General features: G+C 46.6%; 1 protein-coding gene and 1 long non-coding RNA gene across 5 annotated transcripts; one reads left to right on the plus strand and one right to left on the minus strand.

Moving 5' to 3' along the window:
- The first annotated feature begins 57,743 nt into the window (after positions 1-57,743).
- Positions 57,744-242,913, plus strand: ATP10A (ATPase phospholipid transporting 10A (putative)). 4 transcript variants are annotated; one of them, XM_050796112.1, is made up of 22 exons: positions 57,954-58,405; positions 142,080-142,284; positions 186,893-186,978; positions 194,727-194,833; positions 195,583-195,714; positions 197,655-197,785; positions 199,746-199,998; positions 205,047-205,264; positions 206,496-206,690; positions 209,142-209,706; positions 215,105-215,208; positions 215,303-215,429; positions 220,836-221,020; positions 226,468-226,795; positions 229,946-230,022; positions 233,873-233,998; positions 238,176-238,376; positions 240,562-240,642; positions 240,722-240,826; positions 241,319-241,506; positions 241,653-241,961; positions 242,064-242,913. In XM_050796112.1, the coding sequence occupies exons 1-22, from the start codon at positions 57,954-57,956 to the stop codon at positions 242,269-242,271; spliced, it is 4,383 nt and encodes a 1,460-aa protein (XP_050652069.1). In that variant the 3' UTR covers positions 242,272-242,913. The 4 variants fall into 4 exon arrangements, with proteins under 4 accessions (XP_050652068.1, XP_050652069.1, XP_050652071.1 ...); XM_050796111.1 differs by having other exon boundaries at positions 57,744-58,405; positions 241,653-242,913; XM_050796115.1 differs by lacking the exon at positions 57,954-58,405 and adding an exon at positions 140,062-140,379 and having other exon boundaries at positions 241,653-242,913.
- A 23,348-nt stretch (positions 242,914-266,261) lies between these two features.
- On the minus strand, positions 266,262-277,874 carry LOC126958091 (uncharacterized). Its single transcript, XR_007727073.1, has 4 exons — positions 277,562-277,874; positions 269,928-270,071; positions 268,192-268,282; positions 266,262-266,714 (listed from the first exon to the last, which is right to left on the minus strand). It is a non-coding gene; the product is annotated as an uncharacterized LOC126958091 (long non-coding RNA).
- Between the last annotated feature and the right edge of the window lie 5,740 nt (positions 277,875-283,614).

The following is a 283,614-nucleotide window of genomic DNA, read 5'->3' on the forward strand; positions in this document are numbered from 1 at the left end:
ATTATAAAGACACATGCACATGTATGTTCACTGCAGTACTATTCACAATAATGAAGACATGGAATCAACCTAAATACCCAAGAATGATAGACTGGGTAAAGAAAATGTGGTACCTATACCCCATGGAATACTGTGCAGCCATTAAAAAAAGAACGAGATCATGTCCTTGGCAGGGACACGGATGGAGCTGGAGGCCATTATCCTTAGCAAACTAACACAGGAATAGAAAACCAAATACTGCATTTTCTCACTTATAAGTGGGATCTAAATGATGAGAACAGATGGACACATAGTGGGAAACAACACACACTGGGGCCTTTTGGAGGGTGGTGGTTGGGAGGAGGGGGAAGGTGAAGAAAAACAACTAATAGGTACTAGGCTTAATATTCGGGTGATTGTTGGGGAACAGGCCCCCAAATCTGGCCATAAACTGGCCCCAAAACTGGCCATAAACAAAATCTCTGCAGCACTGTGACATGCTTGTTGACGGCCATGACGCCCACGCTGAAGGTTGTGGATTTACCAGAATGAGGGCAAGGAACACCTGGCCCACCCAGGGCAGAAAACCGCTTAAAGGCATTCCTAAGTCACAAACAATAGCATGAGTGATCTGTGCCTTAAGGACATGCTCCTGCTTCAGACAACTAGCCAGAGCCCATCCCTTTGTTTCCTGTAAGGAATACTTTTAATAAATCTATAATCTATAGAGACAATGCTTATCATTGTCTTGCTGTAAGTAAATATGTGAGTAAATCTCTGTTCAAGGCTCTCAGCAATGAAGGCTGCGAGACCCCTGATTTTCCACTGTACACGCTGTATTTCTGTGTGTGTGTCTTTAATTCCTCTAGCGCCACTGAGTTAAGGTCTCCATGATCGAGCTGGTCTCTGGTCTCGGCAGGTAATGAAATAATCTGTACAACAAACCCCCATGACATGTTTACTTATGTAACAAACCTGCACTTGCATCCCTGAACTTAAAATAAAAGTTAAAAAAGAAAAGGAAATAAAAGGCATCCAAATTGGAAAGGAAGAAATCAAACTGTCCTCGTTCACAGGCGACATGATCCTGTATTTAGAAAAACCTAAAAAACTCCACCAAAAAACAACCGGAAGTGATAAATGAATTCAGTAAAGTGGCAGTATACAAAATCAACACACAAAAATCAGTAACAGATTTATACACAAAGAGTGAAGAAAGTGAAAAAGAAATCAGGAAAGCAATTCCATTTACAGTAGCTACAAAAAATACCTAGAAATAAATTTAACCAAAGGAGTGAAAAATCTCTACAACAAAACCTGTAAAACACTGATGAAAGAAATTAAAGAGGATATAAACACACATGTGAAAAGATATCCCATGCTCACAGATTGGAAGAACTACTATTGTTAAAATATTCATACTACCCAAAGTGATCTACAGATTCAATGCAATGTGTATGAAAATACAAATAGCATTTTATTTTATTTTTTTCTGACACAGGGTCTCATTCTGTCACCCAGGCCGGAATGCAGTGGCATGATCACAGCTCACTGTAGCCTCAACCTCCCAGACCCAAGTAATCTTCCCACTCAGCCTCCCAAGGAGCTAGGACTGCAGGAAGGTATCACCACATCCAGCTATTTTTTAAAATTTTTTGTAGAAACAGGGTTTTCACTATGTTGTCCAGGCTGGTCTCCAACTCCTGGCCTCAAGCAATCCTCCTGCCCGAGCCTCTCAAACTTCAGTGATTACACGTGTGAGCCACTGTCCCCAGCCAGCATTCTTTAAGAAATAGAAAAAACAATCCTACAATTTGTATAGACCCACAAAACACCTTGAATAACCAAAGCAATCCTGACCAGAAACAACAAATCTGGAATCACTATCTGACTTCAAAATATACTACAAAGCTATAGTAACCAAAATAGCATGGTACTGGCATGAAAACAGACACATAGACAATGGCACTGCAGAGAGAATCCAGAAATAAATTCACATATTTACAACCAACTCATTTTCAACAAAGGAACCAAGAGCATGCATTGGGAAAAGGACAGTGTCTTCAGTAAACAGTGCTGGGAAAACTGGATAGCCACATGCAGAGTAATGGAACTAGAATCTTATCTCTTATTACATACAAAAATCAAATCAAAATGGATTAAAAACGTAAATCTAAGATATGAAATTATAAATTTATTGAAACAAAGCATGGAAAAGAGATTCAGAATATATGTCTAGGCAAAGATTTTTTGGTAAGACCTCACAAGAACAAGCAACACAAGTAAAAATAGGACAGGTGAGGTGGCTCATGCCTGTAATCCCAGAACTTTGGGAGAACAAGGTGGGCAAATTGCTTTAACCTAGGAGTTTGAGACCAGCCTGGATGACATGGTGAAACCCCTTCTCAACAAAAATATATATATATAAATTAGCTGGGTGTGGGGCATGTGTTTATAGTCCCAACTACTCAGGAGACTGAGGTGAGAGGATTAGTTGAGCCCAGGAGGTTGAAGCTGCAGTGAGCTGTGATCACACCACTGCACTCCAGCTTGGGGAACAGAGTGAAAGACCCTGTCTCAAAAAAAAAAAAAGTAAAAATACACAAATGGGATCATATCAAGCTAAAATTTCTGCACAGCAAAGAAAACAACCAACAGAGAGAAAAGATAACCTACAGAATGGGAGAAAATATGTGTAACCATCTGCCAAAGGATTAATAACCAGAATATTAAGGAATTCAACTCAATACTGAAATTAAAATAATCTGATTTAAAAATGGGCAAATGATCTGAATACATATTTCACAAAAGAAGACAAATAATCAATAGGTATATGGAAAAAATGTTCAACATCACTAATCATCAGGGAAATATAATTCAAAACCGAAATGAGACACCATCCCACCCTACTTTAAATGGCTATTATCAACAAGAAAAAAACAATAGCAAATGTTAGCAAAGGTGCAGAGGAAGCGAAATGCTAGCACGCTGTTGGTGAGAATGTAAATTAGTACAAACACTAGGAAAACCATGTGACAGTTCCTCAAAATGCAAATCCAGCAATCTCACTGCTGCGTATACCTCTACAAGAAAGGAAATCAGTATATGAAAGAGATGTCTGCACTCTTGTGTTTATTGCAGCAGTGTTCACAATAGTCACGTTATGAATTTGACCTACGTCCATCAATGCATGAATGAGTAAAGAAAATGTGGCTTATACACAAACGGAATTCTACTCACCTTTAAAAACAAGGAAATTCTGTCATTTGCAGTAACATAGATGGAACTGGAGGACATTATGTTAAGTGGCATAAGCAAGGAACAGAAAGACAAACATCACATGCTTTCAGTCACATATAGGAGCTAAAAACATTGAGCTCATGAAGGTAGAGAGTAGAATGATGATTACCAGAGGGTGAGAAGAAGGGGAAGGAAGCAATTTTAAAAAGTCTGGTTAATGTGTACAAAATTCAATTACAACCAGGTGCAGTGGATATTGCCTGTAATCCCAGCACTCTGGGAGGCTGAGGTGGGAGAATTTCTGAGCCCAGGAGTTTGAGACCAGCATGGGCAATATAGCAAGACCTCATCTCTGCAAAAAATAAAACTAAAAAACTAGCCAGGTACGGTGTTACATGCCTGTAGTCCTAGCTACTTGGAAGGCTGAGGCAGGAGGCAGGAAGGAGGATTGTTTGAGCCTAGGAGTTTAAGGCTGCAGTGAGCAATGATCATAATACAGCACTCACAGACTGGGCAACAGAGTGAGACCCTGTCTCTAAAAAAAGAAAAATTAGAGGAGGGAGGTAGAAATTTTAAAAAGTAAAAATAGAAATTCAATTACATAGAAGGAAAAAGTTCTAGTGATCAATAGAACAGAAGGCTGACTATAGTTCACAATTTTTTTTTTTTTTTTGAGATGGAGTCTCACTCTGTTGCCAGGCTGGAGTGCAGTGGCGTGATCTCGGCTCACTGCAACCTCTGCCTCCCGGGTTCAAGCGATTCTCCTGCCTCAGCCTCCTGAGTATCTGGGATTACAGGCACATGCCACCACGCCCAGCTAATTTTTTATTTTTTAGTAGAGATGGGGTTTCACCATGTTGGCCAGGATAGTCTTGATCTTTTGACTACGTGATCCACCTGTCTCAACCTCCCAAAGTGTTGGTATTACAGACGTGAGCCACTGAGCCTGGCCCACAATAATTTATTTGTACGTTTTGAAACAGCTAGAAGAGAAGATCTGGAATGTTCCCAACACAAAGAAAGAATAAATGTTTGAGGTGATGGATATCCTATTACCCTGATTTGGTCATTATACATTGTATACGTGTATCAAAATATCACATATAACCCATAATTACATATAATTATTATGTATAAATGAAAAACAAAGAATTTGGAAGATATTTCAAGACAAATGAAAACAAAAACACAACATATTAAAACTTATGGGATAAACCAAAAGCAATATGAAGAGGGAAGTTTATGACAATAAATGTCTATAAAGCAATAAAAAAGAACAAATATCTCAAATAAACAACCCAACTTTACGTTCAAAGAACTAGAAATAGAGGAACAAACGAGGCCCAAAGTTAGCAAAAGAAAGCAAACAATAAAGATGAAAGCAGAAATAAATAAAATAGAGAATAGAAAAATATCAGATAAAAATGTAAAAGACTATGAGTTGGTTTTTTTAAAAGATAAACAAAATCAACAACTCCTTGACTAGACTAAGAAAAAAATAGAGAAGACTGAATAATATCAGAAAGAGGAGACATTAAAACTGATACCACAGAAATAAAAAGGAATCGTAAGATACTACTATGAACAGTTATATGCCAACCAATTTGATAACCAGAAGAAAAGGATAAATTCCTAGGAACATACAACCTAAGAAGACTGAAATCAACAAGAAATAGAAAGCCTGAAATAGAAATCAACAAGAAATAGAAAGACCGATAGCAAACAAGGAGATTGAATCAGTAATAATAATAATTTGGAAAACCTTCCAACAGAGAAAAGCCCAGGACCAGACGGCTTCACAAATAAATTTTACCAGTCAAAGAAGAACTAACCCCAATTCTTATTAAACTATTTTTTAAAAAATGAAAGAAGAGGGAACACGCTCAAATGCATTTTATGAGGCAAACATCATCCTGATTCCAGTGCAGACAAAGACAACACAAGAAAACAAAACTCCAGGTCAATATCATGTGAACACTGATGCAAAAATCTTCAATAAAATGTCACCAAACTGAATTTAACTACATACTAAAAGGATCATACACCATAATGAAGTGAGATTTATCCCTGGGAGAAAGGATGGCCCAACATATGCAAATCAATCAATGTGATATTGATTATTGACAAAATAAATGGTAAAAATCACGACTGTCTCAGAAATGCAGAAAAAATATTTGAAAAAAATTCAATATTTTTCATGATATAAACCCTCAACAAATTAGGTATGGAAGGAACTTACCTCAACACAACAAAAGTTAGTTATGAAAAGTCTATAGCTAACATTATACTCAGTGGTGAAATACTGAAAGTTTTTCCAGTAAAATCTGGACCAGGCAAGGATGCCCCCTCTTGCCACTCCTCTTAAACACAGTACTGAGAATTCCTAGCCAGAGCATTTAGGCAAATAAATACATAAAAGGCATCCAAATTGGAATGGCAGAAGTAAAATCATCTCTGTTTGCAGATGGCATGACCTTGTATGTGGAAAACCCTAATGATTACACACACACACACACAGAAAAACCATTACAACTAATAAACAAATTCAGTATACGTGCAGAATATAAATCAACATATAAAAATTAAGGCTAGGCACTGTGGCTCATATCTGTAATCCCAGCATTTTGGGAGGCTGAGGTGGGCAGATAGCTTGAGTGCAGGAGTTTAAGATGAGCCTGGACAGCATGGCAAAACCCCATCTCTACAAAAATTACAAAAATTAGCTGGGTGTGGTGGCATCCACCTGTAGTCCCAACTACTTGGGAGGCTGAGGCAGGAGAACTGCTTGAGCCCAAGAGGTCGAGGCGGCAGTGAGCCATGACTATACTATTGTACTTTAGCCTTGGTGACAGAGTAAGACTCTGCCTCAAAAAAATAAAATACAATAGAGATGTAGAAAAAAGATTAGTTGCATTTCTATACACTAACAACAAACTATTCAAAAGGAAAATTGTATTAGTTCATTCTCACACTGCTAATAAAGACATACCCAAGACTTGATAACTTATAAAGGAAAGAGGTTTAACTGACTCACAGCTCTACATGGCTGAGGAGGCCTCAAGAAAATTACAATTATGGTGGAAAGCACCTCTTTACAGGGCAGCAGGAGAGAGAATGAATGCGGAACAAAGGAGAAAGCCCCCTGTAAAACCATCAAATCTTGTGAGAACTCACTCACTCTCACGACAACAGCACGGGGGGAATCTGCCCCCATGATTGAATTACCTCCCACCAGGTCCCTCCCAAAACGTGTGGGGATTATGGAATTACAATTCAAGATGAGATTTGGGTGGAGACACAAAGCCAAACCATGTTGGAAATGAAAGAAACAATCCTAGTTACAATAGCATTAAAAATTAGGAATAAATTTAATCAAAGAGCTGAAAAACATGTACACTAAAAACTATAAAACACTGATTAAAGAAATTAAAGCAGATGCAAACAAATGGAAATACATCTCATGTTCATAGATCGAATGATTAATACTGTTAAAATGTCCATATTACCCAAAACTATCTCTATATTTAATACAATCTTTGTTTTTCTTGTTTTTTGGGGGGGGTTTTTTTGAGATAGAGTTTCACTCTGTCACCCAGGCTGGAATGCAGTGGTATGATATCAGCTCACTGCAATCTCTGCCTCCTGGGTTCAAACAATTCTTGTGCCTCAGCCTCCCAAGAAGCTGGGATTACAAGCATGTGCCACAAAGCTTGGCTATTTAGTTTTTGTTTTTGTTGTTGCTGTTGTATTTTTAGCAGAGACGGAGCTTCATCATGTTGGCCAGGCTGATGTCGAACCCCTGGGTTCAAGTGATTCCCCCACCTCAGCCTCTCAAAGTGCTGAATTACAGGCCTAAGCCACTGCAATCAACCTGAAATCTTTGTTAGAATCCCAGTGTATGTTGTACAGAAATAGGAAGGGTAATTCTAAAATCATATGGAATCACAGGTAAAGCAATTTAGAGCAAGAAAAACAAAACTGGAAGTATCACATTACTTAATTTCAAAATATATTACAAAGCTGCAGTAATGAAAACAATATGGTACTAGCTTATAAAAAGAGATACAGACTAATGGAATAGAATAGAGAGTGCCAAAATAAACCCAGGCATATACAGTCAACTGATCTTCCACAAGGATGTAAGAATACACAATGGGGAAGTGGTAGGCTTTTCAACAAACAGTTTTGGAAAGACTGGTTACTCACATGAGAAAGAATGGAACTGTATTATTATCTCATAATATACACAAAAATCATCTCAAAATAAACATTTAAATATAAGATCTGAAACAGTAAAACTAGTGGAATAAAACATAGAGTTTTAAAAAGCTTCTTGACAATGGCCTTGGCAATGATGTCATGGATATGGCCACCAAAGCATAGGCAACAAAAGCAAAAATGGACAAGTGAGATTACATCAAACTAAAAAACTTCTGCATAGCAAAGGAAACAACAAAATGGAAAGACAACCTACATAATGAGAGGAAGTATTGCAAACCATGTATCTGATAAAGGGTTAGTGTCCAAAATACATAAGGTACTCCTACAACTTATTAGCTGTTTGATGCAGAACTGTACTGCATTCTAACAGCAAGCAATGTTCATTCACGGATATATGAATTAATTGGGAAAGAATTCTCATCTGTTTCATTAAGTGATGCATTCCCAAAATAATTTTAGTAATTATTTAATAACAATTGTAATGCATTTGTTGTTTTGATCAGTTTACATATGTGACAGAGAAGTATGATAGAATAATCAATAAAAAACATCAAGAAAAAATCAGTATTACAATAAAATTGTGTGGGAAAGTAGAAAAAATAAACAGAAGAAAAAACACAATTTACAGTTGCCAAAAGTTTTGTCCGTGTACTTTTTTTAAGGATGATAGTGTATTTCATATTACTGGAGCACTTAGATTATATTGTGTACATTTAGAGTATATACATTTACTATGTATATAGAACACATATTAACATATATAGTTTAGGCCGGGCGCGGTGGCTCAAGCCTGTAATCCCAGCACTTTGGGAGGCCGAGACGGGCGGATCACTAGGTCAGGAGATCGAGACCATCCTGGCGAACACGGTGAAACCCCGTCTCTACCAAAAAATACAAAAAACTAGCCGGGCGAGGCGGCGGGCGCCTGTAGTCCCAGCTACTCGGGAGGCTGAGGCAGCAGAATGGTGTAAACCCGGGGGGTGGAGTTTGCAGTGAGCTGAGATCCGGCCACTGCACTCCAGCCCGGGTGACAGAGCCAGACTCCGTCTCAAAAAAAAAAAAAACCAAAAAAAATATATAGTTTATATGTACATAAACACACATACACACAGAGAGACAGTAATACTGTTTCCAGTTTTTACTTTTAACAAAATTGAATCAAGTAGTCAGATTGAAAATGATTTGTTTACTGTAGCCTTGTAGTATAGTTTGAAGTCAGGTAGCGTGATGCCTCCAGCTTTGTTCTTTTGACTTAGGATTGTCTTGGAGATGCGGGCTCTTTTTTCGTTCCATATGAACTTTAAAGCAGTTTTTTCCAATTCTGTGAAGAAGCTCATTGGTAGCTTGATGGGGATGGCATTGAATCTATAAATAACCTTGGGCAGTATGGCCATTTTCACAATATTGATTCTTCCTATCCATGAGCATGGTATGTTCTTCCATTTGTTTGTGTCCTCTTTTATTTCACTGAGCAGTGGTTTGTAGTTCTCCTTGAAGAGGTCCTTTACATCCCTTGTAAGTTGGATTCCAAGGTATTTTATTCTCTTTGAAGCAATTGTGAATGGAAGTTCATTCATGATTTGGCTCTCTGTTTGTCTGTTACTGGTGTATAAGAATGCTTGTGATTTTTGCACATTAATTTTGTATCCTGAGACTTTGCTGAAGCTGCTTATCAGCTTAAGGAGATTTTGGGCTGAGACAATGGGGTTTTCTAACTATACAATCATGTCATCTGCAAAGAGGGACAATTTGACTTCTTCTTTTCCTAACTGAATACCCTTGATTTCTTTCTCTTGCCTGATTGCCCTAGCCAGAACTTCCAACACTATGTTGAATAGGAGTGGTGAGAGAGGGCATCCCTGTCTTGTGCCAGTTTTCAAAGAGAATTTTTCCAGTTTTTGCCCATTCAGTATGATATTGGCTGTGGCAGCATGGTACTGGTACCAAAACAGAGATATAGACCAATGGAACAGAACAGAGTCCTCAGAAATAATACCACACATCTACAGCCATCTGATCTTTGACAAACCTGAGAGAAACAAGAAATGGGGAAAGGATTCCCTATTTAATAAATGGTGCTGGGAAAATTGGCTAGCCATAAGTAGAAAGCTGAAACTGGATCCTTTCCTCACTCCTCATACGAAAATTAATTCAAGATGGATTAGAGACTTAAATGTTAGACCTAATACCATAAAAACCCTAGAGGAAAACCTAGGTAGTACCATTCAGGACATAGGCATGGGCAAAGACTTCATGTCTAAAACACCAAAAGCAACAGCAGCAAAAACCAAAATTGACAAATGGGATCTCATTAAACTAAAGAGCTTCTGCACAGCAAAAGAAACTACCATCAGAGTGAACAGGCAACCTACAGAATGGGAGAAAATTTTTGCAATCTACTCATCTGACAAAGGGCTAATATCCAGAACCTACAAAGAACTCAAACAAATTTACAAGAAAAAAACAAACAACCCCATCAAAAAGTGGGCAAAGGATATGAACAGACATTTCTCAAAAGAAGACATTCATACAGCCAACAGACACATGAAAAAATGCTCATCATCACTGGCCATCAGAGAAATGCAAATCAAAACCACAATGAGATACCATCTCACACCAGTTAGAATGGCGATCATTAAAAAGTCAGGAAACAACAGGTGCTGGAGAGGATGTGGAGAAATAGGAACACTTTTACACTGTTGGTGGGATTGTAAACTAGTTCAACCATTATGGAAAACAGTATGGCGATTCCTCAAGGATCTAGAACTAGATGTACCATATGACCCAGCCATCCCATTACTGGGTATATACCCAAAGGATTATAAATCATGCTGCTATAAAGACACATGCACACGGATGTTTATTGCGGCACTATTCACAATAGCAAAGACTTGGAATCAACCCAAATGTCCATCAGTGACAGACTGGATTAAGAAAATGTGGCACATATACACCATGGAATACTATGCAGCCATAAAAAAGGATGAGTTTGTGTCCTTTGTAGGGACATGGATGCAGCTGGAAACCATCATTCTCAGCAAACTATCACAAGAACAGAAAACCAAACACCGCATGTTCTCACTCATAGGTGGGAACTGAACAATGAGATCACTTGGACTAGGGAAGGGGAACATCACATACCGGGGCCTATCATGGGGAGGTGGGAGGGGGGAGGGATTGCATTGGGAGTTATACCTGATGTAAATGACGAGTTAATGGGTGCTGACGAGTTGATGGGTGCAGCACAGCAACATGACACAAGTATACATATGTAACAAACCTGCACAATATGCACATGTACCCTAGAACTTAAAGTATAATAATAATAAAAAAAAAAGAAAATGATTTGTAATGGATTATTATGTAATTTGGGGCATATAACTCCAAAGACATCTAAAGTATTGAATATCGTCATAACATACATGTTATATATATACACACACACCATACAGTATGTTATGCAAATATATATACCTATATACATATATCACATATACTGTGTGTGTGTGTATATATATAAAACATATACTACATGTATATATATTATGTCTATATAAATATATATATAGTTAAGGGTCAATGTTTCTGATATACCAAAAATTACATTCTTTTCAGATATTTAAACTTGGGGTGAAACACGTCAACAGCCATCTTTGGAATGTGTAAAAAGGTATAGTTTTTCAGTGTATTCCAGTAACTATGATGTTTGAGTGGGTATGTTTTTCTGACATACAGAGGTGTACAACTTCTCTATGGTTGAATCCCATGTTTGTTTGTGCCATTACTTTCGCTGCCTTGGTGCTTAGCTAGTCCTTCCTCGTTCAGTTCTATCTTCTAGGGGTTTTAGTAGCTCCTTGGGAGTGTCTTTTAACAGAACAATCTCTGACGTCTCTCACTGATTCCATTTCCTAGTAACATCAGCACTTACCTTTCTGAGACATTTCTCAATGTCTTCCCACCACGGCCTGCAAGCCTTTGTGCTCTCCTTAAGAGAGTGTCCTGTGACTGCATACCATCTAGCATATTTTTAAGTTGATATTTAACATTTTTATCGTACATTGAAATAGTTTCAGCATATGGCATATGTTGACATTACAAAAATTACATGCTCTTTTAAATGTGTCCGGTGGAATCTAAACAGCCTGAAAATTCTATACCCACCATCCCCCAAATTTAAAAATGTGTGAATATGGCTGGGTGTGGTGGCGCACGCGGGTTATCCCAGCACTCTGAGAGGCCAAGGTAGGAGGATTGATTGAGCCCAGGGGCTCCAGAACAGCCTTGCAACACAACAAGACCTTGTCTCTACAAATTTTTTTTTTTTAATTAGCTGAGCATGGCAGAATGTGCCTATAGTCTTAGCTACTCAGGAGGCTGTGGTAGGAGGATTACTTGAGCCCAGGAGGCCAAGGAAGCAGTGAGCTGAGATCACATCACTGGACTCCAGACTGGGTGACAGAGTGAGACCTTGTCTCAAAAAAAAAACAACAAAAAAAAGTTTGTGAACAATCTCCTCCTTAAGTACCCATTTTTCTCCTGCAACTCCTGTTTTCATTCCTCTTCCTCCACAAAATTTTATTATAACAATTTCTTACACTTAAAACTCTGCTGTACGTCACACTATCAGGTTTCTTGCTACAAAAGCTATGGATAAAAACTTAAAATTTTAATTTTCTTCAACATGTCTCTAAATGTTAAATAAGTTTTTCCAGTTATTGTAAATGATTTATTCCAGTTATCGTGGTTAACACTCAATTCATAAAGGTAAAATGACTACATTATAACTTGATAATTATTAATAGTGAAAATATACACTTATCAGAAACACATAACGAGATAAATGATACCAAGACTGTTTTTAAATTACTTTATGTATCCGTGGATGAATATTACTTACTGGTAGCATGAGATACGATTCGGTATCAGTTGGATTCCTATTTCTTATATAGGTCAGCATGGAGAAAAACTTTACATGAATAAACACATCTGAATGGAAAGTGTTTTATTGTAAAGATTCCTTCAGAGTTATATGCTGAAAATTACATGATGATTGATCATAAAAAAATATTTTTGAGACAGTCTTGCTCTGTCACCCAGGCTAGAGTGTAGTGGTACAATCATAGCTCACTGCAGCCTCAAACTTCTAAACTCAAGGGATCCTCCCACCTCAGCCTCCTGAGTAGCTGGGATCACAGATGTGTGCCCCCACGCCCAGTTAATTTTTATTTTTAGTAAACATGGGGTCTCACTATGTTGCTCAGGCTGGTCTTGAAATCCTGAGCTCAACCAGTCCTCCCACCTCAACACCCCAAAGTGCTGGGATTACAGGCATGAGCCACTGCACCCGGCCTAAAAATTTTTAATGATCTAATCCATCAGTTTATAGATTGACTAGATCCTCCTTCAGTTCATGGAAAGCAAAGAACTAGAACAATCTGACTTGCCAGAAGATTAGTAACACAACCATTAGTCACTCACTTTCTCACACTTTCCCAACACTGCAAATATCCTCTGGTGGGCGGGCTGCGCCTATGGCCAGGGAGGCCTTCCTCCTCTGGGCTGATGCAACATTGCCCTGCATGGAAAGATCTGCTTGGGGAGGGAGCTGGGTGCTGAGGAGGAAAGCGGGGAAGAACTGCGTCTCCATCATGGCCTGACCAGGAAGATGGTGTTAGGTTCTAGAATACAGCTTGCTTAACACTGCCTGTGCCCTTGCAAACTTTGTGTCTTGCTGGGGTTTGTAGATCCCAGTCTGCAAATGGCAGCATTGTGTAAATCCCAACTCCTTCAGGCAAGGGCAAAAGCACATCACCTCAAACTGTGTTTTGTGTTCTTTCTTTTTTGGCAGGGGGCCTAATGTTTTATAATTTACTTATTCATACATTTAGCAAACTGTTACAAAGGTTCCTACACCCACCTGACCCACCCTTCAGCTGAGAGCCCCACTCATGCTTGGTACCCAGGAAACTGCAGGCCTGGCCTGGAAGCGCAGCAGCTGAGTGGCACATTGCAGGGGATGAAGAGCCAGGAGGATAAACCAGCCTGGGGGGACCCTGAGGGCAAGAAACATGAGATGTCCTCCAGGGGAGAGAAGCAAGAAGCCAGTGCAGGGAGGATCAGCCTGGAACCCAGACTGACAGCTCTTCCTTTCCAAACACAGCCCCCAAGAGACGGAGAACCCAGGTCACCCCATTTCCAGACAAGCAAATGCCACTGCTTTTGTTCTTTCACAAACCTGGTTCCCTTGACAACTAAGCTAACTCCCCAGCTACTCGGGAGGCTGAGGTGGGAGGATCACTTGAGGCCAGAAGTTCAAGACCAGCCTGGGCAACATACTGAGACCCCCATCTCTATAAAAAAAGAATATAATTAGGTTACAGATCATATTTTAGTAAACTTGTTTTCAGCACAATGTCTAATTTTAAAAACAACAATGTACTCTTAGTAGTCAGACTTGGACTATTGCTGTTGCTTAAAAAAATACACACACCTGGCTGGGCGCAGTGACTCACGCCTGTAATCCCAGTACTTTGGGAGACCGACGCAGGTGGATCACAAGGTCAGGTGATCAAGACCATCCTGGCTAACACGGTGAAATCCCGTCTCTACTAAAAATACAAAAAATTAGCCAGATGTGGTGGCGGGCGCCTGTAGTCCCAGCTACTCAGGAGACTGAGGCAGAAGAATGGTGTTAACCCAGGAGGCGGAGCTTGCGGTGAGCTAAGATCGCGCCACTGCACTCCAGCCTGGGCGACAGAGTGAGACTGTCTCAAAAACAAAAAAAAACCAAAAATACGCATACCTTTTTCTCCAAAAGAGATGATTCTGAAAGTTTTCTGGCAGGAAGCATCTCTAATGTAACTGGAGTTACACTTTCTACCCACGATGGCATGCCAGCCTCCTGGTCCGCCAGGGAGAGCTGTGGCCTGCAGCCCAGGGGTCATGAGGTGAGCTGACCCAGGAGGACCACGTGGAAGGCTTCACGAGATTGCCTCAGGTGGAACGGCACAGCATGGAAGGCAAATCAGAGGAGGAGTGACCTCTTCTGTGGTTATAAGGAAGACAGGTGAGGCCGAGAGCTTGAAGAAGGGCTTGCAGCTGTCCTGACATTAAAAGGCTTGCTCATTATGGGGATCACGAAGCTGTTTCTTAGGTTGTTTGGACTCTTTGTGGAGCACAGATGTGACACCCTCACATCCTGAGGCTGGCATCTCGGGTTTTTTGGCGGTGAGTCCCCGAAGCCCCCTCGAGTGAGCCAATGACAGGAGTCCATGGGATACTTGGCCAGGACCCACATCCCTGGAACCTGGGCTGTGTGGGGCCCTAGACTAAGATGTTTCCTCGACCAACCTCCAGCCAGGCTCCTCTGAGCCCTCTTCTCAACAAGGCCTCCACCCTGGCCTATCAAGACGTCAGTTAACACTAACACGGCATCCAGCAGCTCATGGCCACAGCCCTAGAACGACACCAGCCCCACTTATTTATAGTCCCTACCTCAGGAAACTCAAGGCTGCCAAAAAATTCCCTGTTCCAGCCAATACCTGCAGCTACGGCCCGTCTCCAGGCCTCTGTGGGACATCTGGAGCTAACTTCGAGTGCCAGTTAGCAGCCCAGTGGGGCCAGCCCCTCCTTCCTGGGCTTTGCAATTTCTCACTTCCTGATTCCAGCAAGCCTTCCCTCACCCTCCCTCCTCCCTTGGAAACATCCACTCACTTCTGAACACATCCAAGCTGACTTCAGTCCACACTGCAACCTCTTCCCCATTTCAACAGTTACTGCTGTGGAAATCTCTCCTGACCCTCTCACTACTGCCTGGCTTTGTCTGTCTTTGACACTCTGGGTTCAGGTAGGACAGGGTGTGCCCGGCCACAGCTCCCTCCAGTGGCTCGGGCTGGCCGGCTTCCTGCCGTGTGTGAGGTTTCGGAGTGGCGGGTTTGTTCCGCTTTGTGTCATAGTTTTCAGTCCCTCCCAATATCCCGACCTGTGGTCACCACAGTCAGCCCAGGCCAGCAACTGACCCTGGTTGGAGGTGAACACCATGGAGCCCCCCTCACGTGTATAAAACCCTGCCCATGCCCCAGCAATGGCCACAGGCTTCTCACCTCCATTCAGCCCCCCTATTTGGATCCCTACCTTTAGCCAGCTAGCCAAGCCCTCGTCGTAACCCAGTATTTGTATTCATTCTCCAAAGAAATTTTGTCAAATGGGTCATGCGTTTCTTTTTATCCGCCTCTTAGTGGTTCGGCTTATGATCAGAATCTAGTGCTATTTTGTGGCCACCGGCCCCTCATTGGCCCCTTCCTCAAACCCATGCTGGATCTGGAGTGAAATGCCCTCAGGTTGACCCCTGCTCGGAGCCCAGGCCAGGTGAGACCGGCAGGTGGGTGCACTGGGAGATCACACCCTGGTTGCTGGAGGGAACCTTTGAGCTACAGCAACATGCATCAGTGTGCACCGAGCCCTTCCTGTGCACCAGCACTGCAACTAGAGCTTTCTAAGAATTGTCTCACTCCATTCCCCAAGAATTGTGTGGCTGGGGGGGATATGCTCACCCACCTTTTGCAGATGGCAGAGAGTCTTGCAGAGCTGCCAGCATTCCTGAGGCTCACACAGCCAGCCGTGCTGGGGCGGATGCTCCGGCCTCTTGTCTGGCTCCAGAGCTGGGTAGCGCCTTGAAGTACATTCCCAACAATTTCCTCATCGGGAGGTTTCCTAGCAAACCAACCTCCCTGCATATGTGGACACCGTGATGCATCAGCCCTGTCTGGTTCCTCCCAAGCTGAAGGCACCCACTCATGAACTGCCCTTGATATGTCGGGGCATCTCATGTTGCACTGGGTTCCTATTTCCATGTAACCACATTTCGCCACCTAAACAGTGCCTGTTTGTTATCTCATGGTTCTGGCGGATCAGGACTCCAGACAGCTTTGAGCGGAGTCCTCTGCTCAGAGTCTCTCAGGCTGAAATCCAGGCATCAGCACAGGCTGCAGGCTCATCTGAGGCTGGGGATCCTCTTCCAGCTCACTGGTGCTTGGCAGGATCCAGCTGGGCTGTAACATTGAGGTCTGTATATTCTCACTGGCTGTCAGCCAGGGGTCACTCCGAGCTCCCAGAGGCCACTCTCAGGTTTGGAGAGTGTCAATCAAAATATGACAGGGCAGCGGCTCACACCTGTATTCCCAATATTCGCAGAGGCAGGAGGATCGCTTGAGCCAGGAATTCTGGACCTGCTTGGGTGGCATAGTGAGACTCTGTCTCTACAAAAGGACAAAAAGAAAAAAGCAAAACATGGCACCTGACTTCCTCAAGGCCAGCAGGAGAATGTCTATTGCCGCCTCTCGTCTCCTTTAAGGGATCACCCAATTAGGTCAAGCCCACTCAGGATAATCTCCTTTTTATTGACTCAAAGTGAACTGATCAGGGACCTTCAGTTCCCTGATCCACATTTGCAAAGTCCCTTTTTGCCTGTTCACACGGAAACCGTGTTGTCTTCACAGGACTATCCCACACTCAAGGAGAGATGCTATTCAGAGCATGTACACGAGGGTGGGGACGTTGGGAACCATGTTACAAGTCAGCCTACCGCACTCCCCATTTTCAAATTCTCCCAGCCCCTCTTCCCGGGGCCACACCTAATGCTGGAATTCCTCACTCCCTCCCTGGAACTTAGAAGAGTGAACTTCACTCCCACTTAAAAACAAGGACAGCTAAACGATGGACCTGGTGTTGTAAAACTCAGGAGACTGTACTGCCTTCGTGCACCAACCGGTGACAGAGGAGTAAGTGAATCTGCGAGTCGGAGGGGTACACTCCACTTAGACTCATGGAGGACGGGCACCCTCTCCCCACCCAGGCCCAGCTGCACACCGTTCTCACACTGTCGCTGTCAGACTGACCTCTGCCCATTCAAAGCATGGCACAGAAGCTTGGGCACTGCTTGCTTCCTTGCGAGGGCTGAAGTTTGTCCAGACAGATGAGGCTTTGCTCAACACCTCGGCTCCAACCACGTCACATGGTTCCTCCTCCGCAGTCAGCATTGCAGACTGGCTGAATCCCAAACGCCCCACGACTCGGGCAAAGGCAAGGCAGACCTTCTGAGACAGAAGGGACACGGTGAGTTATCCCAGGGCGGCTCGTGTAATAGGTATGATCCATCCACGAGAGTGACTGTCCACTCCCAGAGAACAGAGGGAAACGGTAAACAACCATGGACTCCCAGCTTACTCCACTCAACGAGAACTGCGCCTCGCCTGCTCCAGAGTTCCCGTGTGGAGCCTCCCCAGCATTCAACGAGAACCCGCGAGAACTGCGCCGCGCCTGCCTGACAGTTCCCGTGTGGAGCCTCCCCAGCATTCAACGAGAACCCTCGAGAACTGCGCCGCGCCTGCCTGAGAGTTCCCGTGTGGAGCCTCCCCAGCATTCAACGAGAACCCGCGAGAACTGCGCCGCGCCTGCCTGACAGTTCCCGTGTGGAGCCTCCCCAGCATTCAACGAGAACCCTCGAGAACTGCGCGGCGCCTGCCTGAGAGTTCCCGTGTGGAGCCTCCCCAGCAATCAAGGAGAACCCGCGAGAACTGCGCGGCGCCTGCTCGAGAGTTCCCGTGTGGAGCCTCCCCAGCAATCAAGGAGAACCCGCGAGAACTGCGCGGCGCCTGCCTGAGAGTTCCCGTGTGGAGCCTCCCCAGCAATCAAGGAGAACCCGCGAGAACTGCGCGGCGCCTGCTCCAGAGTTCCCGTGTGGAGCCTCCCCAGCATTCAACGAGAACCCGCGAGAACTGCGCCGCGCCTGCCTGACAGTTCCCGTGTGGAGCCTCCCCCAGCATTCAAGGAGAACCCGCGAGAACTGCGCCGCGCCTGCCTGACAGTTCCCGTGTGGAGCCTCCCCAGCATTCAAGGAGAACCCGCGAGAACTGCGCCGCGCCTGCCTGACAGTTCCCGTGTGGAGCCTCCCCAGCATTCAACGAGAACCCGCGAGAACTGCGCCGCGGCCTGCCTGACAGTTCCCGTGTGGAGCCTCCCCAGCATTCAACGAGAACCCGCGAGAACTGCGCCGCGCCTGCCTGACAGTTCCCGTGTGGAGCCTCCCCAGCATTCAACGAGAACCCGCGAGAACTGCGCCGCGCCTGCCTGACAGTTCCCGTGTGGAGCCTCCCCCAGCATTCAAGGAGAACCCGCGAGAACTGCGCCGCGCCTGCCTGACAGTTCCCGTGTGGAGCCTCCCCAGCATTCAAGGAGAACCCGCGAGAACTGCGCCGCGTCTGCCTGAGAGTTACCGTGTGGAGCCTCCCCAGCATTCAAGGAGAACCCGCGAGAACTGCGCCGCGCCTGCCTGACAGTTCCCGTGTGGAGCCTCCCCAGCATTCAACGAGAACCCGCGAGAACTGCGCCGCGCCTGCCTGAGAGTTCCCGTGTGGAGCCTCCCCAGCATTCGACCAGAACCCGCGAGAACTGCGCCTCGCCTGCCTGAGAGTTCCCGTGTGGAGCCTCCCCAGCATTCAACGAGAACCCGCGAGAACTGCGCCGCGCCTGCCTGGGAGTTCCCGTGTGGAGCCTCCCCAGCATTCAAGGAGAACCTGCGAGAACTGCGCCTCGCCTACTCGAGAGTTCCTGTGTGGAGTCTCCCCAGCAGCCATCAGCACGGCAGCCATCAGCAGAGCATGCAGCTTTAACTTGTGCCTATTAACTGATGTCTGCACGTGGTGAAGGAAGAAATTCACATGGTTCAGAAGGGCCCTCAGTGAAATCACAGGCCTTCTCACTCCACTGAGGTAACCACTGGCCATAGCTTCTGGCTCCGGTTCTTCTGTGAGTTTCCATTTATGTCTTTTTCATGTAAGTCCTGAGAGATTTCCCTGGCTTAACTTCCAGATTTGCAACTTGGTGTTCAGCCATTCCCGATTGATTATCCTGCTCTAACCTCTGGCTCATGTTTCATTTATCATGTTTCAGAATTCCAAGAACACATTCTATTTCTCTAAGACTCCTTTTACATAGCAGTCCCTTGTCATTTTAAAGCTGTATCTTCCTATAGTGTGTGTGTGTGGTGTGTGCATGTGTGTGTGTATACGCAGTCACTTGTCACTTAACAACAGGGATACACTCTGAGAAATGCTCATTAGGTGATTCTGTCATCCTGCAAACTTCATGGAGTGTGCTGACACAAACCTAGATGGCGAAGCCTCCAACACATCTAGGCTGTATGGGACAGCCTACTGCTCCTAGGACCCAAACCCATACAGCATGTTACTGTGCTGAATACTGCAGGCAGTTATAACACAACGGTAAGTATTTGTCTATCCACATATATCTAAACGTAGAAAAGATGCGGCAAAAATGTAGTCTAAAAGATGAAAAATGGGACAGCTGGATAAGACCATTACCGTGAATAGGGTTTGCAGTACTGGGAGTTGCTCTGGATGAGTCAGTGAGTGGTGAGTGAATGTGAAGGCCAGGACATTACTGTAGAATACCGTAGACTTTAGAAACACCATACACTTAGGCTGCACTAGATTTATAAAAAATAGTTTTTTCTTCAATAAGAAACTAACCTTAGCTTACTGTAACATTTCTACTTTACAAACTTTTAAATTTTTTATAACTTTTTGACTCTTGTAGTAACATCTTAAAACACAAACACAAAGTCTTTTGTTTCTTTATATTCTAATACTCTAAGCTTGTTTTTCTATTTAAAAACTTTATAAAAAACCTTTTTTAAACTCTCTTGTTAAAAGTTAAGACACAGCTAGGTATGGTGGCTCACACCTATAATCCCAGCACTTTGGGAGGCCGAGGCAGAAGGATTGTTTGAGCCCAGAAGTATGAGACCAGCTTGGGCAACATGGTGAAACTCCATCTCTCTAAAAAATACGAAAGTTAGCCAGGTGTGGCAGTGTGCACCTGTGGCCCCAGCTATTCAGAAGGCTGAGGTGGGAGGATTGCTTGAGCCCAGGAGGTGGAGGTTGCAGTGAGCTGAGCTCACACCACTGCACTCCAGCCTGGGCAACAGGGCAAGACCCTGTCTCAAAAAAAAAAAAAAAAAAAAAAAAAAAATGAAGACACAAACACACACATTAGCCGAGGCCTACACAGGCTCAGGATCATCAATATCACCACCTTTCACCTCCATAACTTGTCTACTGAAAGGTTTTTGGGGGCCATGACATGCTTGAAGCATGGCTGAGATCGCCCACTGCACTTAAGCCTGGGCAACAGAGTGAGACCCTGTGTCAGAACATTAAATATATATATAAAGAACAAGCCCTTCTTCTGGAATACCTCCTAAGGGAATGCCTGAGGCTATTTTACAGTTAACTATTTTTTTTTTATAAGTTGAAGGAGTACATTCTAAAATAAAAAGTATAGTAAATACGTAAGGTAGTGACATCATCTTTATCAAGTACTTAGTCTTTATTATCAAGTATTTGGTACTGTATGTGATTGTATTGCTATACTTTTATGAGACTGGCGGTGCAGTAGGTTTACTTTCACCAGCATCACCACAAACACATGAGTAATTGCATTGCACTAAGACATTAGGATGACTACAATGTCACTAGGAAATAGAAAGTTTTTAGTGCCATTATAATCTTATAGGACAATGTGTCCATCACTGAACAAAATGTTATTATATGGCACATGACTCTGTGTGTGTGTGTGTGTGTATGAGTGTATATATATATGTGTGTATGTATGTGTATATATGAGTGTGTATATATATGAGTGTGTATATATGAGTGTGTGTAAATATATATGAGAGTATATATATATAGGCCATGTATATATAAAAATATAAACAATTGTATTACACACATGCACTCGATTAATATCTGTGTCCAATTAAGTTTCCTCTGTTCTCTGGATTCCCTCTTGATCTTCCTCCCTTCTTGGTAGTTTTCCTCACACTTCAGGTTTTCTTTTGAGGACTGCAGAGTTTGGTACACAGGTGGTGAGGAGGGCGGAACCCTCTGGTGGTCAGGTCAGGCAAGGTGTGCTGGTGGAGAGTGGGCCGTGGGAGCCTTGTCCCCAGCACGGTCAGCTGTGCCCCATCAGGACCAAGGGCAAAGGGTGGAAAGCAAGGACCCAGCGCCTTCAGTGAGCCCACGCAGTGATTCACCAGATCCCCCCACCACTGCTGCTCTTTGCCCTGAAAGACCCCGGCTTATTTCTCATGTCTCCCAGGGAAAAACCCTGCTGACCTTCTCACCTTCAGACTACAGTTTACCTCCTGCTTAAACACTCAACCCCACTCTCAAAGTCCTCTCAAGATTTCCTCAAAATTTGTGGCCCACTGATGCCCCTTTTCTGTGTTCCTGCATCTGTGTGTTTTCTTTCTTTTGAAAGTCTCTTTTCTGTCATTTCATTGAGTCTCCTGGAGGAGACGACAGAGCTGCAAGGGCCCTGCCGACTGTGGCCATCATCGTCTCTGCACCCACTGCCTCTACCCACCTTGTCTCTTGAGAGCTGGGGCTTGGGTGTTGGCTGAGGGCTTAGACACCCTCTTGCATTCAGTAGATGGAAATTCCATGCCTTCCCTGGGGAAGCAGAGACCATGGCCTGCACGTGGTTCTCAGTACTCAGAGGGCCTATAGTGGACACAGAGCCCAGGCCCCGCTTTCAGAGATGCTGATCCAAGAGGGTTAAGATGGACCTGAGACTTCAGCCAGGGTGCATGGAGATGCAATGGCAGGACTCTGACCACTGTCGCACAAGGCTGTTGAGGAGCAAAGAGGCCTAGGTCTGACCTCTGTCCATTACTTCCTCGCTGTGTGCCCTTGGGGGAATCTAGCTCAGCTCTCCAAGCTGTAGAAAGGAAAGGAGAGTGGTCCCTACCTTCTGGATTTGATTGGATGATTACATGGTAAAATGCAGCACAAGAAAGAACATAGCACATGGCATGCGCTAAGTGGATGCTAGCTGTTAGAATGACCATCTACACAGTTGCGTGCACCCCAAGGTTCTCCATGCTTGTGTGGCTGGTGTTGGCAGGTTTCCCCGGGTGTTGAGGTTGGATACCACTTCTGGGGTGTCCTCAGGAGCCAGTGGAGCATGGAGGACAGTCTCTTCCTTCATGAAGGCCTCTGGTTCAATGCCAGTGAACCCTGCCTGATGGCTTTTCCTGGTCTTTCGGACTACTCCGTGGATGGCGGCCTGTCTGCAGTCAGTGCTCTTTTATTTTTACATTTTTGTAGAGGCAAGGTCTTACTATGTTGTCCCAGGCTGTTCTCAAATGTTTTTCCTCAGGGAACCCTCCTGTCTCAGCCTCCCAAAGCACTGGTATGACAGGTGCGAGCCGCTGCACCCAACCAAGTCGTCAATTTCGGCAGCAGGCAGAATACTCTAACTCTCTCAGATAATTTTCCTGTTTCTCATCTACTATTCTTGGGAAGACTCAATACCAAATATATTAGAACTTTGCCCAAATTCGAAGAAAAGGCAGTGAGGCTACTGAGTCCTTCATTGTACTGTCTGATTGGATCAGGTGAATGCTGTGGTTGGGGCCACATTCACATCCCTGCGTGCATTCTCTTTTCTGGGTGCCTTTGCAGGAGAATGTTCTCCAGAGGGTACTTTGTGTCAACCCAGCACCAAATAAACAATTGTTCTCTTTCTTTTTCTTTTCTTTCTTTTTTTTTTCTTTTCCACTGCAATGGAGGCTTCCACTGAGGGAGAGAGACTGGACTCAGTCACCAAATATTTTTTATAAATATCTGTCCTTGGTAACTAGTGCCTTCATTATCTGTGAGGAAAAAGAAGTAAAAAGTCACATTGTTAGGAACACTGATCTACAACTAGAGATGTAAGGACATCTTCAACACGAGGAAGAGTTGGATAATAACTCCAGAGATTCCCAAACAGCCCATGATTGCTGGATTCAGAACTGGGCCTATAGAGAGAACAGAGATCAAGACCAGAGCTCTAGCTGCTGCCAAAATGAGCAACAGGAGTTTTCCCCACTTTGAAAAGATGAGAAGATACCAGCTGGTGATAAATCAGGTGATTGCGATAAAATGGAAAGTTTTCCTTTCTGATCTAACAGGAGTGTCAATGGTTGGAAAAGAAAGCTGCTATGGAATATCAGTGTAGGTGGGTCAAAGTTCATCTTGATAAATATCAAAGGAAAAAATGACTTTGATTTAAATCATTGGTACATAACCCTTCAAAGGAGAAAGGTGGTTGCTTCAGAGGACCCCCTTTATTCTTTTATCCTGCTGTGGAACTGAAAGATGGAAACATCATTGTGACAAAATAGATGTCAATTTAAATAATGTCTACTCTGGAAAACATGATCTTATCGAAGAAAAAGGAGGGAGGGAGGAAGGGAGGAAAAGGAAACAGCACAGTGATTCTGAGAATCAAGGAGATTATTTCCTTCTGGCACAAATGCAAAAGCATGAGATTATTAAAAATTAGATTACTATGGAAGAATTTGTTTCCAATTCATCTTTGCTGTTATCTCAGTTCATATTTTAATTACATTCCAGGGAAAATTGAGTGATTTATTTCTCTTTTAAAAATTTTATGATGCACCCTCCCTGGTCCCCTGTGAGTCTGACCTGGACACAGCAGGGCCTTCCTTACATTGCAAGTCTACAAGGAACACAGAAGGAACTTTCCTTGGACCACAGAGCCCAGTGGTGCTAGCATGGCTCGCCGCCTGTGTTACACCCGATGGCCACCTGGGGTTGGCTCTAGTATTGCAGACCATGGGCACCCTGGTCACCAAACACTCCTACCCCAGCAGCCTTGAGATCAGGAACGTGGTTGCCACCTGGCAGTGAGGCTGGGAGAGGCTGCCCTGTTAGAAGAGTTGAAGTCACTTTAGTTCAGATACGGAAAGTTTTTCAAAAGTCTTTTCCAAAAGAAACTACTTCTCAGTATTTCTATCATTCTTACATATGTGCTTTTGGATACTGATTTAGAATGAAGCTTCCTTGCTGTTATTTTGTTCTCAGCTCTACCACGTGTTGGACTCAGTAGCACTCCCACCTGTTACATAGTTCACTTGAGCTATTGGTATGATGTTTATTACATACAATAATAATAATATTCCTCTGACCCCAACAATGTTTAAAAAGAATTATACACCACAGCCAAGTGGGATTTATCCCAGGTATGCAAGGCCACGTCAACATTTAAAAGTCAATTAATGTAATCCATCACATCAACAGGCCAAGAAGAAAAATCTTATGGTTGTATTATAGATGCAGACAAAGTATTTGACAAAGTCCAACACTCATTCATGATTTTAAAAAAACCCTCAGCATACTAGGAATAGAGAGGAACTTCCTCAACCTGGTAAACAATATCTACAAAAAGCCTGCAGGTAACATATTAATGGCGAGAAACGAGAAGCTTTCCCACTAAGTTCAGGAAAAGCAAGGATGTCCCCACTCACCTCTGCTTTTCTGTATCATCCTGGAAGTCCCAGCTAATGCAATTAGACAACAAAATAAAATAAAGGTATGCACATTGGGAAAAAACTTCTGAGACTAGTGAGTGATCATAGCAAGGTTGCAGGATACAGGGTAAATGTACAAGTGGACTTTGAAATAATAACACTCCTTTGTGATCATTTCGATTTGAATTCCCAGTATTTAAGTTAACATGCAACTTTTTTTAATTTTCTAGTTGTAAAGTTTCATCTTTCTGTTTTCTTCAGCTGTTCTCTGCCCCTGCCCTGTCTTCCATTCCAAGCCCACGGCCCGGGAGCACAGTGAGTGAGCAGGTCCCTCTTCCTTGCCTGTCCCATCCTCATGGAGAGCACACATCAGTCAGCAGGAGCTCCATGCAGTGCTTAGCTAGTCATAGCTGCCCTGGGAAACAATTACAGGTAAAACAATAATTTGCTTATAGTTTTTAGTGAAATGTATACTTCTGTGATTAATAAATAGAAAATGTGAAGGTCAAATGCAGTAAACTCTTGTGGTTTGGAACACCATATTTTCTCTTGGGAGAGAAGGAAATTAAGAACATTTTTTTTCCTCTAATTACACAACAGTAAAAAATTGATTCCCTTTGTGGTAGTGAGGATTGGTGGGGAGGGCAGTGGGGAAGGCAGGCTTTGAGAATTTTAAAGCATAAAAGATGACATTCCTTTAAAGGATTGCCACTTTTTATCACGTGATAACTTAAAACATAGAATTTGGAATTCATACAATAACAAAACTATGTTAGGTGCGCCTAGATCAGCTCACAGGTTCTGGTAGTGTTACACTCCGGTTCTCTAGAAGTGCTGCATGAAGAATCCAAGCTAGATATAAATTTACTCATTTAACTTTATTTTAAAGAACATCAGGGTGAGGTTTTCTACTTTGAACACGATCCAGGTTAACTTGGAGTATGAGGCTCTAAGGATCCCAACTAGTTGATGACATTTTTAACATATTTTCAACTGAAATGATGAAGAATCACTTATTACATCTGAAATCAACTAATCGTAACTCTTTGTATGTACATTAACCGTTACCAATGTTTATCTCCCTCCTGCCCCAAGATTTCAAAGGTTCATTATTTCCATAGCTGTAAAAATCCCAAATGTCTTATGTTCTCCCGTCTTCTGAGTCCAGCCCTCATTTTCAGTCTCGTTTCCTGTGGTATCCACGGCACCCCTTTTCTACCCCAACATTATTTGTTCCAGCACCAAAACTCATCACTGTCCCACAAACCCACCATACGCCTCCTTGCCTTCTGCTCTTCACACATGGCATTCCCTGTCTGGCTTTTTCTCCTCCACACAGCCTCTTGCAGCTACTAGAATCTGATAACTCTTCAACACCAATCGCAAATGCCACCTCCTTGTGAAAAGCTTTGAATTCCAAGTGAACATCTTCTTCTGTTCCCCCTTGACATGGGATTCCAATCTAGCATTGATCACACTCATTCATTTAATGTAATTCAGCGTTTTACTGGACCTTGGCGATTAATCCAGCTCCAGCACCGATGTTTAGGCACTTTCTATGAAACGGTTCCTGCCCTCTAGGAACTTAGGGTTTCTTCCTTGTGTTGTAGTACTTTGTGCTCATTCTTCATTAGATTGTAAGGCTACCTAGGGTAGTACTTTTCAACTTAGCTTTGTGCCTAGGTTATTGACCAATGGTAAAGGAAGACAGGTATAAATGCAAATTAACTCACACCCAGGAGGCTGCTCTCTGTACCTGTGGGATTCCAGACACTCTGCCTTCAGAAAGCAACCCAGTAATTATAGAAGACCTGAATGTACAAGTTGATCATAATGTTCATATGGAAATATAAACAAGTAAAAGTCACCAGAAAAACTCTGGAAGAAATAACAAAGGACTAGCCCTGTCAGATATTAAAATATAGAGTTCTTTCTTTTTTTTTAGATGATGCTCATTCATTTATTTTTCATCTTATCCTCATTACATTGGGATAATGTAATGAGAGGAGGAGTCATGCACCAGTGTATAGATTGTGCTATTGCCTTACTTTCAGGAAGAATTAAGATCCAGGTTCTAATTGTCTCCAAGTTCAGGATCTGGAGGGGAGTCAGAAGAAGTTGGCTGTTGCTGCTGGGGGCTGGGGGCAGCTGGGAAAACAGCAGGAGGAAACAGGCACGGGGCTGACCCTTAGGTTCATGTTTCAGGACTCCCATCTGGGTATCTGAGGATCCTCCATGGAGATCGTGCATGGGGGCTGACAGCAGCCCCTTAAAGCAATGGGGATGACAGACCCGGAACTGGTATCGGGAATTGCAGGAACAACCATATCTGCACTGAGAGGACCTGAAAAGACCTTGTCCTTCCATCTGTATCCCAGAATCCTGGCAGGGCCTCTCCATGAGGACAGGGCCAGGGCTGGCTCCTTGGCCCACTGCTGGCCTCATGAGTGGCCCAGTGTGAGTCCTGCTCTTTCCAGCACCTATAGACATTGTTACCAGCTCCTGTTGGTGCCTCTCTGCTGGAGGCGCTGGGCCATTGTCTTGGACCATTCACGATCCTCTTCCTCAACTGTTTGCATTCAAGAAATCTCCATTCTTTTAAGAAACGCTGGATCTCCTGGTCACTCTTGGTTTTAATTGACTGCATCTGTTGGTTTTTCTGGTTCCTTGGTTTCTTTTTCCTTCTTTACTTCCTGGGGTTTTCTCGTAATTTCAGCCTGAAGGCTCACTGTCTCCATTTTTATTCCTGAGTTTTTTGTGCAGCCCCAGGGTCTAAAAGCGCAGGCAGAGAGTTGGCACAGCCTGTGCTCTGCTGGAATTCAAGTGAGTCAGGAGTGCCCGAATGGAAAAATGTGTTTGCTCCTCTCTACTCCTGACCAGCTCTCTCTGAAGCTTCCTTAATTAAATTTGCTAATTTATTTTATTAGCAAATAAAAGGATGGCAGACCAGTGAAACAGAATGTAAAGAGCTGAAATACAGCCAGGTACCCATGGAGATAGAGCAAATGATACAGACCCAAAGTCAGCAAATAAAAGATGGACTCCTCAAATAAATATTTTGGGGACAGATAGCTATTTAGAAGTAAAATTAAATCCATACCTTACTCTCCACACTAGAACAGTATATTACAAATGTAACAAAAATCTAAATGTAAACCAAGTGCAGTGGCTCATGCCTGTAATCCCAGCACTTTGGGAGGCCAAGAAGGGAGGATCCCATGAGGCCAGGAGTTCGAGGCCAGCCTGGGCAATAAAGTGAGACCCTATCCCAATTTAATATATCTTTAAAAATCTAAATGTAGAATATTAAGACTATCTAAAATCTAGAAGAAAATATAAGTAAACTTCTTTATCATCTGGAGTAAGAAAATCTCCCTAAATATAGCTCAAAATTCGAACTTCCTAATTATGACTCAAAATTCAAAATGTATGAGCTTCAAGTCAGTGACAAGTAAGAAAAAAATTAAAAATAAAGTAGAAATTCAAATTTTAGAAGCAATGAAAGACCAATAATAGAAAGATGGGCAAGACATCTAAATAAAGAGTGAGTTCCCAGGGGGAAAGCTGTAAATAGCCCTTAACCATATGAAAATATGATCAATGTCAAACAAAATAGAAGAAATACAAATTGAAACTAAACTGAGATATCATTTCTCACTTACCAGGTTGACAAATGCAAACACTGATGACAAATGATGCTGAGAGGCCCTGAGAAGCAGGCATCCTCAGATATTGAGGGTGGCACTGCACAACGGTGAGCAAAACTGCATATGCGCTTACTCATGACCCTGCAAACACACTTCCTGGAATCTAACTTAAAGCTACATTTGCAAAAATGTGCAAACATGTAGGCAAAAGGGTATCTACTCACTGCAGCCAAAGGCCAGCCAGGGACAGCCCACATGTCAAAACAGCAGGAAACTGATGGAATACATTATGTGTGCAATGCAATTGTAAAAAGGAAAGAGGAATCTGGGCAGGGGTTATGTTGAAGTTGTTATATTATTCTCTTGAGTTTTGTATTTCTTTTGGAAAAAAAGTATCATACAATGTTAAATTCTGCACCCAGCCCCCACCCCCAGGGAGACGGGTCCTGAGAGAAAGTCGGGGCATCTTTTATGAACACAGAGATCTGAGGGTGGCCTGTGCCTCTTCAGGAGCTCACAGCAGCCTTCTAGTTGAGGAGTGTTAATAGAGTTTCTAAAGTTTGAAAGTCACTGCTGTATAAGACTTATGCCTGGCTACTTTACAGAGAAATATTTTGTTGCCATCGCAATTCTTTTCCACTCTTCAAATTTATGAGCCTGGCTGCTCTTCAGACATCCCCTGGCTGCATCCACTTCAGCTGGCATTGTCCCTGGCTGCCGGCATGCAACTGCAGTGAAATGTGTTGCTACAGCTTGAGTTACCTCTTGCCTTTTCAGTACTGAATAGCCCCAAAGTCTCTCTCTCTCTCTCTCTCTCTCTCTCTGAGCCCTTAGGAAGCACTGCTCATGGGAGCTAGGGCATTACTAGGACTGCTAGATGTCTTTCGCAGCCAAAACACACAGCCCCCACAAAATCCCCACCCACTCGCCCCCTGGCACTGAAAAGCAGCAGCCATGCAAATGAATACATGAAATGGGTAAAAGCTTTGTGTCCAGACAAAAACTTGCACAGGGATGTTTATAGCAGCTTTATTCATAACTGCCAAAACTGGGAAGCAACCACCATGTCTTTCAGCAAGCGGGTGGCAAAATAAACTGTGGTACATTCAGAGAATGCAATATTATTCAGTAGTAAAATGAAATGAGCTATCAAGCCATGGAAACACATGGAGGAAAGTGACACACATGTCACAGAGTCAAAGAAGTCAATCCGAAGAGGCTACCCGCTGTATGGTTCCAACTGAACGACATTCTGGAAAAGGCAAAACAATGGAGACAGGAAAACGATCAGTGGTTCCTGGGGGCTAGAGGAGAGAGAGGGATGGGTAGGAGGAGCACGGGATTTTTAGGGCAGTGAAACTACTCTGTACAATACTGCAACAGTGGATACAGGGCATTATACATTGGTCCAAACCCACACAATATACAACACCAAGAGTGAAGCATAATGTAAACTGTGGTCTCTGTGTAACGATGTATCAATGTGACTTCATCAATCATAAAGAAAGGTGCCACTCTGCTGGGAATGTGGACGGCCGGGGAGGCTATGCTTGTGTGAGGACCCTCTGCTCTTCTTGCTATCTTGCTGTGAACCTAAAACTGCTGTAAAAAGATAAAATATTTTTTTTTAAATGAGATTTTGTTGATAAATAGAATGTGTTAGAGAAATGGTTACGTGCCCATTAAGTGGGAGGTATGTTATGCAGAAATGCCAGCCGCGTAATTTGACCATCTCATGATTTCTTATTCCTACAAAGACAGACGTGGCTCATAGCTTGGTCCACCCAATGCAGAAACAATATGAATAAGCATTTCCATTCTAGCCTAAACACCTTCCCCCTAATGCTTCCAAATCCTTTATTTCCTTTCCCAACTCAAAAGCAGTAAATTGAAGGTAGTAGTTTTAGGATCCTATCTGAATTTTCCACATAACTAACTTTTCTTTTTTCTTAAATCTTGGCAACTTATGAATCTGCACATGTTCCTCTGCCTTGGAGACCTTAAAAAGATTCTAGTGGTCAGGCGCGGTGGCTCACGCCTGTAATCCCAGCACTTTGGGAGGCTGAGGCGGGTGGATCACGAGGTCAGGAAATCAAGACCATCCCGGCTAACACGATGAAACCCTGTCTCTATTAAAAATACAATAAATTAGCCGTGGTGGCGGGTGTCTGTAGTCCCAGCTACTTGGGAGCCTGAGGCAGGAGAATGGCGGGAACCCAGGAGGCGGAGCTTGCAGTGAGCCGAGATTGCACTACTGCCCTGCAGCCTGGGCAACAGAACGAGACTCCGTCTTAAAACAAAACAAAACAAAAAGATTCTCGTGACATAATAAATTCTGCCTTATTTCCACCCAAGATCAAAAGCTCTTCACACTTAGTTCCACAGGACTGTGGGGGCAGCAGGTGACCTTAGTGGTTGATGTGAATCTCTCAGAGGCTGGATGCCTCGGAAGAGATCAAGCCTTAGGTCTTCCTTCCTGTGCATGCCACTCTGCAGCTAAGTCTCAGAAGGGCATCTGTACTCACATTTGCAAAAGGTAAGCCGAGCATGATGGCTTGCACCTATAGACCCAGCTACTCCGGAGGCTGAGGCTGGGGGTCACTTGAGACCAGGAGTTTGAGACCAGCCTAAGCCACATAATGAGACTCTGTCTCTAAAAAACAAACAAAAACCAAATTGTTTTAAATTATCAAGCCATGGTGGCATGTCCATGTAGTCCCAGCTACTCAGAAGACTGAGGCAGGAGTTTGTTTGCTTGAGCCCAGGAGTTCAAGACTGGTGAGCTAGGATCGGGCCTCTGCACTCCAGCCTGGGTATCAGAGAGAGCCCCTATCTCTAAAAACAAACAAACAAACAACAACAACAACAAAACTTGCAAAAAGTCATGATGGGCATGGAGAGAAGGCACTGGCAAGGAGATGGCTCCCTACAAGTTTCTTACGTCTTCCCTTACACGCTAAATCCTGCCCTCTTTTCCTCCTACCTGGATAATGAGTTTCTTCCTTTGTCCTCTCTGATGTACATCCCACCCTCATTATCTTCCCTTTAGTCTACTTTCCATGTTGTCATTATGAAAACTCTGGGAAGGAAGGAAGCTTCAAAGTCAAAATCCCCTACTGTTCAAAATTATTTAGGAACCATGAAGTACCAGTTTTCCCCATCAGATGAGCAAAAGAGACAAATAGATATTATCTTATTGGTTTGGATGTAGGGACATAGCTCACTCCATGCGGTGGCAGATACAAACTCCATGCAGTGCACAGCATTTTGGAAGGACTTCATCTATTCAAATTCAAAAGCGTGTTTCCTTTGATAGAGACATCAGTTCTAGGAATCTAGCCTGTATCAATTCAGTCAGTGCACAGAGGTATACGTGTAATCTGTGTTGGGGTCATATTGTTTGCAATAGAAAACCACTTGTATGATCTAGATGCTTATCAGTATGTCACCGGTCAAGAAGGTTTTGAAAACACTTTGCTAGAGAATGCAACAGAGCTACCATAAAAGGTAAGATCCATACAGCCTGCAAAGAAAGATTCTCCGTATTGTACTTCTGCTGTTATATGATAAGCAAAGACCAGGGTCACATGCTGCTTTTGTAGTTCAGCCGTATGGACTCCCAAGGTGTAAACACCACCCTCCATGGAATCATGGCACCAGACTCCTCAGCAACCTCAAGGACAGGTTTCAGAGTAGCAACTGGACTGTGTCTCACATCCTTGCCTCAGCCCAGTAACGTTCTTCCTGCAGAATCTTACCCTGGCTCACACCTCTCTTTCATTCCAAAATACAAAGAAGAGCCATGATTCCATCTCAGATCAAATCTAGAAAATAACAGTTATACATCGAGGCCTAAAAAAAGAAAGAAAGGACAAATATTTTAAAAACAAAAAATATAGTGGACAGGCTAGGTGCAGTGGCTCATGTCTGTAATCCCAGAACTTTAGGGAGACCAAGGCAGGAGAATTGCTTGAGACCAGGAGTTTGAGACCAGCCTGGACAAGAGAACAAGACCCTGTTTCTAGAAAAAAACAAAATAGCTGAGCATGGTGGTGAGTGTTTGTGGTCTCAGCCATTCAGGAGGCTGAGGTAGGAAGACCTCTTGAGTCCAGGAAATTGAGGCGGTAGTGAGCCAAGATCACACTACTTACTGCACTCCAACCTGGGCAACAGAGCAAGATCTTGTTTAAAAGATGAAGGAAGGAAAGGTGGGAGGGAGGGAGGGGAAGGAGGGACGGAAGGAAGGAAGGAAGGAGGGAGGGAAGGAAGGAAGGAGGGAGGGAGAGAGGGAGGGAGGAAGGGATAAAGAAAAGGAAAGCTCACTAAGGAACCAATAATGAGGAAAGTGTGAGCACAGCTAACATTCAAGAACAACAGCCATTTGGAAAAATGGCTGCAAGTAACAAGCAAATAAAAAAGCAACAAAGTACAATTTTTACATAAGTCAAGAAACATAATGATAAAAACCCTGGGCTCCAGAGGCTCTGTGGAATCTGCTGTACTGTGCATACAAGTGAAGTCCCCACACCCTTTCCCCTCCCAGGCAGACACTTCCCCAAGCCAGGCATAAGCACCCAGATCTGCTGGCACAGAATGGGGAGGTTGGGCAAGACTGTGTGGGAACGGCACAGAGATGAGGGCCTGGGAGAAAGCATGGGTGACTTGACTAGAGGCCTTGAACTTCCCCTCTCACTGGCCTTTTTCTTCAAAACAAGCCAGCTGACCATCCCTCCACCCCTCCATGTTCCCTGCTGCTCCTGATTGACGGAGAAGAACAAACACATTCATTTCCTAACAAACACCCAAGTGGTGAGACAGCATGTTGATCTGAACCGACATGTTTATCATTCCATCTTTCCCCATGGCCTTATTTCATTTCGGCAGCTACTCGAGGTCTTGTCTTACCAGCTCTCGAATGTTGGCTGGGAGAGGAGGGGAGACCTAGTGTTGGAGTTCTCAGCCTTTGCATCCCAAAATAGACTTTTGAAACTTCATGTGGAGAAAGAGAGGCCTCAGGGAAGCTCATGAGGAAAAGGCGTTCCTCTCACCCACTTCATCCCAGACTTGGCAAAGATGCCAGAGTCCAGGGAAGGAGGAAAGGAGAAAACCAACACAGAGCATTCTGCACGGCAGGGGGCCTAGTGTCCTGCCCTGCACCCACAGGCCTGACTGAGCGAGGAGGAGCAGAGGGAACTCCCTTTTCCTTTCCCTCTCAGCTTGGCCCAGTCCCTTCCTGGCTTCTGCCCACCACAGTCTTGGTTCCCTTTGATTCAGTGTTTTGTTATAGCTGTATTGGTTTCACTATCTTTCATCAGTCCTATAACCTCTCTTCCCAACTCCTCTGCCTCCCTTTTTCTCAAAATCATACACCTTTTTTACACTGACAGTTCCTGACGTACAATGGTTTGACTTAGACTTTTCAAACTTACTGTGGTGTGAAAGCAATACACACTCAATAGCAACAGTACTTTGAGGCCAGGCATAGTGGTTCATGTCTGTAATCCCACAAGTCTGGGAGGCCGAGCGGGGTGGATCCCTTGAGGCCAGGAGTTCGAGACCAGCCTGGGCAACATGGTGAAACCTCATTTCTACCAAAAATATAAAAATTAGCCAAGCATGGTGGCGGCGGGCACCTGTGGTCTCAGTTGCTCGGGAGACTAAGATAGGAAGATAGCTTGAGTCTCGGAGGTCAAGGCTGCCACAGAGCAAGACCTTGTCTTACAAAAAAAAAAAAAAGAAAGAAATGGTAGCTGGAGAACACACACAACTGTTCTGTTTTTCACTTTCAACCATATTCAATAAATTATCTGAGATATTCAACACTTGATTATAAGATAAGCTTTGTGTGAGATGACTTTGCCCAACTGAAGGCGAATGTAGACACTCTGAACATGGGTGAGGTGGGTTAGGCTGAGCTAGGATATTCAGCAAGTCAGATGCATCACATGCACTTTCTACTTAAGATATTTTCCATTGACCCCCGGTTCATTGTGACGTAATCGCATCGTAAGCCGAGGAGCATCTGTATTATTACTATTATTATTATCGTTATTATTATCATTATTATATGTGCACACCAAATGTTTCTCAGTTTCTCATTTTCTTTTCCCAATTGTCTCATGTATTCATTTTTCAAATATTTATGGATAATCTATGCGCCAGGCATTGTTGCAGGCACTGGTGCTACAGGGGTGGACAAAGTAAACACGATTTCTCTCCTTTCCCTCTCATGGACCTCATATTCAAATAGGCTGGGGTGATGTAAAAATGGTATCAACACATAGACCATAACACCAGATGGTGATGAAGGTTCTGAAGATAAGTCAGTCTGGAAGAAGGAAGCTGCCAAACACAACTGGAGAAGTGTCAAAAAAGTACATGCCAGTAATCTCAGCACTTTGGGAGGCTGAGGCAGGAGAATTGCTTGAGACCAGGAGTTGGAGGCTTGAGTGAGCCATGGTCATGCCACTGCACTCCGGCTGGGGTGAGAGAGACCCTGTCTCTAAAAAGTAATAACAAAATAAAATAAAAACAGACTGACTTGAATGTCCATGCATTAGGAAAGGTCTTTGAGAAAGCTGACAGCCTAATGCAGTGACAGTGGCAGTTAGGCATCAACTGCTCAGACTCACAGATCTACAGATTATTATAAGGTGGAATCCAATATGCTGTGTACAGCAACCGCATTAAAGTAAGGATATCCATCACAGCCAAAGGGCGTCTCCCAATAAGGGGCCAAGAGAGGGCAGGGCAGGCTCCTCATGCTCCCTCTGAAAGCACTCGGCCAGATGCACACTCTCTCAGATCAGGACCTAGGAGCTACAGAGGCATGCACTAGGCAGGCTGTTAAAGCCAAACCAAGAAGCAGAGCCAAATTGGGAAGGGGAGGTGCAAGGACCACAGAGACTGAGTGCAGGCAGCAGAGGCAGGCATGGGGGGTGGTTGTGAGCTTTGTATATGTATTTTGGTTCATCTTAGTGTGTCCACTTAATGGAGCTAGAATAAGTCAGCAATTTCCCTGTGATAGTCCATAATTAAAATAAATAATACCATGTTAACCAAAGAAAAGACAGTTGAATAAGAGGTTCTTGGCTTCATTAAGCCAATTAGGTCAGTTTCCTTCTGGGAAAGGCACAATGATTCCTACCGTGCCAGAGAATTCAAGTGAACCCTGACAGCTCTCAGGATTAGGAAGTATTTGATCAAGCATGGAAGACAGGTTTCAGGGGTGGCTAAAGAGTGTCTGAGCCTGACCGTGCAGATGCCACGTGTAACTACACTGTGGGAGGATAGCATATATGGACAGTAAGTCGCCCAAAGGGCTTCTGATTTTTGACTTATTATAAAAGCATACTGCGCATTCCAGAAAATGCACACATCATAATGTACAGTTAAAGGATTACCACAAAGTAAATACCGTCATGCCAAGAAGTAGAGCACTGCCAACACTACGGAAAATCCCTTATGCTTTCCCCAGCCACTGACACCTTTCCTTCTTAAAGGTAACCACAAAAGTAAAAAGAAATGCAGAAACCCAGGTAACGCATGCTATTCAGCTAACAGAATATTACAAAACCCCACAAAGTTTCCTTAGGGCCCTTTCCAATCATCTGCCACCCCTCAATACCAGAGGCAACCATTATAGGCTGTTTTCCAAGCTACATTAGTTTTGCCTATCCATGAACTTCAACTAAATAGAATCAAACATTAGGGAGTCTTTTATTTCTGGCTTCTTTCACTCAGCTTAATGCATTGTGATTCATCTATGTTCTTGAATGTATCCTTAATATTATTGAATAATAGTCTCTCATATGGAAATAACACATTTTGTTTATCTGTTCACTTGTCAATAGACATTGCAGTGGTTTCTAGTTTTTGGCTATTTTGAATAAAGCTGCAATAAACAACCCTTTTAGGTACATACATTTTCATTTATCTAGAGTACATGACTAGGACTAGAATTGCTGATCACAGATAAATATATTTCATTAAAACAGAAACTACCACACAGAGTTCCAGAGTGGTTGTGCTGATGCCGGACAGGTGAGCCCCCAAATTGGGGCTTAGCCTGGCAGGGTTCTTGGCTTCACCCAGGAAATAATTCAAGGGTGACCCGGCAGTGTTAAACAGCAACTTTGATGGCAGCACAGTGCACAGCAGCAGCAGCAGGGGTACTGCTCCTTGTGAAGCAGGGCTAACCACAGGCAGTGTGCCCAGAGTAACAGCTCAGGGGAGTTCTGCAGTCATTCTATACCCACTTTTAATCACAGTCAAATCAAGGGGTGGATTATGCAGAAATTTCTAGAAAGGATGGTAACTTCTGGGTTGTCAGGTCATTGTCATGGAAAGTGGTGGTAAAGTCTGGGTGTTGCCATGGCAATGGTAAACTGACATGGCACTGGTGGGCATGTCTTATGGAGAGGTGGTTTTGCCTGTTGCCTGTTTCGGCTGGTCTTGAGTCTGAGCCCCGCCTCTGGAGTCAAGTCCCGCCTCCCACCTCAGTACCAGCTTTACATTTCCACCTGCAATGCATGAGACTTCCAGCTGCTTCACATTCTTTGCCAATATTTGATGGTATCATTCCTTTTCACTTGAGCCATTCTAATGTGTGTGTAGTTGTACCACCTGGGCCTGGAGTTTCCTTTAGGGGAAGGACTTTGATTTTGTTTTTATTTCTATTTTTATTCATTTTAAATTTGAAATGGATATTTGGACTGTTGCCCAGGCTGGAGTGCAGTGACACAATCATGGTTCACTGCAACCTCAACCTCCCAGGCTCAAGCAGTCCTCCTGCCTCAGCCTCCCAGGAAGCTGGGACTAAAAGTGTTCACCACCATGCCCGGCTAATTTTTTTTTTTTTTTTTTAAGAGAGATGAGATCTCACTATGTTTCCCAGGCTAATCTTGAAATCCTGGGCTGAAGTGATCCTACAGCCTTGACCTCCCAAAGTGCTGGAATTACAGGCATGAGCTACTGCATCTGGCCTAGGACTTAGATTTTGAATTTAATATCTTTAACTGATATAGAGCTATTCAAATTTTCTCTTCATCTTGCACTGGTTTTGGTGAACTCTGTTTTTCAAAGAAATATCCCGTAACATCTAATTTGTTGAATGTATTAGAAGTCTCCACTATGTTAACTTGTTATTGTTTTAATAACTATACTTTGTAGTGTTGTAGTGAGAGTGTAATTTCATTCAACCTCCACTTGTTTGCTATCAGTGTCATATATTTTAAATTTGCATAAGTTAGAAACCTCACAATAGATTGGTATAATTTTTGCTTGAACAATTGTTTGCTTTTCAAAGACATTAAGAAATTAAATATAATACAGTATCTTTTTTATTTTATATTTACAATATCCAGTTTTCTCCACTTCTTTTCACCTGAAAGAACTTTTAGCTTCTCCTCTAATTCAGGTCAGCTGGTGGTGAATTCTCTCAGCTTTGTTTATCTTAAACTGTCCTATTTCACATTGATTTTTGACAGATACTTCTTCCTGGATATAGAATTATGGGTTGATGGGTTTTGATGAGAAGCAGCTGAGTTTATATGTCATTCCTCTCTATGTAACATGTCTGGTTTTCTCTGGCTACTTTAAAGATTTTCTCCTCTTTTGATTTTTTGCAGTTTGACTCTACTGGGCCTAGTTGTATTTTTGTTTTATTTATCCTGCCTGGAGTTTTCTGAGCTTCTTGGAGGCTTATGGAAGCTTATATTTTAACCAAATTTGGGAAATATTTGGCCATTATTTTCTCAAAACATGTTTCCGACTCATTCTCTTTCTGTTCTCCTTCTAAGACTCCATCTCGCCATATATTAGACTATTGAATATTGTCCTACAGATCAATGAATCTCTGCATACTTTTTCTCCCTAATATTAAGATTGGATAATTTGCATTTATCTATATGAATGTAAGCAGAGTATGCTTTGATCATCTTCAATCTACTGTTAGGTCCATCCAGTGAAATCTTCATTTCATACATTTTACTGTTCTAGAATATCCATTTAGTTCTTTTTACAGTTTCTACTTTTTCCACTGATGTCCCCTTTATTAAAATGTATTATGACCACCTGATGTAAATGACGAGTAGTTGGGTGCTGACGAGTTGATGGGTGCAGCACAGCAACATGGCACAAGTATACATATGTAATAAACCTGCACGTTATGCACATGTACCCTAGAACTTAAAGTATAATAAAAAAAAAATTTATTATGACCATTATGTATGCTAGGTTGCTGAGAGTCTTTTTCTTTTTGGTCTTCTTTTAGATCTGTGTGTTTTATTCTGGCAGTCAGTTAATGTACCGGTGGTTCAGCTTGATCCGGATGAGGCTTGCTTCTGGACTTTGATATTGATATTGTGGGTCTAAAGTAGCCCTTACTCTTTCTTTCTTTCTTTCTTTTTTTTTTTTTTTTTTTTTGAGGCGGAGTCTCACTCTGTTGCCCAGGTTGGATTGCAGTGGCGTGATCTTGACTCACTGCAACCTCTGCCTCCCAGGTTTAAGTGATTCTCCTGCCTCAGCCTTCCAATTAGCTGGGATTATAGGCACGTGCCACTATGCCTGGCTAATTTTATATTTTCAGTAGAGACAGGGTTTCATCATGTTGGCCAGGCTGGTCTCGAACTCCTGACCTCAGGTGATCCCCCTGCCTTGGCCTCCCAAAGTGCTGGGATTACAGGCATGAACCATCGCCCCTGGCTGAGTAGCCTTTACTCTTTGACTGATGTAGTCCTGTCGCTCAGGCATGGCCTTGCTGTGGTCTCACTTGAATACTCAGAGTGTTCAGCATTCTGTTTCTGGCAAGGCAGAACTCCTGTGTCTCCCAGCTCTCCACGCACTATACAGTCTCTGGAATTTCCGTTCAATCTAGCAACTGCTCACTGCCAGGTCTTGCAATTGACCTACACATAAGCATAGCTTAGCATCTAGCCACTTAAGTGGACACTGTGTGGACTTTTAAACTCCTTCTCTGCGCAGTTCCCCATTCTTTCTGATACCCTGTCCTGCAAATTGCCACCCTGAGCTCCAAGCAAGGCCTCTATTATGCAGTGAGACCATCGATCATGCTCTGGGTGGATTCCACTTCCTCTCACCTCCAGCTGCAGTTTGGAAAATGCCCTCAGGTGGCAAACAGAGGCAATTTTGGTGCCCACCCTATACTTTCCTCTTTCAGGGATCACAGTTCAATCTTGCTGTTGCCCGGTGCTCAGAAACAATTGCCTTGGCTGGTCACCATGGCTCATGCCTGTAATCCCAACACTTTGGGAGGCTGAGACAGGAGGACTGCTTGAGGCCAGGAAAGCAGCCTGGACAGCATAGTGAGAACTCGTCTCTATAAAGTAAATAAATAAATTAGGTGGGTATGCAGCACATACCTGTAGTCCCAGCTACTCTGGAAGCTGAGGTGGGAGGATCACTTGAGCCCCGGAAGTCAAGGCTGCAGTGAGCTGTGATCGTAACCACTGAACTCCAGCCGGAGCTGCAGAGTGAAACCCTGTCTCAAAGAAACAAAATGTCTCATCTATTTTGCCCATATTTATAGTTGTCGATGGTGGAAAGGTTAGTCTGGTATCAGTGACTCCATCATATAGCAAGAAATGAAAGTAAATTGCCAAGAGTTTCATTGTCTTTTTAAATTTGTACTTTAATGATTTACAAACATCATCATATACTGGTTATATTTTACAACATGTTATCCAACTTTTAGAACAAACAAAAAAACACTTCAACAAATATAAAGTAAGGAAACAGATTTTTAAGTAGCTTGGTTTTCAAAAAATTCATTTTGAGGAAAGCAGAGTCATGGAAAGGTCTTCTGCTGGCGGTGCTGCTACACTACCTTCCGCCACGCCAGCAGAGCCCCTGGATGCTGGGATCTAAGTGCATTTGGCAGACACAGCTGAGAAATAGATGTGTAATGTTAATAAAAGAAACAGTTTAAAAATGCATGATTTACTCCAGTCTGTACCTATGTTTTTTATATTTTTGTCTTCTGTAGCCCTCTCATTTCCTTGGAGCTTATTAATTATTGCACTTGCCAGAGTCATCATTCTAATAATAAAAAAGCTAAATCTAAACTTTCACTTTTTTTTTAACTGAAACTCTCAATTCTGCCTGTAATCTCAGCTACTTGGGAAGCTGAGGCAGGAGAATTGCTTGAACCCAGGAGGCAGAGGTTGCAGCGAGCCGAGATCACGCCATTGCACTCCAGCCTGGGTGACTGAGCAAGACTCTGTCTCAAAAAACAAACAAACAAACAAAAAACAAAAAAAGCCCTCTCAATTCTACTGGAAAATATAGCCTAAGGTTCTTTTTTTTTTTTTACTTTAAGTTCTGGGATACATGTGCAGAATGTGCAGGTTTCTTACATAGATGAACATGTGCCATAGTGGTTTGCTGCACCTATCAACCCATCATCTAGGTTTTAAGCCCTGCATGCATTAGGTATTCATCCTAATACCCTCCCTCCCCTTGACCTCCACCCCACAACAGGCCCTGGTGTATGATGTTCCCTCCCTGTGTCCATATATTCTCATTGTTCAACTCCCATTCATGAGTGAGAACATGTGGTGTTTGGTTTTCTGTTCCTGTGTTAGTTTGCTGAGAATGATGGTTTCCAGCTTTATCCATGTTCCTGCAAAGGACATGAACTCATTCGTTTTTATGACTGCATAGTATTCCATGGTGTATATGTGCCACATTTTCTTTATCCAGTCTATCATTAATGGGCATTTGGGTTGGTTCCATGTCTTTGCTATTGTAAATAGTGCTGCAGTAAACATATGTGTGCATGCATCTTTATAGTAGAATGATTTATAATCCTTTGTAACCCAAGTTTTATTTCAAAAAAAAAAGTTAAAAGTTTCAACCAAGCCAGAAGATCATAACTACGGACAAAAGAAAGAGAGCATGAAATATTCAGTTTTCTACATGAGTAGCTAAAGTATATAATATATGTGCATTACTTTTACTCAAAGTTACTTTTTTCTTATGGAGACAGACTCTTGCTCTGTTTCCCAGGCTGGAGTACAGTGAAATAATCATAGCTCACTGCAGCCTGCAACTCCTGGGCTCAGGCAATTCTCCTGCCTCAGCCTAAGAAGCTGGACTACAAATGTGTGCCACCATGCCTAGCTAGTCTCTTTGTTTTTAAAATTTTTTTGTAGATACAGGTTCTCCCTCTGTTGCCCAGGCTGGTTCTGAATTCCTGGCCTCAAGTGATCCTCCTGCCTCAGCCTCCCAGAGTGTTGGGATTATAGGCATGAGCCACGGCACCCACGCTCAAAGTTGCATCAAAGTTGCCTTTGCAGTATGGAAGCCATTTCTCTTTATTCTAACTGCCTCTAATGAAGCAAACATGTTTCATGTCTAGATTATCTGCAGCCAGATGGGGAAAGCATTTAGGATCTAGAACTTGTCAGATAATAGGTGTAAAATTATGTTTGGGTAGCTGAAGAGCAAAGGAAGTTGGTAGAATCATGTAACGCCTCACCACATCTAGGATACAGAACTAACACACTGACATAACTCAAACAAGAGCCTCTTTTACCTGGCCCACTGCCTCCGTCCGTGCTTATTCCTTACCACACCTAAATTCCAGACACTGAAACTCTTGCGAAAATACTTGGTGATCTTATGCTTTACTTCCACCGCTCTCTCTGCTGCGCCTCCTTCTTGTTTCTGAGTGGCAAGCTCCTACTCTCCTTTTACAACCCAGTCAAGGATGGCCTCTCGACTACCTCTCTCTGGGTATATTATTATTATTTTTTATTATTTATTATTTTTGATATGGAGTCTTGCTCTGTCGCCCAGGCTGGAGTGCAGTAGGAGATCTTGGCTCACTGCAAGCTCCGCCTCCCGGGTTCACACCATTCTCCTGTCTCAGCCTGCCTCGTAGATGGGACAACAGGCACCCACCTGCATGCCCAGCTAATATTTTGTATTTTTAATAGAGACGAGGTTTCACCATGTTAGCCAGGATGGTCTTGATCTCCTGACCTCGTGATCTACCCGCCTCGGCCTCCCAAAGTGCTGGGATTATAGGCATGAGCCACCGCGCCCAGCCCTCTCTGGGTAGTATTAACAGTTCTCTGACTTCCAGAGCCCTTGGGAATCAAAAAGGAAGGGCTGAGGTGGTATATTACAGCAGAGATGGAAATGCAGTGGGAGGGAGAGTGAGACCACCCAAGACCACCCCACAGCAGGGAGAGTGGAGGAGGTGGCCTGGGTGGGGCCTCTGGCCTGTGGGCTGTTGAGGAGACCACAGCTGGCACTGAAAGCCTGCCTAGCCTCACCCTGTGTAGCTCCTGGGGGCGACACCTGAAAGCCGTGGAGGCAGGCAGTGCCTGCAGACAGGCCGGAATTGGCTGGAGCCTCGAATGCTGCTCCGCGTTCTGCCCTTTTTCCTTGGCTTGCTGCCCGCAGTTGTCATCCTGAACTTTCCGACAGGGAATTCCTTTCCTGTGTTTAGATATGATGCTGAGCCTTCTCAGAACTGCCCTGGTAGACATCCCTTCCCGGGCAACGGCCCAGAACGCATCTGTGTCTTTCTAAAACAAGGATGGGCTTCTTGACTCCTAGAGGGGCAACAGAGGGTGTGAAGGGAAAATTTCAGACTTAACACTTGAATGTGGCTGGGGAGGGTGATGTTTTGTTGTAATACATGTGTCTCCTCCGCTCAACATGGCTCCAGAGGGCAGAGACATAGCCCTGTTTAGCACGGCTGAGGCAGCATATCCACCACTGTTTGTTGCTTGTCTGGAACTTCTCAGAACGTAAAGCGAACAAACACACTGCTTCCTTGCTTCCTTCCCTGAGAGTGTCTTTCCTAACAAGCGGTCACAAGTGGTCTGCAGACCACACCTGAAGTAGCACTGACTGTGTGCATCCTTGCACTCCTGGGGGTTATTACACAGCATGGCACATAGTGGGCGCTTCATGGCATTCTCTTTGTGAAATAGTTATTTTCATGAACGAGTTGAAGTTTAGAACAATCATGAGAGGACTCAGGCCTTCTCGGGAGAGTGGATCTTCTCTCTTCTCATCAGTAATCACTTTCCTTTCTTAATTCCTTCTTCAGTAAAATATAATAGCACATTGCTGTCTCTTGCTATCACCCTCTTTCTCTGTCTCCATCTATCTTATACATCTAATAATATATTATTTGTCCAAATATGATTTGATTATTCAATAAGATAAAATTGAATGTCCCTTTTTTCTTCCTTGTCTTGCTATCCACTATCCTCCTGCAGCTGGTCATAGCAACACTGACTCAACAAATGACTTAATCAGTCTTGCTTCTTAGGGATTACTATGGATTCAGCTATGTCCTTCTCAAATTTATATGTTGAAGCCCTAAACCCAAGTATCTCAGAATGTGACTTTATTTGGAAATAGGGCTGTTGCAGATGTAATTCATTAAGTTACGATGAGGTCATGCTGGAGCAGGTGGGCCCTAATCCAGTGTGACTGGTGTCCTTACAAAAAGGGGGAATGTGGACACATACATGCGCGCGCACACACACACACACACAGAGAGAGAGAGAGAGAGAGAGAGAGAGAATGCCATGTGACCATGGGGGAAGATACTGCAGTGATGTCTCTGCAAGACAAGAAATGCCAAAAATGAGCAGCAAACCACAGAAGACAGGGGAGAGACCAAGAATAGAGTCTCCCTCCTAGTACTCAGAACCAGCCAACTCTACTGGAGCCTGGATTTCAGACTTTCGGCCTCCAGGCCTGTGAGACACCTCGTTTCTGTTCATGCCATCTAGTTGGTGGTGCTTTGTACAGCAGCCCTGGTGAACGATACAGGAGTGTATTCTACACACTTGGTTCATATCCCACAAATGGGGCCTAACATGTGACCACACCTATCCTTTTCCAGCTTCCTTTCTTCACTCAGGAATGTGTGGACATCTTTCTTTGCCAGCACATTCCATTCTACCTCATTTTTCTGTACCCCATAAACATGTACAATTATGTGCCAATTATTTTTAAAACATTTAATGGACACATAGTATGGACTTATCTTTTCTCTGTTAAAATGTTGTGGCCAGGTGAGGTGGCAAAAACGCCCATAATCCCAACACTGTGGGAGACTGAGGAGAGAGGCTTGTTTGAGCCCAGGAGTTCAAGACCAGCTTGGGCAGCATAGTGAGATCCTGTCTGTACTAAAAAAACTAAAAGAGATCCCTATGATGGACTCCTGTATTGAATCTGAGTGGTGTTCACAGGAAAAATTACATAGAACTAAATATACATACACGCATAGTAAATGTTGAAATCTAAGTTATTTTACTAATTTTAATGATTAATTACTATTTAATTATATGTTTATATTTTAAATAAATTTTGATATAAAATATATTATTTGACTATAATTATTTAAATATATCAACATTTAGTATATTATAAATATTTGAAAAATCAGGATTATTTTAATTTATTAATTTTATTAATGTTAATTTTTCTCATTGTAATATATTTATATATTCATATGCTTTATAACTAGCATATATCTAACATATAATGTTTGTATTCCAAATGATATATCTTAAAGGTGGGCCGCACACACACACACACACACACACACAATTTAAATTCCACTATCAAAATATAATCATGAGAGAGAGATCTACTCTGTCAATTAAAGATATTACTTCTGATGGCTTTCACGCAGGAATTAGCCAGGCATGATGGTATGCCCCTGTAATTCCAGCTACTCAGAACTCTGAGTTGGGAGGATCAGTTGAACCCAGGAGGTTGAGGCTGCCGTGAGCTGAGATTACACCACTGCACCCTGGCCTGGGCAACAGAGTGGGATCCTGCCTCAAAAAAAAAAAAAAAAAAAAAAAAGAGAAGAAATAAAAGCAAAAAGAATTTTCAAATGTTATTTACCTTTAATATGATAATATGTTAGGCTTTCATGCCACAGAAATAGGACGTTTTTATGTCGTTCATTTGCTGTTTGTGGCTTCTGGGTCTTGTCCTTGTTTAGAAAAATCTTCCCCCTCTAACACAAATATAACACATACTTCTCTGGTATTTCCCCTCGTTAAAATGTTTTAATAATAAACACCCTAGGTTTAATTTTAGTTTATGATGTGAAATAAGGATTTGACTTTTCCACCCAAATTGTCCATATTTTCAATGCCATATGCTATACAGTACTTTCTTCACTCCATTGATTTCAAACTCCACGTTTCATCACAGACTAAATTTCCATACACACAGAAATGTTGCTGAGTTCTTATTTTTGTCCCTGGTGTGCATTCCTGCGTGAAAGCCACCAGAAATAGTATCTTTAATTGACAGAGTAGATCTCTCTCTCTCATGATTATATTTTGATAGTGGAACTTACATTGCTTCTGTGTGTGTGTGGGTGTATGTGTGTGTGTGTGCGGCCCACCTTTAAGATACATCATTTGGAATACAAACATTATTATATGTTAGATATATGTATATATAAATATACATATATATGTGTATATATACATATGTCTATATCAATAACATATTTATATACATATAATATCATATAATATATATGTTAGATATATGCTAGTTATAAAGCAAATGACTATGCAAATATATTACAATGAGAAAATTAACATTAACAAAATTAAAATGATTTTTCAAATAATATTTACAATATAATGTTAATATATTTAAATAATTATAGTTAAATAATATATTTTATATCAAAATGTGTTAATCATTAAAATTAATAAAATAATCAACTTAGGTTTCACCATGTACTGTGTGTGTATGTATATTTAGTTCTACGCAATTTTTCCTGTGAACCCCACTCAGATTCAATACAGGAGTCCATATAGGGATCTTTTCCACCACCCTTTATAGCCACAGCCATCTCCCTCTCTCCCCACTTTGTGATTTACCCTCCATCTCTGTTGTTTTGCTGTTTCAAGAATGCTACATTAGGCCAGGCACTGTGGCTCATGCCTGTAATCCCAGCACTTTGAGAGGCCAAGGCAGGCAGATCACTTGAGCCCAGGAGTTTGAGAAAAGCCTGGGCAACATGGCAAGATCCTGTTTCTACAAAAAATACAAAAATTAGCGGGGCGTGGTGGTTTGTATCTGTAGTCCCAGTTACTCGGGAGCCTGAGGCGGGAGGATCAGTTGAGCCCAGGAAGTCGAGGCTGCAGTGAGCTGAGTCACTCCACTGCACTCCCCTCCATGCAACAGAGCGAAACCCTGTCTCAAAAAAACAGCAAATAAAAAGAATGCTACATTAATGGAATTGTATGATATGCAGACTTTAGAGATTGGCTTTCTTCACTCAGCACAAGTCTCTCAAGATCCATCTAAGTTGTGTGCTTCAATAGACCATGTCTTTTTATTGTTGAGTAGTTAATTCCACAGTGTGGATGCACCATAATTTTTTATCCTTTCACCTGTTGGAGGCATTTAACTCGTTTCCAGTTCTGACTATTATGAATAGAGCTGCTATAAACATTTACGTACAAGTTTTGTGTGAATGTGTTTTAATTTCTCTAGGATGTATGCCTACAAGTACAATTGCTGAGTTGTACGGTAAGCACATGTTTAGTTTTACAAGAAACTACTTTATCACATACATAAGTATGCTTAACAATATTGTGCTTCGTATTGCTAGTAGTATTAGTGCTCTGCAAAAATAGTATTGTACTGCACGTGGTCATCTGGGACCTACATCCAACATAATGTTTCCAAGATTTCTCCATGTTGTCATGTATAACACAACATAGTGAGACACCATCTGTACTAAGCCCAGGAAGTCAAGACTGCAGTGAGCTGAGATCATGACACTGCACAACAGCCTGGGCATCAGTGTGAGTCCCTGTCTCAAAGAACATGTTTGTGTGTATATATAAATATATCAAGCAAATGACATATCTTTGTTTTCTTTCCTCTCTTATTCCCTTATCATGTTTGTGTGTATATATAAATATATCAAGCAAATGACATATCTTTGTTTTCTTTCCTCTCTTATTCCCTTATCATGTAACTATAAGATATATTGAGCCAGGTGCCTTGACTCACATCTGTAATCCTAACATGTTGGGAGATGGAGGCAGGTGAATGGCTTGAGGTTAGGAGTTTGAAACCAGCCTGGGCAACCTAGAGAGACCCCTATCTCTATTAAGAAGAAAAAATATTTTGACTTTATATCAATATTTAAGTATTGCTAATTTTACATAATACTATTTAAATTATGGGATATTGACTGGGCCCAATGGCTCATGCCTGTAATCCCAGCACTTTAGGAGCCTGAGACAGGAAGATCTCTTGAGCCCAGGAGTTCAAGACCAGCATGGGCAACATAGTGAGACCCTGTTTCTGTAAACGTACATACGTACATACATACATACATACATACATACATACATACATGGTTATCAGGAGAAGAGTAAACATTACTCAAGGACTCTACCTCCTCTTCTGGAGAAGGGATGGTTTAAGGAAATGCATATGGATGCTAAACTGACAAGGGGTAGATTTGTGAAGATTAATTTTAAATGTTAATTTGACTAGATTAAGGGATATCCGGATAGCTGGAAAGGCATTATTTCTATTTTATTTTTATATATTATGTTATGTTTTATGATTTTTGAGATAAGGTCTCACTCTGTCACTCGGGCTCCAGTGCAGTGGTGCAGTCATGACTCACTATGACCTCAAACTCCTGAGCTCAAGTGATCCTCCTGCCTCAGCCTCCTGAGTAGCCTGGACCACAGGTGCATGGCACCACACCTGGATAATTTTTTTACTTTTTGTGAAGATGAGTCTCGCTAAAATGTCCAGGCTGGTCTCAAACTCATGGGCTCAAGCCATCCTCCTGCCTTGACCTCCCAAAGTGCTGGGATTACAGGCATGAACCATGATGCTCATGCAATTTCTGGGTCTGTTTAGTGAGGGTGTTTCCAGAAGAGACTAGCATTTGAATCAACAGACTGAGCAAGAAAGATCTGCCCTCATCTGATGTGGGCAGGCACCATCCAATCAGCCGAGGGCCTGGATAGAACAAGAAGGCAGAGGAAAGGCGAATCACCTTCTCTTCTGAAGTGGGCCATCCATCTTCTCCTGCCTTGGACATCAGCACTCCAGGTTCTCTAGCCTTCACACACCAAGACTTACAGCAGTGGCACACTGGGTTCTCAGGCCTTTGACCTTGGGCTGAGGGCTACACCTTCAGCTTCCCTGGCTCTCAGACCTCAGTACTTGGACTGAGCCACACCGCCGGCTTCCTTCATTCTCCAGAGGACATATCATGGGACTTCTCAGTCTCCATAATCCTTGTAGCCAATTCCCACAGTCAGTCCCCTCTCATCCATCCATCCATCTGTCCATCCATCTATCCATCTATCATCTCTATCCATCATCATCTACCTATCTATTCTATCTATCTATCTATCTATCTATCCATCCATCCATCTTCTATCTACCTATCATTTATTTATCTGTTATCTACCTAATCTATCATCTATTGTCTCTATCATCCATCCATCATCTATCATATCTATCCATCCATTTAAATATCTATCTATCTATCTATCTATCTATCTATCTATCTATCTATCTATCTAATCTATCCATCCATCTACCTATCGTCTCTATCTATCCATCAATCAATCATCTACCTATCATTTATCTATTTATCTATCTGTTATCTATTTAATCTATCATCTCTATCATCCATCCATCTATCATCTATCGTATCTATCCATCCATTTAAATATCTATCTATCTATCTATCTATCTATCTATCTATCTATCTATCTATCTATCCATCTATCTAATCTATCCATCCATCTACCTATCATTTCTATCTATCCATCCATCTATCATCTGTCTATCCTTCTATCTATCCATCTATCTATCTATCTATCTATCTATCTATCTATCTATCTATCTGTCATCTATCTATTATTTCTATCTTTCTATCAATATCTATCTTCTTTCTGTTTATCTGGAGAATCCTGACTAATACAGCTATTTTATAGTTAATTTCTTGAGTTGAAAAAATAAATCCAGCTGGAATATTAGTTTGGAAAATGTATAAAATGAACTGGTTACTTTCAGAGTTCCATTTAGGGACATGGCATATTTTATAGATAGTATTGGGATCTTTATCACATTCAGTAAAATTTTAAGTTGACTAGTCATGTGACAACATACTTCTCATCTATAATATTGGGATAAACATTCTTCTGCCTCAACGAATGGCCAGTAGGGTGGAGAAAATGACTAAAATGAAAAGCACATGCCTGGCTGGTGTTACATGTGCCACATAGGCCAAATATTACTGCTGCTGTTGTTTGCTATACTTATTTGCAAACATCTTGAACTAGTTTTTGTTATTTTTCCTTAAATATTTTATTCTAAAAAAGAGACCATTTTGTTCATTTATTGCATTTTCTAATTGTCTGTTGCTTGCATGGGAGTAACTTATTGATTTGTACATCTTTATCATATAGTTAGCCTCATTACTAACCACTTCCCTGATAAAACCACAGTTTATTACCTGGGCGTGGTGGCATGCCTGTAGTCCCAGCTACTTGGAGGGCTGAGGTGGGAGAACCACTCGAGCCCACAAGGTCAAGGCTGCAGTGAGCCATAATTGCGCCTCTGCACTCCAGCCTGGGTGACAAAGCCAGATCTTGTCTCAAAAAAAAAAAAAAAAAAAAAACCTCACAAAGTTGCAAATAGTGATAGATTTGGCCTTTATACCTATAAATATTACTATAGAATAAAAAAGAAAACTACAAATAAACTATTTTCCCTTGCAATTATGCTATCCAGTGTTAATAGCAGGTTTTGCTAACCTTGCAGAATCAATTGAGAGGGTTTCAATATCTTTCTATACTGCGTTATAAATAAAATTGAGGAATAAACCATTTTGTAAACTTTGTCAAATGTTCTTCATTGCGTGGTTTTGGAGGATGAGATTCTGAGCACCCGTTCAAGATCTTCTGGAGATTGTTAATCTATTCAAAATATATGCTTATTCCTTATTAATTTATATTTTGTTTATTATATAAATACATGATCGTGATATCAAGGTAAATACTTTTTCTTTCAGCACACAAGCACAAGTGTTGTCTCTCTGAGTCTTTGCTTGCCTGAAAGTAGATGTGGAGTCCTGGGTGGGTGGTATAGGAAGAGGTGCCTGGAGAGTCGCAACCCCAGCTGGGCTCAGCTCTCTGGTGTCTTCCTTCTGCCGGGTCTTGGTTTCATCATCTTAGTTGCCCTGTTAGTTCCCCGTGGCTTTAAAATATATTTTTTGTAAGCATTTTGTCCATCTTTCCTAGATGTCTCCTGAAGGGTTATCCCAATTTTCTTGGTCTGCTATTAGCACAGGCAAAAGCGAGAGGGATTTTTCTGGATCCACCCTCTCATTTTTGCCAGCCTCTTCTATATATTTTCGTTTCTTTATTTTATGCCCTATATTCTGAAAGAATTCCCCAATATGATCATCTAGATTGTTAATGTTGCCACTTTGTGTGTGTGTGTTTTTTAAATTTGTTACCTGCTATGCTTTCTACTTCCAAGACTTTTTGGCTGTTCCTCATTTACTTCTTTTCCATGGCAATTTTATGGATGGGCTGGTCTGCTGGATATCTAAGGACAGTAATGGTGATTTCTAATGTTATTGTCTGTGTTCTGCATTGGCTCTTTCTTCTCAGAGAGGGGGAATTCACTTGGGTGAAGTTTGCTTTTTTCTTTCATGCTACCAGTTGTTCTGAAACAATCCAGTGACTCTTGACTATAATATAGATTCATGCGTATCATGGCAGATAGAGACCAGAGGTCCTTAAACCCGGCTGCAATTGGAATCACGCAAGCAGCTTTTAAAAAATTTGGGTGCTGGGGCCAGGTCCCCATGTGTACGGAGTCTGGAGCGAGGCTTGGGCATTGCTTGGGCATTAGAAGCTCATCAGGTAACATTAAGGAGCGGCCGGTCTTAAGAGCAACCACTTGAAATGACCAGCTTGGGACTTGGAGTGGCATCCGGGATGTAGCAGCATAGCGGCCTCGCCATTCTCCCAACTGCGCCTCATCCTAGAACAGCCTGCTTTCTCTGATTTTGAGCCTTCTCAAAGGATCTACTGGAAAAACTCACTTTTTAAAAAAAAGCATCCTTGTCTACTTAACTCTGTAACGTGTTTTCTTTTTTCTTTTTTTTTTTTTTTTTTTCTTTTTGAGGCAGAGTCTCGCACTGTCTCCCGGGCTGGAGTGCAGTGGCATGATCTCGGCTCACTGCAAGTTCCACCTCCCGGGTTCACACCATTCTCCTGCCTCAGCCTCCTGAGTACCTGGGACTACAGACGCCTGCCACCATGCCCAGCTAATTTTTTGTATTTTTAGTAGAGACGGGGTTTCACCATGTTGGCCAGGTTGGTCTGGAACTCCTGACCTTGTGATTCGCCCGCCTCGGCCTCCCAAAGTGCTGGGATTACAGGCGTGGGCCACGGTGCGTTGACGATACATTTTCTTCCACATGTTAGACTTTCCCGCTAATGCGTTCATCTGTTTTACATATTCCTGATATCCCTCAATATCTTCTGAGATATCTTTTCGTCTTCTGAAGGTGCTCTTCCCCAGTTCCCCAGCACAACTGTACATTTATCTTTTTGAAAAATATCTTTTTGTTGTTGTTGTTCTTTTTTAAATTATACTTTAAGTTCTAGTGTACTTGTGCACAACATGCAGGTTTGTTACATATGTATACATGTGCCATGTTGGTGTGCTTCACCCATTAACTCGTCATTTACATTAGGTGTATCTCCTAATGCTGTCCCTCCCCGCTCCCCGCTCCCCACAATAGGCCCCAGTGTGTGAGGTTCCCCTTCCTGTGTCCAAGTGATCTCATTGTTCAATTCCCACCTATGAGTGAGAACATGCGGTGTTTGGTTTTCCGTTCTTGGGATAGTTTGCTGAGAATGATGGTTTCATATACACCCTGGAATACCATGCAGCCATAAAAAAGAATGAGTTTGTGTCCTTTGTAGGGACATGGATGCAGCTGGAAAATATCGTGTCTTTTTAAAGGAAATTTAGTTTGGAAAAAGGGAGAACAAATTATCTCAGGCAGGCATTTCAAAATATGAATTCCTTAGAAACGATGGTATGTGGGATAAGGAAAAGCTTAAAAATAAAATATATAAATCTTTGCTTATCTCTCTAGCTTTTTTTTTTTTTTTTTGACGGAGTTTCACTCTTGTTGCCCAGGCTGGAGTGCAAGAGTGCAATGGTGCAACCTTGGCTCACCTCAACCTCCACCTCCCTGGTTCAAGCGATTCTCTTGCCTTAGCCTCCTGAGTAGCTGGGATTACAGGCATGCGCCACCACACCCGGCTAATTTTGTATTTTTAGCGGAGATGGGGTTTCTCCGTGTTGGTCAGGCGAGTCTGAACTCCCGACCTCAGGTGATCCGCCTGTCTCGACCTCCCAAAGTGCTGGGATTACAGGTGTGAGTCACTGTGCCCGGCCAGAATTTTGTATTTCTAGGATTATGTACGTAATCATAGATTCAGCTTATTCAATCATTAGTGAATTACTTTTATCTAAAATTCCACAGCTCTGTATGTTGGAACTTTTTGGGTGATGCAGAGGTCATATTAATTAATAGATAGCATCTGTGCCTGCTTTTTCATATTACAAATTTCAGAATCTGGCTGGACCCAGGCCGGAGGATTGCTTGAACCCAGGAGTTTGAGGCCACCCTGGCAACATAGGGGGACTCTGTCTCTTTCTAAAAATTAAAAATGGAAATTATTCATTTATTTATTTTTGAGATGAAGTGTTGCTCTCTCACCCAGGCTGGAGTGCAGTGGTGCAATCTCGGCTCACTGCAACCTCCACCTCCCTGGTTCAAGCAATTCTCCTTCCTAGGCCTCCCAAGTGACTGGAATTATAGGTGTGCATCACCATGCCAGGCTAATTTTTGTATTTTTAGAAGAGACGAGGTTTCACCATGTTGGCCAGGCTGGTCTTGAACTCCTGACCTCAAGTGATCCAGCCCACCTCGGCCTCCCAAAGTGTTGGGATTACAGGAATGGACCACCATGCCCAGCCAAAAAATTAAAAACTTTTAAAATAAAAAATTTAAAAATGTCAGAATCTGTTATGCCTATTTGTAAGGGCAATCACTAGAGTAAATATTAAACAATGCTGTCAGGTTAAAATGTTTTAGACTGTGATTCTTATTGCATAATTACTTACTTCACCAGCCATTAGAGGTACTGATTCTTGGTACCTGAAAACTGGAAACAATCTTGATGATTGTCTCATTCAGTTCTTAGTTGGAAAGTAACACCCAGAGTCTCTTCTCTGTGCTCTGTTTATGCCCTGTGCGCATCTGGTGCATCTAGGTGCGATCTCATCACATAGCTCTAAACCGCAGGTGTCTCCCAGCATCCCCCACAGCTGTGTCACCAGTGCAGACCTTTGCTGTCATGTCTGAGTCTTCGATATGCCACTGCCCACTTGCCGTCTCACACTTAACATGGCTGATGCTGAGCTTGCATTTTCTCCTTAAACCTGTTCATTTATTTTCCTCACTGAAACATCCAACCTATTGGCCAGTCACATTAGCTCTACTTGGAAGACGTACTTCCAATTTGTCTATGTGTGTCTATCCACTGCCAGGTCTAAGCCACCTCTTAATTTACACCTCTCCTGCTCCAACTGTGCTCTGAATCGATTTTCTGTCTATTAAAAGAGAATATAAGATCCTCTCATCTCATGCCTCTCTGCTTGGGGCAGCCCCTGGCTTCCTATTGCACTTGGAGCAAATCTAGAGACTTGTTCCTTCCAAAGGCCAGTGAAGCCCCAAACGCTAGCCACTCCGCTGTTCCTTATGGCTACCCTTTCCTGCACCCAGACCTGCTCTTGACCCCAGACTACATCTCCAGCTAAGCTTCTCCCCTGACGTCAGACTCCTGCACCACTGCCAGCATGACTCCTGCTCCTGAGGGCTGGTGAGCACATCCAGTTCTGCCTCATCCTCTGTCTTCCCAGCTCAGTAGATGAAACTTGGGTTTTTAGCTGCTGGGCCACCCTCACCTCCTTTCTTGCACATCTCACAACCAGTCCAACAGCATGTCCCGCATGCTCTGAGGCCATGTCCCACCTCCACCATGGCCACCCAGCCTGAGCCTCAGCGCCTTTGCAGGATCACTGCAGTGACCGCTCGCCAAGACGTCTCCCTTCTTCTGCTCTGGCCCTCTACATTCTATTTACAATGCAGCAGGGGTGATCTCTGGAAACCTCGGTAAAGCCACTTGATGCCCCTGCTCAAAATCCTCCCAAGGCTTTCGCTCTCGCTCAAAAGCTAAAATCCTCACCAGGATCCAAAAGGCCCCACATGACCCCACTCGAGGCCACGTCTCCAATCTCCCACTCAGCTCCAGCCACCCCGGCTTCCCTGCTGAGCCTGAAATCCCTGAACGCACCCTCACCCCGCCCCGCGCTTGCCATTTCTTCCCTAGATGCCTGCACGGCTTGTGCCCCCAGGCCTCCACTCGTGTTGCCGGGAAGCCTCCTCGGACCACCCTATTGACAGGAGCAGGAGCCCACCCCTCCCAGCCCTGGTTTCAGGTGTCCCTTCGGTTTCTGAGCCATCTTTGTTGGTATTCCCAGGTGAGGACTAGTGTTCTGGGGAGCAGAGACTTGCTATGTTTCCCAGGTGTCCCCATCGCCTAAAGCAGAAGCTGTGGGTTTGAAGGTTTTGGAATGAGTGTGAGGCAGCGGCCCCACCTGTTTCTTAAACATATGGCGATTTCTCCTTCTTTGGGGCCTTTTTGACAGAGCTTCCCCCTCTGTCTGGAAGCTTCTTCCACCTGATCTTGTCCCATTCAGGTTTCAACTTCAATGCCCCTCTGTGGAAACGCCCTCCCTCATCGCTCCCTAAGCCCTCCACGGGGGTCTCATGGTTTCTCGTTCGGTTGCTGCAGCTCCATGACAACGTCTTGTCTTCCCTAGCCCTCCGATGAATTCCTGTGCCTGGAACATTGCTGGGCATAAGGCAGGTGATGAGTAGGTATTTGCCAAACAAGGACAGTTACAATGGTTCGCAGGGCCTACGGCAAGCCCTTGTTAGAGCCCTGCGGTGCAGATGGCCAGCCCTGAGTTGACCAGACCACATCAGAGCCTTGTCCTCGTCCCGACAGGCCAGGGTCTTAGAGTCCAGCTGGCAGAAGACACCTGAGCTCAAAACCCCTCCAAGTTTCCCTGGATCACACAGCGTAGAGACCTTTCTGAGGTGAGCAGCTGAGCTAGGCCCTCCTGGAAATCCTGACTTTGGACTGGGGAAGAGCAGGTGGAAGAATATTCCAGACTTGAGGACCATTGTGACTCACAGAATCTTGGAACCTTAGGGTGGAATGTGGATGGGATGAGCAAGGACTGTTCTGAGAAGGATAAGGAGACCTCTTGCCTTGGGGCTGGGTCTGAACCAGGGAGGGGCTGAAGAAAATCAGCAAGTTGGTGCCAGTTCCCCTCAGGGCCTCAAGGGACCTCTGCCTGAGGAATCAGCATTTGGCTTTGTAAGCACCAGGATACTCCTGGAAGCTCCAGGGTAAGCAAATGGAATGAGGCGGTAATTACTTTGGCAACAGTGTGGACTGGCTGAAGCTAGCAGTCTGGGAGGCGCCGACACCCCTGGAGGGTTTGGGCCAAGGGTCCACAGGGGATGCCTGTGAAGACAGGAGGCCACTGTGGAAGTACAGGGAGGCCGAAGGCCTCGGGGGTCACCCGGTGGGCTGCTAGAGGAAAACAGGGAGCCATGAGATGTGAGGCTGCGAGGCTGCGGGTGCTGTGGGCCTTCATTCGCAGTTGATGCTCCGTTTGGGTTGCTGCTGATTGACTGTGAGACCTGACTCCTTTCCCTGACAATGCAGATTTCAGCCAAACTCTTCCCTGATCTGGGCCTCTACATCTTAAAAGCACACCCCTGTGACTGGGGGACGGGATTATTTTCTTCATACCTGTCACCACTCTACCTTCTAACACTGGGGAACATTGTGGATGGTGGCAAAACTGGGTAACTATGTAAGAATGTCATAACTGGACCCGGGTAAGCCAGGATGCGGGAGAAGAGGGCCTCCCCAAGCCAGGGTCCTGGGGAAGACTTAAGTGATTTGAGTCCATCCAGGGCAGGGCCTTGTTAGCAGGCACCCCCAGGAAGAGCCTGGGACCAGGGCCAACCCTCCAGCCACGGCCTCCTGGGCAAGAAATAACTGCTTCTCATCTCTGTACTTCTTGAGTGGGAGGCAAACAGTCATAGCCGTGGGACATCTGTGGGGTCTTACTGCGGACATGGGGGACTCCCAGCTCCTTTTTCCACGCCGAGCTTATTCTCCTGCCCCCTCTCGGATGCCCCATGATATGGAGGGAAGCCCTTCGCCCCACACTTCTGGGACACACTCCTGACCCTCCCCTCTTTTCCCCACAACCATCCTCGCCTCCCCCGCCGTCTGGGCCATGACAGCCACCTCAGAGCTACAGCGCACAAGGAGCGTTTCGGTCCTCATGATTTCCCAGGGAGGGAAATAGAGACTCAAATACCTGCAAACCAAATCCTATCTTTGCTATAGCGATATATTTCTCCTTTCCACGAAAAAAAGAACAGAAAAAAGAAAAAGAATTTAGGAGAGGAAGGACAGTGATGATGATGGTGGAAAGGAAACTGTTTAGTTCACCCAAGAACGGAATCTGAAAGTGGTGGTGGGGGCTGGGCAGGGGGGTAGGGAAGAAGGTCTCAGAGGCAACGCGGAATCGCCCTTCCCAGGGCTCTCCAGGAACGGAGGTCCTCCGTAAAAAAGATTTAAAAAATTGGAGCACTGGATGCCATGGCTCCTTTGGATTCTGATTCCAGTTGATCAGCGGAGTAGGGTCCTAACCGGGGTCTCCCAGGTCGTTTCGCCGTCCAGGATGAAGCAGATCTGGCCCCTGGAAGGGCGCGCGGGCTGCTTGGGGACAGAGCGCCCTTTCTCGCGCTTCGCGGCGGTTTCCTCTCTCCTACTGCAGCCAGCGCGCGTTTGCAGTGTTTTGGGACCGGACTGATGCTTCTGGGAAACGAAACTAAACCTCTCTGAAGTTTCCAGCTCGGGCTTTTTTTGTTTCCCGCTATCTGGCGTGGCCCAGTCCGGGCGCGGAGCGAGGGCGGGGCCGTGGCCACCGCGGCGGAAACGACCCGGGCCGGGGGCGGGCGGCGCGGACAAGGGGGCCCTGTGCGGCACCCGCCCAGCCTGCGCCCTGGGGACTGCGGCCGGGCGGCGGGGCTGGACGGGAGTGGACGGGACTGGGCGCGGGCCGGGCGCGCTGACCGCGGTCTCCGTGCGTCCCGCAGGCGGGGAGCCCGCACCGCCGCGCCCGGGCAGCGAGTGATGATCACCTAAGAGGCCGGCGCAGGCGGGCGTGAGTGGCGGAGGAGCCGGGCGCGGCGACACGCGGCCATGGAGCGGGAACCGGCGGGGACCGAGGAGCCCGGGCCTCCGGGACGGCGGCGGCGCCGGGAGGGCAGGACGCGCACGGTGCGCTCCAACCTGCTGCCGCCCCCGGGCGCCGAGGACCCTGCGGCTGGCGCGGCCAAGGGCGAGCGGCGGCGGCGGCGGCGCGGGTGCACCCAGCACCTGGCCGACAACCGGCTCAAGACCACCAAGTACACGCTGCTGTCCTTCCTGCCCAAGAACCTGTTCGAGCAGTTCCACCGCCCGGCCAACGTGTACTTTGTCTTCATCGCGCTGCTCAACTTCGTGCCGGCGGTGAACGCCTTCCAGCCCGGCCTGGCGCTGGCGCCGGTGCTCTTCATCCTGGCCATCACGGCCTTCAGGGACCTATGGGAGGACTACAGCCGCCACCGCTCCGACCACAAGATCAACCACCTGGGCTGCCTGGTCTTCAGCAGGTGAGTCGGGCGGGCGGGCGGGCGGGCGAGCGAGCGCTGGGTGGCCCGAGGCAGGGCGCCCCGGGAACTTGGTGTTGGGCGCGGTGATTGGCAGGGGCTGGGTGCTTGGAGGGCAGCTCCACTCAGGGTGGAGGGCCTGGCTGCGCGGGACCTGGGGCCAGCCGAAGCCACAGCGCCGCCAAGGCCCCTCTGCGCCCCGGCCGCGGCTAAAGGGACACCCTGGATACGGGGACGCGTGGGGAATCCCCTGTCACTCCGTGTCGGAGCCAGAATGATCCCAGGGCTAGAAACCGACGGCCGCTGGACATCCTCATCCGCAGCCGCCCCCATCTGAAGTGAAAGGCAGGGAAAGCCAGCCTGGCCCCCTGGCCTGAAGTCCCCGCCTCAGTCCTCGGCCGGGCACAGTGATCTGGGAACAGCCGGCACCAAGTCCCTGCCTCAGTCCTCGGCCGGCCACAGTGGTCTGGGAACAGCCGGCACCGGACAGTAGAGCTCAGTCTGATAACAGCTCGGCTCGGGACAGCAGCAAAGTGAAACTGCCGCCAAGTCCTGATGTGCCTGGCACAGCTCAGGTACCAGGGCAGGGAAAATAACAGCAGTGTCCATCCTCCACTGTGAGCCATGAGCCGTCAGCCAGGCACCGCCCGATAGCTGCCTGCCTAATTTTTTTCATCTTAACTTGCTTCCTCGGGGAAAGAGGCTATGGGGGGTTTGTGAGCCCTGCTACAGGCAGTACTGGGGTGACCCTGCGATGGACCTCTCCTGCTCTTCCCTCTCTGAGTTTTAGAGTCTCGGGCGGGCCTGTCCAGAGGCCTGCAGCCTTTTCAGCCTTTATGCTCTCCACCCCAAGAGAGCCCCTTGGTAGATCCATCTTGGAGCTGTGTGCAGCAGCCTGGACCACCTCAAGGCCCTGTCCCTGAGAAAGGTGGGTCGTCTTAGCTTTCCTCCAAAGCTCAGCCCATCCTTACCTCCTGCCTCACCTTGCTTGACCCTGGTACAGGGACTGAGATGGGCTTCTGAATAGAACATTAGCGGTATCTGGCTTCCATCATGCATGGGGAGACCCCAGGAAGCCCTATTCCCTCTTAGTGGCAGATTGTTCCCCTAAAAGAGGAGGGTCACAGTGGTTCTTGCCTCTTAGAGGCAGGCATTCATGAATGCCTTAGACACAGGCACTCATGGCTTGGATGAAGCCATGGATGTGTGCCTCTAGCTGAGTGCCTTTCTCCCTCCCAGCAACACTGCAGTGGTTATGCTCCATATTTATGTAAACAGAGTAAACGGGTTCAGAGAAGTTAAGTAAACCTGCCCAGTGTCACACAGCAGCAAGGTCGTAGTACTCAGATTTGAACCAGGTCTTCCCGACTGCACAGCTCTTCGAATATTTCTGTGCTCGTGTGAAACTTTTCTCAGAGTCACTGGAGGCGCTTGTTAAAATAACAGTTTTCCAAAGTGTCTCACTCAGCAGGCCTGGGATTGAGCCCAGGAATGTATTAGATTAGTGTGCAGGTGACTCTTATATGATGGCTCACACTTTCAGAAACACCTCTCTGCCTGCTCCCAAGCCTTGCCCTTTGGCCAGTCAGCAAGCGTCACCATCTTTGGAGCGGGCTGTGGGATTTCCTGGCACCTGTTCACCAGAAGCCTGAGCAGCGACAAGAGTGGCACCCCTTACACAAATGCCCTCAGTGTCCCCCGCGCGAGGCCTCCACCACATAGCCCTGCTGGGGCTCAACAGTTTTAAGCCTTTGCACAGATACCACTTCCTGTTATTACTGAGCCTGTAAACTCCTGTAGCCTCCTTTTTAGAAATACTTATGCCTCAGGAGAAATATAGTTTATTTTAGGTTGGCAAAGTGTTTTGAACCCATTATGTCACTTGATCCTTACAGTAACTATCACACCCATCTTGCAGATAAGGAAACTGAGGCTGGGATCTAAAAGCTATTCTCTTGCCTCTATGACCTTGTAAGGCTTCATGGGACTTTGAAACTTCAGCTTCCACTTAGACTACACTCATGTATGTCCCCGTCCCCTTCCACTCTGCCCTTGACTCCAGGCATCCTAACTCTCCCTCAGACTCTGTCTTTTTCCCTAGTGAAGGAACTGTCAGTGTTTTTCATTCACTTCCCAGCTGCCTTGAGGACAGTGGCCCCAATGCCCCATTTCTGTTTATTGTTCCCTGGGAAGGCAGGTCAAATTCTTCCAGTCCCAGAAAGGCTGTAAGAGGTGGTGCCAGGCCCTGGGAATAGAAGGAGGAGGAGGCTGGTTTCACCCAGAGTTTACTGTAGGGACAGATGGCACCGCAGGGCATGTCTACCAGGTGAAGTCCTGGATGGGGCTCCCAGCCCCGGGATGCAGGCTCCATGTCAGGTGAGGCCTCCCAGCGCAGGACAAGAGTCAGGGACGGTGGTGTGAGGCCGGGAAAACGTTGCCAAGCAAGGTGGGGCAGAGGCCCAGTGCTGCAGTGAGAGATCGGGGGCGGGGGGTTGACAGGGTCATGGCACAGAGCTAGAGAACAGGTTCTAGGGTACACTGGGGTGAAGCATCGACATGAAGCCCTGGCTCTCGGGACCTGGCACCCAGCCAGCACAGAGGAGCCAAGGAAATGACTTCTTGTCAGGCCAAGGTCCGTGCAGTGCCTTTGGTTGACTGCAGAGAAGATCAGAAGCAGGACTGTGAACTGTCTAGGTCTGTTTTGTGTGGTGCCTCCTCCAAGTGTTGCTGCTCTAGCTGCTGTGTATAGGAGTGTCGGTCCAAGCGTGCAACGCATTGTTCACGGAGGGTATGAGCAGACTTTAGCTAGAAGTCTTACCTGCTGCCACTGTCCCAGAAGTGACTTCTTGGACATTCCCTTGTATGTGGATGTGCAGCCTGTAGTGTGTCATCATTTATGTGATTCTTTATGTGCTGTTTTTCAGTGACACCATCCTTGGGCCCCTTTCTGTGAGAATCCCCTATGGAGCCTGTTAGAAATGTAGCTTCCTAGGCCAGGATGCTTGAGGAGCAGTGCTCTGTTTCCTCCTTCTGAACCCATTTTCTCCTCATGGATCTCACACGCTATTTAGGAAAACCCTCGTGAGCCACACTCAGCAGGTTGGAGGAGCGCGGGGTGATTCTGGGGGTTAGGTCCTGCCTGTGGTGCCTGTGGAGGGGAAGGGCCCACCCACCCAGCGTCACTAGGCTGTGGTCCAGTGGGATGAGGAGGGTGTGGGAAGCCCCTCTGGTCATATGGACCTCGGTGTTGGCTAAGGCTGTTCAGAGAAGCCATCTTCCCACAGCCCTAGGTGGGAAGAAAGGGGCTCCCTGCGCTTGAGACCCTGCCACTCAGGGAGCCCTGGTGAGAGTCTAGGGTGTTGGGGCCTCCGGCTTTCACGTGGGGCTCGGACTTCCCTTTAGCCGACATCGGTGTCCAACACTGAGTGTGCAGCTGGAACAGGGTGCGTATCCCTGGGGGCCGAGGGCTGAGGGGGCAGCAGAGTAACCTCAGGGCTCCTGCTGGGCCAGGCTGGAGGAGGACAGGGGAAGGAGAAGGGCACAGGGACTTAGCCCAGGCTGGGAGAGTGGCGGGCCGTTCTGCAGGCAGGAAGCAGAGATCTCCTATCAGAGGAAGACTGTGTGCCTTGCAGAAAGCACTCTCATCCACCTCTTCCACAGCAGTGGTTGGGGGGAAACCTGCAATCAGCAGACCTGGCGCCCTGCTCCCAGAAATGGAGTGTGCCTGGCAAGGGTGCTGCTGGAGGAGGACCTGGGCCAGTGACCTCCTCTCTCCCCCAAAGCCTGCCTGGGCTATTGTTATCTTTTTTTTCCAATTTTCTCCCTTTTGCTTATATGTCCATTGTGATGACTTGAATATAACCTTATTGACACCTTTCAGTGTCTGTCTCCAGGATGATGTAACCAGCAGTGTTTCCGCAGGAAATAACTGGAGGCGACTTTTCCCTGAATCTTCTGGGCTCTGTGCTTGGGTCTGAGGGCGGTGTCTCAGTGTCTTTCCGTCATCTTTTGGGAAACAGGTAGTCAGGAGGTGTTCTCTGCTTATTTTGGAATTGCCCTACTTTTGGTCTCTTCCCCTCACTCTGATTTTCACTCCATTTTCCCAGTCCACCAGGGTTATTTATCCAATCTGTGTCCCCCGCCCTTCATGCTTTGTTGTTTCGGAAAAGCTGAGCAGATGAGATGGTGAGATTCTCACTGAACAAAGTCCACCTTTTGTTTTCTTTTTTGCTGGGGCTTTTGTTTCTCGTCTCCCCTCTCCCACTCCTCCTCCGTGCCTCTTTCCCTTCCCTTCCAGGTGAGCCTCGTGTCTTCCTCTGCAGCGTCCTTGGCTCTTTCGGGGCATATTTCCTCCATCCCTCCCTCTTAATGCAACAAGAGGCCAGCATTCAACACATCTTTCCCCTGGGAAGCACAGCATCTCTGTCATTTGAGTAAAAGGTTTGCAAAAGCAGAGACACCAGGACAAGACCCAGGAGTTAGGAATGCGCAGGGACCATGCCAGTTCTTCTTAAGCAGGGTTGACATTCCTGTAGGTAGGTTAGAGCACTGGGCGCTTGCGGAATATTATTTCAACATTGCCATTCACATGTTTGTTGGAAATAGTTTTTGGTACCTGTTACATGTCATATATTACTGGGCTCATGAGGTCACATTGCAGTGGAAAAAGAACGTTTCTTTTCCGAAAACCTTGGTTGTCATCCAAAGGCAGGCTGGTTCGTGAGGCAGTTCTTTTTCTGCTTGTTAATATGAGCCAAATGTTGTATATGCACAATTCCATTTCATCCTCCCAACGATTATGTCATTTCCACATCCCCATTCCACAGATGAGGAAACTGAGGCTTCAAGGTTCAATAGCTTGCCTAAGGTCACGCTCTTAGGGGATGGCAGTACCGTGATTTGAGCCCAGATCTACACTGCTCTGATCCCGTGTTCACAGTTATTACCTTACTTGCTATTCCCACCCCAAGAACAACAGGCCTCATTCAAATAATTATTCTAGAAAATTTCACATACATAGAAATGTGCACATGTAGCAAACCGCCATGTACCATCATCCAGTTTCAACAATTAGCAACTCATGGCTAACATTACTTTATCTGTATTCCCCCCTACTCCCTCCTCCTCTGTCATTCTGATGCAAATTCCAGACATCATGACGTTTTGCCTGTAAATGCATTGGTATTTGTCTTTAGAAAAGCATGACTCTTCTTAAAACTAAACTGTAAATACCATTATCATACCTAAAAAAAAATTATTATTTTTAAGACAGTGTCTTGCTCTGTTGCCTAGGCTGGAGTGCAGTGGCGTGATCACGGCTCACTGCAGCTTCCATCTCTTGGCCTCAAGTGATCCTCCTGCCTCAGCCTCCTGAGTAGCTGGGACCACAGGTGCACACCACCACGCCTGGCTAATTTTTCTTAAAAATTTCATAGAGATAAGGTCTCACTGTGTTGCCCAGGCTGGTCTCCAACTCCCGAGATCCAGCTGTCTTCCATCCCAAAGGGCTGGGATGACAAGCCTGAGCCAGTGTGCTGGGCTGCTTTCCTAATATTGTTAAATACTCAGTCTGTGTTCAGATCTCCACTTGTCCCATAAATGGGATGTGTGCATTTCAATGTGTACGTTTGAATTAGCGATAAAGAAGGCCTACTCAGCAAGTGGCTGATAAATGTTTTAAGTCTCTTTTAATCTATAGACTTTTCCACCAGAAAACTCTATATTCTCTTTCTTTTTTTCCCTTGCAATTTATTTTGAAGAAATTGGGTGATTTGTCCTGTGGGGTTTTCCAGGGCCTGAATACTGCTGATGATTCCGTGTGGTTTCAGGTAACATGTTCTTTTCTACTGTAATTCCTGTGCGTTGGTAGGCGGGCCGCACACTTCCTCCGCATTTCCTCAAGCTCAGGTTTGAATTTTTGTTGTTGTTGTTGTTTTGGTCTCCGCATTCGTAGGTGGCGTTCTGCACTCCCATTAGGAGACACGTGTGCTCACTTGTCTTTTTGTGATGTTGACAGTGATTGATGATCATTGCCTATATCCATTGATTTATTAGAGGTTGTAAAATGGTGGTGTCCTAATTTGTGATAGGAAATACTTTTATAAAGAGACACTTCCCCTCATCTACTACCTGGTTTTGCAGTGGTCCAGCCTATATAGTAAAAGAGAAATAAGTGCTTGATATTGGATCACTAACATCTTCTAACGCTAACTGTATTTTAGTCCATTCTCAGGTTGCTATGAAGAAATATCTGAGACTGGGTAATTTATAAAGTAAACAGGTTTAATTGACTTACAGTTCTGCATGGCTGGGGAGGCCTCAGGAAACTTACAATCATGGCCGAAGGCATCTTTTCACAGAGTGGCAGGAGACAGAATGAGTGCCAGCAGGGGAAATGCCAGACACTTATAAAACCATCAGATCTCATGAGACTCACTCATTATCACGAGAACGGCATGGAGAAAACCGCCCCCATGATTCAGTTACCTCCACCTGGTCCTGCCCTTGACACGTGGGGATTATTACAATTCAAGGTGAGATTTGGGTGGGGACAGACAGCCAGACCGTATCAGTAACCAATTAGCTTTCTAAAATTCTTAAACTTTCTACTTTGAAATCGTTTTAGACTTAACAGAAAAGTTACAAAAATAGTACAGATGCATACCCCTTACCCACCTTCTTTTAATTTGAACATTTAACTGCACTATAATTTTCAAAAACCAAGAAAATAACATGAGTACAAAACTATTCACTAAGTCACATTCTTTATTTAGATCTAAACGGTTTTCCATTAATGCATTTGTAAGTTTTGGTCAGTATGTTTACATGTTGGTCTTGTGTCCTGTCACCTGGCTAACTCATTTATTATATCTAATAATTGTTTGGTGGCTTCCTTAGCCTTTTTTATATAGAACCATTCATCAGTAATCAGAGATAGTTTTATGTATTCCCTTTTAACCTGATATCTTACATTTCTTTTTTTTGCCTGATCGCCCTGCCTAGAAGCTCCAGTATAATGTTGAATAGGAATGGCAAAAATGGATATCCTCCTCTTGTTACTGATCTTAGGGGGAAAGCATTCTCTTTTGCCATTGAGTATGATGCTAGCTCTGTGTGTGTGTGTGTGTGTGTGTGTGTGTGTGTGTGTGTGTGTGTGTGTGTGTGTTTTAATCAATATCGAGATTTCAAGCTGTGGGATTTTATAGTTGCTCTTTATCAGGTTGAGGAATTTGCCTTTTGTTTCTACTTTATTGAGTGTTTTTGTATCATGAAAGGATTTTGGATTTTGCCAAAGGCTTTTCCTATGTCTGTTGCAATGATCATGTGGCTTTTATGTGTAGTTCAATTAATATGACATATACTCACTGATTGATTTTCAAATGTTAAACCAATCTTGCATTCCTGGGATAAAACTTATGTGGTCATGGTGTGTACAGTCTGTTGTTATATTTTGCTGGATTCCATTGACTAGAATGTGTTGGAGAATTTTGCGTTTGCATTCATATGTGATATTTGGGATTGGGGGCAGTGTGTGTGTCTTTGTCTGGTTTTGATATCAGAAAAGTACTGCATTGGTCTCATAGAATGAGTTGGGGAGTGTTTCCACTATTTTCTTTTTTCTTTGAGACGGAGTTTCACTCTTGTTGCCCAGGCTGGAGTGCAATGGGGCAAGCTCAGCTCACTGCAACCTCCGCCTTCCAGGTTCAAGCGATTCTCCTGCCTCAGCCTCCGAGTAGCTGGGATTACAGGCACACATCACAACGCCTGGCTAATTTTTGTATTTTTCTAGTAGAGACCGGGTTTCACCATGATCAGGCTGGCCTCGAACTCCTGACTTCAGGTGTTCCATCCTCCTCAGCCTCCCAAAGTGCTGGGATTACAAGCGTGAGCCACCACGCCTGGCCTATTTTCTTTTTTGGAAGATTTTGTGAAGATTTGGTATTAATTCTTCATTAAATGCTTGGAATAATTCAACATTGAAGATAGCTTCAATCTGAGCCTGGGCTTTTCTTTGTGGGAAGTTTTAAAAATTACTATTGCAACCCATTTACTTGTTATCAGTCTGCTGAGATTTACTTTCTTCTCAAGTCCGTTGTGATAGTTGTATCTTTCTAGGAAGTTGTCCATTTCATTGAGTTACATAATTTGTTGTTGTAGAGTTGCTGATGGTATGCGCTTGTAATCCTTTCTATTTCCATGAAGTCTGTAGTAATTATTGTGATGTGGTCTAAAAGCGATTTTCTTTCCCCCCATTCCTTCTCTATTATTAACTAGAATTCTTAGAATAGCTGCTTTTCTTTCTCATTGATTAGTATACTCTATGACTGATGTCATTGTAGTCTAATGGAAATTTGTTTTATTCTGGGGATGATCAGTGGATATGAATGTAATTGATCCTTTTGCTCACACTGTTCCAGCTGTGGCCTTTGGGAGCTCTTTTAGGCTGGCTCTCCTGTCCTTCACAGGCCCCAGCCTTTCTTCTTTCTTGACTCCCCCTTTCTCTCTGACTACATGGGATGTTCCGGGCTCATCTATTTTGGCTGCCCCAGCTCTAGAATCAACCACTTCTCCTGCGGGCTATATAACTTTTCTAAAAAATATATTATTATGAATTTGCGGATTTAAATATAATTTATTGGTTTTGGTTCATTGTAGTTATTATTGTAATTGATTTCTTTGGTAGGAACCAATCAAGTTGTCTCCCGAGTCTTTTTTTTTCCTGAGACAGAGTCTCACTCTGTTGCCCAGGCTGGAGTGCACCGGTGCAATCATAGCTCACTGGAACCACAGGTCGTCTTGTTTTTGGTTGTTTTGTTTTGTTTTAGCTGATTCTTTTGGATTCCACCAGGCCTTACTATTTTTAATGCAGTTCTTCTGTACCTTTCAGTGGCCTTTGAAGCCCCACCTGTCTGTCTGTCCCCAGGTGCTATCCCATGGCCTGCATGGTGCTCATTTAATGCTCATTCTTTGTGATGATTGTCAATTCTCAGGTTCCATCCTTCCTGCAAGGTAGGGGTCAGGGGTCTCATCTAGGGGGGAGTACTTCCTTTCCGATGTGTTGGCAGACATTTAATAATCACAGTGACTGGCAGTGTCCCTGGCACTGGTACTCACAGCCGGGTTTGCTGGTTGATATGTGATGCCCCCACCTGCCTTTCCCAAAGGCCAGTCGGGCCTTCACTGAGAAGCATATCTGGAAGAACCTTTTAAAGACAGGGCTTCCCCACGTTTTGGGAAGGTTGAGAAGGGGCAGGGTGACTGTTAGACTCCTGCTGGTCACAACGTGGTGCTCCAGCTTCTTGTTGAACTCCTGCAGCAGGGGAGCCCACTGTGCACCTTTGTATAAAACTCACCCTGCCATATTTAGCACAGTGACAGAACTTACAGGAAATATGAAGAGCTATTTTGATTTCTGCTTTTTTAGAAGACTCTTAGCCTGACTTTCTGTGTTTACTTGTTTTGCATTTTCCCAGAGTGCAGTTTGTACGAATTACCCTGCACATACCTTGTGGTTATTTTTCCACTGGGGATACTGTATTTTGGAATACTTTGTCTACCAAACTATTTTTATTAGGCAATTAAGAATTTTTATCCTCATTTTAAGTTAGAGACAATGAAAACGCCCTTGTAGGGCCTAAAGGAAAACTTTTCCTTTGTCCTCTGAATGTTTGCTGGAAATCAATTGACAAAAGTCAGATTAATAAGAGAAAAGGCATGCACATTTATTAACATGCATAGCACAGAAGAATTGTAGGAGAATGATTGCCCAATCTCAGTGGAGTATGGAGAGTTATATACCCTCTTTCTTAGGGGAAAGGGAGATGGGAAGTGGGGATGATTTTAGGGGAGTAGTAAATGGGTTTTAGGGGAATTCACTGTGCTTGAAGAACACAGCAGAGTCTGGGCCACAGGCTTTCAGGCCTGCAGAGCACACAGTGGTTTGTGACAAAAGCCTGTCCAGCCGTGTTGACAGACTTCAGTTTTTCTTCCCACAATATGAATTCAGTTAATACAAACTTGTTTTCCTCTTTGGAGTGTCTGGATTTTAGGGAGAGAAGGGAACTTCAGAGGAGTTCATCTTGGGCTTTGGGTGAGACAGAGGATTGAGAGGTGGGGTTGGGGGGTGGTTAGAGAGCCGCTGAGGATTCTTCTGTTCAGCCGTCAAAGTGCCATATTTTGGGGTATTGGTTCCTGAGCCCCAACACCCTCAATGAGGTCAGACCCTTGCCAGCAGTTGGATGCTAGGCAGAATGCATTTCTCTTCATCCCAGTGTTCTCATTTAAATTGGAGGGAGGATGGCATTCAATAGGAGAGAGGATAACATTACTTTGGAGGGAGGATGGCATTTAACAGGAGGGAGGATGGCATTCAATAGGAGGGAGGATAGAGAGAGGATGGCATTAAATTGGAGGGAGGGTGGCATCAAATTGGAGAGAGGATAACATTAAATTGGAAGGAGGGTGGCATTCAACAGGAGGGAGAATGGCATTTAATTAGAGGGAGGGGAAGAGAGAGGATAGCAGCCTCTGGTGTGCTGTGAGGAATACGTGAAATAATGCAATGCCAGGCAGGCAGGTAAGAATTTGAAAAGGTTAGTTGCAACTCATTATTATTACTGTTACTACTGCTATCATTATTACTACTAAGATCTTTTGATCAAAATAAACTTCCTCAGTTTTTTTAATTTCTAAAATAGTTTTATTTTTAAAGATGAGGTCTTGCAATATTGCCCAGGCTGGTCTCGAACTCCTGGCCTCAAGCAATCCTCCCACCTCAAGCCTCCCAAAATACTGGGACCACACCTGGCCTGTCCACATTGCTAAGACACTGAGTTGTACCTCCAAGCCTAAAGAACTTTAGGTGTCATTTAGCTGTGTACTTGTACCATGAGTAAATGGACAGCTTTTGGAAAGAATTTTGAAATACTGGGAATAGATCCGACCCCCATTGAGAATTTTAAGGACCACCAAGGATCCAGAGATACCCTCTATTGGCGCAAATGTCTTCTGAGAAATGTACCTCACTAGAAGAAGCACTCTGGGGAAATGGTAAAATTAAAGCATTCTTTGTTTAAATGACAATGTGGCGTATATTGTAAATGAAATTGGATTTGATAATAACCTTTTGGAGGAAGGTTTGTTTTGAAAACATAAAATGAGTTAAATTCATTGGCTCATTTAATGATGTATTTGATTAATTTTTGCTTATCAACAGTTATAACAATTAAAAAAAAAAAAAAAAAAAAAAAAAAAAAAAACCTAAAGTGAGTATTGGTTTTCAAAAGGAAACTCAACCTGTGGCAGGAATGGAGAACCTTGGAACAGACGCCTCCATGCAAGTCTTCTCAGAGAGGAGCTTAGTGGGTGCTTTGGAGGCCCGTGAGCTTTTGCATAGTAGGGAACTTCAGATCCGCTCAGGGGTCTGCCGTATTTCTATTTCAGCATCAGATCTGCCTCTTGTATAGGCATCTAGGACTTTTCTAGAAAGGTCCTGGGGTGCGAACGGACCTCAGCGTGGGCCCGGCCAGGCCTGACAAGGCTTCCTCCCCAAGTTCGGCGGAGTCCCCGAGAGATCCCTACTCATCCCTCCCCAGCCTCTGTCTGCTTTGCTTCCCCCAAGAAGTGATGTTTGGCATGGAAACTACTGCTTCTAAAAGAATCCAGTACACGAGGGGTTAACGAAACGGCAGGAAACCCGAGCTGTCACCGCACATTTGAACTGAGTCATTTGCAGAGTTTAAAACATTTCACTACTATGGTGTCCTGCCTTTTGTTTTTGTATACTTCTAACAACAGTTTAAAAAGTCAGGGGCAGGAAAGGTAAATGTAGCTTCCAAGTTCCATCCTTTGTTCAGATGTGACCCTGGAGTCCTTAGGTGCTCTGTGCAGGAGGGGAGGTGAGCGCGGCCGGTCCTGGGGGGCGGTGGGCGTGGTCTCGCCCTGCCCGGGCCGCGGAGTGAGTCACCCGGGCTGGGGTGGGGGGAGGGAGGGAGGAAGGAGCAGCGCTGGGTCCGCTGCAGCCGGGCGCCCTATGGTTCCAGTTCTCCAAAACTGGCCGCCGCGTAGGATGGCGCCTGGGGACTCGCCTCGCCTGTGGGCTGGCCCCCAGGGTGTGGCCACATCCCTTTTTCTGGGCCTTTCCCTCCAGGGCTCGGCTGAGGCGGTAGCAGACACAGCTGGGGCCTCTCCTGCTGCTTTTTGCCAAGTTGGAAATCAGTTTTGTTTCAGTTACAAAACGCATCCACGCCGTCTGTCTCGGTCATCTCCAGTGCTGCACCGTGGCCCAGGAGCATTGTGAGAGGAAAGACGAGGCAGGGCGAGAGCGAGCTGGGGAGGCCCCTGTCCTGCTGGGTGCCCCCCGCTGACTCTGTCTCTCTCTGAACAAACCAACCATTTTTGAACATAACTCAAAGCGATGTTTTCCAGAATGTCTCATATACATGATGGGCTCCAGTTGTTCACCTTCACTGAACAGTTTCAAAATATACGTGGCGTGTAATTATTTTCTCAAAAAGGGTAACCTTATCGACCTGCATGATTTAATTGTATTTAGTTATGTATGCCTTGTCCTTCATAATTAATTGGTAGAAACCTAGGTAATGACATTTCATAGTGCCATCGTTATCACTGTCATTATTTTATTTATTCATTTTGCCAGGACACACTTTAGTCAAACCAGATGTGTGTGTCTTTTCCCGGCATTTAACTCTCATTGTGACTTGCATTGTAATATTTTCCATGTACACATTTCTTTTTTTTTTTTTGGAAAGAAAATCATTGCTTTTAAGCAGGATGGAAAGTTTGATTCATTCCGTAGAAGTCTGGTTGCTGCCTGTGGTCTTTCACATCCACGGGGAGCATGTTTGGGGGCCAGGAGGCCACGCGCTCTCGCATGGAGGGGAGAGCCAGAGTTGAGCTCAGCCCTGCAGCTGCACCTCGCTCCTCCTTGATCACGGTTAAATTCCTCCGTTTCTGGTCTTTTTCTCTATTTCTCCTTTCAGTTTCCTATCCTGTGTTAATTTCTCTGTAAAGCGTCTGGCCAGACTTAATGGGAATTCTTTCATAATGCGCCCTTGGGACTTGGAGAACTCATAGAAGGAGGGAGGGCGGTGTCTGTCATTCTTGGCTCTGTTCCCAACTACCGCAAGCAGTGACATCTTAAGTCAGTTCCTGCTTATTCAGTCCTGCACTAAGGATTCTTTTTATTTTCTGTTTTCTGGTGCTTTGACATCTGGAGCCTTGCTGCCTCCTGAGGGACAGGCCCTCCCAGGGCTAGATAATTCCTAGAGATAGCAAACAACATTGTTGCAGCATGCTTTCCGTGTGCAAGCCACCCAATCCAACGTCCACACCCTTGGCCCCCTCCATGTTTCATCCACTGTGCACCTGCTCTCATCACCCCAGGTCCAGCCACCAGGCAGCTGGGGACAGCCCTTTGTCCCAGGGTCTACCGAGAGGTTATTCAAACTAATGGATTCTACGCCTGCTTACCCCGCTTTCTCCTGTTCTTTCCCATGGAAGGCACAGAAAAGACTCTCCCTCCTCTCGCCCCGGTCTTTGCCTCCTAGGACCCTGGTCTCCCCTATGTTCCCCCTCCCACAGCAGTAGGTGTGGCCAGCTCCTTCTCCGGAGGACTCTGAGTAACAAATCCTCTTTTCAATGGCAGTCCTCTCCTGACCTGTCAGCCCCACAGTGTTTGAATAATAATAGAACTTAAATTGTAAAACACCCCTGGAGCTACTGCCCTGGGTGAGGTCCCATGAGAAAGGGGAATGCAAGTCGGCTGCAGTTAAGTTCACTAATCAGCTGATGGTGCTTAGCTACCTCAACTGCAGCCGTTTCTAATTCCCCTTTCTCGTGGAAAAAGATGGGGAGATTATTCTGGAGTGAATCGTGGGCCCAGTGTAATCACAAGTCTGTAAAAGTGGAAGAAGAGCGGGCAGAGAGATCCAATATGAATACTACTTAATTTGCCATTGTCAGCTTTGAAAGTGGAGGACCTAGAGTCAAGGAGTGTGGGCAGCCTCTAGGAGCTGGAAAATGAAGGAAACATTCTCTCCCACAGCCCTGCTGAAACCATTGTTTTGACTCAGTAAGACCCATGTCAGATTGACCTCCAGAATTGTGAAATGACAAATTTGTTTAGCTGGTGCAGTGGTACAAGCCTATAGCCCCGGCTCCTCAGGAGGCTGAGGCAGGAGGATCACTTGAGACCAGGAGACTGAGGCTGCACTGAGCTGCGATTGCGCTACTGCACTCCAGCCTGGGCAAGACCCTATCTCTATAAAATGAAATAAATAAAATAAAACTCCCCAAATTTGTATTACTTCAAGCCACCGAGTTGTCATAATTTGTTGCAGTAGCGGGAAGCTAATACATGTGTTCACTGCGGAGTCTAACAAACAGATACCATGTTTTTTGTTTGTTTGTTTTGCATCCTCATTTTACAGATGATTAAAAAAAAAAACTTTAGAGGCCAGGTCTTGCTATGTTGCCAGGCTGGTCTAGAACTTCTGGCCCTCACACAGTCCTGCCTCAGCCTCCCAAGTAGCTGGGAATACAGGCTCTCTCTGCCATGCCTGGCGGAAACCACCTTCTTAACTACAGCTTTTTGTGTGTTAATATTGATTAAGATCATTTCAGTTAAAAAATGGCTGTGGGCCAGGTGTGGTGGCTCACATCTGTAATCCTAGCACTTTGGGAGGCCAAGGTGGGTGGATCACTTGAGCTCAGGAGTTGGAGACCAGCCTGGACAACATGGCGAAACCTCATCCCTACAAAAAAATATGAGAAATTAGCTGGGCATGGTGGTGCATGCCTGCAGTCCCAGCTGCTTGGGGGGCTGAGATTGCTGAGCACAGAAAGTCGAGAGTGCTGTGAGATGTGGTTATGGTTGCACCACTGCACTCCAGCCCAGGTGACAGAGTGAAACTCTGTCTCAAAACCAACAAACAAACAAACAAAAAAAGCTTGTAGCTGTTTCAATTAGCTAGGAATATGCAGAATAGTTCCAAATTGCTTAGTGGGATCATGAAGACCCCATGACCTCCAAAGATCATGATACAGTGGAAAAAAGGTGCTTTTTTTTTTTATTGTTGTTCAAATACTTAGTGATAAAACTTCACATGTTTCTCCAGCACTGTGTACTTGCCGGAATTGTTTTGAACTTATATGGTACCATTCCTAGCTAGCTCTGTGAGGTGCTTATAAATCCTTCATTGTTCCTGTGAGGAAATGGGAGCCCAGAGAGGGAGGTTTCAGTCCAAAAGGGGCAGAGCTTGGGAGCAGAACAGGTGGCCTTGGGGCTGTGGGGTCCCAAGGGATGTTACTCAGGGCCACCGGCCGAGTGCCTGCGCGTGCTGCTCAGTCAGAGCCTCCTGTGTCCATTTGATCTTTGACATGTGTGTGGATGAGATCAAGTTGTTTAAATATTTCTGGCTTTTTAGAAAGTGCCTAACACCAGATAGTTATCCTGATAAAAGCCAATACCCAGAATTTAACAAGGATAGCTGACAAAGATGCTGTACGGATGCTTTGTAGAAAAATGCATGTTATTGATCCTTTTTAGTGTAGCTGGTTCATTACAGCCGCAGTCTTCAAATGTTTTTGATCTCACACCTCTACCAGTAAAAAGTGGGCATGTGTACCCAATGTGGGTGGGTGTGTATTTGTTTATAAATTATAGGCATGTAATGCATAAATATCTTACATTTATTGAAACATACGAAATATAAATAAAAAGAAAATAAACCCCAATTACAAACAAAGGTGGTCGTATTTTTGTGCACCCCTGTGATGGTGTGTGTTTGTGTGTACGGGCCCAGAGCATCTTCCAAGAGCTTTATGTTGTGATGTCATTTGAGATCCCTGAAGGAACCCTGCACGTGTCAGGCATGTGTCAGTCACGTGTCAGTCACATGTCAGGCTAGCTGATTGTCATGCTGTCTGCTGTCTCTTTTATCCAGGGATATTTAGGAAGTCTCCAAGAATGCCCAGCAGCCTGGGGCCACGCGGTCTGCTTGCATACCCAGGGATGGGCCCTTCTGTGCTACGGGTGTCAGTTCTGAAGGTTGAGGCATGAAGCGTGGGGTGTCCTGACTCCTCCACTGCCTGGAAGTGGTCCACGTGCTGACCCGGGGCTTGCCACTGTCACACTGAGCTGCTGAGCTGTGCTCCACTGGCACACACAGCCTTATAACCTTAAGCGTGTTCTTTCTTGTGCTTTACTTTTAGAAAATTGTTTTTTTTTTTTTTTGGACTGTGCTCTGTGTGCAGTGGCCGGATCTCAGCTCACTGCAATACACATAACATCGCAATTAGCCACTTAACCCTTTTCTCGAATCCGTGTGCATTACAGTTGAGCCAGTGGAATTGGTGAAATACAATACCAATTCCACTTAACCCTTTTAACCTTGTCAGTGACCCTTCACCTCACCATCACCGCCACCCTCTCCAACACTTTTCATCCTCCCAAATGGAAACTTTGTGCCTATGAAACACTAACTTTCCCTTCCCCCACACCCAGCCCCTGGCAACAGTCGTTCTGCATTCCACCTCTAGGAAGTGGACTGCCCTGGGTGTCTCATGTGAGCGGAATCACGCAGTGCTTGTCCTTTAGTGACCGGCTTATTTCACTCAGCATCCTGTCCTCAAGGCTCGTCTGTGTTGTAGTGTGTGCCAGAGCCTCCTTTTTGACATGGACCCCATTCCATTGCATGAATCCATCACCACATCTTGTTTATCCATTCATCTGTTAATGGACCCTTGGGCGCTTCCACTTTTGGCTACTGTGAATGGTGTTGCTGTGAACATGGGGGTACCGGTGTCTGTTTGAGTATCTTGCCCTTTTCGTCCATGGAGACATTCTGCATGGATTCCCGGACAGCTTCGTTGGGGTGGTACCTAGGGCAGCATGCACCCTGAGGACCCTCCCACGGTCGCATTTGTGCTGCTCTCAGGACCTCTACGGAAGTGGCCCCTTAACTCACAGTGCTGCTGCTGCCAGTGGAGAGGTGTCGGGCCCTGGCCGGGTGTTTACTCCCCTCCCTGCAGCCCTCTGGCCAGGGAGCCCAGGAGAGTTGCTGTCAGCATGGGCGGGGTCCGGTGCCCTGTCTGTAGTCTTGTTGCTTAGATGTTATCTCACACTTTCTCTCAAGCTTGACGCTCCTTGTAAGGTCCTGCTCTCTGGTGACAGGGACGTGACTGTGAGCTCGAGGCACAGTATGCGAAACAGTTCCGGGGAGGCTCAGTGTGTATGTTGGTGGAGGTGGCCGGGCCTCGTCACAGTCAACCTCAGCCATCACCCAGGTGGCGTCTGACACATGCGCGCACGCGCGCACACACACACACACACACACACACACACACACACACGAACGGTCCATGCTGATTTCCTGATTCTGAAGGCTTCACTTGGTCTTCTTGGCCTTTTGTTGAATATGTCACTGCCACCTTTCTTTAATACATTCAGTCTGTGTCCCTTGGGAGTGCCCAGATTCCTGGCAGTCAGCAGTGAGAAGCTGCTGCCAGCGCTCCCTGCAGTTCCGGAGAGGCACCAGCCGGGGGGCTCCGGGAGAGGCCAGGTCTTGCTTGGTGAGTGTCCACCTCGTCACACTGTCTCCCGGTGTTTGGCAGGGGTTTGTGGAGAACCACTTTCTCCTGGTGTGTGGTAGGAGTTTATGGAAAACCTTTTCATTCATCCCTTTGCTGTGGCCCTTGTTCAGGCCGGTGCCCCTTGAGTAAAATCGGAGGCGTAAAGTGACTGGGGACGGGAGGGACAGGGAGAACGCCATGCCTGAAACCTGTCATTTAAGACAAGCTGAAGCCACCTCATGTGCCTCCCAGTTGTGGTGCAGGCTGCCAGCCCCCTTCTTGTCTCATTTTGCAGACGGAGGCTAAGCATGTCCCCAGACGGCAAGCCACAGGGTCCACAAGGCCTGGCTGCTTGGCAGCTGGTGCACGGCCAGGTCTGCCCTCCCCACTGCTCGCCCACCGCAGCTTCTGGGAGTGGTCCAGGCAGGAGGGGCAGGTGCCCTCTTCTTCCTCTGCCACTCAGGGTGCATGGGGCGGGCAGGAGGATCCGACGGCGGGGCTGCACCCTGAGTAAGTGCTTGTTCTCCCTACATTTTAAAAGCTCACAGGAAAATGGAGAACTTTTTTGAAAGAAAACAATTTCAATTATTTGATTTAGTTTGGATTACCTGGGCAATTAATATCCCTTTATTTTAAAATATGACCTCATAAAATCAAATAGACTAGGAACATGGTGATAAAATAGAAAAATATCTGTTAAACTTCCTTAGTTTAGGAAGACCCATAAAATTCCCTTTTACTTGCCTCGTAATTTAACTTGAGGTTGCAGTTTATGAGTCCTCCCTTTCGTAGAGGCTCCAGCTGGCAAAGACACGCGGTGGAGAGAAACGCATGACCTGTTCCCTTGGGGTCCCTTCTACTGAATGGCAGATTCTCCTCCCGTCTTTATGAAAATGTTCAGATTGCAATGTTGTGGCACGTACCTCTCGTAAATAACAAATACGTGAGCAAAGTGTATGACAGAGGTATGTTTTAATACCTGTGTGCGTTGTGGCCTTGTATCATTTGTTTCTGAAGTTTTGACGCCTTCATGTTCTTGGGGTGATGGTAAAATCAGGTGATATCTCTATTCGATTTATCTTGAACACAAGTATCCAGTGTGATGGGCGCTGTCTCAGTTTTGGCGGTGGGTAATACTGTCATTTCAGACAAGTACTCTGAAACAGCTCTGCGAGACCACGGGAAGCAGGAAATCGACTAAAAGGGAGACTCCTGCCTGGTCCGTGTTCTTGAACTTAGTTTCTTGTGTTAACCGGAAAGCGCATCCAAAAATAGCTCCTAGAGTTAGTGGGGTCTGTGGCGGGAGCTGTGGGCATGGCGTGATTTTCCCAGATAGCTCAGATGGGAGTTCCCTGTGGCAGCCAAAAGTCTGTCTTTGTACTGGGGACCAGTTCTCCTCAGATATCCCCAACGGACCTTTTCTACTGTGGATGCCTGGATAAACTCTGAGTAGATGGAGTCTGGGAGGGATGTTGGAAGAAGCTGTATTCACTTGTAGATGTCTAAGGGATCTGAGCCTGTGTTGCTGCTTTTGCTGTGGTGCAGGATGCAAATGATGAATTCCCGCACAGAGAGGAGTAACTCTTTTCTGCACCAAGTCTGGGCTCTGGTTTGGGAAAATCTATCATCCTGTCTATATAGAGGCACCGTTCAGCCAGATTCCTGGAGAGTTTATGATGCTCCCCAGTCCCCGTTTAAGTCACATCTGTCTCTCTCCACTTGCACTGAGGAGTTTCCTTCCCTCTCTGAACTTTGACATCTGTGGAGCTGTGCTCCCGGAAGCCTCTGCACACACTGATGTGGGTTTGGGTGGGGATAGGTGGAGTGCCGAGGTCACACCCCGGGATGGTGGGGGTGGGGGGTGGAGGGTGGGCCTGCTGCTCCCAGGGTTCATGGCAACCGTCTGGTGCCGGGGAGGAGGCACATGGAGTAACTGCACCGGACATGAGTTTAGCTTAATGTCATGCCAACTGTTGGCACCTCCTGGCAGCCATTCAGAACAATAGGTTTTGAAATTCTGGATAATGGAGGGTGATCATTTTGATATTTAAGTAAGCCTGCATGGCCAGGCACCATGGCTTGTGCCTGTAATCCCAGCACTTTGGGAGTCTGAGATAGGAGGATTGCTTGAGGCCAGAAGTTTCAGACCAGCTTGGGCAACATAGTGAGATCCCGTTTCTATAAAATATATATATAAAAATAGCCAGGTGTGGTGATGTGCATCTGTAGTCCCAGCGGCTTTGGAGGCTGAGGTGGGAGGACTGCTTGAGCCAGGAGTTCAAGGTTGCAGTGAGCTATGATTGTGCCACTGCACTTCAGCCTGGGTGACTGACAGAGTGAGATTCTGTCTTAAAAAAAAAGAAAAGTCTGCTTGATTATGGAGTCAAAGACGTTTACCTATCTATGCAATCAGAGATAATATTTATGACTGAGACCTAAAAGACTCTTGACATATTCATTCTATTCATCCTAGTATGAAAATCATTTGGCTCCTATAGAAATATCCCCTAAAATACAAGGAAATAGAAAACCCGTGTTTTATTTTCTAGGCAGTGCACGGAAACATGGTAGAAAAATTTAAAAACAGGGGCGTCTGGTTTTAGAACAAGATGGTGTAGATTTATTTTTCCCTGCTCCTCCCTGTGATTACAGTAAATAATTCGACAGGCAACAGTAAAAGGACACTGAAAACTAAAAGCAGGCAGACTGACTGGGGCTTCAGGACATGAGGTGTATCAACACCGTGAGTCCCTGGGCTTCGGTTTTATCTCCCGTATCCTTCCAGCCTGGGCACGGGAAGGCCTGTAACCAGAACCACCAACAGGTATAGAGGAAACAAAATAAAGCAAAACCAAAAGGCTCTGTCAGGCCAAAGGGGAAGCTCAGTGAGACCTAGTGGGAGCCCAAGGCCCACTCCACACCCAAGCCACCAGTGGGCAGCCTGATGTCGTTGTGTGGACCCCCCCTATCCGGTGGCTCCAAGAGACCCAGGCCCGGGGCTTTTGCCCACCTACCCACACCACAGCAACAGGTGGCCCAGGGAGCTGCCTTCACTCCTCTATACAGAGCATTTACAAAAAGCCGACAACCAGTTTCACAGTTAAGGGTGAAAGATTGATTCTGCAAAACCAAAACCAAAACCTTTTACAACTGAAAAATGAGCTCATTACAATGACAGGATACAAGATCCGTAGCTATGAATTGACTGCATTTCTGTATCCCCACAATGGACTAGTGAAAACTGAAATCACAGACATAATACCATTTACAGTTGCACCTAGAAAATGAAATACTTACATATAAATTTTACAGTGCTCATATAGGATGCAGGATGAGCATTACAAAATGCTGAGGAAAAATATCAAAGAACATCTGAATAAATGAAGAGACTTCCCATGTTCATGGATTGGAGACATGAACATAAAAGTGAGTTGGTTTTCTCTATAATTATCTATAGATTTAACATAACTCCTATCAAAACCTCAGCAACGTTTTTTGTAGACATAGACAAGCTTATTCTACGTGGAAAAACACAGGTCCAAAAATATCCAGAAGTTTTCTCAAAAAGAATAATAGAGTGGAAGCTCTCACTTTTCCCAATATTAAAGCTTACTGTGGAGCTGCAGAATTTACGATAGTGTGGGATCAGCAAAGGGAGGGCACATATGTAATGAACCAGAGTGAAGAATCCAGAAATAAGTCCCAACAGATAGGCCCAATTAGTTTTGGACAATCAGTTCATTGGAGGAAGTTTAGTTTTCCAATAAATGGTGTGGGAGCAATTCGACATCCATTAGAAAAAACAAAACCTGAACCTCACAAACCTCATATAAAAATTAACTTGGTAAAGAGTATAGATTTAAATGTAACATGATAAAGCTTCTAAAAGAAAACATAGAACATATTGAGGATCTAAGACTAGACAAAGAGTTCATAGACTTGACACCAAAAGCATGATCCTTTGCTGTGGGAAAGACCAAATGAACGAGAGTAGACAAATTCCAGACTTAGAATATTTGCAGATCACATCCCCGACACAACACTAATGTCTAGAATATGTAAAGAACTCTCAAAATCGAACATTAACAAAACAACGAATCCCGTTTTGAAATGGGCAAGACATGAGACATTCACTGAAGAAGGTACACAGATGGCAAGTAAGCACATGAAAAGATGTTCAACATCTTTACAAACCAGGGAAGTGCAAATTAAAGCCACTCAGAGATACCACTGCACATCTGTCAGAACGGCACAAATAAAAAAGTGATACCACCAAATGCTGCTGAGGGTGTGAGAAACAGGGTCTCTCCTACATTGCTGTGGGAATGTAAAACATACCCACTCTGGAAAATAGTCCCTTCACAAAACTAAAAACGGAATTGTCATATGATCCACCAGTTGCACTCCTGAGCATTTGCCCCAGATAAATGAGAACTTATTTTCACAGAGAACCTTTGCAGAAATGTTCATTGCAGCTTTTTAAAAATATATATATATATATAATAACCCAACACTGGAAACAACCTAGATGTTCCTCAAAAAGTGAGTGAAGAAACTGTGATCCATCCATACAGTGGAATACTAGTCAGTAGTAAAAAGGAACAGACTGTTGATAAACACAATGACTTGCATGGGCTTCAAGGAGATTTTGGTGAATGGAAAAAACTTAGGAGCTAAATGGTAAGAATTAGGAACAGAAAGAAGGGAACAGCGGACGCTGGAGTCTACCTGAGGGTGGAGGGTGAGAGGAGAAAGAGGAGCAGAAAAGATAACTGTTGGGTACTAGGCTTAATACCTGGGTGATGAAATAATCTGTACAACAAACCCCTATAATGTGAGTTTACCTATGGAACAAACTTTCACATGTACATGGGTTTGTTAGCTATGTAACAAACCCCAAAACCTAAAATAAAAGTTAAGAAAACCTAATTTCAAAAGGATATATACTGCATGATCCCATTTATAGAACATTTGTGAAATAACATACTTAGGGGGATGGGGGGCAACTTAGTGTTTGCCAGGGGTTGGGGATGCAGGAGGGGTGGGCGTGGCCCCCGAGAGGTAGCATGAGGGGGCCTTGTCCCCTTGGTACCATCTTGATTGTGTGTGGGTACTATTTTGGTTGTGGTTGGTTGAGAAATTGCACAGATGCACACGCGCGCACACACATGCACACGAATGCACTTAAAGCTAGAGAAATCTGAATAAGCTCTGTTGGCTGTAGCAATGTCAATTTCCCAGTTTTGATTTTGTCCTCTGGTTTTGGGGCGTGGTAGCCTTAGGGGAGGCTGGATGAAGGGTGCGTGGGACCTCCCTGTACATTTCTTTGCAACTTCCTGTGAATCTATACTTATTCCAAAATAAAAACCTTAAAATATGACCATTGAGTTATTAATGGTAATGAGCCAGCATAAGAAGAAGACACCGAAATTCGGTGTGCCCAGCGCACACGTTGCCCAGGTGGGGCTCCTGCCAACAGAGTGCCTGGCGGTGGGAATGTGAGGCTTTCAGGACCCAGCACGCTCTGCAGAGCAGGAGAGAGGATGAGCCTGCCGCCTTGCTAAGGAGGGCTAGTGTAGATTTACCCTCTTTCCAGCAGAGATGAAGATCTTGGTCAACGGCGTCTCTCACGGGTGTGAGGATACGCGTTAAGATTTATGAGTAACCTGAGGGCGAGTGGGAGGATGTCGCTTTTTTTCCCCGGACCTGTCCTCTAAGGAGGCTTGGCTCTCTAGTTACAAAGGGTACATAAAATGCTCTCGATGATTAGTTACATTAACTCCTGGAAATACCAAAAGTACTTTATTTTAATGTACTTCTTCTTGTAGTTATGAACAATTTGGATAATGAGAGTTGGAAGGGATGTGCTGATGCACATACGCTGGAGTTACTTACTATCCCTGCCTTGATCCTGGGAATATCACAGCCCTTCGCCTGTGACACTGGAGTTTAGACTGGAGCTAAGGTGTAGCCAGTGTCGTCTAGACAGAATGGGTATTGGATACAAGCCCGCTGTTAAGTCATTGCTGTCTCCTAGGTAAACATGCCATTGTAACACATTTATGAGAAATGGACGCCATAGAGAAATAAATGCTACACGGCGATGGGATATTCCTGAATGAACCAGCTTGCGGTTAGATGCATCACTCCACCAGACAAGTTTACAGTGAACTCGAGGCAGGTGTCTTGCAGTCATATGGGAAGACGAGGAAGCTCTCAATAGGAAATGCTTCTGCAAACACACCGCTCGCTCACCATAAAGAAAGGCTGCTTCTAACATTGCAGTAGTACCCTGGAGTACAGCCCGTCCTTTCCCCATTTTCTCAGGGGACATAAGTGCTAAGGAAGTGCCACATGCGGTGTCATCATCAAGTACCACAACTCTCAAAGGGCTGCTTCTCTTAAAAAGCCCCAAGGGACTCTGCTGCAGAGTGAGTTTAAAGATGCAGAAAATCAAAACTTGATCTGCACTTGAGTAATAACACTCAGTTGCTGGATTACTGAGATGTGATTCTAGGATGGAGATTAAAGGGCGACACCTCAGCTCCCAGCCAAGCCCTGAGGCCCCTGGACTTTCATACTAACAGTGTGGTTAGGGAGGTTGCCAAGGGTGGCTTTGCTGGGAATGTGAAGGTGTCACTGTCACGTTGCTGGGCATAGGCAAGGCACTTGGAATGGACAGCCCCAGAGCTTTCACTATTGTCTCCCTGAAGGAATCTAAGGGCTGGGCAGACACCTAGCGTGCCAGGTGCAGGCAAGTCCTGGGTGACATGGGTGGTATATTCCAAAGTGTGTTAGGCCTCCTAGGTTCTTATTTCTGAGTAATAAGCATGCCTTTCTTTCTTTCTTTCTTTCTCTTTCTTTCTTTCTTTCTTTCTTTCTTTCTTTCTTTCTTTCTTTCTTTCTTTCTTTCTTTCTTTCTTTCTTTTTTCTTTCTTTCTTTCTCTCTTTCTCTTTCTCTCTGTCTTTCTCTCTCTCTCTCTCTCTCTCTTTCTCTCTTTCTTTTTTTTTTTTCAGATGGAGTTTTGCTTTGTCACCCAGGCTGGAGTACAGTGGCACAATCTTGGGTCACTGCAAGCTCCACCTCCCAGGTTCATGCCATTCTCCTGCCTCAGCCTCCCCAGCAGCTGGGACTACAGGTGCCTGCCACCACACCTGGCTAATTTTTTTGGTATTTTTAGTAGAGACGGGGTTTCACCGTGTTAACCAGGATGGTCTCGATCTCCTGACCTTGTGATCTGCCCGCCTCGGCCTCCCAAAGCGCTGGGATTACAGACATGAGTCATCACGCCTGGCCGTAATAAGCACTTCTTTGAGTGTGTTGGCTTCACATAGAAAAATTAAAGCATCACAATTTCTGTTATGTTCAAATCGGGCCAACAAGTGCTGTCCAGACAGGGTATGGACTGCTCCTACCTGTCATCATCATTGCTCTCCACATTGGATGCTATTTCATTTTAACGAAATGTATTAAGGTTAAAAATCCCGGGATGAGCTAGTTTTTCGTAAAACAATGAACGTTGTACATTAATCTGTGCAAACCAGCTCCGTGGCCCGGAGCCCTGGCAGCTCAGCTGTCCCTCGTCCATCCTCCACACCGCCAAGGGGCAGTGAGAGGCTCCAGCATCCCTTCCTTCCAAGAGCACTGTCGCCGGGTCAGCCCTCCCCATCCGTCCTCCCCACTGCCCGGCTCCCCTTCCACCAGAGCCTGCCGCGTCCTCCTGAACAGTTTCCCCGTCTGTTAGCCCAGAGCCTCCCCCATGCCCTCGAGCTGTTTCCCAGGACCCTGCCAGCCAGCACAAAGCAGGAAGGTGCCTTTCGGGCAGTTTGCTGTTTGTGGACGTGCTTGCCTTGTGGTCCATTACCCAGTGGCGCTCCCGCTCGTTCATGTCAGATGGGAAATCCTCTGAGGGCTGAAAGACGCTTTCGGCTTTGATCTTCAGGTCAGCAGGACCAGTCAGCATCAACATCTACTACGTGGAAAGCCCTAGGCTTATGTGTCCTGCAGCCTTGAAACTTCCTGCCCTGTGACCACCATCTCTGCATTTCTCCCTCTCCCTGCCCCGGGAGCCTCCTTTCTACTCTGTCCAGGCGTTTGAGATTGTTTGTTAGAGTGAGATCACGCGGCATCTCTGTGTCTGGCTTATTTCACTTCAAGTCCTTCAGGTTCATTCAGGTCATTGCAAATGGCAGGATTTCCTTCTTTTTAAAGGCTGCATGGTATTTAATTGTGTGTATATACAGTTTTCTTTATCCATTCATTCCTCAGTGACTTAGGTTGCTTCCATATCCTGGTTCTTTTGAATAATGCTGTTGTGAACCCTGTTGAAGGGACATGTAGGAAAAATAAGTCTCAAGATCTAATGCACAGCGTGAGGACTGAAGCTAATATGGTAGTTACTCTTGTATTATATACTGGAAATTGGCAAAGAGTAGATTTTGGGTGCTTTCACCAAAACAAATGAGGTAACTGTGTGAGATGATGGATGTGTGAATTTGCTTGACTGTAGTGATGATTTCTCTATGTATTTCACTATGTTATATGTATATCAAAATATAGTGTTTTGTACCATATATGTATATAATAATTTTTTAAGAAAAGAGAGCCCCTAGGCCGGGCGTGGTGGCTCACGCCTGTAATCCCAGCACTTTGGGAGGCCGAGGCAGGCGGATCACAAGGTCAGGAGATCGAGACCACGGTGAAACCCCGTCTCTACTAAAAATACAAAAAATTAGCCGGGCGCGGTTGTGGGCGCCTGTAGTCCCAGCTACTCGGGAGGCTGAGGCAGGAGAATGGCGTGAACCTGGGAGGCGGAGCTTGCAGTGAGCCGAGATCGCGCCACTGCACTCCAGCCTGGGCGACAGAGCGAGACTCCGTCTCAAAAAAAAAAAAAAAAAAAAAAAAAAGAAAAGAGAGCCCCATGGCAGGTGGTGTGTGGACCTGAAGGTAAATACTGGCTCTTGCCTTCCAGGGACTTGCAGGCCTGGGAGAGGGACAGAACCTGCATAGACGGTCTTGCTGGATGCGAGGCTCTTGAAAGTGACTTCTGCCCTCATCTCCTGTGAACCGAGACTAACAATAGTGCCCGCTTCCTAGGGTTGCTATGGGCACTGGCGCCCATAAGCCAATAGCTGCAAAGGACTCAGGACAGCTCCTGGCCCATGGTTGGCACTGTGTGTGTGTTTGGTAGAGGTAGGGACAAAGCTGCCTGAGGGAACAGGGAGGCTGCTAAGCTCTGGCCGCGCTGCCTGGAAGACACCCTCCAGAAGGTTCTGGGCCTGACCAGTCTTGATGTTCACCCGGGTAGACAGGAGTTTGATGAAATCATCGCACGTGATTGCCTGGCTTTGGTGTTCGGCCTACACCGTGAGTCTTAAATGCTTCTCGCTTTGCAGCCAGTGTTGCCACTCTGTTGTCGGGTGTGTTTCTCTTGCCAAACTGGACCTGTAGGATGGTGGGTTCAGACAGCCCGTGGAAAGGAAGTTGGAAAGAGAAGAGAATTAGCAAAGAGGAAAGGTTAGAAAGAGAGAGATGAAGACCTGTGGCTGGGAAAGTGGAGCAGGAATAGCATAGCAACTGAGAAGAAGAAAAAGTGGAATACTTCCAGGCTGGGGGCCCACACCTGTAATCCCAGTGCTTTGGGAGGCTAAGGCAGGAGGATCACTCGAGGTGAGGAGTTCAAGATCAGCCTGGCCAAAATAGTGAGATCTTGTCTCTACTAAAAATTAAAAAATCAGGCCAGGCGCAGTGGCTCACGCCTGTAATCCCAGCACTTTGGGAGGCCGAGGCGGGTGGATCACGAGGTCAGGAGATTGAGACCATCCTGGTTAACACGGTGAAACTCCATCTCTACTAAAAATACAAAAAATTAGCCGGCCGTGGTGGTGGGCGCCTGTAGTCCCAGCTACTCGGGAGGCTGAGGCAGGAGAATGGCATGAACCTGGGAGGTGGAGCTTGCAGTGAGCGCCACTGCACTCCAGCCTGGGTGACAGAATGAGACTCTGTCTCAAAAAAAAGAAAAAAGAAAAAATTAAAAAATTAGCCGGGCATGGTGGCACGAGCTTGTAGTTCCAACTACTTGGGAGGCTGAGGTGGGAGGACCCGCTTGAGCCCAGGAGTTTAAGGTTCAGTGAGCAATGATGGTACCACTGCACTCCAGCCTGGGTGACAGAGTACGACCCTGTCTCTTAAAGAGAATATAAAAGTAGAATAGTGATTGGGAGGGAGGAGGATGTGCCCAAGGATGAAGGTCCCTATGGCAGGCCTTGTTGTGTGCAAAGGACCAGGCTCTGGCCCCCGTTCAGGACAACTGGCAACACCTGTGCTGACCCCAGAGCCAGAAAAGCAGCTGTGGTCCTGCCCTCACTGCGACCGGGGAAGGAGCTGCTTTCGTGGGCTGCTGCTCCTGCGGGAGCTTTACTGAGAGGCACTTCACATACCATACAGTTCACCCAGTTAAAGTATACAATCAGTAGCTTGGTAATATGTTTGAGTGTCTGCAAGAGTTTTGCATCCATTGCCACAATCAACTTTAGAACGTTTTTAACTAATTAATTAACGTTTAAGAGATAGGGTCTCGCTCTGTTGCTCAGGCTGGAGTGCAGGGGCGTGATCATCACTCATTGGAACCTCGAACCCCTGGGTTCAAGTGATCCTCTCACCTCAACCTCCCAGGTATAGCTGGAAGCACAAGCTCATGCCATCATGCCCAGCTAATTTGTTTTAAAACTTTTTGGTAGAGACTGGGTCTCACTGTGTTGCCCAGGCTGGTCTCAGACTTCTGGCCTCAGTGATCATCCTGCCTCGGCCTCCCAAAGTGCTGGAATTACAGGTGTGAGCTACTGCACCTGGCCTAGCACATTTTTAGCAGAAATATGAACCCCATATTCCTTAGCTGTCACCCCCTAATCCTCCACAGATTTGCCTAGTCTGCATATTTCACAAAAATGGATCATATATAATACATAGTCCTTTGTAACTGGCTTCCTTCACATAGCATGTTTGCAGGCTCATTCATACTGTAGCCTGTATCAGTACTTGAGTTTTGTTCCTTGCTGAATGGTATCCCGTTGCATGGATGTACCACATCTGATTTATCCATTTGTCATTGATGGGCATTTGGACTGTTTCTACTTTTGGCTGCTATGAATAACACTGCTGTGAACATTTGTGTACGAGTTAGTGTATGGATGTGTGTTTTCATTCCTCTTGTGTATGTCCCTAGGAGGAGACTTGCTGGAGCACAGGATACCTCTCAGGTTTACCTGGAGAGCCCTTTGCATTCCCACCAGCAGTCCTGCGAGGGTTCCACTTTCTCCACATCCTCCAACGCTTTCCCGTCTTTCAGACTCTAGCCATCTATCGGGTGTGAAGTCACGTCTCACTGTGGTTTGGATTTGCATTTTCCAGATGGCTACTGGTGTTAACCACATGACGTTTGACGTGTTTATTGGCCACTTGTGTATCATCTTTGGAGAATTGTCTAGTCAGATCTTTCACCCATTTTTAAATTGGGCCTTTTATTATTTAGTTGTAGTTTTTAGTAGATACAAGTTCCACTCAGATAATAGGACTTGCAAAAACCTTTCCCCATTCTGCAGGTGGTCTGTTTGCTTCCTTGATTATGTCCTTTGAAGCACAAACGTTTTAAATTGTTATTTTTAATTGACAAAAAATTGTGTATATTTATGGAGTAAAACATGATGCTTTGAAATATATATACATTGTGGAGTAATGAATAAAGCACACAGTTAATAGCATATAATAGCATAATAATAAATAATGACAATGTATTGTATACTTAAACTTGCTGAGAGAGTAGATTTTTTTTTTTTTTTTTTTTTTTTTTTTTTTTTTTGAGACAGAGTCTCGCTCTGTCACCCAGGCTGGAGTGCAGTGGTGCGATCTCGGCTCACTGCAAGCTCCGCCTCCCGGGTTCACACCATTCTCCTTCCTCAGCCTCCCGAGTAGCTGGGACTACAGGCGCCGCCACCACACCTGGCTAATTTTTTTGTATTTTTAGTAGAGACGGGGTTTCACCGTGTTAGCCAGGATGGTCTCATCTCCTGACCTCGTGATCCACCCGCCTCAGCCTCCTAAAGTGCTGGGATTACAGGCGTGAGCCACCGCACCCGGCCAAGAGTAGATTTTAAGTATTCTTAGCACAAAAAAATTAAGTCTGTGAAGTATGCAGGAATAGCATAGGAACTGAGAGGAAGAAAAAAATGAAATGGAATACTGGCCATCGCGTGTTAATTAGCTGGATTTAGCCATTCCACTGTGATCCATTTTGTAATAATTTTTCACTCCAGAGTGAAGAGAAGTGTGGTAGGGTTACTCTACTGTCAAACTGCCCTTTAAATAAATGAAAGTGAGGGTTATCTCAAGAAATTCATGGTGAGCCGGCCTCAGACCAGTCATCTTCAGCTCTGCGGGCCCGGGCTTCTCTGGCTGTTTAGAGACCTCAGTGTTGCATTTCAGTGAGGTCTTTTGGGGACCATGGCCAGCATGCATGCATGCTTTTTATTATTTTAATTAAAGATAAAAATGAAAAAATATGAGCCGGGCGCAGTGGCTCACACCTGTGTAATCCCAGCACTTTGGGAGGTCAAGGTGGGCGCATTGTCTGAGGCCAGCAGTTTGAGACCAGCCTGGCCAACATGGCGAAACCCCGTCTTTACTAAAAATGCAAAAATCAGCCACATATGCTAATGTCCGCCCTTAATTCCAGCTACTTGGGAGGCTGAGGCACAAGAATCACTTGAACCTGGGAGGCAGAGGTTGCAATGAGCTGAGATCACGCCACTGCACTCCAACCTGGGCAACAGAGTGAGACTCTGTCCCTCCGCCCCAAAACAAAGAATAAAATAGATTTTAAAACTTTAATTAACATGTAACAATTATACATATTTGTGGGGCCCAGAGTGATATTGCCCATGTGTACAGCGTGTAATAATCAAATTGTGATAATCAGCATGTTTATCACCTCAAATACTTATTTCTTCTTATTGGGAGCAGAATCCTCTCTTCTAGCTATTGGAAAATACACACTAAATTACTGTTCACTATAGTCCCCCTGTGGTGCTGCAGAACAGCACAACTCGTCCCTCCTCTCCGGTGGTAATTTAGTATCTGGTAACATTCTTTTAATTTCCTTTCTTTGGGCAGAAGGCTAGATGATGCCTGTTTTTGTTTTATTTTTCTGCTTCACATATAGTGCACGAAAGCGGAGTATATTCAAAAAAGGAAATGTGTTTGGAAAAAAAAAAAAAAAGGAAACAAATTTACGTAGAACCCATAAGCATAAGACAAAAAAAAATGGAATCTGGTCATTGGCAACCTTAGATATAAAGATGCCAATTTTGTATAGCACGTGCGACCAGCACGTGACACATCTTCGTGATGTCTTTGCCTTGCCCGGCACACTCACAGGCAGCTGCCTTTGCTCAAATGAGGCCTTGTGTCTGCTAGGAGAGTAGCACTCGGGTTTTCCGCCCATTGCTGAATGAGTTTCCTGAGGCTTCTACAACAGATTACCACACAGCAGGTGGCTTAAACCAACAGAAGTGTCTTCCCTGACAGTTCTGAGGCTTCAAGGCTGAGACCAGGGTGTGGGCAGGGCCGTGCTCCTGTGGAAGGCTCTAGAGAATAAGCTTTCCTTGCCTCTTCCTGCGTCCGTGGTGGCCGCCAGTCCTTATGTCCCCTGCCTCGCAGCTGCATTGATCTGATTTCTGTCTCTGTCTTCGCATGGCTGTCCTCTCGCTCACGAGTCTCTGTGTCTCTGTTTTCTCTGCTTACAAGGATACTAGTCACTGGGTCAGGACCCACCGTACTCCAGTGTGACCTCATCTTAACTAACTATATCTGCAAGGATCCTATTTCCAAATACATTGACATTCAGAGGCTCTGGATGGACGTGAATTTTGGAGGACACTATTCATTCAACACAGTGTAATTGCCAGTCACTCACTGGCACTGCCCTCCTGGCACTGGAGGGTTTTCGTTTGCTTGTTTGTTTTAGGCATTCCATTTTGCTCGTGAATAATGAGTTATTAACAGCAGGAGGTTCGGAAGGTTGTGTGGCTCTTTGGAAACAGGTGACAATGCTATCTTCTAGATCCCCTCACCTGGGTCAGGCAGTGAGGTGGTGCCGGTAGGAGCCTCTATAAGTGCAGATTCTCCTTGGTACCATGCCTTGCACATCATGTGAGCTCAGAGTTTGTGGATAGATGGAAACTCAGGAAACACAAAATATTGATCCATATGGTATTTAGCTGAATCTGTGAAGACTGTCATTGATTGCCAAGACTTTTGAGGATATTGCTAAGTCAGTGGCAGTCATTTACACTCCGCGAAAAGCCATTTTCACATCTCGACACACTGAACGCATATTTTTAGAGAATGACTAAATGCAGTTCCATCCCCTATTAGGAATTCCCTGCCCGCAGCATTCTCCAGGAAAATGTTGTCAAGGAGATTAACTGTCTACACGGGTGAGTCCAGCATTTTTCTGAGGTAGCACAAACACGCAGAGCCCAGTACAGTCCCAGAACTTGCCCAACAATGTGTAATTGCAGCGTGGAGAGAATCTCATACAGGGAGGAGCCCCCCAGGCCCCCGAGCCACACACAGCTTTGGAATGAGGTGGGAGAGGGCACGGGCAGCGGTCCCAGACGTCCAGACGCGGTGGAGGGTGCTGGGTATGCACAGGGTCCAGCCTGTCTACTGAGGAGCGGGCAGGGCATGGTGGGGAAGGTGGGGCTGGCGGCTGGGACTTTTGTTTGCATTTCATTGCAGACTCGTCATTTGCTGCAAATATGATTTTGGCCTTGAATCATGTAGCGAAGCAGCCAGACGAAGGGAGGCCCGGCACGGCCAAAGCTGTGTGTTGCTGTCCCCCTCTGAGAACAGAGTTAGTTCAGTGAATCACTTTTCTGGCTTCCTTTCAAAGTCTGAGGCAATGAAGTCCTTAGGTTGGAAACAGTGATTCCTGGGTAAGTGCCGAAAGCCTCATCAGGAGGCACGTTTACGAAAGCCACTTGTTTCTTTGGAAAAGGGTTTAAGATAGACCATCTCGAAGTGTCATGACCTCATGGGACAACGCACGGGGACAGAAATAAGTTGTCACCTCTGAGTTTGGGACTGAAGACCCCAGAGCCACAGTGAGGGAAGACGGAAGAGGGCCGTGGCGACCTGGGCTGTTAGAGATCATGTGGCTGGTGCAGGGACACAGGCCCCCACCGCCCACCAGAGAGAAAGGGTCTGGGTCTCTTCCTGAGAGCCTATTCGGGAATCTCCAGATTCTTGAACTGGTAGCGTGGTTTTCTTTGGAAAGGAAGGAAGGTGTAAAGAAGCCCAAGCCAGTTTCCTGCTTGGGAAATGCTGTTGGAAAGGGGCAGTGTGGTGCGAATTTTATCCTTCGCCACTCCTTCTAGCAGAACTGTGTGGTTTTGGAGAGGCTGGCCGCCAATTTCAGGGCACAATAGAGGGACACTTCCACCCCTTTCAGTGACTTCCCAAGGTGGCTCTGCACAGCACCCCTTAGGGGAGCAGAGGCCTGGCCTCTGAGGCCATTCTGAGTGAGGCGAAGGTGGGGATGACCCAAGAAAGCCAGCGCTGCATGGCCGCACCCCGCTCCTGCATTTACCCCCAGGTGCCTGTGCTGGCAGCGGCATATCACCAGGCCTCCTCCTCTCTGTGGCTCCATCCACAGCTCCTGCTGGCCGAGGCCTTGGACCTGGCTGCCCACCGCACTTCTCCCCACCTGCACCACCTCCATCTCTCTCCAGACGGTGACCGAGGCCTCCTAGCTTACCCTAGACACCTGCCTCCACCCTGGCCCCAGCACACACTGAGTATCCTCCACCCAGTGGCCAAAGCAATTCCTTACAGTATAAAGCAGACCAGGGCCCTCCTCTTCTTGGAAGCCTCTATGTCTTCCCTTCCCTGGGAGTGAGATCCAAAGTCTTTGCTTGACCCACAGGGCCCTGTACCTTGTGGCCCACTGTGTCCATTCCCCGCACCCTCACTCTCCGCCTCCCATCCCACCACGCCTTGGCCTCTTAGGACCCGGGGCGAGCCCCGCCTCAGAGCCCTGAGCTGCTGCCCCTTTCCCCAGCTCTCTCCTGGCTCCCGCCTCGTTCAGACACCTGTCCCAGTGTCACACTCCCAGGGAGATCCTCCCTGAATGCCTCATCTCTGTCCCTACTCTGTTTATCTTTGACGCACTTACTACAGTCTGATCCACTTACGGATTTGTGCATTTAGCTGTTTCTCTACCCGCCCTCCTCCACATTAGAACGTTACCTCTTGCTTTGTGTTCTGTGTGGCCGCATGCGTGGTTCCTGCTCAAGAAAAAAAATTTTTTGAAAGAATAAATAACATCATCACTCAATACTCATTTATTGACATATTTAAGACATTTTTACTGGGCGTCCCATTTTAATTCATCCTTAAAATGGTACTGGTCTTGCCTCTTTAGCCTAAGTTCAGGGAAAATGGATGCAAAGCTCTGATAGTCACTGATCTGGGTGCTGTGAGAGGTGACATCATCACAGGTGACATCTCCACTCAGCCACGGAGACGTTTGAACGGACCCTTTCTCCCAGGCAGATGTGACCAGGCTTTATGAAAACTTTTCTGTAAAGAGGCACTTTTCACCACATTGTTTTAATACACTTGTGTTATTACCAGAAAAATGGGAAAGAAGGAAATAAAATTTGCATGACTTCCTCCTCCTTACACCATGTTGGTTCTTGCAAACTGACTGGAGTCGTGTGTCTGTTACCCCCTCCTTTCTTGCACACGTTCTAGCATTACGCATGATGTGGAACAAAGCTTTACTAATAAGATTGCCAGGAATCACCAGCCATAGAAATACCTACATTTTTGAGTGAACAATTCCATTTCTATAAATCTATCCTGGGAAGATAATCTTTAATGCAAAGATTAAAGTACCCAAGGATAGTCAGTTTTTACAACAGCACATGTAGAACACAACATGAATGCTGCCAAATCCATATAATAATTAGATATCATAGTTCACTTACTGGAATACTGTGTATTTATTAAACTATATTTTAAGATACTTTCTAGTTACATGGAAATGCTTATGACTGGATAAAGCAGTACAAGTGATGTCAAATATGGGATGTTAAATTTCCCTCTAAGCTCTGCTTTGGCTGCATCCTGTATGTTTTGGTGTGTTGTGTTTTTGTTTGTGTTAATCTCAGAGTATTCCTAATTTCCCCTGTGATTTCCTCCTTGATCCATTGGTTATTTAAGAGTGGATTGTTTAATGTCCACGTATATATGTATTTCTCAAATTTGCTTCAGTTATTGATTTCATTTCTAAGCTCATTCCAAGAGCCTACTTAGGATGGTGTCAATCCTTTAAACTTACTGAGGTTTGTTCTGTGACTTAGCTTATGGTCTGTACTACAGGACATGCCACATGCACCTGAGAAGAAAGCTTATCCTGCTGTTCTTGGGCAGAGTATTCTACAGTTGTCTGTCAGGTCTAGTTCGTTTATAAAACTGTTCAAGTCTTCTATTTCCTTGTTAATTTCTGCTAGTTCTATTTACTACTGAAAGTGGGGTATTGGATTCTCTATTACTGTTAAATTGTCTATTTCATCCTTCGGTTCTGTCGTTTTCTGCTTCATTTGTTTTGGGAACTTATTGTTAGCTCCATTTGTGTTTATAATTGTTATGGCTTCCTGATGGGTTGACTTTTTCTCATTATAAAATGTCTTTCTGGATCTATAGTATCATTTTTTTGCTTTAAAGTCTATTTTTTTCTAATACTACATAGCCAATCCAGCTCTCTTTTGGTTACTTTTTGCACAGGATAACTTCTGTCATCCTTTTACTTTCAACCTATTTGTGTTTTTTAATCTAAAGTGTGTCTCTTACAGATCACATATAGGTGGATTGTGCTTTTTAAAAAATCTATTCTGTCAGTTCTGCCTCTTAATTGGAGAACTTGACTATTTACATTTAATGTACTTACTGAGTTGGTAGGATTTAAGTCTGCCCTATTGCTATTTGCAGTCTTTATGTCTTATGTATTTTTATTTTTCTACTCCTCCCTTACTGCCACCTTTTTTGTTAAACAGATATTTTCTGTTTGCCATTTTTATCTCCTTGTCATTTATTTGATCACTTTTGGGGTTATTTTCTTGGTAATCACCTTGTGGGTTTTAATTAGCATCTAAATTTCCAGCAATGTAGGTCAGATTAATACCACCTTAATGACAGTGCCATGAGAACTTTGTTCTTGTGTAGCTCCGCCATCCTCCCTCCATTGTGCTGGTGTTGTCATGTCCTGTCAGTTACATCTTTTATACCTTGTATGCCCATCAACATAGATTTGTAAATGTTGCTTTATGTCTTTTAAATCAAGGGGAAAAAAGAGTTACAAAGAAAAACTACATTTGCATTTTATATTTACTTAGTAGATACTTTTACTGGTGCTCTTTATTTTTTTGGGTCTATTCAAGTTACTGTCTAGTGTGCTTTCATTTCAGCCTGAAGGACTCTGTTTATTATTTCTTGTAAGAGAGGGGTCTGCTAGTAGTGAATTCTCTGTTTTTGTTTATCTGGGAATGTCCAATTTACCTATGTATTTGAGTAGTTTTTGCTGAATATAAAATAAGTGGCTGGCAGTCTTTATTTCAGCACTTTGAAGATGTCACCTGACTCCCTTTTGTCCTTCATGTTTTCTGATCAAAAGTCAGCTGTTAAACTTATTGAAGGTCCCTCGTACGAGGTGCATCACTGTTCATTACTGAATGTAGGGTTTTGGGCTTTTGACAGTTTGATTATGATGTGTAGAAGTTTAGATCTCTTTTGAGTTTATCTAACTAGGAATTGTTTATTTAGCTTCTTGTGCAGATTGATGATTTTCATTAAATTTTGGAAGTTTTCAGCCATTGTCATTATCGTCATTATTATTATTATTACTTTTTTTTTTTTTTTTTTGAGACAGAATCTTGCTCTGTTGCCCAGGCTAGAGTGCAGTGGCATGATCTTGGCCCACTGCAGCCTCTGCCTCCTGGATTCAAATTATTCTCGTGCTTCAGCCTCCCGAGTAGTGGAGATTACAGGTGTGCACCACCACACCTGGCTAATTTTTATATTTTTAGCAGAGATGGGGTTTCACCATGTTGGCCGGGCTGGTCTTAAACTCCTGACCTCAGGTGATTCCACTTTTTGAGAAAAAGTCTGGCTTTGTTGCCCAGGCTGGAGTGCAGTGGTGCAATATCAGCTCACTGCAACCTCCACCTCTTGGCCTCAAGCCATCTTCCCACCTCAGCCTCTCAAGTAGCTGGGACTACAGGTGCACCTTCGCACCTGGCTGATGTTTGTATTTTTATTTTGTAGAGATGGGATTTTGCCATATTGCTCAGGTTGGTCTCAAACGCATGAGCTCAAGCGATCCACCCACCTAGGCCCTCCCAAAGTGCTGGGATTACAGGCATTAGCCACCGTGCCCAACCCAGTCATTATTTTTCAACTGTACTTTCTTCTTTTTGTCTCTCTTTTTTCTTTCTGGGACTCCCATTATTCATGCTTGATGATGTCCTAAGGGACTCTGAGACTGTTGATATTTCTTCATTTTTTTTCTGTTTATCATACTGAACAATCTCAATTGACCTATTTTCAAGTTTTCTGATTATTTTTTCTGTTTGCTCAGAAATCTGCTGTTGAGACCTTCAGTTTTTTATTTCATTTATTGTACTTTTCAACTCCAGAATTTGTACTTGGTTCTTTTTTTGCAATATCTCTTTATTGGTATTCTCTATTTGATGAGACATTATTATCATACTTTTCCGTAGACATGGTTTTCTTTCATTTTTTGGAAATATTTATTTTTTCTAGTAACTCCAACATCTGAGCTTACTTGGGGACAGTTTTTCCTGTGTGCATAGGCTTTTATTTTCTTACTTATTTGCATGTCTCATAATTTTTTTGTTGTAGAAAATGACATTTAAAACAAAACAATGTGGAAACTTTGGAAATTGAATTTTTTTTCTCCCCAGTGTTTGCTGCTGTTGTTTGTTGCTGTTGTTGTTTATTTATTGACTTTTATGAACCCAGTTATCTTAGGTCTATATTCTTTGTCCTACGGTAGCCTGTGCTTGATTATCTTAGTGGTCAGATAATGATGGATGGAGTCTCCTAATCTTTGCTGATGTTATGTGTGCATGTATTGGGCACACCTTCAACTCGGAGCCAGGCGGTTACTTCTGTCTTAGCCTTCATTCCTGCTTGTGCAGGACCTCATGTCTGCCAAAGATGAGGGCGCATGGCCTTCTCATGTCCCTTCTGAGTGTGTGCATAGCTCTGAGCATGTGCATATTCCTACACTTGTGTGTGACCTTAGAGATTCCCAGGAATATGTAGGAGTTTCAAAGCCCTCTGTTAATACCATGTTCCTCAGGCTTTCTTTTTAAGATTTTGATCAGCTTGTTATTTGCCCCACTTCATAGCCACCATCTCAGATGTCCTAAACAACTGCCTCTAATTTGACAAACATCCAGTGAAAACGTTTTTCCTAATGAGTGAGTTCCAAGTCAGGTTAAATAAAGACAGACTTGTGAATGGGATTTTCCAGGGAAAAGCAGCCTGGTCAACTAATGATGGTTCTCTGCTATGGTCTTTGAAGGAGCTCCAACCTCATATTTTGCCCTTCAGTAGCTGGTTTTTTGTTTTGTTTTGTTTTGTTTTGTTTTTCCCAGAGTCAGGGTGTCGTTCTGTCACCTGGGCTGGAGTGTGTGGTGCTCACTGTAACCTCAGACACCTGGGCTTAAGCGAACCTCCTGCCTCAGCCTCCCAAAGCACTGGGATTACAGGCATGAACCACAGCACCTGTCCCAGTGGCTGGTTTTAAAGGCTACCTTGGAGCTGCAGTGAAGAGAATAGGAAACAGGGAAAGGTAAAACACCACAAAGCTCACTGTTCTTACTGAGTTTCAGCCATTTTTCTTGAATAAATGTTCTTGGATTGTTGCTAATATTTGATTAATTTTCAGAGACCCGAAAAAAGTTGATTTTGACAATATTTTGCCTTTGTTCTTTCTCACTGCTTTTATGAAGGAGAGAATTTTTGGCGGTCCTTCACTCCACCATCTTCATTGACTTCCTAAACTTAGGATATTACACGTATTTCGTTAAAATGAAAGAAAAAAAAGTGAGAATGTTAAAAATGTAAGAAAGAGGAATGAGTTGAGAAATGTTTTTTCTTTTTTCTGTTTCTTTCTTTTTTTTTTTTCGAGACAGGGTCTTGCTCCCTTGCCCAGGCTGGAGTGTAGTGGTGTGATCACGGCTCTCTGTATCCTCAACCACCTGGGCTCAAGCAACCCTTCTGCTTCAGCATCCCTAGAAGCTGGGATCACAAGCGTACCCCACCACACCCAGCAAATTTTTTGTATTTTTTAGTAGAGGTCTCACTGTGTTGTCCAGTCTAGTCTGGAACTCCTGGGCTCAAGTAATCCTCCTGCCTGGCCTCCCAAAGTGCTTGGATTACAGGCATGAGCCACATTGCTAGGCTGAGAAATGTTTTTTTAATTACTATGTTCAGCGAAATTTTTTTTTCTCTTTAATAGTAGGACGTGTAATCTATAAATGTTATGTTCATGCACGAGTAAGTTTGCCTTGTAGCAAATTTTTGGTAAGTGGTGGAGGTTGGTAAACTACAGCCCCCATTTTGGTAAATTCAGTCTTACTGGCATGCAGGCATATGCTGTTCTGCTAGTGCACTGTCCGTGGCTGCAACCATGCTGTGGTTGTAGAGGTGCATAGGTGCAAAAGAACGCACCTGACCTGCAGAGCCTAATATGTTTACTCTCTGGCTCCTTACAGAAATAGTTTGCCAACTCCTCATGCATAGGGATGTAAATAGCTATTTTTTTAGTATAGTAATGAATTGGGAAATGTGTTAACTTGCAGTTTGCTTATTTCTACATGGTTATTTTTAAAACTCTAATGTCAAGAATGAATTTATTAGAACACTTTGGTTGTGAGCAATGTTATGCTATGAAAATTTTTTACTTGCCTTATAGAAATTAAAGATCAACAATAGTTGAATTAATTCAAGTAATGCTTTTGGTGCTCTGAATAAATTGTACAGTAACTTCCTTGGAAAACTTCTATTTGGAAACAGTGTGGTCCAGTCACTTATATCTTGGCATTTGGAATACAGCATAGTGGATATCTGACCCCAAAGCAGGAGGAATGCCTGTGTAAGGGCAGTGACCCCACAAAAGGGCACCCGGGGGATGGCCTCAAGTTTTCAGTTGTTATTTGAACTTGGGCAGGCCACTTTTTTTTTCTGGTCTCAATTTTATCCTCTATTAAATGGGTGTAATATAACTCTTCTGAAAACATTGTATGGATTAAATGAGGTTATGTGTGACTATTCCTCATAAACTATAAGAGTTGAATAATTGTCTGTACTGTTATTATTATCGATATTGTTACTAATGTAACAATAGGTTTTTTCTGTTGCTGATGCCACTAGCCATACCAGTGAAGCCAGATTCTTTAAAATATTAAACCTTCCATTAATTTAAAAACACTATGCGCTTTCCAAGCCCAAACCCCAATTTCTGTTTCACTCTTGAGATTTCTTTTTTCAAAAATAAAACAAGTTTAATTTTAAAATGTTGCTTCTTTAAATAGTTGATTTCTGAAAGTTTGCACATTGCAGAAGCATCAATAGTTCTTATTTTTTCATGTCCTTGAAAAAAAAAAGAGTTCTTATTTAGGTTAAATGACTCATAATTTAGTGAAGGTAGAATTTACAATCCTAGATGGAAAGTCTAAGAAAAAATATTATATAGGAATCTAGCATGTTTTTATTTTAGGTTGGAATTAGCAATTCTATGTGGCTAAAACTTTGACTTACCGCAGTTAAACATTATTCAACGGTGAATTGATGATATACTGTGTTGTATAAGATATAAAAGGTGAGGGAAATAGTTATCTCTAAGGTAATTTTCTCTAATAACATTATTTTCTAAGCAGTAAGTTCTGTATGTGTGTGAGAGAGAAGGGTACAGAGGGCATGTGATTAGGTTTGTCCTTGGAGCGAGACAGGTCAGGGTTTTGTTTCTGCTCCTCTTAGAAGCTCGTTGTGTCAATTTGGGCACGACACTTTGTGCTCCCCTGTAAATTGGGAATATTACTTGCCTCATTTAGCCTTATCGTGTGATAGGCAAAGGTGTATCAGGACCCTGTGGTCTGCCCGCCACTCTGATCATTAGGCCAGCGGAAATGGGAGGGCAAAGCATAGGTCAGATCAGTAAAATTCACACCTGTCCCAAAGTTACATATCCAGACTAGAATGTTAATGAAATACTGAAAAACATAGGTTATTATTTATCATTATTTGTGTTTTCAGAAGTACTACCAAACAGCTTAGCATCGTACAACATGTATTTGTGAATAAGACATACAGCCGGCCCTCCATATCCATGGGCTCTGCATCCCTGGATTCAGATCCAAAAGTATTAAAGACAAAAATCACTGGATCTACACTGAACACGTACAGACCTTTTTTTCTTGTCATCATTCTCTAAACAATACAGTATAAGTATTTACATGGCATTTACATTGTATTAGGTATTATAAGCATCTAGAGATGACTGAAAGTATATGGGAGGGTGTGCATAAATTATATGCAGACATTTTAGATCAGAAACTTCAGCATCTGTGAATTTTGGTAAGGGGGACTCCTGGAACCAGTTTCCCACAGGATTCCATACTGGAGGGCTGACTGAATTTTCATGACTCTAGAAGGTACACAGTATTTACTATAGATCATTTGGAACATAGAGTAATGTGGAGGAAAATAGCCATCATTTGCAGGCTTCTTTGCTATTACCAGTTTGGCATAGTTGTAGTTTTGTGTCCCATGTTTGTCCCAGCAATATTATGTTTCCTATGCCATAAAATATTCTGCAAAAATCTGATTTTCTACAGACGACAATGTTTCTGCTGTAAAGATTGTGACCATTGACTTCATTGTTTGTTTTGACCTGGGCATAGATCCTTGTAGACAAATTTGTACACTCTTCTGGTGATTTCAAGCAAAGCCCCTTCCAAAACTGGATGCCACAGTTGAAATGCTCACCCAGAGAGGCCCTCCCCACTCTCCCCTTAAATTTGAGCTTTCCTTTAAGGTAGGCAAAAATGGCATCTTTTTGTTTCCAGTTTTTATCTATTGGATAGCTCTGGTTTAATGTTGTTTCTTTAAGGTCGCTAGCCATATGCTTTTTTTTTGAGACAGGGTCTCACTGTGTCACCCAGGCTGGAGTGCAGTGGTGAGAACACAGCTCACTGCAGCCTCGACCTCCCGGGCTCAAGTGATCCTCCTCAGCTTCCTGAGTAGCTGGGACCACAGGTTCATGCCATGACAACCAGATAATTTTTAATTTTTTTGTAGGGGTCTAGCTATGTAGCCCAGGCTGGTCTTGAACCCCTGGGCTCAAAGGATCCACCTGCCTTGGCTTCCCAGCATGCTGGGATTGTAGGCATGAGCCATTGTGCCCAGTCTGTTTCTTCTTTAAATCACCTGTTTCTTTGCCAGTTTTTCTAAAAATTAAGGTTTTTTAAATTAAAAAGTTTATAGGATATATTGATATGACTATAATATATGTTTATTTTTATCTGTCAAGTATTCCCCCTTTATCATTACTTTCAATTTTGTTTAGAGTGTTTTTGGCTCGTAAAGTTGAAAACTTGCATACCTTCCAATATATCAACCTTTTCCGTTTTAAGTACTTTTTAACTTAAAAAGTTCTTTCAAACCCTGAAATATGCAAATATTCGCCTACATTTATTTCTGTTTGCCTTATGGTTTTGTGTTTTAATTTATCTGAAACTTTTAAATGTGTATTCTGTTTGGATATAGGTGTCGTTTTTCCCTTCATATAATACATTTTCCCAAGCAGCATTTTTGAATTTTCTCTTCTTTACCAATGTAAAATCCTACCTTTATTGTACTCTTTATAAAACATTTTTTTCCCAGACCACTGCTATTATCTTGCACGCTATGCTGGACATTTATAAACATTTCAACACACAGTGGTGAAAACCCCCCTCTGAAATTGTTTTCTTGTGTATTTTCACCTATTTATTTTTCCATGTAAGTTTTAGAATTATTGTCAGGTTCTCTCCCTGACTTTGGAGTTTTAGTTGGGACTGGTCTTCGGTCAGGAGAATCAACATCAGTATGGTATACTGTGTTTCTGTTTAAGACATGGTAGGTCTTTGTATTAGCCAAGTTTTCCTTTTTAAGTCATTCAGAAAGTACTGCCATTTTCTCCATAGACATTCTGTCCGTTCATTTTGAAATTTCCTTCTTTAACTTTTGCAATTTTTGTGTTATGGTGAATGGACCTACCTTCCATGGACAAACCCCTTTTCCCAGATTTTTCAGCTAGTTATTGCCGATGCATATTGTTCATGTGAAGCTGGCTTATTTGTTGAAGGTTTAAAATTATAATCCTGTAGTTCTATTGTATTTTTATTTATCTATACGTATTTCTATTTATATCTATAATACAATGTATTCCTTCTTTTAGTGCCATTTTAAATTTTAAATGTTTAAAAATTTGTATAAATTGAAGGGGTACAAGTGTATTTTGCCTGGGGGTGAAGCCTGGGTTTTTAATGTATTTACCACATGTATATAATGTACATTAAGTAATTTATCATCCCTCACCCCCTCCCACCTTTTTAAGTCTCCAGTGTTACCATTTTACACTCTATATCCTTGTGTTCACGTTATTTAGCTCCCACTGGTAAGTGAGAATACGTGGTATTTGACTTTCTGTTTCTTAGTTGTTTCACTTAAGATAATGGCCTCTAGTTCCATGTATGTTGCTGCAAAAGACATGATTTCATTCTTTTAGTGGCTGAATAGTATTCCAGTGTATAGATGCCACATTTCCTTTATCCAATCATCCATTGATGGACACTTAGGTTGATTCCACATCTTTGCTATTGTGAATAGTGCAGTGATAAAAATACAGGTGCAGGTGTCTTTTTGATATAATGATTTTTTTTTTTTCATTTGGGTACATACCCAATAGTGGGATTGCTGGGTCAAATGGCAGTTCCATTTCTAGTTCTTTGAGAAATCTCCATATTGTTTTCCATAGATTTGCACTAATTTACATTTCCACCACCAGTGTTTAAGCGTTCCCTTTTCTCCACAGTCTCCCCAGCGCCTGTTATTTGTTAACTGTTTAATAATTGCCATTCTGACTGGCGTAAGGTGGTATCTCATCAGAGTTTCAATTTGCATCTCTTTGATGATTAGTGACATTGAGCATTTTTCATTTGCTTGTTGGCCATTTATACGTCTAGTTCTGAAAAATGTCTATTGATGTTCTTTGCTCAGGAGTTACTTGGTTTTTCTAAATTTGTTTGAGTTCCTTGTAAATTCTGGATGTTAATCCCCTATCAGCTGCATAGTTTGCAAATGTATTCTCTTATTCCGCAGGCTGTCTATTCACTCTGTTGATTATTTCTTTTGCTGTGCAGAAGCTTTTTTAAAGTCCCATTTCTCTATTTTTGTTTTTGTTGCTTGTGCTTTTCAGGTCTTTGTCATGAATTCTTTGCCTAAACCAATGTCCAGCAGTCTTCCCTCGGGTTTCTTCTAATACTTTTATAGTTTCGGGTCTTAGAATTAAGTCTTTAATCTATCTTGAGTTGATTTGTGTATACAGTGAGAGATAGGGGTCCAGTATCATTCTTCTGCATATAGCAATCCAATTTCTCCAGCCCCATTTATTGAAAAGGGTGTCCTTTTTCCCAGTGTTAATGATTTTGTCGACTTTGTGAGATCAGTTGAATGTATCAGTGTTCTCTTCCATTCCATTGGTCTGTATGTCTATTTTTGTGCCAATATTGTGCTGTTTTGATTACTATAGCCTTGAGGTATAATTTGAAGTCAGATAATGTGATGCCCCGGCTTTGTTCTTTTTGCTTAGGACTGTTTTGGCTATTCAGGCTCACTTTTGGGTCCACATGAATTTTAGGATGTTTTTTTTTTTTTTTCTAATTTTGTGAAAAGTGATATTAGTATTTTGATAGGGATTGCTTTGAATCTGTAAATTGCTTTGGGCAGTATGGTCATTTTAATGATGTTAATTCTTCTGATCCATGAGCATGCAGCATGGAATGTTTTCCATATGTTTGTGTGAGCTACAGTTTATTTTATTAATGTTTTGTAGTTTTCTAAAAATTCTTGTTAAATGTTAACTTACTACCTTTCTTTAACCTATTCTTATATATTTGGCTTTTAATATATTTTTCATATTAAAAACTTACTTTAGGTTTAACTTGCATTAGGAGTATCTCCTATAAAGAGCAAATATTTTGACTTTTATATATTGTTTGCATAAAAATCAAGTTAAATTGGAAATTGCAAAGTTTCTTTAAAGATCACTTTAGTGGGATTTAAGTTCAAATAAATAATAGTATGAGATATTTTTGTGTTTCTAGATTTTATATATATATTTGTAAATGTATATCACAGATGTTTCAAACAAATTCCATGCAAATTGCTTTTTTAAAAATAGTTTTTTAAAAGCCAGTCAAATTTAGCAGTGGGGGGATTGAATGCCAACTTCAGTGACACTGATGTTAATAAGTTCTGATAACCCACTACCATCTGACCAGCCAAAAATTAACTAGAATACTAAAACTAATTTCTAGTGAAAAATAAAAATGAATACAACTTTGTATATTCTCTCTAAAGGAATGTACATTGCAAATAGAATTTAATTTATCATCATCCTGTTATTACATGTAATCTTTCAAATTCTTTAAACCATTCCATCTTAACAAGAGCCCCGTGTTGTATTGTTCCCATTTTAGAGACAAGAAATATGACCCCAGGAAAGGTTAAATAATGTGTAGAGGTGGATATCCATGTATTGAGTTGAACTGACCATTAAACCTTGATATTTCTTTTAAACCATGGTGGTGACCAGTGTCCTCCCAGCTATAATCGGAGTAGACTAGAGATTTGGGGGAAAGCAAAGAATAATTTATGTGCATTTGGGCAGTTGTTGTCTGCACTTATGTAAATTATTTTATCAGTCTTATTTAGACCCTTTTATAGGATTCAATATGCTAAGTGAAGTCGTATTTCCCATATTGCTAATATTTGCATTTCCGTTGTCTTTATACTATCCAGATTGGAAATCGATTTGTTAAACTGATCTAATTTAAATAAGAATCTCACCTTCTAGTTGCATACAAACCGCATTGTTTGTTAAAAGAGAGAGAAGCTGGGAGTGGTGGCTCATGCCTGTAATCCCAGCACTTTGGGAGGCTGAGGTGGGAGATCACCTGAAGTCAGGAGTTTGAGACCAGCCTGACCAATATGGTGAAACCCTGTCTCTACTAAAAATACAAAAATTAGCCAGGCGTGGTGGCGGACACCTGTAATCCCAGCTATTTGAGAGGCTGAGGCAGGAACTGCTTGAACCTGGGAGGCAGAGGTTGCAGTGAGCCAAGATTGCACCATTGTACTCCAGCCTGGGCGACAGAGCAAGACTGTCTCAAGAAAAAACAAAAAACAAAAAGCAGAGAGAGAGAGAGTTGCATTATAGATAGTATATTATATAGACTAGCTAAATTGTAAAATTCAGGCAGAATTTTTTTTTCCTACACATTAACAAATTTTAGGTTAGAGGCCCACACCTTTTATAGCCAAGAGTGTAAGATACAACAGAACTATTTTGTTTGTTTTACAACTGGATTTTTAAGATCCATTTTTACTCCAGACTTTTCTTTGTAAGCCTCTTCTTTCCCTGACAAGCAGAATAATACATTGAAAGTGGAGATCTTAGATCTTTTCACTTTGCAGATGGGTCATACCTTAAAAAATAATGTGACAAAGACAAAAAATTATTATTTTTTCTCATTTCTTAATTCCTTACAATATCATACTGTCTCCTAATTGAATAGCATTATCACTGACACTGCAAGGTTAGGGAACCAAGTACACAAATATTTTGCATGGTGGATTGTTACTTTTTAAAATGTGTGAACGGAATGGCAGTACTTTTGAAACTATTTTTTAAAAATCACTCTAAAAATTGCACAGTTCTGTATTTCATATTTTTACTAGGCCCATCACTTAACACAAACTTGAATTTATATCATATGTAGAACCAACTTTATTATTTAGGCACCATCAGAAAGGAAAAAGCTTTTCATTGGGCTTTCCATATTTTTCCACCTTTAATTTTAAAAGCAGAACTAGAAAAGCAGCTGGGTATGGTGGCTCACATCTGCAATCCCAGCATTTTGGGAGGCCAAAGTGGGGAGATAGCTTGAGGCCAGAAGTTTGAGACCAGCCTGGTCAACAAAGTGAGACCCTCATCTACAGAAAACAAAGCAAAATAAAACAAAACCCAGAGAAGCAACATAAGATCTTTCATTTCATTTATAATAATTTTTATTGTTCTCCAAGTTCTATTTACCAACTTAAAATATTCTAAATTCTAAGTTTCAAATATTATTGATGGTAAATAAGCAAGTATATCTCACTTTTAAAAATATTCTTAATTTTCATATAAGTCAATTATTATTGGCATTCTAGATCTTCTACCCTGTAAATCTTTGATTTTAAAATGTTTAAGTAATTTCTTCTTTTCTTAAAACTTTCCACCCTAGACAATTGTCAGATTAACCCTCAGATTATTAGCACAGAGTTAGAAAGGCAAAATTTCCTTACATTTGCAAGAGTTGGAACTAAAATAAGTCAATTAAAACACAAAGATATTCTATATAAAGCAAAAATGTGTTATTCTAAGCAGGCGAGCTAGTTGCTTAATAAAGTTAACGTTTCTTCTAAAATGGCTAACAAATAGCAAGTCTTTTAACATTTCCAACATTTTATTTTCGTGGAAAAAGCAATTTTTCACATGTGCAGAAAATGCAATGATTAAATAAGCTTAACAAAAGATTTTTTTGCACAGTTCATTTTTGGGTTTGGTTTTGGCCTGTGTTTCTGTAGTACCCAGTAGACATAATCTTGTGGATGCCTAACAGTCTCAAGAGGTGAACTCTTTTTTTTGGGGGGGGGGGTGCGGGGACAGAGTCTCGCTCTGTCGCCCAGGCTGGAGTACAGTGGTGCGATCTGGGCGCACTGCAAGTTCCGCCTCCCGGGTTCAGGCCATTCTCCTGCCTCAGCCTGCCGAAGAGCTGGGACTACAGGCGCCGCCACCACGCCCGGCTAATTTTTTTTTGTATTTTAGTAGAGACGGGGTTTCACCGCCTTAGCCAGGATGGTCTGGATCTCCTGACCTCGTGATCTGCCCGCCTCGGCCTCCCAAAGTCCTGGGATAAGAGGTGAACGCTCAAGCTTCTTTGCTCTTTAGGATTCTGCAACTTGAAGAACATTTGTTAGAAAGTAGCAAAGCCGATACATTTCAGTTTTCCATCTTCTGTGTGCCTGTTCTCTCGCGGCTTGGAAAGTAAGGAAGAGCTGGTGGGGAGGGCTGAGGACATTGAGGGACGGGAAGAAGGGCGTGTCCACACTGAGATGCTGCTGGGTGCAGGGGTACTGGAGCTCCAGGGATGGGGGGCACTGTGTGGCTGCAGAGCAGCTTGGCCCCAGGGGGCCCGGAGCCCATGGAGTCCAGTGCTGTCTGAGGTATACAACAAGGTACACGTGGAGATTTTCGTAACTGTCTTTCTCATATGTCTCCTTTTTTGAGAATCACTGGTTGGCATCTCGACACCCTCATGGAATAGACCGCCCATGCACTGTGTACATGCTATTTTAAAAGTGTCCGGAATAGACTCTTGAGGCAGGTAAGGAGCTACCGTTCCTCCTTTACACAATGAGAAGTCTGTGCGCGTATAAAATGAGAAAACAGGCTTAGAGTGCAGGAGCGGCCTGCCCGAAGTCACGTGAAACATTTTGAGCACTGATGATCTCCATTTATCAGTAATTTCAGCTAACTGGATTGTTTAAGTGAGTAGGCATTTTGTGGTTTTGTTTTTCTTATGATAGAGAATAGTAGTCGGGTTTCATGGAACGTAACTTCTGAGTGCCTGGTGGTGTGACGTCGACCTGGTAGTGGGTTTAGGGGATGGAGGGAGATCCATCTAATCAAGTTGATTTTAACAACCAGCAGGACACTCAGTTGTGCATCTTCTTCCTTAAAAGGACATTCTGACTCTTTGAGAGAATCTTCCTGTGTATACATTCTTCATAGGCCAGGTGGATTTTTCCTGTATATAAGGTACACACCATACACAAAAATGCATGTGTTGGTGCATTTCCCCACTGGCTTTTCATCATTGGTGCCAGGCTGTGACAAGCTTTGCAGTACCAGATTATGTGGCTGCCTCTGCCTTTTTCTTTTCTTTTCTTGGACAGAGTCTTGCTCTGTTGCCCAGGCTGGAGTGCAGTGGCATGATCTCAGCTCACTGTAAACTCCACCTCCCGGGTTCACGCCATTCTCCTGCCTCAGCCTCCCGAGTAGCTGGGACTACAGGTGCTCGCCACCACACCCAGCTAATTTTTTTGTATTTTTAGTAGAGATGGGGTTTCACCGTGTTAGCCAGGATGGCCTTGATCTCTTGACCTCGTGATCCACCGACGGCCTCCCAAAGTGCTGGGATTACAGGCGTGAGCCACTGTGCCCGGGCAGCTCTGCCTTTTTCTTCTGTCTGTCCTCAGATTTGGAAATAAAAAAGTGTTTGCACTTTTTATATACCAAATGACTTCCCAAATGAGACAGAACGGTTCTGAGGACATTGCACAGTAGCTTAAGTTAACTTAAAGAAGGCTTATTCACCTGTCTTTAGATGTAACTGACTCCCACCTGCCCAGCTTTAGGACTGTGGGGACTCCAGGGATCACAGTGAAGGGGGTATATTCCAGAGCGATTTTAAAGAAACAGAGGAAGATGAGGTTCCTGTCATCACAGAAGGTACTGAGGAAAAGGGAAAATGGGATTTGGATTCCAGTCCCGATCACGGTGGTCTGCAGACATCATTGGTGGAGCCAGGCAGAGGGGCATCCTTGCCATTTCTGGTGCCTTTCATTCCCTGTGTACACGCAGATTTTGTCTGGCATCATTTTCCTTCTGCCTGAAGGACTTCGTTGAACATTTCCCATGGTACAGGTCTGCGCATGAGGAATGTCTTTAAGTCTGAGCAAGTCGTTATTTTTCCTACGTTTTTAAAATACATTTGCACCGGTGCAGAGTTCGAGGCAGGCAGTTTTCTTTCAGTTCCTGACATGTGATGCTCCTCGGTCCTTCTGCTTCACTGTTTCCAGTGGGACATTTGCTATAGTTCTTACCTTTACTTTTCTGTATATATAAGGTATTAATGTCATTTTTTCTCAGTTTTCAAGACTTTTCCTATCACTGATTTTAAGCAATTTGAACATGGTGAGCCTGGGTGTCGTTTTCTTCATGTTTCCTGTGCTTGGGGTTTATTGGGTGTTTTGAATCTGTGGCTGTATGGTTTTCAGTAAATGTGGAAACATTTCGAGCATTATTTCTTTAACCATGTTTCTCTGTTTCCCATCCCACCAAACTTGAATTACAGATAGATTAGGCTACTAGAAGTGGTCCCACAGATTACTGACTCACTTTTCATTTCCTTATCTTTTAAAAAAAATGTCTGTCATATTGGATAGCTTCTATTGGTTTGTCTTTAAGTTCACTAACTTTTTTTTCTTTCACAATGTCTAATCTGTCATTAATACCCTCAGTGGGTTTTTCATCTGAGACATTGTAGTTTTCACTGTAGAAGTTCAATCTGGATCTTAAAAAATTTTATTTTTTAATCCATTCCATGTCTCCATGTAACTTAATATTTCCTCTAGCTTCTTGGACACAGGGATATTTCACAAGCGTTTTATCTGCTGTCTATTCCTTTTATCATCACTACCATTCCTGGATCTTTTTCTTTTGATTGATACTTATCCTTATTTTAGGTTGTGTTTTTCTGCTTCTTTGCATGCCTGATTTTTTTTCATTGGAAATCTAACATTGTGAATTTCATCTTACAAAGTGCTGAACATTTTTATGTTGATATAAATATTCTTGAGCTTTGTTCTAGGATGCAGAGAAGTTATTCAGAACAGGTGGGCCCTGTGGAGCCTTGCTTTTCACCTTTCTTAGTTGGAATCAAAGCAGCCTTTAATCCAGGCATTTTCCCCTACCACTGAGATAATACCCCTTAGATTGCTCTACCTGATGGCCTATGAATTTCTACCTTGACTGGTGAGATCAAGGACTATTCCTGGGTCTTGGTGAGCTTCAGAGAAACTTTCCTTTGCTTTTTACCATTGGGTCTTTCCCTGAACTTGGGGAAGTCTCCTCACATGCATGATCAAGCCTCAGGCACAATCGCAAGGTGTACCCTCCAGAGACAACTAGAGCTGTCCTCCTGAGGCACTGCCTTACAAACCTGAGCTGCCCATGCCTCCGTGGGGCTTCATTCAGGGCTTCGCAGGCTCTGCCTGGCTCCTCAGACGATGACCTGGGACAGAGAGCTCACCTTGTTTTACCTTATTATAGGATCATTGTCCTTCACTTCCTGCTGTCTAAAAATCATTTCTTAATATGCATTTCTTACTTGGTGCAGAAGAGTAAATTCTGCACTTTCATTCTATCTTAGTGAGAAGTAGAGGTTTGTGATCACTTTCAAAGTGAAATTACACTTTGTCTTTCTAAAAATCTCACTCAGAGATCAATAGCGTGCTTGGCCACCCTTCCACAGCCAAGAGAGAATAATCAGGCAGTGTTTCAGAATCCTGTATTCCCCTGCGTTCAGAGAAAAACAAGAGGCAGCCCAGTAACAACAACAAAAATAGCTTGTTTTAATTTAAAGTAGAACAAAATGAGTATTTTTTCCTTTCTGTTTAAGTCGGGTCAATCGTAGATAAATTAAAGGGCTTTGATATCATCAGCAAAGCATTCTTACCAGTTCAGGAACAAATGCAACTGTTCTTGGAAAAGGGTTTGTGGGTGTACTTAGGGCGTCCTTGTTATTTTCCCTCGCTTTGAATGAAGAAAGAAACTTATTTATTTTTATAGTAATGTTTCCTCAAAGTGATTGTGTAGCAACCATAGAACATAACACTCTATGTTACAAAGCAGAAACAAATAGAGCTTTGTACTTAGTACAGGTCATGATACCCAAACTACAAAAGTCTTTTTAACAGGGTGAGGATCTGAGTGAGAGGTTCCTGTTTCCTGACTTGTTATTTTGAAGTGTGATTGATTCTGTGCTCTTCACCAGAGAAAAGTCAGAACTAAGGAAACTGTTAGCAACAGAAAAACTAAACTAAACTAAAAGTCATTTTGGTTGATGTAACTCCAAGGCGTCAGTTTCTTCGAGTGCCAACCCCAAACACTGGCTGCCATCTTTGCTGCTGTAAACATTCACTCCATTTTAGGGGAGCGTGTTTGTGCCATGTAGGGTGGAACGGGGAGTGTGTGCTGGGTAAGAGCCACAGCAGTCTCTCCGCGATGCTCTGCACCAGCTGGGGCTGGGGCATTCTGCCCACTGGCAGTTTCCAGATATGTGCCTTGGTTTCCTCTGGCATCAGGGAGGGTCTGAGCTGTGTCGGCCCTTGCAGAGTGAAGAGCAGTCCAGGCAGGTGCAGCCAGCTTGGACAGATGCACGGTGGAAGGACAAGCCCACATCCTTCTGAACGAGGAAGCACTACGAGGTCAGGCTGGGTCAGACCTTGGTCTCCTTGCCACTGATAAACCACCATGCGTGGTCCCTGGACTCCTAACGCCTGTGGTGTCTCTGGGCTCCCAGCGTTTTCTCCCCACAATCTCACAAGTGGTTTTCACTTCCTTCTTGTAAACTTTCAGATCACATCCCACTTATGCACTGGTCTTGCTGCAAACACTTACCAAATAGTAGAGGGGAGTGTGCACTCCTCTAACAGGAGCTGCGATGGGCCCATCCACAGGAAGCCGGGAGGGGTGCCCGGGTGTGCAGTTTCCACACAGAGAAGTCAATGGAAGGCTTCTAGCATGGTTCATGCCATTTGGTTTGTCTCCTCATCTTTACCTCTTGTTCCTTTCTTTGTTTCCTCTTCTCCTTTCTTCTCCCAGCTCTGCCTTACGTCTTTGGGGATCCTTCACTCCCTTGATGGCCTAGAACTGGGCAGGAAGCAAGGTTTGCCTCTGTCCTCCTTCTTCCTCTCACTCACTCCAATCCTTTATCTGCGAAGAGTCTGCTGGAGCCCAGGGAAGTCTGTTTCTGCTGGGGACATCCCAGCCACCGCCTTAGTGTCCCCAGATACTGAATTCCCCCTCCCTTTTGTGTCCCACCCGCACTGAACCGTCCAGGACCTATTTTGCTATTTTGTCTGGGGACTTAACGCTGTTCATGGGCTTTAATCAATCCAAGGAAGTAAAATTCCAGCCAAGCTGCATTTAAGGTCATCTGGGGGAGACCCAGATGATATGTAATATGATCCCTCTGCCTCCTTCTAGCCCCAGCTTTGTTATATGTAAAGCTAGGCTTCTGCTGACTCTCAGATCAGACCCTCCTGGCTTTGCGTGCCTTTGTAAGGCTGTGGTTGCACCGGAGGATGCGGCTGCCCTCCTCTTAGCTGCCAGACGTAATTGATGGTGTTTGGGTCTTGGCTGCACCTCACTTTCCTGGCTCTGAAAATGAGTCACTAACTACCTCGATTCCTCGCGTTGGAATCCTTGGAGTGCTATTTTCCAATGGAGGCTTTTACTTTCAGAACCTGGACAGCCCCGGGCTCCTGCTCCTGCCCAGGGCTATGCTGGCTCGTTTTTCAGACTGTGGTACAAACAGGCCTTATTGATCTTGTGCCTGTTGTAGGCAGGTATGAGGTAAAGCCCTGTTGAATATATAACCTGACTTTAGTTTGGCTACTGTTTTCTTTGACTGGCTTTCATCCATCTGTGTTTTCAACTTTTGGAAAACAGTCCCCGTGCCCAGAGTCCCAGTGGCACTGCGACACTTTGAAAATAAGCAATTAAACACATGATACCCTTTCCTAGGACATCCTCAGATTTAAAGGAACCATAAGAGCCTCGGGCTGGGCTTGAACTGCTGATAAGCAGTGGTGACTGCTGAGCAGTGCAGGTACCTCGGGCTTTGACCCACAGAGCCGTCCTCCCTGTGGGCTCTGCCCTCTCAGGTGACCAGGGACAGGGAACATTAGGGGATCTTGAGCCAGGCCCTCAGACTTTCTGAGAGCAGATCTTATTAGAAGGTCTGGGGGAAATGAGGAGCATGAGAATGGTTTTGCTGCTCTAGCCCCGCATCCATCATCTCCCTGACGCGTCCCCACTCTGGGTCACTGGGAGTGATCAGGAAGTGATGTGGAAACTCTCACCAAGGGTTCCAGTCGCTAGGTGGTGATCCTAATGTCTAAGATTGGCTCCACAATGAACGTTCTGTCTTTTTTTTTTTTTTTTTTGTAATGGCTTTCTTATGTTTGGATGGTTCACCATGCATATCCCAGATTTTCTGAAAGTGCTTGTAGCTCCCCAGCTTGGGCGACTCAGAACCCGCAACCACCAGAGCAGGCCACTTCCCCATGGGTGACCCAGGCAGCAGTGGTCCAGAAGTGGAACTGAGAATGAAGGTTGTGGGAAACAGGACTAGGTGTCTCCAATCCCTTCCTCACTTGTCATGCGTTTCAGGATCTTCCCATGCTCAGGTTACAGTATGTTGCTGGAGACCAGAGATTAAATGCAGGAGTGGGGCTGCCTCCCCGCCTTCCCAGCCCCTCCGTGAGGAACGGCACTGCTCTCAGGCACATAGTACATACATGGAGCCATGAGTGAGTCTGAGGTTTTCTCAAGAAGAAAAGGAAAATGAATAAAAATGAAGGGTTTAAAGCAGAAATTGAATTATGTATGACTTTGAAGATAGGCTTTACAAAAAGAATATCATTCTTGAATAAAGTAAATTTGCCGTTTATTCTTAAAAGCTCACAGCAAATTTTTGATGGAGCAGATGGATTTCTTAAATTAAGGTTTGATACTCCATTTGATTTTTTCCTTGTCTGTGATTTTAAAATAAAATTTATTCCTTAGAGAAAAATCAGAGTAAAAGGCATGTTCTCCACTCCTCCACCATGCACTAAGCCATCTCTGAAGGTTTGAGGAGTGCGTGCCTGGGTCATGTCTCACCCACCCTGGATGTATGCTCCTCTCTCCCGTCTCAGGGGCTCTTCAGGTGACACCCTGCAGGGCCCTCCCCACCCCACACTCACTGGGGCTCTTACTGGTGGTGGCTTCATCCCACCCACGGCCCCTGGGGATGCCCTGACCCACAGTGTACACTCCTCTGTCCTTCAGGAAGCATCTGTAGGGCTCAGGTTTCAGGGACGCAAGAGGGACACTCTCAATTAGGCATCATGTCCCCTCTCCCCACCATGTGGCCCCTCTTCCGTCAGACCCTTACTGCCTGTACCTGGCTTCTCCACATGCCCCACCCTCATCTCGTGACCACACAGTGAGAGTATCACACCCTCCCAACTACATCCAGTCTTCCCTCAAAGCCCGGGGAACCCTACTCTAATGTTAACGCCTGTCCATCTTCCCCATCCTCTAACCCTAAACTCAAATCCCACCTCACTCAAGGACCTGCTTCGGGTCCCCTCAAAGAATGTATGGCATTTGGCATAAAACTGGTATACTAACATAGATCCAGGTCGGCCACCCAATGGGGGAAAAGAGTGGGGTAAAAATACCTAAGTTGGGAATCAGTAGTTACTTATGAAACTGTTCTCAGCCAGGCACAGTGGCTCACGCTTGTAATCCCAGCACTTTGGGAGGCCAAGGTGGGTGGATCACCTGAGGTCAGGAGTTTGAGACCAGCCTGACCAACATAGTGAAATCCTGTCCCTACTAAAAATACAAAAATAAGCCGGGCATGGTGGCTTATGCCTGTAATCCCAGCTACTCCGGAGGCTGAGGCGGGAGAATCGCTTGAACCTGGGAGGCAGAGGTTGCAGTGAGTGGAGATTGTGCCATTGCACTCCAGCCTGGGCAACAAGAGCGAAACTCCATCTCAAAAAACAAAAGAAAACTGTTCTCATACCTGCAAAATGAGGTAAACTGGAGCATGTTTCTGTGAGAGCTGTTGTGGGTTGTGTTGAGGTAATCCTTCCTTGCTGTTCCTCATGGAACCATTAATTTATGGCCAGCTGCTTAATCTAAAATTCCCTGCAGGACAGTAAACCCATGATGAGCCCTTGACCAAAGACAAATGCAACAGCGAGAACAAGCCTTAGACCCAGAAAATAACCTTGGGGAACAGGGAAGATTCATGGCAATGCTGTTTTCATATTGCAAAATTAAGGACATGTATTATGTCCAGAATGAAAACAAAGAGTTGAATCTCGAGGTGTGTTCTATCAGCCAGTGATACATCTGTCACTTTTGAAAAGTAAATATGACAGATTTAGCTTTAAATATTCTTTCATGATTGCTTATTGGGTTTTTTTCCTACTGGTATGTTCCACTGTGGTCTTCCTCAAAGAAATTGTTCAACTGACCTTCACCTCCACTACAAAACAGGGGCAGAATTCATACAGTCGTCAACACATACATGTTGGGTTCTTTCTTCTTTTTCTTTTTTTGGGCGGGGGGATGAAGTTTCACTCTTGTCGCCCAGGCTGGAGTGCAATGGCGCCAGCTCGACTCACTGCAACCTCCGCCTCCCAGGTTCAAGCAGTTCTCCTGCCTCAGCCTCCCAAGTAGCTGGGATTACAGGCGTGCACCACTATGCCCAGCTAATTTTGTATTTTTGGTAAAGGCAGGGTTTCACATGTTGGCCAGGCTGATCTCAAACTCTTGACCTCAGGTGATCCGCCTGCCTTGGCCTCCCAAAGTGCTGGGATTGCAGGTGTGAGCCACCACACCCAGCCCCTTGTGTTTTTCTTTTAAAAATATTTGGTGAATGACGACTTCATTTAAAACTGTTATTTCACAGGGAGTGTTCACCTGTCGTCACAAGAACTTTCAAAGCCTTCATTCATTGAGCTAGCAAAGCTCACTTTAATATCCCTGGGAGGCCCCCGTGGCTGGACACCGAGACAGGCGGCCTGAAGCCAGCCCCTGGCCGCAGAAGGGTAGGCAGGAAGGCCCCTGGGCTGGCGGGGGGACCACCCTGCTGGCTGCCCCACCTGCCTGGGGCAGGGTGCTCAGGACCGGGTGGAGCAGCCAGTGACGCTCCAGGGAGGAGAGAGGATGGCATTGGAGCAGATGCTTGAAAAACGTAAGGATGCCAGCAGGGGAGAGAAGAGTGAAGGCTGTTTTCCTCGTCTCACAGCCATCACAGCCATTCCTTAAAAGCCATGAACTTCTCACTCCTCCCGCTTGTGCTCTGTTATTGCTCCTCCAAAGCTGCTCTCTCCACCCCGGCAGATGCCCCTCCTTTTGATGGAAACACACGCGTGAGTGGAAGCATAAGCTGAGGTCAGAACGGTGCGATGTCCATGCACTAGAGAAAAATACATGCCCTTCAGTTTCTGGAGAAAGGGAAGGAGTTCTAGTTCGAAGTAAGCGAACATTTACGGTGGAGAGAAAGAGAAGAAAATGTACAGCTGACTTTTGAACAAGGTGGGGCTTAGGGGTGCTGACCCTTGACCCCTGCACAGCTGACAACCTGTGTTTGACTTTTGAGTCCCCTGCAACTTAACTGCTGATAGCCCACTGTTGACCAGAAGCATTACCATCACATAAACAGTTGATTAACACATATTTTGTACATTAGATGCATCATATACTGTGTTCTTACAGTAAAGTAAGCTAGAGAAAAGAACATGCTGTTAAAAAAATCTTGGCCGGGCGCGGTGGCTCACACCTGTAATCCCAACACTTTGGGAGGCCGAGGCGGGCAGATCACAAGGTCAGGAAATCGAGACCATCCTGGCTAACACAGTGAAATCCTGTCTCTACTAAAAATACAAAAAAATTAGCCAGGCGTGGTGGCGGCACCTGTAGTCCCAGCTACTTGGGAGGCTGAGGTGGGAGAAGGGCGTGAACTCGGGAGGCGGAGCTTGCAGTCAGCTGAGATCACGCCACTGCACTCCAGCCTGGGTGACAGAGCGAGCCTCCATCTCAAAAAAAAAAAAAAAAAAAAAAAGAAAATCTTAAGGCAGAGGAAACATATTTACTACGCATCACATGAAAGTCGATCACCATAAAGGTCTTCATCCTCGTCATCTTGATGTTGAGCATGCTGAGGAGGGAGTGGAGGGCAGCTTGCTGCCTCAGGGGGCAGAGAGGTGGAGGAGGTGGAAGGGGAGGCAGGAGAGCCAGGCACACTTGGTGTAACTTTTGTTAGAAAAAACCCACATGTATGTGGACCTGTGTAGTTGTGACTGTTTCATGTAGTACATGGAATGAATGAAAAAATCATTTGTTTGATGCATGACCAAAAGGATATTTAATTTTCTGCGTTAGAAAATAAAAAGTGCTAAAAATTTGGCACTTTTCTGTTTCTTCTAAAGGTTGTAAGGGGCTGCTTGTAATCATTAAGGTAAATGGCTTGGGAAAACTGTTCCAAATAAATGGCAGATGTTCCTGCCATCTTTGATTTCAAAATACATTTTCCTTTAGTCTCTGTTTGGGAATTGTGGGAATTACAGGTTTACTTTTTCTTCTCTTTTTTTAAAGTAAAGGCAAGACCTTGTTTTCATGAAGCAAACTGTAAAATGTTTGGCGTTCCCTAGACTGAAGTTAATTTTGGGGAAAAAAAAACAGCGCAGCCTTTGTGTTGCACATATGGGTTCAGCATTTCCTCAAGTTCTTCCCCTGTAAGACAGACACACCCCTCCAATCTGAGGGCCCAGAAAGTGCCAGAAAGGAATGCCACCCGCGTTGCTTTGGCTAAAAACTGTGACTTTTATCTGAGACCTACTTAGATTTTAGTGCATTCTGTTCCCCATCAAAATGTATAAGTAGCCAGTTCATTTCTGTTCTCACTCAGAGATAGCACAAAAATAGACGCATGTAAAGCGTGCTGCCGTGAGTGGGTACATACATTGCTAAGTGCTGCCATTGAAAAAATTCATTGTGGTAAAGGACCTTGTTTTCAACAATGAAGACAGCATCTCTTTTCCTGGATCGAGACCCGTAGGCACAGTGAAGGAACTTGGAGTTGTGTGGCTGGTGGCATCGCTCCAGTCCCTTGGAGGCACCGGCTGCCGCAGACCCGCGTGGGCTCCTGGCACACAGTGAGTCACCCGGGCCCAGCCAGTCATTCAAAAACAAACTTGAGAAGGATCACTGGGTGCAGCCTCTCTCCACGTGGCAGACGGCTGTCCCACAGGCTGCCAGGCCCCGTGTGTGGACGCCGGACTGGCTTCTCCTGGAAGAATTGTCCCCGTGATGTCCCACAGGGTGCCGGGCCCCGTGTGTGGACGCCGGACTGGCTTCTCCTGGAAGAATTGTCCCAGTGATGGCCTATCAGCTCACCATGGCTGCCACAGGTCTCATTCTGGCAATGTGCCTTTTATTTCAAAATGATTTTTCCTTTTCCTCCACACCCGCCTTTCTATTTTCCAAACGAAGCGCCTCTGCCTACCAAGGCTTTATTATAATTTAAGTAAATCTAAAATGCCAATGTTTAAAATTTCTCATATTTCTATAATATTTTTTACTTGTAAAAGAACTTTCATATCAATTTTTTCAGCTATTCAACAAACACTTATTTGAAATATGTTAAATATTCAGTAAAGGCCTACTTTGTGCTGGAAGAATTCTCATTTGATTGTTAAAGACGGTGCCGAGAGGTGACTGGCCTGTTGTCGTTACCGTATTTCACAGACGTTACCGTATTTCACAGATGAGATGGCTCGAGGTCAGCTCACAGGAGTGAGATGCTTCTCCAGGCACATGTGTGGAGTGGGCGGCCGGGCGGAGCTGGACCTGGACCTGACCACCTGTTTAAGGCCTCAGCTCTTTCCACTCCACTCCACTGCCTGTCACTTATCCTTTCCGTGTTTAGCCACATGTGCTTATTCATGCGTGTACACACATGTCACACACACACACAGACACCACACACTCATATCCATACACCACACACACACACACCCTGTGCACATAGACACACACACTACACATACACACACAGATGCACACACACCCCACACACATACCATGCACATAGACACACACTACATATACAGACACACACACAGGTGCACACACACACCCCACACACATATGCACTCACACATACCATGCTACATACTCACAAACACAGCCTCACATCACAAACACCTCATATCACACACTAAGCACAATTATACCTCACACACACACACACCACACACATCCATACGCCACACACACACCATGCACATAGACACATACTACACATACAGACACACAGATACACACACCCCACACACACACCATGCACAGAGACACACCACACATAGAGACACACACAGATGCACACACACACCATGCTACATACAAACACAGCCTCACATCACAAACACCTCACATCACACAGCAAGTGCAATTACACCTCTCACACACACACCACACACTTGCATGCACCACACACACACACCATGCACATAGACACACCACACATACAGACACACACACAGAGTGTGCATGCTACATGCTCACAAACACAGCTTCACATCACAAACACCTCACATCACACACTAAGCACAATTACACACACACACTTGTATGAATACCTCACACACATGTGTCTTGGGGCCAAGCAATATGCAGGTGGACCAGCAGCAGCACGTGCATGCCAGGAGAGGTGATGGGAGTCTGTGCCTGGGAGGACAGTGGCGGTTCCCAGTTACACTCAGAGAAGCCGAGGCCCACGGAGGTTTGCCAGTTGTCCATCATGGTAAAGACTGAGGGTCATTCCCAGGTTTTCTGAATCCACTGTTGAGTTCCACAGGCCCTGCCGGAGTGCCCACTGTGGACTGTCCCGGAAGTGCAAGCAGGATGACCACAGGCCTTGGATCCCGGGGAACGTATACGTGTGTAGAACAAGTGTTGGTGAGGGATACTTGGGAATAGGACAGGACTGGCCCACCTGAGGCTGCATCTGGGGATAAAGCTGCCCCTGGTTCACACGGACTCATGCAGACAGAACAACGTGGGCTCCTCATTTTAATTCTGTCACTTTCTTCACCGAGCTCTTGGTAGAGGGCGAGTTGTCCTAGCCATTCAGTCCTTGTACCTGAGAAGCAGGAGAGAAAATGTCCCAGCACCCAGGGGACACATGACATGGGCAGTGCCCACCTTGTGCCCCACTGTATCCTTGGCACCTAGCGTGTGCTCAGCAGAACCAACAGATGTTTCCTGAATGAACGCATGAATGAATGAATGAATGGAGGAGCCCAGCAGGTGAAGTGTAATTCAGGTGTCGGAGAGGACGTTGTGGCGGAAGTGCCCGAGACAGGGAGGGAGGCACCAGCACAGACCATAGGGTCACAGGCCAGCTGTCTGCTTACTAACCGTCTCCCTCCCCACAAGTGCCAAGATTGCTCCATCCCAGGGTGAGATGTGGCTGTGTCCTCGTGACCCGGCTTTGCTAGGAATTATCTCACCTCTCAGAGACACAGACCTTGGCCATGAGGGCGCCTGGAGGAAACTAGGTTCTGGGCAAAACCCCAAAAACGGCAGCCCCTACTGGTGTTGGCCACACCCTCATCTGTGAAATGCAGTTTCACCCTCATCTGTGAAATGCAGTTTCACCTACATTCTGTTCATGGTTTGTTTTAGGCAGATTAGTGACCTCCGCAGATGTGTACATCCGAATCCTCGGAACTTGTGGATGTTTTAGGTTGTAGGGCAAAGGGGAAGTCAGGAGCTCCTCAATGACCTCAAGACAGAGTCTCCTGGATCATCTGGGTGGGCCCAGTGTAATCACAAGGTCCTCAAGGTGGAAGAAAGGATCAGATGAGGGAACCAGAGTGCCAGCGGCCCAGTGAGCAAGACTTGCCACCATTGCTGGCTTTCAAGACAGAGAAGGCGGCCGGCCGTGAGCCGAGGCACGCAGGTAGCCGGCAGAAACCAGGAAAGGCAGGGAAGCAGACTATCGGCTGAGCCTCCAGGAAGGAGCGTGGCCCTGCCGACACCTTAGCTCAGTGGGCCCTGTGTTGGAATTCTGACCTACAGAACGATGACATCATAAACGTGTGTGGTTTTCAGCCACTCGGTCTGTGGCAACCTGTTACAGCAGCCCCAGGAAGCGAGTTCATGGGTCTAGTGGTCAGAACACAGCACGCAAGGTCTGGGTAGCCCCAGCCTACAACAGGGAGGCTCACGGGCCTGAGAGAACCTGCTGGACGTTTATCAACAAAAAGCCTGCGGTGGGAGGTGCCGAGGAACATGGTCCTCGAGGTCTGCAAGGACCGAAGCTGGGTGCCACAGCCTGGTGCTGAGATTCCGATGTTCAGAACAGCTCAGTGTGTGCTGCGGTGCAGGCACACGCAGGTGTTTCCACAGTGCACTCTGCCCAATTTCTGTTCTGTTCTAAGGAGAAAGCATCCAGACGGAGAGTTCCCAGATAGAGTTTTGGCCCAAAAGCAACATTTTACTGAGTCAACACAGGAAAATTATTTTAAAAGGCTCTTGGGAGAAGAAAGGTGGCTTTGTATTTGTTGCTGAACCCAAGTGGGCCACATGCCCTTGTCCTGCAGATCTCATGTTCTCCGCGTTAACATAAAGGAGTTGAGGAGATCCTCGGCTCCGGAACACGGGGAGGTGTGGAGCCTTCCGTGCGGTGCAGGTGGCCAGCTGTTCACCACCTGAATCCGTTATCTGTGTGACGAGTCAGTAACTGGGGAAGTTTATGGAAACGGGGCTTTTGTATGCTGTCAGATACATCCATCGGGGTGCAGAGACTGGCACGGGGGCCTTCCAGCAGGTGGGCTGCAATGCCATTCCTGCCCAGCAGTGCCGAGCAAAGCCAGAGCAAGCCAGGCGAATCAGAGACACATGAGCATCAGGAGGCTTGAGAAAGCTGGAAAGTGTGTTTTCCCTGAAATGAAGCTGTCCCACACCGAACTGAACCACTGTAACATGCTGAGCACATTGAGGTCTCAGCGTAGTGACCACTGGTTGCCCAAGAGTTGACCAGGAGTGAGCATCGCACCTGCCCCCAGGACTCTCATCTGCCCTCATTCTCAGTGCTCTGCCTGACGCGGGGTGCTAAGCACTGCATGCACCTTAACACAGTCCCCCTGACTACCACCTGCCACACAGGCACTGCCACTGTTATCCCCACATTGCAGATGGGGATGCTGAGGCTCAGAGCCATGATTGGCTGTGACCTCTTAAGTGCTGGTGCAGCCATAATCCTGGGGGTCTGGCTCCCACCCTTGCTCCTGTTCTCTGGGGTCTGGCTCCCACCCCTCACTCCTCTGCTGATCCACCTCATGCACCGAGCCCAAGTGCAGTGGAAGGGCCCCTGGATACCTGCATCAGCTCCCTCTGGGCCTCAAGGAGATGCTGGCTGAGTGGCCCTGGGCATTCAGAGCACATGTCCCCAAATTCCAGCATGCATAGGACAGCCTGTGGGTTAATACACATGTCCTCAAATTCCAGCATGCACAGGACAGCCTGTGGGTTAATACGCATGTCCTCAAATTCCAGCATGCACAGGACAGCCTGTGGGTTAATACACATGTCCTCAAATTCCAGCATGCACAGGACAGCCTGTGGGTTAATACGCATGTCCTCAAATTCCAGCATGCACAGGACAGCCTGTGGGTTAATACACATGGGGGCATAGACCCCACAACCAGCCTTGGGACACCATTTGTGCACCTAACTGCTCTCCTCTGCTGAGGAGAGGCTGTCACCCCAGAGGTCTCTCTCTTGAGTTAGTTTTGTAAAAGGAGAACATATTTTCCCTTCATCTGGAGCACAGTTACCAAACCCAGTGACTGAGCCAGGAGCAGCGAGCATCAGCATCTGGTAGCAGCGGGTTCATCAAACATCAGGAAGATGTGACAGAGACAGGCTTGACTTCTATGGGAATTCGGTTCCTGATGCTGTTATAATATTGGTAATAAAGTTAAACCAAAAAATAACAGATGAAATGAAGTCAGAAAGACATGGTTAAAATAGTTACTGTGAGCACCAGCTTTTGAAATTAGGGTAGGTGGGAAGCCTCGGGGCCCCCAGAGTGGTCTGCTGAACACAGCTTTCCACGCGAAGCTAAGCTGAGTTTGCATGAACATCTTCAAGCGTTCGTGTTTCCCCCTGGTGCTTGTACCTCGGCACACTCACTCTTCATTTGCTCCATTTGAAATTACTGTGTCAGAACGTAGCTTCTTGCGGGAAGGCCCACAGTGGAACAGTGCCAGGGAGCAGCAGCACCCAGCAGGCACGTGTGGAGTGAAGGAGCGCGGTCAGCCCCCAGCTACAAACGCTATGTCACAAGGGGAGGGCAGCTGAGAACTCAGGCAGGAGAGGAGAGGCTCTTGGGAGGCAGAAATCTGTGCTGTGTCCCCTGGGGAGGCAAGAACAGGGGACAGGTGGATATTGGAGAAGGAAGGAGCAGAGGACAGGCGGATATCGGAGAAGGAAGGAAATGGTTCTTGGGGTGTTCAGCAGTTGCAGGGTGGGCCAAGGAGAGCAAGGGAAGCGCCTTATCTGTGCAGGACATAGAAAACTCACTGAAGCCCCATGGCAGCCTGCAGCCAAAGAAAACTCAGCAATGTCGATTCTGTCTTTAAATTTCAATGTTTCTTCCTCAGGGATATTCTTTCACTCGTTTTGTTTTGTAAAAAAATATTGCATTAAAATAGTATTCATCCTGATCCCTGAGCTGTTGCGTGCACCCTTGCGTTTTGCACTTGATGTGAGCGCCTCGCCTGCCTCACCCTGGCCCCCAGGCGAGTTTGGTGTCTAATGATAAGGTTCTTTGTCGCTTTTCCTCCTTCAGAATTCCTGAGACTGAGGAGGAGTTAGAGGCAACCATCAGTAGTTCCTATTAGTGAAGAATTGTTTCTGCTGTGTTGGGTTTCTGGGTTTGTTGTTGTTGTTGGCCAGGAAGAGATATATTGCATTTCAGAACTTTTACCTAATTTGTAAATGTACCAGTTCATAAATACTTAATTAAAAATTGATGTTTTTGAACTGGATTCCCTCACAGTGATGCCCTGAAACTATATGCACTTTGGGTTTGTGGAATTTTACGTCTATTTATTTATTTTTGAGACAGGTCCCGCTCTGTCACTCAGGCTGGGGTGACACTCAGCTGTGACATGATCACAGCTCACTGAAGCTGCGACCTCCTGGGCTCAAGCAATCCACCCACCTCCGCCTCCGGAGTAGCTGGGACCACAGGCGTGCACTTCCACGCCTGTCTTGAATTTTATTTCTTTGTGGAACATGCCAGTGAATGTTGTTTAGTTTAACTTTGTTTTTTGTCTGTTTGTTTTGTTTTTATTCTTAGTGAAGAATTTGGCTGAACCCCATTTTGGTTCAACTCTTGAGTTTAGGGTGCCTGGGCCGGGCTGCCCAGCCCTGAGTTTGTAGTGCTAGCCTTTAGAGGCTGTAAATTCCCAAAAGCTACATTTGAGCACCCGAGATGCCGCAGGCCACAGGCTGACACATCAGCGCTCGGGAGCAGAAAAAGGTTTATTCGATTCGGCCAAAGTGTGAGGGCGGGACAGACAGGCTCCCAAATCCGACCTGCATTTGGACGTAACTGAGGCTTTTATGAGGAAGGCAGGGACGCGAGAGAGGAGCCCAGGATGAAAGCTGCTCACCTTCCTGGGCCAGTCGAGCCAGACACCATCAAGGAGGTCTGCGTGATGGAAGGATCATTGTTCTTTGAAAGAAAAACAAGTTCCGTAACCATTTGGAGGGCCCCCGAGTTAGGAGGTGAAGTTATGGATGACTAGTAATGCCCCTGTACCAAAATAACTGCGGGCAAGCAAGCATGGGGGAGGAAGGAGCAGCACAGAGAAAGGGAGGTCGGCTAAACAGGAGCCTTATGGGGTTTTTTTGGGTTTTTTTTTTTGGGGGGGGACAGAGTCTCACTCTGTCGCCCAGGCTGGAGTGCAGTGGCGTGATCTCGGCTCACTGCAAGCTCCGCCTCCCGGGTTCCCGCCATTCTCCTGCCTCAGCCTCCCGAGTATCTGGGACTACAGGCGCCGCCACCGCGCCCGGCTAATTTTTTGTATTTTTAGTAGAGACGGGGTTTCACCGTGTTAGCCAGGATGGTCTCGATCTCCTGACCTCGTGATCCGCCTGCCTCGGCCTCCCAAAGTGCTGGGATGACAGGCGTGAGCCACCGCGCCCGGCCTGTGGTTTGTTTTTTTTAAAGTCACAGAGGCTCTGCTACGTGAGGACGGGGGAGGTGGTTTCTTCTATGGGGGACACAGAGCAAACCACTCAAGCCAGTGCGGGGGTCTCCGAGTGGGATCCCTGTACCGGGCTGGTGGGTGCGGGCGGCGCACGGCGCCCCCCTGAGGAGGAGCGGAGGGACGGGCACAGCTGTCAGGCAGCTGCACAGAATCACGGAACTGGTTTTGCCCCATGGTCTGCAGAGTTTGTTCTCCCCCTCGGTGTCTGAGGATGGCCCAGTTCACTCAGCGGTGGAGACCTGGGCTCCGTTTCACCAGATGGGAGTCCGGCACAGCGCGGGGGGAAAAGAGCGAGCCTTCTCTGTGAACTTGAGTCTTTGCTGCCTTGCGCCGCCCTGGCCATTTGGTGGGACATCCACGTGGAGGCTGCAGTAGGCTGTCTAAGCCCCGGGAGCGTTTGCAGGGTCATTTAGTTACACACGACATCTGTCACCCAGGTGGGTCTGCGCTTTGGCCCCCTTTTCTATGACACATGACCTGCATGGGTGTCTGTTGAGGCTTTGGGATTCCTGCCTGAACCCTTCTGGTGGCTATGGGACCTCAGACTGCCTGGGGCAGGAGGAGGACTGGCAGGCGCTGGATTCCCCCACGTCCCCCAGCACTGGCTTGGGGAGGGGGCGGCCTGTTTGTAGAATTCAGACCTTACAGCCTGAAGTGCACACTGCCTCAGGCGCCTCCAGAGTGCTGAGTCGCCGCCAGGAGACTTGTTTGGAGTTTTGATGTTGTTGCTTTGGGGTCCGTCTCCCCTGCCAGGGCAGGGCTCTCATTGCTGAGACTGCCCATGTCAGCATGGGCAGCTCCTTAACTCCGGTGATGGGAGAAGCCGGCTGAATGCAACCCGGGGCCTCCCTCCCTCTTCCCGTTAACTAGGCCGGATTCCAGATTTGTAACCCTGATGAATTTTGCAAGGGTTATATTTTTAAGAAGCTTAAAATGAAGTCTATAATAACACAGAAGTCTTACATTTAACTCTCTTCTTGGAAAACTTATTGTGCTCGCTGGGTAACATACTCTCAGTTTAATCCCTGTAGACGTCCCTGGAGAATATGATATAGATGAGGAGCCAGCCCAGGGTGAGATAGGGTAGCGTGGCTGTGCTGGCACGTGGAGGGTAAAGCGAGGGCTGAAGGTCTCTCTCCCCATCCTCACCCCCAAGTACGGCAGTCTCCTGATCTGCCTGCCCCAAAAGAGTGCCATCCAGAGGAGCCCAGCTCTGACCTCGGTGACACGGAAGGATCTGCGGGCTGTGGAGCCAGGCTGCCCTTCTTGGAAGGCTGTCCCCCCGAGAGGGGCCCAAGGAACCACTGCCCGCACTCCGGAGCTGCAGCACTGGCACCTGGAGCCCAGAGCGTGTCATGTCTCCATACGTAGAGTCTGTAATTTCAAAGAGAAAACCTAGCACTAAATGGAAAAGTGTGGTAGAAAGTCGGAGAGTTGAGTTCAAGGGAGCACAGAACCTCTGAAAGGGTGGGGTGAGGGCAGGGGGCAGGGGCCAGGGCAGTCACCACAGCACTGGCCTCAGGGGCCTCTCCCTGCGGGGGCTGGCCTTTCGTCATGCCACTGAGGAGTCCACATTCACAAAGACATGTACTTTGTGAATTCTTTTCTGAAAAAATTATGTTTCCAACTTACTGGAACTTGCAACAGCACAGATGAACCTGGAGAACATTATCATCAGTGAAATAAGCCAGCCACAGAAAGACAAATACCGCGTGATCTCACGTACACATGGAACCTAAAAAAGTCCAACTCACAGAAGCAGAGAGTAGAATGGGGGTTACCAGAGGGTGGAGGGGACTGGGGGGGATTTTGGTCAAAGGATACAAAGTTTCCCTTAGACAGGAGGAGTCGTTTTAGGATCTGTTGTATAGCACCCTGACCATAGTCAATAGCAATGTGTATTTCAAAATTGCTAACTGAGTAGATTTTAAATGTTCTCATCAGAAAAAAAGATGAGTATGTGAGACGTCAATGGTTTGATTTAACCACACCACAGTGCATACATGTATCAAAACCTGACATTGTGTCCCGTAACTACATACAACAATTATTTGGCAATTAAAATTTAAATTTTTTAAACATCTCCAAAGCTACGGAAGGAGGAAGGCCTCTACAAGGCCAGCTCAAATTACCGCTGTCACCACCTTCTGTCAAGTGTCACATTGTCCTGTGGCCTAGTTGGCCCATCCCAGAGGGATATCAGGCAGGTTCCAGGCAGGTAGCACCTGCCCAGGACACATGTGGCTCTGATGACACTCCAGATGCCTGCCTCACCTGTGGAGGGTCCATGACTATGGGAGAAGGTCCCCCAGTGTGGGTGGGAAGAAGCCACGTTGTGAGGTGGGCTGGCAACTCCCTGATGACTCATGAGCACCACGTTTGTGCATGAATGGAGGCTTCTTTTCCGACTCCAGCTGCTCGGGCATTGCTGCATGCATGCACACAGGCCATAATTAGACCATGGCAGTGTGCGGGAAAGAGGCCGATGCCACACTCATATTTATAAGCTCTGAAACAAACTATTTTTTTTTTTGAGACAGGGTATCGCTCTTTTGTTCAGGCTGCAGTGCAGTGGTGCTATTGTGGATCACTGCAGCCTCAACCTCCTGGGCTGAAGCAATCCTCCTGCCTCAGCCTCCCAAGTAGCTGAGACCACAGGGGTACACCACCACACCTGGCTAATTTTGTTTTTGTTTTTTGGAGAGCTCAGGCTAGTCTTGAACTCCTGGGCTCAAGTAGTCTTCCTACCTTGACCTCCCAAATTGCTGGGATTACAGGTGTGAACCACCACACCTAGCTCTGAAACAAGCTATTTTCACATATTGTCCTGGTTCATTTTGTGTTGCTATAAAGGAATATTTGAGGCTGGGTAGTTTACAAAGAAAAGAGGTTTATTTGGCTCACGGTTCTGCAGGCTGTACAGGAAGCATGGCACCAGCATCTGCATCTGGTGAGAGCCTCAAGCTGCTTCCACGCATAGGGGAAGGGAGAGGGAACAGAATCAAAAGGGTGAGGACGGGGGTGCCAGGCTCTCTTTAACAACCAGCTGTCACAGGAACTAATAGAGCCAGAACTCACTCACATCCCCTACACCCCCAGGGCAGTCATCTCTCCATGCGGGAGGCAGCCCCATGACCCAACATCTCCCATGAGGCCCCACCTCCAACGCTGGGGATCGGTCATCAGCAGAGGTCTGGAGGGGACAACCATCCACACTACAGCACATGTCAAAAATGTCCCAGTGTGTGTTATTACACAGGACTGCAGAGTGAAGGAATAAACTGATATCTAAAGAAATACTTCCGGACAGGTGTCTTCGTGCTGGTACCTGTCTGGCACACTTTGGGAAAGCAAGTACTCCTGCTAGGAAAGCATAAGGGTCGTAACACATGACTGAAACCAAAATCAGCTCATTCAGTGGCATTGGGTTGTTATTCTCCTCATCAGGAATCCAAAAATGTTAAAACAGTTCTTGTTCCTATTTACAACAGGAAAGGTGTTCAATCTCAAATCACTGGGCAGAATGCAGGGAAGAGGCTGTCACTCTCTCAGCAGGTGGTAGGAAAAGCCCAAGGTCGCCGTTCATTAGGGGTTAAACATCGGACTGGAGGTGCCACGTTGGCGCAGGCCTTCCCTCCGTGGGCCTGTGTCATAGTCACATGGACAGTGGTGTCCTGGGTGGCCCCCAGGCCCCGGGTGGGTTGGGCTGTGTGGCTGTGATTCGTGCTGAGAAGGTGGGGATGCCCTGGCTGATTCAGCCCCTCAGGAGGGAGCACTGCTCACTGTTGTATGTTTGTGTGGTCACATAAGATACCTGGGATATAACCAGTTGTAACCTACACAATTTTCCCAAAGAAAAAAAAATTTTTTTCCTAAATAAAGATAGGAGAGAACCACTGTGATTCAGCAATGCCCGTTTCTCCGCACTCCCTGCCTCCCAGATACTCTAAAATTGGGCGACATGAGCCAGTTGAGTTTTGGGCCTTCCTTAGAACCGCTGTTCTGACTTCCAGCTGTGAGTCTTTGGGCGTTGACTCAACCCCGTCTATCCTCAGTGTCTTCGTCCTGATAACGGGAATGGCACACCTCCCAGGGACTGACTGGTGACAATGACTCTGCGATGGCCTTTGTGGAATCCGCGTGTGTGGCCTCCAGAGGAGGTGACCATCGGCATGGCCCTTCTCACCGTATTTCATCCAAGGAGGAAAACTCAGTTTGTAGTTAGTTCTGAGTTTCAGCCTTGTTGTCCATTCTCGGAATATCACTGGATGAAGTCCGTTTCGCCAGGGTACTGCTGCTGTCGATGCTTGACAGGGAAAATTGATGTTGGCTTCCAAGCCGGGATTCACAAAGGTGTCTTAGGTCACTGCACACTGCGCTCAGGGAAATCGTGTCTCCCTAGTACATTTTGATCCACACGTTAAAGTCCTCTCTATTCCCAGGGCTGGATCTTCCAAGACAGGGCAGTGTTTGTTTGCTTAAGGTACTTCACTGATCATACTCTGTAGCCCGTTACAATTTAGGGATATTTGCAGTAAATATGTTACAGAGAAATATTGTTGTAATATTTTTTGGAGATATTTCTGGAGTTTTTTTTTTTTTTTTTTTTTTGTCTGCTTGTATTTGTTTATTTATTAAAGAGGTTGCTTTTGTGATTTCTAATTCTGCGTGGTAGGAGAAGCTAGCCTCTGGGCAGGGCGATGTTAGTAAGGGACTGCTCGGAGGGTGTGTGCTTTCCGTAAGTCCTTGCAAGAGAAGCCTCAGGGAAAGGCACATCTGAGGGCTTTGACCCAGGCTGCCACCCTCACATGAGTGAGAAAATCAATCTCTGTCTGGTTTTTCATCCCCTCATAATGAAAAATGAGAGAGAGGGACCTCATAATCAGTGGAGCCTTTTCACCTTCAGAATTCTGATTTAGAGGAGTCGGAGGGCTCTGGGAAAATGGTGTCCTGGACAAAACTCTTCTCTCCCTCCCGTACGCATCCTGAATGAGGTAGCTGCCATATCCCTGGGCATCTGCCCATAAACATCCTGAATGAGGTAGCTGCCGTATCCCTGGGCATCTGCCCATAAACATCCTGAATGAGGTAGCTGCTGTATCCCTGGGCATCTGGGGCAGGACTTGGGTTCCCTGGGTCCCTGGACAGCACTGGTGTGGCGTTGAAGAACCCTGGGGTGAGTCCTGCAGAGCATCTTGGAGAAAACTTGGGCTTGCGGAGGTCTGTGGGCCTCCAGTGGAAAGGAGGTCAGTTGTGTATGCAAAGGCGACTGCAAGCCCTGGTTCCCCAGGCTGATTTTCCCTTGCTCCTGACATGGGTTTGGGGAAAGCTATGTGCTCACAACCCTTGGGAGGCCGCTTCACCTTTTCTAAAAAAGGGATCTGCCATCACTTTAGAAAGCTGACCCAAGCGTGCTATGCTAACCAACACAGTCACCATTCATCCGCAGTGTCCTGGCAGCCAGGGAGCGGAAGATGGTTCGAACAAACAGAACTCACACCCCGCGAAGTGGAGCTGCTGGGGAAGACCTGTGGCCACTTACAGAGAACTACGTATAATCACTCAGGGAGTACGATGAGCACTTAGAAGGGGAAGTGGGGAAGGTGGTCCACAAAAATAGGAACAAAAGCTGCACAGTACTCAGGAAGAAACTTAACAAGAGGCTTAGGACCTTTGTGAAGAAAGTGGAGAGATATCTTTTGAAAGGGTGTAAGCATGCATGAGGCAGTGCAGCATCTCCCAGGGTCCTGGGTGGGACGGGGGAGCAGGTGTGATTGCAGTACCCGTTCTCCCAAGAGCAGCACACATTTCTATCCGGAGGCTTCTCTTGGAATTGAATAAAATGGCCTTAAAGTTTATGATGCCTCCAAATAGCCAAGACAGTCTTAAAAATAAGATTGAGGCCGGGTGCAGTGGCTCATGCCTGTAATCCCAGCACTTTGGGAGGCCGAGGCGGGAGGATCACCTGAGGTCGGGTGTTCGAGACCAGCCTGATCAACATGGAGAAGCCCTATCTCTACTAAAAATACAAAAATTAACTGGGCATAGTGATGCATGCCTGTAGTCCCAGCTACTTCGGAGGCTGAGGCAGGAGAATCACTTGAACCCGGGAGGTGGAGGTTGCAGTGAGTCAAGATCGTGACATTGCACTCCAGCCTGGGCAATAAGAGCAAAACTCCATCTCAAAAAAAAAAAAAAAAAGATTGAAAAGGAACAACTTTTTGTACCAGATATTGGAACTGAGGCTGCAGGTGAAGTTGTACAGGTAAAGATGGTCTCAGCAATCAGAGCCCTGCCCTGATAGACCCCAAAGCCACAAAATTCAAACTCCAAACAAGTCTCCTGGAGGTGAATTAACACTCTGGAGGCGCCTGTGTGTGCGCCTGAAGTGCAGTGTGCGCTTCGTGCTCTAAGATCTGAATTCTAAACACGGGCCTCATCCTCCCCAGGCCACTGCTTTGGGGGTTGGGGTTGGACATCCACATAGAGGCTGCAGTAGGCCATCTAACCCCCTGGGAGCATTTACAGGGTCATTTAAATACATGCAGCATCTGTCACCCACGTGGGTCTGGGGTCGGCCCCCTTTTCTATGACAAACGACCTGCATGGGTGTTTTTTGAGGCTTTGGGGTATACCGCCTGAGCCCTCCTGGTGGCTATGGGACCTCAGACTGGCTGGGACAGGGGAAGGGCTGGTGGCCACTGTCTTTGCAGAAAGCAGAGCAGGACCTCCCCAGTGTACTGCTTCAGGGCTCTGTCTCTGGGCTCCACCCTGAGCAGGTACCTTTGCATGAAGACTCCTCTCAGCGCTGAGGCTGATGGTGGCACTGATCCAACATACTGTACTATCGTGACATATGAGGTTGACATGAGAGAGGACAAGTAGATTACTGGAACCTAATAAGCCCAAATCAAATGATATTATCTATAACAGGGTGGGTATGTAGGTTCAGTGGGAAAAGAACTAGTCAGCAATATTGACACAATTGGCTGTCTGAAAGAAACAGCATTGGATGATCAGGTTGTAGCAGAGGAAAATGAACATCAGTTGGTTTGACCATTTAAATGTTTTTTTTTTAAATACTCTGCACTCCTCCCACAAAAACCAAACAAGCAATACTTGGAAACAACATGTATAATACAGGGACATAGGCGACTATCTTAGCCAGGCCTGGAGAAGTCAGCTATATTTAACTATATAAAAATCTGAAAGGATTATAAAACAAAATTATGCCACAACTAGAAATTTTAAAACTGACAAACCATGGCTCTTAGAGAAAAATATTTGCAAGGCAAAAGACAGAAAAGGGGTTAACATTTTCAGTATGAACGCTCTCACAGGTTTCGTTGTCAGGAAGGGAGGAAAGAATACAATAGAACAAATGAAGGAGGCCAGGCATGGTGGCTCACACCTGTAAGCACAGTGCTTTGGGAGACTGAGGCGAGAGAATTACTGGAGCCCAGGAGTTTGAGACCACCCTGGGCAACATAGCAAGACTCCATCTCTACAACCAAGTCAAAAAATAAACTGTTGGGCATGGTGGTGCGTGCTAGGTACTCCCAGCTACTCCAGAGGCCAAGGTAGGAAGATTGCTTAAGCCCAGGAGGTCAAGGCCGCAGTGAGCTATGGTTGTGCCAGTGCAGTAAGCTAGATTGTGCCGCTGCACTCCAGCACAGTCAGCAGAGTGAAACCCTGTCTCTAACTAACTAAATAAATAAATGAGAAAAAAAAAAAAAGAAAGATTGAAGGGGAAACATGCAGAGTTAATTCACAGAGGAGCCTGCCAAGTGGTCTGGGTGGCAGGGAGATGTACATTAAAAGTATAGTAGATGTCCAGCCATAGCCAGGTGTGGTGGTGCACGCCTGTAATCCCAGCTACTGGGGAGGCTGAGGCAGGAGAATTGCTGAACCCGGAAGCTGGAGGTTGCAGTGAGTCGAGATCGTGCCACTGCATTCTAGCCTGGGTGACAGAGCAAGACCCTGTCTTTGTTTAAAACGCACACACACACACACACACACACACACACACACACATGCAGGGAGGTTTTAAAAAGACAGAAGAAAGCAGCTGGTTTTGCAGAAAAAGGGGCCTGGGGACTCTTAGATACTGATGGAGGAGTGTGAATTGCTATAGCCTCTTAGGAAAAAATACTTAAAACACAAAACTTCTCCATAGGCATAAGGAGCACACAACTCCTGCCCATTTCCTGAGATTGTCATACCGATAAATAAATTAATGCATTCAAGGTAATTTCAAGAAATTACCTTGAAAACGCTAGAAGTGCCCCCGAGTGTTTTCCATCCATTACTAGTGGGCAGTATTATCGAGATGTCTTGAAGTCTACTAAGATACTTTCAGAATGTACCATTATATCCAGAAAAGACCACAGTAGAAATGATTTGTCGGAAAAGAAAAGTTTCATGTTAAAACTTACTAAGAGGTTTGTAAGTGATCTTGTTTTTAGGCATCATTTTGCTTTCGCAAACTAGTGTTTCCTGGGGAAAATAGATTTAATTTGGGTGTTCAGTGTTGCATTGTAGTGAATAATTGTGTGATGTGAGCATAGCATGGTGTGTCACTTTCTCTGGGCTGAGAAACTCTGCATCCTTTCTTCATTCTAGAAAGAGGCCAGAGGCCCTGCCTTCTGGGGGTGAGTTCTGCTGGGACAACGTTCAGCCCTTTCCGACTTACCGCTAAGCGACCAGTATTTTCCATTCCGCTTGATCCATTTGAGTAGTCTGCTCCATGCACACATGTGCTTCCACACATCCGGGACATTGCTTAGAGCTCACGTCACCTCGAGGAGACATGCAGAATAGAAAGTAGTTCAGAAAATACATTTTGTGCATCTAGTCTACACTGCCGTATTTTTGGCAATTTTGCTATCAGAAGATTCGCTCCAGAAAAAGCACTCCAACTATCATTTCTCCCTGCCTCTCACTTTTGGTATTAGATTCAGAATCCATTAGCACGTCTCACTGAAGGCGCAGATGTTTCAGTTTATGGTGGAAGGAAGACACATTCTGGGCGTTACGCAACATCCTTGGCTCACGGTCCCGCTGCGGATTTTGCCATTCCTGTTTCAGTGCTGAGTTCTCACCTTCGCGATTTTAAAAATATGTTGGTTCTGTAAACATTTACTTAATAATCCATTTTCCAGAATGTTCGTCCCAGGTGTTTTAAAGCAGCATTTCTCAACCGGGAGCGATTTTGCCCCCCAGGAGGCATTTGGCAATATCTGGAGCCATTTTAGGTTGTCACGACTTGTCGGGAGAGGGCCCTACTGGCATCTATAGGGAGAGGCTGGGGATGGTACTCAGCAAACTGCAGAGCCCAGAGCCATCCACCATCAAGGATATCCCGCCCCAAATCTCAACAGCGCTGACAGCTGAGAAACCCTTGAAAGCTACTGTTGCTGGCTTTCTGGGCTTTCTGCTTCTCTGCCTGTTGTATAATGAGTGTATATTAAATCTGCAATAATTTTAGAGTCTTGTTTGGTCTTTTTAAAGTGATGTAAAATTATTTTTTCTCTCTCTCTCTGTCACACACACACACACACAAGCACACTTCTTTATTTGTCCAGCATCTGAAAAATACATTCCATAATGGGTTTTCTTATTCCCAAGGCATCGGGCCTTGGCACTAATGATTATTCCACAAGATTCTTGGATCTCTTGTGGTGATCCTCCCATTTAGGGCTCGTCTCACTGTGTCCTGGTTTCACATTTGCCCTGTTTGTTTAAAGTATTACGCACTTCTCCTGTTAGCTGGGCAAAGGAGTCCCCCAGGCTGACCTCACTCGGGAGGCCTCAATCTAGTTGGTCTGCATGTTAGGTTCATTAACATGTCTTCTTTTTTCTTAAAAAATGTATTCTGGCCAGGCGTGGGGACTCACTCTTGTAATCCTAGCACTTTGGGAGGCTGAGTCGGGTGGATATTTGAGCCCAGGAGTTGAAGACCAGTCTAGGCAACATGGTGAAACCCCGTCTCTACAAAAAATAAAAAACAGATTAGCTGGGTGTGGTGGTGCACACCTGTCGTCCCATCTACTTGGTAGGCTGAGGAGGGAGGATCCCTTCAGCCCAGGAGTTGGAGGCTGCAGTGAGCTGTCGTCACAGCCCTGCACTGCAGCCTGAATGACAGATCAAGACCCTGTCTCAAAAACAAAAAGCCCCACAAAATAACACATTACCTGTTTTGTCTATAAGGCACAAAGCATCCAGATTCTTCTAGGTTTAGTCAAATGTAACACAGGTTTAATTGAAGCTTTCTCTTTGTAGGGCTTAACTGTTCTGTTCCAGTGAAATAATCCAGAATGATAGTAAACACATAGTCATATTTTATATACCCCCGCACCTCAAGCAGTGCCGTCTGTGTTCTCCATTTCATGGAAGTCCTGTGAGCAATCTTACCATCTTTCAAATTTAAAAAAAATCAAAATAACAGCTCTTGCTTTAATTCTAAACCACAAATCAAATGTAAGATGTAGCACGCTGCTCATTTGTACTATTTCTGATTGTATTAGTCAAAATCAAATACTCACTTCAACAGTAATGGTAAGGAAAAACCATGCTCAAAAAGAAAACACGAGATGTGAAGTCAAAATAGTGGCCACAGCCTCTCACTTAATTGAGCAGTCACTGTTGACAGTCCGGTGACAGCCGGAAGAGCATGAAGCGGGTGGGACAGGAGCAGAGGGCTACCAGGAAATGGGTCAGCGTCTGCTGGGGGAGACTGTAGCGATACTGTAGACCCCCGTTTTGCAGATCAGGAACCCGGGCACTCAGAGTCGAGGCTTCTGGGCCAGCGCCCTGTCTTGCTGGGGGTGAGTCATCCAACGCACTTGAGACTGTGTGTGCACCGTGGTTTTGTGACCCTAAATGAAAGTCGTGGCCAGATGTGAAGCATCCTTGTTAATTATTGATCACTCCAAAAACAGCTGTTTAGTGCTGCTCCTACACGTTTCCTGCAGGAGGGATTTTGTGAGGAAGGGTATGGCGGCTTTGTGCAGAAGAGACCTGCCAGGTGGCCCAGCTGGGGCCCCTCGGTTGTCAAGTGTGCCCTGCCCACGTCGGGAGCCACCAAAGCAGCCTGAAGCCAGGAGAATCAACACCTCTCCTGCCCTAGCGGGAACTCTCTCAGAGGCTTGTTTAGCCCAGAGGGAAGTCCCCAAGGTGAGCCCGGGGGAGGGCAGTGTCCTTCTGTGGCCACAGCTCAGATGGTCCCGACTGCAGGTGGTCCCAGTGAGGGAGGAGCTCACCCCTCATCTACGCAGGCCGGTGAAGGGGGCACGTCCCAGTGTGTAGCCAAAAAACCCACAGTTTGGTGACTCCTGATCTTGGACAAGCCCCCTCCAGTTGCTTGCACATTGGCAGTGGTTTTGGCAAATGGACTGAACTGTGTTACTCCATGTCTGCGTCAAACACTGGCACACATCTGGAACTGTCTGCCTTTCCTCCCACCTTTTGTTTTTGTTTTTGTTTTTGAGAAGGAGTCCTGCCCTGTCATCCAGGCTGGAGTACAGTGGCACGATCAGGGCTTCCTACCACCTCAACTTTCCCAGGCTCTTGTCCCTTCTCCCACCTCAGCTCCCTGAGTAGCTCGGACCAAGGGGTGCCAACATACCTGGCTCATTCTTGTGTATTTTGGAGAGATGGGGTCTCACCATGTTGCCCAGGTTGGTCTTGAACTCCTTGAACTCTTGAACTCAAATGATCCTCCCACCTCAGCTTCCCAAAGTGCTGGGATTACAGACGTGAGCCACCGTGCCTGGCCTCCACCCTTTCTCAAACATAGTGATATTTTATCTCAGACCACATTAGTCTCTGCACTGCATAATTTAAAAGGGAAAAATGGAAGAATTTTTTGCTTAGCATTTTACAGTCTTCATGAGATATTCCTCCTTTAGCTACCGGATCAGATGTACTTTCAAAACCAAATCTCTCTAAGGCTTCCAGACTCTGGAGTCACCCAGGTTTGTGTGACTTTGGGGAGGCCAGTCTCTGCGTGTTTGGTTTCCATGTCTGTCAGTGGGACCGCACTGTCAGGATCGCGGGAGGGCTCACTGAGTAGAGACTGACATGCTCCGTGCAGGCCTGGGTCATGATAGGATACCTAGCACAGCTTCGCCGATTGTTTAATGTTGTTATTACTATTAAGATGATAATGATGTCTCAATGCTGAGAGGAATTTAACGTCTAGAGCTCCTGCTCGTGTGGCCTAAAGACCTGTCCCAAGCTCTTAGTCATCCATGGCCTTTGTAGGGGAGGTCCACTTCTGAAGAACAGTTCTGTCTTTCAAAAGACTACATGGTCCCGCTACAGCTGGGCATGAAATGTGCTTGAGTGGTGAACAAGAGGACCGTCTATCTACATGGATGTGCCACTGGAAGTTACTGTCTCCAAAAATGGAGTAAAACTGCGGTGATGACAGGTACACGTTCGAGATGTCCTTCCAGCCATGTTCACTCGGCCGTGGGAGGTGAAGGCCGAGGTGTGGAGGCAGACCTGTGGCTGCCGGCGGGGGTGGCAGCACCCAGGAACCCTGTGCCCCCCTTTCCCCCGTGTGGTCAGCCCTGGCCCACCCCGATGCCGTGTGCTGGCGTGGCACCTCTCTGCCCCCCGGCCACTCCACCAGCTTCCCTGCCTGGGCACGACCTTGCCTGCATGGCCTGTCCTCAGCCCTCAGCTCTCCTCCCCACACTTCTTCCTGGTGCTCTCAGTGACGGCATCCACAGTGGGGGCTGCTGTCACGTCTGTGCTTAAGACCCCCAAATATTTCTGTCTCCGTGTGCCTGTCTTCAAAGCTGGAGACACCTCCTGAGAGCCCGCCTCGCACAGCCCCACCAGCTTCTTGAACTCAAAGTTGGTCACCGTTGGACTCTGTCCCTTCTCCAAGCAGACCCTGCCCCTGGGCAAGGTGGGTGGTGCCCCCCTTCCAGCCACTGGGGCCGGAGACCCGGACACCCGCTCCCTGATGTCCTCTTCAGTGGCACAGGCAGACTTCCCCGGCCAGCTGTTCTTCCTTTCTCTAGAGGTCTGTGCTGATAAAAGCCCCAAGAAGGGCGTGCTGAGCGGCTGGTGTTAGAGTGTTGTGCCAGTGGGGTTGATTTCTGTCTTGGGGGTGCATAGAACCTGCACGTGGGGATAAATTGCAGGGTGAGATGCCCCTCCTGCCACCCATTGCTTCTGCCTGCCCCTCAGTTTCTGTCACTACAGGCTGTGAGCTGCTCCTTCCAGCCAGAGTCACGAGAATGGACGTTATTAAGGGTATACGTCAGTTCGGGCTGCTGTAGCAATGGACCACAGATGGGGTGACTTCAACAGCAGGAATGTATCACCTCGCAGTTCTGGAACCCGGAAGTCAGACACCGAGGTGTGGGCAGGATGGGTCCTCCTGAGGCCGCTCCCCTCACCGTGTTCCCCCTGTCCTCACAGCTGTGTGTGCACGCCTCTGCTGCCTCTTTCTCTTATAAGGACACCAGCCACTTTGCATTTGGGCCTAGCCTTATGCCTCATTCTAACTGGAATCCTCTTTAGAGCCTCTCTCTCCAAATAGTCTCTGGGGAGACACAGTTCAGGGAACATTAGGAAAGGCTGGAAAAAAAAAAGATATACCCCCATGGAAAGGAGGGCTACACATACGTAAATACAAACACATACCTATATCTGCCTATATCATGAGATATATATCTATGATATAGTTATATATACAAACACATACCTGTATATATATCTGTATCATAAGAAGATTAAAAATCAGGGAAATGCAGCCAGTGATGACATGGCAGGGTCGATGCGGGCCCAGGCTCCTTGCCGGGTGCTCCAGCTGGAGTGGTTGCAGGGTTTGGACCCCCGAGGCATCTCTTGCCTTTTTGGTCTGCTGCAGTAATGAGGGGCCTGTCCCGCTGTGCCTACATAAGGGGTTCCTGAATCTGAGTCTTCCAGGGTCTGTCCCTGGTAGGGATTCCTGTGAACTGCAGGGCCTTTTTTTTTCTTTTTTTTGAGATGGAGTCTCGCTCTGTCACCCAGGGCTGGAGTACACTGGCGCGATCTTGGCTCACTGCAGCCTCCACCTCCCAGGTTCAAGCGATTCTCCTGCCTCAGCCTCCTGAATAGCTAGGATTACAGGCACGCACCACCACACGCGTCTAATTTTTGTATTTTTGGTGAGACGGGGTTTCATCATGTTGGTCAGTCTGGTCTTGAACTCCTGACCTTGTGATCCACCTGCCTTGGCCTCCCAAAGTGCTGGGATTACAGGCGTGAGCCACCGCGCCTGGACAGGACCTTTTCTTAGAATCCAGCGTCCTTTCTGCAGCCCATGAGGAACCCTGTCCCCCGGCCCCGCAAACCAGGACAGTGACCTGAGGTCTCCACGTGGCACCCCGGTCTCTGCATGTGTGGAGGGTCCTTGGGGGGAATCCCCTTCAGAGCCTAGATGCCTCCCCTGAAGTTTCTGTTTTAAAAGCCTCCTGGATGGGGCAGGCAAGCTATTGTTTTATGATTACAAAGCAGATGGAAACCGACTTTATTTTGGATGAGGGTTATACATGGAATGTAGTTAACATAAACTGAACAGAGACAGTGCCTTGCGGTGTCTCTCCTCCTCCGCCCAGGGTGAGGCCCAGGACAACCCGGCCTCCTGGGGACCCCATCGCCACAAAGCCGGCCCCGCCGATGCTCCGCACAGGCTGCCTTCCACTGTGAGCGAACTGTGACTGAGCGTTGGGTAATGTTCTTCCAAAGGGACAGGCCCTTTCAGATGGCTTCGTGTCCTCTGTAGGAGCCCAGCAGGTGCTTGTGAGAAGGAAGGACGAAAAAACTTGTAATGACATGAAGTCAAGGCTTGACCTTTGGAAAAGCAAGTAGGCACATGGCTAGACATGTCAGTGTCTCAGTCATCAAAGCTTCCTGTCTGTGCTCGAAAGAGGTCAGATTGGCCATCGCAAGCTGGGTGGCCCGTGGTTGGGGGTCACTGCCATGCCTCCTCTCAGACCTCGGGCTGGGGCCTGAGGAAGGAGCCTCTGCATGGCCAGAGGACCCCATGGTTGCCTGGACAGACCATGCTGGGACCACATGGCCTGCAGGTGACCGAGCTTGCCGCAGTGGGAGAAGCAGCTCTGAGGAACGCTTGCGTGAGCCCAGGAAGAACAACTTTGGGACCACTTTCAGGGGGCTTGACTCCACAGCCCCCAAAGGGCGCTCTCTGGTGGCGACAGCTTGCCTTGCGTTTGTTTTTGAGGACAGAACCGCATCCTCTAGTATCTTTGTTCCCACTGTAGCGCCCCGGAGCTCTGCTTTGTACGTAACTGATTTGGTGGATCTTGAATTAGAGGATTTAAGAACACAGAGATTTAAAATGAAAGGGGATTCTTCTCCCTTCAGCCTCTAGGGCAGCCGATGGCTTCCTGGGAGCCTCTTGAACTTTGCCAGGGGGTCCCTCAAATCCACACAGGGGAATAAAATAGAAGTGAGAAAATTGGTGCGTGGCTTCCTAGCTCTGCAGACTCCCCAAACTTCTCATCCAATGCTCAGGCAGCTGACAGATGTGGCCAACACAGTCCACCTCCAGATCCAACTCCTGGCTGTTTTGGAATTCAGGCGAGAGTAGAGTTTTATAGGGGGTGTAGGGTGGGAGGATTAGTAAGATGGTTATGGTTAACATGAAATGCATTTTAGTGCTGTTTACTCTTTTACAGTATCATCCAGAGGGTAGGTTGGTTGGTTTGTTTGTTTTTGAGACAGGGCCTCACTCTGTCGCCCAGGCTGGAGTACAGTGGTGTCATCACGGCTCACTGCAGCCTTGATCTCCTGGGCTTAAGTGAGGCTCCTGCCTCAACCTCTCAAGTAGCTGGGACTACAGGCTTATGACACGATGCCCAGCTAATTTTTTAATTTTTTACTTTTGCAGAGATGGGGTCTCACTATGTTGTCTAGGCTGGTCTAAAACTCCCAGCCTCAAGCAATCCTCCTACCTTGGCTTCCCAAAGTGCTGGGATTACAGGTATGAACCATGGCACCCAGCAACCCGGAGGATTTCTTGATGAGATTTCCTGTTGTAACATATCTTTTTCAGATAAATTTGTGTCCCTCCACTTATTTAAAGATGGCCAAAAACTGCCTTCAAGGAACTCTTACAAATGACCTTTGTGGCATTAGTTAGCCTGTTATTCCAGGAAAAAAAATTAAAGAAGAAATCTGAAAATTATGTTTTAATCTAAATATCTGTTGATAGTGACTCATAGGTTCTGCAGGCTGACTGTATTGGGCATTGTTCTAAGCAGGTGGCTTGGAATGTGTCCCTGGGAGGTGAGGGGGCCTTCCAACTGCCAAGTGTCTCGTAACCTGCTGCAGTTTAAGTCCCGTTTCCCATGGCTTCACGTGTTTTAATTATGTTTTTTTATTATGATGAAACACGCAAAATATAATATTTAACATTTTAACCATTTTGCATTTTTTAAATTGTAAAATGCACATAAAATGCCGTTTTAACTATTTTTAAGTGTACAATTCAGTGACATTAGTGATACTTACAGTGTGGTACAATCATCACTACGATGTATTTCCAAAACTTTTCCATCACCCCAAACAGCAACTCTGTGTCCATAAAACAATAACTCCCCGTTGTGCCTCTCTCATCCACTGGTGGCCCCTAATCCACTTTCTGTCTCTGAATTTGCCCACTCCGGGCACCTGGTATTAAGCGGAACCGACAAGAGTTGTCCTTTGGTGACTGGCTCATTTTACTTGGCGTAGTGTCTTCAGTATTATAGCATTTCTCTTTATGAGATAATACTCATAAAGGATAATACTCCATTTTGTTTGTCATTCACCTGTTCATGGATACATGGATTATCCCGGCTCCTAGCAATTCTGAGTGATGCTGCCGTGAACACTGGCTTGCTATGCCTGGTCGAGTCACTGCGTTCGGCTCTTCTGAGTGTAGAACTAGGAGTGGTCATTTTAATCATTTAAGAGTGAAAAATTCAAGTGCATTCAGTGGTGTGCAGCTGTCACTAATTCCAGAATATTCATATCTTCGTAGAAAGAAGCCTCTTGCCATTAAGCTGTGACTCGTACTCCCTTGTCCCCCAGCCCTTGGCAGCCGCAAATCTGCTTTCTGTCTTTATGCATTTGCTTGTTCTGTGTATTTCATGTAAATGGAGTCATACAATATGTGGCCTTTATGGATACTCTTCTTTTACTTTGAGTGGGCTTCAGTGGTATGAATATTCTTTCTTTTTCTTTTTCTTTTTTTTTTTTCCCCGAGATGGAATATCACTCTGTCGCCTAGGCTGGAGTTCTGTGGCATGATTTCAGCTCACTGCAACATCCGCCTCCCAGGTTCAAGTGATTCTCCTGCCTCAGCCTCCTGAGTAGCTGGGATTACAGGCATGCACCACCACACCCAGCTAATTTTTGTATTTTTAGTAGAGATGGAGTTTTGCAATGTTGGTCAGGCTGGTCTCAAACTCTTGATCTCCTGATCTGCCCACCTCGGTCTCTCAAAGTGCGGTCTCTCAAATTACAGGCGTGAGCCACCACACCCGGCCAAATATTCTTTTTAAAACACCTGTTTATTATGAAAATTTTCAGCCTATGCAAAAGTAGAAAGAATTGCCACATGAGCCCCACGTGCCCATCACCCAGATCCAGCCATGACCGATGTCTCGTGAGTTTCATTAATCAAAGTCTGTTTTCCAGGGAAGAAAAAAAGTACGTGAACCGATTCTGGAAAGAAATCCACGTGGGAGACTTTGTGCGTCTTCGCTGCAACGAAATCTTCCCTGCGGACATTCTGCTGCTCTCCTCCAGTGACCCCGACGGGCTGTGCCACATCGAGACCGCCAACCTGGACGGAGAGACCAACCTGAAGCGGCGGCAGGTGGTCCGCGGCTTCTCGGAGCTTGTAAGTGACCCACATTTCCAGGGCCTCGCAGGCATCACAGCCACACAGCGTCCCCGTGACAGCCTTCCGGGGCTCAGAGCACCTGCATTTTCCTCTCTGTCAGACCAGGTTGTTTTCCCTAGTAGATGAGTCTGAGGGTCCGAGAGGACCCCTGACCTACCTGAGCCCACGACCTGCCTGTGACTGGGAAGCAGGACTCAGTTTTTCTGACTCTGATTTCCCTTGTGCATGTCTAAGTTTCTCAGAATGTTATTTGTTCCTGTAAAGTTACAAGGACCATTTATGACCAGCTGATGGTCAACACGTACCTAGCAGTTTCACCTGTTCACTAAATGGCAACACAGCAGGAGTCACGGCCTGTCCCCACCAGGATGCTCAGGAACATTTTCTCCTCAAGGGTGTTTGGGTTCAGCGCCAGGTCTTTGTAGCTGAATCCTGCCTCTGGTGTGCCCCGGCCACCGTGCAGCAAGGTGAGGGGTGAGAGGCTGGAGGGAAACAGATCTGACAGCTGCACTCACACACCGACTCCGTGGGGCTGCCCCGGGGAGAAAGGGCCGTACTCACCAGGTCTGTCCCGGGCTGCGAGGTGCTAATGCCAGATGAACTGACAGGGCAGGAGCCCTCAGAGATCAGGAAGTCCCTAGAAGGAAATGGGCCTGGCCCGAGCCTTCTCCTCCCGAGCCCCCTTTTCCCAGCCCTGCTCTGGCCTTGAAGGGTGGGGAAGCCGGCCTCTGGTTCACAGGGAGGACGCCGCTGGGGTTTTCCTCCTCTATCAGACAGTGCCCTACCGCATCGGCCTCAGCACCAGCCCATCGGGCTTCCCTGGGGCAGTGGGCTCTGCCTTCTGTGGACCTCAGCGAGGGCACTGTAGGGAGTGGGGGGTGAGCAATCGGCTGGGCAGGATCGTGGGGGGCTCTAGCATCCCTGCCTTCACTCTAGATGCCCCCGGCCACCGTCACAAGGGGAGACGCCTGACATACTTGCAGCAGACCAGGTACTCCGCGCCTCGCCCGCCCAGCCTGCCTGCGGCAGGTGTCACTGCCGCACGAGCATCTGCCTGAGTGTTCCACCCGTGCTGACTTCCGCCATGACTTCCTCATCTACTTTTTTCTTTTTACCTTCTTTTATGCCAAGTGTATTTTTGTGAACTGCCTCAAATCTTTTTGGAATAAGGCAACGCAGACATAAAAATTTAAAATAGTGTTTTTTTGTTGTTAATGGAGTGATCTCATTTAGATCAGGAGAGTTGGTGAAAGAGTTAGGGACCCTCGAGGCACAGCCCGGCAGCGCCCGGCTTCTCCATGACTGCGCTCCAGGGTTTCGTGATAAGTGAGGGCCCCATCCACTGCCACCCCCTTGCCCCAGCCCTCGTGCTCCCCGCCCCCACCCCCCACCCCGCACCCCCCCCCCCCACCCCCCGCTGTCTTCAGTAAGTCATGGGCGTGAGCTGGCCTCACTCTCAGCTTCTCCCCTAGACCTGCCCCGTCTCCTCTGCAGATATGTGAACTCATGCTGACATTAGCCAGGGACGGCACCCCCCTCAGTTCCCGAGGTCCAAGCTAGACTTAGGGGCAGGCAGAGGGCTGACAGCTCAAACATCACCTCTGAAAGGGGCAGCCCATGTGCACAGAGGGTGAGAGCCACTTAAACAAATGCAGATGAGTATCTAACTGGTGAAACCTCACACAAGGTGGAAAATACTGCAGAATTGAAGCACTGGAGGGTGGGGCATGCATGCTTGGCGTGGCAGGTAGGGGAACGCCACAGACAGAGCTCCTTGATTAACTCTCAAGAATGACTTCCTCTACTGGGCGCGGTGGCTCACGCGTGTAATCCCAGCACTTTGGGAGGCTGAGGCAAGTGGATCACTTGAGGTCAGGAGTTCAAGACCATCCTGGCCAACATGGTGAAACCCCATCTCTAGTAAAAAAATACAAAAATTAGCTGGGCGTGGTGGCGCATGCCTGTAGTCTCAGCTACTCGGGAGGCTGAGGCAGGAGAATCGCTTGAACCCGGGGGGCGGAGGGAGCCGAGATCACACCACTGCACTCCAGCCTGGGTGACAGAGTGAGACTCCATCTTAAAAAAAAAAAAAAAAAAAGAACTTGCCCATTTCCTATCTTCTGATCTTCAACTTCTGAACCCAGTCATATCTACAGTCCTCCCCCGCCCGCTTTTTTCCCAAACAATAACCACAGCACTTCATAGCTCAGTGGTGCTTTATAGAAATGAGCTGCTTACAAGTTGGATGTTTAAAACTCGAGGGTGGCTGCAGACGGACACATCTACGTCACCCTTCTCAGGGCCCCGGGAATCCGAGGAAGTAGCTTTGAGCCGTGATCTGGTCAAAATGGCCAAATTAACAGCCTAAACAATTCTGAAGGTTTTTTAAAAATTGTATTATTAGCACCAGAATACTTTACTTGCATGCACATTCTGATCCCAATTACCTTTTTTCCCCCACTTTCTGGTTTTTGGGCGTTTTTTTTTTCCTCTTTCCCTAAAGGTCCAAAGACATTTTTTTTGGTATCCAAATTCCCATTTATGCATTACATTCTGAAATCTATGAACCACCCCACTGAAAATAAAGGAAACAAGTCTCTGACTTTTAAACCCCAGCAATTGACAAACCACAAATGCCAAGAACATTTAAGTACTCTGTGTTTCAATTAGTTTTTTTATAATATTGAGTTAGCTTGTCTCGGACAGGTTAAGAACTGGTAATAATCTGTGTACTGACTTAGGTGAAATACAATATAATATTTTACCGGTTTAATGAATGGTCAGTTGGAAGTGGGAGCCCTTTTGTAAATCACTTAAATTAGAAGTGGCATGAATGCAGGAACTTGGTGTATCCAGCAGGGTCCAATCAGGAGACAGAAACCACACATGATTCAATCAGGGAAAGTCTAATGTGAAGAATTCTTAGTTGAGGATTGAGTTGTAAGAAGTAATGATAAGTGAATTATATCTCAATAAAGCTGTCATCTTTAAAAAATAAATAAATAAGAAGTAAAGAGGACTCTGAAGAATATAGGAGTCAGGAACAGTGGCTCACGCCCATAATCCCAGCACTTTGGGAGGCTGAGACAGGAGGATTGTGTGAGGCTAGGAATTCCGGACCAGCCTGGGCAACACAGGGAAACCCCATCTCAAAAAAAAAAACAAAAACAAAATAGCCAGATATTGTGGTGTGCAGCTCTGGTCCTAGCTACTTAAGGGATTGAGTGGGAAGGATGGTTTGAACCAGAAGTTTGATGTTGTGGTGAGCTGTGATCACGCCACTGCACTCCAGCCTGGGGGACAGAGCCCCTATCTCTGTCTCGAATATATATGTATATGGGGAATAGCTGATGAAGGGACAGCCACTGCCCCTGGCTCTGAGACAGACGTGTTCTCCTACTCATAGCGCCCTCCCAACCCCTGACCCATGGCAGCGGCTACAGCCTCAAATTGGGGGATGGCAGAAAAGGTACTTAGGGGCTTCACTGATGGAACCTGCTGGAAGCCTTCCCTTGGGGGCCGGGGAGGCCATTGCCAGGGAGGTGCCAAGCATGGGAACTTGCTAGATGCCAGGGGCTGTTGGTCCCTGGACACTGCTGGAGCCAGGCCCTCGCTGCAGTGGATGAAGACTGGTGGCAGCTCTCTGGACAGCAGCGCCGCGGAGCCCCACCTTTGAGAGGGTGCATGAGCAGCAGCCTAGGCTCGAGAGGGCCCATGTTGTCTGCAGGAACATGTCCTGGGTACCCCAGACTGAGAGGTGGGGAAAGAGTGGAGCAGGCCAAGCCCTGGAGAAACGTGGAGGGGGTGGGCAGTGCGGAATGGGTATACACACACACACACGCACGCATGCACACACATGCACACACACGCATGCACACGCACACACACCCCACCTGAAGACCAGCCACAGGACCAATACCTGGAGGACTCAGGCCTATTCACCAGCGATGCCCAGTACGGAGCAGTGAGATGAGTCCAGGAGGCTTTTGTTAGGGGTTTGGGGCCATCTGAGAGGTCAAGGGAGGTTCTAGAAAGAGGAGCTTGAAACTCACTCTGAGGACCAGGATGGAGAGGTCTCAGGTGCCAGGCACTACAGGGAATGATGTCGGTCAGAAGGTGCCCCAGAGGTGGAATAGGGTTGTATTTAATGAAGAGCATTGGAAAAAGTGCAGTGTTGAGGGGCTACAACAAAAGCCTGAAGGCATGGCCCACCCAGACCCCAGAATCTGAAGACAAGGCCTGGACACCGGGCTGATGGCTCCAGGACCTTAAATCACCCCGCTGTTGCACCTCTGGAAAAAGAAACAGAGATCTTCAGACGTAAAGATTTGATGTAAAGGTTGGAGTTGAATGGATGTTATCCAAGAATTGAGAGAGGCCCCTGTGTGGAGCATCACACTCTCAGGCAACGACTCACATTTGTTCAACCTCCTGCGTGCCAGGCCTGCTGTATCTCCCACAACTGTAGTAGAGCAAACATTTCTAAACACAGTTTCACAGAGTTTTCAGTGTAAATCTTGTGAGATAATGATTATCACACCATTTTATAGATGAGAAACAGAAAAAGTGAAGTCAGGAGATTCTCTCAAGGTGCCTCCCCTCCCCCACCCCGTCCACCAGTGTGGGTTCAGAGCGGGTGCCTCCGCTTTGCGTGGGGTGTCTGCTGTCTGTCACCCGCACATTCGTACAGCCCTGCAGCCCTGCCACGAAGGTGCATACGTTCAGACGTTCTGTGGGTAGCAGTTTCTAGTTCGTCTGTAACAGTTGTCATTTCTGCAGAACTCGGAGATCCCTAGACTGATAATTTTATATAAAACTCAGTGTTTTCAAAGACTCATTTTTGTAAGTTTTAATTCATTCAGCAGATATGTATTGAGCATTTATTAATATACGTATTGAGCATTTATTCTAACCCCATTTTAGGAGGGGCATTGATGAAAACTGGGAGCGTCTTTCCCCTCATAGCACTTACATGATCTGGGTGAAAAGTTAGATAGATGGTTGAAGTCTTCGGTGCTCACTGTAGACGAGAAACAGGGATATGAAATGTCAGATGAGTGTTGGAATTTCAGCCGGGGTGAGGCGGGGACAGGGCCAGCCTGCTTGAGAACAGCTGGAGAGTCCAGACCCAGAGGACACGTCAGTCGAGAAGCGCCGTCCCAGAGGTGACTTCCGTGTGGGTTAATTTACTGAGAAAATAGTTTCCAAGTTTGTCTCTTGGGTGGACCTGTTTGGATTAGTGCCCACAGTCCCAGCCACACCCACGTGCTCTGTGCAGCGCTGTGGGGAGCAGTCATTGTCAGGCTTGCAGGAAGATCTGCTGCTGATTCTTCCCAGGCCTGCGCAATGTGTGCACGTGTGTCTGTGCACACTGGTGTATGTTCCAAATAAGGAAGAAAGATGAAAGGAGTGTGGAAACTTCCTAGGCTGGACAAACACTACTATTAAACACGTACCTTCACAGTCAGGTCTGCATGATGCCAAGATGGAGACAGAGCTTTGCCTCTACTTTGTGAATACCCTGTGACCAGTCTCTGGGGGCCCGGTGTATTCAGGCTGTGACTCGGCAGTTTTCTTTACGGAGGAGAGTCAGTCCTGCCCCAAGTTACTTGACAGAATTCGGAAGCTTAGAAAATGACTCTAAAAGTCCAAATATGTAGAAGACAAAATATATTTTTTTTAAACTGCTACCTACACATGCTTCCAAAATTGTCTTTATCACAGGAAAACTAGAAGTGAAAAAGTACAATTTGCAAGGTAGTTTTCGTACCCAAGGCTCTTTTCCCTGAGCTTTTCAAGTTGTTAGTCTTTAATGAAATTTAGCTACATTGGCCATGGGATTGAAGGAGGCAGGATAATCTGTCATCGAAGTGGAAAACAAAGACACCTACCTGGGTGTGTTAATTAGATCGATCAATTTTAAGCCTTTACGAAGAGGCTTACATGTTTTTCTCTTATATGTTGAAGGATAGTCAACGAGCTCATAAATTATACTGAGACATTTTTGTTTTTAAATTTAACAATCTCATAATTTTCTTGAAGGACATTAAATCTGGTAACAGGAAAGACAGAAATAAATGACTTTGACAATACAATAACTTTATTTAGATTAAATTTTTAATTCCAGCAAGTGCAGATATTCAAAGAAATTCAGTTTGGTAGGTAGGTGATATGATTACTTGAGACATACCACGTTTTCTCATATTAACTGTGTTTATTTCATGGCAATGTAAGTTTGGTCCTAAGATTTTTGTTTTTAATTCTGGTGACTTCACATTGGATTCTTTGCCTTTAATTTATAGTCTATTCAATCACCATGTACAGAGTACAGCACCAGCACTCTGATCTTTTTTTTTTTTTTTTTTTTTTTTTTTTTGAGACTGAGTTTTGCTCTTGTTGCCCAGACTAGAGTGCAGTGGTGCGATCTCGGCTCACTGCAACCTCTCTGCCTCCCAGGTTCAAGTAATTCTCCTGCCTCAGCCTTCCAAGTGGCTAGGATTACAGGCATGCACCACCACTCCCAGCTAATTTTGTATTTTTTGTAGAGATGGGGTTTCTCCATCTTGGTCAGGCTGGTCTCGAACTCCGGACCTCAGGTGATCCACCCATCTCGGCCTCCCATCTCGGCCTCCCAAAGTGCTGGCATTACCAGCGTGAGCCACCACACCCGGACCTCTGATCTAAATGAATACGTTAATGCCATGAAGTTGATAATAATTTGACTAGTCTGAAATATTTATCCAAAAAGATCTTATTATATTGTGTGGAAACTTAAAAAGTTTTGTGTGACTGGAAATGATTTCTTATTCCAGAAGTAAAAAGACAACCAAAGCAGTAAGATGTTTTAATTCTGTTCAAGGCAGCATATAATGTGAAATGCCTTTTTTCTCTTTGACTATATTTTCACTGTTAAAAAAAGGGGGGGAAATTTAATACAATTTCCAATTTTCCTAAATGCAGTTTAATTGCATCAGCAATTGCAAAGGGTTTGAAACTTTCTCTGTGTGTATGTGTGTTTCTGGAGCAGGGATTTCCTTACCAGTGGGAAGAGCTGACAATGTGAGACTGACTTAGTTAACAGTAAGTGTCTCCTCATGAGTGAGTGTGAGTGTGTGTGTGTTTGTGTGAGTGTGTATGCAGACAGGTGTGAGTGCAAACATTCTTCCAAGTGAGTGTGCAAGTAAGTGCAAGAGTGTGCAAAGAAGAAAGCAAAATGAAGTGGTTTTGCTTTATTAGGTTATCACTTTCTATTATCTCTAAATGTAGGAGAGGATAAACGTTCCCTCCCGGGCTGAGATAGAGTGTTGTAGAAGTGGATTGCTCTGAAGACAGTGCTCCCCGGGGGAATCTGGAGTTTCCAGTCTCGCTATTGAGGACCTGCTGTGAGCCCATGCATTAGGTGAGGGGTGCCCACGCGATCCACCTCTGCTGACTGGACTCTGGAACCTTCGTCCCTTGGTGGAGGCCCTGTGCTGTGTGTCATTTCCCTTCTGCTTGTCTTGTGAGCACGGCTTACAACAAGAGGGAATGTCCTTGCGTCCACAGAGCACAACGCAAGACCCGTCGGCACCCCCTGGCCTCCGCAGACGTGTGAGTTACCCTCGTGTTGTGAAATGGTAGGAGCCGGCTTCGCTCGTTCAGCCTATGCCGCGCTTTCGGTTTGCGTGTGCTCCTCCAGTGGAAGGCTGTATCTTGGTTCTCACTGTGGTGTTAGGGCTTCCTCAGAGTTTCACAGCAGAGTCCACAGCAGCAGAGATTCATGGGCACATTTGCAGTTTCATATAGTCACGTAAACCAGAACTTAAAAGGGAATCGACCTTTAAAGAAAGCAAGAATTCGACTTCAGAAGACACTGTTACCTCCTGGGATGTGGATGCAACTGGGCTTCCTGACATCTCAGTTGCGTTTAATGTTGAAATTAATTCAAGGCTTTTTCACCGTTGCTAATGAATAATCCGTGTGCCAAGGAAATGACTTCATAAACCCCAGTGAGACTTTTCAACAAGCTGAGATCAGGCCTAAGGCAAACTTCTTTAGTTTGTCAGTTTTTACAAAGCCCTTTTCAGTAGTGTGTCTTCCGAATGTCTTATGTTCCCCACCCCCCAAAACTGTAAAAGGACAAGAAATGTGGGTGTCATTGCTGGTGGTGAGCCGTCTTCCCTGGCGTTGCGGAGAGTGGGGGGTTGGGTGCATGCCGGGGGATTCAAGGTTAGGAATTGGGCCAGAGCTTCAGGGTCGTTCCACTCACCTGTCACAACTGACCTTTGCCGCACTGGCACCAGCCCTTGGCGAGAAACAAGCCCTTTCACTGGTGTGGTAAAGAAGGCCAACTTCAAAGCACTATGGATCTAGGTTTGTTTTGGACAAAACTTCAAATAGCTGGTTTGCTCATCCGGCCTTTATCAAGCATTCAGGAGCCTTGACCACCAGGCAGGAAATTCTGCGAGGACAGACTCTGAGGCTGACAGCTCCACCTCGGCCCAGCGAGCCTGCACGGGCCACGGAAACCACCCTCGGGGATTTTGAGTGTTGTCTTAAGGCTAAAAGTGGGCATGGAAAGGTCTCGGGTGCCAAGTCAGGTTCCGAAGCTGAGATCAGACTGTTGCAAGCATCAGAGCCGTCAGGGCCTGGTGGGTGGGTGGGGGACTTTGGGAGGAGAGAGCCCTACCTTTTCTGCAAGTCGCCTGTGGACCAGAGATTCAGCCCCAGCCCAGAACCTGGAATTGGGGTAGTTCTGAGTCAGTGTTCAGAAAGCCAGTAACCCCTGACGACTGAAATGAGTGACTGAGGCAGAAGTATCAATCAATTGAGGTTTGTTAAGCCAGCTTTAGGATGTGTCCCGGTAAAATAGGAACCACAGACACCTGTGGCTGCTTTCTGAAGAGATTTTTAGGCCAGGCGCGATGGCTCACGCCTGTCATCCCAGCACTTTGGAAGGCCGAGGCAGGTGGATCACCTAAGATCAGGAATTCGAGACCAGCCTGGCCAACATGGTGAAACTCCGTCTGTACTAAAATACAAAAATTAGCCGGGCGTGGTGGTGGGCGCCTATAATTCCAGCTCCTTGGGAGGCTGTGGCAGGAGAATAGCTTAAATCCAGGAGGCAGAGGTGGTTGCAGTGAGCCAAGATCATGCCACTGCACTCCAGCCTGTGTGACAGAGTAAGACTCTGTGTCAAAAAAAAAATAGGGGGGTTTTCAAGAGGTGTAGTATTCATACATTTCCTTAAAGCAGGAGGAGGCATGCAGGAAGAGGGGCAAGCAGCAGCCAGGGAATGGTCACTTTCCTTTGAGACTTCAGTTGGCGTTCAGTAAATCCACATTTTTCCATCAGACAAAGTGAATGTGTGAAGAGAAACAGAGAGCACAGAATCAGTCACGCGGACATGTCTGGGTGGGGGAGGAAGGAGCTTTGTCTCTGTTCTGTACCTGGGAAGATAAGCTTGTAGTGGACATTACTAATGTGGAACCCAACAGACTTTAGTTTTAGAAGCTAGGCTGAGATCGCAGACCTAACGTTTTTTCTTTTTATTTTTTATAGAGATAGGAAGGTCTCACTATGTTGTTCAGGTTTGTCTTGAACTCCTGGGCTCAAGCAATCCTCCTGTGTTAGCCTCTCAAAGTGCTGAGATGACCGGCGTGAGCTGCCATGCCGGGCTCTTCATGTTATGACTGGCGCGTGTTTGTTTATGGGTGGCCAGCAAACAGTGTCCTCATGTGTGATCTTGTCGGGCATGTTGTGCTGCACCCCTGTTAACCTCAGTGGGGAAGGCACAGGTCCAAGAGGCGGAAGGAGAAACCCAGAGCCAGGAAGTGTGACATGGGGTTTGATTAGGGGCTTACACAGAGGGGAGAGAGTCCGGTGGTGACAGGCTGAACAGGAAAACCACTACCGCTTATCACAGCATGCACTTTCTACAGCATCTTCACCTAATACCCTCGCCCGAAAGACCTCCACCTGGAAGCCTTCATTTTACCCGAAATTCAGGGCCTCAACCCCCTGTGCGGCCCGAGTTCCACAGGACAGGTGGGGGCTCAGATGCTTATCACAGACGAGGAACAAATCTCTGGGTTGGCCACGCCCAGATGTCCTAGCTCAGCACATACACACAGGCACATCTGCCATGCAGTCACCTGCAGGGCAGGCTGGAGGTATTGCTGTCAGGTGGGTTTGCCCTGCAGGGCAGCCCTGCAGAAATGCCTCTTTCCTGTCCCTGGGGCGTTGGATGATGCGTAATGCCAGTGACAGCCGTTCATCTGGAACAGTGTGTTGCCTGACTCCACCTCTGGGCCTAAGTTTGGGGTCCTGAGATTTATTATTTTCCTTTGCAACCCTCTGGTGAGAGTGACGACCCCCACTACTCCTTTCTCCTAGCTGGGTAACAGTGCCAGCTGACACTGGGCACTCGAGTGTGTCAGGCCCTCGTTCATTTAGTTCTCTTGGCAGCTCTGAGAAGGTGCTGTTATTACTCCCATTTAGCAAAGGAGCCACTGAGACTCAGAGGGAGTCAGCCCCTTGGCCGGCCGGGGCCCAAGTGAGTGGTGGGCCAGGTTCGTGGCCAACAGCTGGGGTACAGGGCCTGGCTGTGAAGCCCCTCAGGGCCATCTCCGCAGGGCAGCATCACCACTGCTGTCACCGCTCAGGCTGATTGGGCTGGGCTGGGCCGATCGCAGCTGTGGTCCAGTCGGGAAGGAATCACAGGTGGCCGAGAATATTTCTGCACCTCCGAATTGAACTCCTGCTGTTAGTATTGGTGGTGGGTGCTCCAGACATGCGGCATGCGCCATTTCTGACATCCCAGGCACTGGCACGCGTAGGTCGATTTGATGGGCTGGAAGGTTTTGAAAATGTATGCTGTAAATGCAGTGTTTGGCTGCCCACCTGCACTCGCTGGCCTGCACGTGTTGGGGGAAGGGAATTCTTAAGTCCCTGGCTCCTGTAGGTCACATTAGGGGATCTGCCTCTCATCCAGTAAGGACACAGGCCTGCGGTGGTGGCAGCTTGGTGCACAGGTCAAGACGTGTCCCTGAGCCGTGACAGTCAGGCTGATGTTCCAGTCCCCGGAGAACACATGGCCCCGTGACCCCAAATCACTGCAGCCAGAAGCACCAGCCGTTCCTGCTGGGTCTGGCACTCGGAAACTCACCTTTCCACCCCAGCATGGAAGTCTCCTGAGGAACCAGAAAGAAAGGTAGACTTTGTGTCTGGGCGAGGAGGAAGGGACCACCCCGTGATGGCTCTGTGTCCTTGGGACCCACCCAGCAATTTGGGGTCATCTCTGCTCGCTTGAGGTTTTAGTCTGCAGGAGTCCATGAATGCGGACACCAAACGAAGTCTCAGCTTCAAGCCCTGGGGGGTGTCCTGGCTGAAATCCACAGGCAGGGACGGCTGAAAACATGGGTGGGGCCCCTCTCCGCCTCACCCGGGTCGTGTTTTAAATGCGTACCTCATAGTTGGCTTGGGCTGCCATAACAAAGTGCCATGGATTGGGGCAGCTTAAACCACAGAAATTTATTTTCTCACAGTTCTGGAGTCTGGAAGTCTGAGATCAAGGTGCCGACAGGGTTGGTTTACTTGAGGCGTCTGTCCTGGGCTTGCAGGTGGTCGTCCCTCTGTGTATGTCTGTGTTCTGATCTCTTCTGTAAGGACACCAGTCCTGTTGGATCAGGGCCCACCTTAGTCACCTCATTTAACCCTTATTACCTCTGTAAAAACTGTCTTCAAATCAGGGCACAGTCTGAGGTATCCAGGGTTAGGATTTGAACACATGAATCTGGGGAGGGTAGAATTCGACCGCTCTCAGTGCAGGTTCAGAGTGAAAGTAACCGCCATTCCTGGATGGTGGCATCACCATGCTGATCACCTCAGATCAATCCATTTCACTGCATCCCAGTTCTCTCCACTATCAGGAAGAGGAAAATGCTTTCTCGTGATGAACCTACAGCTAGAAACTGCAGCTCCAGAAAGTTAGCTGAAGGCTGAGGCACCGGGGCAGGATGGCCACTTCCCCGGCTGGCTGGCTGCAGCCTTCAAGGAAGCTGATGGTTACGGTTAGTATATGCATGTACTTTTTTTTTTTTTTTTTTTTTTTTTTTTTGAGACAGAGTCTCGCTTTGTCACCCAGGCTGGAGTGCTGGAGTGCAGTGGCGCCATCTCGGCTCACTGCAACCTCTGCCTCCTGGGTTCAAGCAATCCTCTGCCTCAGCCTCCTGAGTAGCTGGGATTACAGGCACCTGCCACCACCCCCAGCTAATGTTTTTGTATTTTTAGTAGAGACGAGGTTTCACTATGTTGGCCAGGGTGGTCTTGAACTCCTGACCTTGTGATCCATCCGCCTCAGCCTCCCAAAGTGCTGGGATTACAGGCGTGAGCCACCGCACCCAGCCTACATGCATGTAAAAGTAAAAGCTCTGTGGACGACAGTGGATCAAAAGGAATGAGGATTTTACTATGGGGCAGACTTCAAAAATCTGATAGGAGTGTGTTTCAGTATCGGAGTGTGTGTGCATGCACGTGCATGTGAGAGTCAAGGCGTTAATAAGCAATGTCAGGACAGAAACTCTACTAAACATTTCCTTTAGAAATAGTGAGGGGAAACCTTTCAACCCTTAACTAAAATCTCCTTTAAAAGTTCTTACCATTTCCTTCAAGGAAGACATAATTTTCCACTGGAAGCAATACGTAGTGTTCTCCCTGTTCCCTGCTTGTTTAACATTACAAAAGTAATCCAGACTTGTTTTACACCAGTAGTGAAAAGAGGGCTCTACCAGGCATGGTGGTTCACACCTGGAATCCCAGCACTTTGGGAGGCCAAGGCAGGAGGGCCACATAAACCCAGGAGTTTGAGACCAGCCTGAGCAACACATTGAGACCCTATTGCTACCAAAAAAAAATAGCCCAGCTACTTGGGCAGGTGAGGAGGGAGGAGCACTTGAGCTTGGGAAGTTAAGGCTGCAGTAAGCCGAGATTGTGCCATTGCACTCCAACCTGGATGACAGAGTGATACCCTGTCTCAAAACATAAAGAAATAAAATAAATAAAATACAGAGAGAGAGAGAGCTCCACTGAGAGTCAATCAGAAATTGGAAACACAAGGCCGGACCCGGACCTGGACCTGGGGTTGAAGCACTTGGGGTGGACAGGATGGGAGTCCAGTCCCCAGCCAGGAGCTTTGCCTCTCAGTCCACACTTGCGAGTAGAAGGAATTAGGAAACGCTGCTTTTCTTTTAAACAGACGACGCCATTTTTTCTCTGATTACATCTTTCACAGAAAGTCCCCAGTAATGACTGTGAGCCATAGTGATGGGAGTAGTGGCACAGGAGCCCCTGCCGCTCACCAGCCCATAGCTCGGGAGGCCCAAGCCACTGACCTTCCCTCCATCCCAGCTGCTCACGTGCTGACTGTATCCTGTGAATGGTCCAGCCGTTTCATCGTCATGCCGGCCCAGCACTTGGGGTTCCCTCTGACCTGGCTGTCCCTCATCCAGTGCAGAGCACCAGCTGCCAAGTCCTGTAGATTCTACCAGTGCAAGTCCAGGAACCAGCCTCACAGGGGTGAGGGGACTTTGGGAGCCAGCCCTGGTGCGCCCTTTGGACCCCCTTGGCCCCATGTTCACCCCAGTGTCTCCCAGGTCAGGGACGCCCAGTGCCTGCCCATGCACCCATCCAGGTTGGCGTGTTAGGTGCATCTCAGACAGAGGGCCCGCAAGGGTCCCATACTGCAGCGAGCACACCTACCTCCGTCTGTAGCACAGTGCTTCAGAGAGGTGACAGCGGCTGGGTGCTTGCTCACTGCAGCGGCCGCAGAGAACATCTGCCGGCACTTAGCACAGGCAGCTAGCACACATAGTTTTTACACCCTTAGTGTCTCACTGGCCAAGGTGGGATTCCCCTGAGGAGCTTTCGAAGTCCCAAAGGCCTGGGCTCACGCCTGCATTCTGACTCCCTTGATGTGGGGTGGGCCAGGCACTGGGGTGCTCCAAGCTCTTCTGCACTAAGAATCACCACCCTGAGATAAGTACAATTGCTTCCCTCTATTAGAAATAAAGGGGTCCAGGTCTGGACGGGTCAATGGGCTCACCCTACTGTGCAGCCAGTCAGAGGAGGGGCTGCACTGCAAACCCAGCGTTGAGCTCCAGATCCTGTTCTTACAGCACTCCCCATGCCTCTCTTCCTGAGCCCCAGTTCATCCAGGTCTCCCAGCAGACTCGCTGTCCAGGATGTGGCACAGCCTCCATCCATCCTCTTTGCTTCCCGGTGACAGCAGCCATGCGTGGCACCTCCTTCACCTTCTCAGGGTGCCACAGCGTGTCCACCCATCTCCCCTCTGCAGGAAACCCTATGTTCTGCTGTAGCACCTGCCAGAATGATGCACCAAAATTGCAGTTCTAACCTCGGCACTCTCAGGTTGAAAAGCCTGCAGCGGTGGGCGTCGCCTTTGAACACCATGGTAAAGTTAAGGAATGGCTCTCTAGACCAGAACAGGCAGAAGGGAATTTGATTGCTGCCCACACATCTCACTGTAATGTGCTATGTAGCAGAGCAGCCCTCTTTAAAGAAACTGCTGATGCCAAGAAACCAAGCAGGGCAAAGTGTGTGTATGTGTCTGTGTCTGCCAGTGCATGTCCATGTACTCAGTTATGTGGGGCCCACTAAAGTTGTTTTGTTTTTTGTTTTTAGAAAGGGTTCCACTATTTTATAGTATTGTCAAAACCCCAATTAGAGTGTTTTTCAGGAGTTTTTTGGGACTGGCACCTTCTCAAGCTGCAGCTCTAGTCCCATGGCACCTGGCTGTGTTCTAGGACGTTTTGCTGAGGCCCAAGGAGCGCTTGCAGGCGGCACAGACACTGAGCTCAGGGTGCTGCAATGGAAGCGGCTGGGTTGGGGCCTGGAGGCAGTGTTTGAGCACGTGGTTGTCAGTGCGTGTGCGTACCACATGGCCCTTTCTTGTCACCGAGAACTGCCAGGAGGAAGATCCAATTACAGTAGAGGCTGGTGGAGCTTCCTGCCCTCCTCACTTCTTCTCCTGGCTTCGAGGGAAGCCCTGTTTCAGGAGGGGTGTGGGCCGCTGGGCTGGGCCTGGGGAGGGAGACGCTGGTGGAGCATTCGGGGGCTCGAGGATGTTGGGTCTGAGGGCTTGACTACAGCACAGTGAGGCACTTGATTATACAGGCAGGCTACAGTGTGGCATGGAGAGCGAGCTTTGGGGTCTGCCTCCTGCATTCGCTAGCTTGTAATCCAGGAACATCATTTGACCTCTCTGGGCCTCAGTTTCAATATCTGCTGATACGGTTTGTCCCCACCCAAATCTCAACTTGAATTGTATCTCCCAGAATCCTCATGTGTTGTGGGAGGGACCCAGGGAGAGGTAATTGAATCAGGGGGGCCGGTCTTTCCTGTGCTATTCTCGTGACAGTGAATAAGTCTCACTAGACCTGATGGGTTTATTAGGGGTTTCCAGTTTTGCTTCTTCCTCATTTTTCTCTTGCCATTGCCATGTAAGAAGTGCCTTTCACCTTGTGCCGTGATTCTGATCCCAGCTGTGTGGAACTGTAAGTCCAATTAAACCTCTTTTTGTTCCCAGTTTCGGGTATGTCTTTATTAGCAATGTGAATACGAACTAATACATCTGCAAAATGGGAATGATGTCAGAGGTGCTTCTAGCCTGCCCTTTGCACTGCACCTGGCAGGTGGTGAGTGCTCAAAAGGGTGGCTGTCCTCGGCACTGCCCTGCTGCTGCTCTCATTGAAAGGCGGGCTCCTGGAGGAAAGGCAAGGCCGGCGCCAGGAGTGAAGTTGTAGAGAAAAGGGTTTGTGTTTCTGTGAGAAGAACCTGATGAATACAATACCTCTGTCTAATCCGCAGAGCTGGAAGAATTAAGGTGAGGCTGGAGAGTTTGGGTGTTAGATGAGAATTGGCGGGCCAGGGCCAGGAGCTTCCAGCCTGAGCTCTGGGAAGGAGGAAGCTGCGTCTCAGTGATCTCTTCCTTGCCCAGGACTTCAGGAGTGACCTGCCCACCTGCACATAAGAGCGGGACAGCTGTAGAGCCGCAGTGAGGGATGTGACACCATCAGAGGCTCTACACAGGCAGAATTCTGGAATGTGGGTGTTCAACGCTGAGTCTCTGACTTTAACCTGAGCTTTCTTGGTGCCAGAAAACCAGATCAAGTTGGACACGCCGAACGTTCTGGAGGCTTCTGAGACACTGGCGGCAGGGGCAGGCGCCGAACGTTCTGGGGGGCTTCTGAGATACCAGGGGCAGGGGCAGGCGCCTAATGTTCTGGGGGGCTTGTGAGATACTGGCGGCAGGGGCAGGTGCTGAACGTTCTGGGGGGCTTGTGAGATACCGGCAGCAGGGGCAGGTGCCGAATGTTCTGGAGGCTTCTGAGACACCGGCGGCAGGGGCAGGCGCCTAATGTTCTGGGGGGCTTCTGAGATACCACCGGCGGCAGGGGCAGGTGCCTAATGTTCTGGAGGCTTCTGAGATACCGGCGGCAGGGGCGGGCGCCAAACGTTCTGGGGGGCTTCTGAGATACCAGGGGCAGGGGCAGGTGCCGAACGTTCTGGGGGGCTTCTGAGATACCGGCGGCAGGGGCAGGTGCCGAACGTTCTGGGGGGCTTCTGAGATACCAGGGGCAGGGCAGGTGCCGAACGTTCTGGGGGGCTTCTGAGATACCGGCGGCAGGGGCAGGTAGACGTGTTTCTAATGGAAGTTCTGATGCTGAAAGGGAATTATTTGATCACATGTTGTCGTTATTGGCAGGTATTCTACAGAGAAGTGGAGAATATTGGATTACTACGCTAGTGGCTGTTAAACATAGTCTCTCCACGAAGCCGCCAGGCTGTGCCAGGCAGACACAACACCCCCCGTGTGCTGTGCTGACTTCATCACAGGGCTCCGCAGGGCTGCTGGTGCTCCCCAGAGACCCTTGACCTCAAACATCAGGGCTGTTGAAAGTCTGGGCTTCAAGGAGAAAATCATCTAGAAGCAAGCCCTGATGCTGTTTGGTGTGTGTCCTGCCTCCTCACTAGCATTCAGCAGGCAGACGCTTCAGCCGGGAGGTTTAATAGAGTGAAGTGCATTTCCCTACCTTTCCCTACAGTCTCAGTGCCCCGATGGTACTCATTTCCTGGGCCCAATAACAGAAGCCAGAATTACCCTCTGCCATTAGCAGGCTGGAGCTTTTAGCTTATGGCACTCCTAAAGCCGAAGGTGGAGCCTCTGCGGTTTCTAGCATCATAGGCTGAGTGATAACCCTTTGCATTTCAGGTGATGGGAAGAAGTGAAGGATAGCTCGGATTGTTGGAAAGGGAATACCTTGGTCTGTTCCTAATACTGTAATTAAATGACCACAGACCGGGTCATTTATAAATAATAGACATTTATTTCTGACAGTTCTGGAAGCTGGGAGTACAAGATTGAGGCGCCAATAGATCTGGCATCTGACAAAGGCCCTCTTCCCTGACCTGCAGACAGCCCCCTTCTCTCTGTGTCCTCACATGGCGGAGAGAGAGGCAGAGCTTCGAGTGAGTGTCTCTTCTTAGAAGGGCACTAATCCCACTCAATGAGGTTCCACCCTCATGCCCTAATCACCTCCCAAGGACCCACCTTCAAATACTATCAAATTAAGGACTAGGTTAACATATCCATGGGGGACTCAAACACATACATTTTAAGGGCTAAGTTTTAACATATACATTTTGGGGGACTCAAACCTGCCACCTGCAGCAGGGAACACCCTGAGTCCTGGAAGCCCACGCTGCACCGTGCATCTTAGGCTGGAAAGCTCTTTGCCCAGGAGTCCTCGTTTTCGTAAGTCTTTGTCCGGTCAGTGGAGTAACAGCATCAGCCTCACCCGTTGCCTCTAAGAAATGCAGAGTCCCAGGCCCCTCCCAGACCCATTTAGACAAGGATCTGCATTTTGACAAGATCCTGGAGGATTGATGTACCCATTGGAGACTGAGAAGCCCCGTGTTGCATGGGTGTCACCTGGACATAATTAGGCATATTCTTCTCTAATTGTCCTTGGTTTGGGATGCAAGTGGGATGATCAGCTTCTGTGATCTTGCTCTCCTGACGTAGTTGATATTTTCATACTTCACTAATTAAGGCACTTAAAAGAAGACACAGAGAGGTTATCTTTTACAAACAGTGTACTTTTGAAAAGCTCTGAATAAAATAAACAGTGTTCTCCTATAGATATCATTTTAGGGATGCTTTTTTCCCATTGCCTGTTGATTGATCCACAGGGGAGGAGCTTATAGCTGGCCAGCTTTCATCTGCAAAGTAGTTAATTATTAACAGCACTTATTTGCACTGATCCTGTGCTTCCTGGAGTGAATCATTTTACAGCAGGTGCCGCAGAATCAGTGTCTTGCTGTGTCCTGGTCTTCATTAACCTGCAGCCTGTGTTCCTCCAGCTTTCCCAAATAATGAGCGAGAACAGACATTCACAGAAACAATGTTTAATCTGGGCACCCTGTGGCCCACTCAAGTTGACACATAAAATTAACAATCATGTGCATGGAAGCCTCAGAGGCTTCCTTCTGGGAGCCCAGTGCTGGAAGGGATGCTGGAGAGCCAACTTCACCAGGAGGAAGTGAGTCTGGATGCAGGGGGAGGAGCCTGGCCATCTGCTGTCGTCTGGGATGAGTCGGACTCACTGGTTGCTGATATTCAAGACAAACAGATGAGCGGATGTTAAATTAGTGATCTAGAATTAAAAGGATGCCCAGTCCCACTGAAAATAATTTATTTCAAGAATTCCATGGGCAAGCAATTTAGGGATGTAAAATAACACCCTTATTCTCAGCAGGTTAATTTTGCTCAAGAATGAATTGCAGGTGGAGGAGCAATTATTTTCTTACAAAAATAAGCTTCGCTTTCCCTAAGTTGAAAATAGCCTTGGATAAGTCAGATGACAGTAGTTTCTTAAAGACAGGCAGTTCATTAACTGGTTGTTTTTAGCTGCTCAGTAAAAGTCTTTCAGAAAATCAAAAGTTTGGGAAAATTTGTGCCACTTGAAAAAAAGCATCGTTAGTTAATTATCCTTTGAAAACTGTAGCCGTTCTTTCATTTTTTAAACAGCCTTATTGAGGTCTGACTGACGTAAAATAAACCGCACATATTTAAAATGTATAATTTGGCCAGACTCATGCCTTTAATCCCAAATCTTTGGGAGGCCAAGGTGAGAGGATCACTTGAGGACAGGAGTTGAAGACCAGCCTGGGCAACGTAGCAAGACCTTGTCTCTACAGAAAATTTACATAGAAATATACAGAAAATATACAGAAAATATACAGAAATTTACAGAAAATTTCTATTCTACATAGTACTGGAAGTCCTAGTCAGAGCAATCAGAAAAGAGAAAGAAATAAAGGGCATCCAATTCGGTAAAGAGGAAGTTAAACTGTTGCTGTTTGCTGATGATATGATTCTGTACCTAGAAAAACCTAAAGGTTCATCCAAGAAGCTTCTAGGTCTGGATGTGGGCATGGTGCCACATGCCAAATCGTAGTTGGTTAGGAGGCTGTGGCTGGAGGATCCCTGGAGCCCAAGAGTTCTGGTTTGCAGTGAACTACAATTGTGCCATTACACACTAGCCCACACCGTAGAGTGAGACCCTGTCTCTAAAATAATAAATAAATAGGCTTGGGCACAGTGACTCACGCCTGTAATTGTAGCACTTTGGGAGGCCAAGACGGGAGGATCACGTGAGCCCAGGAGTTTGAGACCAGCCTTGGCAACACAGTGAGACACCATCTCTACGAACATTTTTCTTTTGAATTTGCTGGGCGTGGTGGTGCATTCCTGTAGTCCCACCTACTCGGGACGCTGAGGCAGAAAGATTGCTTGAGCCCAGAAGATCAAGGCTGCAGTGAGCCATGATTGTGCCACTGCATTCCTGTATTAGTCCACTCTCAGACTGCTAATAAAAACATACCCAAGACTGGGTGATTAAGAAAGGAAAGAGGTTTAATTGACTCACAGTTTGGCATGGCTGGGGAGGCCTCTTGAAACTTACAATCGTGGCTGAAGGGGAAGTAAACACGTCATTCTTTACATGGTGACAGGAAGGAGCAGTGCCAAGCAAAAGGGGGAAAAGGCCCTTATAAAACCATCAGATCTCGTGAGAACTCACTGTCACGAGAACAGCATGAGGGAAACGGACGCCTGAGTCATTTACCCCCCACTGGATCCCTCCCACAACATGTGGGGACTATGGGAGCTACAATTCAAGATGAGATTTTGGTGGAGACACAGCCAAACCATATCATTCCACCCCACCCAAATCTCATGTCCTCACATTTCAAAACACAGCCATGCCTTTCCAACAGTCCCCCAAAGTCTCAATTCATTCCAGCATTAACCCAAAATTCCAAGTCCAAAGTCTCACTCAAGACGAAGCAAGTCCCTTCTGCCTATGAGACTATAAAATCAAAAGCAAACTAGTTACCTCCGAGATACAATAGGGGTACAGATATTGGGTAAATACAGCCATTTCAAATGGGAGAGGTTGGCTAAAACAAAGGGGCTACAGGCCCCATGCAAGTCCAAAATCCATAGGGCAGTCATTAAATCTTAAAGCTCCAAAATGACTTCTTTTGACTCCATGTCTCACATCTAGGTCACACTGATACAAGAGGTGGGCTACCATGGCCTTGGATAGCTCCACCCTTGTGGCTTTGCAGGGTACAGCCCCACTCCTGGCTGCTTTCACAGCTGGCCTTGAGTGTCTGTGGTTTTTCCAGGCGCTTAGCGCAAGCTCTCGGTGGATCTACCATTCTGGGGTCTGGAGGACCTCGGCCCTCTTCTCACAGCTCCACTAGGAGCTGCCCCTGTGGGGACTCTGTGTGGTAACTGTGAGTCAATTAACCCTCTTTCCTTTATAAATTAACCAGTCTCGGGTATGTCTTTTTTTTTTTGAAACGGAGTCTCGCTCTGTCGCCCAGGCTGGAGTGAGTGGTGCGATCTCGGCTCACTGCAAGCTCTACCTCCCGGGTTCCCGCCATTCTCCTGCCTCAGCCTCCCGAGTAGCTGGGACTACAGGCGCCTGCCACCACGCCAGGCTAATTTTTTGTATTTTTAGTAGAGACGAGGTTTCACTGTGTTAGCCAGGATGGTCTCGATCTCCTGACCTCGTGATCCGCCCGTCTCGGCCTCCCAAAGTACTGGGATGACAGGCATGAGCCACCGCGCCCGGCTGGGTGTGTCTTTATTAGCAGTGTGAGAACAGACTCATACAGTAAATTGGTACCGAAAGCGGCCCCAGACAACCACTGATCTTCTTTCAGGCACTGTGGATTATTTCGAATTTTTAAGAGGTAGAAATTGAATAATACAGTGTGTCCTTTTTTTTTGTCTGACCTTTTTCTCTCAGTGTAAATATTTTGAGATGTATCCAAGTTGTAGGTATTCATAGTTTATTTCTTTTTATTGCGAGTAGTATTTGGTTGAGATATATAGTATAACTCAACTATATATCTTTTGGATTCATTCATCTGTTGATAGACATTTGGGTTGTTTACAGTTTTTGGTTGTGATAAACAAATATGCTATGAAAATTCATACGAAAGTCTTTGCAAAGACATGGTCTTTCATTCTCTTAGTCACATCTCTTAGATAAATCCAGAGGTGGAATGACTGAAACATACGGTAGGCACATGTTTTATGTATGTATGTATGTATGTTTCAGTCACCAGGCTAGGGTGCAGTGTCATGATCATAGCTCACTGCAGCCTCAAGCTCCCGTGTTCAAGCCATCCTCCTGCCTCAGTCTCCCAAAATGCTCACATTACATGCGTGAGCCACCGTGCCCAGCCTCATGTAATTAATTCCTGCTGTGATCTTGCTTAGTACAAACCCATCAGTTTCTTCATTCTAGTTTTGGAAATTCAGCCCAATGCTATGAACTCAAAATTATTAGAAATTATATACTTGTCAGAGTTTTTTCATTCTTTCCGTTCTTTCCATGAACTGCCCTGAAGACATAACACTTTAAGACTGTCAGTGCTTGCAAGAAGCTTTCAGAAAGGCATCTGAATAAAGCAATTACTATGAACACCAAGGCTTAAAATGGCCATGGCAATGCAGTTGACAAAGAAATTTGGTTATTCGTGAACCAAAATTATGACTGATAGCATTTATACAAAGACATAGATTTCTAGGAACTTTATATGATTTTGGAACATCTATTAATAACACATCCATATAACTAACTCGAAGGCTAAACATCATTCCATATTTTGACAGTGCTTCCCATATAATTTAAAATATTCGATAAGCCCATGTTGGCTTAATCGCTTTCTTTTACAGTTCCTTTCAGAAGTTCCAGGGCTTTCTGGAATGTCCTAAAGTTAATTTGCGTCAAAAATTTTTTGAAAAGTTTGTCAAATATCCAAGGTTTAAATTACATAGCTACTCAGGAGGCTGAGGCAGGCGAATTGCTTGAACCCGGGAGGTAGAGGTTGCAGTGAGCTGAGATCGCACCACCTACTCCAGCCTGGCGACACAGCGAGACTCCATTTCAAACAAACAAAAAATTACATGATTAGATAGGAACATAGATCTTATGAAATAAAACCAAAGCGTCAGATTTCAAAGACACAAAGCACAAGAAATTATCTTGATTAAACATAGAATCAGTTTCCTAGGCCAGTTACCTAAAAGGTAAAGAAAAACATTTCACTTTTTTTTTTTTGAGAGAGGGTTTTACTCTGTTATCCAGGCTGGAGTACAGTAGTGTGATCTTGGCTGACTGCCACCTCCACCTCCCAGGCTCAAGCGATTCTCCACCTCAGCCTCCTGAGTAGATGGGACTACAGGCATGTGCCACCATGCTTGACTAATTTTCTTAAAAACTTTTTGTAGACACAGGAACTCACCATATTGCCCAGGCTGATCTCGAAGTCTTGGTCTCAAGCAATCCACCCCTTCGGCCTCCAGAAGTGCTGAGATTACAGGCCTGAGCCACCACACCCGGCCCACAGTTTTCTATTAAGGGCAGAGCAATGCTCCAAGAAAACCTTGTTCTAACACAGAGGCTCAAACTCCTCCCTCCCGTCAGTGTACTTTTCGTATTAATGCTCAGTTTTTTAAAAACTTAAATTTTCTAATTTTAGTCAATCTGATCACACATAAAATTCTTTTCATGAGGTTAATCTTGCACAAACCTACATCTTGCTTAAACCTTCCATTTTGTCCTATGCCTTCTACCTGAGGATAAAAATTTACTTGCCTTTTCCCTTTATCATTTTGTTATATATATTGTTATATATAAAGTTTCGGTGCTGCAAAAGAAATAGCACTCGAAAATAAAATTTTCCTTTTAATTCTCAGCAAGGCAAGTTACTTCTGTATAGAAGGGTGTGCCCTTACAGATGGAACAATGGTGAGTGCACATTTGGACAAGGGAAGGGAAGGGGTTCTTGTCCCTGACACACAGGGCCCCTGCTGCTGTGTGATTCCCCTATTGGCTAGGGTTAGACTGCACAGGCTAAGCTAATTCCGATTGGCTAATTTAAAGAGAATGATGGGGTGAGGGCGGAGCAGGTAGCAGGTAATTGGAATGAGTTAGGGTGGAGCAGGTGTTCAGAATGAGTCAGGGTGGTGTAGGTAATCGAAAAAGGTTGCTTAATGAGGATGTTAAGTTTAAAAGTAGAAGGCAAAGAATTGAACATACTGACATATTAACTCTTTGAAAAGAAATTTAGAACTCATCTCTAACAAGTTTCACCACACAAAGTTATCTCTCATGCAAAAGAAATAAATTACTCTTTTTTCAACTTTTTAATCTTTTTACCAAAAATAAATCCTCATAGTTATACCATTTTTCCCATCTCTCCTATTTACTGCTCCTTTCTGCCTTTTTTCTATTTCCTTCTTAAATCTGTATTTTGATAAAAAAATCTCAGAATAACTTTTGAATTAGATAGAATTGCTCTTTTTTAACATAAAATATATCCACCTATCTTCTCAAGATTTTTCTCACCAAAAACACATCTTTCTTTGTACATTTTGCATACAAAATTGTTTTCCTTTTCTCTAGTAGTTCTAATTGATATATTAATTAGAATTTTAACCTCTAAATTTTAACCTTTATGATTTGTGAAAACCTAGGAAATATGCAACTTTTATTTGTCACATACTAACATTTTATGAATTTACATTTTATAATTACTGGAAACATGTAACTTCCTCACAGAACAATTGTTTTATGTTTACTAACAGACCCAAATATATTTATCTACTCTCTACCATATAAAAATAAGATGTCAAAGTATATAAACTTTTAACTTATGCTTAATGATGAATGCTTAGTATTTTAACTTATCAAGAAATGACCTAAACATTTAATGAGTATCTATTACTTAATTTCATTTTAAGGTTTTAAGTTACCAAAAAGATTTTTTAAACTATGAAGAATTCATTTATAAATATTTATAGCTGTTTGAATGTACCTAATTTACTCATTTTAACAGTTATATTTGAGCTGTTCATGAAAATTTTATGAGACATTGAACTAAACTAGCCATCATCTCAAGTTTTCCCTGTGAACCATTTTTACAATATGCAAATGTTAGCACCTAAGCAAAAACCCTAAAGTTAAATACACGGGTATTTTGCTGACGAGAAGACACAACTGTTTTCATTAAACCAGCAATATTAAACCAGTTTTGTTTACCAAAGATTTACCCAGGTAATGTGAATCAAAAGTCATTTGAGTTGTTGTTTCTTTCTGATAGAATATTTGATTTAAGCACTCACTTTCCTTTTCTTTCTTTCTTTTTTTTTTTTTTTTTTTTTTTTGAGACGGAGTCTCACTCTATTGCCCAGGCTGGAGTGCAGTGGCACGATCTTGGCTCACTGCAAGCTCTGCCTCCTGTGTTCATGCCATTCTCCTGCCTCAGCCTCCCGCGTAGCTGGGACTACAGGCGCCTACCACCAAGCCCAGCTAATTTTTGTATTTTTAGTAGAGACAGGGTTTCACCATGTTAGCCAGGATGGTCTTGATCTCCTGACCTCGTGATCCACCCGCCTTGGCCTCCCAAAGTGCTGGGATTACAGGCGTGAGCCACCGCGCCCGGCCAGCACTCACTTTTCTTTAAGCCAATTAATCAGAGCTCTCACATATTTTGGCAGGGAAATATCACATACATAGAACACATACAGACCTATAGACAGACACACAAATAGAAGCAGATCTTACAAGATTCTTCATTTGCCAGTGTTCTCTCCTTCCTTTGACTGTCAGTCTTCTGCTTCCCTGTTCCATTGTCCTCAACAATTGCTAGCTAGGCAACCCTAAATTTGCACTCTCAAAGGGATGGCTCCCAAATGAAACAAGGTAAACAATGAACGGAACTTATCATTTGCCAAAACAAAGAAGGGGTAAAGGCCCAGTTAAGGCAAGATGGGCAGGAAATGTACACTAAAGAAAGGTAAGGTTTGTCATGTAAAGGTTGAGCCGATGTCTTTCCCAAAGTAAAAGTTTCTAGTGGTTTAAGTACAGAGAAGGAGACACCCTTACAAATGGAGGTTTCCTTTATAGATGCAAATTTCTTTTACAAAGAGTTTCAAAATTAGCTAACTGAATGTCAGAAAATTGTATTTTAAAGACAGGTTTAGTTCCAGAGGTGGACTTTTCAGCTTTGTTTGTTAATTAGATTATTGCCTTAGGGGGTAGAGCCTGCTAATGAATGGGCAAAGAATATTAGGTAGAAGCCTCCTGGTGCTTCCCTCAGAGGCCCATTTGTCCTGGTGGTTAACATGGAGGCCATTTTCAGAGGCTGGGCAGACTGCTCTTAGGGGCTTTCTTGGGAATCTTTGAGACGGCCCTTTTCTAGTGTCCTGGTTGTTTGCACAAGTGGCAACAATGTTTTGGAAACTGTTGTTTAGGGGTCACCTATTAGAAAGTGCTCCAGGGCAGTCCCCAAACCATTCTAGCTTGTTGGTTACCATGGAGCTGAAACACTCTGGGAATGGCTCTCAAAAGCTAATTTGTGCTGTTTCAGCACTGCCTGGCCCATAAGCAGTCCAGTGAGGCTTCTCAGGTTCCTCTCATTCTCAGAAAATATCAGTGTGCCTCTTTCATTCACTTTTGGGCCTCCCCAGGTCCCACCAACACATGTATTAGTTGGTAGCGGTCAGGTATCCAGAGGTCATACGTCACAATTAAGACCTTGAATTATTTAGAAAACTTTCAAAGGTCTTTCCTAGGTTTAGGAAGTGTTTGAACTATGGCCCTGGCTCTATTTCTGTCTAGGGAGTATAAGTCCGTTGGGGATTATCTCCTGAATTTTTGGGTAGTTCTTATAAGGAAACTGTTTAACTGCTATTTCAAAGGAAAAAGGCAATTCAGACAGAGTGTTAGCCTATGAATATTCAGGAGTAGACCATGAATATTCAGACAAAGTAGGATAGGGTATGGGGAATCTCTTGCATTTTTAGCTTTTCATTAGCTTTTTATAGTGAATCTTTATAAAAGGCTATTTTGGAATCCTGTTATCTCTTTGAGGATCCTGAATGCCAATAAGAATCCCATTCCCTCTGCCCAATTTGTGGAGCCCAGAACTCAGGTACATTTCTTCAATAAATAGTTTTGTTCATCTGGAATGTTTTACATAATGGCTGTTGTAATTCTGAATTATCTTTAGTAAGATTTTTCCACTTCTGTAAATATTTGCAGGTTACAGGGCCAAATATACATGAAAAAGGCAGGTCTGCAAGAAGGCAAGTACTTAGAGCGTGAGAAACGAGGGATCCCACTTTTATGTTGGATCTTGGGTCTCTCAGGGCCGGGATAACTTTGCCTCTGAGATCGCCTTGACCAACTTAGCCAACGATTTTCCATTTTCTGTCTGACCCAGACACCTAAGGCTGTCTTACCTATGTGTGTAAGAAAAAAGAACACACGGATCTAAATCTGTGAATTCCAAAAGCTGGAGTTCACGCCCTCCTGCAGTAGTAACCACTTATGACAACTGCTGTCAGTTCCCTTTAAAACTGCAGCCCGGTGGCTCACGCCTGTAATCCCAGCACTTTTGAGGTCAAGGCAGGCGGATCACAAGGTCAAGAAATCAAGACCATCCTGGCCAACACGGTGAAACCCCATCTCTGCTAAAAATTCAAACAAATTAGCTGGGCATGGTGGCACGCACCTGCTGTCCCAGCTACTCGGGAAGCTGAGGCAGAAGAATCTCTTGAACCCAGGAGGCGGAGGTTGCAGCGAGCCGAGATCATGCCACTGCATTCCAGCCTGGTGACAGAGCGAGACTCCATCTAAAAAAACAAACAAACAAAAACAAAACAAACAAAATAAAAAACTGCAGCCCATGAATGCACAGTGGTTCACACCTGTCATCTCTGCACGTTGGAAGGCAAAGGCAGGAGGATTGCTTGAGGCCAGGAGTTTGAGACCAGCCTAGGCAACATGGCAAGACTCCCATCTCTACAGCATTTTTTAATCTTGTCTATACAAGAACAAAAAATTAGCTGAGTGCGGTGGTGTACATCTGTAGTCATAGCTATTTGGGAGGCTAGGGTGGAGGATCCCTAGAGCCTAGGAGGTCAGCGTTACAGTGAGCTCTAATCACGGCAGTGCACTCCAGCCTGGGTGACAGAGACCCTGTCTTTAACATATATATATATAAGCTTCAGCCCTTTATTTATGGTAGCCACGGATGGGGGGCAATGTACACTTCTGTTCAGCCATATTCTTGGGAACTTGACTCAAGTCTTTTATGGAACTAAGCACAAGAAGTTCTGAAAAATGGAGCAAAAATTGCAGCCCTGCCTTAAGAGTGACTTGTTCGGGGGTGCAGTTAGGGGTGCCTTTTCCTGTGTTCCTCAGGGGGTCTCAGGGAATCAACCTAAGTGTCCATCAACAGATGAATAAATAAAGAAAATGTGGTATACACACACTTAATGAAATACTATTCAGCTTTAAAAAGAAGGAAATTCTGTCATTTGCAACAACATGGATGGAGTTAGACAACATTATGTTAAGTAAAATAAGCCAGGCACAGAAAGACAAATATCCCATGTACTCACTTACACGTGGAATCCAAAGCAATCATACTCAGAAGCAGAGAGTAGAACTGTTGTTACAGAGGCTGGGGAATGGGGGAGATAGGAAGATAGGTGATGGTCAAAGGGAGCAAAATCTCAGGTAGACAGGAGGAATAAATATACATTTTTTGAGTTCTGTTGCACAGTGTGGTGAATATAGTTAGTAATGGAATATTATACATTTCAAAATTACCTAGAGGGTAAATTTCAAACGTTCTTACCACAAAATCTTTAGGTACGTGGAGTGATAGATACGTTAACTAGCTTAATTTAGTTATTCTATATTGTATTCACAAATCATACCATTACTTTGTACCCCATAAATTTATACAATTATAAGTGATTAAGTTGACAACAAAAATCACAAAATAAAATAAACAATTAGAGAAAACAGCATCTAGAATAATAAAATACCTGGAAGAAATTTCAGCAAGGAGGTGAAAGACTTATATACTAAAAACTATAAAATGTAGCTGAAAAAATTTTAAAAGACTTAAATAAATGAAAAGACATCCTACGTTTCTGGATAGGAAAATTTCATATTGTTAGGATGCCATACTACTTAAAGCAATCTACTGATACAATGTGATCTCTGTCAAAACCATAATGAATTTTTGCAGAAATAAAAAAGGCAATCCTCAAATTTATGTAGAATTACAAGGTTCCCCATATAGCAAAAACAATCTTGAAAGAGAAGAATTAAGTTGGAAGATTCACATATCTTGACTCCAAAGTTTACTATTAGACTACAGTAGTCAAAATAGTGTGGTCTACCTGAGATGTTGTACCCTTTGACCATCATCTCCCCATCTCCCCCAACTCCCAGCCTCTGTAACCACAATTCTACCAGTTCTACTCTCTGCTTCTGAGTTTGGTTGCTTTAGATTCCACACATAAGTGAGTGTATGAAATATTTGTCTCTGTGCCTGGCTTATTTTACTTAGCATAATGTTGTCTAATTCCATCTATGTTGTTGCAAATGACAGAATTTCCTTCTTTTTAAAGCTGAATAGTATTTCATTGTGTATATATACCACATTTTCTTTATTCATTCATCTGTTGATGGACACTTGGGTTGATTCCATTATTGTGAATAATGCTTCAATGAACATGGGAGTGCAGACATCTCTTTGGCAAACTGATTTCAAATCCTTTGCATAAATACCCAGAAGTGAGATTGTTGGTTCATATGGTAATTATATTTTTAGTTTTGGGGGAACCTCCATATAGTTTTCCATAACGGCTGCACTAATTTACATTTCCGTCAACAGCGTATGAGTGTTCCCTTTGTCCACATCCTCACCAACATTTGATATCTTTTGTCTTTTTTATAATAGCCATTCTGACAGGTATGATAGCATATCTCATTGTGGTTCTAATTTGCATTTTCCTAATGATTAGTGATGTTGGGCATTTTTTCATAAGTCTTTGGGCCATTTGTATGTCTTCTTCTAAGAATTGTTTATTCAGATCCCTTGCCCATTCTTTACTTTGATTCTTTGTTTTCTTGCTATTGGGTGTTTGAGCTCCTTGCATACTTTGGACATTAATCCATTATTATTCAACAATAGCTTGCAATAATGGATATATGGCTCGCAGATATTTTCTCCCCATTCGCAGGGTATCTCTGCACACTGTTAATTGTTCTTTTGCTGTGCAGCTTTTAAGTTTGATATTACCAAACTTTTCGATTTTTGTTTTTGTTGCCTGTCCTTTTGGGGTCAAATAAAAAAAAAAATTATTACCCAGACGAATGGGAAGTATTTTGTATAATATGAGTTATGGTAAACTTGTTGACACTTGTTTTAGGACCTAAAATATTGGTCTATCTTGCTAAATGCTCTATGTGCTTTTGAGAATAATGTGCATTCTGCTGTTTTTAGGTGGAGTATTTTATAGATGTCAAACAGGTAACACTGGTTCATGGTGTTTTTCAAGTCTTCTGTGTTCTTGCTAATTTTATGCCATTTTTTTTTTCTGGAAATTATTGGAAAGGGCTATTGAACCTCTGAACATAATGCAGATATGTGTATTTCTCTTTGCAGGTCTATCAATTTTGCTTCATTTATTTTGAAGCTTTGTTGTTAGGGGCATTTTGGCCCTTTTTTAAATCTCTGTCAATATTCTCTGCTTTGAAACTTACTTTGTCTGATAGCAATATAGCCATTTTAGCTTTCTTTTGACTAGTTTCAGCATAATCTTACATATTTGCATCTTGTATTTAAAGTGCATTTTTTTAGCAGCAAGAAATTGAGTGTTTTGCTTATTTTTTTAAAGAGTCTCTGCCTTTTAATTGAAATGTGTAAAGCTTCTGCATTTAATGTGATTAATGCCATGATTAGATTTAAGCCTATCACCTTGCTAGTTGTTTTCCCATCTTCTCTTTGTGACCTTTTTCTTCTTTTTCTCCTTCTTTTTTCTCTCATTAGTTGTACCTCTTCATTAGAGGTTACTTCAAGGTTTGTTGGATACATCTTTAATTCATCCTGATCTATCCTTTCAGTGATACTATTTCAGTTCACATATAGTAAAAGAACTTTGCAATGGAGTCCTTCCATTTCTCTCCTTCCAGACTTTGTAGTGTCATCATCATCATCATATGTATGTTGTAAACAAATGTTATTATTTTTGATTATACATTTTGCTTATATATTGCAGAGATAATAAGAAAAAGTCTTACATACTTACCCATGCTCATAAAAAGAGCACTAAAGTCACCTAGAGCTTAAGGGTGAGCTTGCTGTCAAATAACAAAACAAACAAACAAACACAGTTGCCTTTTCCTGTGCACTTTATTCTTTTGTGTAGATCCATATTTCCAACTGATATTTTCTTTTTGCCTGAATGGCTTCCTTTATCATTTTTTTTCTGGTATGGATCTGTGGGTGATGATTTTTTTTTTTCAGCTTTTGAGTATGTGCAAACATCTTTGTTTTACACCCTCCTTTTTTAATTTTGAAAAATATCTTTACATGGTACAGAATTCTAAGTTGATCGTATTTTACACTTTCTGGCTTTAAAGATGTTGCTCAAGTGTCGTCTTGCTTGCATTGTTTGTAATGAAATACCTGTTCTTATCCTTACTTGTGTTCCTTTGTACATAACACAGCTGCTTGCAAGTTGTTTTTTTTTTTAATTACTGGTTTTAAGCAAATTGATCATGATGTGCTTTGTAATTTTCTTCATAATTTGGGTGTTTGAGATTCTTGGATCTGTAGGTTTATAGTTTTCATTAAGTTTGGAAACTTTTCAGTTATTATTTACTCAAATTTTCCTTCATACCCTTCCCCTTCTTTGGAGATTCTAAGTAATAGAATATTGGCTTCTTGAAATTGTTTTACAACTTACCAATCCTCTCTTTTGATTCTTTTTTTCTCTTAGTATTTCAGTTTGGATAGTTTTGGTTACTATTTTTCAAGTTCACTATATTTTTCTTTTGTAGTCTCTAATCAGCTGTTGATCTCATTCAGTTTATTTTTTGTGTCAGATATTGTAGCTTTCATCTCTAGAAGTTCAATTTTGGGTCTCTTTTTTACCTTCCATGTCCCTACTGAAGTTTTTGATTATTGGAAAGCCAGCATAATTACTGCTTTAATGTCCTTTTGTACAAATTCTAACATCCATGGCTCTTCTGTGTTAGGTTAAGCTGACATACTTATTCTCTTTATTATGGGCCTGGTTTTCTTGCTTCTTTGCATGCCTGATAATCTTTAATAGGTTGCCAGATATTGGATTTATTATTAGTTTTTACAGTGCAGCAGGTGGAGGCAGGCACTGACCCCAGATCTGTGTAACACAGTACACAGTTCCCTCTATTTCTCTCTTGTTTGCATCATCTTTAATCTCTCAATAATACTTTATGGTTTTTCAATGTTGAGATCTTATACACTTTTATTGAGATCTTATACACTTATACACTTTTGTTGAGATCTTATAACTTTGTATTCCTAGCAAAGTGATTTTGTTAGCTTATTACAAGTAGTGTGTTTATGAGTTCAATGTGTTTACATGTAGTAAATATAGTATACATGCATGTGTATGTATGTTCATACAGTCTATAGAGACATAGTAGATGATCTTGTATCCAGAAACTTTGCTAAACTCATGTATTAATTTCTTTTTTTTTTTTTTTTTTTTTTTTTGACAGAGTCTCGCTCTGTTGCCCAGGCTGGAGTGCAATGGTGCTATCTTGGCTCATTGCAACCTCCGCCTCCCAGTTTCAAGCAATTCTCCCACCTCAGCCTCCTGAGTAGCTGGGATTACAGGCACCCACCACCACACCTGGATAATTTCTTTTTTTTTTTTTTTTTTGTATTTTTAGTAGAGATGGGGTCTCACCAAGTTGGCCAGGCTGGTCTTGAACTCCTGACCTCAGATGATCCACCCACCTCGGCCTCCCAAAGTGCTAGGATTACAGGCGTGAGCCACTGCACCTGGCCACTCATGTATTAATTCTAATAAGTTTCTAAGATTGTTTTAGATCCTCTATACAGTCGTTTTATTTTTGGATTATGATAGCATTATTTCTACCTTTTTAGTCATTATACTTTTATTTTTTTTCTTACCTAATTGCAGTGGCAAGGACTCCAGTACAGTCCTAAATAGAAATGGTGATATCAGACATTCTTTCCCTGATACAATGTGTAAAGGGAAAAATTTGAACATTGTACCACTATATATGATATCTTATTAGGATATTGGTGAATAGTCTTTACAAACGAATGATTCTTTTATTCTTAGTCTAAGAGAAAGTTTCATGAATAGATGTTGAATCAAATGCATATTCTGCTTCAGTTGATTTGATCATATGATTGTTCTCTTTTTGTGTTAATGTGTCTAGTAACATTGATTTTTCTAGTGCTATACCAATCTTGAATTCTTGAACTATATCCATCTTCCTAATGTATTATCTTTTATGTATTTCTTGGATTCGTTTGCTACTGTTTCATTAAGGATTTTTGCCTAAGTAAGATAGACTTGTACTTTTGTGTTTTTTAATGTGTTTATTGTGTTTTAGTATCAAGCCCATGCCAGCTGCATAAAATAAATTAAGAAGTATTTGTTCTCACTACTGGAAGAGTTTATATAAGTGAATATTATTTCTTCCTCAAATTTTTGGCAAATTTACTGAGGAAACCATCTGAATCTGAAGTGTTTTTTGCAGAAAGATTCAAATTACCTTTCAATTTGCTGAATGTTAAAGAACTATTGAGAATATGTCAGGTTTTTTCTACTCTTAAATTTTAGAAACTTGTATTTTTTTATTAATCTGTCCTTTTTACTTAAATTTTCAAATGTATTGGCATTCAGTTGTTCACATAACACTTTTAACCTGTTGATGTATGTAGGATTTGTACTGATGTTCCTTTTTTATTTCTGTTATTATATAATTTTTACTTTTTTCCTAGATTTGTCTTTTAATTAGTTATTTTTATTTTTTTTCTGCTACTGTGTTTAGTATACTCTTCTTTTTTACTTTAAGTTTCTTTGTTGTTTTCTAATTTTTGAGATAGGTGCCTAGCTCATTAATTTCTCCTTTTAGTATTCCTTAATATATTCAAGTAGACTTCTAATTTCCCTGAAAGCAAGCAGTATCCCACAATCTTTGATACATAGTACAAGTTGAACATGCTTTTTTTTTTTTTTTTTCCCTTTGAGGTGGAGTTTTGCTCTTGTTGCCCAGGCTGGAGTGCAGTAGCGCGATCTTGGCTCACTGTAACCTCCACCTCCCATGTTCAAGCGATTCTCTTGCCTCAGCCTCCTGAGTAGCTGGGATTACAGGCTCCCACAACCATGCCCGGCTAATGTTTTATATTTTTAGTAGAGACAAGGTTTCATCATACTGGCCAGGCTGGTCTCCAACTCCTGACCTCAGTTGATCCACCCGCCTTGGCCTCCCAAAGTGTAGGGATTACAGGCATGAGCCACCGTGCCCGGGTGTGAGTACTTGAAAAGACTGTGTGTTCTACAGCTGTTGTGTGCAGTGTTTTAGACGTGTCCATTAGGTTAGTTCATTAAAAGTGACATTCAAATTTTACGTAACTTCCTGATTTTTTGACTGTTTTATGAAATAATGATACTTGATGATAAACGTGATAAACTCAATGAATCAGAAAAAAGGCAAAAATGGAGAGAAAAAAGAATACATTAGGAATGTTACCAAGTTTGTGAATTTGTTTTATGTCTCCTTTGTTTCTGTCCATTTTTGTAATCTATAATTTGAGTTTATGCTATTAGGATTATATACATTTAGACATTTTTATTTTTCAAATGAGTTGAACTTTTCAAATGAAATTCATGCTTTTTATAGAGAGACATGCTTTTTGATTCAATATTACCTTGTCTAATATTAATACAGGCACACTAACTTTCTTTTTGTTACTCTTTGCCATGTATATCTCTTTTGGCTTTTCACACTGTTTTCTAGTATCTACATACTTTAGGTCTTTCTTTCTCATCAATATAGTTTTGAGTTTTTAAACTCAGTCTGACACAGTCTTTGGGTTTTCATTAAAATATTTTTCTTGATCCACTTTTAAAGTTACTACTGGTATATTTGAGTGTGAAGCACCCATTTCTTATTTTTATTTGTCCTGCCTGATATATTCTTTTTTCTCTCCATTTTCACCTTCTTTCTGATTCATTGAGTTTATCATGCTTTCTTCGGGTGGTTTGGAAATTATATGCTTCTTTACTATAATATTGGTGGTTACATGAGCGATTACAACATGCATCTTTGACTATCAGTATTAAATGTGATTTGATTTTTATTCTCTTTCTGAATAATGCAAGGACCCTTTTTAAACAAAAAACATCTTTTTATTCTCTTCCAACTTATATACTCGTGTGTGTTGTAATTATATCAGTTTATGAATTGCCAGAGACACTATTATTTAATACAGTCAACATGCTTTTATATTTACTTTCTTATTTACCATTTTTGTTGCTTTTCATTTCTTCCTGCATCTTAGTCCTTTCATCAGGGCCAGTTTCCTTCTCTCTCTCTCTCTTTTATAGCAGAGACAGGGGTCTTGCTCTGTTTCCCAGGCTTATCTCAAACTGCTCGCCTCAAGCAATCCTCCTGCCTTGGCCTCCTGAAGTGCTTGGATTATAGGCATGAGCCACTGTGCTTGGCCTCCTCTTCTAACACTACTGTTTATTATTTTCTTTAGTTTTTGTGTACTAGTAACAAGTTTTATCCATTTCCCTTTTTTATTTTTATTTTTTTTTTTTGAGACAGAGTCTTGCTCTGTTGCCCAGGCTGGAATGCAATTGTGCAATTTCTGCTTACTGCAACCTGCACCTCCTGGGTTCAAGCTGCAACCTCCACCTCCTGGGTTCAAGCGATTCTCCTGCCTCAGCCTCCCGAGTAGGTGGGATTACAGACACGTGACACCATACCCAGCTAATTTTTGTACTTTTAGTAGAGTCGAGGTTTCACCGTGTTGGCCAGGCTGGTCTTGAACTCCTGACCTCATGATCTGCCCGCCTCGGCCTCCCAAAGTGCTGGGATTACAGGAGTGAGCCACCGTGCCTGGCCTCAATTTCCCTTTAGGAGTTTATTTTCTTTGGTTTTCATCATTTTAGTGTCATGTGCCTAGGTATAATCTCTCTTCACTGACCCTATTTAAAGTTCTTGGATCTGTGGTTTGTTGCTTTTTAGTCAGATTTACTACATTCTCAGCTATTATGTATTCAGTGATTGCTCCTGCATCATTCTCTCTCTCTCTTTCTTCTGGGGCCCTGATTACACACACGTTAGACTTCCCTCTATCCTTTATGGTTTCTTCCCTCTCTTCTGCACCTCTCATCCTTTCATCTTCCCATGCTTTATTCAAAACATTTTTCTCATGTTTCTCGTAGTTTGCTAGTTTTCTCTTTGTGTTTGCCAAATCTGCTAATAAGTCATGCAGTCAGCTTTTAATTGAAAATTTCATGCAGGCTCTATTTTTTCCAAATCTCTTAGGTCACATTTTATCATTTCTAGCTGTTCTAAAATTTCAGGTGCATCTTTAGCTTTATGATCACAGCAAGCATGCTTTTAAACTTCCTGTGGGTCTGTTCCTATTCTTATTTTGTTGGTTCTTCCATGATGCTTTACATCCTGTTATGCCTGGTTATCCCTGAGTCTGTGTCTGACATTGTACTTGGAAATTGATTTTTTGCAAAAAATTTGAGGCCTTGTATTTCGTATATATATGAAATATATATACACACACACACACACATACATGGGCACACACATGCACACATATATAAAGAAGACTTTGCTGGTTTTGTTTAGTACCTAGGGGTTCTAGCAATTTAGAATTGTTATACTCCATATTTTACATTGAGAATTTTCTGGGCCATTTGGTTGACTCTAAGCCGGGTAGCAGCTGCACAAAAGGAGCTCAGCAGTGTTCTGGATGTGTTTGATGCAGTGACATCATGTTGGATTAAGTTCATGTCGAAGCTCTTTCCTGCAGTTCACTTTCTGTGCGATGCAGTTCTTCCTGGTGGTGTTAGAAAGCGTAGGAGTTTAGCAGGCCCCTCTCTTGGTAGGTTTTATGGTAGACAGAATAGTGGTCCCCCGAAAGATGCCCACATTGTAATCCCCTAAACCTGTGAATATGTTGTGCTACATAGCAAGCAGAAATGAAGGTTGTAGGTGGAATTAAGGCTGTTAATCAGACCTCACTATCCAAGTGGTGCAGCGTTAGACACACTCAATCCCCACACACTGATGACTTCAGAAATGGAAGGAAGCCAGAAGTCAGGGACTGTGACTCCAGACGCTGGAACGAGCAAAGAGATGGATTCTCTCCCAGAGCCTCCGAAAGGAACACAGCCCAGCCAGCTCCTGACCGTAGCTCGGTGAGACCTGTTTCCAGCTTTCGACTTCCAGGACTGCGAGGTAACAAATGACTGTTGTTTTAAGCAACCACATTTGTGGTCATTTGTTACAGCAGCCACAGGCAACTAACATGGGCCCGGAGCACCAACGTGTGTCTACGGGCTCCACTCAGCCTCTTAACTGCATCTTGCAGAAGCTGTAAAAGAAACCTCAAAGCCCAGCCTCAACTCTGGATTTTTGTCTTTTTATTTCTTGGCTTGTTCTTCACTTTCCTGTTAAATTGTTCTTACCTCCAGGCAGCTGCTTTCAGTTTTCTGTCCAGCGTCTCTGTTTGCCAGTAACTGGAGGTTTGGTCCAGATTGCCCAGTTGGCTGGTGCTGGCGAACTTTTCGTTGGAATCTGATGACTGAGCTAATCTGGTTGTGCTTTAGAATTTCATAATTCTGTTGGCATTTTAGTCTTGGAATCATTCCCCAGATTAGCACAAGAGCTTTCTTCTTAGTTGACTCCTCTTTTTGTATTCTCCATCCCGATTGGCCTCTAAAATAGTCGTATGGTCTTCCTCTCTGTGGCTACCAATGGCCCAGTGGTCCGTGGAACTCTCCCTTTAGGTCCCTTTTATTACAAATACAGAGGCTCCAGACCCATTACGCTGTGCAGAGAGAGCACCTTTCCTCCAGCAAGGCTGTCTACTCAGTGATCTCCGAAGCATGACACGTTCACACCCCAAAGGTGTGCCTCTGCTCACACCATCACCCCCACCTGGAGTGATGGAAGAGGCACTAAGTGGCCTGTGGCGGTGGAAGCAGACTGGCTTATGTGGACCCGACTGTGCGGATTAGCTCAGCAGAGCGGCTGCAGGCGGGTTTCATGCGGGGGCACCCTGTTGGATTAAGTACACATACGTTCAAGAGGGCAATTTTAATGAACAGCCCTCATCTAGGTTTGAATTTGGTGTTCTGTGAAACAACTCTCATTACCGACTGTCTGAATGCACAGCCAGTTCTTAGTCCTCTTAGGTGCCTTTGGCAGAGGAGAAAGCAAGGCTTTGCTGACAGCCTCAGCCCACTGAAACAGCGTGGAGCGTTTGGGGCCCGCAGGGAAAGAAAGCGTTTTGATTTTGAGACTTCAAACTCTAACCCTGCACTGTGAACCTTTGAATTTTGCCACCATCTACCGAGGCTTTTTGACTGTGAAACAGTCAGGAGGCAAGGGGACAAAAGATGAAAGGCAGGAAAGGCAAGGCGGGGCTGGTGCCTGCATTCTCAACTGGAATTTAGCAAGGGAAAAGCTGCCTTTCTGCTCAGAAACTGAGGGAGGACCACTTGATCTCTAATACTCATGCTTGTGGCAGGAAAATCTCCAGTTAGAAAAAGAAGGCAGAACCCAGACACCCCTTGATCAGTGTCTCCGAGGCGTGAGCCTCCCAGAAGCCACCTGTGGACCTGTGTGAGGTTGACTCTGAAAGAGGACTATGGAGGCCCCGATGCCAGTCCTCATTGTCCCCGTCACCTTGTCACCGTGGAGATGAGGACCACGTCAGGCAGGGACGCAGCACTCACAGAGTCCGTCACGTGCTCTGTGACGTGCAGTGGAGTGTCCTGCTGTGCGTGGCTGGGCCAACCTACTTATCACCTCCATATTTAGGACACCTTAAATACTACAATCACAGCCGCTATTGTAGATTACACTGCTGTCTAAATGGGTTTCATGGTCATTTCTATTCAGTATCTGTCTTGGGACATAAACCCCTAGAGTAACACTGAATCTGTGGAACTTGGAGAAATTATCAGTCTGAGTTAAGTTTCCTTGTACGTTTGGTGTTTCTTGCCACCAGGACGCTTTCACTTGGGTATATAACGGATTGAGTGCCCACTGCGTGTCAGGAGACACTGGGGTGGACAAAACAGACTACTTTTCTATTTCAGTTTAGCAAATTGAAACTGTTCACCTGACAATACAGTCTTGGCTGTGAACGAGTGAATTCACTCATTCATTCAGTATTGGGATCGGGCCGTCTGCCCTCCTTTGAATTTCCACAGCACTGACCATCAAGTGGTAAATACAAATTAGATGGAAATACAAAATAGTAATAGTAATAATAAAGAAAGTACAAAACAAAAGAGTTGGGGGTAATTATTCCATTAATTTGGGTGAAAATGCTTGGCTTAATTTAATTAAGGTATTCTCTACCCATGATCAATAAGTAAGGAGCTAAGGAGCTAGATTAGGGACTATGAAGAAATCATTTTATATTGCTGCCAGGGGAAACGTGCCCACACTTTAAAAAGAGGAACTATGCATTCTGGAACACAGAGACGCCTCGCCAGGCCCTCTTGGCAGATGGTGCAGCAGCCAGGGGCTCTAGGTCCCCAAGAGCCCAGCACGGAGTTCTGGGGTGATTCGGAAGCTTGTGGCACATGAGATCCTTCTGAAATAAGCATTCATCACCCTCTGACCATGTGTGTGCCAGGCACTGCGATGGTCTCAAGGGCACAGAGTACCTGTGCACAGGGAACCTGTGGTCTAGTGAAGGAGGGATGGGAGCCAGCTCCAGCCACACCCAGGCTCAGGGAACCTGTGGTCTAGTGAAGGAGGGATGGGACTCAGGGAGGGAACCTGTGGTCTAGTGAAGGAAGCAGAGGTTTTGATGTCTGCATGGGGACCAAGCAAGTTCGGAGCTGTGACACCTGCCTACCCTACCAGGGGGCTGTCAGGAAGGCTTCTCCAGAAAGGACAACATCCTGAATGCTAAATGATGGGCTCTTCGCCTGATGCTGCAGGATGGGAAGACAAAGGAAGCCATGCAGAAAGGTTTGGGCTTCCTCAGGGTTCCCTGTGTGCAGGAATGGGTGCCGGCAGGGGTGGCAGCCGAGGCGTTCAGCGCTGTGACCCTGGGCAGAACTTTGCTGTTGCATGGGATGAGGATTGCGTCCTGTAGGGCAGCAGCTGTCTCCAAGGCTTTGCTAAGGTGGGATACTTCTGTGATCAGACGGGGATCATTCAGTCCAGGGACAAATAGGCCCATAGCAGGCAGCGAGACCAAAGCCGGGTAGGCAGTGAGAGGTATCGTGTTTGTCCACTGAGAGCCTTCGAGGACCATGTCCTGGAGTGAGGTCAAGGCTGGAGGTGAACCAGGGGGACCTCAACCTCCTTGTGACCTAGGAGTATCATGACAGGGAACGCAAAGGGCGTTTTCAGAACGGGATCGAGATGCAGAGGACGGGAATGTGCTTGTTCGCCATGTCTTCTCGCTGGTGCAGGTGGTGGCCCTGCCTGGCTGGCAGGTGCCGCCTCTGTGCTCTGTGCATTATCTCACCAGGCTTCTCTCTGCCCACATCGTCCAGAGACCCAGACAGGTGGCCTCACTCAGAGGTGAGGAGCATTAGGCAGGGTCCCTGCTGATGACCCAAGTGTGCACCTGTGCTGTGTGCTCACCCCATTGCTGAAGCAATATGAGCCTCTTTACTTTAGTTGTTTTATGATAGAAAAAAAATAACAGTATCCTCTTTAATGGACTATAAATGCCCTTTCCAACATCACGGCTTCTGTTTCAAGATGGAGGACATCTGTATTTGCTTTTGTTGAGTTACTTAGTAGCAATTCACTTAATGCAAATGTGAAATACAAGGTTGGTAATACGGTCTCCCCTGTGAATCAGACCATTCATTCAAGCAGCAATCTGGGCACTGCTGAATTAGACACACGCCTCCCCCATGTGGTTGAAGAGGGGACGCAGCTGTTCTACCTGGAGGAGGTCCCAGGCATCAGGAGGAAGCAGAAGCATGCCGGAGGGCTCTGGGCATCCCTGGAGCGCCTCTGCTGTGGTCTCTAGCAGAAACGCAAGTTCAGGGGCAGGGCTGGGGGGCTGTCTGTTGCACCACTGTCCCGCCTCTTTCTGTCCACCTAGTAAGGTCAAATCACTTTGCCCAAAGAAGCTTCAGAAATATTTGTAAGACAGCAACAGAAACGGTGAGCACTTTCTTTCTTGCCAGTGAGATATTTATTTGAACATGTTGTTGCTCTGCAGCGGGCGAACCCTTCGCATTGTCCGCTTCCTTTCGTCTGAGATGCTGGGGTGCTGCGGCAGCGCTGTAGAGCGCAGTGCTTCAGCTGGAGGCTGCCTTGTGTGGCAGCACCCTTGCAGGTGATGCTGTTTCCGCAACAGTGAGTCCGTCGTCCCAAGCACAGGGATTAATTGGAACCACCTCTGCATCCTACAGAATTGTGGACTTATAGGGCAACAGAGACCCCAGAGATCCGAGTCCAAATGCCCTCTCTTCACTTGCCAAAAGTCTCATTTATTAATCAGAAGAACTAGCACTAAGTCCCCGGGCTCCTGATTTTTTACTCTGTTTTTGGGTGGGCTCCGGTAAGCCCACATCCACGGGCATTGCTGAAGATAGAAAGAGGGTATCTACGATCAGATTAAGGTATGTTGAACTGAAGCATGTTTTCAAAACATTAAAACTTAAATTTTGGAAACTTAGAACTTTAAAAAGCAATGAAGGCCGGGCGTGGTGGCTCACACCTGTGATCCCAGCACTTTGGGAGGCCAAGGCGGGTGGATCACCTGAGGTCAGGAGTTCGAGACCAGCCTGGCCAACGTGGCAAAACCCTGTCTCTACTAAAAATACAAAAACTAGCCAGGCGTGATGGTGGGTGCCTGTAATCCCAGCTACTCGGGAGGTTGAGGCAGGAGAATCACTTGAACCCAGAAGGCGGAGATTGCAGTGAGCCAGGATCACACCTCTGCACTCCAGCCTGGACAACAGGAGTGAAACTCTCTCAAAAATAAAAAATAAAAAGCAATTTAAATTTTGGGGGATATTTCTGTAGAATCTGTTACACATTTTCTGGCTTATTTCCACAATCTTTTTCTGTTAATGCCAGATTCTCTCTGCAGGTATTGATGGTTGAGCTGATGGCTCAGAGGCCAAGAAAGCTCCAGTGCATCACTCCAAGACCACTGTGACCTTGGGCATGATACTTAAAGATTCTAAGTTGAAGGTGGTACGAAAACCGACTTTCTGGCAGGGTTGCATGATAATTGAAGGGCACTTAGCACAGCGCCTGGCATTTGGCAAGCCTCCCAAAACTCGTAATGATGTTGATGGTGACGACGATGAGAACGGCAGTGCCCTTAGGAATTACTGGTGACGGAGACTTTATGTACTTGTACTGAAATATGTTCAACTTGATGATTATTTCATTTCTTCTCAGTCAATTATCAGAGTTTGTTTATATCCACTTAAAAATTTTTAAATTGTGTCTCCGATCTAAGTACTGACCCTGCTTAGCTTCCGAGATCAGTTAAGATTGGATGCATTCAGGGTGGCATGGCCGTAAATGAAATTGTTTATCATGGCAAAATATGCATAACATAGAATTTACCATTGTAATCATTTGTGAGTGTACAGTTCAGTGGCATTAAGTTCATTTGCACTGTTGTGCAGCCATCACCACCATCCATCTCCACAATTGCTTCCTCCTCCCTAGCTCGATATCTACGTTTTAAGAAGAATGGAGTTAGTGTGCTCAGAGCAGAAGGGTGGATCTGGGGCCTCCAGCTCTGTCCATGCTCCAGGGGGCAGGTTGACAAGTCTGACTGGTGGATAACTCGGGCATGACCTCAAAGCTGATTTGGAATGAGGCAGGGGTAGACATGAGTGCATGGAGGGATAAATCAATATATTTCCTAAGTGAGGAGTGTGTTGCTGTATTGGCTGTTGTTAGAAATAAACACCGTAAACAGGATTTTCCTCATTCAGAAGGTGTGCTGTGGACATGAAATGCTTTTTAAATGAGAAACTCAAAGTTGGCCCCTGTGTTCGTTTACCGGGGCTGCTGTAATGAAACACCGCAGACCGGGCTGCTTGAGCAGCGGAGGTTTATTTCTCGCAGGTCTGGAAGCTGGACGTTCGAGAGTAAGGGGTCAGCAGGGTGGTTTCTTTTGAGGCCTCTCTTTCTGGCTTCTCCCTGTGTCCTTGCATGATCTCCCCTACGTGTGTCTCTGTGTCCTGATTTTCTCTTTGTGTAAGGCCGCCAGTCATGTGGGATTAGGGTTCACCCTGATGACCTCATTCTAATTTAGTTACCTCTTTAAAGACTTCATTGCTAAATAAGGACACATTCTGAGCTACGTGGGGTTAGAACTTCAACATATGAGTTCTAGTGGCGGACGAGGGGCTCCAGGTCAGCCCATGCCAGTCTCTAGAGATCCCTCCAGTTCTAAAACTCCTCCAAATCCTCCCCAGTTCCAGAAGGAAGCAGAGGGAGCCAGGCGTCCTGTGCCTGGGGCCGCCCCTGCACACACTCCCCAGGGCACGGGATTGTTGGTAGAACATTACACACACAACTCTGAAGTCCCAGAGACAGAATGTCCTGCTGTTTCTGAGCCATGTCCATGACATTTTTCTTAGAGAGAAAGAATAATAAACAGAGACAGAATATTTTTAAGTCCTACCCTCCTTGTCTGCCAAGAATAATCCTGGTGTTCTCTGGAACTCACTGCCTTCATGGCCATCCTGTACTTTGTATCTGTAAATGTCTGCCCTGGAAAAAGCCATCCACTGGTTTCAAGATAATCCGCAGGCTTTAAATAAACACAAGACTCCTTGAAACAGAGCCTCGCTCTGGAAATAGAGCGAGAGGCCGTTTCAGTCCAAGGAGAAGAGAGGCTGATGGCTAATTAAACTCCAAGAAGTGCCTTTTAAAATAGCATTTCGGTTTCAGTTATTGAATCGAGCTACGATTATCTAACGCACACCCCTTTTAATGTACGCTTTGCACTGGGAAACAGTAGGAACTGAGTTTTATTCTGTGCAGGGAAATGTGTGGTTGTGGCAGAGCCATAGTCACCTGGGGTGGTGTCAGGCGTGTTTATGCCATTTCTTGATTTCTAACCACCTTCACTTTTTGTGTGTGTGAACAAAGATAATTCAGTTTTTTACCTTGTTATGACACTTGATAGATTACGTAGAATGACAGGCCTGACCAGAGAGCTAATAAAAAAGAAATCCACTAATTGTACTCATTTATACTGAAAGCTTATTCCCTCCATTTCTCTCCCTTCTTCCTCCTTCCCCCGACTCCTAAGTCTTTCGTATGAGCCAGGCTGTGTTCTATCTATCAATGGAAAAATTCAAAAGACTTTTTTGTGGTGAGTTGTCAGGTTTTTTTTTTTTTTTTAATTGAGCAGAATGCTAAAGAAATTGTTGACTCCCTCATTGGCTATGTAAATCTTTTTCATCGAAGATCCATGAAGATCGTGTAGTGTGTGTTGAAAAAGTAGAATTTATTATAAGCTCCTGTTCTCCAGGTGGAATTTGCTTCTCTAAGTCTGTAAAAATGGGCAAGTGCCATGTGTCTTAAAAAATTCATTCATCCCTTTGCTTCATTGATGGCCTCCTTTGCTTGATCACCTGTTCCCTCATTTTGCAATAGAGCTGCAGTCATGTCTGCTCACTTACTAGCCAGTAACCAGCATCGGTCCCCCAACTGCCACTCATTATCAAATGATTAACTGTTATTTATTATACAGTGGAGAAGGCCGTGCCTCGGCTTTCCACAGATTCATAGGCTGAGTTCTTCCCCCGTGAAACTTGCCTGCCGCGGATGCAAGACAGAAAAACAAGTGCCTTTTGGAACGGAGCAGCCTGAGCCCGGATTTCTCTAACGTATACGTGCTGTTATTTTAGGTCTCCGAGTTCAATCCTTTGACGTTCACCAGCGTGATCGAATGCGAGAAGCCAAACAACGACCTGAGTAGGTTTCGCGGCTGCATGTGAGTATCCTGCGTCTGCCCGCACGCATCCTTCTGTTTGATAACTATATAGGCAGGTGCATACACTCGCTCAGTTATAAAGTATGCATTTAATACTCTTTGCCACGTGGTGTAGCTGTTCGGGAATGTGGCCCAGCACCTGAGCCTTCGTGGCTGCTTTTGGAACTGGTGGGTAAGAGCCTGTTGTCAGTAGAAGCTCGCCACGACCATCTGTGAGGAGGAGGTACCGCTTTTCCTCCCGCTGGCAGGCACTGGGAAGGTGATAGGGTGTGAGCAGAGACGTGGCTGACCACACATGGCCCTGTGACGTGGAAGCAGGAGTAGGCCAGGTGGAGTTTCGTGGATGTATGCTTCCACTCAGTCACTGAACAAGTATTTATTGATACCTGCTACATGCTGGGCGCATTCAAGGCACTGGATGTAATGTGGTAAACTGAATAAACAGAAGTTCCTGCCTTTGTGTTTATTTCATTCTAGTTAGGGGGAAAGAAAGACAATTAAAACAAATAAGCATAACCTAGAGTGTGTCTGGTAGGCCAGCCCCTTCCTGCTCCAAAACAGAAAGACAGGTGGATCAGGGCACAGGCCTGGCCCTGTGTTGGCACTTGCTGAAGCCGCGTGATGGGGAGTAGTAGAGGCAACCTTCATGTCTGTTTGGAAATTTCCATGATAATCCAAGTGTGTGTGTGTGGTCAGTGGTGGGGGGAAAAACATGGAAGAGAATAGGCAGTGTCAGGACGGAGCTGCTGAGTGGCCTGCCAGGGCCCTTGGGGATGGTCTCCTGGAGAACCAGCCTGTGACAGGGGCATGACACACATGGCGTTCCACTGCCCTCAAGCACTGTTCAGCTATCACGCCTCAGCCACCTCCTGTGGGCTCAGCCCTCTCCCTTGCAGTACAAGGGGCCGCCTCCTGGCACTGTCCTACTTGGAGGCGGGGATGGATCATTGATGCCTGCAGCCGCTGAATGGCCCAGGCAGTGGTCTCCCCTCCCCGCCCCCCACAGACACACGGAGGTGTGGGGACGATCTGCTTCTGAAAGTGGCCCCATTTCTGAGAGCTTTCAGTGTGAGTTTGAGTCTTCTGATTTGCCAGCACCTCCAGCCTTGCTGCCTGTGCCCAGCACACAGTGGCAGGCGGTAGGGCTGGGGATGACTCAACAGAAGTGAACTCTGCACAGCAAAAGCTGAAATTCGTCTGCAGCCAAATGTTGACCCCGTCACCCACTGGAATTGCCCCGTAACCTTCACACCACACAGCCCAGAAATACTGGCAGATTTGCCTCTTTGAGGACCAGCCATTCCAAACTTGAAACATGAACCGTTTGCACTTGGAGAACAGAACTGAGCTTGGGTTTGTAGCAAGAAGACCCTAGCCTGAATAGAGGCTCTTCCTCTTCCCTGGGAGGTGGCCTTAGGAAAGTGGTTCTGTCTTCCTGCGCCCCGGCCTTCTCCGAATCCTGGAGGTATCATCGGCTGCCTGATACCAGGCTGACGTGAGAGTCCAGTGAAAGAATGTACGTGACGTACGACACGAATTAGAAAGTGTCGCGTGTGGAATGCTCGCAGTAGGAAAATCTTAGAGACAGGAAGTGGATTGGCAGTGGCCAGGGTTTGGGGGTGTGGAGTGAGATAGGAATGGGAAGGGACTGCCCATGGGTCTAGGGTTTATTTTAGGGTTATGAACATGTTCTCGTTAGTTGGGTGTGGTGGTGCACTCCTGTAGTCCCAGCTACCTGGGAGGCTGATGTGGGAGGATCGCTTGAGCGGGGGAGGCAGAGATTGCAGTGAACCATGATTGTGCTATTGTACTCCATGCTGGGAGACAGAGCAAGACCCAGTCTCAAAAAAAAGAAAGAAGAAAATGTTCTCATATTAGCTGGTGGTGGTAGTTATACAACTCTTGATGATACAAAAACAAACAGAAAAAAAAGCTAGGCTGTGCAGTGGCTTAGGCCTGTAATCCTTTGGGAGGCCTAGATGGGAGGTTCACTTGAGGTTAGGAGTTTAAGACCAGCCTGGACAATGTAGTGAGACCTTGTCTCTATAAAAATCACACACAAAATAAGTTAGCCTGGTGTGGTGGTGCGCATCTGTAATCACAGAAACTCAGGAGGCTGAGGTGGGGGGATGGCTTACACCCAGGGGATCCAGGCTGCAGTGAGCTATGATCACAGCACTGCACTCCAGCCTGGACAATAGAGTCACCCTATCTGAATCAAATCAAAACACAGAACTGGATGAACTTAAATGAGTGAACATTATAGTCTGTGAAATATATCTCAAGCTGGCAGAAAAATAGTTCTAGGAGCCTCATTATTCAAGTGCCCTTTAAGGCTGCATTCTTTGGAAGGATCCTCATGTAGTTAAACCCTAATGAAATCTTCAGAGTTAGGATCTGGAAGTAACATCGTTCCCCACCTTCTCCAGCTGTTCCCGGCACTCACTCCTCAGCCCCTGCCCTGAGGTGTCCTCGCCCAGAGAGGCCTCCTGGGAATGGAGACCTGGCTCAGCCTGACCCTGCTGATTATGCACAGCCAACTTTATGGCACGCGGTCACCTCTGAAGCCACAAACCAATCAAACATTTGCATTTTCCCCTAAAGAATAAAGCAAAGAGGTTGGCTGGTTAACTGGTCATCTGATGTAAAATTCCATTTGACTTTGTAAAGCCGGTTCGCTAGCTCTCTTTTCAGACCTGTCAACGTTTGCTTAGATTCTTGAGTGCTTTGATATTGGATGCATACGTATTTATAATTGTTATGTCTTCCTGCATAATTGACCCTTCTTTGTCTTGTAGGACAGTTTTCAACTTAGTCTATTTTGTCAGATACAAGTATAGCCAGCCCTGTTCTTCTTTGGTGACCATTCTTACCCCACAGAGCAGGGTTCTGAGCTGCAGAGCCTCCTGCAACCACACAGGGCTGGCACGAGCACAGCTGCATTTTGGGGTAGACTCTTTGCCCTGGTGGGTGACACCCTCCAGAGACCATGGTTAGTAAAGGCAGCAGGGCTGTCACTAACAACAGAGCTGTCACGGTCCCTGCCCCCTCCTACCTGGTGTCTGGTGGGAGCCTTGTGCAGGCTGTATCCAAAATGCCCTTACTGCCAGTGACCAAGCATTAAATAAACTGCATCAGCTAGATTCACTCAAACCGGAATGTTTTAATTCCACCTTGCCACCTTTAGTTGACATATTTATATCTTAAAAATATTGAACATCAGCACAAAACAGTTTGGTAATTTCCATACTTACTTTTGTTAGATAAACAAAAATCTGAACATATTATTTTAAAGAAAATTCTGCCCAGGATTTGCCAGTGGAAGCAATTATCTGTCATTCCTTCCTCCCAACTTATGTCAGTCAGGATCCACTTAGGAAGCAGACTGAACACCCTGATTCATATAGATGAGGAAGGATGCTTGCTAAGGGCACATCTCTGCTAAGGTATTTAATCTGCAGGCGTGGGTGGGTGTAGGGGACGTATTGGGGACAGAGCAGACACTGGATTAGTAGCCGCTGCACAGTCATTGCCATGAGGCCCCATGAGGTTGTTGCCAAGAGTGGCCCTGGGGGACTCATGATGAGGGAGATGCCTGGGGAGACTCGTAGCCCTGGTCAGGGGACACTGCCAGCCACTAGTGTTGCCTCTCCAGGAGAGAGCAGGGAATAAACTTCCTGTCTTTTCTTTCTTTTTTTTTTTTTTTTTTTTTGAGACAGAGTTTCACTCTGTCGTCCAGGCTGAAGGGCAGTAGCGCAATCTTGACTCCCTGCAACCCTCACCTCCCGGGTTCAAGTGATTCTCCTGCCTCAGCCTCCCCGAGTAGCTGGGATTACAGGCATGCACCACCATACCTGGCTATTTTTTTTTTTTTTTTTTTTTTTTTTTTTGGTATTTTTAGTAGAGATGGGATTTCACCGTGTTGGCCAGGCTGGTCTCTAACTCCTGGCCTCAAGCAATCCTCCCACCTCAGCCTCCCAAAGTGCTGGGATTACAGGTGTGAGCCACCGCGCCCAGCCTACTCCCTGTCTTTTCTTGCTCTCAGGCACTCCTCCAGTGTCCTTCCCGTCATCCCCACTGGATGGACCCAGCTCAAAGCCAAGAGCCAGGCAGCCTTCAATGTTTGCCAAGCTCGGAGGTAGGCATTGGGGTGTGCAATGGATAGGACATGAGCAGCTCCTATTTGGAAGCAGAGACATGGAAGGAATACTGCCAGCCGGCCTGGCTGGAGGGCCTGGGAGTGTGGCGTGGAGGACTGCCCTGAAGGCAGCAGAACCTGAGCCCAGGACAGAAGGCCGGGCTCCCTCAGGCAGAGGCCAGCACAGAGTCCACAGAACATGCTGTGTGGGGGTGGCTGGGGCAGAAAAGCACAGAAGCCACCCCTTCTGTGGGCCAAGCAGGGGCTGTGGAGCGGGCTGGGCCCCGCGTCAAGCTGGAGCAATGAGGAACCCCGCAGGGGACACTCACATGCACACACTCGAAGATTGCTCCGGTGCCTGTGTGAGGAACCCAGGCCGGTGGAGCTGAGGCCAGCAAGCGTGTGTTGCAGGCTCCAGCAAGAGAAATGCAGACGCCTAAATCAGCAGTGCTGCATGGAGATAGAGAGAAGGGGACATGGGTTAAAGACACAGCCAGAGTAAGGTTAACGTGGAGATGAGGTTGAATGGATGTAAAAAATGAGGGAGGCGTCACGGACGGCCAGTGACCATGCCAACGTGGAGCCATCACCTGGGTACCGCGGAGAGGAGGGTCTGGGGCTCTGGTTGCTGGAGGCGATGTGACCTGGGGAGGAACTGGCTTGGAAACTGCTGTCCCTGGTGCCGGGCTTGCATGCTGCTGCCTGTGGCTGTGGAGGAGACACCGAGCACTGTTGCCCTGCACCGCTGTGTTGGAATGGGAAGATTCCCACCCCGGTTGTGGACCCTCACCTTTCTTAATGTGCTGGGACTCAGATGAACGAGACCCATTACCAACAGCAGGTGTGATCAGGAAAACGTAATATCTTCTGAGAAGAAACACGGAGCAGGAGGTACCAGGCGAACACGGCCACTTCCCATGGAGCCTGCATGGGGCACTGTTCAGTGGATGGCTGGTGTTCTCACCAGACGGTTCTCTCATCCAGTTTTGATTTGGAAGACATGGGTCTGATGAGTCAGCAGACCTGGGGACTTGGACCGCATGAGGCCTTCTAAGTGGCTTAATTAAATGTTACAGGATGTGTGTGAGTGCTTGGGCCGCTGAAACAGTGCCACACACTGGGTGGCTTTACCAACAGACTTTTGTTGTCTCCTGGTTTTGGAGGCTGGGAAATCTGAGATCAAAGTGTCTGCAGGACCGGTGCTTTCTGAGTCTCTTTCTCATTAGCTTATGAATGGCAAGATGCCTTCTTGTGTTTTCACATGGTCTTCCCTCTGTGTGTCTCTGTGGCCTGATCTTCTCTTCTTAGAAGGACCTAGTGCTATAGAGTAGCTCCTTTGTCACGGGCCCACACTAAGGACCTCATTTTTTTTTTTCTTTTTGAGACGGAGTCTTGCTTTATCACCCAGGCTGGAGTGCAGTGGCATGATCCCGGCTCACTGCAACCTCTGCCTCCTATGTTCAAGCAATTCTCCTGCCTCGACCTCCCGAGTAGCTAGGGTTACAGGTACCCACCACCATGTCTGGCTCATTTTTGTATTTTCAGTAGAAATGGGGTTTCACCACGTTGACCAGGCTGGTCTCAAACTCCTGACCTCAAGTGATCCGCCTTCCTCAACCTCCCAAAGTACTGGGATTACAGGTGTGAGCCACCATGCCTGTCCAAAGGACCTCATTTTAACTTAATGATCTCTTTAAAGACGCTGTCTCCAAATACAGCCATATTCTGTAGTCCTGGGCGTTAGGGTTTCACCAGCTGAATTCTGAGGGGACACAGGTCAGCCCGTGACAAAGGAGCTGACGGATGACATTCCTGTGTGCATCTTTGTGGAGTTGAGTCTCGTGCCTGTGTGGTCCTGGGCCTGTGTTGCCCTCGGCCGGGCGCCCTCTCTCTCACAAGCCCAAGGCAGCTTCCAGCCCAGGCACCAGGCACCTGATGGTGATGTTGTTCTCCAGCCTCCCCTTTCTGATGTGGGGCTGTTCACGCAGGAGTGCGCTCCCGCCCCCCACATTCCCTTGTCCTTCTGGCATGGACCTGTGTAGGTCAGTGCACCTGTATAAAATGCCGAGTTTCCGTCTGGCTTGGACTCATCAGAAATCACAGTAGTTGCTCAAAAGTCAGTGTCACAATTAAGAACATTTAACGTAGAACATTTTTCTTGTTTCTATTAAGTTTATCGTTCGTCCTTAATAAGCATAACCTGAACTTGGAGATGATTTATTATTTTCTGCTGTCCCAGTGCAATGGTGTCTTTGTCTGGCTGTCGCTGGAGAAGTCCATGGGAGACACGTGGTGGTGGGGACCTCACTCCAGAACTGTGGAGCAGAGTTTTGTACCTAAGGATGTCTCATACCTGTCAGGCTGTCAGTGCTGTGGCTGCCAAAGTGGTTTGCCGTCTCGAATCTCTCTTTAAAGGAAAACCTTACTCCGTCTTGGAATTGCCAAGGGAGCAGTAGACACAGCGGTGGCTGAATAGCCCTTGTGCGGCCCCCTGTGTCTGCTCTGGTGAAGAACCCTTGCTGTGGGTAAATAACTGACTTGTAGAAAATGTATCCTCCCAGCTTGCATTTCAGCCTTGCCTTTACTGTTTAGCTTCTCTTCTCCACGAGGACATAGGTTTATTTCCCTGGTCAGGAGGCTAAGAGTTGGCAGGAGGGAAACCCCTGCAGGGGTCCCTGGTGAGCCGCTGAGAGACACACAGGAAGCATTTGGGCTGTGAGAGTGTGGGGAAGATGTGTGGAGCAGGTGTGGGTGTGAAAAGGTGGCCTCTTGGAAGGCACTCCCTTGGTGGCCCTGCCTGGGGTGGGTTAGGCTGGGCCCCTGCTGTTGTTCTGGAAACCTGAAACTATAGCAGGCCTGGGCTACAGTTCCGGTTATGAGGCCTCCCCCTGTGACAGCCAGATGCACAAGCATCTGGCTCCTGGGGCCACATCTGTCCCAGTGCGATCCTAGCCCGAGGCTGCCCAGCCAGCCTGGGTCATGAGTGGGCCAGGAGGACAAATTTGAAAACCAGTAGCTTAAGCTTGGACTGTCCCTCCGAATCTAAATAGCAGTAAAACAGAATTTATAGAATTGTCTCATGGAATTTACCACATTTCAGACCACATATATTAATATTTCTAATAATTTTATAACTTCTTGTAAGAGAAAAGGATGTTAAAAATGAAACCAATATCATCCCCTTTTGTAGAAAGGTGTTTGTTTTTTTATGACAACTTGAGGCTGTGATTAGGAGTAACATTTCCTGTGTTGAGCAGGAGATGTGCAGAGACCACGTAGCAAGGCCTTCCTTGGCCGGTTAGGAGTTTGCCCCTCCTAGCGGTGGTCAGTCCTGGAGTGAAAACAATTGCATCTGCAAAACAAACAAACACCAGGCCCTGGGGCTGCTTCTGGATGCCCAGTGACTAGTGAGCAGCAGTCCCGTCTCAGCTCTTGCAGAGACCCACAGGGCGAGTCACCCACCCTCGGGGCCCCCGTCCCCTTCCCAGTCCAGATCCGGGCATCCCCAAGCTTTCATTGTGTCAGGGCCTTCCTTCCTCAAGGCAGTGCCGCCCAAGACACGAGGTACATGCCTGCAACCACGTGACACGTGCCAACCGCCCCTCCACAGCATACATGACAACGGGAAAAAAGCCGGGCTGTATAAAGAAAACCTGCTGCTGCGGGGCTGCACCCTCAGGAACACGGACGCCGTCGTCGGCATCGTCATCTACGCAGGTAGGCTCAGGCACCTGGCACCACCTGCTGCCAAGCGACACTGTGTGCTCCAGCCCTTCTCCCTCACTGCTTCCTAAGCATCACGTGGCCGGGCGCGGTGGCTCGTGTCTGTAATCCCAGCACGTTGGGAGGCTGAGACGGGCGGGCAGATCATGAGGTCAGGAGTTTGAGACCAGCTTGGCCAATAGAGTGAAACCCCGTCTCTACTAAAATCACATAAAAAATTAGCAGGGTGTGGTGGCCTGCGCCTGTGGTCCCAGCTACTAGGAAGGCTGAGGCAGGAGAGTCTCTTGAACCTGGGAGAGGGAGGTTGCAGTGAGCCGAGTTTGCACCACTGCACTCCAGCCTGGGCAACAGGGCAAGACTCCATCTCAAAAAAAGAAGAAAAAAAAAGTGTAACATATCCCCATTGTAGAAAATTTGGAAAACTAAGAAAACGGAAAGGAGCAAAAGCAAAAATTCTTTGAATAGTACCTCAACCCAAAGCCTTCTTTCTTGGCACGGTGGTGTATTTCTTTCCATTTCTTTCTCCACAATCATTATACATATGAGATTAATTTCATTTTATTTTATTTATTTTCCGACCTGTTCAACAGGAAGGAAGATTAATTTTAAACCCTGCTTTTTGGACTGAGCTTCTCACCTAAGCACCAGTGAATGGCAGCGTGGAATTCCCTCCACGCCGTCCGTGCAGCTGGTCCCTTACCTCTGGGCTCTGACTTGGCCGTGTCCTTTGTCCTCCCTAACAGGACATGAAACCAAGGCTCTGCTGAACAACAGCGGGCCCCGCTACAAGCGCAGCAAGCTGGAGAGGCAGATGAACGGCGACGTGCTGTGGTGTGTCCTCCTCCTTGTTTGCATGTCCCTGTTTTCAGCAGTCGGTAAGTCTCCGAGACAGATCGGAAATAAGTGGGGGCCGGGCGCAGTGGCTCGCGCCTGTAATCCCAGCACTTCGGGAGGCCGAGGTGGGAGGATCACTGGAGGTCAGGAGTTGGTGACCAGCTGGCCAACATGGTGAAACCCCATCTCTACTAAAAATACAAAAAAAAAAAAAAAAAAAAAAAAAAGCCGGGCAAGGTGGCAGGTGCCTGTAGTCCCAGCTACTCGGGAGGCTGAGGCAGGAGAAGTGGAGGTTGCAGTGAGCCGAGATCGCACCACTGCACTCCAGCCTGGGCGACAGAGCGAGACTCTGTTTCAAAAAAAAAAAAAAAAAAAAAAGAAAAAGAAAGAAATGAGTGGGCTCCAGGTGGGCTGCCCCCAAACATGCAAGCCTAGCACTCTAAAGTTAAAACCCCGGTTTTCACCGACTTGAACTCAAGGGCAGCCTGCGTCAGCACAGGCCACATGGAAACGCCAGGGTGAATGGGCATGGCAGAGGATAGCTGTCCCTCAGCAACCATGGCGGGTCGGTTCCAGGACTCCCCCACCATACCAAAATCTTCAGATGCTCAAGTCTGTGATAAGAAGTGGAAGAGTATTTGCATATAACCTACCTATACCTTCCTCTGAACTTTAAATCAGCAGTCCCCAACCTTTTTGGCACCAGGGACTGGTTTTTTTCTAAGATAATATTTCCACGGATGTGGGGGTAGCAGGGGATGTGGTTTAGGGATGAAACTGTTCCACCTATCAGGCACCAGTTAGCTTCTCATCAGGAGCGTGCAGCCTGGATCCCTCCCATGCACATTTCACAACAGGATTGGTGCTCCTGTGAGAATCGAATACTGCCGCTGATCTGACAGGAGGCGGAGCTCGGGGGGAATGCAACTCGCCTGCCACTCACCTCCAGCTGTGCTGCTCAGTTCCTAACAGGCCGTGGACCAGTACCAGTCCGCAGCCTGGGGTTAGGGACCCCTGCTTTCAGTCACCTCTAGGTTACTTACAATGCCTAACACAATGTCAGTGTCATGTAAATAATGGTTATACTGTGTTGTTTAGGGAATACACACAGACAGAATTTTTTTCTCCTAATATTTTTGGTCCACGGTTGGTTGAATCCATGGATATGGAACGCACAGATCCTGAGGGCTGACTGTAGCGTTATTTTCGGAATTGACGATTTCTTAGTGGAAGAATGCTTTCATCACAGCAGTGGTGGTAATTCCAGGGGAATAAGTATCAGTAAGCTGGTGCTGAACTAAGGCTAAGAGCTGGAGAAGCACAAATGTTACTAATGGGAACTTCATGAAAAGAGAGATCAAAAAATGGCTTTGAATCGTAAGAAGGGGCTAGCAGTTAGGTTCCATGTGGGGCCACACCAAGTGGGTGTGAGGTGGTCTTAGCCCAGTGGCATGAGATACAGATGTACGAGACCTGAAAAAGGTTCCGTGACCAGACAGGTGCGGGTCCAGTGGATTAGGCAATGTGCACTACTGTTGGCTTCCCAGAGCCTCCCATATGTGAATTGTGAATCTCAGGAAAGGGCAATAATGGCAGTGTCCGAGCCTACTGACTGTTTTTGCTGCGCATTTCATGAGACTGGTGTTTCGTGAGATGTGTGTTAAGAAATTCCGTCTTGGTGCCTCACACTGTCAGCTGCCAACACACGGGTAGCTTGTGTTGGGACAAGTGGTGCCACTTAGCACCAACAATGGGAAACTCTCAGTGTGAGGAAGAGACCAAGTCCCACCTCCTTCCTGAAGTTGGATTGAAGGTGCCAAGAACATTGTGTGTTTTCGCTTTCTGACATGGCAAAGCTGACTAAGAAAACCAAATGTGCTTGCGTCAGGTAACAAATATTAAAGTTTTGCTTTAATAGACGCTAGCAATGTTCTTATTTTTCCATTGGATGAATGACATTTCTCTTTGAACTTTACTACAGGACATGGACTGTGGATATGGCGGTATCAAGAGAAGAAGTCATTATTTTATGTCCCCACATCTGATGGAAGCTCCTTATCCCCAGTCACAGCTGCAGTTTACTCATTTTTAACAATGATAATAGTCCTGCAGGTAACAATACTCAGTATTGTACAATAATTGCTTTACTTTTATGAAGAGAACTTAAAATCATCATACTCTGTTCAGAATTTCCTATAAATTCTGCATTTGGGAGGACAGAAAATATATCCGCCTGGATTCTGCCTTTTATTTTTCAGCCTAAATCGTCTATGGGATCTTTCCTTGGGGGATTTTTAAGTCAAAATTTTCCTTTTCTGTTCTTAAGATTCTTGTACTTTGAGGGTTTGGTTTGGGTCATTGTTTTCATTTTGTTGTTTTTCCTTTCGGTTACTTTTTTAAACAAAATAGATTTTATTTTGGAATAATTTTAAGATTTACAGAAAAGACTGTAGCTTTTCTGTAAATCTTAAAATTATTCCAAAATAAAATCTACTTTTCTAAATAAATTTTACAGAGAGTTTCCATACATCCCTCACCCAGTTTTCCCTAATGTGAACATATTACATTGTCATGGTACATTGTGAAAACTAAGAAGCCAACTTTAGTCCTTTGCTTCGTTTTTTTCTTGTTTCTTTTTCTTTTCTTTTTTTTTTTTAGACAGAGTCTCGCTTTGTTGCCAGGCTGGAGTGCAGTGGTGCGATCTTGGCTCACTGCAGCATCTGCCTCGTGGGTTCAAGCAATTTTCTTGCCTCAGCCTCCAGAGTAGCTGGGATTATAGGGGCATGCCACACACCTGACTAATTTTCGTATTTTTAGTAGAGATGGGGTTTCACCATGTTGGCCATGCTGGTCTCAAACTCCTGACCTCAAGTGATCCACCCACCTCGGTCTCCCAAAGTGCTGGGATGACAGGCGTGAGCCACTGCACCTGGCCTAGTCCTTTGCTTTGAACAAAACTCCAGACTTCTTTCAGATCCCACTAGTCCTTCCATAAATGTGCTTTTTCTGCTCTGGGATTTAGTTGAGGTTATCCACACTGCATTTGTCTGCACTTGTTATTCTTACTATTATTATTAATTTGCACACCTCCCTGACGCCTCCCAGTCAATGACTGGCTATCTATGCCCAGAAAGGTCTGTGAAAGAGTGGGGAGGGTCCCAGAGTCCAGAGGACGAGGGGGCAGTGAGTTCACCACCAACCTTCCTGGGAACTGAGTGACCAGAGGACATTGGCTCAGGCTTTGCCTAGGAGGGAACCTGTGCTGTCGCTTATATGTGCTTCATACAACAGGAAACAGTCTTATTTAACTGTCTAAATTAGTTTTTTTAAAAATGCAAATTTTGTTCTAGCCTTGAGTTAGGACTGCAGTTGGTGTTTCATTAACGTACTTCAGTTCCCAGGAGAACCCAGTTAGTCTGTGGATGATATTCTGAGTCTGTAAACATTAGTTCAATACTGTTACTCTACCAAAATAAATGAGTAAGTAAACATTATTTTTGAGGAGAATTGTTCTTAAATTATGAAGGCATCACTGAATATTTTTCTCAAAGCCTCGTTCCCTTCCCTCTGCATTGTACAAGAAGAGCACAGAACCGGCATCTGAAGGACGACTGTGCTGTTTGCACTGTCCCCGGAACTTGGGGTTGTACTCCTGGGAGATGGGAGCTCAGGGAAAGCCCGGGGGTCGAATGCCGCCGTGGAGTGTGGTGTGAGGTGACCTTGCTTATGAGGACTGACTGTGCCATGACTTTTTTTCTCTTTTCTCTCTTTCCTGTCCTAGCCTCTCTCAAGCACAACTTGCTTGCTTCTATCCAAGCCATGGGCACCATACTTCCAGACACGATAGTGGATCCCTGCTCTGCAGCTGCTCCATAAGCTGTCCTAGTTTATTCTCTTTGTCAATACTCTAATGCTTTTCCAATACTGACTCTAAACCAGGCTATTTAAGCTCTTCAAGGTACAGTATAGTCCCTCCTTCCTTGCAGTTGTAGTCATTTGTTATTTAAATAGACTAATTTCCCGGCTCCCCGGTCCTCACGGTCATTCGTCCTGTGTGCCTTGTCTCTTCCAGGTTTTGATTCCAATTTCCTTATACGTTTCCATTGAGATTGTTAAAGCATGCCAAGTGTACTTCATTAACCAGGACGTACAGTTGTATGACGAAGAAACAGACTCGCAGCTGCAGTGCCGAGCTTTGAACATCACGGAAGACTTAGGGCAGATACAGTACATTTTCTCAGATAAAACTGGCACTCTGACAGAGAATAAGATGGTTTTCCGAAGATGCACCGTGTCTGGTGTAGAATATTCTCATGATGCAAATGGTGAGTCTGGAGGTGTGGGGCTCTCAACCCGGGCTGAACCAGAAAGCTGCTCTATCCAGAGCTGCTTGGAGACACACACACACACACACACACACACACACACACACACTCTCACACTCACACACACCCCACAGGCTTCAGGGATTACTGATTTTCAAGGGAGTATAAAGACGTGGCTGTCACAGCAGCTCAGGTGCCTGCACACACCCACACACACACACACACAGCACACTGGCTCTCTCACACACACCCCACAGGCTTCAGGGATTACTGATTTTCAAGGGAGTATAAAGACGTGGCTGTCACAGCAGCTCAGGTGCCTGAAGCCCGGTGCTATTTATAGAGCAGGCACTGGCACGGCCGCCCGCCCTGTTCCTGCAGTGTCTGGGGCGCCAGGCATCCGCCAAGCAACCAGGCAAACCACCCGCGAGGAGCTCACTTCCAAGGCATCCGGCCCCCTTGCTCTGCCACCTTCCAGGGCATCCGGCCCCCTTGCTCTGCCACCTTCCAGGGCATCCGGCCCCCTTGCTCTGCCACCTTCCAGGGCATCCGGTCCCCTTGCTCTGCCACCTTCCAGGGCATCCCCCCTGCTCTGCCACCTTCCAGGGCATCCGGCCCCCTTGCTCTGCCACCTTCCAGGGCATCCGGCCCCCTTGCTCTGCCACCTTCCAGGGCATCCGGCCCCCTTGCTCTGCCACCTTCCAGGGCATCCGGCCCCCTTGCTCTGCCACCTTCCAGGGCATCCGGTTCCCTTGCTCTGCCACCTTCCAGGGCATCCGGCCCCCTTGCTCTGCCACCTTCCAGGGCATCCGGCCCCTTGCTCTGCCACCTTCCAGGGCATCCGGCCCCCTTGCTCTGCCACCTTCCAGGGCATCTGGTTCCCTTGCTCTGCCACCTTCCAGGGCATCCGGCCCCCTTGCTCTGCCACCTTCCAGGGCATCCGGTCCCCTTGCTCTGCCACCTTCCAGGGCATCCGGCCCCCTTGCTCTGCCACCTTCCAGGGCATCCGGCCCCCTTGCTCTGCCACCTTCCAGGGCATCCGGCCCCCTTGCTCTGCCACCTTCCAGGGCATCCGGCCCCCTTGCTCTGCCACCTTCCAGGGCATCCGGTTCCCTTGCTCTGCCACCTTCCAGGGCATCCGGCCCCCTTGCTCTGCCACCTTCCAGGGCATCCGGCCCCCTTGCTCTGCCACCTTCCAGGGCATCCGGCCCCCTTGCTCTGCCACCTTCCAGGGCATCCGGCCCCCTTGCTCTGCCACCTTCCAGGGCATCCGGCCCCCTTGCTCTGCCACCTTCCAGGGCATCCGGCCCCCTTGCTCTGCCACCTTCCAGGGCATCCGGCCCCCTTGCTCTGCCACCTTCCAGGGCATCCGGCCCCCCTTCCAGGGCTCTGCCCCCTTGCTCTGCCACCTTCCAGGGCATCCGGCCCCCTTGCTCTGCCACCTTCCAGGGCATCCGGCCCCTTGCTCTGCCACCTTCCAGGGCATCCGGCCCCCTTGCTCTGCCACCTTCCAGGGCATCCGGCCCCCTTGCTCTGCCACCTTCCAGGGCATCCGGCCCCCTTGCTCTGCCACCTTCCAGGGCATCCGGCCCCCTTGCTCTGCCACCTTCCAGGGCATCCAGGCCCTTGCTCTGCCACCTTCCAGGGCATCCGGCCCCCTTGCTCTGCCACCTTCCAGGGCATCCGGTTCCCCCTTGCTCTGCCACCTTCCAGGGCATCCGGCCCCCTTGCTCTGCCACCTTCCAGGGCATCCGGCCCCCTTGCTCTGCCACCTTCCAGGGCATCCGGCCCCCTTGCTCTGCCACCTTCCAGGGCATCCGGCCCCCTTGCTCTGCCACCTTCCAGGGCATCCGGCCCCCTTGCTCTGCCACCTTCCAGGGCATCCGGCCCCCTTGCTCTGCCACCTTCCAGGGCATCCGGCTCCCTTGCTCTGCCACCTTCCAGGGCATCCGGTTCCCCCTTGCTCTGCCACCTTCCAGGGCATCCGGCCCCCTTGCTCTGCCACCTTCCAGGGCATCCGGCTCCCTTGCTCTGCCACCTTCCAGGGCATCCGGCCCCCTTGCTCTGCCACCTTCCAGGGCATCCGGCTCCCTTGCTCTGCCACACCAAGGGACCAAGAGATATCTCTGTTGTCACCCATCCATTTTCTAGTCATAAAATCCTCAGAAGGGCACCGGCTAATTCATGCTTCATTCTCTCCCCTGGAACAGTGTTCCTGGGAACTGGAAAGATGAATCGCCTCACTCCCAATTATTGAAGCGGTCCCCACTCCCACCTCTCCCTTCCGTATCTGTGGCTGCCTCCTTCCAACCTGGTGCCTCTGGGGAGACACCAGCTTCCGAAACCCAGGGTGTGACTGCAGCCAGCACCCCGCCCCAGGCAGGAGAGGGTGCGGACCAGGGTCCCCGCCACGGCTGTGCCTGGGGCTGCAGCGCCTTGGGAGTGCGCACCCTGCACTGCAGCCTGGGGTCCATTTCCTGCCTGTGACAGAAGCCGAGTGCATGCTACAGAAACAGCAAATTAAAACCGGGCAGAGGGAATGCAAGCGGGCGTGACTAGGAAGCTGCTCTTTAGAAGGATTTAGTGGGAGGCCTCTGTCGAATACTTGACACTTTTGTGAGTTTTATAAAACCAAGGATTATCATGATAGCCACCATCTTCCTCAACATGAAGTGAAGCAGTCATAGTAAACAGAAGGCAGAGGAAATTACCCACTTTGTTTAAAGTTTTATTTGCCACCCAGAATAGATGATCGGTGACAGTACTCCATCCACTCGCCCATCCTCCCTCCCACCAGCCTCCTTTGGCCTCCCCCTCCTTTTTACCCTTCTTCTACCCTCCTCTCCTCTCCCTCCTTCCTCCCCTTCCCCTCCCGTAGTTGCTAAACCTGGTGCAGCACAGTGCATTGTGTGCTCTTCTCAAAAACGGAACTCAGCAGAGTCCTGAGGGGATCAGAGATCCGGGCAGTGGGTTCTGCAGCAGCCCTTAAAGCCGAGACCCCGTTTCAGACAGACACGAGGAATAGGTTTTGAGATCTGTTGCACAGCCGGGTGACCCGAGGCAATAAGAATGTATTACACATTTCAAAATGACTGAGAGGGTAAATTTTAACTGTCTCACCATAAAAACATGATAGGTGAGTAAAGTGACAGATTTGTTAATTCGCATGATTTAATCATGCCGCATTGTACGCATATATCAGAACGTCACATTGCAGCCCGTAAATGTATACAATGCTGATTTATCCGTTAGTAATAATAATAATAAATTTAAAAGATATTAATAAAGTTGGAAGCTCAGGCTCCGGGGGTAGGATCCCAACTAAGATTACAGAAAGATTCTGACAATTGCCAAATGCTACCAGAAAACCAGAGGGTTTCCTTGCCTCAAGACACGGGGGGCTTCCTGGTGATGAATGAAACCACGTGGGTCTCAGCAGCGTGTTTTAGAGAAGTGCCTGGATCAGCTGCTGACAGGCACCCAGGCAAGGAGCGTCATCAGCCAGTTATCTTACGATCTGACCTTTCCGAATCTTCCTCATAAAGGAGTTCAGATGGACTCTGAACCCCAAGCTCTGCTCACGGACCAGAACCAGCTGTGGAAGTCCTGGGTGTACCCCCTCTGACAGCTTGGCCTGATGACCTGGAGCTGACCGGCTGTGCATGCCTAGGAGGGAACATTACCTGCTCCTGGGCCTCATCTTCCCTGAGGGCATGGAAGGCATCTCTGGGGCCACTGCCAATCAGAACACCAACACACCAGCCATGGCCCCCACAGTCTCCGAGGGAAGGAGGGGCCCCTGAAAGATGGCTCCATGGAGCTCCGGATGTGCGGGACCGCTGCTCCGGGAGGGTGGGACGGGCCAGTCCGTTTTCCTGGAGGCTGAAGCCCAGCCCCTCACTTCATGCTGGACAGAGTCATGTGTCCAGGTTTTGTGTGTCCTTGCTTACGGTGCACTGGGCTGATACCACCCAAGAGCTGGTGAGATGTCTGCAGGACGTCTGCTCCTGGAATGAGGATCTCCCTGAGTTGGAATCCTGGCATTGGCAAGTACTCGGCCTCGTGACGGTGGGCAGGTGACTTCCCCTTTTTTATCCCCCGTTTTCCTCAGCTCTCACAGAGGGCCTGTTAAGAGATGTGCGGTACGGGGCCTGGTCCACGCCGCTGGCCAACTCCACAGGCATCTCCTTCTCCGGCCTCTTGACAGGCCCCTGCAGCTTTAACTCAGCACCGTGCCTGTGCTTGATGTTCTGATGAAACGCTTGTTCTGATGAGTAAAGCTCATGAATGGTCCTCTTTTCGCTCATCCACGGTGAAACAAGCTGTCCTCACTGGGCAAAACCCAGAAGACTGGTTCAGAGCCATGGGTTAGCAAGAAGCCGCGGTGCAGCCACCTCTGCAGGGGATTCGCCCTGCGTTCACGGGGTCATGGGGAATTTGCTCAGCAGGGGCCTCTACAGGCTTTTGAGCGACATCACAGTCAAGATCCCCTTGGATGGAATTTCAAAGCTGAGTCCAAACGCTGGCTGGCTGTAGGGGTCCAAGCTGTGCAGTCTAGGAGAGTGAGCCCCCCGTGCCACAGCATTTCATCCAGACAGGGGCAGATGGTGCCCACCGTCCATATGGGCAAGGAGCTCAGCACCAAGCGAGCACGGTCATTCCAGCATGACTGGAAGGCCTGCCACCCTCTGTCCTGCCTCCCTCCTCCAGCCACCTGCCACCCTACCCCATGTACACCTGGGCTCTACCTGAACAAACCAGCTGGACGTCACCCGTTCCCCTTCCCCTAAGTCATGCGACCTTAGAAAGCTCCTTACGTTCTCTGAGATGAAAGTCAGTCTTCTCATTTGTGAAACAGTTGAGAATATCAACCTCCCCAGGTTGCAGCTAACTGAAGATGTTCTCTGTCCCTTGCTATTAGAGATCAAGGGTGGTGAATCCTCTGGGGCTGCCCTGCCGGAAGCCTCGTGGAACCTAAAACACCCTGAATGGGTTCTGTCCTCCCAGCCTTTCCCCACGATGCCTCACCCTGCACCCTCTCCCCACAGCGCAGCGTCTGGCCAGGTACCAGGAGGCTGACTCGGAGGAGGAGGAGGTGGTGCCCAGAGGGGGCTCGGTGTCCCAGCGCGGCAGCATCGGGAGCCACCAGAGTGTCCGGGTGGTGCACCGAACCCAGAGTACCAAGTCCCACCGGCGCACGGGCAGCCGGGCCGAGGCCAAGAGGGCCAGCATGCTGTCCAAGCACACGGCCTTCAGCAGCCCCATGGTGAGTGTACGGGGCCTCCTGCTAGGGCGCTGCCACGTCCCTTCCCCATTTTCACCATCCCCTCCGCTCGTGGAAGGTGTCCGTATTTAATCCTACAAATACACTGTCGCTGGGCGGCTTGGCTCTACTCAGCAGAAGCTTTTCTGGCCAACACTTTCTCTCCACCGTTGTCTTTTCCAAGACACTGACAGGGCCCCTTTGCCACGGCTTCTAAGGCTGGTTGATTGCTGGCGACTCACCCAGAAAGGGTGACAAAGAGGAAGCCGGTGCTGCCAAATGAAGCAAATAAAAACCTCAGGACAAGATGACAACCGCTAAAAAGCAAAGCCAACCCCTCCCGAGGGAGTTTTAATTAGACGAGCCCAAATCCATAAAATACTTTCTGCCTGGCCTTGTCAGCCGCCCAGACATGAATGGACCACCCTCATCCAGCAGGGAGAGGTGCGGAAGTGAGCAATGACCTCTGAAAGAGGCGTTCACTTCCGACATGTTTCACCAGCACAGCGGAGGGGAAGAGTCCCCCTTGCTCGCTCCGTGGTGGCCTCATTCTCTCATGTGCTCCTAAACCCACGGAGAAGCTGCCATCTAAATAGGGGTGATCTAGAGTTTTGGACGCTGTCCCCTCGGATGGGGGCTCTCACGCTTGGCAGGAGGGAGGCTGCATTGGAACGAGGTTTCCTGACGGCATTTTTCAATATGAGTCAAGAGTATTTAAAGTATTCAAACTTTCTTGTCTAGCAATTTCGCGATTCAGCCAAGGATTGCTACATGTGGAAGTTTATCAATGTGTAATTTACATCAGCAAAACTGAAAGAAATTTAAGTATCCAGTGATAAAGAGATGGTCAAATAAATGATGACATGTCCATTTAATTGTGTTTTTAAATGATTTTTAAAAGCCTGGAAAACTTCAGACAATTAATAATGCTTTGGAGATAATGGAAACCACCAATATGTACATAAAATATTTTGATTATGAAAAATTTAAATGTAGAGTGAAAAGACTAGAGGGCAATGCTGAAGCATGTTTTTCACAAAGTAGATAGAAGTTATGTATATTTGTGCAATTAAAATCATAAGTAATTTACAATTATAAAACGACATATATGTATATTAGAGATGAAGTTCTGTTTACAGCTTATGATAAAATCAAAGCACCTTAAATAGTCATGCCCCAAGACCCTCGGCAGACTACTGGGTGGGACTCACTGCCAGCCTCCCTTTCTCCCCAGGAGAAGGACATCACGCCTGACCCGAAGCTGCTGGAGAAGGTGAGCGAGTGTGACAAGAGCCTAGCCGTGGCGAGGCACCAGGAGCATCCGCTGGCCCACCTCTCGCCTGAGCTGTCTGACATCTTTGATTTCTTCATCGCACTCACCATCTGCAACACAGTCGTCGTCACGTGCCCGGATCAGCCACGAACAAAGGCAAGTTCTGGAGGGTCCCTGAGCTTCACCTTGACCTTGACCTTCTGCACTGCGGGCCATGGTTGTCAGTCCTCCTGAGGGCAAGCGCCTGGCCCTTTCCTGCAGCAAGTGCTCTTAGCACATCCTGACCTAAGGCGGATGCAGCGGACACTTCATACTGAGCAACACAGCGCTGTGGTTCTGCAGCGTCGGTCCCGGGCTGCGGTGGGCAGGGGCTGGTTGGGGCCAAGTGGGAGGGGACAGCCCACCTGAGATGCCTTCTGAGCCTGGGAGGGGAGGGACACAGGGCAGCCAGCTAGGCCAGCCTCAGGTAGGCAGGTGGGTATGTGGAGGCCCTGCCTGCCTGGGTCCTTCCTTCGCTGCCTGGCCTGGGGCAGGGCCGGAGGGAGGCTGCCCGGGACAACCTCTCTGAGCCTCAGGGTCCCAGATCCACACAGGAGAGAGGACAAGACAGGCCGGGGCCCAGCTTCTGGGATGAGGAACTTGCACGTGGACCCTGACTCTACCAGCCATGCAGGCGGAGACGCATCGGCCTCTTCCCTGTGCCTGGGGTGCCTGCCTGGGCTGCAGGCGGAGACGCATCGGCCTCCTCCCTGTGCCCGGGGTGCCTGCCTGGGCCGTGGGGCCATGGGGAGGATTTATGGGGGGAAGATTGTTCTTCAACGAGAAGCAGTCGAGAATCGATCAGAGGCTACTTAGGATACTAGAAATATAGCAATGCTCAAATTGGTTTTGGTTCAGTCTGACATTAAGGTTTTCTCCCGAGAGAGGAAAGGTTGTATGTGTGAAGGCTCTTCTATCACCCAGTGCACCCCAGAAAGCCCTGCGGTGGGCTAGGCAGTGTGGGGGGCACGGAAGCGATATGCATATGGAACCAGGCAGCTTTGAATGTTTGAATGGGGTGGGTGTGTGTCATAGACCTCCCAGCTCCCGACTCTCCCAGGATCCCTTCCCAGACTCCTGGGTCAGCCCTTGGAGCAGGTTCCTCAGCAGGTGATGTGGGGTGAACAAGGTGGCCTGTATTTTCTCTGCTGCGGCAGCGTGTCTGGCAGTACCTGGACCCGGTGACACCAATGGACAGGCCTGCCACTCAGAGACCAGCAGGCTTGAGGCTTATGCTGGCAACCCTGGGCTGGAGCTCCTTCCCGAAGCCACATTTCATCTCCTGGTTGCCTCAGCATCTCCCATCTGGCCTCTGGGCTCTGCCTTCAGCATTAAAAACCCTTCTGGTGTGTATCCCTGCAGAAGTGCCCCTTTTCGGGTTAGACCCTGCCTGACAGATGTTAAATCAAGGGTGAGAGACCACAGCATCATTGAGGCTTATGCTGAAGGTTACACGACTTGAGTTCCACCTAGGGAACAGCCTATCAATCACCCACACTCAGGCTGCAGGTAAACATGTCTCTGGGTGCATTTCTGTTCCCATATATTGGTTGGTGAGCGCCACCTTCGAGGACATTTGGAGCTAGCAGGGATTGCCATGTGGGTGCCTGTGTCTCCCAGCTGGCTATGTAGCGTATTTACAGTCATGGCAAGACCAAAGGAAAAGCACCTGTATCAAAATCTGGCTCTGTGCGCCTTGCTTTACCAAACACCTGACTTTTCTGGAGGCTGTTACTGTAATTCAGAACTTAGGATGCAATGGTAAAATTGCGGTTTTAAGAATTGCTAATTCAATATTTTGGTTGTTTTGACATTTGCTCTTTCAATAAAGAGCAAGAAAAAAACATGGCTCTGTTGCTCTGTCATTGAGCTTTTTGAAACTTTAACAGTTTGTGTGTGTGTGTGTGTGTGTGTGTGTGTGTGTGTGTGTGTGTGTGTGTGTAACTCATTTTGTTTCTTACTGTGGTGGTTAAAATATTGTTTCCATGTTTGGGATCCTCAATTTGTCAGTGTATTTAATGTGCTTAGAAAGATTATTTGGGGACTGGAAATGTGATTTGTATATTAAATTCTTATAGACATAATTCAAAGGAAGTATAAGCTGATGGTTTGTTAAATGGCTTTTTAATTGGAAAAAAATGCCCAGTTTTGTGCCAGGCAGTGGTGAGCCTGCTCCTCTGAGCTGTTTTTTGCAAAGCAAGGGGACACTGTAGTACAGGGACAGCCCCAAACGAAGCCAGCAGATGCCACCAGCTGCAACTCCCCTGCATACATCAGGGCCTCCCTGATGGGCCCTCAGCAATCACGTTCTGAAAGAATGTTGCATAACCTTTGCTTAAGAGAAGTAGAAGAGGCCAACGGAGGATCTCAAGGCAGGAATACTGTCTCTGCCTGCAATTTCAATGCATGCCTGAAATCTGGGAAATAGGAAATGTGTGTTCTGAGACCCCGTGGGCAAGTCAACACCATTGTTCCTCCAAGTGCCTGGAGCATCCTGTGGGAATCAGGGTGGGGCCTCTGGGGGACATAGCAGTTCCCTCACCTGCCTTCTGACCATTTGTCTTGCAGGTGAGGGTGAGGTTTGAGCTGAAGTCCCCCGTGAAGACGATAGAGGACTTCCTGCGGAGGTTCACACCCAGCTGCCTGACCTCAGGCTGCAGCAGCATCGGGAGCCTGGCCGCCAACAAGTCCAACCACAAGTCGGGCTCCAGCTTCCTGTCCACCCCGTCCAGCGATGGCATGCTTCTCAGGCTGGAGAGCCTGGGCCAGCCCACTTCGGCCATCACCAGCAACGGCTACAGCAGCCAGGCGGATGACTGGGCCTCGGAGCTTGCCCAGGAGCAGGAGCCAGAGCGTGAGCTGCGGTACGAGGCCGAGAGCCCAGATGAGGCGGCACTAGTGTATGCGGCCAGAGCCTACAACTGCGTGCTCGTGGAGCGTCTGCACGACCAAGTGTCTGTGGAGCTGCCCCACCTGGGCAGGCTCACCTTCGACCTCCTGCACACACTGGGTTTCGACTCCATCCGCAAGAGGATGTCAGTGGTGATCCGGCACCCGCTTACCAATGAGATCAACGTCTACACCAAGGGGGCCGACTCAGTGGTCATGGATCTCCTGCAGCCCTGCTCTTCAGGTACCCCCACCCCTGCCCAGCTGCACCCTGGCTCCGGGGAGGAAGTCCTGATAAATATCCCCACCCAATTCCTTCTCTTGAGTAAAGTGATTTTCATTAATCCTTTTCCAAAAGCAGTGCCCATCAAAGAATTGCACGGTTTCTTCAGATCACTGTTTGCCTGTTTGAAGGGTTTGGACTAGAAAGTATTCAGGGGGCTTCCGTGCCTGGACACCCCCACCTCCAAGAACTAGGGGGACAGAGGATACTTGGAGAGTGTCAGGTTTTAAATTTGAACGATGAAGGGTGAGAATCTAGATAGTAGCTCTGGAAAGTTCTTCCTGCCCTGTGGACCTGGTGCAGCTCAAAGATCCAGGCCACGGTTTGTGGGCTGCCTGGAGCCACGGTGGGGGCCCAGGAAGTGAGGGATGCCGGCCTCACCCACTGCCCTCTGTTCTGGCACTTGGGAGGGGAAGGGTCAAGCGCCTCTCATAAAGCGAACCTGGCCACCCACCTCTCCCTCTGTGCTCAGGGGATGGAGAAGTGCAGCCTCAGCTCCGGGGAACTGAGCTGGGTGGAGGTGAGGATGCTGCAGCAGCCTAGGGGCCCCACTGAGGCTCTACTGCCTGCCACAGGCTTCCTGTTTTCTGCACCCTGGAAGCAGCTCTGGGCAGCAGCTGCTGGGAAACGCTATCAGCCAGATGCTCCCTTCTGGAGCTCCGAGTTGGAGCTAGGGAGCACTTCACCTCCCACTGGCCTTTCTTGCCAGCATCTCAGTGCCCCAGGACAGGACCCCTGGCACAGAAGCCCAGGACCGTTCATGATGGAGAATTGGATGGGAGGAAGAGCTTCATACAGGAAATCCATGTCCCCATCACAGAGCTGTGACCTCCAAAAGGCAGCTGAGCTGAATCTGCAGATGTGTCTCTGAGAGGAGTTTGGATGACCTTCCGCGATGACAGCCATTGCGGGGCGAGATTTCGCCTTTCTCCTGCTGCAGGGCCTCTGCCCTGGAGTCGGCGAAGAATCCAATTCATGGACAGATTTTGAGTTCTAGGAAGCTGCTTCTTCGGAAAATGGATTCCTGTTTACATCCACACAAGAGAAAAACATAAACAGGGCAGTTATCTGAGTGATTTCATTCTACAGCAAAAAACTCTCTCTGTCTTACTCCACAACCTTGGGTTCAAGACAACTGAAGGGGTCCTGGGCTTCAGACTTCACAGCATGACGGGTGATGTCTAAGGGGAAGGCATGGAGTGGCCCTGGCATGTGGGGGCTGCCTGGCGCTGGCAGGTGAGGCCTGTCCCAGCCTGTAGAGCAGGGAGCCCTGTAAGCTGTGCGAGGAAGGCCGCAGCAGTTGCCAGGCTTGTACTTTGCTGGCAACGTGTTTTTTTACATGAGTAGAAAACCTCAAAAGCAGATCACAGACAAAAAGAACAGCTGTCATGACGTGTCGCTAATACCATCAGCCATCATTCCATAAAAGAAGGACGAGATTTCACATCCACCCTGTCCCCCCCAAAAAATCACCAAGGATATCCCAGAAAACTGGATGCCTTTCGATTGAATAAATTTAGCATCATGACCTGCTCACTCTTCTACCCCTGCTTCTTGATACCTTACCAGGGTGGATAGAGCTTATCAGGAGGCAGGGCTCCCCTCCCTGTTCACTGGCAGGCACCGAGGCCATGGCAGAAGGAGCAGTGGCGGCCTGGCCTCCACGGGCCCCTGAGTGAGCCAGGGATTTCCTCGTTCGTCTGCAAGTTGGGAAGGCCCTTGATGCCGGTTACAAGACCATCCACACTGCTCTCCTCTGACTCAGAATCGACCTCACAGTCGGGGTCGGGGAGCCCCTACCCAGGCCGGGGAGCCTCTCAGGCCCGGCATCGTCAGTGTGGCTTTGCTGTGGCTCTCAGGAAGGGAGCTTCCCATAACCAGGTAACCGCAGATAAGAAAAAGGACCTGAAATCCATGGCATCATGGAAAGGCCAGGTAATGACATTGTCACAGCTCTCTCCTTATCAAAACCATGACATTGATGGGGAAAATTAATCAAGGGCTTGCGTTGATCTCTGCCTTCCTCTGGGAATTTTCAAGCAGTGCACGAAGTCAGGTTCGGATAAGGAAGATCTACGTGTCAACATTGGGCAGGTTAAGGTTCAGGAAGTTCAGAGATCCCAGCGGTTTCCCAAGAGAATGACTACAGGATGGCCCTGGAGTCCCCTTGAAGTTACCCACCTGCGACCACCCACCCTTATGCACAGATCGTTTGCCTTTTACTGGGGGAGTGGTGGAGGGATGTGGACAGATGCAGACTCATTACAGAGGACTCACTGTGCCTGGCGATCACTCTGCCTGTGCAGGTCAACTTACCACCTACGTAGATCAATTTATCACCTGTGTGTAGGTGACAAACTGAGGAGGGCACAGAGCTGTCCCACTCCGGACTTAATCTGATGCCCTCTTTAGAGGGCTCAAAACATTTTCACCAGAAGAAGCCCGAGTTGGCTGAGCAGGTGGTGGGCGTGACTGTATTACATCAGGAGGATGCGGCCACGGCTTACCTGCCCTGGCAGGTGTGGTGTCAGGCAACAAGCAGGGACTCCACCGCAACCCATTCTCACGGATCTCTGTTCAAATCCCAGGTCTACACTTACTGGCTGGGATGACCCTGGACGAGTCACTCACTCTTTCTGTGCCTCCGTTTCCCATCTACAAAGGAAATCACAGTGCCTACCTCTCATGGGAAGTCCCCACACGAGCCCCTAGCTGAGAGCCCTCTGTCACGTAGATGTCCAGCATCCACTCGGGACCTTCCCAAGTCTCTGGCTCCTTCCCGTTAAGATTCACTTGCTTTTGGTTTGGTGGCATTGCTACTTTGTGTGGTCTTTAAGGCGTAAACCTCAAGCCACTCTGCCATCTCCCAGAGCGAGGACAGAGAGTTGGCCTTAGCCCACTGCCTAGTGTGGGCCTCACACGTTGCTGCCATGCAGTAATCAGTACGTATTTTTTTTATGACGAGTACATGCATGTACAAGCAGGGACTGCACCTTAGTTTACCATTTTAATCAGATAACTCCTTGTTGGGGAAATATCGCTTGTAAAGCTTAGAAGAAATGGAAATATCACTTGGAACAACATTAAAACACATGGTAAAATCACGAAGAGAGGCTACCCTCATCCCTCTGAGGGCCTCTGCAGGGCTGCAAGCACTGCTCACCAGCTGTCTCCTGGTGGGGATATCAGGTGCAGCCCACTGCCAGGCGCAGCTGTCTCGGCCCTGCTGTGTCTGAGGTCGGTGGGCACCGGAGTCATCTTTGCAGACTGTGCCTGGAGCTGTGTGCTTAGACCCATCCACCCCCACCCAGATGTGGCCTCGGGGCTGCGGCACAGAGCTCTGTCCCCACCCAGCAGGGGGCGCCGGGCAGCACTGGTCCCGCTCCTGTGGGTGGTGTCACTCCTCACCCACGGAGCTGAGTTCCAGGCACAGAATTCCTCCTGTCGCCGTAGGGAGACGAGACACACAGGACCTGGCTGGCTGTGGAACATCAGAAAGAAGGGGCTGATATTGCATGACCATCGCCAAAAATGCAGTGTGAACATTGCCATGCCTCCAGCCTGAAATCAGCCACCCCCAGCGTCACTCCAGCAGGTGGAGAAGAGCGGGTCTGACTGAATGCCTCTGGGGATCCACACTCTCGTTCCCCAGTACATTCTCCTTCGGAGGTTCCCCCAGCTCCTCAGTGATGGTCTCCTTGGAGCTTGAGTTCTTCCCATCCTCTCCTACCCTCCATCAGAGTGTAGACAGATCCCAGCCTCCACAAGGGCCCCACCCTCCAAAGTCCAGCCTCGGTTTTCTGCAGTGACTGCTCAGTGGTAGGTGCAGCAAGACGTGTAAGGGAAAAGTCACCCAAGAACGAGGTGCAGATCTTGCCAGAAGGGGCACAGGTGTGTGTCCATGTCTGCAGAGGGGATGACGGGCTCAGCCGCTTCTGCCTGGCAGGGCCAGGTGCTCCCTGTCACTAGGCCCTGTGCAGATGGCCCTGCACAGAAACACCCCAGTGTCTACCTGAGAAGCAGACGCCTGTGGGGCCATCTCCTCGTCTGGGGCACCCAGGGTCCCGAGTGGCCCGTCCCCCCTCTGTGGGCTCAGTTCGTTTCGTTTTTGGAAAGTGTGGTTAATCTCAGTGTCACACCCAGTACCACCACATGTCCCAGCGCACACCACATGTCGCCTCTGCCCGGAACAATGGGACAGCTTTATCATGAGTATTTCATTTCCAAAGCCCCTCAGATAGGCATGGCTTTGCTCGAAGAACAATCTGATTCTGGGAAAAGGTTATCTGCGTCTTCTAAGAGTGTTACCATCATACCAGGAATACAAAGATGAGTTTGAGCATCATCCTTTCAGGAAATGTAAATACCTAAAGCAAAGGATCCCAGGGCAGCTTTTTTTCTTCCCCATTATCAACTCCATAAAGAGCCTTTTCAGACTTTTTTTTCGATTGTCCCCTCATGGCCTTCTAATAACATAGATACGCTGTGTATCTGTTTATGTTCTATATGTGTACTTAGACTTTATATAGAAAGGAGTAAGATTCTTCCACCTCCAAGAACCAATGATCACTCCCTTGAAGGCTCCGTCACCCCCATGGAGAATGCAGCATGGCCAGGCATGTAAAAGCGTCTCTTACCAGGTCTGCTTTGTCAGGCGGTAGACTTCGATTAGCAGATAAGCCTTCCTGGGCCAGGGGCCTCATAACTGGTCAGCAGTGTTGCCAGATTTCACAAACAATGTGTATATATATAGAATGTCCAGTTAAACTTGAATTTCAGATAAATCATTTTTTAAGTAAAAGTATGTCTTATGCCATATTTAGACATCATTTGTTATATCTGGCAGTGCTACTTGTAAGGATCCTACCGTTCTGAGGATAGAAAGTGCACTTCCCATTAAGTAAGACTTTTCATTAACAGGAAGAACGTGAGCCTCCATTTAATAGGCTGGGCAAAAGGATGCCAAATTGCTTTTGATGAAGTTTTTATTTTCATGAGCTGATTTCAACAAAGGTTGTTAGAAACAGCCAAACATCAGCCGGACGCAGTGGCTTACACCTGTATCCCGGCACTTTGGGAGGCCGAAGTGTGCGGATGGCTTGAGCCCAGGAGCTCGTGACCAGTCTGGGCAACATGGCAAAACCCTGTCTCTATGAAAAAATAAAATAAACAGCCAAACATTTGCATATTGATGAGATTCTTTTTTAAACGTAACAGCTCATTTTGGCTTTGAATTCTATATGAAAACTTGTGCTGTATTCGCAAGTAACGAACAGACACGGGGTAAATCTCAGAGTGTCTGAAGATGGTTCCGCAGATGCCAGGTCTTACCCATATTTCTGCTTATTCTCCAACCTAGTTGACGCCAGAGGGAGGCATCAAAAAAAGATCCGGAGCAAAACTCAGAATTACCTCAACCTGTATGCGGCGGAAGGCCTGCGCACCTTGTGCATCGCCAAGAGGGTGAGTGGGGGCGGCCCTGCGAGGGTGCCTGTGCCGGTGGGCGCCCCGCAGTGAGCAGCACCTGGTGCAGCACTCAGCAATGGATCTCCCACAGGTTCTGAGTAAAGAAGAGTATGCCTGCTGGTTGCAAAGCCACCTAGAAGCAGAATCCTCCCCGGAAAACAGCGAGGAGCTCCTCTTCCAGTCTGCCATTCGCCTGGAGACGAACCTGCACCTGTTAGGTAATTAACTTGCGAGCCGCATGCCTAAGAGCAGTGTGGAGTTTGCAGGGGCAGCCCTGGAGGGGTGAGAGCTCTTGTCAGCAGCTGCTCCGCAGGCTGGCCTTGGTTAGGGAGCTGCCTGGCCGGACGCTGGTGCAGCCGAGGCGGGAGGGTGCTTGCCTGAATCTTCTCCCAGTGTCGTTTCTGTGAGGCACAGCTGCTGCCCGCCAGGCACCCCAAGACAGCAGCTGCCATGCTTCCCCTTAACCTGCTTTCCCACCAAAAATAGAGACAAGGAGTGAGGTTCCCGACAGTTGGGGGTTCAAAGGATTTTTCCCTTGGGAAACAGGGAAACTTTTGGAACCCAGAGACTGCTGCACTTTGCATCTTAGGAATGTTTCACGGATTCGAGGTGGATGAAAAGAACATGGGCTCATTTTTTTCTGAAATATGTCCACATTTCCTACTGTGTTCATCTTGGTACTTAGTAAATGCTAACTAGTATCAGTGATAAATGAAGATATTTTTTATGTTATTGCTTAATACTTAAAATATTTATTTTCCTATTTATTAAAGCATTCATTAAACTAGCTGAGTCACTGTATACGTGCTCTGTGTGTCCTCGAGGAGCTGGTGTTGAGGGTGCTGCACCCCCACCTCCATCCCGGGTGCTGTGGGTCAGGTGGTACCTCTCGAACACAAAGCCCTGAGGAGTTCATCTTCACTTCACACAAAAAGGCGGTGTTCACTTGCCCTCTTTTTCTGGGCAGAGGAGTTGGGATAGCTATATATTTATATCTACATTTCTAGCATAATACATAGTTAAGGTTTGCATTTAATAGCGTAATGTACACTAGGCATAACATATATCTGCACACATTTTATGTATTATTTGCCCATAGTATCTTATAGAAGGCCACACATTACTCGGAAAGCCCTGGGATCCAGGAGCCCAATGGCACCACGAGTGGCAGCCCTGGATGTGAATTAAATGGAACACCTGAGAAATGGCTGTGCCTGTTTTAGGCCCCGAAGTTTTGGCTTACTAAAACAGGGCTGCTATCGTCTGGACTGACTGGGCTTCCCCAGAAGACAGTATTGTGCAGGCCTGTGGGGTAGGAGCCATCCGCTGGTTCTCCCAGACGTGTCCGCCCAGCCTCACTGACCAGCCTGGCTTTTAACCCTTCACTGTGGGGCACCTTCCCCAGGGAGCAGCTTTTCCCCCCGACAGCACTAACTTCTCAAATGGAGGGATATTGACCCTCCGGTGCCTTTTCACAGTGTGTGCTGGTTCCACCCCCTGGAGTCATGCAGACAGAATCTCCTCCCTTTTCCGCATGATGAAACCTTGACTATTTGGGGACATGGCTGTGAGTCCCAGCCTGCCCTTTCTCCACCTTCCCTGCTCTCAGAGCCCAGGAGCCCTGACTCATTTGTCCAGCCCTGCTCTGCCCCTGCAAGCTGGTTGTGCAAGTTGGCCAGGCAGGCTGGTCGTGCAGGCTGGTTGGGCAGCCTGTGGCTCAGTCCTTTTTGCATCCAAGTTCTGCTCTGTGGGGCTGGTAATCCCAGTGTTTCGGGCTCCCGTGAGGGTGAAAGGAAGGGATGACGGGAGGCCCTGAGCGTGGCGCAGGCACAGGGCCTGGCCCTGAGCGGTTGTGCGGTGATGAGTCTCCTGTTGGTGCTTCCACACCGTTTGCACCCAGCTGGCCTCTCCTCTGCCGACTCTCTCTGGTGATGGTGCGTCTGTCACCTCTCTGGGCCCGGATGCTGTAGCTCTGTTAACATATCCTAAGTCATTAACAGCCCCTGCTGCACCGAGGCTCATAGTGAACTTGAGATCCAGTCATCTTAGGTCTTCTTCACAGGGATTTCTTGCTTGGATTCTGTAATTTTTACTTGGGCAACTGTGTGAAGATCTAAAATCAGAGTTTTCTGATCCCCTGTTCCGCTTCCTTTGATTGGAGTAGGGATCCTGGCCATCAGCATTTCTCCAAACCCTGATTCCACCACGTCCCGCTGTCATCCTTAGGTGACACTTCCCTCCAAGTGCACATGAGGATGGCTCTGAGATGTGTTGGTGATGGAACTCCTGGGTTGCCCACATGGGTGCCAGCCGTGCACTGGAGCCTGCTCACGCCTGCTGGCAGAGCCCGTGGATAAATTTTGAAGCATTTTGGAGTAGCCCACATAAATGTTCAGGAATCTCACGTTGCCTTTTGATGCTATGTTAGTAGATTGAAGTCAGCCGAGGTGGGAGTATTTACACCACAGAAATGAGCAAATGCAGTCAGTCAGCCTCCCTCCCACAGGCCGGTTGTTCACCACTTACCATCTCCTGCTACCTGGTATGTTTATGTTTCAAATGACGAGGCCTGAGCCGGAGAGTACAAGAGCCACCCACCACCTTAGTGTTCACACAGCTCAAACGCGGACACTGTGTTCCAGCTCCTCGGCTTCATTGAGAAAAGTGAAGCCAGCCACTTATATATTTACTATTCCAAAGCCAAATACTCCTTTCTAAGTCTTTCCATGAAGGTGCTTTCTTTTTTTTTTTTTTTTTTAGCTTTGAGACAGAGTCTCACTCTGCCACCTGGGCTGGAGTGCAGTGGTGCGATCACAGCACACCGTGAGCTCAAATTTCTGGGCTCTAGTGATCCTCCCGCCTCGGGCTCCTGACTATCTGGGACCACAGGCGTGGGCCACCAGGCCCAGATGAATTTTTAATTTTTTTGGTAGAGATGGGGTCTCACTTAGGCTTGTCTCAAACTCCTGGTTCAATGCGATCCTCTTGCCTCAGCCTGCCTAAGTGCTGGGATTACAGGTGTGCACCCCTGCACCAGGCCCAGGTGCTTATCTTAAATAGCATCAGAGAACCATACATAACTATCTTTGGCAGAAAGATCTCCATGCTCTCCATGCTCTTGAAATTTTCTTTTTCTTAATGCTCTGGGCAGGAACCTAAATTCAAAGGACACTGTCTTGCTCATTTTCCCTGGCGTCCTTGCTAGTTTCTCTAAATGTCTAAAACTTCCTTGTTGGTGAAATCCTTTCCCCTCCCATTCAAAGCTGTGTGGCACCAAGCACAGTGACGCTGGGCTCTGCACACTACCAACTCCTGTGTTATGATACTCAGAAATGCCAGGCCCTCCCAAGGGTCAGGTCATAAAGACAGTGGCATTTACTCAGAGTCACATAAATTATATCACGAACAAGTACCTTGGAAAGCTGAAGAAAGCCACTGTGCCCCAAATCATCTTGAAAGGCTGCTCCCTGCAGGCACTCTTTCCTCTGCCGTGTTTCATGCCAAGGTGGGGGTCCTTCCCATAACTCCGTTTTTCAGTTCAATGCTAGTCTGCACGTGACTCAGGCTCACACCTTATAAAGGTGAGGGTTGTGGGGTGACCCAGTGGGAGGCCCATGAGTTTGACCAATTAGCTCCTGAACTAAGAAGTTCTGTTTTCAAGGTGTTAGCTTTTCCCTGTGAAACAACAGACACCCTCCGTATGGGAGTTTCCGGCAAAGCCTTCCCTGCTTTCTTTCTTGGCAGACGTTTAACTGAGGGACTCTAGCCGGGCAGCTGGCATACGAAGGTGGGACGCACAAGATCCTTGCAGCCGGAAGTTGCCATTTACAGAAGAGTGGGCAACTGCCTGGGTTATGTTTCAAGCACTGTAGTGGAAGTGTTATCCTGGCAAATTGTCAGTAATCCATCAAGGTTAGCCATTATTAGGCTTACTCTGTAATCACTATTACTATCATTAAGTATGAATGAATTACTGCGAACACACAGAGGAAGGCAAGACCATCCCTCTGCCCTCCCCAGACATGAAGAAACCTGTCACAGTGCAAGTGACCCTCAGGATGAGCCAGTTCCGCCTTCCCCTCCCCATGCCTGCCATCCCGTCATTCTAGAAGAAGGAGTAAGAGCGGCTTAGTTCATTTGCGCTGCTGTCACACAATACCACAGACTGGGGGCTTAAGCCACAGACATTTACTTCTCACAGTTTTGGAGGCCGAAAGTCCAAGATCAAGGCCGTGACAGCTTGCAATGTCTGGTGAGGGATCTCCTCCTGGTTTGCAGGCGGCTGCCTCCTTGTGGTGTCCTCACACGATGGGGAGATTGAGAAATCACCTCTCCAATGCCGATTTATTGATTGATTGATTAAGACAGAGTCTTGCTCTGTGTCCCAGGCTGGAGTGCAGTGGCGTGATCTCAGCTCACTGCAACCTCCACCTCCTGGGTTCAAGCAATTCTGCCTCAGCCTCCCAAGCAGCTGGGATTACAGGCACCCACTACCACGCCCAGCTAATTTTTGTATTTTTAGTAGAGAGGGGGTTTCACCACGTTGACCAAGTTGTTCTGGAACTCCTGACCTCAAGCGACCCACCCCCCTCGGCCTCCAGAAGTGCTGGGATGACAGGCGTGAGCCACCGCACCCAGCCCCAGTGCCTCTTTTTATAAGGACATTGATCCCATCGTGGGAGCCCCATCCTCATGACCTCATCTGAACTTAATTACCTCCTGCAGGCCCCACATCCTAATACTACCACATTGGGGATTAGTGCTTCCTCCTATGGATCTGGGGGACACAAACGCTCAGTCCATAGCAGCATCCCAGCACAGGGCACAGCATGGTGTCGAGCAGTAAAGGAGCCTCAGTCAGGGCTCGAACCCGGGGCCTGGGGGCTGCAGCTTACTTCCAGAGCGGGGAAGACGGAAACCATCTCACCAAGATGTAAACAGATTAAAAAAAAAAAAACAAAACAAAACCCAAGGCAGGCCTAAGCACATTTCTGCAGTCAATAGTAGATTTTTCCCAACATACTGAGATCAAAAAGGCAAAACCCGCCTCTCGACTTCTTTATGTTTGTGGAAAAAGCATATTTAAGATAATCTTGGTTTCAAGACATAATGGGCTTGCCTGTGAAGCCTGTTTCTATAGTGACTAGTAATAAGCATTGTTGAGACTGGACATTCTGAATTTCATTCACCAGAAGCTTTGTATGGGATGGGCAATTTTTAAGGCTGTATTTTTATTCCTCCAAATAATCGTCATTCCCAACACCTTCCCATACGCTTTGCTTTCAGGTTATCTGTAAAGTTACAAGTTAGAGATAAGTCGAGGTACTTTGGTGTAAGTACATATAATTATACTCAGTGACTCACAGTTACTCCTACGCACTCTGGACTGAGTCACATCGAGAGAGCAGTCAAAAGTGTCCACCACTGTCCTGAAATGGTCCCACAAAGGACTTCCTGTCACTGCATGGCAGGCAACTGGCAGCCCAGCCCCAGGCAAGGTCCAGGCAACAGGGACTGTACCAGTGCCTGCCTTCGGTGTATCTGGTGCATGCCATTTGCACCCCAGCAGGATTGGGGGCGCACGTGAGAAGCGGGTTCGCTCACACTGCTGTGCATTTGACCAGGTGCCACTGGGATTGAAGACCGCCTGCAGGACGGAGTCCCTGAAACTATTTCTAAATTGCGTCAAGCGGGCCTGCAGATTTGGGTTCTCACTGGTGACAAACAAGAAACCGCCGTCAACATTGCGTATGCCTGCAAACTGCTGGACCACGACGAGGAGGTCATCACCCTGAACGCCACGTCCCAGGTAGGTGGGTTTCAAGTGGCTCTGCTTCCTTCCCCTGGGGTGGTCCATGTTCATCGTGGTCCCCTTGGCAGAGACTCTCATTCCTGGCAGCTGCTGTGAGAAGGACCTCACCCTCTGCGTTCAGGTTTAGGACGTGCATGTTATTGCCTTGGAAGAGGTGAAGTTTGCTGGAATTCTTAGTACCAAAGGAATGCACATGTGGACTTTATTAATACGAAGTTCAGCCTGCTTTCTCCTGACATACTGTCCAAGTCATCAGAGAACTTTCTCGTGAGGTCCCATGTGCTTCTACAGTGGAGCCAGGACAGTGGTCCATTTAGCACTGACCACCTCAGGACCATCGCAGGCACTGAGGACTTCGTTATCCAGTCGGATTTGTCTGTTTAAATCCCCAAGGCTGTGGGGAATAGCTGCCTCATATACTGCCCTGGTCTGGGCTCTGAGTCCTCACAGGAGTTCCCACTCAAAACTTCTTGCGCTGGCTTTCAGGCTTCTTGAATGGAGCAGGGAACCGTCTTGTTGTGGCTGATCTGCTCCTCCCCAGTGTGGCCAAGGCCACCACAGCCTCTCTGGGGCCACACTTAAGAGTCCCCCCAGCCCCTCTTAGGTCCACAACTGCACCATCAGCAGACACCAGCCTGCTTTTCAAAGTGCTGTACTATTTCGCTCAGTATCTTTTCCAGCACTGCACATTGACATTGATTTTCTTCTGCTAGCCCCTCTAATGGGTGTGTAATGGTATCTTGTTATGGTTTTAATTTGCATTTCACTAGTGTCTAATGAAGTTGAACATCTTTTCATGTGCTTATTTTCCATTCATATATCCTTTTAGATGAATTGTCTAGTCAAGTATTTTTCCATTTTCTAATTGAGTTGTTTTCTTAAGGTTCAGTTTTGAGAATTCTTTGTGTTTTCTGTATGCAAGTCCTTTGTCAGCTATGTGATTTGCATATATTTCATCCCTGTCTTATTTTTTAATATTGTCTTTCACAAAAGCTTTTAGTTTTGATAAATTGTTATTCTTTTTAGATTTAATTTTATTTTATTATTTTATTTTTTTGGAGATGAGGTCTCACTCTGTTACCCAGGCCGGAGTGCAGTGGCGCCATCGTGACTCACTACAGCTTCAATCTCCTGGGCTCAAGGGATCCTCCTGCCTCAGCATCCTGAGTAGCTAGGACCACAGGCGGGCACAAGCATACCTGGCTAATTTTTTTATTTTTTTTAAGAGATGGGAAGAGGGGGTGTCCCCATGTTGCCCAGGCTGTTGTTGAAATCCTGAACTCAAGTGATCATCCTGCCTCGGCTGAGATTACAGGCTTGAGCCACTGTGCCTGGTCTGATTCCTCTTTTTTTTTTTTTTAATTGTATGGATCATGCATGTGGTGTCATGTCTTAGATGTGCCTAATTATGAATATTTTCTCCTATGTTTTATTCTAAAAGCATTACACGTTAACATCTTGTCTATAGATGCAGTCCATTTTGGATCACATTTCATGAAAGGTGTGAGGGTTAGCTTAGACGTCGTCTTTCCACATGTGACTGCCCAGTTCCTCCAGTACCATTTGTTGAAAGCGTCTTTTTTTGGTTGCAAGCATCTTTGTCAAAAATCAATTTGTTATATTTGTGTGGGTCTGTTTCTAGACTTTCTGTTCTGTTCCATTGATTTGTTTGTCTGTCCCTTCACCAATACCGTGTGTATTGATTCATTGTAGTAGTTTGATTACTGTAGTTTTTTATAAGTCTTAAAAATTGGTAGTGTTATTCCTCCAACTTTATTCCATTTCAAAATTGTTTTGGCTAGTCATCTTGTTTGCCTTCATGTATGAATTTTAAATTAATTTTCCCATACAGAAATTCCTGCTGGAACTTTTATTTGAATTTTGTTAAATTTATGAACCAATTTGGGAAGCACTGATGTTTTTATTATGTTGATCTTCCATTCTGTACAGTTGGTATATCTCTACATTTTTTAAGTCTCCTTTTATTTCTTTTATCAGCATTTTATAGTTTACAGCATACACATCGCATACATGTTTTGTTAGATACATACCCAAGCACCAATGCTCCTCAACTTATGACAGGGTTATGTCCCAGTCAACCCATCATAGGTCAAAAATGTCATAAGTTGAAAATTTATTTAATACCCCCAATAAACCCATCCAAAAGTTGAAAATTTGTAAGTTGAATCATTGTAAATCAGGGACCATCTGTACAATGTTTTTGGAGGTTTTGTAAATAGTATTTTTAAATTTTTATTTTCCATCTGTTTATGGTACAGTTTTCCCTTGGACGCATAGGGATTAGGGATACCAGTTCCTCTGTGTGGTCAAAAATCCACATATAACTTTTGACTCCCCCAGAACTTAACTACTCATAGCCTACTGTTGACCAGAAGCCTTACTGATAACATAAATAGTCAATTACCACCTATTTTGTATATTGTATGTATTATATGCTGTCTTCTTACAATAAAGTAAGCTAGGGAAAAGAAAATGTTAAGAAAATCTTAAGGAAGAGAAAACATATTTGCTCTTCATTAAGTAGAAGCGGATCTTCACTGGCTGTTTCCTTGGTCATCTTTATTCTGCCATTGAGCCCATCCAGAGAGTTTTTAAAAATAAAGTCTATATATAGAATTGTTTCAGATTTAGAGAAAAACTGTGAGGAGAGTACAGTTATTTCTCATATCTGCCATATGTAATTTATTCTGTTCCTCATCTCGCATTAGCCTAGTACATTTATCACATCAAGAAGCAATGCTGATACATTATTACTTTCTAAAGTCCATACATTGCCTTGGTTTTTACCTAGTGTCCTTTTCCTGTTCTGGGGTCCCATCCAGAACACCACATTACATTTATTTAGTCATCGTGCCTCCTTACACTCTTCTTGGCGGTGACACTTCCAGAAACTTTCTTTACTTTTAATCATTTTGACCATTTTGAAGAGCGCTGGCCAGGTATTTTGTAGAAGGCCCCTATATTGGGATTTGTCTGATGTTTTTCTTATCACTGAAGTGGAGCTAAGGGTTTTAGGGAGGACAGCCACAGAGACCAAGTGCCATTTTCATCATATCCTGTCGAGGGTACATGCTATCAACACCATGCCACTGTTGGGCTTGACCTTGTGATTGTCAGGTTTATTCACTGTGCTCTTTGCCTCTTCCATACTGAATTCTTCTGAAGAAAGTCACTGTGCACAGCTCACAGTTAAGAGTGTGGAGTTACAGTTTTCTTCTTGAGGGCAGAGTATCTACATAGATGATTTAGAATCCAGTGAGCTTTTTATTTCAGTTAATTATTTCTGTCTAAAATTTCTATTTGATTTTCCGAAATATCTTCCTTCTTTTTGGCCAAGACTTACTTTCTGTTCATTTCCAGCACATTCAATCTTACTTCTTGGAACATTTGGATAATGGCTGTTTTAGTCTTTGTTGATAATGTCAATATCTGTGTCATCTTGACGTTGGCTTCTGTGGATTGTCTTTTTCCACAGAGTTAAGATTTTCCTGGTTTTGTGTGCTAAGAAGTTTTGGATTGTATCATGGGCATTCTGAATATTATGTTATGACACTGGCCATTTTTAATTTCTACGGAGAATGTGGATTTTTTTAAGCAGGTGATCAACCCTGTGGGGTTTGGGCTGTGAGCTCTGGGTGTTGGTTTCAAAGGCAGATGTGTTTATAAGACTTAGTCTTGCATTTTTGCCCTCCAGAGGTCACCTTGGAACTTGGGTGGCAGTCTGTTGCAGAGTTTGCCTCTCAAAGGCTTTGTTATGGGTGAGGCCAGGAATTCATAAACAACATTATGGGGTCAGTTAGCCAGGCTTCTCCTTTACAATTTTTCCAGTGCCTTCTGGTTCCCCGGGAATCCCCTTTTCAGTCTTCTGGCAGGAAAGGTGGAGTGCATCACCCTCTTCTTCCCATATTTCCTGCCTTTCCCCTGTGTCCAGCACCAAGTAGGGGCAGAATAGAAGACAGAGCACCACAGGCTGTGATGGAAAGGAGGATCCAGCTCCCTTGGAGTCTGCAGCAGCAGACGGCTCTGCCACTGCCATTCCTGCACAGCCACGGTAGCAAAATTGCCTGGGACTGGGTTTAAAATAATAGAGAAAAAAGAATAAATAAAACTGCAGACTTCCTCATCTTCTCAGAGCATTGAGAACCTCCTTTTCACTCCTCAAGCCAGAGCCAGAAGGTGTCTCCTGGAGCTCTCTCTGTCCCTGCCCTGGGGCCCACGTCCAGGTTCCCTGGTGCCTTGGGCCAAGCCAGGGGCCACCAGAGTAACAGTGACATACCCACCACCCAGTCAGTGTCCTTCGCACACTTGTCTCCTCTCCCAGTCCCTCGCCTGCTGCTCACTCTCCGAGCTCCACGGTAGTGACCCCATGCGTCCTGCCCGCACGCCGGCTGCAGTCAGTGGGAGCTCGGGATGGAGGAGGAGTCTCCACTGTTGTGCAAGTCCAGGGAGCTCATGTACTTCCTGTGATGGCATCCTGCATTCTCCTGCAGGCCTTCCCCAGTTAACTGCCGTATCCCACCCCACGCCTTGGAGGCAAAGCTCTCCCTCTCTTGTCCATCTCCACACTTTTGCATATCCCGGCTGGTGATTTGCTGCAGTCATGAGTGTGTGTGCATCAACTCTCTGTTGCCCCTATGGCAGTAACTGTGTCTTTTCAGTCTCCTTTTCTCTAGTCTGGCTTCATTTTCTGAGTACAAAGGATCCTCAGTAAGCGTGTGTTGAACGCAGCTGGATTTCCGTGGTGTGTCTGGTCACTGAGTCAGCAGACTCACCGTTTGCAGAGGATCGGGGGCTGCTCAGGCTCGCCGGAGCGTGTTTGTCCCTGGAGACCGTGGACCCTCCTGTGCCTCCTGCTCCTGCCCCTGGTCCCTAGTGCTGCTACCACCACAGGTTTTCCTCCTCTTTCTGGAATCCAGATCAAGTTTGCCTATTAAAAGCCTCCGTAATTGTGCTTTTTTCCTTTTCCTGGCTGAATTGGAGAACTTAAGGAGAATACTGAAAATTCCATTTCTTTACGGGCTAATCATAACAAAGCCTTTTGCAGAGCTCTGTGTCCTGCAGTTGGTCCTTGGTGAGTTAGGTAAGGGCCTCCAAGAACCATCAGGAAGTACATGGAGGGCCCTCAGTCTAACTATCCAGCAATTTTGCAATATACATTCCAGCCTCCCAAAGTGAAGATGGTCCATTCCAACCTCTGCACTGTATCACCGGCGATCAAGTAAGATCCTAGAGAAACCTAAACCAGTTCAGTCTCTTCTATGGGGAAAGTCATCCTCTCTGGCTGAATTTCCGGAGGGTGGCCTCTGGGCAGGCAGGTACTACAGCCCAGGGACAGATGTCAGCTCCAGAGGTGTTGAGCCAGGGCAGGGATGTTTGTGGCATGACTCTGAGGGAACTGCGCTGTCCTCTCACGTCCCTTTCAGGAGGCGTGTGCAGCCCTGCTAGACCAGTGCCTACGCTACGTGCAGTCCAGAGGCCTCCAGAGAGCCCCTGAGAAGACCAAGGGCAAAGTGAGCATGAGGTTCTCCTCTCTCTGCCCACCCTCCATGTCCACTGCCTCTGGCCGCAGTCCCAGCCTCGTGATCGATGGGAGAAGCCTGGCCTACGCTCTCGAGAAAAACCTGGAGGACAAATTCCTCTTTCTTGCCAAGCAGTGCCGCTCCGTCCTCTGCTGCCGGTCGACGCCTCTGCAGAAGAGCATGGTGGTGAAGCTGGTGCGGAGCAAGCTCAAGGCCATGACCCTGGCCATAGGCAAGTATCCCAGCTGGCCGGACGGCCTCCTCCCGGCTCGACCCCAACTTCCTCTACCCTTCGTGCTGCACCACGAGATGGGCAAACACTTCCTCACCTTTCCTTCTGTCTGTAAAATCACACCCAGCGCGACAGAGCAGGCAGCATCTTCCGAAGGTAAAGCTCACATTGGAAAGCCACAAAAGAGAGGAGCAGAGTTACAGGTTCATGCTGTAAGGTCAGTAATCCAGTGCTGCTTTACGGCAACAAGGGTGCTGCTTTACGGCAACAAGGGTGCTGCTTTACGGCAACAAGGGTGCTGCTTTACGGCAACAAGGGTGCTGCTTTACGGCAACAAGTGGCGCTTACCCTGTTTCTCTGGAGACAGCACACTAGAGACCTGCCTGTCCCAGGCCGTCCTGGCCACAGCAGAAGGCACTGCACACTCAGCCTTACCCATGCCGACTTAGAAGGAAGGCCCTTTGCAGCTGCTTCTGGTCACCATGAGCCCCTGGGTGTCCAAGGCTTTGTAACGCCTAAGGGTCCAGAGGCTTGGTGACCAGAATTCCCACTGCCTCATCAGCTGTGCTGATGGTTCTGGGACAGGCTTCAGAGTAAATAAGTCCATCCTCAGATGTGCATCGCTGCTCACCAGTTATTTAATAACACCAGTCATTAAAGGACTGTGTCTCTCATGGTAGTTTTTCCTGGCAGACACTGTTGACCTGGAGAGCCCTGTCTGCTCCTCTCCAGGGATGGGATGGTGGCCACTCGCCTCCTTCCAGGCCATCGTCTCTGCCCACTTCTGGGCAGGCACAGTCTCTAGCACAGGTTCGGGGGCTCAGCAGCACCACCTCCTGGTGAGGGCCTGGAAGGAAGCAGTGGCCGTGATCCCCACATGCCAACAACTGGACCTCCCTGTAAATAGAATCTACTGTAAATAGAATCTCCCTGTAAATAGAAGCCTAGGTGAGAATTGGCTCAGAAGTAAAGTACCCTCACCAATCCATCAGCCAGTGTTGGCAGTATTTTCTGCAAAAGGTCTGTGACAGCCACTGCTTGTTGACATGGGGATTGCCACCTGCCTGTTCACAGTGGGCACCTCACCTGGCCAGAGGAGACTGCTGTTGAGCCTGGGTCATGGTGGGAGTGAGGAGAGCGAGCACTGGCCTGAACACGGTCGTCATGGGTACCCTGTCCTACGCACCCTGAGGCCGGTAACCGCTAAGGAGAGTGGGCACAGGGCACGCGCTCAGAAGGCCCAGGGAGCCTAACAGCCACGTCCTGTCCTGAGGCCATCCTTGCCTTCATGTGCCTTGGGTGGCCCTCAGGTTTCCCTAAGGAGCTGGAAACGGTCTTCAGGCTGACCTGCACCGCCCCCATCCCAGCCTCCTCCTCTGAGCGTCAGTGTCCTCCCTGGGAGCGTGAGGACAACGTCAACCCTGAAAGGCCACAGTAAGAAATGAATGATGTTTTCCTGGCCTGGCCAGTGCCCAGCTCAGCCACGTAGCCACTGGTGTCTGGTATTCCTTTAAGAAGTGGAAGGAAAGCCTTAGCTGATTAAAAAGAAAAGGAAACACAAAATGGAATCTCAAAAGAAAAAGGGAAAGCAATGACCGTAAGAACATTAGCGCATGGCTGGGCATGTGGCTTACACCCATAATCTCAACAGTTTGGGAGGCCAAGGCAGGAAGATCACTTGAGCCCAGGAGTTTGAGACCAACCTGGGCAACACCAGTGAGACCCCATCTCTACAAAAAATAAAAAAAAATAGCTGGGTGTGGTGGCACCTACCTGCAGTCTTAGCTACTTGAGAGGCTGAGGTGGGAGACTCACCTGAGCCCAGAAGGTTAAGGCTGCAGTGGACCGTGATCACACCACTACACTCCAGCCTGGACAATAGAGCAAGAGACCCTGTCTCAGAAAAAAAAAAAAAAAAAAAAAAAAAAAAAAACAGCTGGGGTAACATGGTGGGCGAAACCCCATCTCTACTAAAAACACAAAACCTGGCTGGGTGTGGTGGCACGCACCTGGAGTCCTAGCTACTCAGGAGGCTGAAGTGGGTGGATCACTTGAGCCCAGGAGGTTGAGGCTGCGGTGAGCCATGATCATGCCACTGCACTCCCACCTAGCCTGGGTGACAGAGTGAGACCCTGTCTCAAAAGAAAAAAGAAAGAAAGACTGCGTTAAAGCACCAATGTGACCTACTCCTAGTGCCCAGTGGTTTATAATGTAGAGTATTGTTGCATACCATATCTCATTTTAAATGGGACATTCTGGGGAAAGCTGTACAGATTTCTATTACTTCAGAGAAGTCCAGTTTGATATATATTGACTGATCGCTTAATATTGGTCTCAACATTATAAAGAACAGGAAAATCACAAGGAAAAGACCTCCTGTAGTCACACTATGAGTCACTCTAACTTTGTGTATCTGCACATTTTCTCACTTGTGCAACTTGGGATGTATGCCCTGATTTGGGCTGTTCTGCTGTCCAGTTCCAAGAATGGTGACCGTCACAGAGTGATAACGACTTTATGTCTCTGCTCTCCTTTCCCCGAAGGTGTCCAGAGCTCTGACCTATGACCTGTGTTGCTAAACATTTTCTATCAAAAAATTGACAGCGTGATGAGAAGTTCTCCTTTATTGCACCCCTAGAGGGCCCCAAAGTGAGCACAATGGCTAATACTGTGGCAATCCATGTGCAAAAAAAAAAAAAAAAAGAGCTCCACAATATGCTGGGCTCAATTTAACCTCCTTCCTTTAGTTTAGAAACTGCCCGGGGAAGCGTGCCTGGGAGTAGCCTTGGCTGCTTGGCTGGTGTGGTTCGGTAACTAATGATGATGAAGATGATGATGGCATCTTTCCTTGTGCCAGGCAGTAGGATGAGGGCTTTACTGGCGTAAGAGTGACACGGCAGAGCGGGCACCGCGTCCCAGGTGGCTCGGCTCTAGCCTGCTTTCTGAAACATCTCCTGGTGTGTCTGGCTTATTCTGAATGCTTAACTCTATTCTCCCAGGGTGGGTGCTCTACTCCTTTATCCCCCATCTTCCCCAGGACCCTTTCACAGGACTGAGTTCAGTGGGGACCCCCAAGGAAATCTAGCACATTGATTTGATCCTGTGCTGTTTCTAGAATCAAACAATTCTTCCTGCCTTTGCTGTTTCTAGGTGACGGAGCCAATGATGTCAGCATGATCCAGGTGGCAGATGTGGGTGTGGGAATCTCCGGCCAGGAGGGTATGCAGGTACAGACCAATCAGGCTATTCTGTGGGACCAAGTGGCCCTACTGGCCTCCTGTCCTATCACCCTGTGGGCCGTCCCCACGTTCCTCTGGGCTCTGTTGAACGAGGCTAAAGAGTTTGCCCTCGATACAGCTGATGCTCAGTACAGCTGCTGAGCCAATAGTGGAAGGTCTGGGGAAATACCACTCTTCCTGTTTATGAAGCAGTGTGCGATAAGCATGTCTTCCCATGTCACAAGTCTATTTTTGTGAAATAAGTGGTTCCGAGAGAGGCAAGGTGAGTCATCGCCTTCCGTCTGGCTTTCGATGGCTCAGTCCCAGCAGGCACGTTTTACTGTCCGTGAACACTGAGCAATACCATCTGAAAAAATGCCTTTGCTGTAGGTGGAGCCTGGCGTCACTGTACAGGTGGAATGTAGCCATCCTCACTCACACGGAAGTTCACCTCTGCATCTTTCCTCTGCCACTGTGTTCACTCTCGGTCTGGGAGTCAGACATTGAGCAAATGACTTCACTAAAAATGTGCTGCTTTTAGATTAAGTATTACAACGGTGTCCGACATTTGGTTAAGTATGAATCACAACTTTTTTGGATTGGTGGAAATTTTAGGGAACAATTTATCCAATGTTCTGAAAACCAAGATGTAGACACCACTTACTCACTGGTTGATTCATTCGCTGATTCAGTGGTTCCATCAGTAATTATCTGTTGGGCACGAACTTCGTGCCAGATCTGTGCAGAGCTCATTAGTAGTTTTAGCTGACGTTCCGCCCTCAAAGGGAGGGTCCTAAGCTAGATGCACCGTAGTTCCATCATGGCTGGTCCTTGACACTTGCCATACTCCCCCCACCGTCCTCTGACTGGAATCTCTGCATTATGTTACTCACACATTTTTCTTCCTCCAGAAAACTGAAAATGGTGTTCACGTGTGACTCACCTTTGTGTCTTCACAGTGCCCAGCGTGGCACCTTGCACAAGGGGAAGCTCAAGAAACATTTGCTAAATAAATGAACAAAATACAGGGGACCCTTGAACAACACAGGTCTGAACTGTGTGAGTCCACTTATATGGGGACATTTTTCAATAAATATTTGGGAAATTTTTTGGAGATTTGTGACAATTTGAAAAAACTTGCAGATGAACTACATAGCATAAAAATATCGAAAAAATTAAAGAGGGCCAGGTGTGGTGGGTCACGCCTGTAATTTCAGCACTTTGGAAGGACAAGGCGGGAGGATCACTTGAGGCCAGGAGTTTGAGACCAGTGAGGCAATGTGGTGAAACCCCATCTCTACTAACAATGCAAAAACCTCGGCGTGGTGGCCCATGCTTGTAGTCCCAGCTACTTAGGGGGCTGAGGCAGGAAGACCACTTGAGCCTGTGAGGTTGAGCCTGAAGTGAACTATGATTGCACCACTGCACTCCAGCTTGGACAATACAGTGAGACCCAATCTCTCTCTCTCTCTCTCTTTCTTTTTTTCTTAAGGAAAAAAAAAATTAAGGAAAAGGTAGGTATGTCGTGAATATGTGAAATACATGTAGATTCCATTGTGTGTGTTTATCAACTGTTTATGTGATCAGTAAGGCTTCCCATCAACCGTAGGCTCTTAGTAATTAAGTTTTGAGGGAGTCAGAAATTACATGTGGATTTTTGACTGTTCGGGGGCGCCCCTAACTCCAGTGTTGTTCAAGGGTCAACTGTAGTTCATTCATTCTGACTTTTTTGGCGTTGCTTCTGTTTTCACGGTTTCCTGTACTGAAAATCTGATGGGGGCAGTGCCTGTTGACCTCATATGCTTGGAAACTCTACTAGTAAACATCTTCTGGATCAGACACTTGAATATTGAGCAGGTGGCTGGGGAGGGGCCGGAGCTGCCATGCCTGCTCCCCTCCTCAAGGTGGGAACACCAGCCCAGGCCCTGGGGCGTACGTGAGAGGTGATGGGAACAGCTGAGCCACAGGGCAAGTGCCCGGAGGTGCAGCTTTGAACAGGCGTAGCTGCTGGGGAGGAGGTTACTGGGCACTTCCGCACATATGTAAAGCTGCGCATCCTCCCTGGGGATGTGTTCGGAGAGATAGGGACCAGGCTTGATACCTTTCCTTACCATCCTGTGCACTTGGGTTTTCCAGCACTGGGACCCTGTTGCTTGCATTTTAGTCAGTCCCTGCTGAGCCCTTTGAGAGACGAGCTGTGGGATGCTGATGCCGGAGCTGTCAGAGCTGAGCCGTGGAGAGTCAGACAGAAGGAGTAGGTGCTCCCCAGCTCAGCCAAGGTGGGGAGGTTGTCCCAGGCAGGGGGCAGGAGGAGCAGAGGAGATCTCCCAGCTCCCAGGAAGCTCTGTCTTCGTGAGCTCGGGCTCATCTTTGTGAGCTCCTGCACCCTCTAAAGCCGAGGCTGACTGGGAGCCAGGGATACAAGATGACCCCGACATCTCCGATCCTGCTCTCCTGAAATTCCCAGAAAAGCTGAGAGGCTTTGGAAAGGTCACTCTGACGGAAGGACAAGCGTTGTATTTGAGGCCTGGATTTAGGGGAGGAAGGGGCTGCAGAAGGCTGGCAAGCCAGGCGACCTCAGCAGGGGTTTGACTGTGGTTCTCAAGGGCGGGGGTTTCTTCTTCAAAGGCAGCCCAGAGTTTGGCCTTGCAGGCCATCAGCCTCTTTTTAACACTTGTCCCTTTTGACTGAACTTTTCAGACAGATTCTGTGGAGGACGGGGACTGTGTCTAATGGTATCTGTTTCTCCAAGTCTGTGGCTGGCAATAGTGGAGTCCTAAGAGATGATTTTTGAGAGAATGAATCGTGGGGTTAATGAGTAAAGCATTACAGAACACGAAAAGACTTTTAAGCCCCTATGTGTTGACAGGAAGAGGCAGAGGGACATTTGCTGTGAAATCCTTAACTTTTGGTTCAGAAAATTGATGTTCTAAGGTTTTGTGTATCATGACACTATTCCATTTCAAGCATACCACTTGAGGCATAATTTACTGCTTTCTACATATTATTTGAGTAGAGGGAAATCAGTTAGATGTTAAAGGCAGATTGGCATTTTGTTTAGAATAACCTGATGGTAAGGAGAAATCTAACTTTTTCCGCCATTTTGTTTGATTTTTTTTTCCTGAAGACATTTATTGTAGAGTGGGTTTCAAATTATTCTGGGGACAAAAGGTATCATTTGGTGGCGTTTTCCAGCCTAGTTGGCTTCATCGCGTAGGCACCTTGCTTGATGATGTGCAGGGGAATCTTCCACGGCAGGGTCTTGCCTGTCCATGGAGGAAATGTCTTCTCCACTCCCTCCTGCACCCGGCGTCCTGGGTTGGGAGTGTGTGGGAGGCCAGTGGAGCCGTGGACCTGGCCTTGCCCATCACCAAGGCTCCTGGGGAGAACAGCCCAAAATGCACCTCCCAGGACAGGGCATGTCTGTCTCTGATACATATGGCAGGAGCAGCTTGGGGTCATCCTTGGGTTGTGATCATGGACCGATTTAGAGGAAAATGACGTCCAGGGGTGAAGAAAGGCAGATAAACTCCATGCATCTCTGTGTTTTTTCATTTGTTGAGAAAACAGCAGGAAAAGGAAAACATTTTAAACCCCATTAATGACACACATTTGAAAGCTTAAATGAATCCTATAAGGTGACATCCCTGAACTAGCGTGTTGGGCGAGATTGCCTCTTTTGTAATGGAAGGAGATGCTGAGGGAGATGACAGCAATTGAGACCCTGGCCAGCCACGCTCCCACTGTGATCGGAACGGGAATTTTCCTTGCCTGTTATGTACCTTGCATTTTGAGAAGAGAAGACAAGCTTTACACCGGGTCGGCATCGCCAGTAACAGGAATCCTTCTCCCTTTGAAGGCAGTGATGGCCAGCGACTTTGCGGTGCCGAAATTCCGATACCTGGAGAGGCTCTTGATTCTTCACGGGCATTGGTGCTACTCCCGACTTGCCAACATGGTGCTGTACTTCTTCTACAAAAACACAGTAGGTATTGGATACCTGCCTAGAATTTTGGGATTGGAAGATTCGGTTCTTAGGACCATCGCCTGAATGAGGCCAGTGGGCTGTCCACGGCCTCCCATCTGCTCCATCCTCCTGTGCCTGTGCGAGTGCCCCCTGTCCTGGGCTGGCTCTGCGCTCTGCAGGCTCAGAGTCTAATTCAGGGGCATGAGAGCAGCTGCATCTCTATGGAGAGGTGGTGGAAACAGGTAGATAACACTAGCAAGTCCACTGACGGCTGCAGAGTGAGAAGGGGTGTAGTAATGAGGCTGGCAGTTTGCACGGGGGCACACAGCTGGTAAACCTTCAAGGCTGCATTCAGCCCAGGCCGCCCGGCGCCTCCTCCCAGGCTCCTAACCACTCTGTCCGTGGGTTTCTCAGGTATCCCCAAACAGGAGTCCTCTAGTCAGCATTTGCTCTAGAGTAGACAGGAAAAATCCAATCAGTACAAGTGTGCTTTGTGGTCTGGGATCAGAATAAGGGAATTCAGCCACACTCTGATTCCCATACTGAATGGCCTCTGTTGGGACACACCCACACCAGGACAGGCAACAGGCGGCAAGCCCCCAGGTCAGGGAGACTCAGACCCGACAGGAAGGGGGTGCCCATGGGGCCTTCCCACTCTCTCCCACCTCCCAGGCTTGCAGAGCAGACGTACCCCTCTCGGATGAGCTCAGTCTGTAGCTGAACTGACCGTGCTGTAAAGTCACACCCAGGGCAGATTGGCTGCAGACATTTCTGTCTCTCTGGGGACTCTGCAGAGAGCCTGGTCATTTCATGTGGATCTTCACGTCGGACTCCTAGTTCCTTCTTCACTGCTGCTTTGGCAGATGGGCTCCTCCACAGCCCTGCAGGACGGACCGCATGGCCGCTTCAGGGCTCTGACCCGTTTGTAAGCGATTTCTAGATATTTTACTGAGGAGTTGCTGGGCTGCTGCTGCTTTTGGCTGAATGTACAAACAGGAGACAAAATAAACTCTTAGGATAAGTCGTCTTCCTGGGTAGTCCCATAAATCTACCTGAGTAAACAGCAGAGCTCCAGTGTCAAGACTATCCTGCACTCTTCTGAAAAACAAACAAAATAAAAACCGTATTCTCTTTCCAGTTCCACATAAAAACTCTCCAGTTAGCTAGCCCTAAACTCTCATTGGTTGTTCATGTTCTTTTTCTTTTCATTTTTTGAGATGGGGTCTCACTGTTTTCTCCCAGGCTGCAGTGCAGTGACACCATCATAGCTCACTGCAGCCTCAACCTCCTGGGCTCAAGTGATCTTCCAGCCTCAGCCTCCCAAGCAGCTGGGACTACAGGTGCGCACCACCACGCCCGTCTAATTTTTATTTTTTATTTTTTATTTTGTAGAGACAGGGTCTCGCTATGTTGCCCAAGCTGGTTCTCCATGTTCTTAATTGTTTTTCTGGAGGCTACCCCTGCCTTTCTTTTCCCAACCTCTCTTTCCCCCTCGTGCCCACCCCCTTCATTTTTCAGAGCATCTTCTAGCAAATGCATACAGATGCTCAGACCCAGTCAGGGCATGTTTAACTTCTAGGTTTGGTCGGACATTAATTCAGATTAGGTTGTGCCTGGGACTATCCGAGGAGGGCTGTGTCACACCACTCCTGGGCTTGCCGGCTCCTGCCTCCTTTCTCCCACCCTGGCATTGAATCCCCAGAGCTTCGAGGCCTCGAGTACACGGTTGTAAGCCTAAAGGTTCTCAGCTCCCAAAGAAGTGGAGGGATGAATGGGGGTGGGCAGGGCAGAATCCAAGCGCCATTTCTATCACTTATTAGCTGTGAGATCTTGAGCAAGTTAATTTCTTCTTTGCATTTTTTTTTCTTAAAGACAGGATCTGATTCTGTTGCCCAGACTGGAGTGCGTGGTGCCACTATAGCTTACTGTATCCTCAAACTCCCAAGCTCAAGCAATCTCCCTGCCTCAGCCTTCTGAGTAGCTGGGACTACAGGCCACCATGCCTAGCTGTTTTTTTCTAGTTTGTAGAGACAGGGTGTTGCTATGTTGCCCAGGCAGGTGTCAGACTGCTGGTCTCAGCTATCGTCCCATCTCTGCCTCCCCAAGTGTGGAATTGTGGGCATGAACCACCATGTCCAGTCTTCTTTTAAATCTTAGAAAACAAAACGAAGCCTGTGGGTTGAGCCAGCCGATCCCTAATTCCCAGTTAAAATGGCTCAGATCGAAGGGAAGGCAAGAATGATGTAGGCCAAAGCATTAGACATTTCAGATGCAAACAAAGCCCCCAGTGGCCACCTAGAATGGGCACAGCCTCCTGCTTCCTGCGATGAGTCCCTCCCCATTGAAGGCTGCAGAGAGGAGAAGAGGGGGCCTGTTTTTATTCCGTAAAAACGCCAGACCTTTGTTAACAAGCGTTAATCTACACGAGGACTTCAAGGATAATCACTCTGCCTCCTGAAATGAGAAATTCATTAGTTTTAGGAAGAAGTTGGCCTTTCTTTCCGATAAAAAGCGGAGAAGAAAAGTTTCCATAGCAACAGTGGTTTGGGAAGAAAGCTTTTTGGTACTATAGGAAAAAAATCTCAATTATCTGAGTACTTCTCTTTCTCTTGACTGCATTTGCTACTGATGACTCACTAGGCCAAGCCTGTGGGGGTGAGTGAGCGAGAGCCAGCCGTAGGAGTGAGGAAGGGAAGAAAGTCAATGAATAAAAGCCAAATGTTAGTTTTCAGTGTGTAGGGGAAAGGCTGCAGATTAAGACATTTAAATCATTGTCTGACACAGGACTTGGAGGCTATGTGGCATGGTGGGTTATTTCAACATAAACTGTTGTTTCTTATGATCTTCACAAGTCACTTTCAAGTCAAGAAACCAAAAACTCAGGGAGGTGAAGTGACTGAGTCAGGGTCAAAAGGGTAGATAGTTGCAGCTCCAGCACCAAGCGCAGGCTTTGCGGTGCCCAGCAGAGAACGTCCGTCCAGCGTCAGAGCTCCCTGCTGGGACTGCACCTGCCCTCCAGGCCAAGACCCATCGCAGTTGAACAAGTTGGGCTTCTTACTCACACCGTGACCTCAGCCAAGTCATTTGATGTCTTGGAACTTCAAATTCCCTCTCTGTATGTGGGGTGAGAGCACTCGCCCTGCCTGGGCCCCGAGCAAGGGAACTAACAATGCCACTCACCACCACACACTGTAGGCGCACACCGATAGCTCGCCAGGAACTCTGGTGAGTGCTCGAAATGCATTGGGTCTCTTAATGCTGACAGCAGCTGCATTGGCCGAGTGTCATTGGTATGTCCATGCCATAAGCAAGGAAAGCGAGAATGAGGGGTTCATGCTCTGTGCCCAGCTGCGTAGCTCATGAGTGTTAGAATGCTTTGCAATCACTGAACTGTCATGCCCACCGTATAAATGCACTCAGGCCGCTGATATTCAGGGATCTAGCAATAGTGAGAAGAGATCTGACCTTCTTCCCACCCCACTGAGCAGGGGCCGAAGGCGGCTGTTCCACCTCCCTGAATCTCACTTTCCTATTCTGCTGAGCCGGGTAGCTGTAGCTATGAGGATCAGAGATGATACCTCTCCCTCTCCCCCCAGCAGAGGTCCCCGTGGACAATCAGGTCACCGCAGCGACGTTGATGAGGTCGTTGGCTTTGCTATTGTGCTTTTGTGTGTCCTCCCCTCAGTGGGAGTCAGTCACTGCCCACTGCACCTCCTCAGAGAGTATGCAGGTCACTAAAGAGGAGACAGGAGCAGAGATATAGCCACAGGTAGGCTTTGTCTGGGGTCACAGTCAGAGGAGGGCCGCTAGGGAAGAAGCCACAGCTCATACCCAACTGGCCCTCTTGAAATGTGAGCAGCCCTAGAGCCCTGTGAAACCTTGATTTTGTTTTATGTTAATGATCCAGAGATTGTCAAACACAAAACCTCATCCCCGCAAGGGCTGCTCCCGGAAACTCCCAATTCCCACTGCCAGTTCTTCTTTCTTAAGGGAGTGAGGAGGGTGAAGGGAAGGAGGAAGAGGGAGAGGCGGAGGCCGGCAGCAGGACTCAAGGTCGCAGCTGTCTTTGGAAGAATTGCTGCCAATACAGTTAATCTTGACTGTGAAACACTACAGGCCTGTCAGCTCCCTCGATGAGAATCCTCAGCAATGACTGAAGACTCGCCTGTTGCTCTTCTTCCTTTCTCGATTTCAGATGTTCGTGGGCCTCCTGTTTTGGTTCCAGTTTTTCTGTGGCTTCTCTGCATCTGCCATGATTGACCAGTGGTATCTAATCTTCTTTAACCTGCTCTTCTCGTCGCTTCCCCCACTCGTGACTGGGGTGCTGGACAGGGATGTGCCGGCCAACGTGCTGCAGACCAACCCACAGCTCTACAAGAGTGGCCAGAACATGGAGGTAAAGTTCCCCGGAGTTTCCGCCTTCCGCCTCCTGAGCTCTGCCCCCCACGTTCACTCTTCCAAAGCGCCAGTCCCCCAGCCTCCCTGGGGGAGATGGACACCCTGGACAAACAGAAATTCTAGAACTCACCATGCTAGAGGAAGGAGAAAAAGGGCTGCTCTCTGCTTGGCTGCGGTGCATTGAGTGTCGTAAGCAAAACTGTCCCCGCTCCAAGAGTCTCCAGGAGTCCAGGGAAAGCCCAGAGTCCAAGTCAGTCACAGGGGATCATTGAGGCTGGAGGGGGGATGTTTCTAAAGCAAGGAAGAAAATGTGACTTACTTTGATTGGAATTAACAAGAAGACAAACCCACAGGGAAGCCACTGAGCCACTGAAAGAGCAACTAGATTTAAATACATATTGACATTAATATACCACGTAGATTCACACACTGATGACCAGCTGTTTCTAGCCAGCCATTAAAGTAAACAGTAAGGGCTTTTCTTTGCCTTGAATTATTCCATGTGGGTAAAAAGAACATGGAGTCTCATTTCTCCCGCAATAATCCCTAATTCCAGATTCATTCACTGGTGAGTTAACTTCCCTTGGCCACCTCTGTGAACATTCAGTTCCCACAGAAGCAGGCTGCATGCACGGGGTGCCGGGAGGCGGAGGGCCAGGGAGGGGAGCGGGGCCTCTGCTTGTTACCTGTTGCTTCAGGGGAATTCCCATCCTTGGCCAGGCCTCAGCCTCCACGGCCACCTGCAGAACAAAGACGCTGGGAGTGTGTCCTGTCCTGTGGAATTAGGTGGCCCACGAGAGCCCAGCCAGCACTTTCCCTGAGCGCTCAGCCAGAGCTCCTTCCCAGTCTGTGTCCTGCAGGTCCCGTGCCAGCTGCTCTCGGACTTGGCAGGGTCAAATACAGTTGGTCACCCGGGTAATAGAGACTGTTCATCTATATCAAGGTTATTTTCATTTCTGCCCATGGGCATATAGTTTTTTGTTTTTAACATTGGGACACGTCCATTGTGTGATTTTAAAATCACTCTTAAGAAACATTCTAAGGGACCCGCCACCAAGAGAGGCAAAACCTGGTGAAAGTGGAAGGAATGCAAGGGCTCAAACTGGGGGAGAATGCCTGGAATTTCAGGTGCTATTCCTACTCGAGAGACGTGTTCCCTGGGAAGATACAGAAAGCAGTTTCATCTTTTTTTTTTTTTTTTTTATGAGACAGGGTCTCGCTCTGTCACCCAGGCTGGAGTGCAATGGTGCGATCTCGGCTCACTGCAAGCTCTACCTCCTGGGTTCAAGCGATTCTCCTGCCTCAGCCTCCCGAGTAGCTGGGACTACAGGCGCCCGCCACCACGCCCGGCTAATTTTTTTGTATTTTTAGTAGAGACGGGGTTTCACCATGTTAGCCAGGATAGTCTCCATCTCCTGACCTTGTGATCTGCCCACCTCGGCCTCCCAAAGTGCTGGGATTACAGGCGTGAGCCACCGCGCCCGGCCAGTCTCATCTTTTTACTGTGAACCTGGAGCCACTGAAGCCCGTCTTGTTGGTGCACGCGTTCCCAGTGACTCGGCTGCAGATAGTTTTGTAGGTGTTTGCTGGTGCTTTTCGCCAGGCCTCTGGGGCCTCCCATCTCCAGAAGTCCTGAGAGAGTGAGCTTTCCCCAGGTGCTTGCCTTGTGCATTCGCTTATGTGTAGCATCCTAGGAAATGTCATTCGAGGTGTCAACCTAAACAGCAAACAGAGAGAGGCTCTCTAGAAGAGAATGGTGTGTATTCGGGAATAGGGCATTGCAGTGGGAATATGTGTGCTGCAGTAAACTATGTGCATATTTAGGGAGGTAAAGGAAGACATATGTATTTAAAGGAAAAAAACTTCATGATTGTTTTGAGATGCTCTTTCCTTGGCTACAAGGATAAACAACAAAAATGATGCCTGTCTGAGGTTGGACAGACGGTTGCTGGGCACATGTCCTTACAGACACATTTTTTGTGGATCTGATCATTTTTGTTGTCAGACATTTATGCATAAGAACCCTCCCTTCATGGCCTTTCCCAGCTCTCTTCCTCAGGGCTGGTTTTTGTTGTTGTTATTGTTGTTGTTTTTAACACAAGTGACTCCACTTTTATTCTAACTGCTTTCACAGAGGATGCCAGCACTTCACTGTAACATCACTGATTGTTTTTGTGTCCCAGGAATACCAGCCGCGAACGTTCTGGTTTAACATGGCTGACGCCACCTTCCAGAGCCTGGTTTGCTTTTCCATTCCTTACCTGGTAAGTTGGCCCCCGGGCGCAGTTTTTCTTACCAGCTGCCTCCGGGGACCTACAGATCCAGGACCCCGCTGTCTTTCAGGCCTACTATGACTCAAACGTGGACCTGTTCACCTGGGGGACCCCTATCGTGACGATCGCACTGCTCACCTTCCTGCTGCACCTCGGCATTGAGACCAAAACCTGGGTAAGCGCCGCCTGCGTGGCCACGTCTCAGAAGGGCACTGATGCCGTGGACCCTACACTTCCCTGCAGATTCGTGAGGTCGATGTGAGTAGACAGGAGACTGCAGAGCTGACCTCAGTGTGATGAGAAGGACAGTGACACGTTCCCGAGCCCTGTGGTGTGGGGAGCTGGTGCAGCCCAATGCTCGCACGTCCCCGGCCATGCTCATCTCCCTCCCGCCTCTTTCCCTCCTCCACCACCACATTCTCTCCTTTCCCTCCTGTCTTGCCCTCTCGCCCCTGACTCCATCTCACCTCCTGTGCATCTCCCAGGGTGGTCCACGGGTTCCGGAGGCCTCACTGAGCCCCACCGGTGACCCGTGTCATAGACCGCAGTGTGTCCGAAGGCCTCAGAACCTCACACCTGCTCATTGATGACTGGCGCATTTTTGTTATTGTCATTGTTGTCACTTTCAGGTGGAAATAAAAACCCTTTCTTTCTCATTCCCCCTCAGACCTGGCTCAACTGGATAACGTGTGGCTTCAGTGTCCTTTTGTTTTTCACCGTGGCTTTGATTTACAACGCGTCTTGTGCCACGTGCTATCCTCCGTCCAACCCTTACTGGACTATGCAAGCCTTACTGGGTGACCCAGTGTTTTACTTGACTTGCCTGATGACACCTGTCGCTGCACTGCTGCCCAGGTGGGTGTCGGAGTGGGATGGTGCCGCTGAGCCCCAAGTGAGCCCAGACAGCATTGGCATTGCTTCTGCCCTGTGAGGGTCTCTGGAAGCTCAAAGACACCACCCACAGCAATACCTAACCTTTTGTTTTAATGTGCTCTTTCTAGATTGTTTTTCAGATCCCTTCAGGGGAGCGTTTTCCCCACCCAACTTCAGCTAGCACGTCAGTTGGCCAGGAAGTCCCCCAGGAGACACAGGACTCCCAAAGAGACCTTTGCTCAGGGATGCCTCCCGAAGGACTCAGGAACTGAGCACTCAGCAGGGAGGACTGTCTCTGTGCCCCTGTCCCAGCCTTCTTGGCACACACAGCAGCCAGCCTGCTCCCCAGAGGCCAGCGGGGAGCCCAGCATGGTGGACATGAGCATGGCATTGAGGGAGCACACCCTGCTGGAAAGGCTGAGTGCACCGGCGCCCAGGTCCTCCACGCCAGGGGATGCTGTCCCGGGAGGGTGTCCTGAGGAGTCCAAGGTGAGAGCTGCCAGCACCAGCAGGGTGACCCCGCTGTCTTCCCTCTTCAGCCTGCCCACCTTCAGCTTACTCAACTGGATTTCCTCCTGGTCACTGGTCAGCAGGCTGGGGAGCGTCCTACAGTTCGCCCGGACGGAGCAGCTTGCCGATGGACAAACGGGACGTGGACTTGCTGTCCAGCCCCACTCAGGCCGATCAGGACTTCAGGGGCCAGACCACAGACTACTTATAGGAGCATCTTCAAGGCGGTCGCAGTGAAAACCTTGAAATGGCCTTTTTTAATATATATAAATAAATGTTAATATTATTTATGTTTATTATTTGCACAGAAGAATTCTAGGGAGATGTATTCCTAAATGTTTCCCAGGCTAATACAGGAAACAAGAGGTACCAAAAAAGAAAGTTTATTTTTTAAAGTTCTGAGTAGAGTATATTGAAAAGAAAAAGAAGAGCTTTAACATATATAAAAGTTTAAAGAAGAGTGACAGTTGAAAAGTGTGTTTAGATTTATTTTTTCATCTCATTTTTAAGAACAAGCAGTGTGATTTGTTTTCTTCAACGTGCACGGCCCTGCTTCCCCTGGGTACAAACGTGTGGCCACTCAGTGAATGCAGGCAGGTGCGAACACGGGGGAGCAGTGAGCAGAGATGGCAGAGGGCACAGCACGTGGCCCCCAGACGCAGAGTCCCCCACGGGCTTCCAGTCCCACCGACACAGGAGGGCTGGGCTCTGCGTTATCCAGGTGAGGGAAAGGAGACCTCAGGAAACATTCATGGTTGCGTGCATCCCAGCATTCCGTTCCGGGCAGGCATTTCACGAAGACCACTTAGATGTTACAGCCTGGTGTAGTATTTTGCCTGTTAAATCATAACAAGCAATAAACAACCTTCACTTTGCAAAGAGAGTGTGTCCAGTTACCACTGGTGTATGAAATGATTAATAGCTGACCTCACAGAGTATGATCTGAGGGCACTTCCGTAAGGCAAGTCCTTTTAGAGGCGATGAAGAAAACAGCTGCCTGGCACACACCAAGGCTGCTGCACAGCGGCCACCGCGGCACCCTGCACCAGGCCATCAGCACCGTGTGCCAAGGAGCTCGGCCGACTTCAGGCATTTTTCTAATGAGCCGTTAGTTCTGTCCCTCTAAAACTAGAGAAGGAAGGGGAGGAAATGATAACAATCCCAGGCAATGCTGTGGCATGTCCTCTTCTGAGTCCTCCTTTCTACTTGTCAAACAGTTGTTAGTTGCTGGCTCTGCTCAGCACTGGGGCTGTGAAGGGTGTGCTTCCTGCTGTATGGGAGCGACCTAGGGCCTGTTTGGATGCCTGTCTTCAAGGACAGCAATGCAGAGAGGGCATAGGATCTGAGGACAAAGAAATTCCTAAGCACAGCATATCAGGAAAGAATGGCTCATTCCACAAGGAGTGTGGGCCATTGCAAGTCACAGAAAATGCATCTCATTCCAGTCCAGCAGAAAAGCAGGCACAGGCTCAGTGCAGGTCCCAAGAGAGGGTGCCTGGACTCAGCAACTCAGACCTGGGCTTTTCTCCCTTATCCCTCCCTTGGCTTTCAGGGGCTGGCTTTCAGGCTTTGTCCTGGGGCTGCCTCTGTTCTTGGGGATGCTTGGCCGGAGTCACCCTCAGGACTGATCCATGCGTCACTGTTCAGAAGAGACAGAGGGCCCCTCTCTCCACATTCCAGAGTCCCGGTTTCCTCAGCCTCACCCTGCAGAGCTTGCACAACATCCTCAGAACCGTTCACTGGCAAATGGAGGGGAACGTCCTGACTGGGACTCCCAGCTGGAGCTGGGAGAGAAATCCACTTCCCTCAGAACACCTGAGATGCGGCATGAGTGGGCGTCAGAGGAATCTCTGTGCCCTGTTAAATGGGGCAGACAAAGCGGCGGTGGGGGCTTCAGCAGCCAGCGATCTCGGACTGAAGGTGACAGCCATCCCCACCCTGCCCAGCCCGATGCCACCTCCTCTGTTCTTGGGACAACACATAGGAAAAGAATCTCCTTGGGAAGGTGGCAGTGCTCCCTGAATGAAGGGAACGGTTGTGAGCACCAAGTGCGAGGAGCAGACGCGTATTTACGTGTGTATCTGAGAGTTCCAGATGCCCAGCTTCCAGACGATCCTGCGCACACACCTACCTTCTTTCAGAGGACGTCTTTCTCCTCTGGAGAGTAGATGCTCGCTCTTGGGAAACGGAATGACCTTGGCGCTGGCTTCAGGAATATGCATCCCACAGTCAGTTGAGAGAAATAAATGTTGTAAAGGGCATTGACAGCTGCTCTTAGGATGGGGAGTATTCACAGAAATCCACAATTATAACAATTCATGCTGAGCAACTAAGTTTGATGTCAAAATGAACATAATATGGGGGCGAACTTCATGATTATCTCAAAAAAAGCAGTAGGTGAAATAGGTTACCAAATCCTAATAACGAATCTAAAATAAGTAGGAAGGCTGGCTTCCTAAGGCTTGGTGACAAAATAGCTGGATTAGTCATTGGACATTGTACAGTGTGCCTAACTCGTCAAAGTCAAAATCAATTAATTCTCAGTTCTTGGAGGTCAGATACTATGTCCTCTTCCCTATCCCTGGCACCTTGCACAGAACCTACCAGTTGGAATACGCTGAGAAAATGTTTGAAGAATCTAAGAATGAGTGGTAAACCTGAAACGCTGAAGGCAGTCCTGTGATAATCAGAGGTAAAGGACAATTGCTTCCTGTAACCCATTATGATTTAATATTTTCTGTAATTTCTGGCTAATATAACAAGACTTGCATTCTTCAAAAGAAGGCGTGTGAAGTATAAAGACACTGGGTTGAAAATAAATGGGTGCAAAAGAATTTTACATATAAGCAATATGTAAAAGAAAGGAGACATAATTATATTAATATCAGACAACATAGACTTCAGGCCATAAAGAGGGATGTGATCATGGTAAAAAGGCCGGCTTCTTGGGACATGAGAATCGCCCAAGTGATACACCCCTAATAACCAGAGCTTTAAAATACATGAAACTAAAATTTACAAAAAGGAGAAATAGACAAATCATGAATATACCCAGACTGTCTTTCAGTCATTTATAGAATAGACAGAGAAAAAAGTGGGTGTAGGAGTTAGAGGGACATAGGCAATTTCTTTATTTGTGACTAGAAAATGCAGGCCCAGCTGTAAGTGTGCATGGCGGCAAGTGCTTGGATGTAACTACAAGCAGAGCTGCTCCCCTGCACGTAGAAGCTGCCCAAGCCGTGCAAGGCCAGGGAGGCGCAGGGAGGGGTGCAGAGTGCAGAGAGGAGCAGGAGGAGAGACCCGGAAGAGCAGTGAGCACAGAGAGGGTCCCGGCTCCCTGAGTCGTTGGCCAGGAGGCACCTGCCCTCATTGTATCTGTGCCTTCAGTAAGGGGCTGGGACTCAGCTCTGCCCTCCTCCTGCTTTCCTCGAATCTCTACTGAGAATGCCCCTGTTTGGAACTGTTACCTCGAAGGCACAGAGACTTTCGTAAGCGTTCACCCTGCCACTGCTGCAGAGCCCATGTCCAGGGCAGCTTCCCACACGCAGGGTGAGAGCACATTTGTGGATCACAAAGTCAACTTTGACAGCACCAGCTTTTTGGTCCCTTTCCCTCCCCCTCTCCCACCTTCTCCCCCTTACCCTTTTCCTACGGGGTCTCACTCTGTTGCCCAGGCTGGAGTGCAGGGGTGCGATCACAGCTCACTGTAGCGTCTACCTCCCAGGCCCACAGGGTCCTCCTGCCTTAGCCTCCCAAGTAGCTGGGACTACAGGCACCTGCCACCATGCCCGGCTAATTTTTGTATTTTTTGTAGAGATGGGGGTTCACCATGTTGGCCAGGCTGGTCTGCAACTCCTAGGCTCAAGCAATCTGCCTGCCTTTGCGTGCCAAAGTGCTGGGATTACAGGCGTAAGCCAGCTCCGCCTGGCGTTGTTTTCCTTTAATGAAATGATGGCCTTTGGCGGTCTGAGCAAGCCCTGGGGAAGACAGCCTCGTTGCTCCCTCCCTCCCAGCCCCTGGGTTCATCTCACTCCGAAGGGAAGCCATCTCCGGGGCCCCTCAATGGCGTGGCCACTGGTACACGGGCCCTGCGAGCCCCACCCAGAGGATCTTCCTGTTGCAACTCCTTTTTTATCTCAACCTAACCTGGTGTCTTACTGAATGAATCCCTTCTCATGTTTGTATTTAAAAGCACTAAAATACTTCGAAACTGTTTGACCTTAGTTTATACCTAACCTGGGGCAAGTGTTTTGGAACAACAGAAGTGACAACAGTGTTGACAGGACATGTAGAATGGTCCTGCTGTTCTCCGGTCCTCGTTAATCCAACCACAGCTGGAGGCCTTCGCTGGAAAGTGGACGACCTGGCTCAGACTCCGGGCGGCACAAACCAACACCTCCTGAGCCAGGCCCCGGCTCAGGTCCAACCAGTACACTATGCGCCTCCAACTTTGCCGGGAGACCATCCGCAGCTTCCAAAATTCCCTGAGCGGCGCGCCCACACCCACAGCCAGGGCAGACTTCGGCCGGCTCTTAACCCTTTCTTCCTAATGAGGACTTTGCAGCGTCCTCTGCTCTTATTGAAAACAGCACACAAAGCCCAGGTTGTTCCCTGAACTGCAAACCTGTCTGCTTTTCACCTCTCCCAGCCTCTCTGGCTGGAGGGCAACAGCAACCGTGGGGAGACCGGGGAGGCCCCGCGCCCCAGGCTGTCCTCCCGTTTCTCTTCCGGCTTTCAGCACAGCTACCTTCTCTCACGCTACAGGCAGGTTCGTGCTCTACTGCGGAAAGTGGGATTTCCTAGCTCGCAATTCGATTATTTTAGAAAGGGACATCTTTTAGTTTTACAGGTTTTATGTTTGCATCTCAAAGTTAAATGACCAAAAAACCATAATAAATAATGCAAGACAGACCAGTCATGCTCCTCCCGCAAATAACCCACAGAGAAATGCAGACAGGCTCTGGACAGCCAGGCTGACCCATCTGTACTTTCGGGATGAAGCCGCCAAGTTTCTTTTTATTTATTTATTATTCCCAAAGCCATGAATTCTAACGGGGACTGGCCAGGGACACAATCACTAAATAAAACAAAGAAGGGGGTCCTGACTAGCTGGGCCGTCGGAGTTCCAGGCATTTCTTATCAATAGCAGTCCCTACGCTGGGAAGACAGTAGAGGTGTGTAGACAGGTAGTGCCACGCGTCTTTCTCATCCTGAATCTCCTTCCTCCAAGCTCAAGGCCTGTGATGAAGACCTTTACTCTCAGGCCTTTGGGGTACAAGAAGCTGCCATGGTTATTCTGTTTGGAAAACACTTCCAGAGCCCTGACCCCACGGTGCATGAGTGGCTCTGCCTCATCATCCGGCAGCCCTGAGGGGACCCGGGCGAGCTTCCTCTTTGCCCTCCAACCGTGCTGGGGCATCAGAGCACCATGAAACTCATGCCCACATGCACTTTGATGGAGAGCGTCCCCGGCTGGGGACACACACCAAGGCTTGCAGTCACGTTCTTTTCATCAGTCTAACGGCGGTGATCGTCCACGGACACGCAACCTCCTCATCTCCCATCACGCTCCCTGGCCCAAACACAGCACAGCTGGAGCCAGGAAATATCCACCAAGCAAATGCCCATGGCTGCCACACACTCACAGCTGTCTCCCTCGGCCCCTGCACATGCAGGTGACCAGGATGGCTCTGGACAGGTGGGGCACTGAGGCAGCCCAGCCAGGCTGCCAAGACAGGCTTCTTAAGCCCAGTGGAAATTGTATGTTTCACCTAAGACCCCCAGAGAGAAGCATTGCCACCACCTCCCTTCTTCAAATGCAAGGAAAAAAATCTCAATAGTTTATTGTTCTCGGGACTTTTGAGCATGACAGCCTCAAAAAATGAGCCAAACCAGGCAAGAAAGGGTGTGCAAGGCCTTCTCTGGGTGACAGTGACGAAGGGCGAGTCCTTCAGAACACTCCACTCTGAAAGCCTGGCCCGGTGCAGAGCGACGTTTCTGTCATTTGGAAGGCCAACGTTGTCCCCCAGCTGTCAGGTCCAGTGCATGGTTGTGAGAGTCCTATGTGTGTGGCCACAGATACGAGGACACATTAGAGTAGTTTGAAACTGAAGAGAGCAAACTGCAGTATGAGGACAGTCCTGACAAAAACGTACCTCTTTTCCAGCTGGTGGAGCTGAAAGCCTTTGGCACAGGAGCAGCAGCTGCATAAGACTGACACCCAGGAAGTCCTACCTCTCCTTGACGCTTATTTGAAATTTCTGCCAAGGAGTGTCCATGACAGTGGGTAGCAGGGGCCTCCTCCAGCCCTGCCCAGTGCCGTGGGGGAGCCGGGCAGGTTTTGCCCGAGCTGTCCTGCCCAACCGGAGTGGGTTGCTCCGCTAAAACCCACCCTCCACATTGGGATGAGATTCCAGTTCATCCTCACGGCTGACCGCTGGGGTAGCAGCCCACCCTACACCCTCAGAGCCACTGAGGGGCCCTGGATATGGCCTTGTGTGCTGCTCACCGGCCCTGCTCACTAGTCCTTGCCCCTGTGACCCTCCTCCTCCTCCTACCCCAGGGTGTTACACTTGGGATGTAGCCGTGCACACATCTGTACAAGTGTCTCAGGAGCGATGACACAGGTCGGTCCTTAAACTAGTAACTCTCTGCACACCTCATCTTGCCCTAGGACCCCCTTCTCCTTCCCAGGCACCATGGTTTTTCTTACCCTCAGTCTACCCTTGAAAACAACCATCGAACATATCCTACAGGAGTTTTTTCCATTGTTTTGGTCATCACCACTCATAACAAGGATAGTCAAGGCATACTCAACATCACTAATCAATAGAGAAAGACAAAACCGCAGTGAGATAGCACCTCACCCCCATTAAGAAGGCTTTCTGGATCGTTTAAACGTGAAGAAATGACAGGAGCTGGTGAAGATGTGGAAGCTCCAGAGCCCTGTGTGCTGCTGGAGGGAATGCAAACTGGCACAGCTGCTGTGGGAAACAATACGGCAGTTCCTCCCAGAATCAAAGGCAGAGTGACCATCTGATCCGGCAGTCACACTTCAGGTATCTGCCCAAACAGTTCACAGCAGGGACTGAAACAGATGCTTACACCTCCATATTCACAGCAGCATTCCCCACAATAGCCAACAGGTAAACGTAGCCCATGTCCGCCGACAGATGAATGAACAAACAAAAATATGGACTCTACGTAGAATGGGATATTATATTATTCTATCTTAAAAGGAGGGAATTTCTGACACATGTGTAACACAGATGAACCTAGAGGACAGCATGCTGAGTGAAGGAGGGCAGTCACAAAAGGACAGGCTGGGCGCAGTGGCTCACGCCTGTAATCTCAGCACTGTAGGAGGCTGAGGCCAGTGAATCACCTGAGGTCAGGAGTTCGAGACCAGCCTGGCCAACATGGTGAAATCCCATCTCTACTAAAAATACAAAAATTAGCCAGGCACAGTGGTGGATGCCTGTAATGCCGGCTACTCAGGAGGCTGAGGCAGGAGAATTGCTTGAACCCAGGAGGTGGAGGTTGCAGTGAGCCGAGATCGTGCCACTGCACTCCAGCCTGAGCAACAAGAGTGAAACTCCGTCTCAAAAAAAAAAAAAGAAAAAAAGGACAGATGATGTGACCCCTCCTATATGCAGTGCGTAGAATAGTCTAAGTTGTGCAGACAGGAAGAAGAATGGGGGTTGCCAGGAGCTGGGAAGGGGGGAAGGGAAGTTCGTATTTAATGGGCACAGAGTTTCCATTTAGGTCGATGAAAAAGCTCTGAGATGGACGGTGGTGGTGGTTGCACAGTGCGTGAAGGTACGTCATGCCCCGGAACCAGCTATATGCTTTAAAGTGGTTAAAATAATAAATCTGATGTATGTGCAAGTTACCACAACAATTTTTTAATTAAAAAAAAAAAGGCAAGAGCACCTTAGGGAATACAATTTTAGATTAAAATATTTTCAGAGCACTCGATTCTGAGACAGAGCTCGGAGAGGCTGCCAAGGCCTCCAGCCCGGGCCTGCTTGGCGGCAGGGCTTGCCTCACCACCCTTCGCTTCCAGAGCCTCTGAAAGTTCATCTCCTTGTAAAATCAACATGACAGTAAATGTGTCTGCTCCGCCTGGGAAGCCCTGAGTAACTTGTTGGAACCCAGGTGGCCATAAATCTCTGCCCTGAGTTATGGCCTGAGATGCAGGAAACACGTGGACGTGGAGGTCCAGTGCAAGTCATTCTGCTATTTTTAGCTCCCACTTTCTCCCAGAGAAAGCTAGGGGCTGACACCTGGGGATGGAAGCTATCAGAAGAGCCACACTGGGCAGGACAGCTCCCCTGGGGCACCCAGCCGGCCTCTGCAGACCTACACCGGGACACCTTCCCCAACCCTCAGCCAGACGCTTCTGCTGTCCACACACTATATTTCCTTTGCAGGAATTACTGCCTCTTGGTAGCATCTTGTTTAGTTTTTACCTGCTTCTTATTTCTCTGCCCCTTATCCCTCCCTTCCCACTAAGGTGGGGAGTTTCCATCTCAAAAATCCCATAGAAGAAATGAGGAGAGAGGAGAGAGAGGGAGAAATTATCTGATAGATGAGACAGTACTTTTCACGGTTAACTGAGGATGATTTTCATAACTGGCAAATGTCATTCTGATCTTTGATATTAGAACATCTGCACCGTCTCACAACAGGAAGCGCAGATATGTTCCTCGGGGTTTACCTATTTTTAGCACGAAGAGCACACACTCCACCAGCTGTCTCGTGTGGAAAATGTTAGCTTTCCAAACACACGCAACTGGGTTCAGCATTTATAAATAGATTCAATAAAAGGAGGTTCCATTAGGTCTATACACTAAAACTTGAATTTATTAAAGATCCTCCAGGGCCCCCCTTTATTTGGTCTCTTCTTGAACCATGCCCTGAGAGCAAACCATGCAGTTTTACTGCTGAAGATAATACACATTGTTTTTTGAAAACAGAAAGGTAATATGATATTGCTCTGTGTGAAAAAGGAGCTCGATTCTTGGCTGCACCTAAGCAGCCGCATAGTGACCCCTTGAAAGGAAGTGTACGTGACACATTCGGAGACCGGGGGCCCTCCTCCTGGAGGAGGCTGTGTGCACAAAGCCTGGTCACTCTGGGGGCTTGGGGAGAGGTCTTCGCATCCTCAAACCCTGCCCCCGAACCCAGGAAACGCCCCCCTGGCGTTCCTCAATGCACATTCCAGATTTATCGGACGGCACTGGAGTTAAAGGAAAACCAAGCCCGTGGTGTATTCCAGTGACAGATCAGAATAAGCCAACGCTTCTGGTGTGTCACAAAACCGTCAGCCCACTCCTAATGCTGCTCTGAACCCTAGAGGGAAAATCGTGCCTGCCTGAGCCGGAGAGTGTGAGGCTCCGGGCTATTTTTAGCTTGGATTTCTCACGCGGGTTGGCCACGTGGGGCTGCGGCTGCTGCCTCCCTGCTGGGGATCCTGCACAAGGAACCAGGATCACATGTCCCCTCCCTCTGGAGGTTCCCTCGTTCCCGTTCCCTCCCCCAGCCCTGACAGGGATTCCCAAATCCGGCCAGGGGTGGGAATCAAATGCAGAGACCCCAGCCCAGGGCTACAGAGGCGTCTCTTTAAATGAGGATGTCGTCTCCAAGACAATTGTCCCATATTTTCCTAAATACACATATATATGTAGTTACATATAATCACCTTTTGAAGAAGCTGTTTCCATGTGCTCTTATGAAGCACCGCACAGTGTAAAGCACGCTCTAGCAAAGTGATGGTGAGTGGGTGCCCACAGGCTGAAGGTGCGTGTGAGTAACCTCTGAGAGGGCTTTAACGAATGCCACGCTCAACACACACACACACACACACACACACCCCACGACTGCGTGGGCTCTGTATGCGGCTTTAATAAAACTGTTTCAGATGGAGGTGATATGAACTTGGTTCTCTCGAAGCAGAAGCACCGAGGTTTCTCTGTGTGGCAGCCTGGTCCTTACACGGTTAGGGGGAGGGAGGAGCAGCTGGATGCGAACCATATTCTTGGATCTAAATAAATGTATTTTAGACACGGTTTCATCTCTGCTGCATCCCTGTGCTTTGGAGTCAGCTGACTGGGGCGTGGGGACGGGGGAGAGGAATTCAGGTTCTTCCATTAGGACCATTAGATCAGCCACCTAATGTGATGTGACACCCACACATTTCAAAACCAAATGAAGCAGCATCCTCCAAGCAGCTGCTGACGTGTCTCTCATGATGAGGCAGACATCCATCAGAGTGATTTATGCAGATGGAGCGCCTCAGCCCTCATAAAAGCCTGCAAAACGTATTCTAATTTCACCCAGAGTGCAGATGGGAAACATCGAGGCCCAGCCAGGGTAATGAACGTGCTCAGGTCCCATGGCAGCACGTGGTGGAGCTGGGACTAGAGCCCAGGCAGGCTGGTGCATGAGTCTTCATGGCTACATTCTAGGATCTCGGTGGAGGAAAGGTTCCACAAACAGGAATTTCCAAATGTAAGTCAAAAATATGAATTCCATTTGTGCATAGACATACCGATTGTCATTCTCAGATCCTGGCCTCTGGGGATAAAGCAAATTTAAACAAACACTTTAAAGGTAATTCTGGGGGGACCCATGTTATTTCTAAATCAGGGTTCATGTAGCACCCACTGTCTAATTCAATTCACTCATCCATTCATTGACGCGTTCAACCAGTGTGCACTGAGCGGCAGGCCTGTGTCAGGCCCGGGTGCCCCTGCAGCACTCTCAGTGCACTCACGGCTCCACACTTGGGCACTTGGGCCCTGTCCTGTCCTGGGTGAGTTTGGTGCGTTACTGGAGACATGAGCTTAGTGTCAGGTGTGTCATCAAGTGCTGCGAAGGGGCCACATGGGGCAGGGGCTGGCGGTGAAGGGGGGATGGGGGAGGAAGGGAGGGAAGGCTGGGGTGGATCTAAACCAGAGTGGGTGCAAATATGACCTTGGCATCAGGAGAAGGCATTGAACTTTGACCCAAAGTAAAGTGACAAGAAGGGGCTTAGTACTGTGGAGTTGTGCGGAAGGGAGGGAGGGATGGGTTTGCCCCAGGCCTCCAGACATATACAGAGATACACACAGTGGTATGCGCCATGAGGACAAAACTGGGACCAGCAAATGTGGTGGATTTTCTCTAGAATCATCTGCCCTTCCTGCCTGTCTGCTGTCACCCACTGGGTAGCAGGAACAGTTTAATGTTTATCCCGTCCCCTCCAGGCACCTCTTGGGGCTACTCCTCAGTAGGGCTGCTTCTCCTTGCTCTCATCCCCAAGTCTCTTCACCCCGTTCAGCCTCTAAGACGAACCTTGACTCTGTGAGGGGAAGGTCTTGCAGGGACTGGGGCTGTGGGGGCCCCGGGACCCACTGGAAGGTGCACTAGGACCGTCTTCCACGTGTGCAGGCTGCGGGGCTCCCACTGCCTTGACTGCTGACATCAGGCCTGTCAATCTGTGGCTCTCTGGGCTTGCACAGGATCCGGCAGCCTTCCCCCAGGGCCAGCATACTGCACAGGTGGTGTGGCCTCGGGGGCACGTGGTGGATGCAGTCAGGCCTGGGCTCATGGAGAAGGGGTGACGGGTGCTGCACTGCAGGAGCCTTCCCTGTCTTCATGCCGTGGATCCCCAAGGTCATCTGCGGAAGACCATGGACTCCTCACACTCATGCTTCTAAGTGTATGAAATGAACTACGTCAGGTGACAGAGAAAACCAATGACACTGAAACAGCAAAATAAGTTTTAAAAAACCAGCTTGCTATATGACAACATATGTGCATTATTAATGCATTAAATCATCTGGAACCTGGTTTCACAGCTGCTGCGGTTTTGGAACAGTGATGAGCACACACGTGTGTCAGGATGATCGCAACAAGCGTAGTGTGAATGGAAATAGCTGATGGCTGTGGGGACAGAGTTCCCAGGACAGACGGCTGCCAGAGAACATGCAGGACACCAGTTCAGTTTAAATTTCAGATAAACAATGAATAATTTTTGTAGTGTAAGTACGTGTCAAATATTGCGTGAGATATACTAAAAGTTTTTGTTTATCTGAAATTTATTTAGGCATCCTGTATTTTTTATTTGCTGAATCTGTCAAGCATTGCCTACCAGTACTGGCAATGTTACAGTCGTTTATTTTGCACATTTATATTGGAAATAAATGCTAACTTTTGGTTAGAGATTAGTGACAATAAATATATTTTTCCCACCCAAGTGTATGGACCTCCCTTGGTCAGGAAGCCCTGGCCCACCACCATCCCTCACCAGACATTTGGGCGCAGGGCATCAGCCCACGGCAGGCACCTGTTTTCTGTTCTCACCATCATGCTTCATGGGCTCTAGACCCTGTTTACCTGTTGGCCTGGCCTCACCTGGGGTCTTGCTAGTGTCCTGGACCCTGAATGTCTGCGGGATTATCCAGATACTGTTGGGCTGACTCCTTACTGGGGCCTCAAGCCCATGGTCAGTCCCTGTAAGACATCATCTCTGCCATCTCTGAGTGTGTCTCATCTGTACCACCCCACACTCTACCGGACGGAGATTCTTCTTTTATTGGGATCCTTTTCTGGATTATAAGTCCCATGAAGACTGGAGTTAGATCCACCATTGTATTCTCAGCTTCTAAAACAATGCCCTACACACAGTAGGTGCTTAATACTTGCTGAACAAATAAATACATAAAATAACAAAGAATCACAGGCCTCTTATTATGTTGCTGATTATGATTATGTTTGTCATTTGTGTGTAAAATGTGCTGAGAGAGGTAAAATGGAGCCATTCGATAGAGCCTTAAAAACCGTAGGGATAGGCCGGGTACAGTGGTTCACGCCTGTCATCCCAGCACTTTGAGAGGCCAAGGTGGGTGGATCATGAGGTCAGGAGTTCGAGACCAGCCTGGCCAACGTGGTGAAACCCCGTCTCTACTAAAAATTCAAAAATTAGCCGGGCGTGGTGGCATGTGCCTGTAATCTGAACTACTTGGAAGGCTGAGGCAGGAGAATTGCCTGAACCCGGGAGACGGAGGTTGCAGTGAGCCGAGATCGGGCCGTTGCACTCCAGCTCTGGGAGACACAGCAAGACTCTGTCTCGGAACGGGGGAAGAAAACTATAGTGATAAATTTTAATTTCATGAACTGGGAACTTCAGAGCCACGATGAGCTTCTTGGGAGAGAGGGATATATTTGTAGTGTCGATCGAGAAGGAGTATTTTGGGTATCACTTCTGGCAGAGCAAGTGGGAACGAGGAAGACAGCACGGTGACTTCTCTCAAGACTACTGTGCACTAGGAAATCTGTTCCAAGCTCCCTTCCATATGGAAGTGACGTCATAGAGACCTATTTTCTTCTCTTGGGTCTTCCTAAAATCTGCATCTGAAGCAGCTTCCATAATGCTCAATATAACCTTCCTCCCCAGATCTGGAAGATGAAAAGTCCACCCCCTCCAAGACAGTAGCTGAAGTTTCACATGAAAACGAAAACCTGCCTCTGGGGCAGAGAACGCTGAAGTTGGAAAGGCCATGATTTTCCGGCAGCAATTGCCTTTCCGGTCCCATCATCGTTTTTGTTCGTTCAGATTCTCAGTCGGATACATTCAACACATCTGAGCCCAATATGAAAGGGAGCTGTAACGATCACAGCCGTAAATAAGCTCTGGGTAACCCGGAGGGGTCCAGTTGAATCTCAAGTGTGCAGACATTCAGACGTGGTACCACATGTGGCCTGGATGAAGTGAGAAATCACCTTTCCATTCCGCACAGACACCTCCTGAGCTCACAGGCCCCACATCCCAGGTCAACCCCGACCCCATCCCTCCCTTACTGTCCCCATCTCTGACCCCATCCAATCCTTTCTGAAATCCTCTTAGTTCAGCTTCAAAATGTGTCCAGATGCAACTGCCTCTCCCCACTGCCACCCCCAACCCCTGCACTCACTCCCCTGGGACTGCACTCACAGTCCGACATTTGCTTCCAACAAAGGAGGCCAGACCTCCTTGACCTCCTGCATATGGCGGGGCACACGCCACACTAGGGAGCTGCAGGCCCTGCTCCTCCATGCTCTGTGAGGCCCCTGCACCCCATGGAATACTCATGGTCACCCCACCTGTTCTACTAGGCTCAAGCTTTTCTCTTTCCTCCATGCCTGCCACCCTCTTCAGATAAACTCTCTAATTCACTTTTACACAGATGCTCTTTGGTTCTTGTCTTTGCCCTGCCATGAACTTGGGGGTTATCTTTGTCTTTGTCTTGTTCACTTCAGTATCCCAAGTGCCAGGAGCAGTGCCTGGTTCACACAGAGCGTTCCATAATTATTTCTACAATGAATGAGTGATGAAGCAAATGAATGAATGGATTCAAAGATGGGCGAGACAGATGACTCAGACTTCGTTTCAGGTCATTTCCATCTGGCTAACTCCCAAACCAGCAGACTAGCCCTGTGAAGGATACACCCAATGTCAGAGGAAAGACTTGGGCTGGGCACATTCTCTCATTCCCACAGGGGAACACTCAAGTTCTCGGCAAGGCCTGTGCAGAGTGAGTTTGACAGTCAGAGGCAGTTTGTCCCTCTAGGCTGGGGCCACGCCAGCCTTCAGGGTCCCCCTGTTACGGTAGAAGGGTTTCTTATTCCATAGTCAGAGACTTGTGTGTGTCTCCTGCTTGTGATGGGGCCAGGGCCATCGCTTCCTGTGTAAAGTGATGGATTCTTAGAAAACTGCTCCTAGCAATAGAGATGAGCCTCGAGGACATTATGTTAAGTGAAATAAGCCAGGCACAGACAGGTCAATACTGCATGTTCTCACATGTGGGAGCTAAAAAGGTGTATCTCATAGAAATGGATAGCGGTTACTAAAGGATGAGAAGAGGTAGGATAATGAGACATGAGTTAACAGATATGAAATTACAACTAGATACAAGGAATAGATTCTAGCAGTAGGGCCACGTGCAGTGGCTCACGCCTATAGCGGATTGGGAGGCCAAGGTAGGCGGATCACTTGAGGCCAGGAGTTCAAGACCAATCTGGCCAACATGGCAAAACCCTGTCTCTACTAAAAATACAAAAATTATCTGGGCATGGTGGTGCACGCCTGTAATCCCAGCTACTTGGGAGGCTGAGGCACAAGAACAACTTGAATCCGGGAGGCGGAAGTTGCAGTGAGCTGAGATTGTGCTTCTGCACTCCAGCTAGGGCAACGAGAGTGAAACTCTGTCTCAAAAAAAAAAAAAAAAAACAACAGAAAAAAGAAAAGCCATGATATGCTTTTTATTTGACGTGGCATGCCCACCCTGTCTCTGTGTTTGCCACCACTCTCAGCCCCGTTACACAGCAGGGGATGTGTGAGGCTGTGGGCAGGAACAGGGTATCTCCTCAAAAGGTGCAAAATTGGCTTTTAGGGCAGATCAAAATGGCAATGTCAAAATGTCTCATACTCAAGCAAAGCAAGATGCCCTTTCCATTGACCATCATCACCTGGGCACCTGGAGATCCCTGGTGCACGGAGAGGTGTCCACCACGGGACCTGTCAGATGCACCCACTTGGCAAAGCAAAAGGCCAGCGAGTGGGTTGGGTGGCAGGCAGTGAGATGTGAGCTTTGAGCGGTGTATTCTTCTCTCCAGGCCCACAGAAAATACAGGTGATCTGTCAGGTCAAGTCCTGTTTGCAGCGAACAGTCAGCTGGTTTAGAATGTCCACCACTGAGGAAGTGTTTCCCAGATGCCAGCTGCTGTCAGGGCCTCTCTCCAGATGCAAATTAGAGAAAGTGGCTGACATTTGATTGAGAAATAACTTAAGCACAGTATTAAGAATCTCTAAGTACTACTTCATACCCATTAGGACAGCTATTGTATTAAAAAAAAAAAAAAAAAAAAAAGAAAGAAAGAAAGAAAGAAAAGAAAATAGCAAGCATTGGTGAGGATGGGGAGAAACTTAAACACTTGTTCCACTGGTGAGAATATTAAATGGTAAAATCACTGTAGAAAAACAGTATGGCAGTTCCAAAAAAAAAAATAAAAAAAAACAACCAAACAAACAAACAAAACACATAGAATTACCATATGATTCAGCAATTCCGTTTCTGCATATGTACCCAAATGAAGTTAAAGCAGAGATTCAAACAGATATTTGCACATCCATGTTTATGGCAGCATTATTCACAATAGCCAAAGAATGGAAGCAACCTACGTGTCCACCAACTCAGTGAATAAACAAGATGCAATGTGTGCATACACAGGAGTACTATTCAGCCTTGAAGAGGAAGAACATTCTAACACATGCCACCACGTGGGTGAACCTTGAGGACAGAATGCTCCGTGAAATAAGCTGGTCACAAAAGGAAAATGCTGCATGATTCCACTTAGAAGAGGTAGCCAGGGTACTCAGATTCAGGGACAGAAAGTAGAATGGTGGTTGCCAGGGCTGACAGGAGGGGGAATGAGGAGTTCCTGTTCCATGAGCACAGTTTCAGTTTAGAAAGATGAACGAGTTCTGGAGGTGAAAGGTACTGACCGTTGTGCAACAAGGTAAACGTGTGATACTTAATGCCATTGAACCATACACTTAAAAATGGTTAACATAACATAAACGTTACCGTCTTATATTTTACCATAATAAAGAAGAAGAGGAAGCGGAGGAGGAGGAGGATCAGAATCTCTACGTGGATTTTCTACAGAGGAATTGTGCGGAAACTTTCCCCTTAGGTCTCCCTTTCCTGATCCACTGTCCAGCAGACTTGCCTGAGTTCCTCCCCACTTCTGCAGTATGCATCACCTTTAAAACTCAATCTTTATGTCTACCCAAGGACTGCATGCTCATGGTTTAAGGTGCCCAAAGAGGACCTAAACCATGACATTTAAAAAAGGCAGTTGCCAATGCTTCCCTCTCCCCCTGAGGTTGAATTCTCCTTTCAACCTGGTTCTTCCAAAGTTCTAAATAAAAATGCTTGTAGTCCTGTTTATTGCTTGACTATTTTTAAGCATTATCCATTCACAGTCTGCTATGAAATGAAAACTTAGCACTTACCTGCCCCTCCCACCCCAATGCTTCCAATCTATACCCATTTCTGTTAAATCAGTTTTCATTGCTTATATTACATTTTCAACACTGAGCCGAATATACTACTGGGCCAGTCCCATTTGCTGTCTCACGTAAGTTTTTATAGTTGTTTGGAGTTAAAATTGACTGTTCCCTTTGCCTCATTTTCTATATAGCTATCTCTAATTCATCTTGTCCCACCTAATGGGACAGTAAAATGCCTCTCAATGCTATTTTCCACACAAACACATCAGGTAATGGGCCAGTTCGGGCAGTGTACTGGTGCCACCTCCTACTGGCTGAAAGAGCCTGCTGTTAAATATTCAGGAATTCTATAATTTAGGTGCTCAACACAGCATGCTGGGAGCTTTTACAGTACAGAAATCAGCCAATGCTACAAGTCAGGTTTTCATTTGTTTTTGCCAGGGAGCCGTTTCCCTGCATAGCAGGGTATCAGTTCCATCTTTCCCTGCAGGACCCTCTTCTAGCCCCCTCCTGCTGCTGCCCTGTCCTTCACTTACCACCTGGAGGGGTCCCCTTCACCCTCTCCAGCACTGTATTCCGTTTCCTGGTCAGATGTCTCTTTCTTCTTCATTTACTCCCCATTTTGGGTGAAATCTTCCAGTAGCTTCCTTAGCAAGTGTGTACTGGAAATACATTGTGTGATCTATTAAAGAGAAAAATATTCCTGACACTTGTTACGTGAAAGGTGATAAGGAAGACTTTGTTCAAGGGGGGCTACCACAATGGGGTTTCGTAGTAGGCAAGAGACACTGGCTCAACTCTGACTATAATAAGCAAAAATGTAGATTTGTAGGCACGGAGCAGGTGTGGAGGGCTGGTGGGTGGAAAATTACCAGGAGTCATTCTTTGCTAAGGCAGTTCTTTGCTAAAATGACCTATCTGGATTTTTGCTGAAGGTAGCCAGGGTGCCAAGATGGCAAGAGTGGTCAGACTAACGGTGGGGATTTTCACTATATGACTCAGCCGGATTCTTCCTGAGATCAGAGTAAGTGGACCAAGAACAGAGCCCAAGGTCGGGTCCCAGTCAGAATCCACAGGAGCTGGACTAGAGTTAAATCAAGGTAAGAGCATTGGTCAGGTCCTTCGCATGCTTTATCCTTGCTCATAATTGACTGATAATAGCTTGACAATGAAATTCCAGGTTGAAAATAACTTTCCCTTGGCATTTTGAAGGCCTCCGGTGCTTTCCAACTTGCAATGTTGCTGCTTAGAGGTTGGTTGGAAGCCATCCTTGTTCCCAGTTATTTGCATGTGATTGTTATTTTGTCTTTCTGGAAGTGTTTAGGATCTTTTCTTTATAGCTGGTGTTATAAAAGTTTTACAGTGACATGAGTTGCCTTGGAAAAAATACTTGAAAACAATTTTCAGTATTTTCCAGGGAAACATAACTGACACGTTAAATCTGAAAACTCTTGTCCCTTCATCTTGACAGTTTTTTCTTATTCTATTGATAAATTCCTCTCCTCTCCGTTTTTTCAGTTATTCCTTTATGGAATTTATAATTCTTTGTGCATTTAGAGTGTACTTTTTCTCTTTTCCTTCCTATTTACACCTTTGTCTTTTGGAATCTATAAATATTTTCTAGGATATTTCATTGACTTTTTCTACTCATTAAAATTTTAAATTTGTTATACTTTTCTTATTTTTTAAGTTTATTTTAAAATTTTCTTTTTCCTTTTAATTAATAGAGATGGGGTCTCACTATGTTACCCAGGCTTGTCTCGAAACTCCTAGGCTCAAGCAATCCTCCTGCCTTGGCCCCTTACAGTGTTGGGATTCCAGGCATGAGCCACTGTGTCCAGCCTATAATTTTAATTTCTAAAAGCACTTTCTTGTTCTTTATTATTTGTAATGGCACCCTGTTTTTTTCATAGGTGCAGTATTTTGGGAGATACATTTTTCCCTGTTTGTTTTGAGCTCTAACTTTCACGTATGATGCTTTCTCAAATGTTTGATGATTCTTTGTATATATTTAAAAGTAAATGATTGAAATCTAATTGGAGATAACAATTCTCCTTAGCGCGATTGAGCTGAGACCCGAGTTAGAGAAGCTGCAGGCCTTTACTTTGGGGCTATTTAGTTACTGCAGTAATGAGGCATCTGGTGTGCACCCTGGGGTGGTGTGGACCCAGCACAGGTGTGTCTACTTGTGCTGTGGAGGAACCCCGGGCAGGACTGGAAGCTCTCCCCATCCACAAGGGACAGGTAACCTGTTCTCACCGCAGTCTCTCACCCCTCTCTCCCTCTGCCAGAGTTCACAGGCTTCTGGACGCATTTATCCAGTGTGGGAGGAGGGTATGTGCTTCTGCAGTCAATGTACCCCTCTCCTGGTGTTCTGGGGTTCCCTGTGCCCAGGCTTCCGGGGCTCTGCAGGGAGACTCCGGGCTGTTTGCACATCTCATTGGCGACTGGCTCTCTGTTCTTTCCCCGCTGCCTTCCTTTCCTCTGATCATCGGATGCTCTTGTCCACTAGGACGGTCTGTACACTGTTTTCTCCCTGACTGTAACTTCCTGCGGTTCCCAAAGGAGCTGAGATAAATACGGGTGTTCAGCCTGCCATCTTTAACTGGACGTGTATTATCCATCACTTTTCTTGCTCTTTTTGTCTTGCATTCTGTCCCTGGTAGGAGCATCCCTAGGCCTTTGCCCAGGAAATCCCTTCTCCTGGACTCTGGTCCCATCTCTCTCCGATGACGTAGTCTTTCTTCTTTTTGGTTTTACACTTGTCTTTTTTTTTTTTTTTTTTTTTTTTTTTTTTTTTTTTGAGACGGAGTCTCGCTCTGTTGCCCGGGCTGGAGTGCAGTGACCGGATCTCAGCTCACTGCAAGCTCCGCCTCCCGGGTTTACGCCATTCTCCTGCCTCAGCCTCCCGAGTAGCTGGAACTACAGGCGCCGCCACCGCGCCCGGCTAGTTTTTTGTGTTTTTTTTTAGTAGAGACGGGGTTTCACCGTGTTAGGCAGGATGGTCTCGATCTCCTGACCTCGTGATCCGCCCGTCTCGGCCTCCCAAAGTGCTGGGATTACAGGCTTGAGCCACCGCGCCCAGCCACACCTGTCTTTCTTTACTGACTGCTTCTCAGCCTGCAGGCATGCTCGCTCCCCCACCCCCCTCAGTCAAAGGTGATGAATTTTCCTGGACCTCTTCTACGAGACGGACACTGAGGCTGCACAGATGACCACGGCACACGCCGGATCCCCGCCGGACACGGAGGTAGCTGAGTACGGGCAGGGACAGGAGAACCAGGCCCCGGCTGCGCAGGAGACGGCAGTGGGCGCTGCACGCGGGGCTGCAGGAGCAGAGGCTCCGGGGGCGCAACGGGTCGGGAGGCCTCCACAGGGGAGAGCCCGGGAGAGTGAGAAACGCTCTCCAGGAAGCTAAGGAATGTCTTTTTTTTTTTTTTTTTTTTTTTTTTAGACGGAGTCTCGCTCCGTCGCCCAGGTTGGAGTGCAGTGGGGGGATCTCAGCTCACAGCAACCTCCGCCTCCCGGGCTCAAACGATTCTCCTGCCTCAGCCTCCCGAGTAGCTGGGACTACAGGCTCCCGCCGCCACGCCCGGCTAGTTTTTGTATTTTTAGTGACAGGGGGTTTCACCGTGTTGACCAGGCTGGTCTCGAACTCCTGACCTTGTGATCCGCCCACCTTGGCCTCCTAAAGTGCTGGGATTCGGACTTGGGCCACCGAGCCCAGCCGGAAGCCAGGGAATTTCCGAGCTGAGGAAAGAGCTTGTGTGAAGCCCTCTGAAGAAGGGCCTTCCGCCTGTGGCGGTGTCTGCCCCCACAGCTGCACTGCAGTTGCTCTCTCAAATATCGCCAGCGACTTCGGAGTATCCCACAGGTGTCTCCTTTTCGAGTTCACGGCTCCGCCGGCTCCCCCGCGTCCACCAGGGCTGTCGCTGAAACTGAAGCTGCTCCGGGGGAGCCGCCTCCCCTCGGTGTTCCCGCGCGCCGCTGGCTGCCCCCTGGTCTCCACCTGGGCGCGCCCGGCTTCCAGCCAGAGCCTCCCCTCACTCTGTGCCCTGGGTCTTGCGGCGCCCACCCACTGCCAGCCCTTCAGCAGCCCCCAAGGTAACTCTCAGCCTAGCTTCCGGGGCTTCTGCCGTGTGTGTGGAGGAGACGCGATGTCCTGGATGCCCCAGGAATCTTAAACCCCAAGCGTCCCAGATCCAGCTTGTCTGCCCTGGAACCTCTGTTTCTGCCTAACTGTTGCTCTTAGTCATACAATCAATGGCCTCAGCTCCCAGCTGAAAACGCTCCACCCCGTCTTAGATTCCTCTCTTGACAGAGCAAGTCTTTCACCAAATTCCACTGATTTTACCTCAGAAATACCTCTCAAATTCATCACCTCTCCTCCACTTTGTCCCACAGTCCAGGCAGAATCTTCCTCCCTGTCCCTGGTTGCCCAGACCCTCTCCAGGCCACCACCAGCATCCTCTTTCCGAAGCTTACACGGGCCTTGTGTCTGAGTCTGTGCTGATCAGAGGCCTTCCACAGCTCCAGGGTCCGAACTATGGAGCCTGGCAGGGCATTCACAATCTCACCACGCCTGTTTCCATCCACCCCTGCCGCTTCACACCCACCGTGAAGGGTCAATACGCTTCGCAGCTGTTCATCTACAGCGGTTCCTCCCCTTCTGTATATACGGCAGGACGGCAGGACGGCAGGACCCCGTGCCCTTGAATTTAGGTGTGACCATGTTACTCGTTTGACTACTAAGATGTGAGTGAAAAGGACATGTGTGGCTTCTGCAGAGAAGCTTTGAAGAGCAGCATGTGATTCCCTGGGTTCTCCCAGACCAAGGAGACAGCGATGCCATAGATGGTGGTTCCATCAGCCCGGGACACTGAGAGACACCCTAGAGCAGAGCCCACTGCCAATAAAGATGATGTGAGCATGAGCAATACTTCCACCTTCCTTCCTTAAGCCATGGTAACCTGAGGGTTGTCTGTTACTCAGCATTATCTAGCCTGCTCTGACTGAGAAGTCATTGATGTCTCAGTGTATTAGAGCTCTCCAGAGAAACAAGGCCAATTGGATATACATATATATATATATATCCATATATATATCTCCATATATATATATATCTCCATATATATATATCTCCACATATATATCCAACTTATATAGATATAGGAAGAAATTCATTATGAAGTATTGGCTCATGTGATTATGGACACCAGGAAGTCCCATGGCCTGCCTGCTGCAAGCTGGAGGCCCAGAAAAGCTGGGAGTCTCATTTCAGTCCAAACCTGAAGGCCTGAGAGGACCTGATGGCATACATCCCAATCCGAGACCAAAGGTGGAGAATTGGAGGGCCGTGGTCTAAGTCCTATTGTTACCGGTGGGTCTGTGTTCTTAGATCTCCCAAGAGGGTGGCGGCTGTTCCCAAGATGGCAGCAAGCCTTTTGTTCTCTGACTTGGGGTTCTTGGCCTCACAGATTCCAAGGAATGGAACCTTGGGCCATGCGGTGAGTGTTATAGCTCTATTAGAAGCCGTAGGTCACGGAAGAGAACCGTGGAACCCAGTGACTAGTGTTCAGCTTGATGAGCACAAACCTGGGCACTTAGCTGCACAGGAACAATGGTAAGCCTTTAGCCCAAACGGAAGTGGCAACGGGCACCTCGCTGGATCAGAAACGCAGCAGACGCCGTGCCGGATCCGGAGGGGTGGAAGTCAATTGAGGGTCTGCGATGACGGCAAACAACAGTGGTGGATGGTGAGCAAAAGATCAGCTTGAGCCGGAACAAACAAGGACCAGAAGAGTGTGCAGCTGGAAGATTTAATAGAGTGAAAACAGAGCTCCCAAACAATGGGAGGGGACCCAAAGGGGGTTGCCCCCCACTCCCAGCTCCAATGCCTGAAGTTTCTATCCCAATCATTGTCCCTCCCCCTGTGCTCTCAGGTGACAGATGATTGGCTCTTTCTTTACCTCCTGCTTTTAGCCTAATTTGTATTTTAGTGAGCCCTCTTTACTACCTGATTGGTCAGGTGTGGGCTGAGTTACAAGCCCCGTGTTTAAAGGTAGGTGCGGTCACCTTCCCCAGCTAGGCTTAGGAATTCTTAGTCAGCCTAGGAAATCCAGCTAGTCCTGTCTCTCACTATTTGTGTCTGAAGGCCCGGAAACCAGGAGCACTGATGTCCGAGGGTAGGAGAAGAGGGATGGCCCACTCAAGGAATGAAAGCCCATCTGCCCTTCCTCTCCCTTTCTGTTCTGTTCAGGCCCTCAGCAGATGGGATGATCCCTGTGTGTACTAGTAGGGGCAATCCACTTTATTCTGTGTACTGATTCAAATGCCAGTCTCTTAAACACCCTCACAGACACACCCAGAAATCGTGTTGTACCAGCTCTCTAGGCAGCCTGTGACCTAGTCAGGCTGGCACATAAAATTAATCCCGGCACTCGGCTTTGTCCCCTCTGCCTGGAGTGTCTGCTAGCCTCATCCTTTTCTCATAACAAAGTCCCTCTCATGGCCGGGCGCGGTGGCTCAAGCCTGTAATCCCAGCACTTTGGGAGGCCGAGGCGGGCGGATCACAAGGTCAGGAGATCGAGACCACAGTGAAACCCCGTCTCTACTAAAAATACAAAAAATTAGCCGGGCGCGGTGGCGGGCGCCTGTAGTCCTAGCTACTCAGGAGGCTGAGGCAGGAGAATGGCGTGAACCCAGGAGGCGGAGCTTGCAGTGAGCCGAGATCGCGCCACTGCACTCCAGCCAGCTGGGCAACAGCGTGAGACTCCGTCTCAAAAAAAAAAAAAAAAAAAAAAAAAAAAAAAAGGCCCTCTCATTCCTCAAGCCCCCTCTCCCCTTGAAGTTCCCATAACGGCTGGATCTCCCCTCATGCTGCCCTAGCTCCTTGCCCACACCTGAAGCCTCAGTGTTCATCTTGTGTTGCTTTGAGTGCTTTCCTTCATGTGTCCCCTTCTCAGCTGTAACTTCTGCAAGAGCGAGAGCAGCTTCTTTTTCACCATCAGCCCACAAAGAACCTGCCGAGTGCAAGAAGACCCCCCCCCCAGTAGACACCATGGCCTGTTTTCAAAACTTTATATTCTGTCCAATTTGACTAACCAGCTTCTCAAGCCTCCGGAAATTATTTTCAGAAATCATCAGTTAGTCTAAAACTGGCCCACCAAATGGATTGTTTCTAATTTTATTCAAAATATAAAAATTCTGCCTTTATATAATGGATCAATTAAGGGGAAATTGCATGATATACATAACAATTGTTTTCTTCACCAAGGTTTATTCTAGAAGCTTTCGAGCCTATTATAATACAAAAGCCAGCGAGCTCTGGGAGGCAGGCAAGGGAATGCATTTTATTCATGTTTGCTTCCCAGAAGCTCACACAGTGCCCAAGCTAGAGGAGGTACTCAGCTGACATTTTCTGAATTAGATTTAATGAACAGGAAAAACGGCTTGTAAAAATGAAAGTGAAGTTCCTCTTCCTTTTCCCTCCTACCTGCCTGCTTTGTCTAGTCAACTGAAGAACGACGAGGTTCATATATTTGGAAAGGAGAGCTTTTTCTCATACAGCGTTGCAGCCTGCGCGGTGGTCATTCTGACAGGCTGAGAAGGGTAGCCTCTGGCCAGAAGCCAGAACAGGCACCTAGAGAGTGAGAATAAGAAGTCAGGGATTTATGCTAAGCAGCGTGCCCAGATATGCATATTCAATAAGCATGGGAGGAGTCATGAATATTTATGAAAGGAGAAATGTGCGCATGTGCAGTCGAGCTTTGTGCCTCTCCATAGGACCCATGTTCAAAAAACGGTGTTCTTAGCATGATCCGGGGGTGGAGCTTTTGGACCTCTGACGTCAAAAGGTGAACAGAAGACCCCTCCTCACTGTGCATCCTCCCTGGACTGGCCAGAGCCAGTCTGCCGTTGGTGGTCTGTTTTCAGGAAGAAATGCTGGTTGGTTGTGCCCAGGTGTGGTGGCTCACATCTGTAATCCCAGCACTTTGGGAGGCCGAGGTGGGCAGATCACTTGAGGTCAGGAGTTTGAGACCAGCCTGGCCAATATGGTGAAACCCCGTATGTACCAAAAATACAAAAATTAGTCGGGCATGGTGGTGTGCACTGATAATCCCAGCTACTCGGGAGGCTGAGGCAGGAGAATTGCTTGGCAGAAGGTTGCAGTGAGCCAAGATCGCACCACTGCACTCCAGCCTGGATGACAAAGGAGGGAGGGGAGGGGAGGAGAGGGGGGGAGGGGAGGGGGGAGGGGAGGGCCAGCCAGGAAATCAGTTATCTTTCTCTAGGGGGCCCTTGGCCAAGAGGAGGTTCCGTCCAGTTGGTTGTGGGACTTTTTATTTTGTTTTATTTCTCAGTCTTATACAAAGTCTTTTGTGTTCTTTAACTTCTGAAACCAAATACAGGGAGGGTGTATCGACTTACTTGTTTTATAAAAAGTGTAAACCAAAAATAAAATCCTAAGCCCTCCAACCAAATGAATGGGCCCCCTTCATTGCTCAAGAAAACCCCAGAGAAACTTGAGAAACTGAATCCCCAGTTATGACGGGAAGGGAGGTCAGACACACCTTGTTGTACCTCCTGCTTTTTGGCATTTAGGTTAAAATAGAGATTATAAGACTGGCAAAACAGACTCTTGTGCCAATAAGATACCAAATTATAAGCAAGACCTGAAGTCATGCAAGTCAGGGATTCAGTCATGCCCGACACACCATGAAATCGCGTTAGACAGGTTTCTATTAGCGCAGTACGATGTGGCTTACTTTCCATCCTGACTCTGGTGTAGTGTCACATGACAGCCGACCTGAAGGAGATCAAAACATTTTTCTCCAAAATATATTTCTTTGACACATTCTGAAATGGCTGGTTGGGTGTGGTGGCTCACACCTGTCATCCCAGCACTTTGGGAGGTGGAGGTGGGAGAATTACTGGAGCTCAGGAGTTCAAGGCTGCAGTGTCCTGTGATCATGCCAATGCACACCAGTCTGGGTGACAGAGTGAGACCTTGTCTCGAAAGAGAGAGAGAGAAAGGAAGAGAGGGAGGGAGGAAGGGAAGAAAAGATTTTTAAAAAGGCAAAAAAAATATTTTTTTGGCTGGGTGCAGTGGGTCATACCTGTAATCCCAGCACTTTGGGAGGCTTAGGTGGCAAGAGTGCTTGAGGCCAGGAATTCGAGATCAGCCTGGGCAACATAGTGAGACCTTGTCTGTAAGAATAATTTTAAAATAAAAGTAAATTTTAAAAAATAAATGAAATGGTCGCCACAAGGCCAACAGATTGAAATAGCCCTACAAAGCTATCTTTTGTGCGGAAAATTTGGATCTGTAGAAGATCGCCCTTAATGCAGCCAGGTCTTTCCTTTCTAGGCCTTTCCCAGATCTAGGAGAGATTAACTGAGAGCCTGACACCTTTAAGATCTGAGAGGAGATATTCACCATCTATTCTCTCCAAGGGCTGACACCTAAGAGCCTTCCTCTACATAACAAGAACTTTGGCCCCCAACCCCCTTATCTTAACTCAACCATTCCTTTCCACTGACTTCAAGTCTTTAGTCAAAGCTTAATTCTTTCAACCAATTGCCAATCTGAAAATCTTTGAATCCACTTATGACCTATACCCCCTTGCTTCAAGAGCTCCTGCCTCTTTAGGCTGAACCAATGTGTACCTTCTATGCATTAATTTATTATTTCACCTATAATTTCTGTCTCCCTAAAATGTATGAAACCAAACTGTAACCGGACCACCTCAGGTGGACTTTCTCAGAACTGTTTCCTGGGCCATGGTCGCTGATATTAGCTCAGAATAAAACTCTTTAAAATACTTTACGGAGCTGGCTTTTTCCGTTAACAAAAGTGTATGCTGAATGCCCTTGGGAGCTGCAATTAAAGAAGAAGGAAAATGGAGAAGGAAGAGGAGAAAGGAGGGGAGGAGGAGAAGAGACATGAGGGGAGAGGGAGGAGGAGGAGGAGAAAGAGAAGGAGAAGAAGATGAAGGAGAGGGAGGAGGAGGAGAGAAAGAAGACAAGCGGAAGAAGAGGATGATGACAAATATGACACAGGAAGAAAATAAGCAAGGAAAAAGGTGCAGCAGGTCGGGCGCAATCATAATAAAAGCCGTAACTTCCTGAGCTTTGAATCCTTGGGGCACCTCTCCTCGTAATCTACGAGCCTTACATCAGCCTGGCGGTGAGTGCTCCTGCTGCACAGATGAGGAAGAGGACTCAGGATCAGACAGCTGCTCCAGGCTCTGAGGCCTGGAGTGGAGCCTCTGCCTTACCCTAGAGTGTGCCCTCTGTCTAACCCAAAGCTTCCTCCACTCTTGGGAGCTGACTTGCCATACCCAGTTCTGGCTCCTAACTGGAATTCTTGTTCTAGAGTGGATCGGCCACCCTGAAGCCTCATCCTGGGGCAAAAGTCAGCTCGTCCACTCTGCTTGGCTCTGATGTAGAAGAGAAGGCTGCTGGAACAGCCATTTTTACCTTCTATGCCTGCGACGCCCTGGCTGGCCTGAAGCCCCCACCTGCCCTCCATAGCCAAGCTGCCAATGGTCCGGCCCTCGCCAGCTCCCAGCAGTCCTAGAGCCTCCCTCTCCAAGCCTTGGGTGGCCCAAGGCCTGAGGTTGTCAGCAGAATCAAAGGAGGAGCTAAACTGTCACCCCCAACTTTCATTTGTATTGGGGTATAATTCTCATGCAGGTAAATGCACAAATGTTAAATGTGCAATACAGTTCATTGGTTTTTTAATGTAAACACACACCCACATCACCACCACCCTAAACAAGGTATAGAACATTTCCATCAGCCCAGAAGGTTCCCTCTCACCCATTTCATCAATTCCTCTCCCCACACTTACCACTGATCTGATTTCTATCACGAGAGTTATGTCTGTCCCAGAACTCGTATCAACGGAACCGTGGAGCGTACATTGTTTTGTGCCTGCTGCTCAGCACGGTGAGACGTGTGCATCTCGGCATAGTTATGAGGAGATTCATTCATGCTGTTAATACATATGAGTAATGCGATTTTTATTGTTGGTTAGTATTCCATTGCGTGATTCTATTGTAATGTTTATTGATTCTCCCTTTTTTTAAACTTTATTTTGTTTTTCTAATGAGAAATTTTAATTTTTTTTATTTTTGACATTTTGTTTTTCTAACGAGATTCTTTTTTAATTTGAAATATGCATACAAGCCGGGTGCGGTGGCTCAATCCCAGCCTGTAATCCCAGCACTTTGGGAGGCTGAGGCGAGCAGATTACCTGAGGTCGGGAGTTCAAGACCAGACTGATCAACATGGAGAAACCCCATCTGTACTAAAAATACAAAATTAGCTGGGGGTGGTGGTGCATGCCTGTAATCCCAGCTACTCGGGAGGCTGAGGCAGGAGAATCACTTGAACCCAGGAGGCAGAGGTTGCAGTGAGCTGAGATTGTGCCATTGCTCTCCAGCCTGGGCAATAAGAGCAAAACTCTGTGTCAAAAAAAGAAATTAAAAAAAAGAAATATGCATACAAGAATGTTATGCTTTATATATGATATATGGTATATGTGACGTACATTATGTAAATATGTATTGTACTGCATGTGTGTATATATATGTATACACACATATATTTTTTAAAATAATGATAAAGTAAACTGCTGCATGCCCATGAGCCAAGCTGAAGACAGAGAACATTACCCATACCAGTGACGCCCCACTCAATGTGCCCTCCTCTGACAGCCTGCCACCCCATCCCCAGGGAAATACTCTGAGCTTGGTTACTTGTTTCCTTGGCTTTCTTGGAAGCCCTGTCCCACATGTGCATGTTCACAGACAGTATAGTGCTCAGTTGCGCCCATTTTTTAGCTTCGTATAAACCAGATCACTTGTACGTATCCTCTGCAGCCTGTTCTTCCTGCCCGACGTTGGTGAGATCCTTCCTGGCTCATGCCTGGAGATGCGGTTCATTGATTTTCACTGCTGCACAGTGTCCCCCAGTGTGAATGTGTCTCGTGTGTCTGTCCATTCTGCTGCTGTTGTTGCTAGCAGTGCTGCTGAGAATGTTCAATGCACCTGTTAGGTCACGTGTACGGGTGTGTCTCTAATGCATATGTAGAGGGTCAGAATTGCTGGGTAGCAACCTATGTGCATACGTTAGTCAGGGTTCTCCAGGAAAATAGAACCAGTGGGATGGGTTGATGGATGGATAATAGATAGACAGACTTATTATGAGGTATTCACTCACACAACTATAGAGGTTGAGAAGTCCCATGACCTAATGTCTGCACACTGGAGACCCAGTAATGCAGGTGGTATGATTCAGTTCAAGCCTGAAGGTCTGAAAACCAGGGGAGCTGATGGTACTACCCAGTCTGAGGCCCAGAGAAGATGAGATGAGATGAGATGAGATGAGATGAGATGATGAGATGAGATGAAATGAGATGAGATAAATGAAACAGATGAGATGAGATGAGATGTCCCAGCTCAAGCCGTGAAGCCAGAAAAAAGAAGCAAATTCCTCCTTCCTCCACCTTTTTGTTCTATTCAGGCTTTCAAAGGATTGGGTGCTGGGCTCACCCTCCCTGGCACACCCAGAAATAAGGTTTATTCTGGGCACTCTGTGGCCCAGTCAAGTTGACACGTAAAATTAACCATCACTATGTATCTTTAACTTTACTAGGTGCCATGGGCTGAATCATTTCTCAAAAAATGTGGATGTTGAAGCCCTACCCCCCAATGTGACAGGATTTGGAGATGGGACTTTGCGAGATCACTGGGTTTGGATGAGGTTATGAGGGAAGGGTTCTCGTGGTGGGATCAGTGCCTGTATAAGAAGAGACCAGAGGCTTGCTCATTGTTTCTCTCTCCCACCCGCATCCCCCCTCTCCCCATGTGAGGACACAGCAAGAAGGCAGCTGTCTGCAACCTAAAAGGGAGTCCTCACAAGGAAATGACCATGCTGGCACCTTGATCTTGAACTTCCAGGCTCCAGAACTGTGAGAAATAAATATCTGTTGTTTATGCGACCCCGTCTGGGGTATTTTGCTATGGCAGCCGAGCACACTAAGACACTAAGCCATGCCAAATTATCTTCTAAAGTACACATCCTCTAGAAGAATCTTTACTTTTTTAAATAATTTTTTTTTCCAGAAAAAGAAGAAAAAAGACCTTTTCTTCAGACTCCCAACTCCCCATGCTGATTGATAATTGCTGTAGTCTAGAGGTTTCCTCCCCTACCTAATTCTCTCTCCCATTGGCCTCACTCAGTAGTCAGGCTTCCTTATTTGAGCTGCTTTCATTTCTAACTTTCCACGAGGAGCCCTGGGGGAGTCACCACTGGTGTCACTGTCAGCACAGCCTCCAAGGACAGTGCAGCAAAGCCCTGTGGGTTATCCTCACAGAGGTGTTTAATTCCTCCCAGGGTCTCTAACACAGATCCTTTGTGAATCTAATAAAAGTGACAATCTCTGTCCCTGGGAAAATTTGCATATGCACACAGCTTTCATCTAATTTCAGAAGGTTCATAGCCTCCCAGCCCTTCCCTAAGTGAGTAAGTCATATTAAGCATGGAGAAGAATGCTGTGTCACCTTTTGGTTCTGGCTAAAACAAAGGCTGAATTTCAAAGTAAATGATAAATGGGTAAATGTTTACATACTTTTTAAGCATCATATTTTTAACAGAAAAAGATAATGGCAAGAGAAGATGAAGTATTGTGGTTTCCCCTACTTGAACCCCCCTTATAATTGTGACATCTCAATCCTGGTATCCAGCCCTACTTGGTCAAGGATTTAGACTGGGATAGGAAGGAAGCAGCAGGGATGGATAAACACCTCCTCTGTCTTTCTGCTAGGGTTGGTGGTAGATGAGTGAGTGTGTGGATCAAGAAAAGGCCATTATCATAGTTCTGAACGTCCCCAACCCTATGGCCCTGAAGACCCTCCTCTTCTCCCCTACACAGGCAGCCTTGGCAGTCTGAAGCTCTCTCCTTATTTTCCCTTTGTCAACCACCAACTTGCTAGCGAACAACTTCACTTGAGTTCTTAATCCTTTGGTGTGGGTATCAGCAGATGTGACCTTGTGCAGGTGTACTTCTTTGTAAACCTCATCATTGATTGTGGACAGGGTAGTTCACTGGTGGCTGAGAGCATCTGGGAAGAAGAGATAGAGAGACATTTTTTAGGACAGGGTCCCTTTCTTAAGGGCCTGCAGAAGGACCAAATCTCTTGTCTGAGTCCTTGCTTTGTTTCTTGTGAGTGGTGTGATTTTTGTGCAAGTTACTTAACCCAGATGTGGCATTCTCATCTACAAATTAGGAGTAATTATAACAGTAGCTGTTCAAGAGTACTGCAACAAAAAATCATGTGAAGTGGGAGTGCTTTGTGGATCGTACAAATGCAATTTATCCATTCATCTGTTTACCTGCCTACCTAGTTAGCAACCTCTCCCTCTTTCTTGTGTATGGAAGGATGAATGTGAGTGTGAAGGCTTGTATGAATGTATGCATGTGTCCATCCTATGCATGCATCCGTGTATATACATCCATCCATCCTTCTGCCTGTCATCTTCTCCATCTCTCCACCCACCCATCCACTTAGCCTTTACATTCATCTGGAAGACAGCAGCCTCTAGGCTCTGGGGTGCAATATCACTTGTCCAATGGCATAAACCTGTCACTTACGGTCAGAGGAATTAGTAAAAGTAAAAACAATATGATTAGTAAACTGTTTTGCAGGTATCAAGGGAAAAGGCGTCTTAATTTTTCAGCACTTGAATGTTTTCGGCTGCCCTGGGAGATCTGTCATCTTGCTGAAGCGCCACTCGTCAATGTATCTGCTCATCCACAGATCCAATCTACTGTGCCTCCTTCCTCCAGGGGCCTCGAGGGAAGACCTGGAGCTGCTGTGTGAGTCATGATGATTAAACATTTCACACTCTGTTGTGGAAGGAATAGGATGTATATGTGTATGGGCTACAGCAATAATTCTGTACCTGGTGTTGAATTTGTTAGAACCACTTGGAATGAGGCCTTGGGAAAATGTTATAAAGGTGACAAATCCATGGGCATTTTAAGAATTACTACATTTTTCTGTATAGTTCCAGAATTTAAACTAAAATAAACAATAGCAACAACAAAAAAACACTCCGAGAGAGCACTTATTTGGGGACAAGATTGATTCCTAGTTAACCCATCCCTTGTGAGAGTGACATTGCTGCAGAGACCCAGGACGCTTGGGTGCTCTTCTCCTTCCCCTCTCTGTCCACAGGTCTCCCCTTACCTGGGTAATGTGAGCTTCTCTTCTGCCACACCTGGCCCCAGCACAGCCATGTGTTACGTTTGTGGAGGCAGGCATTCTTTTCTTGCTCCTCTTCTCCTGCATTCTTTCCACAGCCTGACTCTCTCTTTTTTTTTTTTTTTTTTTTTTTTTTTAGACCGAGTTTTGCTCTTGTTGCCCAGGCTGGAGCGCAGTGGCATGATCTTGGCTCACTGCAACCTCCGCCTCCCTTCTCCTGCCTCAGCCCCCTGAGTAACTGGGAATATAGGCGCCTGCCACCACGCCCAGCTAATTTTTTGTATTTTCAGTAGAGACAAGGTTTCGCCATGTTGGCCAGGCACAGCCCAACTCTTGATTATCCCAGTGTCTGCTTGGCTGTCTTGCAGGACTGCAGGGTCCTGTGACGAGCTTTGTGCAAAGGACTTCCACAACCAAGTATGAGCAGATGCTGCTCCTGGAAATCAGTGATTCTCAATCTTGAGTGCCAGTCAGATTTACCAGGATGTTTAAAAATGCCTGTGTGCCTAGGTTCCCCGCAGACAGCTGGGGTGGGCCCTGGCAAGTTGAGAATTCCTGCCCTAAATCAAGGCTTCCCTATCTCGGTTCTCAGCTGGTTTCTGAGAACTTGAGCAAAATATCTGCCACTAGAATGGGTAATAGTCTTTTTCCTCCCTCAAATTAAGCAGAACAAAATTAAGTTAGTGGATAAAATTTTCCAAATTTAAATTTACCGCTCCTAAGTTTTCTTAAAATTAGGGAATCTAATTTTTTTTTTTTTTTATCCAGCTAAATGTAAATCAGATTTAGGGATCTAATTCTGATTTTATCAATTAAAATATAGCCAAAAGATTATGTCTGATTTAGACTACATTGTGCATTTAAATTTTAAAAAACTTGATGGTGGTAAAAAAGACAACACAAAATACGTCATCTCAACCAATCTTTCAGTGTATAGTTTAGTAGCATTAACTATATTCACATTGTTGTACAACAGATCTCAGGAACCTTTTTATTTTGCAAAACTAACACTATAGCTGTTGAACAACACCCCATTTTTCCCTTCTCCCAGTGCCTGACTTTCTGTCTCTATGAGTTAGACTACTTTTTAATCTTTTTTAAAAATTTTATTTTTAGAGATGGGGTCTCGCTATGTTAACCAGGCTGGTCTCAAACTTCTGGCTTCAAGTGAACCTCCTGCCTCGGCATCCCAAAGTGCTGGGATTATAGACATGAGCCACCGTGCCTGGCCCAATTAGACTAATTTGTATAACTCATGTAAGTGGAATCACACAATATTTGTCTTTTTCTGTTACTTACTTATTTCACTTAGTATAATGTCTTTAAAGCGTATCCATGTTGTAGCATGCAACAGGGTTTCCTTCTTTTTACAGGCTGAATAATAAATATTCTATTTATGGCTAGACCACATCTTATTTATCCACTTATTCTTCAGTAGACACTTGGGTTGCCTCTACCTCTCTACTATTATACCTAATGCTGCAGTGAACAAGGGTATGCAAATATCTCTTCCAGATCCTGCTCTCATTTCTTTCGGGTATATACCCAGAAGTGGCATTTCTGGATCATATTGTAAATCTATTCACAACCTTTTGAGGAAACTCCATACTGTTTTCCATAGTGGCGGTACCATTGTATATGATCATCAACCGTATACAAGGGTTCTAATTTCTTCATATCCTCACCAACACTTTTTCCACTTTTTTGAGTGTCCATTCTAATGAGTGAGAGGTAATATCTCATCGTGGTTTAGGTTTGCATTTCCTTTTGGTGATCACTGATGTTGAGCACCTTTCCATATACCTGTCAGCCATTTGTATGTCTTCTTTGGAAAAATGCCTATTCAAGTCCTTTGGCCATCTTTTAATCAGATTATTTGTTTTGTTGTTGTTCTGAAAAACATTTCTAGGAATGGAGATTCTATCTGCAAAGCCCAACTGCAACCTTCTAAGTCCGTCATCACTGGAGCATCTGCTCGTGCCTGGTCGTGGAAGCCCTTTGCACAAAACTCGTCACAGGACCCTGGAGTCCTGCAAGACAGCCCAGCAGACACTGGGATAGTCAAGAGTTGGGCTGTGCCTGGCCAACATGGTGAAACCTTGTCTCTACTGAAAATACAAAAAATTAGCTGGGCGTGGTGGCAGGCCCCTGTAATCCCAGCTACTCGGGGTGGCTGAGGCAGGAGAATCGCTTTATACCAGGAGGCAGAGGTTGCAGTGAGCTGAGATCGCGCCACTGAACTGCAGCCTGGGCAACAAGAGTGAAACTCCATCTCAAAACACAGTTCACATGCGCACACATGTGTGCACACACACAGATACACATAGACACACATACATGCAAATGGACACATAAATACATGCACACACATGCACACCACACCTTTGACAACTTGTTCCAGTGTTAAGTCCATTTGCTACAACAAAATACCATAAACTCAGTGGCTTATAAAGAGCAGAAATGTATTTCTCCCCATTCTGAAGGTTGGGACGTCCAAGATCAAGGCACAGCAGGTTTGGTGTCTGGTGAGGGCCCATTGTCTGGTCCATAGATGGCACTTTCTCACTGGGTCTTCGCATAGGGGAAGGAACTAGCCAGCTCTCTAGACTCCTGCTGCCTTTTTGCTTGACCCAAAGTGGAAAACCCAGAAGACATCCCAAAGGATCCAGTGTGTCCTCAGTGTGCTGCCTGCACAGTTGTGCCGATACAGCCTGCTTTCTTCAGGGATGCAGAGGACCGGCCTGACCTCCATGCCCACCAGCTCTGTTGGGCCCAGTCTGTGTATCAAACCAAAGCTCAAGAAATGCTTGCTGCTGATGACGACATCAGGAGAGCAAATGGGCTGTTTTCTGGATTTTTCCAAATGAGCCACCATTTTAATCAGGGCCTCACTACTTGCCCAGTTTAGAATTTTTCTAAAAGGAGTTTTGTCCTCAACATGGAAACTCAGAAAGTTGGGGCTTTTGAATTAAAAAGAAAAAAAAAATCAAGAAAGAAAGGATCTTTTTTTTTTGCAATAGATCATCCAGACACTGTTACATTTTCACTATGGTGTACCAGAAAAGAAGGTTTTTTTTTTCTTTTTTAAGTTAAAATAAACTCACCACGGCCTTATAATCTATTTATAAGGTCCTCCCAGTCTGCCTGATTGTCTCTTCCCATTATTATAAAGTCATCTTTGGTCCCAGTTTGTATAATACAGAGAATTGCTCACCTGCAGTTATTTGGTTCTGGACATTGTCCCCTCGGTGCGAGGCGGCTTTTATGAAACTAAGGCTCATGCAGACTGAATGCAGTCTTGCACCGGGCACAGGATTTAAATAGAACACAGGACTGAGAGAGGGTGGTGGGGCGGGCTTTCCTTTGTTCTAGGAGCCTGGGGGGGAAAGAGAAGCCCCCTCCTGCCCTGCAGGCCTTGCGGCAGGCTCTCTCCCTCTCCGCCCAGTCCCTGGGCTTCCTTCTTTTCCCTCCTGCCCAGTGTGGTCAGGCCATTCCTGGTGTGATTTCCAAGGACGTCAAGGGCAGCCCTGGCCTGTTTCCCCAGTAACAGAGACTGGCCTTGGGAGAAGAGGAGCGGCCTCTCCCCGTGATCTCTGCAGCCCTCCCTTCAGTGCCCGGAGCCAGGCGCCCAAGCCCAGCGCTGCCAAGTTTCCTCCACATCACACGTGGTCTCAACTTCCCGGGCTCCTCGGCCTGGTGGTTATTAAGGAGCTGAGTCACCAGGGCCCTTGTGGTCGGTGTCTGCATCACTGATCACTGGCTTCCCATGTCGGTCCCATTCATATTTTCTCTCTTCATCTCCTGGGAGTCCTAGCTGCTTCTGAGATTTCATGGAAAGGGTTATATTGACAATTTGCATTTAGAAATATTATTTTTCTCCTTTTAAGAATAGTTCTTTCTTTCTTTCTTTCCTTTCTTTCTCTTTTTTTTTCTTTCCTTCTTTCTTCCTTTTCTTTTTTTTCTTTTTTGAGACAGACTCTCACTCGGTCACCCAGGCTGGAGTGCAGCAGCATGATCTTGGCTCACTGCAACCTCTGCCTCCCTGGCTCAAGCAATTCTCCTGCCTCAATAGCCCTCCCCCCAATCCCACCCCCCAGTAGCTGGGACTATAGGTGAGTGCTACCGTGCCTGGTTAATTTTTGTGGTTTTGGTAAAGATGGGGTTTCACCATGTTGCCCAGGCTAGAAAAAGAGTATTTTCTATTGTCTTCACAAAAATAATGACTGTGAGGCTTAAGAAAAAACAGGGGCTTTTATGCCTGTTTCAGAGTCAGGGGAACCTAAAACCAGCTAGAAGGCAAAATACTGACGTCCACACAATGGAACAAAGAGGGTCTTGGCTCTTTCCTCTAAACCAGGGATTCCCAGCTGTAAGTTTGCAGACCCCAGGAAGCCACAGATTGCAAAGTGGCTTCAAATTAGTTAGTGCACCAGGCCCTCTGCAGATGGAAAGGAGGGTGCCTGCAGGCATGCACTGCTGTTTCATTAACATAAGGTGAATTCTTTCTAAACAGTAGCTTTGGATGTTATCTATTTTCTCAATTGGCAGATACTAAAAGAATACTTCTCGACTAGGGCATGTCCACATGCTTGTTTCCCTCTCATTCCAAAGGGCTCCTCATGAGGGGCTGCAAATTCCAGGGAAGGGCCAGAGGCTTAGCATCACCATTTCGCAGAGTGTGGTGCGCACCCAGCCGCTGACGCACAGGACAATTTTAGGGACTCCATGGGCAACATCTTTTATTTAAGTGCGGTAGCTTCCTTTTTTGATAGCACGTATTGATTGTTTTGTTTTTTAAAAAGAATATTCAGTATGTGTTGTTCTCCCCATGTGTCCTGAACTTAACATAAAAATTGAAGGGAAAAAAAGAATATTCAAGTAGAAGTGTGGGTTGATGTAAAGAGAAGGCAGGTAGATACGCGGCTTAGCAATTTTTTGGGAAGTGCTAATTGCAGGCAGGAAGGACATCTGTATGCTGAGGAAGGAAGAGTTGGTAAAATTAATACGTTATAATCCCTGGGATGTGTGATGTCCTGTGCACAAGGGTCTGTGTGTGGTGGGGCCAGCGGTCGGATAGCTGAGCAGGTCCCCAGTCCCATGACTCCTACAGCCTCCCCAAGGACACCACAGTGAGGACAGTGGCAGAAAAGAAAAGCCCATGGACAGTTCTGCCAACCATTCATCTCCCCAACACACCCACCCTGCTGAGGACCCCTCAGCACCCAAACCAGAGATTCCTCCTGCTGCCACAGGCCAGGGCGGGCTCAGAGTCTGCAAGCTCCCCTGGGCAACGATGCGTAAGGATGAACGTGAAAGACGTGAAGGAAAAAGTTCTCTGTATCCCCAAAGACACACCATTTTCACCATCACCAGGCTTTGAAATCCAAGACTCTGTCTTGGAGTTTTGATCCTCGCAGGATATTCCCTTTTTCTGATGTTAAAAGAGTTTGCACCTTCACAGCAACTCAGACTTAAATATGGAACTCTGCTGAGACCAGCTTGGTCGTGGAGACCCTAACGCAGTGGCACTAGAGGAATTAAGACAAAGACACAGAAATAGGTGCAGAGTGGGAATCAGGGGCTGACAGCCTTCGGAGTTGAGAGCCACGAACAGAGTTTGACTCACAGATTTATTAATAGAAAGCCAGTGATGAGCGTAGTTTCTCTAGATTATAGATTAACTAAAAGCATTCCTAGCAAGGAGCAGAGAAACAGGCTCTGGCGGATTATCTGCAGCAAAAGCACGTTGTTAAGGCACAGGCCACTCCTGCTATTGTTTGTGGTTTGAGCAGTTTTCCACTCCGGGCGGGCCCACTTGTCCTTGCCCTGCTCCAGTAAACCAACAACTTTTAGCAGTGTGTGTAATAGCCATCCCGAGCATGTCCCATTGCTGCAGAAATGCTGTTTATGGCCAGTTTCTTTCAGGCCTGTTTAGGACAGGCTGAGGGCTTGCTACCAGCATGTCCCCCTTTATGTATTTATTGATTTTTTTTGCAAAGGGATAAAGGCAAAGGCGGCTTCGTCATAGTGGGCTACTTCTTGCAGGATTTGGGATCCACATCTGCAGACTACACAAAGACAAAAACCAAAGCACAATCACCATTGAAATCAGAGCCTCCAAGTGTCTTGATCCATTTTAACCAGTTAATAGCTGCTAATTTGTCTGCAGCTCCTTCAAGAACTTCAGCTCCTGGCATTAGCATCAGATATGCCTGAGAAGCTTGAGATAATTGCTCCTTCAGTTTTACAATATCCAAAGATAAATTTCCAGTATGAACCTTTAAATGTCTGTTAACTCTTTGCCACTCATGCTCTGTTTCATTCTACTGTTGAGGAGTAATGCAAAAATCAGAAATATTCCAATCACATTGTAACTGCATTCTATATTCTAGACTAACTACTCAATCTCCTGGCCACATTACAGTTTGTTGGAGATCATCAATTTGATTAGTTAGTTTCTGGTCTGTATTAGTTTGGGAATTCCACAGCGGAGTAGAATTTTTCTGCCAATTATTTACATAGTCTGCTGTTTGAACTGTGGAATGCAAAGAAACTCCAGCTGCCCCGGCAATAGCTGTAACAGCAATCAATCCCATAATGACTAAAATTAAAGTGGCAATTTAATGCCAAGAGCACCTCAAAATCTTTTGAAGAATTTCATAATAATATGCACAGAAGGAGAGGCTTTCCAAGGATGGGAAAGCTTTACAGGTATCCATACTCCTTCTTGGGCTCTTAACCACTAAAATAGAATGATCAGTATTACACAAGGAAGAATTCACACAAGAAAATAATCTACATTCTTGACAAGTCACATCAAAAAGCTCCTCTTTTGGGGCTGAAGTATAGCTCAAAAAACACTTGATCTATGGAGATCAAGATTTAAATCACCCACTACAAACAGGAAAAGACGCCTTATTGTCAGTCCTGACTTGGCTGCAACCGGGGGTGTCCTCGGATCCCTCCCAAAATATCTTCCTTGGCATCTGGCTCATGATAAGGTTTCAGGTGTCTTGGTGGTATCCAGATCGGCTGCTGGTTTTGGCCTGGAGAAACACAAGCATAACCTCTACCTCAAGTTATCATTTTACCTATTTCCCAACTTTTTGTTATTGGATCTCTCCACCAAACCAGTCGTTCTGCTTCTGTCTTTGCAGCTGGTTTCTGTAGATGCTGTTCAGCTGCTGATAACATCTGGCCTTTAGGCAGGCTCAAAAAATTTAAAGTTAATAATGCTAGATTTAGCTGCATGTGTGGAGTCCTATAATTACTGTTCCCCCCTTTCTGGTTTTGTAACTGCTGTTTTAGGGAGAGATTCATTCTTTTCACAATGGCTTGTCCTTGTGAGTTATATGGGATACCAGTAATGTGTTTAATATTCCATATAGAGAAAAATGTAGCTAGAGCTTGGCTAGTATAGCCTGGGGCATTATCTGTTTAAATAGAAGCTGGAATGCCCATCACCATAAAACACTGCAAAAGGTGACGTTTAACACAGGCAGAAGGCTCTTCTGATTGGCATGTAGCCCAGACAAAGTGAGAAAAGGTGTTGACACATACATGTACATGTACAGAAGTTAGTCTCCCAAACGAGGGACCATGTGTGACATCCATTTGCCAAAGAGAATTAGGTTCCAATCCTCGAGGATTACCTCCTCCTGTAAAAGATGAGGAATGTACCATTTGGCAAGTTGGGCATCACTGGATAATAGCTTTAGCTTCTTTCCAGGTAATGCTGTATCTGTGTTTGAGACCAGAGGCATTGACATGGGTTAAATTGTGAAAGTGTCTGGCATTAGATATTGCAGTAGCAACTAGGAGATCAGCCATTTGATTCCCTTCAGTTAAGGGTCCTGCAAGAGGTGTATGAGCCCTAATGTGAGTGATGTAAAAGGGGTGCATTCTACTCCTGACTGCTGTTTGCAACTGGGTAAATAAAGTCATCAGTTGCTCATCTGTGTGGAATCATAGCTGAGCATTTTCAACTAACTGTGTAGAATGAACCACATATGAAGAATCAGAAATTACATTGACAGGCATCTCAAAAGCAGTCAGTGCCTCATTACAGCTACGAGCTCCGCATTTTGAGCTGAAGTATAGTGCATCCGGAAAACTTTACTTTTTGATCCAGAATAAGAAGCTTTACTATTACTAGACCTATCTGTAAAAACATTTTCAGCACCTTCAATTGGTTTAAATTTAGTTATTCTAGGGAGAATCCAATTAGCTAATTTTAAAAATTGAAATAATTTTGCTTTCAGAAAGTGATTATCAAGAACACCTACGAAATCAGCTAAATGGGTTTGCCAAGTAAGACTATTTATAAAGGCTTTTGATATTTGTGCCTTTGTAAGAGGGACAATAATTTTTCCAGGGTCATAGCCATGCAATTTAACAATTCAAGTTCTCCCATTTCCTGTCAGAGTAGCAACTTGATCCAAATAAAGAGTCCATGAATTAGCATGTGGAAGAAAAAGCCATTCTACCCAGCCTTGCTCTTGGACAGTAACACCAGTAGGTGAATGCTGAGTCAGAAAAATTAACAAGTCAAAAGTATTTTTTGGATCTATTCTATTTATTTGAGCTTTATGCACTTGCTTCTCAATCAGCTGTAACTCAACCTCAGCCTCCTTTGTTAATTGTCAAGGGCTGGTGAGACTAGGATCTCCTCTAAGGATAGAAAATAGATTACTCATGGCATAGGTAGGAATGCCTAGAGCAGGTCGTATCCAATTAATGTCCCCTAGTAAGTTGTGACAGTCATTCAATGTTTTTAATTAATCCCTACGTATGGTTACTTTCTGTGGCACTATTGTAGTGTCATTTACTAAGGTCCCTAAGTAGGAGTAAGGAGGAGTAGTTTGAATTTTGTCAGGAGCTATAATTAAACTGGTGTGATGAGAAATGGAGTTTTGTAAGTGATAATAACATTGGAGTAATATTTCCCAAGTGGGGGCAGCACAAAGAATATCGTCTACATAATGAATAATGTAACACCGTGATAACTTATTACCAGTAGGTTCAATTGCTTGTTCTACATACGTCTGACACATTGTTGGACTGTTTAACATGCCTTGTGGCAACACCTTCCAATGAAAATGCTTAGCAGGCTGTAGGAATTGTAAATGCAAACCCTTCACACCCTTGCTCAGCTAAGGGGATAGTAAAGAAACAGTCTTTTAAATCTATGACTATTAAAGGTCATTTTTCGGAATCATAGCAGGAGAAGGTAATCCTGGCTGCCATGCCCCCATCAGTTGTATAACT

Source organism: Macaca thibetana, chromosome 7 (assembly GCF_024542745.1).
Source record: "Macaca thibetana thibetana isolate TM-01 chromosome 7, ASM2454274v1, whole genome shotgun sequence".
Taxonomy (NCBI): domain Eukaryota; kingdom Metazoa; phylum Chordata; class Mammalia; order Primates; family Cercopithecidae; genus Macaca; species Macaca thibetana.

Bases quoted from the DNA above. Each gene is read 5' to 3' on its own strand.
- ATP10A (XM_050796111.1), top strand. From the start codon at position 57,954: ATGGAGCGGGAACCGGCGGGGACCGAGGAGCCCGGGCCTCCGGGACGG. The intron at 186,979-194,726 runs GTGAGTATCCTG...GCCCCTCCACAG, and splicing joins AGTAGGTTTCGCGGCTGCAT to CATACATGACAACGGGAAAA. The intron at 241,507-241,652 runs GTGGGTGTCGGA...TGCTCTTTCTAG, and splicing joins GTCGCTGCACTGCTGCCCAG to ATTGTTTTTCAGATCCCTTC.